The 261,253-nt window shown below is 55.5% G+C and overlaps 2 protein-coding genes across 5 annotated transcripts; both read left to right on the forward strand.

Annotated features, from left to right (window-relative positions):
* Positions 1-54,179: 54,179 nt before the first annotated feature.
* On the forward strand, positions 54,180-197,817 carry NAV1 (neuron navigator 1). Of its 4 annotated transcripts, XM_065896486.1 has the most exons (32): positions 54,180-54,886; positions 59,326-59,429; positions 75,456-76,241; positions 119,215-119,317; positions 123,754-124,119; positions 167,539-167,677; positions 168,124-168,421; positions 169,155-169,848; positions 170,329-170,772; positions 171,405-171,446; positions 172,058-172,206; positions 173,749-173,919; positions 174,912-174,964; positions 175,649-175,672; positions 175,781-175,858; positions 178,439-178,522; positions 178,693-178,804; positions 185,971-186,092; positions 186,784-186,792; positions 189,238-189,434; positions 189,536-189,728; positions 189,882-190,050; positions 190,663-190,760; positions 190,928-191,023; positions 191,232-191,391; positions 191,730-191,965; positions 192,646-192,800; positions 192,957-193,028; positions 193,465-193,661; positions 194,132-194,250; positions 195,659-195,856; positions 197,722-197,817. In XM_065896486.1, exons 1-32 carry the CDS (start codon positions 54,180-54,182, stop codon positions 197,815-197,817), a joined length of 6,471 nt encoding a protein of 2,156 aa, XP_065752558.1. The 4 variants fall into 4 exon arrangements, with proteins under 4 accessions (XP_065752558.1, XP_065752568.1, XP_065752577.1 ...); XM_065896496.1 differs by lacking the exon at positions 173,749-173,919; XM_065896505.1 differs by lacking the exons at positions 173,749-173,919; positions 175,649-175,672; positions 186,784-186,792.
* An 8,038-nt stretch (positions 197,818-205,855) lies between these two features.
* On the forward strand, positions 205,856-251,054 carry IPO9 (importin 9). Its single transcript, XM_065880242.1, has 24 exons — positions 205,856-206,018; positions 222,687-222,748; positions 222,968-223,054; positions 223,786-223,987; positions 226,705-226,793; positions 227,507-227,593; positions 228,101-228,220; positions 228,332-228,432; positions 228,616-228,674; positions 229,277-229,428; positions 230,109-230,207; positions 231,083-231,189; positions 231,556-231,695; positions 233,956-234,115; positions 244,168-244,394; positions 246,304-246,452; positions 246,912-247,040; positions 247,643-247,918; positions 248,028-248,194; positions 248,727-248,860; positions 249,823-249,945; positions 250,284-250,388; positions 250,530-250,606; positions 250,944-251,054. Exons 1-24 carry the CDS (start codon positions 205,856-205,858, stop codon positions 251,052-251,054), a joined length of 3,126 nt encoding a protein of 1,041 aa, XP_065736314.1.
* Positions 251,055-261,253: the final 10,199 nt, after the last annotated feature.

A 261,253-nucleotide genomic window follows, 5' to 3' on the forward strand; every position in this document is an offset into this window, starting at 1 on the left:
TGTCAAATCAGTAGAGAAGGCGAGTGATAGGACAGTGACTGGGTTCTCTGATTGGTAACGTTTTGCTCCGATGCTGTGTCTCTCTCTCTCCATTTATCCACTTTCCCGAGCCATTTGAAAATAACTTGTTGAGATGGCGGTATTTAACCCTTAACTATTGCCCGTGCGTTTCCCGAGACTGAGGACTTATAGCCCCACGATCACACCTAAGGATAGGGAATTTATAGCATTATTATATTTAACAAATGGGCCACATTCAGATTTCCCAGTTGTTCCCCAAATGCCCTCCAGAGAGCTGTGCATTTCCCCTCCGCCTGATGTGCTGGGGCCTGAGCTGCAGTTTTATCTCCCGAAAGAGGGAACTGGTGTCCTGACCCCTTAAATTGGGACAGGTATGCCCTGAGTGCAAAGCCCTTTGACTCTTACGATTTCATTTAGTCTTTACAACCTCTCAGCGAGACGGGCACTAGTCTTCTCCCCATTTCACTGGCGAAGAAACTGAGGTTCAGAGAGTTATCCCAGCAGCCCCACCAACGTGAGCCATCATTACCATTCCAGGCTGCATGTCGTGTGATCTTATTTACAAAAAGCCATCTTGTCTTGTGAGGCCTTAGGACCTGCTATGCTGTCCCCATTTTCCAGACGAGGAAAGTGAGATTGGGAGCCTCCAAGGCTGGTATAAACCACACTCCCGTAGTCCAAACACCATAAGTGACCTGCACTCCTTTTGAAGCAAGTTCAGTGTGACTGCTGGTCGCTGGGCAGAGGGGAATCAAGCGTGTGTGACCGAGGGGAGGGAGAAGGGGAGCGGCCAGGAGGTTCTCCAGTACTCTCGTCTTATCCAGCTGGGGGTTCAAGAGAGTCGTCAAAGTGTCCTAAAACAAGAAAACAAAACTCAAGGTTATAGGTGGGAAATAACCGATAAAAGGAATGAAAATAAAATATTGGGAGGAAGAGAAGGAGAAAGAGAAAGATTCTTATTTCCTACTATTTTGTCGGGTGACGGTAGATGTTGTCTAAAGGTGGCAAAACAGGGAGTCAAGTCATTCGTGTATCATCCCCGGTTGTGTGGGTAACCCCCCCGAGCACCCCGGGTGCCAATTTCATCACTCCTACAAATTGTACCCAGTTAGCCAAAGGAACACTGTCAAAGTGTTATATTTTCAGTTCTGTTTCTCATTTTCTCCTCAGAGTTGAAAATAACCCTTTTGCACGGATTTAGCCTGTGCTCATCTGGCAGTACACTGAGACTCTTTGGCTTGTTAGCTGGTCTGGAGCTGACACACCGGCCCCTCCCGGGGTCCACATCTCCCGTGAATCCAGACCTCTCCGCCGTTACCCATCTCCCTACCAGATGTCATCACAGGGGCACATCTCTTGAGGCCACGCCACCCCTGAGTCATCCCACCGCTTCCTCTTGCTGGCCTTGGCCACTAGGGGAGCCCAGAACGTGGCCGTAGGGTTGGAGTAGTTGTGGGAAGAGGGCGGGAAGGCCCTGCTGAGCTGGCCAGAGGGCCCGGGACACTCTGGCACCACGTCCAGCACAGACAAAGCCCTGTGTCTGGGATCCGGGCGGGGGCTGGCGGGCCGATATGTCTGCGAGAGCCCGCCCAGGGCGGAGGAAAGCCCGCTGGGCCACGCTAGGCTGGCCTTCGAGCTGGAGGTGGCCTGGCTGGGTCCCGGCGGGGAGTCAGGCTCAGGAAATCCTTGCTCACTGATGCCTCGAGGGGAAGGGGTGGGTTGTTCGTAGCTGAGGGCCAGGTGGCTGTGGGTGTCCGTCCCTCTCTCCTGCCAAGGGGAGCCCCGGTCCTGACTCTCCCTGGCGGGTGAGAGGCCACCTCCTGGGTCCTCAGCTGCTCCTGGGGCCTCTGCGGTGGGAGATGGGGGTCCGTCTGAGCCGGGCTCCTGCGACTGTAAGATGGGGACCGTCATTGCTACCGCATGGAATGGCGAGAGTTGTCCTAGGGTTAGTGTGTCAGGAGCTGCCTGGCTGGAGCGGGTGCTGGTCACTATTGTCGGACGCTCCATGCTGCCCCTGTGGCCGCTGCATGTGGGCCTCGGAGGGTAAACGCTGGCTGGGCCAGTGACAGGACAAAGCAAGGAGGCTGCAAGCACTCAGTGCCCCAGTCCCGCAGACCACACTTCTGGGTGGATTGATCCCCAAAGGGGTGTTTGTATGCCGGGCGGGGAGATGCTTCCCTGCCAGGGCCAGATGGGGAGGGGGGAGAGGTGCGGCTCTAAGATGTGTGATCTCTCTGGGCCCTGGTGCGCTCCAGTCTGCAGGCCTCTGGGGGTGGGCAGGGGGTGTGGAGGGACCTGGGGCTCTTTCGGCAGAGCCTGCCCATCCGCTGGCCCAGGCTGTGTTTCCAGGGCATCGCACACAGCCGCGGCTTCGGGAGGAGAGGTCGCAGGTGTGGACGAGGCAGAGTATATGGGAAGGTGGGAGATTTGAAAGGATGAGCTCAAACCCCGGGAGCCCAAATCCAGGCTGGGGCGGTCGCCATGGCAGCAGGACACCAGGGAGGGCTCAGCCTGGATGCCTCAGGCGGAAGGAGGGCCTGATTTATGAGCGGGGGAGAGCCGTGCTCAGTGGACGGGGGGCGGGGGGGGGGGGGCTTCTACTCTGTCCGCGTCCACCCGCCTCTGTGTAGTGAAGGTGGCTGGCGCCTCAGGCTGGCCGCGGGCTGAGCAGAGCCCGAATGAGACTCCAGCCTGGAAAGCAGTCGAAGAAAACTCTTCCCCTCACCGTCCACGGCGCCCCCCATGCTCTGGGCCCTGGGCTGGCCTTTCCCTCCAACCCAGAGGGAAGGGACCCTTTTCTCCTTCTTTTCCCCCTATTCTGTTGTATTTTAATTGGGGTATGATTTACAAACAGTGAAATAACACACACCGTAAGTGTCCCGTCGTCTCATGTGTTTTTAACAAATGAACGTACCTTGGTAACCACACCCCAGTCCAGATATAGAACATTTCCATCAGCCCAGTTTCCTCCTGTCCCTCCTGGTCAGGACACCTCTCCCACCATTGTTTCACTGTTCAGATTTTTATCGCCACAGATTCGTGGTGCCCGTTCTTGAACTTCACGTACGTGGGTCACGTAGTGGCTTCTGTTGTGTGTCTGACTCCCTTCGCCCAACAGACTACGGGGAAGCTTCCACTTTGTTCCTTTGAATTCCTGCCGTGGCGACGAACCGGTTTGTTTCTGGCGGAAGCTTCCAACGCTTTTCCTGTTCCAGGAGCCACATCTTCCCGCATCACCAGGATCTCTGCTGGGCTTTTGAGAGTGAAGATGTGCTGGAGGCCTTTGAGGTTGGCGGTGTCGTCTTCCTTGTGCCGAGACCACATCCCGTTTCGTGGCTCCCTGTACGTGGCCCTGGTGCTGCTTCTTTCCTTCGTGGGCGGGGAGCCACCTTCCCTCCTGGAAGGTTCAGATCATGGGACAGCTGGAACATCCGGCCCTGCTGGTGGCACCAAGCCGGTGGGGAGACACCTGAGGTCCGAGAGGGCGTCTGACCCAGTGTCCGGAGCTCCAGCTCGGCTCTGGTCTCTGGAGGGACCCCAGCACGTGCTCCGAGCCTGGCGCACGGTGGGCTCCCAGGAGAGGTTCTGAGTGGACTGATGGGTAGGGAGGGAGAGCCAGCCGGCAGATCTGCTGTCACAGTCGGCGAGGGCAGCCCTGCAGGAAGGCGGCGAGAGCTGGTGGGATGCAGCTGGCCGCAGTGAGTTGCACACGGGAAGGACCAGGATGGAGAGGCAGCGAGCCTGCTGCCCTGAGCCTGGACCCGGGGGATGCACTTGACTTGCCCCAGCCTCAGAGTCCTCGTCTGCCAAAGAGGACCAGCCCCTTGTGTCAGCTTACTGGACCTGTCATCGCAAAGTGCCACAAACGGGGTGGCCTAAAACTACAGAGATTTATTGTCTCGGTTCCTGGAGCTGCGAGTTTGGACTCCAGGTGTCGGCAGGGCTGTGCTCCCCCGCAGACCTGTGCTGGGGGGTCCTTCCTTGCTTCTCCCGGCCTCCCGAGTCGCCAGCCGTCCTTGGTGTCCCTCAGCTGATAGATGCATCACTTCGGTCTTTGCCTCTGTCACCACGTGGCCACCTCCTCCCTGTGGGGTCTTCATGTGCATCTGTGTCCAGATTTCCCTCTACTTACGAGGGCACCCTGCTTATAAGGGCAACTCTACTTGAGTGTGACCTTATCTTAATTAATTACATCTGCAGAGACCCTATTTCCAAATAACGGCACGTTCTGAGACACTGTGGGTTAGTATTTCAACAATCTTTTCTTTCTTTTTTTGAATTTTATTTAATTTATTTTTTTATACAGCAGGTCCTTATTGGTTATCTGTTTTATACATATTAGTGTGTACATGTCAATCCCAGCCTCCCAGTTCATCCCACCACCACCCCCCTTCAACGATCTTCTCCTGATGACGCATTTCAGCCCCTCACATACCACCTGCCTCCTGACGTGGAATGAGGCGATGTATACCAACGCCTTTGTAGCTGTGTCATGTAAGGCCAGTGCCAGGGGTGATTTTGGCTGGAGGACCTGCTTTAACGTCCTGTGCCCTTGTTCAAATTCCCTCCCCTCTCTGAGTCTCCATTTCCTCATCGAGTTTAGTCTCTAGCTTCTTCTCCAGATCTAAATCCTGTAAGTCTTTGCCTCTGCGGTTCTGAGTTTTCAAGTCTGGGAACCTGGGAGGGCCGTGGGGTCCCTGGCAGATATGGGGAGGTTGGGCAGGGGGCCAGTCTGAACATCAGAGGGTGCTCCCTCTTGGACCTGCCCCTTCCTTCCTATGGTGGTTGGACCCTGGCGAGTCCTGGGCATCTTCTGTGTGTAGCCCTGGGCCATCGACCCTCACCTAGTGAGGCCTGGAAGGAGGGAGGCCTGCTATAAATAACGCTCTCCCATCCAGAGGCCCTCTTCCTGGGCAGGAAACACAGCAGCCTGAGGGCAGGAAAAAGGTGTTTCCGAAAGAGAGGCCAGAAAAGGGAGAGGCTAGAGGGGGTTCAGGGGACAGATGGGTCCCCCGGCCCCGGAGGAAAGGCTCTGCGGAGGCAGCTGGGCGATGGGTCAGTGGGCGGCTTAGGGCTGCTTGGGGGACTGGCTTCAGCCTCTGCCTGGGGTCTGTGTTCATGAGAACAGCCCCTGGAAAAGGCCTAGGAGGGGTTTGGGCTGGGAGACCGGATTTCAGGTGGAGCGAGGATCGAAGGTGCCACGTTCACTGACTCGGCATCGCTCATTCATCCACCGAACACTTGCCGGGACTGTGCTGGGTGCCAGGACGGGTGGTCTAGGCTCAGTTACAAAAGACGTCCAGAAAACAAACCAGCGATACGGCCCGGTTATCACAAGCGCCCCAGAGGCAGCTCAGGGCCGGTGGGGGTGGGGGCGGGGGGGGCGGTGCGAGACAGCGGAAGGAATCATAGGCACTGGCGGGGGTGAGGACCTCCTGGGCAGTGAGTGCTTTTGGCTCCCAGGACCGAGTCAGGCAGAGGGGTTGTGAAGGGGATCGGGGGCGTTCCGGGCAGACTCTTCACCTCTGTTCTTCTGGCCCAGACCTTGTCCAGGAAGGGCCTCCGGGGTGCCGGTGGTCTCAGAGCAGCCCTTGTCGCCTCCACAGAGACTCTGGGCCCTTGCGGAGCATCGCCCCACAGCTGGACGGCCGAGAGCACCGTCTCCCGTGTCCTGTGCTGAAGACATGTGAGGGTCTCCACTGCCGTGTCCTTAAAGAGCCTTAGAAAGTCATCACTCCCCCCGGAAAAACAGAGGCTTGACTCTGCTGGGGTCTCTGCGGTGGCAAACGTCACCAGCCAAAGCGCGGACGCTGGCTCATCCCTGGGGCAGGGGACGATGGCGAGTCAGCCCGAGCCTGGGAGCCCTGACTCCTGGCCCTGCCCGAGCACAGGCCCCCTTAACTGAGGGAGGGGACTGTAGGCTGTCGTTTCTGTTCAGAAGCTCGGGGGGTGTCAGGCTGAGACACCTTTGCGTCCCCAGGCCACCAGCAGTGCTGTTGAAATGCCACGTGCCATCCGTGGTCATTCAGCCAGGGTTGCTGGTGATCCACGCCTTCTGAGGAATCTGGCTGGGCAAAGCTCAGCCTCTGCGCCCCCCCTTCCTGTGAGGCAGCGCTCGGTGGTTTGGGAAGAGACCCAAGGCTGGGCTGCGTGCTTGCCTGAGTCCCTCAGCCCAGTCCGCTACAGCCTCGGGGCCCCGTCAGGCCGCGATCAGGACATTAACTCTCCTTGGGGCAGTCACCTGCCAAGCCGCACCTTCCCCAGGGGTCCCCGGGGTCAGCCGGAGGGAGAACCAGGTCAGGATCTCACCCATAGCCTCCTCTGCTGGGGTCAAATGTTAGAGATACCTCTTGATCTTCCCACTTCTCAGGTGGGTAAAGTGAGGACCACCTGGCCCGTGCCACTTAGACTGGAGAAAATGAGTAAAGCCCAGGAGTAGACGGCAGGACCTTCACTGTAGTCACGCTGAGAACTGTCAGACGTGGTCTGTTCCAGTAGGAGGGATGAAGGGGCACAGGGTGGCTGTGTCTGCCCCAGGAAGAGGATGAAAGGGCTCCTGGGGGGCCGGGGAGGGGGCTGAGGGTAAGAAGGAGGTGGGGCAGCAGAGCTCCTACCCTTCCGCCACGTTCCAGTTGTCTGTGCCGGTGATGCGTCCGCAAAACGCCTTCACCTGCACGGTGGGGACCACCTTTAACCCAGCTCGTTTGACTGGTCGAGGGTGGGATGACATCACCCACATAAGGCACGGCGTCTGGCCTGGGGAAGGGCAGCTCTCCGTCAGGCCTGGCCTGTGGAGGGGAGTTCCCTCCGTAACTGGGTTGCTCTCGGGCCTCCCCGCTCAGGCCCGTGGGAGGCTTCCGTGAGCTGGGAGGATAAGTTGCTGGCGTGAACCGGCTCTGGTCAACATCGCCCTTGACCCACCACCTCCGGTCCAGCTGGAGGGACTGGCCCCGTGCCCTCGGAGGGTCCGACACGGGGGGTGGGGGGGGTACTGCCTGGATCCCTGTGTTGGGTGGGGAGGCCGAGGCTCTGGAGCAGAGCTGGCTTCTCGGTCGAGGAGCTGGGAGCAGGGCTTTGGGGCCAGCGATGGGCAGAGGGGGCAAGTTTGCTGGGGCCGGAGTGTGACGGAGGGGAACCCGATCGCCTGGAGCTGTGGAAGGTCACACCTCCCTCCTGGGGGGTTCCGTTTGGGAGCCCTCGGGAACAGGGTGGTGCCTGCCCACTCTCCTCCGCCCCCCCACCCCCGGGCAGGGCCCGGTGCCACCCTCCAGTAAGTGAGGGCAGTGCAGAGGATTCTGGGAGCTGGAGAAGGGATGGGGTTCGCCCTTTGTCTGCAGGTCCTGCATCTTCCCACCGCTGCCACCAGAGGGCGCAGTTGCCCAGCAGAAGCCCAGTCCCCACGCCCTCTCCTGTGTGGGCAGTGGGCAGCGGGCAGCAGCGGGCAGCTCTGCACCTTGGGGGCTGTCCCTCCCTCATCCCAATGCCGGCCCAGCTCTGGGCCGTCAGCAGGCAGGAGCCCAGTGACCCTGCATTGGTGCTGGTTTGGGGTGCCCAGGGGATGGCACACCCCAGAGTGGGGCAGAGGGGGCTGGATTGGCGCTGGGCCCTGGGTTCCTTGCCCCATGGCAGGCCCTGAGACACCGGGACTCCCTGAAACCCTCCTCCTGGTCCTTTAGGGCCCAAGTCACTGTCCCATGGCGGGAACCAGGGTCTCCACCATCCAGGTCTATTGCATTGCTGCCTCTGCTCCCTGCAGGGCCCCTTTCCCGGGACAGGGGGGCTGTGCAGAGCTCCGGGGTGTGTGTCATGAGCCCTGAGGCCAGCCCTGGAGGCACGCAGCAGACAGTGGGCCTGGGGAGGGGTCAGCATCCTGCTTCCGCCCCCCCACCCCACCCCGCCCCGCCCCGCCCTGCCCCACCCCGAGGGCCCTCCCGTCTGCTCCCTCCAGAGGTCCTGAGTGGAGCATCCGTCCAGGGACTGGCTTGGGGTGGAGCTGGGGCCGGGACTTGGTGATCTGAACCCTCTCTTGCTCAGACCCCAGAGTCCTTGACCCCGGGAGCCTCGGGAGGTCCTGTCCTGCCCCGAGTCCTCCTCTTTGCTTTAAAGGGAGGGTGTCGGCAGTCTCCTTACTGCTGGGACAGTGGGATGCTGACAGTCAGTGGATTGTCCTAAACATCGTGATTTTTTCATCACGTGAGAGCGGTGATCTGTGGATGGGAAAGAGCTCCCAGCCTGAAGGATGGCGTGGGGAATGAGGGGACTCACCCTGCCCTGCGCGCGTGCTTTGTACTAAAGCGGACGTGGGCAGGCACAGGCCTGGGTTTCAATCCTGGTTCTGCTACCTCCTGGCTGGGTAGCTGACTACGGTGCTTCAGTGTCCTAGGCTGTAAATTATGAGGCTTAAAGATTAAACCTGCAGGGTAGCTGGCACATGCAGGCCCTCGAGGGACGTCAGCTTCATTTTCCATCATCTGTGTGTCTAGGTTTTCCTTCTGAGTCTTTTTGCCCCAGACGTTCTGTCCCAGGGACTGAAGCTGTTTCCCCAGACTGCAGGCTCCCTTGGGGCTGGGCTCTTTCTCCGGCATCAGTGTGGGGTTTACTAGAGGCAAGGCCTGTCTCCCCACGCATCCTCGGCCTCTGTAAACGTGGCAGCTAGGCCTTGCGCATCAGACTGGGCGCTGTCTCTGAAGGCAGGGGCTGTGTTTCCTCCTGTGCCATCGGACTGGGAGCGATTTTCAAGGTTGGAGCAAAGGCACCTGAGGATTAAGGGCAGGTCAGTTTGACAGTCGTCGAGGGGCAGGTAGCTAGCACCACGTACTTGGTGGGCTCTGAGGGCATTTTTCTAAGGCCGTGTCCGCCCCTGGACCCCGGTGTCGCGTCCTTGTTGGCAGAAGGTGTTTCGGCAGTGGAGGCATCTGGGGTGCACATGCAGAGTTGGCCGGGCTGGATGGAGGCCTGGGAGGCTTTGGATTCCAGGCTCTGGGACTCACACACCCCCCGCCCCCCATCACAGCAGCCCTTCCGCAGCTGGCCACACAGGGACGGGGTTGGTGGGCCTGGCCTGGGGTGGGGGAGGGCAGTGGTGTCCTCCCCTCGGGTACAGCTGCATCTCAGCAGGAAAAGATGAAGGGATCCTGGCAGGACTGGCTGCTCTATAAAAGCGCCTGTGACTACCAGCCCCAGTCTTCCCGCTGGGTGGGGCTTAAAAGCCTCGTAGGAAGCAGGCCACCCTGGGAGTGTACAGAGCAGGCCCTGGCACCTCTTCTGCTTGAGCTAAGGGGTAGGGGCGGGACTCCAGGCTGGGGGGGCTGGAGGTGAGCTAGCCGTTGGGGGTGCAGGCAGGGCAGGGCAGGCTGGTCCTGTCTCTGGTGTCTTGTCTGTAAGGGAACCAGCGGGTCACCGGGAAGGAAGGTGGGCTCTGAAACCGCACACCTGAGTCCGGATGCCGGGCCCTTTGTGCCTGGACGATCGGGGACACGTCATGGCATCTGTCTGAGCATCAGTGTCCTCCTCCAGAAAGTGGGGGTGAAGGCAGCACAGGTGGTGGGCAGTTGATGAGGTAACGCACGGGCTTCTTGAGCAGTTTTTGCCAGGAGGGATGGCCTGGGCCCTCGACTCGGCTGCCCTGTCCTGTGGTGAAGCCCTGGGGGTGGGGGTGGGGGTATGTGTGAGGAGGTGACAGACCCATTAAGAGGTGACAGGATAGGCAGAGGGTGCAGACGTGCTTAGCAGGCAGTATGGGGGTGCTGCCCTGGGCTCACTCCTCAGCGTCTACAGAAGCAGGAGACATTTGTCCTGGGAGGAGCCTCTCTGGACACAGGGGCCCACACTGGGGGTCACTGCCCCAGGAACTCACTCTGGGGCAGCCCAGGCTGGGAGGAGTGGGCGGGCCTGGGCCAGGGGTGAGCGCACGAGAGCGCTCGCCCCAAGATGCTGCCTGGGGGCGGTGGGACCCAGCTCCCTGCTGCAGGGGCAGGGACATAGCGGGGTGAACCCCAGAGCCCCCCAATCCTGAGGCCAGGCAGAATCGGACGCCTGGAGTGTGTGCTTCGGGCCTGACGGGGCCACTTGACTCTGGACTGACACGCCCTCCCTCCCGCCCACCCGTCCTTTCCACTTCTCTGAGCCTCCGTTTCTCATCTGCAACGTAAGGGCACCGACTCCTGTTTGAACAGGTGTTGTGAGGCTGAAACGAGGAACCGGGGAAGAGTCGTGGAGCTGAAAAGCGGGGCTTTGCAGGCCAACCCGCCTGGCGGGGCCCCAGTTCTCGGCCTCGCACGGGGTCTGGCACGTCAGGGAGGGGGCAGCTCCCCTCGGGGGAAGGACCAGTGGTCGGAGCTAACCCTCCACTGGTGCCAACAGTGCTTTGCCCTCGCGGTCCCTCACCTGCAGGGCGGAGCTGTGTGCTCCCATTGCTGCTGTAACAGATTTGCACCGACTTGGTGACTTTGCCCAGCACACACCTGTGACCCCCGGGCTCTGTAGGTCAGAGGTCCGACAGGGAACCACCAGGCTAAGATCCGGCGTGGCCGGGCTGTGTTCCCTTGGGGGCTCCCGGAGAGCCTGTGGCCTCGCTTAGCGGCTTGTAGAGACTGCTCTCACTCTGGCTGGAGGCCCTGCCTCCATTTCTAAGGAGCGTCAGCAAGGCCCTCCGCATGCCGCCCTCTCTCTGTCTCTGCAGCGGGGCGGGAAAGCAGCTCCACTTTGAAGGGTCCGTGTGATTAGATCAGGTCCACCCGGCTCATCCAGGGTAATCTTCTCATCACTGGCCCTTACCCCTGACCACGTCTGCAAAGACCCTTTTGAACATGTTCACAGGTTCTGAGCATGCGGGCATCTCTGCGGTCCCGGACCGTGGCGGGGAGGGCGTCCCTATCACAGAGAGGGTTGTTGAGAGGAGTTAACACGAGTCAACTGGCCGCCCCGGAGGAGGGCTCAGTGAGTGTCTGGCTGTGGTCTCAGCGTCACCGCTACTTCTCAGCTGCTGTCCTGAGGGAGAAGCTGCAGCTCCAGTGTCACTCTCCCCGTGCCCCCGTGTCCTCACCATCAGAGGGTCTGGGCAGCTCCAGCTCCAGGCCGAGGAGACACACAAAGTGCCCTTGTGCCGCTCGAGGGCGGCTGCCAGCAGCGGGCACGGGGCCCGGCCCAGGCTCTCCTGGGGATGCAGTATCCACCCAGATTGCGGGGGAACAGAAGGGCCCCTTCTTCAGAGGCCAGCAAGGCTCCAGGCGGACCCCCGAGGGAACTGAAGCCCCTCTGTGGGGAAGAAACCTTCCGTTGTGAGCAGCCTTGCTGTTTGCAAAGCGTTTTACAATCATTTTTATTAGCGGAGCCCCAGGGATCCAAGGACAGTGGGGGGCTGTCACCCACCCCCGCCTCTCCGGGGAACACTGAGGCCCCCACGAGCAGAGGCCAGACCCCCGGCCACACGACGGAGAGGCTTTGACCAGCCAGACGTTCCCCCCAACACCCGCCCCCGTTCACTGAACCGAACCCCAAATCAACGCCCACACGCCCCGCGGCCTCTCTCCGGCTTTTCTCTAAAAGACCAACTTGAAATGCCGCCGCCTCCTGTCCGGCCCTTCTCTCAGACGCCCTGTGCCCTCCCATCACATCCGGACCTCTCCCCAGCCCTCGCCCCCCCGAACACCCGGCAGCTCCATCCTCACCCCAGTTCAGTCGGAGGCCCGTGCCTCCAGGAAGCCCACCGTGCTCCCCAGCGCTCCACTCTCGTTCCCCCGGCCCCTCAGGGCCCGGGCACACTGCTCAGGGCTCACTCCCTCCCCCGCCCCGTACTTAAGCTGTGCTACCAGGCAGCCTGCCCCGCTGTCCAGTGGCTGTACTAGCCCTCACGGGGCTTTCTCCCCAACCCACCACGGGCACACACAAGCCCCCTCTTCCCTTGGGAACCAAACAGTGTTGCACCACAGACTCCCTGCCAGGGTTCCTTTCCCCCCTAAGTTGTTTTAACAATTTTTTTTGCTGATTGATGGAGCTCACGATGGGGCAATAGAATAGCCGTCACCCCCTCCACAAGTGACAGGTTAACTCCCTGCTGGTCTCTCTTTTCGGGCAGGCTCCTCTCTCACAGTTAGTGTCACTCCCTGCCTACAGTTTTGTGTTTTTTGCTTAATGTTTTCTCAGGCATTTTCTATATCAAGCAAAGCTCCGTACACATCCTTTGGAACGTTCTTTCCTATGGGTGTTCCATAATTCGCTCGGCGGTCTGTGATCCCAAACCATAGGGTGCTGGCTTCGTTCGTCGGTGTTTTGGAATAGACCACCCCTACTCCCAGTCTCTGGGAGACAAAAGAGATGACCAGCTGCTCTTCACGGGACTCTGATTACGATCGTGAACCAGGTGGAGTTTGGAAATCAGTGTCGCGCCCTCCCCACACCCTGCCCTTCCTGCCGGACACAGGGGAGAGCAGTTGGCTGCAGGGGGCTGACAAACACCCCACCCTGCTCGTGGGGAAACAGCTTCTGTGGGTGCAGGTGGTTGTCTCTGCTGGGTTCTCTGATGAGGCCGTCCCCAGACTCCAGGCGTGTTTGTGGTCAGAGGTGCGCTGATGAAAGGGGGAGAGGGGGGGTAGCCCTCGGGGGAGAGGGGCTACCAGGTGGCGCAGGGCTGGGCAGACGCTGGGCTCTGCCCCCCACCCCGGCTCTGCTGCCACGCGGCTCAGCGAGGTGTCTTGGGCTCCGTCTGGTCTGATTAAAACAGCAATCGGGGTCACTGTGTGTATAGACAGCTGTGTGTATATGTGCCCCGGGCCGTCTGAGGCCCAGGGAGTGGGACCTACAGCTCTCCGGGACCTCCCTTCAAAGCCAGTGCGGCCAGTGCCTCCCGTAAGGGCTGTGGCTCCACACACACCTACTTCCCCAGCCACGTCTGCACCCGGGCGTGCACACGGTCCCCGGCCACACTTCAGGAATGCCCTTCTCTACACGGTGCAGACCCACATGAGGGTCAGACCGGGAGACGGAGCCTCTCCGAACGCTCTCTACTGGCTGTGCGGTCAGCTGTGTCCCACCGTTGTCCTCCATCAAACCCCGACAGGCGCTCTGACCCCCGGAGTCCTGGGCCGGAGGCTGCCCCGGCCATCAGAGGAGGTGTGACGGGCCCCCGGAGAGCAGGGAGACGGTGCGGGCTGGAGTGCAGGAGAGGCGGGGGGCACAGCAGCCACGGGCTCCCCCTGCCCCTCCGGCGTGGGGAGGGGCTGGCCGCAGCCCAGAGTGCACCCCTCGTGCGCTGGCCGTGTTCCGGGGACAGCTCTTCTTGTCCCCAGCTGGCAGGTCCCCTGGGAAGATCTGGGCTGCCCACCCCGGAGTCCTGGAGCCTGAATCTGTACTTCCCGGAACGCTCCAAAGCCTACTTGTTAACACAGCGTCAGCACCCACTCCCACCTCCACCGCCCCGTAAGGCTGCGGCCCTGATCCCCGTCTGATCAATGCTGTATCTGTCCCTTCTGAGTTTTGGGCGGTGGCATGTCCGGCCCCATCTGGGCCCCGTGCAGTTCCTGCGAGGACCTCCGTGCTGCCTGTGCACACGGACCCAGACATGCTGCCTGCGTCATGGGCTGGGCAGACGTGGGTTTGACAATCACTGTGGCCGTTAGGCGTGTGTTTTTGCCTCCTCGGGCCTCAGTTTCCTCACCTGTAAAGTGAGAATGTTAATGACAGTCACTCCATGAAGTTATCTGGATCCAACAAGAGAATGTGAGCGACACCCGTGTGCACGGAGCCTGTCCCAGGGTGTGTGCTCAGAGAGGGGCTCCATTGCAGGGCCTCTGAGCCCCAGGCTGCTCACTGATCCCCCTTCCCCAGCGTCTATCTGGTCTGAAAGTCCAGACGTGCCTTGTGCGCACACAGAATTTTCTGGGGGGCCTTCTAGGCCCTGGGGAGGCAGGGCCCTGGGGCCGGAGGGCTGTGTAGGGTGGGTCCCCCTCCGCTCTCCTCCTCCCAGCCACTTCCTGTTAGCAGGACACCCGGGAGAAGCGTGTTTCCTCCCTGCACTGGGCAAACCCCGGCCATTCCCTCACCCCCAGGACCTCTGAGCTGGCTGGAGGCTTGTCCGAGGTGGACAGCCAGCCCTGGCCAGAGATGCTCAAGTGATCCAGACTTGGGGCTGACGTTGGGTGGGCCACCGTGGGCTTCGTTCCAGGGGGAGTCTGCCTGCCACCTCCTGGTAACCAGGGCAATGGTGCGGGGCATCACAGCCACAGTGAGAACCCCTCTGATGCTGGGGCCGGCCCCAAAGGGGCTTGGATTTGTGAAGGATTTTGATGTCCAGAACTGACATCACCTTCTGTTCTTGAAGCAAATGACTCCAGGGATCTCGAAGCACTTGACTAAGCCCCAGGGACACTCAGAGGGTGTCATGGGCCCCTGACCTTCTCTTCACTTCCAGGGTTGTTGAAGCAACCCTCTGTGATCTGACACCGTGTGAGGCGTTCTAGATTGCCAAGGGTGTGTCTGCGTTTAAACAATTACCTAGGAAGAGGCAGGAGGGCCAAATACAGTCCGTGGGCCTGAACGGGGTCTCTTTACTACAGAGGACCCTGTAGACAGTGGCAGAGCTTGAAAAGAACACAAGGATTCAGCGACAATGCATTAGTGTTAATTTTCTGACCGTGGAGGTTGGGTGGTGGTTACATAGAAGGTACGGACTCTAGGACGTAAACACTACCGTAATCTGGGTGATGACCTGAAGTCAGCCATTTACTCTCCAATGGTTCGGGGAGGGGGGAACGTTCTTTGTACTAAAACTTGGAACGTTTCTCTAATTTTAAGGTGCTTTCCAAAAAAGTTAATCAAAAATAAACAGAAAAGGTAAAGAAACAAAATAAAAACCACAGCTTTCCATGGACCCAACCTGAGCTTTTTTACATGTTGGGACGTCTCTGGTCCTTCAGGTGTATTTTCGTTCTTTTGCTATTTTTGGCCTGGCTTGAATTCACACAATCTAAGTGATTGACACAAGGCATTGTTGAGTATAAACATCACAGATCTGCCACAAACAGAGGTCAGTTGGATTCTTCCCACAGACCCGGAGTTCATACCTAAATTGGGGCAAGTGGGGCAGGGGAGTAGTCGCAGGAAGGGGACTGTGTCCTTAAGCTCGAGAAACGGCTGATGGAATGATTCTGGTGGAAAAAGTCATCTAGGGAAAGCGCAGTGATGCTGGGAGCTTGTGGGGCAGCACAAAGAAAAGGGTGCTGTTCCCAGGGGCGGGGGGGCCCCCCTCCGGGTGCATTAGGAAATTCTTCCAGCCTCCCCGTCAGTGCTCCCTTAGCTCAGCTGGACACCCCCCGAGACCCTGGCGGAGGGCAAAGAACGAGGCCCTGGAGGCTTCCGACCACGGGTGGCCCACAAGTTGGTTTACTTCTCCTCTGCGGTTTACCTGCGAAATAAAGGGAAACCTATCACCTGCCCGTCTGGCCCACGGGATTATTGTGAGAACTCAGTGAGGTAATACATATGAAGATGTTCTAACCCTAAAATACGGTATCTGTTTTATTCATTACGATTTATAATTTACTATTTATATCGTTTACTAGGATGTGTTTCTTATAATAGTGGCACCGCAGCCATCCTGGTGTGGAAGCCCCTGGCCTCTCTTGTGTCCTGATTAAGCTGACCTGGAAAACACCAAACAAAAAATTAGAGCAGGTTCCCTCCCTAGAGCAGGTTAGAGTAGAGCCTGTGGCTCACGTGCAGGCCGTGCCCAGGGCCACCCCTCCCTCCCTTTCAGGGTGGCCAATCCACAGAGCAAGCAGCTGCCAGGGTCAGGAGGGCTTGGCAAGACAGCCCTGAATCCAGTCCCCTCCAGTTCCGGGGGCGTCTGGCCACACACCCCATCCTTATCTGGCCTGCAGTCCCAGGAGGCACAGGTCGGCTGGTGGGAAGGGGCCCCGCAGCCGGGCGCACGCCCTCCGGAGTCTGTCCTTAGAGGACACAGGAGGTGAGTCTTCAGAGCGGCTGTGGGACATTTACCTGGTGCCCAGGGGGTGGGACACAGGGCTTTTCCGCCCTGTTCACCGCCTGGCTTCTGCTGGAGGGTGTCCCCAGGCTGGCTGAGCGCTGAGACCTGGGTGGCGGTAGCCCTTTCCCGCCCCTGAGCGCGGGCCTGCTCCCGGGAGCGCAGGTGTGGGAGCGTGTGGCCTCCGGGAGTTCCGGTCCCTGGAACCCGGGCCGGACAGCGTGGCCTATTTTCTAGCACCAGCCCTGCAGCTGCCTCTGCTCTGCCACTGACCCTGGTTGCCCGTTGCTAAGGCAACCGAGCCTCGAGTTTCCTGAGCTTCACAGCATCTCAGCACCCATTTCCGCTGTGTCTACGTGCACCCCGCCGCCGCCAGGGTGGAGGTGCCTGGGGCTGCTCCATCCCTGCCAGGCCTGGTGACCGTGGCCTGGTGACAGCGTGCGTGCTGTCAGCACACTCCGAGCCACGCGGGCTTGCGGCACTGGGCTCCGGGCTTGGCCAGGCCTGAACCTCCCGTGCCCGCAGTGTGATGGGGGGGCGTCGGGCCACCTCCCGGAGCTTGGTCCTCACCAGTGACGCCACCGAGGCGGTGGTGGGGCTGCTGTGAGAACGACATGCGATGGGGATGAGGTCGTGCAGGCAGGGCTCGGAGCACAGAGCCTGGCACGTTGTAGGTGCCAGCCAGTAAGTGGCAGCTCCCTCCCTTCCCTGCGCCCTCCTGGCTCACCTGCCGGCAGACAGTGTCTGCACCTACTGAGCAACTTCTGGGCTTCTGCGAGGGTGGGGGTGGGGGGCTGACTTGCCCGCCTTTGCAGCACAGCCGAGGGGCCAGGCCCGGGCGAAGGGGGCCCTGGGGTGAGGACCCTGGACCTCTGGCTATGGGAGCCCAACACTGCAACTACAGGGGCCCCTAGATTATCCACAGTCAAGAACAGGGGGCCTGGCCAGCCTTCTGTTTTGCCGAGAGTCGCTTATTATAGTTTTATTTTTCTTCTGCAGTAAGTTTCCCTTCCTAATATGGTTTTGTTTATCCCACTATTAAAGGTGGATTACATAGGAATTTATCCTAAGTAAATGATCATCAATGTGTACAAAGATCTAGCAGCAAGAATGTTCTCTGCAGGGTCGTTGATCACAGTGGAAAGGCTGCAAACAGTCTGAGCGGGCCCAGCACCAGGGGTGCCGACGACATCCCGGTCCAGCCATCGGCAGGAGGGGACCATCTGCTGTGCCGCGTGCGTCCTGGGGAGCGCTCGTTCATTCATCCTGTCATCCTTCCACCTTCCTCTAATTGCCCACGCGGCTCACGTTCACTGAGCACCTTCGGAGCAAAGGCCTTTACGACACAGTGTTTTTATTCACGTGTGTGTGGATGAGAGTGTGATCAGAGATGCAGTAGAAAAGTCGGGGATTCGTGATGGGACGGTGAGGACGCTGGGGGAGCAGGGATGTCGGAACACCTCCAGGCTGAGGCGTGCAAAGTGCCGCGTGGCGGTTCTGTGGTGACGAAACCCTCTCCAGCCTGCAGAACTGCAGGTCCCAAGCTGTATTCTTAGCTCCTGAGAGCATCGTGGGCCGGGACAAGCTCGGGACTGGAGTCCAGAGACCCAGGTGCGAATTCCTCTTCCATCCTGAGGCCTCTGCTACCGTCAGTGAAATGGGGACTTTAATGCCTGTCTGACCTACTTCCACCAAGTCCTCACTGGGTGCAAAGGAGGCCTTGCAGGGCCCTCTCTAACTGTGCAGGAGAACATGCAGGGTTAGTTTTTCCAGGACGAGATGCTCTTTGTCTCAGTAGATGCCCTCAGGCATGGTGTCCCGCTGTGTTCTTCTGGGTGTCCCCTCGCAGCTGTCCAGCTCTTGACACTCCCCATCCCATCCGGGCTTTTCGCATCGGACCCGGGCCAGGCTCTGTGAGCCCAGCATCCAGGCCAGGCCACCTGAAACCGCCGTCATCATGGGAGCCTCCACGGATGGGCCCTCCCCTCAAAAGTAAATAATCAAACTTTGTTTAAAACCCTGATGTAGTGTTTATTTGTGTTGGTCAAGCTCAGATTGAATTACATGTGCGCAGGGCCTGTCCCTGAGGAATTTACCAACTTGGCCAGACACCCTGACTGATTCAGAGGACGTACAGGCAGCGGGACATCCAGCCAAGGCAGGCCGCAGGGAGCTGGCCCAGAATACGGCTGCTGACCCAGAGAACTTTTTGTTTGTTTCCTGATGAGGGTGTGTGTGTGTGTGCGTGTGTGTGCGTGTACACATGTGCCTGCACCCATGCCATATTTAAACTCTCTCAAGGAGAAGGGAGGAAAGAGGGAGGGAGGGAACAAAAGCAAATCTTGGAAGAGGGGCCACGTGACCCCGGGTACAGCCGTGTGCAGCCCCTGCCCTGCCCTCCTCTGGACCGGCTTTTCCTGTCACCGTCCCTCACACAGAGCTTTTGTTACCGCCCCCCCCATCTCACACACACAACCCCCCTTGCTGTGTTGCAGTCAGGACCCTCCATCATGAGAGAGGAATGCCCACACTGTCTTCTGCTCCAGGCCGGCCTGCGGTCGGCCCCAGACGTGGTTGCCCTAGGTGTGGCCACGAGGAAGCCTAGACCAGCTCAGCAGTGGGGCCGCCAGCCGCTGGCCCAGGCCGTTCTGTGGCTTTGCATGGCCTCCACTGACTTCAAAAGCCCACCCTTCCCAGAAGGCAGCTGTGCGTGGTGGGGTCGGCCCTGCCCACTCTGCCCGGTGGGGCGAGGGAAGACCCAGCCATAGCCCCCAAGCCGCCCCGAGCCAGCCCTCGGGGCCACCCGGTCTCTAGATGGCCTGGTCCAGCCCAAGCCACAGCAGCTCTGTCCAGGAAATTCTAAGAGAGGCCCCGACAGCACAGCTGCTCTGAGAGTGGACTCTAGGGCCAGATTTCTGGGTTCAAGTTCTGGTGTCTGCTCTTTCAAGCTGTGTAACCTTGGGCAAGCCGTTTAACCTCTCTGGGACTTTGTTTCTTCATCTGTAAAATGAGGACAATAGTGGCATCTCCCAGGTTCTTGAGGTAGTTAGATGAGCTCATATATGAAAAGTATGTAGAATCGTGCCAGGGACCTGAGGAAAGCTGTGGGGGGTCACATGTTTAGTTCTTTAAGAAAACTGCCCAGCTGTTTTCCAAAATGGCTGCACCATTTTACATTCCCACCAGCAGCATACGAATGATCCCGTTTCTCTGCGTCCCCCTCAGCACTTGGTGTTGTCACGGTTTTTACATTTTAGCCGTCCAATGTCTGTGTGGTGATACCTCACTGTGGCTTTCATTTGCATCTCCCTGATGACTAAGGATACTGAGTTTCTTTTCATGTATTTACTTAACAGTCTGTGTATCTTCCTTGGTGAAATGTCTCTTCACATCTTCTGCCCATTTCCTAATTGAATTGTTTGTTTTTTGACTGTTGAGTTTTGAGAGTTTTTTATGCATTCAACGTACTACTAGCCCTTTGCTGGATGTGTAACTAGAAAGTATTCTGTCCTACTCCAGAGCTTGTCTTTTCATCCTCTTAACAGCGTCTTTTGCCAAGCAAAAGTTTTCAATTTTTGACGAAGTCCATTTTTTCTGCTTTTCCCTTTATGGATTGTGCTTTTGTTATCAAGTCTAAGAACTCTCTGCCTAGACCTAGATCCCAAAGATGTTTCCCTGTTTCCCAGAAGCTTTGTAGTTCTGTGTTAAACATTTAAGCCCATGATCCATTTGAAATTGACTTTTGTGTAAGGTGTGTAAGGTGTAAAACACAGGTTGAGGTTCATTTCTTCTTCTTTTTTTTTGTTTTTTTCTTCTTTTTGAGGTTCATTTCTTTGCCTATGGATGTCCAGTTGCTCCAGCATCATTTGTTGAAAAAGTTATCTTTCTTCCATTGAATTGCTTTGTACCTTCGTCAAAAATCAGCTGGTCAGGGCTTCCCTGGTGGCGCAGTGGTTGAGAGTCCGCCTGCCGATGCAGGGGACACGGGTTCGCGCCCCGGTCCGGGAGGATCCCACGTGCCGCGGAGCGGCTGGGCCCGTGAGCCATGGCTGCTGAGCCTGCGCGTCCGGAGCCTGTGCTCCGCAACGGGAGAGGCCACAACAGTGAGAGGCCCTCGTACCGCAAAAAAAAAAAAAAAAAAAAAATCAGCTGGTCGTATTTGCGCGTGTCTATTTGTGACTTCCTTCTTCGGTTCATCGTTGATCTCTGTGTCTATCCCTCTGCCAATAACACACAGCCTTGATTACTGTTGGTGTAATTATCAAAATTGGGTAGACTTATTCTTCCTACTTTATTCTTCTTTCTCAAAATTGTTTTCGCTATTCTAGTTCTCTTGTGTTTCTGTATAAATTTTATAACATTTATATCTACAAAAATTCCTGCTGGGATTTTGATAGCAATTGTGTCAAACCTGTATATCAGTTTGGGAGTAACTGACGTCTTTCCTGTGTTGAATCCTGAAATTTCTGAACGTGGTATGTCTTCCCATTTATTTAGATCATCTTTGATTTCTTTATCAGCATTGTGTAGTTGTCAGCCTACAAAACCTGTACATGTGTTATCAGATTTGCACCTAAGTATTTCTTTTTTTAAAACTAGTGGTAAAATACACATAACAAAATTGACTGTCTTGACCATTTTTACGTGTACGGTTCAGCTGGGCTGAGTGCAGTTACACTGCTGTGCGGGGAATCTCCAGAGTTCTTTCATCTTATAAAAGTGAAACTCCATTAAGCAACAACTCTCCATTTCCCGCTCCCCCCCAGGCCCTGCCAGCCATCCTTCCTCTTTCTGTCTCTATGAATTTGACTGTAGGGACCTCACAGAAGTGGAATCACACAGTATTTGTCTTTTTGTGACTTGCTTATTTCACTTAGCATCATGTCTTCATGGTTCATCCATGTGGTAGCATGTGTTCGAATTTCCTTCCTTTTTAAGGCCAAATAATATTCCATTATATATCCAGAAGTGGAATTGCTGGATCATATGGTAATTCTATGTTTAGAGGACCTGCTATGCTGTTTTCCATCGTGGCTGCACCATTTTGCATTCCCACCAACAGTGCACAAGGGTTCTGTTCCAATTTCTCCACATCCTCACCAACACTAGTTATTTTCTGTGTTTTCTTTTTTTATTGTAGCTGTCCTAGTGGATGTAAGGTTGTATCTCATTGTGCATTTCCCTAATGATTAGTGATTTTGAATATCTTTTCATATGCTTCTTGGCCATTTTTATATCTTCTTTGGAGAAATGTCTATTCAAGTCCTTTGCCCATTTTTAAACTGTTTTTGTTGTTGTTGAATCTTAGGAGTTCTATATATATTCTAGGTACTCCTTGTCAGATATATAATTTTCAAATATTTTCTCCCATCCCATAGGTTGCCTTTCCACTCTGTTGGTTGTGTCCTTTGATGCACAGAAGTTTTAAACTTTGAAGGAGTCCAGTTTGTCTATTTTTACTTTTGTTGCCTGTGCTTGTGGTGTCATATCTTTTTTTAGCAATGCAAATAGTATTATAAATATTGGTTTCCATGTGTTTATTGTTAGTCTATAAAAATGCAATTGATTTTTCCATGTTTATCTTGTATCTGGTGACCCTGCTGAACTCACTTATTAGTTCTAGGAGTTTTTCATGTAGTTTCCTTGGGATTTTCTTCACAATCATGTCATCTGAGAATTGGAATAATTTTGTTTCTTCCTTTCTAATCTGATGGCTCTTATTACTTTATCTTGCCTTATTGCATTGGCTAGAATTCCCAGCACTGTGTTAAATAAGAGTGTTGGGAGTGGACATCTTTGCCTTATTTCCAGTCTTGGGGTAAAGCATTGAGTGTGTTAGCTGTAGGACTCATGTAGATTATCAAGTTGAGGAAGTTCTCCTCTATTCCTATTTTTCTGAGAGTTTTAAAAAAAATCATAAATGGGCGTTGATTGTTGTCAGATGTTCTTTCTGCATTGATTGATAGGACCACATGATTTTTCTTTGTTATCTTGTTAAAATACTGGATGACATTGATTGATTTTTGAATCCTGAACCAGCCTTGCGTCCCTGCAATGAACCTCATCTGATCACAGTGTATAATTCTTTCTATATATTGCTGAATTCTATTTGCTAATATTTTAGTAAGGATTTTCATGTTTATATTCATGAGGGATATTGGTCCACAATGGGTTTTTTTTGGTACTCTCTTTGGTTTTGGTACTGGAGTAATTCATTTCATAAAAGTTTCAAAAAGAGGGAGGTGTTTCTTCTTCTATTTTCTGGAAGAAATTACGTAAAATTGGTGTTACTTCTTCTTTAAACATTTGCAGAATTCTCCAGTGGAACCATCTGGAGATTTCTTTTGGGGGAGTTTTTAAATTTTGAATTCAGCTTCCTAAATAATTAAATGGTTATTCAAATTATCTATTTCATATTGGAAGAGTATGGTAGTTTGTGTTTTTCGAGTAATTCATCCATTTTGTCTAAGTGGCCAAATTTATTTGTGACTTGAGTTGTCAAATTGTGTAGGCTTGTTCTTATTTATTCCCTTATTATCCTTCTGATGTTTGCAGAGTCTGTAGTGATATCCTCTGTTTCATTACTGATATTCATAACTTATGTAGTCTCTCTATTTTTCTTTGTCAACGTTGTTAGAGGTTTGTCAATTTTATTGATCTTTTCAAAGAATTAGTTCTTTGTTTCATTGATTTTCTTTATTGTTTTTCTGTTTTTAGTTTCATTGATTTCTGTTCTTATCTTCACTATTTCCTCCCTTCTGCTTGCTTTGGGTTCACTTTTCTCTCCTTTTTACAGGATCTTGAGATGAGAACTTAGATGATTGACTTGAGGCCTTTTCTCTTTTCTAATGTACGCATAATGCTATAAATTTTCCTCTCAGCACTGCTTTAGCTGTGTTCCACAATTTTGATATGTTGTATTTTCATTTTTTATTTAGTTCAATTGTTTTTTCATTTTCCTTGAGTTCCTTCTTGACTCTTAGATTATTTAGAAGTGTGTTGTTTTCTCTGGTTTTCGTGGAGTTTTCTGTTATCTTTCTATTACTGATTTCTAGTTTGATTTCACTGTGACCAGAGAACACACCCTACATAGATTCTACTCTTTGAAATTTATTGATGTTTGTTTTATGATTCAGAATATGGTCTACAGTAGGTGTTCCAAAAGCACTTGAAAATAATGTGTATTCTGCTGTTATTAGATGAAGTGTCTATAAATGCTGACAAGATCCTATTAGTTAATGATGTTGTTGAGTTCTCTCCTTGTTGGTTTTCTGTCTAGTTGTTCTACCAGTTGTTGAGAGAGGATTGTTGAAAATCAAGCTGTAATTGTGGATTTGTCTATTTCTTCTTTCAGTTCTATCAGTTTTTGCCCTACATATTTTGCAGTTCTGCTGTTTGGTACATACACAGTTTGGATTGCTGTCTTCTTGGCAGATTGATCCTTTTATCATTATATTATAATATCCCTTTCAGTCTCTAGTAATCTTCTTTGCTTTGAAGTCTACTTTATTTGATATCAATATACTCATTCCTGCTTTTCTTTGATTAATTTCACATAATTCTTTTACTTTCAACCTGCCTATATTGTTATATTTGAAGTAAGTTTCTTATAGACACCGTATTGTTGCATTTTTTAAGCCATTCAACCAATCTGTGTCTTTTAATTAATATATTCAGACTGTTTACAATTATGTAATTATTGATGTGTTAGAGATTAAGTCTGCCATTTTATTTTTTGTTTTTTTGCTTGTTCTCTCTGTTTTTTATGCCTCTATTTTGTTTTTCCTGCCTTCCTGTGGGTTACTTGAACATTTTTTAGAATTCCATTTTAATTTATCTGTAGGGTTTTTTAAAATATAAATTTATTTATTTAATTTTGGCTGTGTTGGGTCTTCTTTTCTGTGCGAGGTCTTTCTCTAGTTGCCTCGAGCGGGGGCCACTCTTCATCGCGGTGCGTGGGTCTCTCACTATCGCGGCCTCTCTTGTTGTGGAGCACAGGCTCCAGACGCGCAGGCTCAGTAGTTGTGGCTCACGGGCCCAGTTGCTCCGTGGCATGTGGGATCTTCCCAGACCAGGGCTCGAACCCGTGTCCCCTGCATTGGCAGGCAGATTCTCAACCACTGTGCCATCAGTGAAGCCCCTGTAGTTTTTTAATTGAGGTATAATTGACATATAATATTAGTTTCAGGTGTACAACATAATGATTCAATATTTGTGTATATTGCAAAATGACCACCACAATGACTTTATTTTTTTTAAACTTTCAGTCTTTCACATTCAGTTTTTTTCTTTCAATATCTATCTATCTATCTATTTATTTATTTATTTGGTTGTGTGGGCTCCTTAGTTGCGGCTCACCAGCTCCTTAGTTGTGGCCCGTGGGCTCCTTGGTTGCAGCACATGGGCTCCTTAGTTGTGGCATGTGAACTCTTAGTTGTGGCGTGCATGTGGGATCTAGTTCCCTGACCAGGGATCAAACCTGGGCCCCCTGCATTGGGAGTGCAGAGTCTTATCCACTGCACCACCAGGGAAGTCCCCACAATAAGTCTTATGCTTATCTTTGCGTAGCTTTTTTAGTGGTTGCTACAGGTGTTAAATTACATATACATACTTTATCACTGCCTCCTGGTGTTTTCTTATTACCAATTTGAGGGAAGTATAGAAACTTTACTTCTTTTTATATCCCTTTACCTTCCCCTGTTTATAACATAATTGTCGTATTTCCTTTATATACATTTAGGACGTCAGACTGTGTTATAATTTTTGCTTCAAACACCAAATGTAATTTAGAAAACTCAAAAGAGAAGGAAGCCTTATTGCATTTACCCATATTTTTGCTTAATGGGCTTTTTCTTCCCTCCTGATATTCCAAGATTTCTTCCCTTTCGTATCCTTTCTGTTTAGAGAACTGCTTCTAGCCATTCTTTCCTTCTGGCAACAAACGCTCCCGGTTTCCCTTCATCTGAGAATGTTCTTGATTCTTCCCTTCATTCCTGAAGGATATTTTTGCTGGGTTCTGGGTTGATAGCTCTTTTCTGTTAGTACTTGAAAAATATTGTGCCACTTCCTTCTGGCCTCCACGGTTTCTGATGAGAAATCCATTGTCATTTCAATTGTTTTTTCCCTGTAGACAAGGTTTCCTGTTTTGTTGGCTGCTTTCAAGATTTTTTTTTTTTTTTCTGTCTTTAGTTTGCAGAAGTGTAATTGTGATGTGTCTTGTGAATTTCTTTAGGTTTTTCCTGTTTGTCTTTTGCTAAGCTTTTTGGATCCAGTAGGTTTATGTCTCTTACCAACTTTGGGACATTTTCGGCCGTTATTTCTTAGAGCAGTGGTCCCCAGCCTTTTTGGCACCAGGGACGGGTTTCGTGGAAGACAATTTTTCTACAGACCAGTGTCGGGGGGATGGTTCAGGTGTTGACGCGAGCGATGGGGGGGCGTCGAATGAAGCTTCGCTCACCTGCTGCTCACCTCCTGCTGTGCGGCCTGGTTCCTAACAGGCGCGGACCGGTACTGGGGGTTGGGGACCCCTGTCTCAGAGTACTTTGTCGGCTCCATTCCCCTTCCCCTCTCTTACTAGGCCCTTGAGGACATGAATTAGGTCTTTCGGTCCCTAAGGATGTGCTTATTGTTTTCATCATACTTGAGCCGTTCTTTCCGCTGTTCATCCTGGGTGGTTTCTGTGGTTCTGTCTTCCAGTTCATGGATCCTTTGTTCTTCCGTTCTGCTGTTGATTCCATCCACTGAGATTTATATTTCAGCTCTTGTATTTTTCAGTTGGAAATTTCCCATTAGGCTCTTCTTTGTATCTTCTGTTCTGTGCTCCTCATTGCCACTGGCTGGGGGTGGGCATCCAAGCTCCACACTGGCTCTCCACTGACAATGAACTGGGGGTCGTGGCCTCACTACCAGCGGGTGGGGGGGTGGGGGTGGTCCTGCTCCAACTTGGCCCATTCTGACACCACCCTGTCAGGGGTCTCATTGCAGCTTCAGCCTGGGGAGGGAGGGTGGCCTCTGCTCCCCACTCAGCATTTGCTGGTGTGGGTGTAGGTGGCTGAACTGTGCTACTGGCTGGAGTGGAGCAGTTATTACCCACAAGTTTTCTATCTTGCTGGGCTCCCTCTTTCCTGGTCCCTTGGCTGGAGAGAGCAGGCTTTTGTTGGGGCTTTGTTTGTTTGTTGGCATCACTGAGTTCCTGGCTTCTTCAACTCCAAGTCTGGGATACATGAGGCAGAAAGAAAACCCAGGGACCTCACCACCATGAGAACCTCGGGGGGTTCCCTTCCAATCTGCCTTCTTCTCTCCACCTTTTAGGGTCCTCTTGTGTTCATTTTATGTATGATGTCCAGGGTTTTTAGCTGTACTTCATTGGTTAACAGGGAGAAGTACTCCACCTCTTCCCAGAATTATTTCTGAACACCTGGCTATGCCAACCTTTGGGGATGCAGAGACAAATGAAATTAATTTTCTGCTTTCAGAGAGCTCAAAGGAGAGGAGACAGATGTGCCAACGAATAGATCAAAGAGTGCAGTCTAAGTATTTTGGTGGGAGACTAGATGCCGTGTGCTGGGGGGCTGGAAGGCGGTGGGGTGGGGGCAGGGCTGGCTTCTTAGGGGTCGTCATACTTGAGCTAAACTGTGAAAGATAAGCAGACTTCTGGCTGGAGACGGTAAGACAGGGCATTCCAGCGGGGAACACAGCAGGTACAAAGACTTAGAGGCATCAGAAAGCACCAGGGTTCAGAGAGCTCGCTGCAGGCTGTTTGAGGAGGCTGGGGCATGGCTGGAAGGGAGGGCTGTGAGGAAACCCAGGAAGCTGGCGGAGGGAGGGAGTGGGGACGGGACCACAGAGCGCACTGTGTGCTTTGCTAACCTGAAGGTTTAAGCATGAAATGATACAGTCGGATTTGTATTCCTGGCCAGTCATCCTGGAAGGGATGACACAGGAAGTGCAGAGGCCCGCAAGCGGGGTCCTGTCAGGGTTCAAGCGAGGGTTGGACGTGGACAGCGGTGGTGGTGGTGGACCGCAGGGGTGACCTCGAGGGATATTTAGGAGACAGGATTTGCAGGGTGGAATGGAGGTGGGAGGAGGGTGCCCCGGCTGTCCGGCTGTGGACGCGCTGGGTTTGGAGAGTCTGAACAGCCCAGTGAGGACAGCAGACATGTCTCAGCAGGACGTTAAAGCCGGAGAGAGGAATGGGCTTGGGAACCTCACGAGGAGGTGGGAGTGGGGCTCATGGAGAGGCTTTGAGACTTGAGATCAGAGCGTTGCCGCCTCGTGGAGAGGAGGGCGGGGAAGGTCAGAGCGGGCCCCTGGCGAGGCTGGATCAGTCTTACCAGGACCACCTTCCACGTTCCCAGGAGGAAAGCGTCACGCGGGGAGCCCACTCCGTGAGGGATACACAGAGGAGGAAGTGGCTTCTGCTGCCTCCTGAGGGAGAGGGGGAGGGCGGGAGGCCCCCGGTGCCGGGCTGTGCTGGCAGGACTCAGCCAGGAGCCAGAGCTTAGGACCCCGGGCCAGGCCCCTGCAGGGCTCGGCTGTCCCCCGCCACGCACGGGGAAGAGCGTGAGAAGGGGCAGAGAGCAGGGCCCGGGCCCAAGGGGCTCAGGAAGGGAGTCCTGCGCGGTGCCTGGGACCCCTGAGGGCCTGAAGACCCGAGGGGAAGTGTGCTGTGGAAGGGGCCAAGCAGAGCATCGGTGACCTCGGGGAAGGAGTCGAGGCCCACGTCCGCCCGGCCTGGTGACCCGGGGCCTAGCCCTCGATACCTTCAACAAGCTGGACCCGACCGCAGACACGGCCGCTCCCCTCGTCAAGTCCGAGCTCACACCCACCCCTGATGTCAAGTTCCAGTGCTGGTTGCTCCCCGTCTCCCCAGCCTTTGGAGCCTGTGTGCCACCTGCTCCAGCATCTCCCCCGCCGAGGCCTGGGCGGGGCCGGCCCGTGTGGGCGTCCCCGGGGCTCCTCGCTGTCTGGCCTGGCCCCCGCTGCACCCGGCTCGCCCGTGTGGGGACAGTGGCCTTGATCCCCGCGCTTGGAGAGGGCCTGGTGGGGCAAGGCCCCCGCCTCCCGGCGCCCAGCCGTGTTAATTGTCCAAGCCACCAACAAGCGCAGCCTGTTCCTCGGCTGCAGTTAAGACAGAAAGCTCGCTGTCTCCTGCTGGATCGTCTGCAGACTGTGCCGAGGGCTTCCTCTCAGGAGCAGCGTCTGCAGAGGCCGGTGGAGGCTGGCGTTAACCCCTTCCCCGCTGTCGTCGGGACCCTCTGGTCCTAGGAGAGCCGGCTCCGCGGGCAGCTGGGGCTGATGGGAAGGGCTCTGTCACAGCCTCGCTGGGTGACCTTGGGCAGACAGGTGACCTTCTCTGAGCCCTGGGAACCCTTTCCTTCCCGCCCTTCTGCCCAGGAAGCTGCTCGAGCTGTCGGCTCCCTTGAGTAACTGAACGTCTCGGGTCTTACCCAGTCGTGTACGAACAGTCCTTCCCGCAGTCGAGACCCTGTTCTTCTATAGATGAAGTGTGTACGTGGCCTGATGACCAGAGGTGCTCGTGCCGGGGAATCTGCTGGCTGGGACCTTGAACTGCCCAAAGTGACTTGAATTTAACAGGATTTGCAGCCCCACGTCGCAGTGTGTCCTTCAGCAAGTCGCTTAATCTCTCTGTGCTCTAGTTTCTTCCTCTGAAAAATGAGGGAATCCAACTGGATAACCTCCGAGATCCTTCCCAACTGAGAAATCCCATTACCCACGATGATTTCTTCTATCCAACACAATTTGAGAAGGGAGGAAATTAGCATTTACTGAACCCCTAGCATGTGCCAGGACTGGCACGTGTATCATTTTTCCCCTTTTAAATGTGAGGAAATAAGGTTCAGAGAGATTGAATAAGTTGTCCAAAGAGACTGAATGAGTTGTCCAAGGCCGAACATCCAATACACAGAGGACTCTGGGTTGAAATCCACGCTGATGAGGCTGCAAAGCCATTGCTCTTTCCATGACCCCGTGTATTAAGAGGGCTGCCCACCTAAATGACACCTTACACGATAAGGCTGAATGCAGAGGGAGAAGTGACCTAACTTAAGACAAAGGGGTCTGATTTATGACCCCTTAACTTCTCTGTCCAGGAAAGAATGAATGACAAAGAACCACACTCCCTCTGGTCTCCAGCGTGACTGAGAGATTGCCTGAGATGTGTGTGCAGACCCTGAAAGAAAAATAAAAGAGTTTATATAATGTTCAGGCATTGGGCTCTTGTTGCCATCTGGGTAAACTGAGCCCAGAGATGGAGCACAGCTGTTAAATCAGCAGCCGCTCCAGGCTGGGATGAGCTTGTACGCAGCAGAGCCCCGTGCCGCCCGCTGAGACCCCTCCTGGGCCCGTTTCTAGAATCTCCTGAGTCCACAGAAGCTGGCCTGGGCTTACCCACCGGTCGGCTGACAGGCTGGGACAGCTCGGGTGCTTCACCAAGGTCCGGATCCTGGGCCTTTTGCACAGATGGCTAGTCTGCTCCTGAGTCATCCGAAGAGAGGGGTCTGGGGAGAGTCTGGAGCAGACAGGGCTGGAGGGGGTCCAGGAAGCTCTTGGCTGGCTGGCAGGGAGCCCAGACCCTGGAGCCCCAGGAGGGAGGGAGTGGGGGGAAGAGCCCCTGCGTCTGCAAACTGAGGAGCTCAGAAGAGTGAGAGGCAGACCTAGAGTCCTCACTCTGGAAGCAGCTGGCTGAGTTCCTCCCACCCGCCTCCCCAGCCCTTCCCCGCCAAGCTCGGCAGATAAGACGATGCTCCCTGACCCGGTTCCCCACTGGGACCTTCGTCGTCGGGGGCCCCGCGCTTACCTCCCACCCCGTCTCTCAAGCTCTGAGCAGCTCCTTGAGGTCGGGCCCTGGGTTGGATGCCCCAGGTTTGAGGATTCTGGATTTGGGTGCCTCATCTCTTGCCGAGGGCCTTTCTGCGGAGCATTGAGAGCCCGGGAGCCGCGCGTCTCAGAGTGTGTCCTGTGGCTTACGTTGCTGCAGGATGTCCTGTGAGCGGGGCACACAGGTGGGTCCCTGTGGTCAGCTACAGTTTGGAAAAGCAGTCCAGTCCACCTGCCTCTCGGAATATCTATCCGCATTAACATAGAAAAGGCTCCACAGAATTCTTTTTTTTTAGAAGATGTTGGGGGTAGGAGTTTATTAATTTATTTATTTTTGCTGTGTTGGGTCTTCGTTGCTGCGTGCGGGCTTTCTCTAGTTGTGGCGAGCGGGGGCCACTCTTCATCGCGGTGCGCGGGCCTCTCACTATCGCGGCCTCTCTTGTTGCGGAGCACAGGCTCCAGACGTGTAGGCTCAGTAGTTGTGGCTCACGGGCCTAGTTGCTCCACAGCATGTGGGATCTTCCCAGACCAGGGCTCGAACCCGTGTCCCCTGCATTGGCAGGCAGATTCTCAACCACTGCGCCATCAGGGAAGCCCACAGAATTCTTTTCTTTTTTTTTTTTGCGGTACGCGGGCCTCTCACTGCTGTGGCCTCTCCCATTGCGGAGCACAGGCTCCGGACGCGCAGGCTCAGCGTCCATGGCTCACGGGCCTAGCCGCTCCGCGGCATGTGGGATCTTCCCGGGCCGGGGCACGAAGCCGTGTGCCCTGCGTCGGCAGGCGGACTCTCAACCACTGCGCCACCAGGGAAGCCCCACAGAATTCTTTATTCACAGGCACCAAAGGAAAAATCCATAAATTGGATTTGGTCAAAATTTAAAACTTTGGGGACTTCCCTGGAGGTCCAGTGGTTAAGGCTTCACCTTCCAATACAGGGGGTGCGGGTTCGATCTCTGGTCAGGGAGCTAAGATCCCACATGCGTCATGGCCAAAAAACCAAAAACATAAAAAAACAGAAGCAATATTGTAACAAATTCAATGAAGAGTTTTAAAAAAAATGTGAAACTTTGGTGTTTCAAAGGACACTATCCAGAAAGTGAAAAGAGAGCCCACAGAGTGGGGAAAAGGTTTGCGAATCATATGTCTGACGTGAGTTCAGTATTCAGAATATATAAAGAACTCTTGCACTCAACAATAAAAAAGACAAATAACAATTTTTAAATGGGCAAAAGACTTAAATAGACACTCCTCCAAAGAAGACATACGGGGCTTCCCTGGTGGCGCAGTGGTTGAGAGTCCGCCTACCGATGCATGAGACGCGGGTTCCTGCCCCGGTCTGGGAAGATCCCACATGCCGCGGAGCGGCTGGGCCCGTGAGCCATGGCCGCTGAGGCTGTGCGTCCGGAGCCTGTGCTCCGCAACGGGAGAGGCCACAGCAGTGAGAGGCCCGCGTACCAAAAAAACAAAAAAAAACCCAAAGAAGACATACAAATGGCCAACAAGCACTTGAAAAGATGCTCAACATCATTAATCATCAGGGAAGTGCGAATCAAAACTGCAGTGAGATGTCACCTCATAGCCACTAGGATGGCTGTTATCAAAAAGACAGAAAATAACGAGGGTTGACAAGAGTGTGGGGAAATGGGCGCCCTCATACATTGCTGGCGGGAACGTAAAATGGTACAGTCGCTCTGGAGAACGGTTTGGCATTTTCTCAAAAAGTTAAACATGGAGAGGCCAGTTGACCCAGCAATTCTACTTGGTGCGTACCCAAGAGAACTGGATGGGGACAGGTTGAGAATTCCCACTTTCCAGAGAAGCAAAGGAGAAATAGACATCTGGAAGATGAGGATATAATAATATTTAGCACCTGGTAGGGTTGCTGTGACGTTAAATGAGTTAATATATGTAAAACAAGGAAGAAAACACTTGTTGTTATTGCCTGAGCGTATACTATGGGATCATCACCAAGTTGTATAGCTTCTTCCTTAAAGCCACCCTATAAGGAGGACATCAGCGTCTCCGCTTCACAGATCAGAAAGTGAGAGTCGAGGCCGGGTTAGTCAGCGCCCAAGGCCGTGTCACCAGTAAAGGACGGGTGGGGAGTGTAACCAGCCCTCCAACTCCAGGCACCTGCTGCCTCTAGTTCCAGCCTAAAATGTCCCCAGGAGTGAGGCCCTGCCTGACGTAGTATGTGTGCAGGTGTATTGAGGTACGGTTTACAGGAAATGAAACCCAACGGGCTTTTACAGACGGATACGGTCCTTTAACTGCCGTCACAAGCATGATTTAGAACGTTTGCAGCTCTTCAGAAAGTTTCTGTTGACCCCTTTCTTCCTGGCCCCGGCAACCCCGGTCTTGCCTTTCTGGACTCAGGTGGTAGGTGCCCGAGACCAGCGGGGAGGGTGTGCAGGGGGGCGGGGACCGCTGCTTGGTTGGGGGGCAGCCGGGGGCCAGGACAGAGCGTCTGGTCAAAGCCGGGGCTGGGCCGGGCCTCAGGCTCATCATCTTTGTCAGCCAGGCCTCCCTCCACCTTTTCAGCCGAGCACATGGCCGGGCACCGGGAAGGAAGGGGTGAGGCTGGACGGCCCTGCGGTGCTGGGCAGAGCTGGGAGTCCGCGGCCTGACTGCGCCTCTGACTCTGTGACCGGCTCACCCACGATACCCCCACCTGGCGCTCCTGGTGCCCTTGTGCCGCTTCCTTTTCCTGCAACCTCAGCCATCCAGCCCGCCACCTTTTTCTTCATCGCCTCTCTTCTTACTAGAATGCACCTTGCTCTGAGGAGGACGGTGGTGCTAAGTTCCCAGCCCTGAGAATGAGGACCCAGCCCGCTCCTTTGCCTCCTTGTAAGCCGGGCTGTTGGATTCCCAGATACCTAAGGCTTCTCTCTGGCTCTACACTCCGGATTTTCTCCTCCACTCAAGGCACCAGGGGGTCGCCTGGGAGCAAAGAGGCTGCGTGGTTGTCACCCCTTAGCAGCAAGTGACAAGGAGAAGTGTGCCCGAGGGCCTCTTTGTCAGGTGGTAGGGAGGGAAAGGGCCGTTTGCATAGCCTCTCAGTGTCAGGGCTCCGTCATAGCTGAGTGGGCCCCCGCTGCTCCCGCCTGGGGAGGGGCTGGGCAGGCCTGGCACCAAGGTGGGGGCGGCGTGGGGAGCGGGCTGGCACTGGGGAAAGAAGCACAAACAGATGTACGCAGATGTGTGCAAATCTCTGCTGCTGCCCTCAGTGCTGGTCTCTGGGTAGGAGACCCACAGCCTCACCCCCGGGCCCACCCCAGGTGCGCCGTTCCCTGTGGCCGAGAATCCCCCACCCCCGTGCGAGGTCCCAGAGAGTGAGAAAGCTGAGTCAGGAGGTGGGGAGACTGGAACGACAGCGCCATCCCCGAGCTCCGGGCTGCAGCCGCTACTCAGGCCCAGAGCCCCAAACGTCCACCTCCCTCATGGACACGCCGCTCACGGTCTGGGGCGAGATGAGGCAGGGCTTGGCGACACCTTAGACGCAGGCTGAGCTCCTTTCCCCCCTCTGCTCCCCCTCCTCTCCCCCTGGGGGAGGGGGAGGGCCCTGACGTGTGGGAAGCCGCCCCACCAGTGGGAAGCCAGCTTTCTAGGTTCGGGCCTTTACTGTTCCAAACGTTGCCTCGCCCCTCCTCTGCATTCAGCCCCCTCTGCTCCGTGTACCCCACCCCCCGACATCTGCCGTCAGCAAATCGTGGTGCAACCAGCAGTGGCGACACAACCCTGGATCAGGGTGTGAGGGAGACACACAGGCCTTGCCCTGAGAAAGCCTACGGTCACTTTGCAAAGGTGGGGACATGGGGAGGGAGGCGCAAACCACCTCCAGGCCTAGAGTGGGGTCTGGAGGGCGCCTGACTCAGCTCCTCCCTTTGCTGCTGAGGAAGCAGAGGGAACAGAGTGGGCGAGGGCTTCCCTAGAGCACGCGGCAGGGTCCCCTGGCCACCGGGCCAGAGCTCTGCAGGCCACGCCATGCTCGTTTGTCTCTTCAGTGGCTCGACAGTGAGTGGGGATCAAGAATTGAAGGATGGGGGCCTTCCTGGAAGAGGCGGTGTTAGGATCGTGCTCTAAAGGCTGAGTCGTGAAGAGTGGCAGGACGAGGCGAATGGTTGTATCCACAGGACGTGAGGTTGGTTTGAGCCAGGTCTTGTGGCCCAGATGGCCAAACGGAGGCTCGCTGTTGGAGGGGCAGGTGGCCCGGGGCCATCATCTCGTATCGGAACAGCACCTGCAGACCAGGCGCGAGCCCAGTGGCGACTGGGTTCCGTGGGTGGCCCCGTCACTCTCAGAGGCTGCAGTTCTCAGCGAGGGGCCATGTCCCCGCACCCTCCTCCCCGTCACCAGGGGTCTCTGTGGACAAACACAACAAAGACGTCTCCAAGCCACAAGCGGTGGGTCCCTCGGAAGGCGGAAATTTGGGTCTCTGGGGCTGAGTAGGGGCTGTGACCCAGCGCTCAGCGGCTCAGCGTGGGCCGGGGAAAGAGGTGGCCAATCACCCGCGCCGCGCCTGGCTCTCGCGGGCCTTCGGTGCCCGACGCCTTTCCCAGACGCGGTCAGTCTCCAGCGCAGGCCTGGCTCATCCATCAGTCCCACCATGCCTGTCAGCAGGTCGGGGCGACGCTGGTTCCCAGGCTTCAATGCGCTCCAGGCCGGAGACAACTTCCCCCACCCGCCTTGGAGGAGGCGGGCGTGGGGCAGCTGCAGGCCCCTAAATTAAGACCTCTGCTCTCTCGCAGCCCGAGGACCCCAGGCTCCACAACCTGGACCACTGTCGTCTTTGGCCCTAGTCAGCTTTCCCCCGGGTCGTCAGGCCCCGGGGCACTGCCTAGATACAGATGAGCCAGAGGTTTGCAGGACCAAATCCGGAACCGAGAGCCTATCCAAGTGCTGGGGACCTGCTGGCCCCGTTCTCTCCTGATTCCTCCTTGTCTCAACAGTTCTTCTGGCTTCTGTGGGCCGGGCGGGCACCGTGCTTGCTGTCTTTAGTGCGTCTCTGTGACGGGGCCTCTGCTGGTACTCCGGCGGGGGTGGGCAAGCAGTGTGGCCTGAGCCTGGGTGCTGTCTCCGCTCACCGTCAGGTTGGGGACCCCAGGGGCCCCGGGGTGGGCTCCTCCCCAGCTCCGAGCTGGCCCCTCCGGCCCTGCCCTTCCCGCCTCTGCTCCAGCCGGGCTGCGGGAGAGGCAGGAGCCTGGGGCCAGCGGAGGGCCCCGGGATGGAGATGAGTTGCAAGAGCCCCGCGGGTCGTTGTAGTGGGAGCGCCCCGAGAGCAGGTGGGAGAAGAGACCAAGTGCACGAGCACCCTGAGAGGCTGGGAGCTGGGAGCCGGGGGGTCTGGTCTGTCTGCGGGGATGGGACCACACACCCTGGCCCCACAGGCGGCTCAACAGGCGGGCGGTCACCCCGGCACTGGGCCGGTGGGGCTCCCCTCTGCCGCACTGTGCGCCCCAAGGCCCCCGAGCTGGGAAGGTTGGGGCTCTTGGGACGACCCAGGAGAAAGGAAGGGAGGAGGCCGCCAGAATGGGAAGACGAGGCCACGCCCAGTCTGCACAGGGTCTGGGGAGGCCGCGGGAAGAAGCCTTCAGAGCCGGTTGCATAGGGGTCTGTGGTCAGACTAACTGAGGACAGCTCGGGACCAGTAGCCCAAGGAGGAACCGGGTCAGACCGGTCTCTAGCAGAGCCCTCCGTGGAGCCCACCTTCACCAGGAGGACGGCTGAGCCGCTGGGTTCCCACAGAGGGAGGGGGGGCAAGGCAGGCGGGAGGTGGGCCTAACTCCTGAGGGTGGCTTGACAGGATTCTCCCTGTGACACGTGGCGGTCGGGAGAGGTGGGGTGAGGGGTGGGCAGCAGGGAGGGAGCTGGTCCTCGCCGTAGCTGGCCTGGCCCAGCAGAGACCGGAGCAGAGACCCAGGCAGAGCAGCAGGCCCGAGGCAGCTCCAGCCTCGCCCGCCCGCCGCCGGGGCCCTGGGAGCTGTCCAGCACGGAGCTTGCTGAAACCAGCAGGGGCCTGGCCCGCAGGAGGCTCTCCCAGGGGCCCTCTGTGGCCCACTGCCCGCTCTCCGCCCCAGGGATTGAGAGGCCAGCGTCGGGGGTCAGACAGAGAAGGGGAACACCCAGCAGAGGATCTCTGCCCCTTCTCCGTGGGGACGGGGACGGGTAGGGGAGAGAGGCAGCATGTGTTCAGTTCTGAACATCAGCAAGGGCGAGGTCTTTGCTCTGCTCTCCACCTCCTGTGGCCCCGAGGGAGGGACACAAACGCTTCGGAGGATCACTCATGCCTCTAGTCTGACTGTATCACCGGGAGGGGAGTGGCCTGCTGCAGTGGCCACTGGACCCGCCACGTAGCTGAGGACCCAGGTTTCCTCCGCTGTAAAATGAGAGGGTGAGGTTATCTGCCTCCTGGGTTTTGTGAAGATGAGCTGGGCTGAGGCAGGTGCCGTGCTGGGAGCAGGTGGGGGGTGGCTGTAAACGTCGGCCTTGTTATTCCTCCTCCGAGTGGTAGGCCTGGTCCAGCTGCAGGCCCACCTCTCCCACCAGGCTGGTTGTGAGGGTCCTTTCCCCAGGCTGGTCCAGGTAGCCATCTACTGGACCTCACTTATTGAGCATCTACTGTGTACATGGGTGCAGGAGGTGCAACGATGCACAGATACTGTCCCACCCAGGAGAGCTCCCAGCCAGGTGGAATGGGATTTAACAAGAGAGAAGCAGTGGGTCTGGGGTGGGATGAAAGGAAATGATCCCTGAAGAGGAGCCTTTGATGAGAGGAAGGATGAGAAGGGGTGGGTGAAGGGGGTAAGTAGAGGGAGGGGTCCAGGCCTCCTGCAGCCCGCCTGCCGCCCATCCCCTACCATCCGGCGTTTCCCAGGCCACACACACGCCAGCCTCGGCCCCGCTGCCCCCCACGCCTTCCGCCACCTCCCGCCCCAGCCTGAAGGCAGCTGCTTACCTGGGGCCTCCTGTGCAGACCACAGCCTCATGTAACCGCCGACACGCCCCGGGGGCCTCTGGTTACAGCCCGAGGGGAGGATTTGAGAAGACCCCTTCCCGCTGTGCCCACCAGGCTGGGGGCCAAGCTGGGGGCACCCAGCAGCCGGCCCAGCAAAGGGGCGAGGCTTCCTCCCCTCCCCCCAGGCCTCAGGAAGCTGTGCACAGCGTCCCACCTGCTTCCTGTTCAGTGGGGACATGTTCCCGGCCTGCTTCCTCCCCAGCTGCCTCTCATTTCCTCCCTCCCTCCCGTGGCCCCCTCAGCATGCAGAGGTGAGGCGTCCCGGCCCCGGCCTGGCTTCCTGGGCCCCGGGAGCCCCCTTGCCCGCCCACGCCTGGATTGGACGAGCAGCGGGGCTCAGGGCACCTGGTGCCGGAGTCTCAGGCTCCTCCATCCCTTGAGCTCTGGAGCTGAGCCCGAGACCCACGGAGACAGAGAACCAGCTGTGCAGACAGTGCCAGGGGGTCCGGGGTCCTCCTGGAGGGGACGATGTCCGAGCTGAGCAGGAAGGGTGAAGAGAACTTAGCTGGAGGAAGACTTGAAGCCACGTGGTAGGAGCAGGCGAGGGGATAAGACTGGAGGGTAAAGTCCGAGAGGGAGAGGCTGGGAGGTGAGGCTGGGAAATGGGAGGAGGCAAGTCGAGGGGGGTCCCGGAGCCCCCAAGAAGCTTGGTTTGATTACACGAGGGAGTCGTGGTCAGCCCCACAGTTTGGCCGGGTCCTGTGGCCGCAGCAAGGAAATGGTGTGAGTGGACCAGCCGCGGGGCAGGAGAACAAGGCGTCTGTCCTGGTGAGAAATAAAGGGACCTGAGTGAGGGCCGAGGCACGAGGGTGCAGGGGTCACGAAAAGCCGGCAGGACCGCAGGTCTGACCAGACATCCTTGGCCTGCAATCGGGAACCTGGCTGTAGCTCTGTGACCTTGGACCATCTCTCACACTCTCCGAACCTCAAGCTCATCATGGGTCGGATGCATCCCCACCTTATGGATGGAGCCAGGGTGATGGAAGCACAGGCGGCAGGTGAGGGCAGGCGTCCTGCTGACTGTTGAGTGCTGGCTGGGAGAGAGAGGCCCTGTTAGGACGCCAGCCCCGCTCTGCTGCTCCAGCTTGGTGATGGGTAGTTGGGAGAGAGGTGTGCTCTCTCTCTGGGGCCGGCAGAGCCCTCCAGGGGGCATCGTACCCCATTGCCTTCCTTGGACAGCTGACCATCGTCAGGTGGGGCTCTGCCCTTCAGGAAGCACTTCTGGACCGTCTCCCAGGGTCGGGGCTTCTGTTAGCCCCACGTGGCCACGAGGAGAGCGAGGCAGACCTCTGCCAGCTGGCCGGCCGCCTCCTGCATGGACTTCACCAGCCCAGGGTGGTCCCCCGGGAAGCAGGATCCCACAGCGGGTCGGGGTGGGGCTTCTGGGACGATAAGGTCGCACTGCTCTTGGATCCCTTGTTGCGGTGTTTCCTGGGTCCTCGCCTTGTCATTGTCTTGTGTCCAACCCAATCTTTCTGGCTGGAAGGGGACTCCTTTTCTTCCAGAGCCCTCTTTTCAGTGGCAATGGGAACAAAGGATTTATTTCTGCGAAGCCCGCTAGCCAGCCTCCCCGTGACCTGCACTCTGGATAAGTACCTGAGTCCATTAGTCCGTCACTGGCTGGCCCTCGCCCTGTACCCCATCATAGGCCACAGGGCACAGAACAAGTTGGTTGGGGGCTTCGAGAGGCCCTGGCCCACGGTTGCCACAGGGGGTTGGACTTCCTGGCAGTTCTGCATCAGGGCACCAGCCCCCCAAATGCAGGACTCAGGGCCTGCTCTGATGCTCCAGTCTTGGGAGCTCCTCTCCACGAATCTGTTTCTCTAGGAAATCAAAGCCCTTCCCGTGAGCCCCTTTTAGGGGCAGGGGACCTTCAGGCAGGCTTCCTAGCACTGGCTCTGCCTCTTAGCACCCCTAGCGTAATTGCTCTGAAAGGGACCGTGCTAAGGTACTGAGGGAGGGAGGGGGTGTCTGTATCATAAACAAGGAGAGAGATTTAGTGGGTTTTAAGCTCCACAGTCATCTCCAGGGAGAGCTCGAGAGGGGAAAAATAACACTTTATTTGGAAACAATTCTGCTGAGATGCAGGCCCCTCTCAGCTTCCCTTTTCCTGCTGTCATTACCAAATCTTCTGTGCTCAGAAACAGGCTGAGTTGTGAAACAGGCCAAATCCTGGGCTCCGAACCAAGGGGGCAGCTCCGGCCAGGCTGTGTGCCCTGGAGGGGAAGGGTCTGGAGCAGAAGTGACTGTGGTCACTTCATTCCTATAGCTCCTGGGGACAGAGACCCCCACAGTCACACTGAAAAGCCTTAGTACCATTGAATGACCTCCATTCGCACAGAGGAAAGCTCCAGGAGAGAGACCCGTCTCTCGTTCTCCTTGCTGCCCGTGACCTGCCCAGAATCACTCCCGAGTGACTGCAGCCCAGATGCCTTCTCCTCGTCCCCTGGAGCACGGTGCAGACAGGCCGGACTTTGCAGAAGGAAATTTAGATTTTAAAATGTAGGGGAAGCTAACTGCAGTGGGGGGTCTCCTGGAACAGAAGACAGACATTGGTGGAAAAACTGCTGATCTCTGAATAGAGTCTGTAGTTTACTCAACAGTAACGAGCTGATGTTAAGTTCTTTGTTTTCACAAATGTACCTGGATATGTGAAGCTTCAGCATGAGGGCAGCTGGATGGGGGGCACACGGGGACTCTGTAGTATCTTTGCAGCTTTTCTGTAAGTCTGAAATTACTTCAAAATATAAACTTTATTTTTTAAAAGGTGGAGGGAGGGACAAAAAAAGAACAAAGATGAGTCAGGAAATTCAAGAATAGTGAGGCTTAGCATGTTTCGGTGTCTGATCCCTCCATACTCGTGGGAAAGCAGAGTGCCGTCGGGGGGCAAAGCTCCTGCATTCGGTTTATCCGGAGATAGCCACCCTCCGGCTCCAGTGGTCCCCTACCTGAAGTCTGAAGGTTGGCCCCCTCCCAGGGCCTCTGCAAAGGTTGAGTCAGTAAACCTGCTTTTCCCCTTTCCTTCTTTCTGAGCTCTCTGACCCCCAGGGGGGTCTCCCCGCCCAGCTTCCGGTCCAAGACAGACTGATTAAAGCTCTACTGGTCACTGATCCCCATCCAGCTCCAGGGAGTGACTCAACTGGAGGAGTCTTCAAACACATCGTCTAAACGGAATCTCACGTGGAGAGCCAAGGTTTAAAACCGATCAACTTGAGGGCTTCCCTGGTGGCGCAGTGGTTGAGAGTCCGCCTGCCGATGCAGGGGACATGGGTTCGTGCCCCGGTCCGGGAAGATCCCACATGCTGCGGAGCGGTTGGGCCCGTGAGCCATGGCCGCTGGGCCTGCACATCCGGAGCCTGTGCTCCACAACGGGAGAGGCCACAACAGTGAGAGGCCCGCATACCAAAAAAAAAAAAAAATTCTTAAAAAAAAACCGATCAACTTGAAGCTAAAGTGGGGGAGGCCCCCCGCACCCCTTTCCACCCACTCATGGGAGCTGCAGCGGGGTCCCCACAAGCCCTTTGGACCACCGAGCCCTGCCCGGCTTGGGCACCCATTGCTCCCCCGCCCCTGCCCCCGGTCTGCGGATCACACCCGCCCCTCCCCTCCCCACCAGAGGGAAGGGTTTTGCAAATGTCCACCCTTCGAGGGTCCAAAAGGATCACGCCCGCCACGAGGGTCAGAGGGCTGCTCCCCTGAATCTCTTTTGTTGCTGTGATCACAGCTTTTTTCTCCGTGTTTCCTCCCAGCGCAGGAGAAAAAGACCTGAACGCTGTCAGACCCAGAGTAACTCTGTATTCTTGAATTAATCCTTTTCTAAATTATCCTTTTCTAAACCGTGAAATCACTTAGAGTCCTTCAGGCTTGGGCCCCAGGGCCAGGCCTTCCGAGGCCTCCCGAGAAAAGGGGTCCACGCGGAGGCTGCTCTAAGCCGGGCTACCCCAGGAGGGCGGGCTGTCCCCAGGCCCCCTCCCGCCCACACTCACGGCCGCCTCAGCCTGGCAAGCCTGCCTCAGGCCCAGCGGAAGTGGTACCAGCATCCCTCTGATGCCTGTGGCATTATTGGAAAAGTCATCTTTGAAACCACGGAGGGATTCAGCGTTGGGGGCTCAGGCTGGGGCGAGCTGTAGACAGCAAGGCAGCTGCGTGACCACCTGTCTGCCTACCTCCCTGGTCCTGGCGTGACCCTTGAAGCTGGTGAGCCGTTTCCCTGCTCAGCCAGTTGCATTGCTCTCTGAGGACAGGGCCAGAAGATTACAGCAGGAGGGCTTCAGGCTAGACATCAGGAATCATTCCAGAACGTTATGGGCCCGAAGCAGTTTGCGGTGTCGCCTTCCTGCGAGGCAGCCAGTAGTTTGCCGAGGCTCCACCTGCCCAGGTAACCCAGGTCAGCCCCGCCCCCTCGAGCTCCTCTTCTTCTGTGACTCGGGGACGCCCGCGTGGCAGTCCTGAGAGAGTCCCAGCCTGGACCCGCCGCCTCGCTGCGATGCGCGCAGGGGTGGCTGTGGTCCGTCCTCGCCTGTGGCGGCTGCCTCTGCGTCTGCCCACAGAAGCCATTGTTCTGTCCACGTTTGTGCGCTCAGCGACTAGCCTGGAGGACGTGCCTTTGCTTCATCTCTGTGCTCCTGCACGCGCTCTCTCTCCTCTCTCTGGGGTCACGTGTCACCTGGGTGCTGGGAAGGGCACCCGGCACTGCTGAGCCATCCCTTCCTTGAAGGAAGACGGAAATTCCGGGGCCACGCTCTACGCCTCGGAGCACAGACCTGGGCGTGGACTCAGGAATGGTGCCTTGGCTTTTAGGGCACCCACTGGGTGCTCAGGACGGGCACAGGCTTGTCACGAGCCCACTTGAATCTGGTCCTCCTGATGGCGTCCCAAGGGACAGACTATTACCCCATTTCACGGATGGACAGCTGGCCCCTAGAGAGACTGGGGGCCTGACTGGGTCTCAGACAGTAGGTGCGTGAGTCTGGGTGGAAGCCAGCTGGGCATTGGGAGCCAGGCTCTCTCCGTTCCACGTAACCTTTCCATTCTGGTCGTGATGATGGTGACTAAGAGAACAAGGAATGGTGGGTCACAAAAGGCCCCCCTAGTGACCCTAGCGACCACTTCCTGAGCTCCCGCTACGTGCTGGTTGGCGCTCATCACACCAGCCCTGGGAGGTGCACGCTGCCGTTCCCATTTGACAGATGAGAAAACCGAAGCCAAGACGCTGTCGTTTGATGGTGTCACACAACGAGGAATGGGTGGGGCTGAGCTTCAAATCCAAATTTTCGACCTCAAGTCCTCTTTCTGCTGTGCCGGAGGGTCTTCCTGTAGCATTTCCCACTCTGATATGTAGGACCTTCTTTTTGTTGAAATCTCCGTCCGTCCTGATGCAGCGTAAACAGAGCTATGAAAATACAGTACGGTGTGTTTACTTTGCCTTGTTTTTACTGAGGGCACCAGAGCAAATACACAGGGTGACCCAGCCCCCGGGGACGTTCCGTATTCCCTTTTTTCTTCTTCACCCGGTCCTCTCGTCTGCTTCCCTCCCCCCGCCCCGAACTTGGTGGTCCCCCAGGGTGTTCCTCCACTCTCCCACCTTCCCTCAGCATCCTTGCTGCTCCCTCAGATCTCAGCAGCCAATCCGGTACCTCCAGCATCTCGTTGCCAAGCAACAGGCTTCCTACCTGCCCCATTGTGTTAGAATCTCCATGACAACAAGTATTGCCAAAAGAGAGAGAAAAAGAAGTTAGGTGGTGGTAGCAGGAGGTGGTGAGACCCTGTGTTCCAGGACATTGGTGCAGTTTTGCCAGTAGTAACTTGCTTGCTCTCAGGGTCCCCAGGGTGGGGTCACAAGCAGCCTGGACCAAAACCTAGGAGATGACAAGTCGCCAGGCTGACCGTCTGCACGTGGGGCTGGAGATTCTCTCAAGGGCCCAGGATGAGAGCCACAGACATTTTTTATGGAGAGAGAGTGGGGCGGGGCCCGTGATCACCTTTCTGTGGGTCAGTACAGGAAGGCAGCGGAAGAGGGAGGAGTTTTCGATCCCTGCTTGACTGAGGGGGTTTCAGGAGCACATGGGGAGGCGTGTGTCTGAACAGGGCCACGCCTGGAGCAAGCAGCACTTAGGGACAGGCTAAGACCCAGGGCAGGAGTGGGAGGCGGGGGTACCATAAACAGGGTTTTGGAAACACAGGCACCCGCCCAGGGGCCGTGGGTAGGTGAACCCTGTGGATTTTCCCGGTAGGCCAATCTCGGCAGCCGCTGCGTCACCTCCACCTGGCCTTCCTGCCCTAAAGGCCTGGAGGAAGCTCGTAGGGAAAGGAGGGATGGAGGAGGCGTGGAGGGAAGTGAGGAAGCCTTAGGTCCCCAGGGGCCCAGGCCCAAGTCACCGCAAGTCGAGGGATGGTCTCAGAAAAGGGAAGCACTGAAAAGAAATGGGAGGGGGCCTGGGTCAGTTAGGGCACAGAGGAACTGCCGACCTGGATGCATGGCGGGGGCCTCCCAGGACCCTCAGGAGGGCAAAGATGTTTGAATACAGAACCTCCCGTCCTGCGGCCACAGCAGGGCCTGCTCGGGCAGTATTTACTGTTAAAGGCGGATGGTGCACGGAAGACCCCTCCAGCCCAGGGCCCGGAGGGCACTTGCAGGGCCTCGGCAAACCCACCAATCTCCCCTCTCCGCTGCCTCCGCCTCAGCTGTACCACCGCGTGCCCCACGGCTGTTCTGAGGCCCGGGTCCTCCGCCGTGCTGCCCGTGGACCTGGCCGTGAGCGTTCTCTGCCTTCCAAACCTCCCAGCGGGACTAGACAGGCCCCAGTCCCAGTACTCGGTGCTCCTCACGGATGGAAAGTTCCTCCCAGCCTCTGACTTGACGCCCCAGAGTCGAGCAGTGTGTTTTCTTCTCTGGGTCCAGAGAGCAGAGGCAGAGCAGCTCTGCTGGCAGGGCACCGGCCCACGTTTTGGCCTCCAGTTCTGCTCCCCTGCCTGGCCTGACTATTCGAGAACGCTGTGAAAGCTCTTGGCATGTGTGGCCGCAAGGAGGGTCAGGCTCCCCACAGAGGCTGCACCCCGCCCCCCCAGCTGCTGTACCAGGCAACTCGGAGAAGGAGTCAGACACTGTTGGGGGAAGACGAGTGGGGCGAATCTTTCTGACCAGTGATCTGCCATTTGTATCTGAGACCTTTTATGAGATTCCCGCCTTGGACCCAATAATCCCCTTTCCAGGAATGTAGCCTGAGGAAGTCATCTGAGGCTCAGGCAGGGCTAGTCCGGTTGTTTATCACAGTGCTACAGGAAATAGTAGAAAACTGGAAACGACCTAAATGGCTAGTGACAGTGCGATAATTAAGCAGCGTTTGGTTAATGCAGTCACAGAAGAGTTTATCAGCAATTAACAAGTATGTTTCTGAAAAAATGTCTGAAGATTTTTAAATGAAAAGTAAAACGGCTTACTACGTAGTAAGCGAAAGGGTGTAAAATGTATGTATATAGTATATAGTATCATGTATGAATATATGTATGAGTGTGAATTGTAAAAAGCCTGGAAGAAATCGAAACACTTAAAAAAGGCTAAGTAGCGGCTAGTAGGGGATAGAATTTTTCTTTATATTTTTGTAGATTTTTCCAAGTTTTTCCTAACGAGCATGTTATTTTTATTATAAGAACTGCCCTTTTTAAGCACTTCCCCTGGGCTACCACACTAAGCATTTTTCACACTGCTTTAGATTGAATTTTTGTGTCCCCTAAAATTCTTATGTTGAAATCCTAACCCTCAAGGTCACGGTATGAGGAGGTGGGGTCTTTGGCATGTGATTAGGTCATGAATGGGATCAGTGCCCCCCATAAGGGGACCCCCCCATAATGAGACCCCCATAAAGAGATCCTCCACGTGAGGACACAGTGAGAAGATGCCATCTGTGCACCAGGAAGGGGGTTCTCACCAGACTCTGAATCTGCCGGCAACTTGACCTTGAACTTCCAGCCTCCAGAACCGTGAGGAATGAAGTTCTGTTGTTTGTAAGCCCCGCGGTCTATGATATTCTGTTAAGCCAGCCCGAACGGACTAAGGCACATTATCTCATTTCATTTTTACATTAACTCCGTGGTGTCACTACCCTTGTTTTACTTTTTTTTCTTTTTCTTTCTTTTTTTTTTTTTTTTTGCGGTACGCGGGCCTCTCACTGTTGTGGCCTCTCCAGTTGCGGAGCACAGGCTCCGGACGCGCAGGCTCAGCGGCCACGGCTCGCGGGCCCAGCCGCTCCGCGGCACGTGGGATCCTCCCGGACCGGGGCACGAACCTGCGTCCCCAGCATCGGCAGGCGGACTCTGAACCACTGCGCCACCAGGGAAGCCCACTACCCTTGTTTTTCAAATGAAGCAACCAAAGTTTGAAGGATTTAAGTAACTTCTGCAGAGCCACACGGTTTATAAATGGCAGAACCAGGCCCTGAGCAACACCCCAGATAAGTTCCCGGAAGTTACGGCTGTCGTTCAGGGTAAGCGGTGGGTCTGTGTAGCTGTGGGCTTCTTCTCTAAGAGTGCAAACGCCTACGCGTCCCCACTCTCCTGGCTAGTGACTGACTGGCCTGCAGGGCGTCACGAGCAAGGGAGGGAGAGAGAGAGAAAGACGGGGTGCGGCAGGACGGTCATGGGGCACCTCCCGGGGTCTGGGCGTTTGCACCCTCGTGATGCAGACCCCGAGCTCTCGTCTGCGTTACAGGGGCCCTGGGAGCCCCCGGAGGGGTTTCGCTCTGGGCTGCATGTGCTCCCCAGGCCAGCTCAGCTCCCTGGAGGCACTTACAGTGGAGACCTCCAGCCCCCTGTGATTTGTGGGGCAGTTTGGTTTTCTTAATTAATTTTTTTGTTGGAGTAGAGTTGATTTACAATGTTGTGTTAGTTTCTGCTGTACGGTAAAGTGATTGGGATATACATACACATGTATCCACTCTTGTTTTAGTGGGGCATTTTTTCTTTAATTAATTAACTTTGGGGGCTGTGTTGGGTCTTCGTTGCTGCGCGGGGTTTTTCTAGTTGCGGCGATCGGGGGCTACTCTCCTTTGCGGTGCGCGGGCTTCTCATTGCGGTGGCTTCTCTTGTTGCAGAGCACGGGGCTCTAGGTGCACGGGCTTCAGTAGTTGTGGCTCGCGGGCTTCAGTAGTTGTGGCTCGCGGGCTCTAGAGCTCAGGCTCAGTAGTTGTGGCTCACGGGCTTAGTTGCCCTGTGGCATCTTCCTGGACTAGGGCTCGAACCCGTGTCCCCTGGATTGGCAGGCGGATTCTTAACCACTGCGCCACCAGGGAAGTCCCTGTGGGGCAGTTTAAAATCATTGATTTTCACTGGCACTAAGTCATTTCTCTTGGCTAATTGAAAAGGAACCAAGGATCCTGACAGTGGAGCCGTTTACATGGATCAGATCAGTAAAAAACGCCACCCAGCTGACACATGTGAGCCTTCAGCTGCAGCTCGGGGCCTCCCCGGAGCTTGGGTGGGCTTCTCTCTCAGAGGCCAGAGAGACAGCCCCCCGAATGGGGACCAGGAAGGCAACTGGACCCTGGGCAGGAAGAGTGGAGGTTAGACCCTGGGAAGGACTTCCAGCCCAGAGAGATTCTGAGGGGGTGGGCGAGCCCCTCTTCTGTCGGGTTTTCTGGGGTCTCCCTTCTTCCCGCCTGTCGGCCTGGACCCAGCCTGGACTCAGCCAGGACCCCAAGGGCTGGAGAACCCTCTCTGGGAAGCAGATCCAGGCAGCTGCTCGGTCCTGGGAAGCTGACCCGGGGACAGGGCTGGGTGGGTCTCCGCACGAGCTTGACCACTCACTGTAAATGCCAGGAAACTGACCTATTTCACGTCGCCCGAGATGATCACAGCCGGTCCCATTTTTTCCTCTGTGAGAACTTGTTGCCATCTGGCCAGAAAGAAGAGCTGTCTGCAGTTTCTAGGCTAAAGGAATCCCCGAGGGTGTGGGCAGAGCCCCAGCTCTGGGGGTGGAGATGGGGAGGGGATTGCTGAGACCCACCGCTCGGGGACAGTCGGGCCCCGACTCTGAGCCAGGAGCCAGCCAGGCGGGCGCTGCTGTACTGAGCCGCCCCCCACCTTCTGCCAAGTCCCAGCCAGCGGACCCTTCTCCTCGCTCCCTGCCAGCGCGGTGCCCAGTCTGCCCATGCCCCCTGGAAGTGACGACACCGCTGGCTGTCCATCCTGTCCTCTCCACGCTGACCGGGGTGATCGCCTTCTCTGCCAAGGGCCAGACTCGGCTGAATGGCACCCCGCCCCAGTTTGCTGGAGTCCAAAGCCGGGTCTAGAGGCCAAGAGGAGGGGCGGGTGGGGGGGGGGCCTGAGATCCTTCTACTGCGGCCCCAGTGCCCACCCACAGCTCAGGTCTTCCGTCATCTCGGGCAGAGGCTAGAGGCTGAACAAGAGAGAATGTTTAGTAAACTGTGTTGCAGGCCTGTCCTCAGCCCTGGGAGCCCCCCATGACGCCTGGTCTTGGGTCCCTTGTGGAGCCAGAGCGTGGGTGTGGGTGGGGGTAGGAGGGCTGGGAGGCGCCCAGGCCCTGCGTTTCCTCCTCTCCGCACAGGGATGCTCCCCTGGCTCCCTCCTCATCCGTAGCCCGCGTGTGAGCTGGACACGGTCTGGGGCCCACACACGTGGGATGAAAGTTGTGTGCACACAGTCGGAGGTCGGGCCCACTTTTCCAGGGAGAGCCTGTGAGCACTGGAGATGGACCAGGACGGGAGGACACGGAGGGTGTCCCCACCTCCCGGCCGGATGGGAAATGGGCCGAAGGGGAGCCATGCAAGGGACACGGAGAGAGGGCAGAAAGCCTGAGGCAGGGCGTGTGTGCATCTAAGCGTGTAGGCGCGTGTGGGGTGTGTGTGTGAGCGAGCATGTGTGCATTCAGCTGCGTGTGTCCCTGCACCGACATGGTGGGTGCGAGTGAGCGGGGTCACTGTACCTGTGGGGTTTGTCCGAGGGCTGTGGCAGCTCAGTTGCCTGTTTGTCCCCTGGGGTGGTTCTGCCTCTGGGGACCAGACTGGGCCTCTGACCGGAAAGTGAGGCCCGAGCTGGGTTTGGCCGTGGGAGGTCAGGGCTCCAGGGTGGAAGAACCGACGTGTCAGTTGGGGTAGGAAACCTGCCCGTGGTCCAGCGCTGCAGCCCAGGGATCTGTCTGTGCTTCCGGCCCCCAACGGTCATTCCGCCCACCTTCCCGCCTTTGGAAATGTCGCCCCTGGGCCGTCCCTCCTCATCCTGCAGGAGGACCTCAGCTTCGAGGGGCCTCGGAGAAAGGACACCTCCCAAGGTTTACTTTGAACGTGTCTGGCTTTGTTAGCCCTCCTACCCCCATCCCGTATAAACTGGCTGTCCCACAGATACTCAATAAGGGTGTAGAAATTTAGTTTAGAGGGAAACGTTTATGTTATTGGGACTGGAATGGGTGACGGAGGTTCCGGTGGGAAATCTGGGTAGAACAGGGATAAACCCTGTGCTGATGACCTGTTTGACTTTAACTAGCATTTCTTCGGTGATTTTTCTGGCCAGGCACTGTCTTAAGTGATTTTCTTGTAATTACTCACTTGATTTGTATAAGATGGGGATGACGATGAAGAACCCAGCTGTACAGATGAGGGAGCACGACAAGTAACTCACTTAGGACCACAAGCCGGACCTGCACGGGGGGTGGGGTGAGGGGGTGGGGACTCTGCCTCCAGGACCTTCCGCGGTGCAGAGCTGGCCTCAGCGAGCCCTTTTCCACACGCCAGTCCGCTGCCTTCCCCCTTCTTCCTGAGAGGCAGCTTTTCCTCCCTCTCCACGCACCGGGGAACAGAAATGATTTGCCCCAATTCACGCAGTCCCGGTGGGACTCATGGGACCAGTACCCGGGAGTCCCACCTCCCAGGCTTTATCTTTTTTAAATATCTTTTTCTGTGTATTTATTTTTGTCTTTTTCTCTGTCTCTCGGCACATCCCACCTCTGAGTGCTGTGGTTAAATGTTCTGACCCTTTTGAAAGGGGCACCCCGGCTGCGTTCACAGCGCGCAGATGCGGCCCCTTCATGCCCCCGCGGGAGGAGCTGTCCGGTCAGCACCAGGGCCTCTAGATGTTGCCCAGCGACCGCAGACCTGGGGGGACCGCCCTCCTCGCCTCCCTCCCGCCCCCGCTTTCACCTCCTTCTGAGCTTGAGCGAAGCATGCATAGGCCAGAGGGGGTCCTGGTTCTGGGGTCTTTGGAGCCTTGAGCCAGTAGCTCTGTTTGTCCCCTTGGGGCGGGGGGCCAGAATGGTTCCAGCTGAAAGATGGGCGGCTGGGGGCGGGAGGGAGTCGGCGGGGAGGCCTGGGGGCGGGCGGGCAGCAGAGCCGGGGCAGGCAGAGCCCTGACCAGAGCTCGATGGTCTCGGCCCGACGTGATGCCGCCATTTACTGGCTGTGTGACTACCAGCGCCTTCTGTACGTCTCTGTGCTTTGGTGTCCCTGCCTGTGGAGTGGGGCAACTGCGAGCTGATACACACGAAGCCCTTGGCGGTGGGGGGAGGGGAACGTGCCTGCTGGGGGTGGGGTGCTGGGACCGGGCCGCCCCACCCACGAAGGCCCCAGCCTCTCAACTCCCCTGGTACCCATGACACTGTCCCGCTCGACACGTGAATTTGTCTCCTTCCCTTCCGGGAGGAGGACAGCTGTTCTTAACACCATTTCTGCCATCTCTTGAGCACCTCCTGGGTCCGTCACCTTTACTCTCTCATTTAATCTTGACAACATTCTAAGACTGCTTCTTGCAGGTGAGGTCTTTGGGCTCAGAAAAATTACGTAACTTCTCTACAACCACATAGCAAGACGAGGCAGAGCTAGGATTGGAACTCAGCTCTTCCTGACTCTAGAGCTGGACTCCCTCCTCGCCCGTGTTCCTGTCCCTTCTGCCGGTGGATGGACACTGGGTGCCGTCCCATCCACGTGGACGGCGTGTTTCCTATTGATGCCGCAGGCTTCTGAGCCGGGCCTGGCAGGGGCTCTGATCCTCCTTTGCTCTGCTGGGGGCTCTGGGAGACCAGGCGGCCCCGTCTCCATCGCTGGGCGCCTGTGATTGTAGCCCTTACTAGTTGTCAGGCACTGTTCTAAGCCCTTTACGCTTATAACTAACTTAGTCTCCAAAGCAACCCTGAGAGGCAGGTCTAGTCTCAGCCTCATGTCACAGATGAGGAAGCAGAGGTTATGGAAGTTGCCTGAGGTGGCACCATCATTAAACAAGCTTTGCACCCAGCACTTTACCTACCACCCACCAGAGTCACTTTGAAGAGCAGGGGCTGCAGGGGCGCCGGCAGCCCGTGGGCTTTGGGACCAGCCATCACACCCTCTGCTCCCCAGACCCGAAACCACTCCCGACCGACCCCAGCCCCGCTGCTGCCTCTTCCCGAAGCCTCCCAGGTCCCGCCTCATCTGCAGACTGTGACATGTGCTCCCCACGGCGCTCGGTTTCGCGTCCGTCCTCACGACGCCCGTGCCGTGATGAGGGTGGCCGTGTTTCCTCCCCAGCAGACTTAACTCCTTGAGAGCAGAACCCGGAGCTCAGCCCTCGGGGGTCCCGGGCACCACGGTCAGCGAAAACAGGGGTCCTGCTGTGGGTCCTTGTGTGGCTGCAATGAGCTTTGTGATGAGGACCCCAGAACGAGAGCGCTAAGGGACCCCCGAGGCTCCAGTCCGCTCACCGAGGTGGCGTGAAACTTCAGATCAGGGCACTTGGAGGGTGGAAGAGCAGAAAGGGCTTGTTTAGGGGCAGGGGACCTGGTAGGAACCCCGACACCACACACACACACGCACACGCGCACGCACACGGCAAGAAGCGGGCTCCTTGCTTCCACGGCCATCCCCACCAGCCTCCTGCCCTTGAGGCTCCCCAGACATGTGGGAGGCATCCCAAGGGATGAGCAGCGGTCACGCCAAGCACCGTGGCTTGAACAGAGCCCTGCCCCAAAGAGGCCGACCGTCCTGCTTCTCCGGGACGTCTCTGTCTGGCGCTGAGAACCTGGACAGGGGCCAGTACAGCGCACCTCTTCGCCCCCGTACCTTATCCAGCCTGCTCTGGACAGGAAGCAGGGCAGCAGGGAGGCAGAGGGGGGGTCCCATCATTTTCCGGAGGAGAGCCTGAGCCCGGGGTGGGCACGGGAGTCCCCCAGATCATTTGGTCCATTTAGAACACAGCTCGGGTGCCATGGAGGCACCTTTGTCCTCGGGGTTCAGGAACCCACCCTCAAGAACATCTCTCCCCTTTCTTCCCCAGCAACCCCCCCGCCCTCTGCTGGAGACCTGTAACCCCGGGGTCTTCCTCCTCGATCCCCGCCCTTGCCCAGCTGTGACCTGCCACTGGACCAGTATGAATCCTCTTCCCGTCTGGCTTTGGAAGAAATGGTGATGGAGTAAAAACAGCAACGGCATCTACTCCTTTAGCAAGTAAGGAAGAGGCAGCCTGCGCGGCCTCAGGGCCCAGAGGCAGGGGCCCCTGGGTGCGGGGAGCGGAGGGTCTGATCGAGGGGAGCTGGGGGTGCGCCGAGGACCGTGCAGGTGAGTGGGGCTCGTGGGCAGCACCACCCGGACGGGACGGGGCTCCCAGGAAAGACGCGGCAGAGTCAGGATGCGGTTCCGGGTCCCCTCGCAGATACAGCTCCCAGAAGGGGTGGTCTGGGGCACCACGTGGCTTCGTGCCCCCACTGGGGCTGAGGGGAGAAGCAGCAGCGGGTCACGTGGCGCTGTGCCCACCTGTGCGGGACTGAACCTGGGGATGCCGAAATGCAGAGCTGTGGTCTGGGGCCCTGCTCATAGGTGGTCAGCTGGTTGGCCCTGCTGGTCAGCGTGTGGCTCAGCCCTGTGTCCGAGGCCAAAGTCAGCAGCTCAGGTCCACGTGAGCCTGTGAGCAGGTCCACACTCGGGCCTCTGGTCCTACGAGGCTTCGCCAGAGATGCGTGGAGCTGATCGCTGGGGCGGTGGCTAGGAGGGGTGACAGAGCAAACCTGCTCTCACCTCCACAGGGGAGGGTCTACTGCAGGTCCTGAGGCCAGGCTGAGGCACGGTGTCCTCTTCCTGACTTAAAGACTCCCTCTTTCCCCACCCGACTGTGGTTTCAGGTTTTATCCCACCCTCATTTTGCAGACTGGGCGTGGAGAGGCTAACACATTGACTGGAATTCTCGCAGCTGCAGGCAGCACCTGCCTGACGTCCTCTGGGTGCCTTTACGAAAGCACTTCCCAGGCCCTCCTGTAGGGCTGTCCTGGGCCTGCTGGGGCTGGGGACACGGCAGGCCCTGCAGGAGAGAGTGTGGGCAGGTGGGGGCCACTCAGAGTGACCTTCCAGGCTGTGGCTGGTGGGTGGTCAGGGGGTACACGAGGCAGAAGTGGGGTCAGGCGAGCCGTGGACATGACGCCCTGTGGGTCCAGGTGATGGGCAGACACTGGGGGTGGGGCAGCCGGCTGTGGCCCCCTGGTCACACCGGGCTTTGCCTTCCTTCTGTGCCAGAGGAGGTGGGGGGGCTTCACCTCATCCAGTACTGGTACCAAGTCATGGACAGGCAAAGTAGAGGAAAGGGGGAGGGGCCACGGCATTTCTGGGTCTCTTGGAAATTACGCCATCTGTCAGCAGAGCAGACAGACTCCCACGGTCATTTCAAGCTCAGTCCTATAAATCCATCAACGCTTGAGGGTCTCCGTTGGCTTCTTACAGTCTAGCTTGTGGTCCGTGCTGTGGCCGGCAGCTCTCTGCACAGCAGGGAAGGGCACATCCCGGTGGCCTCAGGTGGACCTGCCATGCTCTGGTGGCCTTTCCTCTGTGCCAGTCTCCCCTGTCTCCATCTCCACCCAAGTCACCGCGAGCATCCTCCTGGTATAGACATTTGCTCACATCTGTCATCATTCCCCAAGGATAATTTTCTGGATCTAGGGCCGTTCCCATGGCCGAGTGTCAGGGCCCTGTGGTGCTGTACTCGTACCACGACTGGAAATTATAATTTTCTAAGAGACAGGAAATTTGACAGCAACCAACGATAACATTTAATTTTCATCTCTTCAATTTTAATGAAGCCCTTTGTTTTTGTTATGTTCTGGCCAAATGTATTTATTATCTTATGAACTTCTCGTTCAACCCTTTGACCCCTTCCTCTACAGGGTGTTTGCTTTTAATTGATTTGGTAGAGCTCCCTGTATGTAAAGGTATTATTAACTCCTTGTCTCTTATATATGTTGCGAGTATATATTCACGGTATGAACCTTTGGAAAGGGCCTTTCTGTCCATTCAGGGATTTTAATTTTTATGAACTGAAATCTATCAGCGTTTCCCTTTATGATTCCTACCTTTGATGTGATGCTATAAAGACCTTTCCCACAACAAAATTATGAGACCATCCATGCATATGTTCTGCACATTCTTTCATGATTTCATTTTCTACGTGGAGCTCTTTCATCTGGAGTTGATTTTCCGTGTCTTTGTAGCCGGCTTCGGATTCCCTTTGAAATGAAAGCCATTAATAGATCAATTCATTCATTCATTAACGTGGCGGGGAGGGGAAGCTGGTCAAGGATACGTGAGAAAGATGGGGTAATTCGTAGATCGGGGTCCAAAAGAGAAGGGTCAGTTGGCAGGGGGTGCCCAGAGGGATCTGCCTTTATCTCAGGGCGGGACACTCATCTCTGAGACCAGAGGAGGGGGCGGAGGTCAGTTTGCCCAGGTCAGGAGGTGGGTAGGGAAGGGGCTAGGAAGAAAGGCTGTGAGCTGGGTGCCCACATCTCCAGGGACAGAGTGGGTGGGTGGGGACGGTGGGGAGGGACCAGGAGGGGTGGCGTCAGTGACAGAGGCTGGTGTGAGCCAGGTGGCAGGGCCCTGACCAGGGCGGGGGTACAAGTTTAGGATCTGTAACTGTGATGGGCTGCCCCGCCTTTGCGCCCAGTGGGATCTGGGAGATTACAGTCCACTGGAGAGGTGTCCTGGGGGAGAGCCGGGCATCAGGTAAAGGGGCAGGTGGCAGGAGCAGGCTGGGGGCACAGGGAGTCGGTTCACCGTGGGCAGAACATTCTAGACTCAGGTACAATGAGAGATCCAAGAAGGAAGGGGCTGTGGGAGGGGAGTCTGGCCCTGATCGGTGGACAGGAACGGAGTCAAGGTCAGATTACCCCGTTTGTACAGGGCATTACAATCCCTGAGCACTTTCACGTGTGTGTTTGCAAGAGGCAGAGGGGTTCGCCTCGAGCTGGGCCCGAGACCGAGTCAGGATGTGACCTCGGGAGCCCGGTGCCCCTTCCCTAGGGCACCACCTAACTGTCCGCATTCTCTCCACAGCACAGTAGCCCTGCCGCCAGCCTTGCTGACCATGGACGGGACGGCCAGTGTGAACTCTGCCGGCCGCCCTCACTACGCCTCCTCCATCCCTGTGCCTCGAGCTGCTTCCCAGACCAGGATTCATACACCGGCCGCCTCTCCCCGGCTGCGGCCGCACCAGGCCGGCCTGGCCCTGAGCCCGCAGCGGGCAGCCTCGCCAAGACTGGGCAAGCCGGGGGGCCCTTCCAGAGGCTCGTCTCCCAAGGCCTCCCGGGGGAGAGGCTCCCCCAAGGCCTCTGGAGCAGCGAGGGAGTCAGCTGAGGGGGCTGAAGGCCTCGCCTGCTCCCCCTGGAGCAGTCCCAGGGCGACCCCCAAAGCAGCCCTCTCCAGCCGGGCTGGGTGCAGAAGCGCTGGGGAGACGCAGGGCACTCAGGGAAAGAAGAGGGTGGCCCAGGAAGGGATTCTGACCCGCCAGACCCGGGGCAGGAGCCCCTCCCGCACCAGTTCTCATGCAGAAGCTCCCGAAGGTCGAAAGCCATCTAACCACCCAGGAAAAGATCAAAGAGATGTACCCTACAAAAGTTCCGGGGGCCCCAGGTCTTCGGAGCTCGATGCCCGGGAAGCTTCGGGGCCTCGCTCCCCGGTCTGCAGCCCCGTGCGGAGCGCACGCCCGCCGCCCGCCCCGGGGGTCATCAGCTTCTCCTCGGTCCATCAGCAGAGTCAGCCTGTCACCGCTACCGTGGCCCCCTTCCGCTACAGGTGAGCTGCGGAGCCCGCGGAGGGAGGGGGGCTGGTGGAGAGAATAGAAGGTGGACGGGGCCCAGAGAGCTGGGGCGGGGTTAGGACCTTAACAGGGGGACCTGGACCCAACTCTGGGGACGCCGCCACAAAGAGGCTCAGCAGGAGGGCGCCCCCAACACGGCCGTGCGTCAGGGTGCCGTGGGTGCTGAAGAGCCAGTTACCTGGGTAGGCGGGTAGGCAGGTCGGTCTTGCCCAACTCACCAGTGGGACAGCTGCCACCACTGAGTTAGACTGAGAGCGTGTGACGGGCTGTGCCTCCAGCCCGTGGTCACTGAAACCCCCACGGCCCCCCTGGCCGCCCCCACTGATGCCCTGCACCTGCCTGTCTGCTGCCCTCTGTCTCCACTTTCCACGCTGCCTGTGCGTATCTGTCCCCAGGGCGCTCGGACGTGCTTCTTTCTGACGTGGTCACGTTGGGCCACGTCACCACCGTCTGCAGTGGCCAGGCCACCGTTCATACCAGCATGGTTAACAAGCTAGCCTGTCCTGCTTTCTCCAGACACCACAAGTGGAGAGCACAGAAAAATGCTTCCATCAACTGTGGTTCTTTCATAAAAATATAACTCTTTACTGAAATGGCCACTTGAAGTAAGCGAAATTCTAATTCCTAAGTATGACACGGGTCAGAGACGCTCAAATGCAAAGGAAGTGCCTTCCCGGCTAACCGAACGTCCTGGGTTTTCTCTCTGTGCTGATTCGAGGACAAGCTCTCCCACAGTTTGGGTGGAGACGCTCCCCGGACACTGGGTCTCCCGGGCTGGAGTGGCTGGGGTTGGTGAGGGGAGCTGCACGTTTCCCTCGAAGCTAAGAGTGTGACTTGAACCCTGAAAGGTCTTGGGCTCCCTTTCACCATGTAACAGACAGCTGGGCCCCAACACCTCGTCTGCACGTCCCACCTCCTCCAGCGCACTGCATTCATTCAGTTACGAACTCCACAGTTTAAAAGGACACTGGTGCACGAAAATACACGGAGAGGAAGACAGACGGGTCGGTGAGGGATCCAAAAAGGTGTTACAGGAACGATTAACGGAGCCGAAGCAGTTTGCTTTGGAAGGGGAAGGCTGAGAGAGGGTCTGAGAGCTGTTTTGAAAGACGTGAAGGGTTGTCGTGTTGTAAGCTGACTTAGATTCACTTGATGCGGCTCCAATGCCCTGAATCCACGTCGTGGTGCTTAGAAGGTAGAGAGACTCTTGAAGCTCAGGAGGAAGAACTTTCCAGCAACTGGAGAGGCTCACAAATTACCCACCGGCAGTGAGCTTCCAGGCACTGCAGGGATCCCGGCTGCCCCACGACGGGAGCAGGCCTGCCCCGGGGACCCCTGCCCCTCGGAGCATCCCTTCTGCCTGGCACACCTGACACTTCTTCCCCGTGACCTCCTGGACTCCCATTCATAAGCTGATCAGACACCTTCCTGGGGCTGGTCCTCTCCCATCCCTGACCCGCTTCCCTGCGGACTCTGGGACTTGCTTCTCCTCCCTGAGTTTCTTCCTGTTGAATCCATCTTTGGGGGAAAGTGTCCAGGCGTTCAGCTGTTCAAGGTTTTACATCATCTACCCTGCGAAGCCCCCTGGCAGAGGTAGAATCTGACATCCTCCAGTAAGGTCAGGACTTTCTCCTCTGAATGTCTCAATGTGACCTGAACAGACAGGTTTCCTCCGCTCAGCAAACATCTGTTGCCTCTTTGGGTTGTAAACAGAAAAGTGTTGCACCACGTCAGCAGGGGTCTTCACCATCCTGCCTCCTAGACCTGCCCCTTTTAGGCCCCGAGTGAGGGTTGCAGGAGGGTTGTGGTTTGGGCAGGGGAAGATTGGGGCCAGGGACACCCCAGAGGCAACAGGTGAGAGCCGTGGGCACCTCTGCTGAGGGCTGGGCTGGGCCACCCCGGCAAGGACGTGCCATCGGCCCTGTAGGGTCACAGACACCCTGTTTGCATGGAAACTTACCCCTGCGCCCTGCAAAGCTCCAGCCCACTGCAGCAGCTGGGGTTGTCGGGCTCCAATCCCCATCCCCAGGCCCTTCCTGCCTGACCTGCTTCTCCGGGGAACGAATCCAGCAGGTGTGTTCCCTGTCTCCTCAACCAGTGCCTCTCAAGGGTGTGGGTGCGGCCCTTCCGCACGACCAGGCACAGCCTCCCTTTGGGCAGCCCGGCTCCCGGGACAGAGAAGGTGCAAAACGCCCTCCGGTCTGGGTCTGCTCGGGACCGTCTGCTTCCCTCAGATCTCCGTCCTCACTGCCCTCTGCCCTCTGCCCCCCACCGGGAGAAGAGCCCCAGCAGGGGTTTCTTTCCCCAAGGGGTTTCCCCTTCCCTCCCGGGTGGCCTCCACTCAGACCCCAGTTAGGAGGGTGCGGTTAACGGGGTCAGGAGTGTCGGCGTCTGGTTGGTTTTCTCCTGTCTGGTTCAACCTCCAAACAACATCTGGCATAGATGGTGCTGTCCTTTCCGGCTGGGAAGGGAGGGGACACGGGGGCCTGGCCGGGCAGGGGAGATGCAGGAAGAGGAGGTAACAGTGTGCAGCTCCTGAGGTCGGAGCAGCTGAGGCTGCTTCCTCACTGACCCGGGCTGGCGCTCCGGCCCGTGTGCCCCTCACTCACCCTTGCTCACGATGACGGTGCTAGGCAGCACTACAGCAAGGTCTCCCTGTTTGTAGCCGTGCTTCCTGCCGGCAGCACTACAGCAAGGTCTCCCTGTTTGTAGCCGTGCTTCCTGCCGGCAGCACTACAGCAAGGTCTCCCTGTTTGTAGCCGTGCTTCCTGCCGGCAGCACTACAGCAAGGTCTCCCTGTTTGTAGCCGTGCTTCCGGCCTGCAGCACTACAGCAAGGTCTCCCTGTTTGTAGCCGTGCTTCCGGCCTGCCTGCTCGGGGTCAGACGGTACTTAGCTCTTTATGTGTGTAACGTTACTCGGTGAAATGTTTCTGCATGGCCTAGAATCCCCTTTCTCCCCCCATACACTGCGTTATTTATTTATTTAATTTTCGGCTGCGTTGGGTCTTCGTTGCTTCATGCGGGCTACTCTGCTTTGCGGTGCGCGGGCTTCTCATCGTGGTGGCTTCTCTTTGTTGCGGAGCACAGGCTCTAGGCACGCGGGCTTCAGTAGTTGTGGCACGCGGGCTCAGTAGCTGTGGCTCACGGGCTCTAGAGCGCAGGCTCAGTAGTTGTGGCATGCGGGCTCAGTAGTTGTGGCTCACAGGCTTAGTTGCTCTGCGGCATGTGGGATCTTCCCGGACCGGGGCTCCAACCCGCGTCCCCTGCATCGGCAGGCGGACTCTCAACCACTGCGCCACCAGGGAAGCCCCTAGCGTCCCTTATTTTAACAATCCAGGTTTATGCTCATTTCTTTGAAGAAACCTAGCAATTCCAGTTTTTCTTTGGCCCCTCGACATTTAACTGACAGTAGCCCATGGCGAGTGACCCCATCCTTCCCAGGGCAACGAGGGCTCCCGGCTGCCTGCGTGGCTTTGAGAGCGGGCAAACACCTCCCACAGCCCTGAACTCTCAGGCCGATCCGGGCCTCGAGGGCATCTCTTCCACCCCGTGACCCAGTGAGGCCCAGAGTGGAGAGACCTGCTCTGCGTTACACAGCCAGAGTCCCGGCCATCTCGGTGCTGGAAACTGGAGAGAGAGGGAGGCAGGTTCACCCCGCCCCGCCCCGGCCCAGGCCAGGCATCGATTTCTCCTCCTGCGCGCCCCCACCCCCGCACCAAGCTGCCAAAGGGTCCATTTAGCTGTGGACGTGGGCGGGGCAGGCGGCCGGCTTGGAGAGCCTGGGTAATTGCCTATAATAAAAGCTCCTAGAGCCTTTGTTCCTGGGAGCAATTGCACAGTTGGGCTTCTGCTCGGAGGCCTGTGTGCACTTGGGAGATGGGGCCTGGAGACCTCGCTCTTCCTTCCTGCTGCCACAGCAGGCCGGGCGAGGACTCGGCCCCCCGGGCGTCGAGGTGACCCCGGCCTAGCCCGCCCCTCTTCCTCCTCCGACCTCCTTGCTGCCTGGACGCTGGGGTCCGGGCCCCCTGGGCTCTCCCGAGGGGCCAGTGACCTCAGCTGCAGACGGAGCCCCTCGCGTGGGTGCACAGGGCAGCCTGAGGGCAGGACACAGGCCGCACAGGGGTCCCTCCGCCCTGCGGATGCCCTGCGTTCACGGGACTCAGGGACCCTGAAGGGTGACTCCCGGGGGCAACAGGTGGCCCCCTGCCCTCGGGTGCTGCCACCCCTGCCCCTGGCCTAACTTTGCCTAGAAGGCCCGCTGCCTGCCAGGGGAAGGGGCGCACATATGCCCACTGGGGGGGCCGGCCCAGCGTGGGGGGCAGAGCACCACAGGGGAAGAACTGACCTCCAAGGGGAGAGGCTCGAGGCTAGGGCGGCCTCCGCCGTGCATGACCACCGTTCTCTGTCCCGCAGGGCGCAGACCGATCCGGAGCCTGGCCCCCTCCGCCAGGGCACCTGGGCTGCTGATGGCTACTCCGGCCCCCCCAGCAGGACTGAGGAGAGCCTCTCGTGCGTGGGTAAGTGCTCTGGGGGCGTGACCTCCTCCTGGTGTGCCAGCACTCTCCCCACTGCCCACAGGGGAGAAGCGGCCCCGCTTGACAACCAGGCACCGGCATGTCAGTTGCACTCGGAGCCCGTGCTGTGCTTGATTCAACACAGGGCCGCTCCACCAAACCCAGCAGCCCTGCAAGCTCGGGGCAGCACAGGAGCCAGCGGGCTCCCTGCTTACCCGACGCCCAGGGTGGGTGTCGCCGAGGCCCTGACAGAAAGTGACAAGCTGGGAGACTGACAACCGAGAGCCAGGTCCGAGCCCAGCCCAGAACAGAGGCGGTGCTGGGCACCTGGCTGGGCCCAACGGCCTGACACCCGCCCCCTCCCCCAGGACCACTTTTAACCGCCACTCCCTTGCGGGTCACTTCCCTGTGGCCTCCCGTAGTCACACCTGCCCCCAACGTGTGTCATGCCGCTAACGCACCTTGGGAAGCAGAATGTGGGCCTTGCCAAGAGGACCCCAGAACTCGACACGGTGGTCTCCCCCGAGGGCAGGGGCACGGCTGTTCCCAGGGCCCGTCCCGCCTCTGGCCACGGCAGGTGCTCAGTGGGGGGGGTCTCTGGATGGAGGGACGGTGAGGGGTGAGTGAGTGCCTCATGGTCCGGGGGTTGGGTTCTAAAGGGGTCCGAGTCTAAACTCTTAGCGGGGCTTGGGTGTGTGTGTGTTGATTTTCTTGCAACATTAAAAAAAATCCCCGGAGGATGGCTGTGGTCACCCCAGAGGTACGTGAGACTCCGGGAACCAGCTCCATCCTTTCATTCCCAGCAGGGTCGCTTGCCCCAGGACGGGAATGAACTTGCCTTTGGCAGAGCTGAGGTGGTCCACAGGATTTGTCTTACAGCTTCATCTCAGGGCCCTGCTCACAGTGGGCAAAGCTGGGGCTTAGAGCACAGCCTGACCCTGAAGTCGCCAGACGCCGGAGGTGGCCGCTCCTGCCTTCCCTGCACGGCAGGTGGTCGGGGGTCCCTGTTGAGCCCTCTGCCGGCCTGGCCCCCGGCAGTGCTGGGAGCGGCAGCAGCCCCTCTTCCACGGCAAGCCCTGCCGAGGGGCTTCGTGGGGCAGAGACGGGCGTCTAGAAAGCCAGCCATGCGCTTCCACAGCGGCACAGGCACAGGGGAAGCAGGGCACCGCAGGGGCAGAAGGAGACCTCAGTTCGCTGGCACCAAAAGCCCATGAATATCGGGATGCAGTAACCAGGAAACTATGCAAGCTCTATTTTTGCATCTGCAGTGTTGCGAGTGTAATGGCTTCCTTATGTGTGTGCTACATCATTAGGGCCTCACGGCCTCTGGCTACCCAGGCGCCCGCTCACCGTCGCCATGCCACGTGCGCAGAGAGGAATTTCACACTAACATCCATGCACGCTGGCCCCGGGAGCACCGGGTTGCTCGGCTGGCAGGACCCCCCTCGCCAGCTAGATGGGAAGTGTCTGGTGGAAGGCAGGGGGGGTTCTCTGTTGGGGGTGGTGGTGCAGGGCAGCCTTGGGAGGGGGGCTTCACGGCGAGAAGAGAGCCCCCCGCCTCCCCCAAGCCTCCCGGGATGTGGGCAAGGCCCCCGCGCCACCTGTGCTCCGGCTGTAGCTGTGGTCATGGTGTCCGTCTTGGCCAAGGATACCCCCCCGAGCTCTTTGACAGGTGGAACGGGGAGAGATTTGGGGTCTGCCTGTGCTTCGTGGGGGAGGGGCTCTGTTCTCTGAGCCCGAGGAAACAGAGGAGATGAGAGGAAGGGGGTCGGAAAGGAGGGCCTCACTCATTTGTTACTTCTCTCATTCAATCAAGAAACCACCAGGGAGCCAGCTTTGTGTAGCAGGAAGAGAATTTCCCATGATGACTTGCCACCAAGCAGGGTGCTGGGCGTGGCCTTCGTTTGTCCCAGTGTCCGTCCACCATCCACCGGCAGCTGCCCTGTCCTCCTCTGCCCCGGGCAGTGTAGGGGCAACTGTGCTGGTGCCCTGACCCTCCCCGTGCCCACCCAGCTATGCCAGGGAGAGCCTGGCACTGGTCCCCTGATGACGCGCCCCTTGGTTGCCGTCAGCACAAACAGTGCCTGGGCCGCCGTTGGATCTTAATTTGGAGAGTCGGGAAGCCAGGGCCCATGTCGCTGGCGCCCACGTGTGAGGCCGTGTGTGAGGGACCGGAAGGGTCGCCCCAAGGTCGACACAGGCGTCTTAATCGCTTCCACTTCGTGGCGTGTGTGAGCGCTGAGTGGGCAGGGAACGAAGGGGCCTTTTCTCGTCCTCACACCACGTGTCACTGGGGAACGAGCCCCCCTCGCCCGGCCCCCGCCTGGCTTCTCACACGAGGCCAAGGGGCCCGGGAGCTGGCCTCGTGCTGGGCCTGTTCGCATTTCTCCGTATCCCTCTCTGTCATTGAGGTGACTCGATCTTTAAGCCACAAGCAAGTTTTCCACGTCGTGTGGGTCTGGGAGAGAAGACTCCAGATCTGGTGTGTCTTCCCAGGGCGGGAGCGAGGCTGGAACTTCCCTTGGGGAGGGTTTGCTCGGGGCCCCCAGGTGGCCGCATGCCTACCAGGCTCTCCCGGGACTGCAGAGGACTTGGGCTCGAAGGCCCTGGGGGTCAAAGCTGTAACGGACTATAGCTTCACCCAAACCCGGTCTCAGTTTCACTGGGGAGAGAGAGGCCCGGGGAGGGAGGAAGGCCTGCTCAGGGCAGCGTGCGTGGTTCGCGACAGCTGAGCTGAAACTGGGACCACTGCCTCGGACTCCCCAGATGCAGGGAGGACCAAATGCTGATGAGCTATTATTGAGCACTTACTGTGTGCAAGGCCCGGCACCAGGCTCAAAGTCCTCTGTAAGCACGTTACACACGCTCTGAGGCGGAACCATTGCCCTGCTGTAGATGAGTGAGCTCGGCTCAGAGAGGTTACGCAAACAGCTTGTCTGAGGGATGCGCAGCGCTAGGGTCGGAGTCCAGGTCACCCTCTTCCGGGGTCACCCCTGCCTTCCCGTCCGCTGCCGGTTGCATGGTTCAAGCTCAGCTGGGTCTCCCTCACTACTGCCAGGCGGCGGGAAGGGGACGGGCCGGTGAGCCAGTCCCCGCTAGCCAGTCCCCGCCACCCCCTCCCCGGACCTGAGCCAAGCTCGAGATGCCGCTGCCTCCCAAGCCTGTGTCCTTCATGCTGCGTTCACACCACCCCCACCCCCGCCCCCAGACCCCACTTTACGTTTCCACCCTCTGGGGAGTTTTGGGCTGAGCCGGGCCTGTGTCCCAGCCATCCGTGGAGAGAGGATGCACAGACAACTGACTAGAAAACACAGCGCAAGCTCTGGGCAGGCGCTATGAGCTGTGTTGTCAGGGCTCAGGCGGGTCAGGGCCACTGTAGGGCTGGAGGGGCATAGAGCTCAGGGATAAACAGAGTAGGCGTCTGCGATGGAGCAGCCTTCCAGGACCTGGGACAGGAGGTAATCGTAACACTGAATGGCAGTGCCGACTCTACTGGGCTTCCTCTGAGCCAGGCGCTGCCCTACGCGCCTCGAGTCCTCCCAACACCTGGGCGAGGTGGGGACCCACACCTTTGCTGGCATCGCGGCCTTGCTGCTTGCTGGCTGCGCGGGCTTGGCCTCTTCCTAGTCTCTCTGTGCCTGTGTCATGACACCCACACCTTCTTCCAAGGGTTTTGTGGGGATAACACACACCTGTGCGAGCCAAGCACCGAGAAGCTTTGCCCGGCACACGGGAGCCGCTCAGCACATGCTGGGCGTGACCTGCCGCTGCCCTGGGGTGGGGAGAGGGCCATTCCTAATGTGCCCACCTTACAGGTGACGGAAGGGTAGGTGACATCCCAAGGTGGCCCAGCCAGGATTGGAGCCCAGCCTTCCGAGGTCACGCTCTGGGCCATCCCTGCCGTGACCTCCCTGGGGGCAGGGGACACGTCCCAGGTCCTGGGCACCGAGGGAGGCCGGGGAGGCTGTGAGATGACCAGTGAGACGGGCCTGGCTCGGGGAGGGCCGCAGAGGGAGAGGCCAGGTAGTGAGGTCATCCAGGGTGGCCTGCTGAGCGGGGTGTGGTACCTAAAAACTGGAGGCATCTGGATTCTGTTTCTTTGGAGGAGGGGAGGGGGAGCGGGGAGCCTGGGGGACTTCTCACGTCAGCATTTGGCTGGGAATGGGGCTTACCTCCAGGCAGTGGATTCGGCCCATTTTAGTAGAGGGTCAAAATTAGCAGAGGCTGGGCAGCCCAGGCCCCCCGGGACTACCACCCACGAGCGCTCGAAAAGCAATGCACAGGGCTGGCAGGGCCTAGCTTCCCTGCTTCCTGTTCCGCCCAAGAACACAGGGCCCCTGTGTTGCCCAACTCCAGAGCACTATACCCATTCACCAGTTTTTTTATCCAGCACCGACTACATGTCAGGCACTCCTCTAGGCACATGGGTACATCCAGGGACAAAGCAGGCACAGACTTTGCCCAGTAGAACTTCTGTGGCTGTCGAGCTGTGCAGTGTTCGGCCTGTGCAACTGTACATGAGCTGCACAGAGGCCCCGTGGTGGAGAAGCCCCAGCTCTGCAGTGTGCGTGCATCCCAGTGAGCGAGGACAGAGCTCTGGCTTCGGGACGCCCCCTGAGAATGTGAGCAGCGGCCACCTTCAGTGCTGGGAAAGCCGAGGTCTTCGACGCTGGGAAGGATGGTGGGAGGGAAGGTGATAAACATCCCCTGTGGTTTTCCTGGAGCTTCTCCCCTGTGTTCCATGCCTGTCTGTCCTGGACTCAGCTCCTCCCTGCAGGGCTTTGAGATTCAACTCTCCGGCCTCAGATGAACTGCTTGCATTCTTCCTAGGAGATCCTACCCCCGTTCATTCCTCCGTGTGCCTGTGGGCCGTGGGCAGGTCCCGAGGATAAGGACGCTTACTGGGAGGAGGTGGGCCTGGTCACTGGGAATCTCTCCAAATCAGACCACCCCATACAACTTCGGAGCAGTTATCCGGGGAGCCGGGGTCGCGGGTCAGCTAGAAATCTCAGCCGTGGGAGGAGCTGTTTGCTAGGCTCCCACCACTGTCCCTCTGTGACCGGTGGAAAGACCTCACCTCCAGGGTTGCCCTTAAAGACTTGGTTTCACAAGGCTTTGCCCCCTCCCTGCGGGCAAAGGTGGGTTCGTCCTTTCCTAACTTCTGGGGAGGCCCAGGCAGGTGGAGAGCACCCTCCAAGCCAGTGACACGCAAGGCTTCAGTCCCGCCCTGGGTACCACTGAATGGGCAGAAATGGGCGCATAGCATCCCTGCCCACAGCTCCCCCACCTCTGTGATTACAGGATTAGGGTCCCCGCTGAGAGACCCCCCACACACACACACAACAAGATGCCCAGCAGCCCGCCCAGAAGGAGCTCCGGGAGACACAGTGGAGAGTGAGGGGACACGGACGCGGTGACCAGGACGATTAAGCTGAGAATCACCCCTGGTCATAATATTCATCCACACGAGTCCTCTAAGAGGCAGCCCGAATCAAAACCCTGCCTTCCTGTGTATGTCTCCTGGGTTAGGGGTCGGGAGCTTCAGAGGCAGCTGAGGATAATTAAAGGGTCCGGGCAGAGGGAGGGTGGGTGGGCGTGGGGTCGCCCAAGCCCTGGGTGGGGGGGAGGGCAGAGAAGCACCTAGCCGTCCCTTCTCTCAAAGGGCGGGAGGGAAGCCAGCAGGTTCTGGGGGGAGAATGGCTGAGGTCAGAGAGGGAAGGGACTTGCGGCAGGAGGGAGGCTCAGGCCCAGGGGCAGTGGAGCCTGGCAGCCCAGGTTCACAGTCCAGGGCAGGAGCTGGACCCCGTGAGCCCCTGCATCCTTCCCGCCTGGGAGGCTGGGCCTCGGCGGAGCTTGCGGGCGTGTGCAGCGGGGAGCAGAGGAGGGAAGCGTCTGGGGATGAGGTCGGGCTATAGGGAGGTGGAATCCTCTGCCCGCACCAGTGGGTATTCTGGGCATCCGCAGGGCGGTTTGTAAGTGCCAAGTGGTCACCAGTGAATAGTCCATTAACGTTCTTTGAGACAGGAGCCATGGCATTCTTCTGTTACGTTTAATGCCTTGTTTCAAAACCTAACAAAACTCTAATAGAGGTGCCATCTGAGCAGACACCGGATGGGAGTGTATCTCCAGGTAGGAAGAGGCCAGGTTCGTTAACTCAGCCGGCCCAGCCCTCCCTGGCCCAGGTGGGCAGAGCTTTCTCCTTTCTCTTAGAGCTGTCCTTAATTTTTTGGCATCAAGGACCTCTTTCAGAAGCTGGTGGACACTCAATCCGCCTCCCAGACAAATGGACGTATTCACAACACAAAACTTGCATTTGCTGGTTGGTCTTATGGGCCTTCTGTATCTGGGCTGGGAACCCAGACTAAGAAATTCTCTGCAGCAGTGATATCATCACAGCGCTGGCCAGACAACCTGGGTTTGGGCCTTGTGTTTTTCCTCATCTGGCTTTTGGGTTTCTTGGCCCACAGCAAGGTAATAGGATTGATTACAAACGGACCAGTCTGCCCTAAAGCAGAAAACTGAGTAAGATTATCTTTGAGCTTCCTCTGACCTTAGAACAGCCAATCCTGCACGGACGGGTCAAAGTGGACTGTAGGTTCGCCTGCATCAGAGGACACATACCCGTACAGGCAGTTCATGGGTCTCCATCCCACATGACACAGGGCACAGCCAGCACACGCTGCCCTCCCCCTGCCCTGGCTAGAGTTCCTGCCCGCCACCCCCGACCTCTCAGGCCTGCGGTTGCCATGACAACCGATGGCTGATCCTGGACTCAGGATGGTGTACCTGGGCCTTGCAGAGCTCCTCTGAGGCCCAGCAGGTGTGTGGGCACGGTTGCCATGGCGACATAGAAGCCAAGCCCGTGTGGGAAACATCAGACTTCTTACCCTGGTCTCTGCATTAGCCGGGAGCAGGTCTCAGGAGGACTCAGACCGAGTCCTCCGGGTCAGGTGCTTCCTCCTGCCTCTCCCTGCTGGAAGCCCACCTCCACCCCGACCTGACTTCCTGACCAGCTGAAGGGCAGAGAGTGTGGGCATTCTCTTAAGGCCACATAGCGAGTCCTGAAGAGAACCCGAGACCCCCAAGACTCGGGAATAAGGAAGTCCCCAAGGGGTCCTGGATGTGTTGGGGCTGCCAGGTCCCCTGCAAGTGACAAGGGTCTCAGGACAGAGGTCCCGAGGCCGAGCCACGAAGGGCCCATGGTGCTGTGGACAAGGGGCCGTAAGAGGAATCCTCCACCCTGTCCCCCAGCCCCAGTATTCTGCGGGCCAGTCCGAGTGTGACTGCAGTCCTGGACCCAGGCAGACCCCAGGTGCGGTGGGCATCCGGGCTCCTGGCTGGATAGGTCGTCCTTCCCAATCCCCACACCCCCTCCAGGACCCAGGCCCCCTTTTGGGATCACGTGCAATTATTGAGCAAGTCCCGAGAAACAGCAGGAACTTGTGGGAAGTTGTGAGATCCGCAGATGTGTGTTCAAATCCTGATCCCACCAGCAGCCTGCTGGGTGACCTTGGGCAAGCACACTTCTCTGTATAATGAGGATAATGAGAGTCCCCGCTTCAGAGGGTTTGACGGAACAGTGCAAGTGACAGGTCTAAGAGGGTCTGCTAAGTGCTTAGTGGCGGTAAAGACCCCCTTCCCCGCGGCTCCACAAGCATCAGTGAGCCCTTCTTTTTTTTTTTTTTTTTTTGCGGTACGCGGACCTCTCACTGCTGCAGCCTCTCCCGTTGCGGAGCACAGGCTCCGGATGCGCAGGCTCAGCGGCCACGGCTCACGGGCCCAGCCGCTCTGCGGCATGTGGGATCTTCCCGGACCGGGGCACGAACCCGCGTCCCCTGCATCGGCAGGCGGACTCTCAACCACTGCGCCACCAGGGAAGCCCGGTGAGCCCTTCTTAACAGCTCCATGTAGGGAGACGTCGTCGTCAGCCCAGGCTGCTTTAACAAAAGTACCGAAGACCAGGCGGCTTAAACAACAGAAATGTATTCCTCACGGTTCTGGAGGCTGGGAAGTCCAAGGTCAAGGTGTCAGCCATTTCAGTTCCTGGTGAGAGCTCTCTTCTTGTCTTGTAGACAACCGTCTTCTCGCTGTGTCCCCACCTGGCTCAGAGGAAGCAAGCACCCTGGTGACTCTTCTTATAAGGGCACTAATCCCATTGCCAGTTCTCTGCCCTTGTGACCTAATTACCTCCCAAATGCCCTATCTCCAAATACCACCACACTGGGGATTAGAGTTTCAGTTTATGAATTTGGGGGGATACCAACATGCAGTCTATAATGGGGGGCTTACAATTTAGCTAGAGGGGGAGGATCTCTCCCTAGGATACAACTGGGCAGAATTTGACTACGTGGCACCCTGACTATAATCGGTAGAGAGGAAAGTTCAAGGTAAGCGTGGGATGTAGTCAGAGAAGGCTTCCTAGAGAAGGCGGCCCCAAGGCTGGGCCTTGAAGGGTGAACTGGACTTGAATTCATATAAGAGAAGGCATCGGGGAGAAGGGCAGACACAGCCAAGGCGCAGGCGTGGGGTTCGGCCTGGACCGGAGGGTGGGTAGGAGAGCATCAGAGAGCAAGGCTCCCGGGGGCGGGGGATGGAGGCCGAGTGCTGTGTGTGGGTCAGCACTGGCCTCTGTGGCGGCTGATACCAGAAGGTGGGGGGCAGTCCTCCCCTGGGGAGCCACCCAGCTCACCTCCGCCCGCCATCACGGAGTTCTGGCTTGAAATGGAGAAGGAGGGCGTCAGCGCTCAGGGGGCCTGGGCGGGGTGCTTAGAACAGCAGGAACCCAGTGTCTTGCTGTGCACGCCCGGCTCCCCTGCCGAGGAACGGAGGTCCCGTGTTCTAGCCTGGGGGTCAGGGTGCTTGGGGGCTTTAGGGAGCCACAGCCCAGCCCTAAATCGGACCTCACCTCCCGGGTCTGAGGCCCTCTGGCCACATCCCCACTCCCTGTGGGGCTGCACACCCAGAGCACCCAGCCTCTGAGCAGAGGACCTACACCCTCCCGGCCTGGGAGAGCCCTGCCCTCCAGCTGGGGACACTGGGCTTCAGGCTCAGGCCCTGTGTCCTCCCTGGGCTTGTGTCGGCCCCCCTACTTCACAGGATGAGCAGGCTCACCCCCGTCCTGTGGGCATGGAGGCTCAGGGCAGATGCGTCCAGGCTGCTGTGAGCTCCCAGGAACGTGGGCTGGAGTTAGATTTCCGCAGCACCCTCAGCCTCCTGGAAGTGCTCCCTGAGACGCTGGGCCAGAGGCAGACTGGGGCCCACGGGCCCTGGCTCCACTTCCAGCCTTGGGTTGCACAGGCGGACAGCAAATCTCTTCTGGGCCCACACTCCTGACCTTGGAGCCCATGGGAAAACCCCCCAACCCTGAAGCTTAGGGAGCCTCCTGGGACCAGAGAGGCGGAGCCAGGGCCCTGCAGAGTCCACAGAAACGTCTCAGCTACCAAGGCCCTGGAAAGCAAAGGCTGGGAGGAGGCAAGAGGATCAATCTGGGAGGGCTTCCTGGATGAGGTGCGAGCCAGCTGGTACATCCATGCTGGACCACTGTGTCCACCGGCTCTTCTTCTCCTCCAGGTGGCCCGGGAGGGTGGGGGTCACGTTCCTGGTGGGACTGCTAGGTGCGCGAGGGAACGTGAGGACTCCTTGCCCACTCCCGCCCTGTTGCCCAGAGGTGTGCAGGGCAGAGACGGGGGAGGAGAGGGTCTCAGCTGTGCCCCGTCCCAAGGTCACAAGAGCTGGAGCTTCCTCAAAGGGGCAGAGGGAGGGTCTGCCGGCCTCCCCGCAGCCCAGGGCTGTAGGGAAGGGAGGGAAGATGTGGCTGGGACGCTGTCCCCGGGCCTGGCTGCCATTCTGCAGCAGCTGCGCTGTCTCTCACCACGGGTACCGAGAGGTCACTGCTGTTTACAGTCCTCACACATCTGCTCTGAGTCACGCATTCATTCATTCCATCAATTGTCATTCATCAAATATTTCTGAGAGCCCACTGTGTGCAAAGAGCCGTGATGGGTTCTGGGAAAAGTTCATCGTCAGTAAAGCCAACCAAGGGTGGATCCTTGGGAATCACAGATGAGTGGATAAAGGATGTTGGCTGGATGCCAGGAAATTATTGCATTGGCTGCAGTAAGCGTGTGGGTGAGTCTGGAGAGGCATCGCACAGGAGGGCCCTTTGGACTTGAGAAGGGCCAGGAGAAGCAGAGGGTCTAATCCTCTTTCCACGCCAGCTCCTCCTAAAGTCTTTGCGACCTTGACTGACAGCAACCCCAGGCCTAGAACTGTCCAGGCCCCAATCCTTGAGGTGGTCTTGACCCCTCTCTTTCCCAAAGACCCACCTCTGGTCCATCAGCAAACCCTAACGGCTTCAAAAGATGCCCAGCGTTGACCATTCCTCACCACCGCCAAAGTCACCACCAGTTCCAAGCCACCATCATCCCTCCCCTTGATTTTTGCAGTCTGCCCAGGAGACCCGTCCAGTAGCCAAGGGACCCTTCCAAGGGGGAGCCAGGCTGTGCCAGTCCTCTGCTCCAAGCCTGCCGGGGGGCTCCCATCTCACTGAGTGAAAGGCCAAGTGATGACCTCTGAGGCCTCCGCACACTGGCCTCCATCACATCCTGACCTCACTGCCTGCCGCTGGCCCCGTCTTTTCTCTCTAGCAGATGTGCCTCTGATCTTCCGATTCTCCGAACACACCAGGCACACCCTGCCTCAGGGCTTTGCCTGGGCTGTTCCCTCTGCCTGGAAACCTCTTCCCCAGATATCCATAGAGATTGTCCCCTCTCTTCTTCAGATTTTTACTCAAATGAACCTTCTCAGTAAAGACTTCCTTGGTCACTGAATCAGATAGTCACCCCCTGCCCACAGCGGTTTCACATCCCCTTCCTGCTTTGTGCCTTCTCAGCACTTCTCAGCAGCTGACATTTCTGTCTACTGCCTGTCCCTCCCAGTGGAGTGGACGTCCCACGAGGACAAGAGTTTTTGTCTGTCCCGTCCTCTGCCGCACCTGCAGCACCTGTCAGAGCTGGCGTGTGGAGGCGCTGAGCAGATGTAAGCGCTGGGAGGCCGGCCGTCCAGCTGCAGACGAGACGCCACTCGGGCATCAGCCACCTCCGCGGCCTCCAGCCTGGCCTCGTCAAGAAGTCCCTGCTGAGAGGTGGAAGGACATGGGGGGGTCGGTGACATGGAAGAGAAGAGGGCAGAAGGAAGTGGGCATCAGTGGCTGGAGGGCTTTCCACAAAGGTGGAGGTGTCGGGAGGTGATGGAGGACCTCATCGCGGGGGTCAGGTGGGGACACCTTAAAGAAGGTGCTTGTCGCTCAGCCCCTGGCCCAGGGTGGGTGGGCTAGTGCCCAGCCCCTGCTCTCCAGATCCTGACTGTGGGCATAGAAATCAAGAGAACCCTCCCCTCTTCTCTGCTCTGCCCTTAGCCCTTGAGGGAACCAAGTGTGGACTCACCTGCCCACTCCCCCTGCCTCAGATCCCACCTTCTCCCAAGGTCACCTTTCAAGGTCAACCGGGTGGGGGCAGCCTAGCCCTCCTTCCCCACTTCTCCTCTCTCCCTCACTCCCCACCCCCCAGAAATCCTCTCTCAAACCCAGGGGCAGGTCCCAGAACGCCCTCCCACGAGCAGGGCTACATCCGTTTCCAGTCACGGCCGAGGGATGTAACATCACTCTGCATGCCTGTCCTTGGCCGTGTGCCTGTGTCTTCATTCCTCGAGTTGCTTTAAGTTATCGGTCAACAGATGTGGTCAAATCGCTCATGCCACGCCCACTGCAGAGACTGCCAATGCCTTTGGAGAGAGAGGAGTGGGGTGATGAGCGGTTTCGGGGGGCTGGAGATTGGGGGCTTTTATGATTCCAAACCAGCCGCCTTCCCGAGTCCCCTCTGGAGCCCAGGCAGGGTCCAGTCCCCGCCACAGGCCACTGCACCATCAGCACCTACTCCCTGCCCAGCCGGGCCTCTGCCTCAGCACACAGACCCTCGCCTTGTCTCTTCATTGGACCCTCCCGGCCAGGCGGTCCTGCAGAGTGGGGAGAGGGGACGGGGCAGGGTGGGAGGGGCTCCAGTCTGGGATTGGGGGTGCTGTGACAGGGCAGGATCCTCTCTTTTTAGGAATCACTTGAGGAAGCATATATTGGCTTTATCGACTGATGCTGGAATGGCTGTTGCCACGGCAGCTGAGGGCTCCCACTGCAGTAGAGGATGGTGGGAAACTCAGGGGATGTGAAGGGAATAAAGAGAGCCGCCAGACAGAGGGAGAGGCTTCACTGGGGAGCGTCTATAAGTTCCAGGATGCCAAGATGACGATTTAAAGGGACCACCCCGTGATCACGGCAAGACCCTTTAGAGAGGGACAGCGGGAAGGTGAGCATGGAAGGCGTTTTCTGCCTCATAAATCGGCAGGTGGTGTGTTTCATGCAGAGGGAGGATGGAGGGGGTCTGGTGCCTCTCTTCTGGAAAACCCTCTTTTCTAGAAGGAGGCAAAATTTCAGGAGCTGTTTATTGAAGGAAGGGGACGGGCATGGGGTTTGGGGCATGTGATATCCCTCGGGAGGAGACAGGGGAATAAAGAGAGGGGGCAGGGACCAGGCTGAAACACGGGAGCCGAGGAGGAAGGAAGGAGGATCGGGTCCTGGGGCGGTGGGCATCCAGGGACCACGGGGCGCAAGTGGACAGCGCAACAGGTAGAGTAGTGTCAGAGCAACTCTAGGCACTGATGTGGGAGGAGGGAACCTACAGACACGGGTACCAGAGACGAGGGGCCGGAGGAGGCGCCAGACCTTGTGTACAGCAGCGCGCACCGGCTGGACCACAGCGCAAATCATGCTCTTCGGCCAGACGGCAGCCAGTTCATTTCTCCTTGTCTGCTAAGGAGGAGATTGAATTTATGTGCAGGAGGAGAACACACACACAACAAGCAAACTACTGTAACCTGGTACATTAGGGAACAAGTGTCCCCAGACTCTCAAGCTGCTCTTTTTAGGGACGGTGAGATTCCCCCGTGACTGAATTAGCTGTGTCTTGTGCAAACTGGAGGAGATCCCTGAGTAAGGATGAGGACTTCAGAAGCGATTGTGATTTCATGAAAAGCGGCCTGTGTCGGGGGAGGGAGCGCATGATCACCCAGACCTTTGGTACCGACGATGGGACTGGATCCCCTCCTTGAGCTGGGATCTTGTGACTGGTCTTAAGCATGAGTGTCTCGTGTGTGCCCAGAGGGAAGATTTCCTGACTGGCCTCCTCCTTTGGGCACTCTCTGTGCCCGGACCAAGTTCTGGCATGAAACCACTTAAGTCCCTTTACCCATCCATTTGCTTCTCACTCCCTATCTGAAATCGCCATCCCAGTCTACCTGCGTCTCCTAAGTGCTGGACACAGGCCCAGAGGCCAGTCTGCATTGTGCCAGGGGACCTTCTAGTGAACTTGCACTCACTGCCCCTGCCCCTGCACCCGCCCCCCGTTTGAACCCTTCCCTGTTTACACTGCATCCTACTCCAGGAAGCCTCTGAGATTTCCTCCACCTATTCTCCCGCCTGCCAGCACGACCTCTTACTCCTATGCTCATATGCACTGGGAACCTCCTCCGTAAGTGCCAGACCCTGGGGTTACAGCATCAGCGAGACAGCCAGGAGCTCTGTTCTCCGGGGTTGGGAGTCTCCCCCTTGTCATTCCTGTAATCAGTATACACCCACCTCCGTCTGTCTGCCTGCAGCAAATGTGGTGATGTGCTTGACGTTGCTGTTTCCCATGAAAAGGAGTATTATTCTCCCAGGTCTTGTATTGCTATCTTGCATGTCCTCCCAGACACTGAGTTCCCTGAGGGCAGAATCGCCATCTTTCTGTTTCTCCAATGCCCAGCCAAGGGTCCACGTTTCTTACCAAACATCCCTCTGCCTGAGAAGTCAGTGCTCAGTACTGTGGTCAGTGCATCCTCCCTGCCACGACACCTGGACTTGCCGACTTTATAGTGTCTCGGTCCAGGCCCGGGATGATGGAAGACAGGGTCCTGGGGACAGGACCCAGGAGCCATGCAGGGAGCAGGCCCGGAGCACAGCCCTCAGGCCTCCAAATCCACGTTACCAACAGAGCGGCAGCCTCTGCTCCACCAAGGTGCCGAGAGACACGGCTCCGTCCCTGAGCGCATGGGCGCTGGTGGGGGAGACGGACACGTACACAAATGCCTCTCACACCAGGCAGGCTGTGATGAGCGCGAGCAGAGTGCGTGAAGCAGGAGACTCCGATTCTAGGGTGAAGGGGGGCCTAGGGCTAGAGAGATGGAGGTTGGGGATGAAGTGGGCAGGTATCTGATGGCTAGTGCTTTCTGGCAAAGAGTTCTCAGGGCTGTGCCTTCCCCAGTGTGTGGCTCCGCCGGGGCCCACTCCTCCCTTTCTCCTGTCCCTCACTTTCTTGCCGGAGAGCCGTTTGGCTTAGGCAACTTGGCCCTGACCTGGGAGGCCGTGGAGAATGGGCAGTGTCGCCCTCTACTGAGGGACAGCCCCGTGCAAACGGCTGCCTGCTCAGTCAGCCTCTAGCCTCCAGTCCCCCCCTCCACCCCATCTCTCTTCCCAGGGCCCGGGGGAGCAGGGAAGGGAGAAGGGCTATAGGAAAATGTCTTTTTTAAGCGCTCTGCAGGCTCCACTGGAGGTGTGGCAGGCAAAGGGCCAGGGCTCAGCTTCTCCTGATGCCCTGGGTTTGACAAAGCGCTTTGCAGGTCCAAAGTCCCTTTAGCTCTTAAGCTGGTACTGTAACCACCGTGAGAGAAGACGGGGAAGGGGGTGCAGTGACTTTGACAAGGTCGTACAGTCATCGGGAACCCAGTCTCCGGATCCCGAGAGTCAGGCCTTGCCTGCAGCGCCCTGAGGCCCCTGCCCAGTCAACCCTGGGTCTTTCCAAGCCACCCTCGTCCACCCCCTGCCCCCGTCCTCCGGAGGCACCCCGCACTTCAGGAGAGCAGCCTGGAGCCTCAGAGACGGAAGGCAAGTGGGGGGCCGGGAGTTTCCCAGGCGACCTGGATATTTTCTCCACGCTAGCCGCATCTCCCCCCGCCCCCCCAGGCCTCACGAGCCCACTCTCCCTCCGCGTCCCGAGGCGCCCAGTCTCAGCCCCTTTTACCCGCACGCCCACGCCAGCTCAACGGAACCTTTCCACCGCCCCCCCCACCACCTCCGGGCTTGGCAGGGGGCAACCCGTGCCCCGGAACCTGCCCGCCTCGGCGGGGAAAGCGATGAGAAGACCGGGTCGAATCCTTCATCTCCCCCTACCCACTACTCATCCGCCCCTGGCTCTCGGCTGCGGATACCACCCCCTCTCGAGCCAGAAATAGACACTCTCCCCCCCACCTCCCGGCGCTCGCGCACACCCCTCCCCCCCACCTCCCGGCGCTCGCGCACACCCCTTCCCCCCGCCTCCCGGCGCTCGCGCACACCCCTCACCCCCCCACCTCCCGGCGCTCGCGCACACCCCTTCCCCCCGCCTCCCGGCGCTCGCGCACACTCCTCCCTCCTCCCCCCTCCCCCCCACCTCCCGGCGCTCGCGCACACCCCTCCCCTTCTCCGCCGGCTCCTCCGCCTCCCCCCTCCTTCCTGCGCTCCGAGCCGCAGCCCGCAGCCTCCGCTCCCGCTGGCGGGCGGCGCGCGACCCACGGGACCCACCGGCCGGCGGGCGGAGGGGCGGGCGGGGGACCGGGTCCCGGCGCCGGGCAGCTCCGAGCGCCGGCCAGCAGCGGGGCTTGCGTTCTTCTTTGATTGATTTTAAGATTTTGATTTGTATTTTCCCCGCCCCGCCCCTTTTCCTCCGACCCCGCCCCATCGCTCCACGGCTTCCGCGCTCCTTCCCTTTCCCCGGCTTCCTTCTTCGCGTTTCTTTCCCCTGCGCCTCGGCTCGCCTCCTCCCCGCTCCCTCGCTCCCTCCTCTTTCCTCTCCCCTTCCTCCTCGGTTTCTTCCGTCCTTTCTCTCCCCCTCCCTCCCCTCCCCTCCCCCGCCTCCTCCTCCCTGCGCGCTCCCCGCCCCCCCCCCCCCCCGCCCCCGGTGCCTGCAGACGCGCGGATCGTCCATGCGCTCCTCGCGGGCAGAATGCTGGGCGGCAGCGTCAAGAGCGTGCAGCCCGAGGTGGAGCAGAGCGGCGGCGGCGGCGACGAGGGCGCGGACGAGCCTCGGGGCGCGGGCAGGAAGGCGGCGGCGGACGGCAGAGGCATGCTGCCCAAGCGCGCCAAGGCGCCGGGCGGCGGCGGCATGGCCAAGGCCAGCGCGGCGGAGCTCAAGGTCTTCAAGTCCGGCAGCGTGGACGGCCGAGTCCCCGGCGGGCCGCCCGCCTCCAACCTGCGGAAGCAGAAGTCGCTCACCAACCTCTCGTTCCTCACGGACTCTGAGAAGAAGATGCAACTATACGAGCCCGAGTGGAGCGACGACATGGCCAAGGCGCCCAAGGGCTTAGGCAAGGCGGGCCCCAAAGGCCGCGAGGCTCCGCTGATGTCCAAGACGCTGTCCAAGTCCGAGCACTCGCTCTTCCAGGCCAAGGGCGGCCCGGCGGGCGGCGCCAAGACCCCCCTGGCCCCGCTCGCCCCCAGCCTGGGGAAGCCGAGCCGGATCCCGCGCGGCCCCTACGCCGAGGTCAAGCCGCTCAGCAAGGCTCCTGAGGCGGCCGTGAGCGACGACGGCAAGTCGGACGACGAGCTGCTCTCCAGCAAAGCCAAGGCGCAGAAGGGCTCCGGGCCCGTGCCCCCCGCCAAGGGCCAGGAGGAGCGCGCCTTCCTCAAGGTGGACCCCGAGCTCGTGGTGACCGTGCTGGGAGACCTGGAGCAGCTGCTCTTCAGCCAAGTGCTGGGTGAGTCCTGCCTCCCCGCCCCACCCCTGCCTTTCCCCTTGCCCGCTGCCAGGGAAGCTGTGGGGAGAGCGGCTGGGCTCTCTAGGCCCCGGCTCGGGCTATGCGGGGACACTGCGCCCAGATGTACAGGGCTGGCCTATCCCCAGGTGCATATGGCTGAAGTGCGCCTTGGTAGAGATGTCCCCAGGCTGGGGCTCTGCTCTGGCCTGCCGGAGGTGAGGCTGGACAATGGGGTGGGGGGGCTTAGCTTCTCAGAAATAGAGCCCATCAGCTTCCTGGGATCTTAAAGCCTAGAATTTTAATACGGCAAAACCTGGGGGGCTGGTGGTGACCTCTGCCGTGTGTGGTCTGTGCTGGGCAAGATCGCATTCAGCATTGCCGGGGAGCGCCGGTGGGAGCCGATCTAGAGCACAGATGTGGGGAAAGCAGATGTGAGGGCTGTTTGGCCGCGGAGCAGAGCTGAGGCTCCGCTTCCTCTGTGGATCCCCGGTGGGAGCACGAGTCGGATTTCCCGGGTATGGGCTGTGGCAAGGAGGCACGACAGGGGCCTGGGGGCAGGCGGGCAGCCAGCTGCCCGCATCTGGACGCGTGTCCTGTACCTCGGCCCCGGCCCCAGGCCTCGGCCAAACCCCTACTCCTCCCCACTCCGCAGGTTTTTAGGGCGTGTGGAAAGGTCTGGGCTTTCGCGCGGAGACTCCTGGTTGACTGGGAAGCCTTTGCCTTTTGGCTAATGGAAGCCGAGCGGGCGGGAAGGGAGGAACAAAGCTCGCTCGGGCGGAGGAAGCGCAGAGAGCTGCCCCATTGTTCTCCGAGCCTGAAGAGCCTAAGCAAAACACCCGGAGCGGGCCCGGAACTGCGCTTGCTTTCCCCGGGGACCCTGTGCCCTGAGAGGGAGGGACCCGGGATGCGCGGGACGCAAGGCCGCTGCGCCTCGGGAGCCGGCGCGGGCCGTGCCGGGGCCACGAGAGGACAGCGGCGAGGCCCGGAGCCGGGCGGCCGCCGTGGCTCCGCGGACTTGTTGCGGTGGCGGGGATGTGGGTCCTCCGGCGCCGAGGGACCCGAGCTTCCCGGGCTGCCAGCCCAGCTGGGGGCTGGGGAGGGGCGTGTCCGTGCGCGTGTGAGGGGCGGGACCGACGCGGGCTGCGGTCCGAGTGATGGGCTGGACGAGGTGGGGCGCGTGGGAATGGGGGGTGAGGTGCTCGCCTGGCGGCCTGGAGAAGGCAGCGCTGGGAAAGACGGGTTCGACCTACCGCGACCTTCGCGGGACCCCCAGGCCCCGTGTGGGCCAGGACGAGGAACCCCTTAGCAGGGGCAGGGATTTGGAGCTTTGGATTCAGAGGCTCACAGAGGAGGCCGCATATGGGCTCTGCAGGGGCAGTCGGGGGGCTGGACAAGGGCAAAGAGGGGGGCGCAGCGGCCTGAGGACCCGGCCTCCGCAGGCAGGGACCCGTGGGGATGAGGGTGGGGGCCGAAGCCGAGGGGCGGCCTCCCCCCTCCCCCCCTGTGCGGAGTGCTGCCCTCAGGGAGCTTACCGTCTAATGGGGTGAAACAGATAGTAAAGGAGAAAAGAAAGAAAGTAACTGCAGACACAAGGAAGGCCTGCTTAGACGCCTCTAAGGAGGTGGTGCTGAGCTGTGACTGAGACCAGGGGAGGTGCAGGGGCAGGCGGGGAGAATACTCCCTGCAGGACTGAGACGGGGGTGGGGGGTGGGGGTGGGGTGGGGTGGTGGGATGGGGGAGAGGAAGGCGGGGGCTGTCTCTGGGGGGAGCGGAGGGAGTGTCAGCGACACAGAAGAGCAGAGGGCACAGCCCCCTTTCAAGGTCAAGGCTTCCCCAGTCCTGCAGTCCCTACACTGCCCCAGGACCTAGCTGCTTGCGAAGCCCTCTTAGTTGCATCTCAAGAGGCGGTGACCACAGAAACCCCGGCAGATAGTCGTAGAGCTGGTCGGCGAGGGGAGAGGAGGGCCGGGGGAGAGGCTTTGCGGTAACCCCTCAGCCCACTTGGCACTTGTCATGTCTCAAAGCGCCCCTGGGAGTGAGGGGAGAACACACCCCATTTCCCAGGCGGTCCGGAATCGCAGGGTCAGAGCCTCGAGGGGCTTGGAATCTTCCTTGAGCCAGTGACGGGAAGGCAGATTCTGCACGTCTGTCCTGAGTCTGTCCTGATTACTAAGTCGCGGCTCTGTGTAGGGGACCTGATTGAGGGAGGGGAGTCAGCAGGCAAAGAGGGACCCTACCAAGCTGGTGTGTGCTGGGCATGGGCCACCAGACCGGCCCTGATGACCCCACGGCGGGGCTGGTGAGGGGAGAGGAGTGGAAAGTCTGGTGAACGTGCTGGACTGACCCTGGGCGGGGCTGGCCCCGGGAGGGCAGTGCTGTGACCTTGAAGGGTGCAGCAGGGGAGGAGGAGGGAGAAGGTGACGGCCAGGTAGAGCCCCTCTCCTGCGTGGAATGGGGGAACAGGAGAACCCATGAAGGTGTCCGGTTGTCAGGACCCTCCCTGGAGAGCAGGGTGGCCCCTGGGGAGACGAGTGAACGCCTCTGCCTCCGGATGGTGGTGAAGGACGCAGGTTCTACACCCGTGAGGCTCCAAGTCAGGACACGCTTACTCCCTGGGACCATCTCAGACCCCGGAAGCTGCCCAGCCCCGGTTGCTGGAGGGAGAGGGAGTGAGGCAGCCCCGAATAAGAGCCTTTCTGGAATGAAAGGGAATGAAAGCTGATCATGGCTTGCCAGAAATCAGCTGGGGCCCAGATGGTCCAGGAAGGCGCCCTGCCCTTCCCTCGCTTTGGAAGCTGCCAAAGAACTAGGGTCCCACTGGGAAACCCTAGAAACTTGGAAGACTGAGGGGTGAGTGTCCAGGGGAAGGGGGCCTGTCTCAGGGATCATATGCCCTCGGACCCTGGTGGACAGTCCATGTCAGGCAGTTCAGCTCCAGAGGGAAGGTCACCGGCCCCTGGCCTGGGTCTGGGGCAGGCAGGAGGCCGCAGTCCTGAGTTCCCTGTGCGGAAGTCCTAAGCTCTGTGACCTCCTCTGGGACAAACGTTCCCCATTTGTGAATGGCAGAGCTGCTCCACGGCTCTCTCCTACCTGTCGGCATTAGGGAGGGGTGCAGAGAGAGGTGGTCGGACCTTGACAGGGCCCCAGGTGCTTAAGAGAGCCTGTCTTAACTCAGAGCAGTTACGTACACAATCCCATCCCGACCACACTTCTCCATCTCCTCAGCCCTGGGTCCGAGGACCTCCAAGCCGTCTGGTGACCCCACGCACGCTGCACCCCGTTTTCATCCCTCCGGGCAAGGGGACCTGGTCAGGTGCAAAGGAACCCAGGCGGCTGGAGCGCCTGGTCCCAATTCCTCAGAAAGTGTCTGGACCCACGTGAGGGGTTGCCGTGACAACGGTTAGGCCCTCAGAGGCGCAGGCCAAACAGAGCAGGGGAAGGAAGTCCGGAAATTATCCGTTTCTAAGCCAGTGGGTTGTTGTGGGTTTTTTGTGGGGGGTGGGAATTTACTCTAGCGATTGCATTCTGGGATGCTGTGAATAGCGGGAGGGAAGACATGGCTTCTCAGAGGGTTTTCTTCCTTGTTATTCAGTGCACCGGGGGGTCCTCCAGGATCCAGTGCCCGAGCAGACAGGCCGCGTGTGCAAGCTCACCCACACTCGTGCCCAAGGCTCCACACGCAGGGCCGTGCCTGGTGCCTTCCCAGTGGTTCCCCAGAGGCCCGGCAGAGAGTGAGGGCGCTGACTTGCAGCCTTCCCGGGCTTGTAGAGCCACAGGCGAGGGAAGGCAAGGCCTGCAGGTGAGCGCGTGCGGAGCGGAGGGGCAGCTGGCAAAGACCCTTCCCGCTGCGAGGCCTCTGCCTCCTCAAGGATGGCGCTGGGGAGGACGTTTCTTTGCTCCCCGTGTCCAGGGCTAGGCTTCGGGTTCCACCGGGGCCCGTGGGGTGCTGCTTTTACTCTCTACGCCTCCCCCTGCTCAGGCCGCTGCAGCCAAAGCCGTCTTCCTCCCCCTCCCCGGGAAGGCCTTGGGGTAGCTCCTGTGCTCTGGGGACAAGGACACGTGGAGGGGAGGTGCCCAGGGCTTCTCTCAAGGGAGAGGCCCTCGGTGGTCAGCAGCGGCTCCACCCTGGGCCCCAGGCCCTCGTGGATGGGGGTTGAAGGCAGAACAGCACCAAGTCGCCTGGAATCCTGGGCCGCTTGCTGACCGTTAGCTCTCGTCCCACCCGCTAACATCTCCTGCGGGCACAACCGCCCACCCCCGTGGCCCGTCCCCACCCAGCTGCCAACACCAGAGGCTTTGTCTTCTGCAGACCTCCAGCCTCGCCCTGCTCTGGGCCGCCCCTCCACACCCGTGCCCACAGCCCACAGCCTCTGACCTCGAGGGCTGGGGGTACAGGCAGCTCCACGGGGCTCCAGGGAGAGCGGGTCCTGCACTGACCCGGCTGAGCAGAGCCCCCAGGCCCATCCCTGTTGCTCTGCGGAGCCTTCTTGTACAGCCGGAGGGAAGAACCCTCTCGGTGCAGAGCCCCCGCCTCCCCCCCTGGGATTCACAGAACACACACAATGGAAATTGTCTGGTTGAGCCACCCACCTAAAGCAGAAATTACTCCCTCATAGCGTCGTAGGCAAGTGGGTGTTCTGTTTACACACTCCCGGTGACAGAGAGCTCACTACCTCATTTTCCTGGAAAGGCCTTGTTATTAGAAAGCCCGCTGAGCAGAGTTTCTGTCTCCTGAGAGTTTCCACCTGTGGGTGCACACCTGCTCTCCGGATCCTCTCGGGTTAGGCTGGCCTGCCTCTCAGGTGCCCGACTGCGTCCCCTCGCATCTTTCCTCCCTTCGCCCCCCGTTCCTCTTTCTCCCGTCTGTCTTCTCTTCTGCAGTAAGACTTGGTAGGAGGAGGGGCCGAGCTGTTCCCCTGATTCCTGGGCCCCGGAGGGTCCAGCCCCCATCTGGACCCCCCGTCCCCCATAAGGTCTGCCCCCCAGCACCTGGCTGACCTGGGCTCCCTCCCGCAGCGTCTCCCTCCGCCTGTGCCGGCCTGCCAGCCAAGGGGAAGTGGATGCTACATGCTTCTCATTTGCGTTGGCTGACCTCCTCCCACAGCCTGTTTGCATTACCCAGCTGCGTCTGATGTCCCCGGGGCCCGCAGCCTCCCTCTCTTGCCCAGGAAGGCCGGGGGGCCGGGCGCAGCTCACCGGCCCTGTGTGGGCAGGCCGCGCTCCTGCGTGGAAGCCTTGGAAGGCTGCGTCAGCCCTCAGAGCGGGCACCGCCCCCTGCAACTTCCCCTACTGTGGCTCCTGGGGACCCGGCCCCTGCAGGGAGAGAAAACCAGAGGCCCCTGGGTCCAAGGCTTCCTTCTGACCAGCAGGCATCAGGGCTCAGACCAGGAAGATGACCCGGGAGCGGTGTCTGTCTCCTGGAGCTGTGCCCGGGGCGTGTCCGGCGCGGTCGCAGCCGCGTGCCGGGAAGGGCGGATCCCAGCTCTTCGCCTCTGATCGGCACCTGTGCCTCTGGCAGAAGAAGGGGCAGATTGCAGGGGTGCGGCCGGTGTGGGGAGCGAACAGGTGCGGGGTCCCCGCTGGCACTGAGGCGGGAGAGCACGGGCACCACCTTGGGCACGTTACAGGTTCACCCCGAGGGCTCGGGCTCCGGCAGCGTCCAGGCTCTCACCGCCAGCACTGCCTGTTTACCACGCGGCTCTTCTCCAGCTCAGCTCTGGCCAGAGCTTGGCCGGTGGCCAGGGCGGGCTTTGGCCTGAGCCCTCGTCAGGTCTATTTTCGACATCCCGATGATATGTTTCAGGGCCTCTGCAGCGGGCGGTTCCTGCACCGGCTTCTAATTTCCAAGCAGCAGCGCTGGCTCTGGACCGACTTCCCAGGGCACTTGCTCACGTGCGTCGGGCACGCGAAGCCAGGGTGTGGGCCCTTTGTGCCCAGGCTGGTCCCCGGGGAAGCTGGCTCGTCTGCAAGGGTGTCCAGTTGGGGCGCTGCCATTGGGAGTGATCTGGTGAAAAGCGCTGGAGTTTTCTTGGAGAGCCAGGCCGTCAGCCGTGACCTTGGGCAGCGTAGGGAGGTAGTGAAGGTTGAGAGCGCAAGACAGGCAAGTGTGTGGGGAGACCTGCACGTAAACCTTCACGTCCGGACGTGAACCCCCAGGATGTAGATGGGGCTGGGAGTCAGGGTGTGCGCGAGGGTGCACAGGGGCTGGGTGTGTCACGTGGAGCGGTGCACCGAAACACTTGCACCCTCGGCCCCTAGCAGCTACGCACAGACCGAAGGGGTGTGTGTGTGTCCGTGTGTGCGCGTGTGTGCACGTACACAGCTGCCCAGGCGTGAAAGGGTCTGAACCGCGGCCGGGCTGGAACAACTTCCCCCAAAGAGACCCCCAGCCAGAGACCGCAGGGGTTGGGGCTCCCTGCCTGGCTCCTCTGCCAGAAAAGAACCTTGAGGAGGACACAGGCTCCCTCTGCCCTTGGTGACCGCTGAGCAGGCCTTCCCTTTTGGGGGCGCAGGAAGCCACCCGGGAGGCCTGGCTTCTCTGTGCAGAACCTCAACTGCCATAGGCCACGGGCTCCAGCACACCCAGGCTGCGGAGTTGCCTCCCCGGGGCTCTGGGACCCGATGCTCCACGAGAGGAAAACAGGCCCAGAGAACGTGATGACCTGCCCATAACCAGCACCCATACACCACGTGGGGCATGAGATTCTTGTCCCTTAGGTTTAATGAGTCACTTACTGCCCACAGTGACCCTGTGAGCCCGCGCTCACAACTGAGCAAACAGAGACACTGGTCGGTGGGTTGGCCGCTCGAGCCAGAAGAGCAGGTGGGCCACAGGGCCAGGACTTGACCTTGACCCCTGTGATGTCAGCTTCCAGGAGCCTCAAGACCCCTCCCCCCACAGTGTTGAGATCAATTCCATTTAATTCAGGATTGCTGTCAAGCAGTCGCTGTGGACGAAGCATGAGCTCCTGGGGTTGCGGCTTCGGGCCCCGCTCACCAGCTGCTGGCCTGCTGGGTGGGGAGATAAGGGTTCCTGCTCATCCCGTGCGGGGCAGATGCTATGGAAAAGTTGGGAAGGGGTGCGGGGGAGAGCAGGGTGGCCTGGAGCCGGTCGGCGTGTGGGGTGAGTGCGGTGCCGTGGGCAGGAGGGGACGCTGTGGACAAGTGACCTGCGCTTTGAAATGCAGGTTGGGATCCCGGCAGCAGAGATGGGAGGGACCGGAAACGGAAAAAGGAGGTAAACGGAGGGCTTCATCGTGGGTACCATCCAGCTGTGGGAGAGGTGGGGAAGGAGATGGACGAGCAGCTTGGGGGCGGCCCTGACGTGACCATGACCGGCCCCAGGGGTTGCAGTAGGCTCCGGGCAGACCTTTGGTGGGGAGCTGTCAGGGCTTGCCCCCATAGGCCCCCGAGAGAGTCCCGGCTCTGGAATTGGTCCTGGGAGAGGATTTCTGAGTGAGCACACCAGCCGGCCCAGGGCCTCGCGAGTTCCACATCTGTTCGCTGGAGCGAATATGGCCCTTGCTGCCCCTGCAGTGTCCACATGGGAGGGACAAGGGGGAGGACGCCTCTGCGCCCAGAAGCTTGTCTTTGATGAGCAGCGGCTCTGATTAGGCCTGAGGGGTCAGTACTTTCCGGCCCCAGCCCCCGGGAGAGCCTAGACCCATAGCCCACCGCAGAGCTGCATCAGACCGTACGTGGCAGCGGCAGCACGTAAACCAGTGTGAGGGCTGACAGAGTATCCCCATGACGTACGACTTGGTTGGCGTGAAAAGAGAGCCGTGCGTAGGGCGGGCACCGCATTTCGGCTCCAGGGTACTTGCTGCATCCGGGAAGCCTTCCCGAAGGAGTTAGGAGTTGGGAGCTGTTTCAAGGGGTCAGAAACACTTGCATAAGGGGCTGAGGCATTCCAGCCACCTAGTTTTTCCCTTGGAGGGCGTGGGAGGACCGGACTGGAGCTCGCTGGCTGGGAGCCCTGGGAGCAGACGGTGCTCGAGGGCCGTCCCGGGTAGCAGGGCTCGAGGTGGCGAGGGTGCCCCAGGGCAGGATGGGGAGCCTTGTACCCAGTGCAAATCCTCCTCCTGCTTTGTCCTTTGGACCAGTTTCCGTGCCCTGGGCATTGTCATGGGGTCCCACTGTCCCAGGAGCTGGGGTGTTTGGCTTTGTCCTGGAGTCGGGTACCTCCAGGAGTCCAAGAGTTCAGCGTTGCTGGAGGATGCAGGCATGTCACAATGTCTCAGGGTTTCCAGGGACGGTGACAAGGGGTCCAGGGGTGCTGGGGCGTTCACCGCCTGGCCTCCCTTCGTCTGGCCCCGCGGGGAGGGCGTTAACAGCAGCGAAGGCCGCAGGCGGTGCTACTGCTGTCATGTGGACAGCAGGGACCTCGAGGGCCGCTCCCCAGCCCCAGGGTCAGGGCTCAGCCCTGGGCCACCCAATGCCCTGCCCGCCCGGTGGGGTTGGCTTGAGGCTCAGCGGGCAGCCTGGAGAGGCTGCCCCTGCTTCTCCTGGACGCTCAGCAACGCCTCCCTGCTGGGCACCTCCGCCCAGCCCGTGGCTTGGGGGCCACCGGGGGCCTGGCCGCAGGGTTTGAGCTCCCAGGAAGAAGCAGCAGTGCCCAAGACGCCGATCGGCCTTGTACTCTGCAGGTGGGTCAGCAGCCTCCCTCCCGAGGCCCCGTGGTGGTCCCCGGGACACTCAGAGGCAGGAATCACTGGGGATTGACACTAGCACTTAGTGGGCACCCACTGTTTGCCAGCTGTTCTGAGCGCTTCGTGGGAACCCAGGTCAGCCTCACAGTGAGACGCTATTCAAGGGTCACACGCAGACTATTTCACAATCCTCGCGGGCCAGGCTGCAGAACCGGGGGTGCCTGGGGCTCCCTGTTACGCCGGAAGTCAACCCCGTGGGTGCCGAGTAGTGGGGTCCCAGGGGCAGGGCGGGGGTGGAGGAAGAGTGCTGATTTGCCGCAGGTGTGGGAGCTGTTCGTCTTCAGCAGCCAGTGTGACCCTCCTGGTGCGTCGCTGTCGACTGGAAACCCCACACTGACACGGACTTAGACGTGAAGAAGCTTAGAGCAGCCCGGGGTCACCCGGCAGGTTCACGTAGAGCTGAGATTCAGCCGAGGCTTGATTCAGGCTCATGCAGACTCTGTTGCCTCTGGCACAAGTAGGCACACCTGCCCCCCTTGCCCTGTAGACAGTCTTAGAGCCTTCAGGCTGATACGGTCCCGAGAGCCCCAATCTGTAAGAATCAGTTCTCTCCGGCCCTCGGCAAACGTTCCTCGGGTCCCGAGACCCTGCGTCCCAGCGTGTCCAATCTGGGAAGCAGACCACAGACGGACGGTCACGGGGCAGCCGTGGCTGGTGCTGGGGCTGCAGCGCCCAGAGCTGCGGGCAGGGTATGGGGAGAGGGCTTCCCCCGGGGACAGGAAGGTCGTGGCCACAATGAGGATGACTAGACTGGCCGGGAGGAGACGTGGCCGTCTGTGTCCGCCTGGGATAAGCTGTTCCCCTGGACCCGTCCCTCGTAACCGTGGAGCTTGAATAAGCCCCGTGATGCCTCAGCCTCCCTGGTGGCCAAAGAGGGGTCAGACTTGCCAGCTGGCAGCTCGGGGAGGGAAGGGCTGGCCCGAGGCTGAGGCCACAGATTCAGCCATCTTCATCTCAGGGCCTGACTTCTCCTTTCCCCCCCACCTCCTTGCTCCCCCGTGGCCAGTGGCTCCTGATTTCTAGATTAGATTCTGCCGAATGCTGCCTCTGCAGGAAGTGGAGGGCGGGGGCGGCGGTGTTAGCTTCATGGAAGATCCAGGGTCTCATAATAATATCTGTCAGTCATTATGTGACATGTACCAGGCGCTGCGCTGACCACCGTACGTGTATTAATTCATTTAACCGTCAGGAACAGCTTAGTGAGTTAGGTGCTGTTTTCATTCTCATTTTACCGATGAGAAAACTGAGAGGTTAAGTAACTTCCCCAGAGTCACACAGCCAGGAAGTGAGGAGCCTGGAACCGCCCGCAGGCAGGCCGGCTCGAGCGCCAGCCTCCTTAACCACCGTGCTACAGGGCCCCTCGCCGGTGGAGAGCTCTGGCCTTGCAGAGTTCCACAGACACGGCAGATCCTCTGGGCAGCCGCCCTGTCCTTTATTCTCAATAGCGCGGCCCTGTTCTGAGGTCTCCTGCAGGAGTTTGGTGGCACGGGCAGCCGAGCACGTCCCCCGGACCCCCTTGGTCCCCGCTGCCAGGCTGTGGGCAGTGTGTGGGGTCTGTGGTTAGGGCACTTTCAGCACAGCTGTGTTCACGTCGCCCCCCTGCACACTTGTCCTGGCAGGACCGTGGCCGGCCCGAGAGCTGCAGGGGACGGCGTGTCCGCCCCCGGCCGGAACCCGGCGTCTCTGGGGCCCTGGCTGCCTGGCCTCAGAGAAAAGCACCAGCTTTGGGTCGTGCACGTGAGGGTCCACATCAACCCTGATGCTCACCTGCTGGCTGCCCTTCGCCCTCCTTGAACCCGTCCCTCATGTATAGGACGGAGCTTACGCGCCCTGCGCCGGGGGTGGGGGTAATGGTGGGGATTAAATAGAAGAGGGAGTCACGGTGCCTGGCACCGCCTATGACCATACCGTTAGTTCTGTTGCCGCCTTCCCCGCAGGCCCCAGACCCCTGGCTTCTTCACGCTGACCCCGAGGCTCTGCAGACCCGGTGGCCACCAGTGAGCCCGATGGCGTCACTCATGGATTGGCTCCAGTTCAGTCCTGGTAGTTTAGTTCAGTTCAGTCTCTTGGTTGTGTCTGGAGCCAGCTTGGGTGGAGGGGGAGTTTGTTACAGGACAGGGAGAGTCTTGCAGGGCTGTGGGGGAGGCAGGGGCAGCCGGGTTTGCAGGGGGAGGGGGCCGGCCCTACTGAGCATCTCCTGCTCTGCGTTGCTGCCCCGCACGCCTGGTTGCTGCCTTTTGAACCACAGACCCGCACTTCTGCTGCTGGTCCACGAGGCAGAACGTGGTGCCCACGGCTCCGGGCTCCTCTGTGCCGGAGACCTGCCTGTCTCCCCTGGGGGTGGGGGGCCTGAGAGCCATCACAGGAGAGAGGGAAAACACATTCTCCAGGAGCCAGCTGTATCAAAAGTGTTTAAGGTCATTGCTCAGCCGAGTGGCTGTTTAGACTGTGATAAGAAAGAGAATAACAGAAACCGTATGAAAAGAGGGCCTGAAGGTGGGTGTGTGAAGGTGGCAGAAGGAGCACCTTGTGTTCAAGTTCATTACCTGTTCCTGGACTTCAGCTCAGGCCTGGGTTCTGTCCAGATCAGAGACAAGCTGGCAGTGCCCTCATTTCTGGGAGGGATGGGGACTCAGGCCTGACCCAGGGCTTTGCGGTGGCCTTATCTGTCCCCTCCCCGGCCCAGGTCCTCTGGAATCGTCCTGCCCCGTTTCCAGGCCCTCCTCCCGCCAACAGCCCCTCTGGTGGTCCTTGAAACGTCCTCCAGGGCTGAGACATGGAATCCACCCTGCTGGCTTGTTATCACACAGCTGGGAGGACATCTGGGGAGGGATGAGGCCAAGACATCCTGGCTCCTTCCTTATCTCAGGGGAGCACAGGTGATGGGGTGACGCTGACCCGTCCCTTCCCACAGGCGTGAGGCTGGGGCCTGGGTGTTGGGGCCGGGGTTGGGGGCCCACTGGCCCGGCGTTAGGGGTGGGATTCCGGTGGGGGATGGGAAGGGACTTGCCCCAGAGGAGCCCAGCCTGGCCTGGGCCTGGGCAGGGGCTGGATTCCTGCCACTTTCCCACACGGCACAGAGATTGGGTTTCCTGCTGAAATCCTATCTCTGAATCATAATCACAAAGTTCCCAGCTTCTCACTGCAAGCTGTTTGTAGCGGCTCCGTGCATCCTGACGGGGGTCCTGGAAGCAAAGACACAGGGCGCAGTGGTCAGACGCACAGGGGTACAGGGCAGACAGACCTGCGTTCAAATCCTGCCTCTGTGTTGACTGGTCTCGAGGCCCTGGGCCAGGTTTGGTTTCCTCACCTGTTCAACAGGTCAGATTAGCTACCTTGTTGGACGGCCGCCAGGCTTAAGAGAGATATTTCTTAATCTGTGTTGCCTCATCATTACCCGTCCACGCTCACTGCGTGGGTCGTAGGGGGAGGAGGGCCTGTCCTCAGGGAGCGTCAGGCAGATGAGGGAGACGCGGCCCAGCATCCTCTGTCCTCCGATCCCTGTGTTCTGGGCCCTCCCTCCTGAGCCTTCGCGAGCCCTCAGCCCGCACCCCCTGCCGCCAGGCCCCTCCGTCTCCAGAACGCCCCCTCTCTCTTTGGGGTGTCCTTGGGCCGCGCCTCCGTCGCGCTCGTGCTGTCTCATCCCCGGGCGCAGCCCCCAGGTGACTTGTCCCGGGTCCTCTCTGCGAGCAGCGCGGAGCCTGTGCGCAGGAAGCTTCTCCTCGTTCCTCTCCAAGCGCCGCCCAAACTACAGGCCCAGAAATTAGGCAAGTCCGTTTGCGTGGTATCAGCCTTACATTTGCATTTGATTAAAAGACAGCAGCGTCTTCCCACCCACATTTGTTCCTTTCTCTCCCCACCGCCATTCTCCCACCCCTCCTGCCTTGCTGAGCTCAGGGCGTCCTCTGGTCGCCCCCCCCACACACACCCCGCCCCGGGCGCCGGGGCACTGCCCGGGCACAGCCCGTGCCCACTGTGCCCCCAGCATCCTCAGTCCTGGAGCCGCTGGCCGGCCGTCAGAGTCGCAGTGGGCGGGGGTCACCGTGGCTCCCTCCCAGGCCAGGAGGCTTGGGTGAGACCCTCCAGGCTGGCGCTTCTCACTGGTGGAGAAGCGTGATGAAGGGGCCAGAGCTGGCCCTGCCTCCTGCTTCCAGCCTGAGGGCGGAGGCTTGGGGTTGCAGATGCCCTCATCCCTCAGTGACCTGTGCCAGGGTAAACGTTCAGGAAAGCGTTGCCGCGGCCTGGCCCTCTCCCCGGGGTTTGGGGAGAGCCGTGTTACTCGTCTGGCGTCCCGTCACTTCGCAGCTGGTCTACTTTGCTGCCCTGAGCTCACGTGTAAAGCAGTGAATGGGCAGGTGAAGGCCACCTGTCAGAGGTTAAGTTCTGTTTGGATGGGGGTCCGAGGCCGCAGCCGAGGGAAGGGGCTCCAGATCCCACCGTCTTGTCACTCGGACCACCTTTCCGACCCATCCCATCCCAGCCCCCCTCCTCCTTTATCCTGCCCCTCCCCCTTGTTCTTGGCTGTTCAGGGAAGGCAAACTGACACTCGCGTCAGCCTGAACCAGACAGAACTGGAAGGGGATCTGTCCCCACACCCACTCTCATCTTGCTTCCCTCCTTAGCAAAAAAAAAATTCCAGATTATCTGAAGCAGCTCTGAGCGTAGGAAACTGGAGTCTGGAAGGGGAGCAGATGGGCTGGGGGCGGCACAAGCAACTGTCCTCTGTCTCCTGAGGTTAGGCTCGACGGGCCACCCCCAGGATGCAGGAGCCCAGGATGACGGGCCGAAGAAGGGGTGGCGTCCCATCCAGGCCCGTCCCTGGGCCCCCGACAGCTCAGCCCGTAACCTGGAGGAGAACGAGCCTCGTGCTCTTTGGGGTTACGGGGACCCTCACCAGGCCCTGGGTGTCTGCTCCTAACCAGGCGGCGCCGCGGTGAACAAAGCAGACCCGTGCTTTGTCTTCATGGACTTGAGTTTGGGGGGGAGGCGACCTTAAGCACATACATAGCCACAGAAGGGAATCCTTAAGTCGGCCCGGTAAGTGCCCTGTGGGAGAAGCAAAGGGAGCGATGGTTCGATTGGAGGGGGCCAGCCGGTCGGGCAGTGCTTCCCCGGGGCCAGGGGTGCAGCCGGGCAGAGGGCAGCGTGTGCAGCGGGCCTGAAGCAGAGGAGCTTGGGTGTGGAGGAAAGAGGAAGAAGGTCGCGGAGAAGGGAGGGGTCCCGCACGCGTCTGGGAAGCTGGGCTTGGGAGGGGTTTGGGCCAAGCTGGGCGGGAGCGGGGAGGGGCGGGGGCGTGGTTAGGGGCGGGATGCGCAGTTTTATCCCTGTGTCAGCAGGAAGACAGGGAAGGTGTAAGTGGGGAGAGTGACATCAGGTCGTGTCGTTCAAAAGTGACTCCGGATACGGTGGGGGACGAGTCGGAGAAGGCGAGAATGAAGGGGTCCCGACGGGAAGGTCCCAGCTGGCGCTCCCCGGGGGACACGCAGCAGGCGGCAGGAGTTGCTTGGCAGTGAATGGGACCCTGCAAGCCCCAGGGTGGTGGGACACTCTGGGGAAGGGGTGGGGACCTCATTTTGCCTAGATACTAAAGTTTCTTCGGTGCAAAGCACAGACATCCAAGAACAATATCTCGGGGTTTCTTGAACGATAATACCTTTTTTTTTAAAAATGTAAGCTCGTCTCAGCTGAACGAGATTCATACAAACTGAGCTCAGGAAAGGGAGGGGGCAGTCGGTGCCCCGAGCTGGCAGATGTGGTCGTGACCCTGACGGTGGTGGTGATGGGCTTGGTGATGGTGGTAGAGATGACAGGGGTGGTCATCACGCTTTTGGTGATTGTGGTGGTTGGTGGTTTAGGGGATGACGGCGCCCAGGGTGATGGCCATAGCAGTCACTCCGTCTGCAGTAAACCCGGGCACCGGCGATGCTAATTGTTTCTGCCCCATATGTGCCCGGTCACTCGAGCTAAAGGTGACCTCCAGAGAGCCTACTTTCCACTTCCTTCGGCAACAAGTATTACTGAGCCCAGGGCCATGCTGGGTGCTGTGAGGTTACAGCAGGATGTGGAGATGGTCCCTGCCCTCAGGGATTTTGTCATCTTCCCAAGATGTGACCGTCTCCGTGTCCCATCTCACTCTGCCCATCGTTCCCGCTCTCCGCACCCTCTTCTCGCGCACTGAACGGGGTGCATCAGACATGCCAAGCTGCACCCTCTTCAAAGCTGACACCCCCTTGCCTCCTCCCCGACCCCATCCACACCTGTCTCTGTGCAGACCTGGTCTGGCTTAGGCTGGGCTAAAACCGGAGTGTGGACTCTGGGGCCAGTTGTTACTCTGTGACCTTGAGCGAATCATATGCCCTCCTGGGTCCCGAGTTTTCTCATCTCTCGTCAATAGAGCGTAATGTTTTCCCCACTCTTTTTAGCTCAGAGCGCTATTGGGAGAACCGTATGAGACCACATCGTGGGAGGCACGTGCCCTTGGCTCTGTGTGGGCAGCGTGTCTCTGGTCAGGCCTCCCCCCACCTCCACCGCCTGCCGTTGGATCAGCAGACCTGCCCCCAAAGGGGCCTTTGTCTGCCAGTTCCCTGGGAACCAGGCAGCCATCACTGAGTGGACACCCCCCCCCCCCCCCCCCGCCTTTATCTCCAGCAATAACCTCAGGCTATCCTGAGGAAGAAGGTTTTAAAAGGAAGCTTTCCAGTCCTCCAGGAGGGCGGAAAGCGTGAGATGCGGGCTGGCTTGAGCCTGCCTTTCCTGTCCTTCACCCTTCCCCACTCTCAGGATTGAACCAAGGATTCATTCACACGGAGGTGTCGCTAACTGACAACACCCTCAAGCTGTGGATTTTAGAGGGTTTTTTCCTACCTTGACCTCCAATAGGAAATACATCTTCTAGCAAATCTAGCGTGTACGTGTTGAGTCAAAAGAGTTTTGAAACAATACTGACTGTGTCCAGTGTACTTGATGTTCTGTTTGGTTGAATGTGTGTGTCTGTTTTTCTTTAATTGCCGGTTACAACGCACTGAACTGATTTCATGACCCACAGATGAGTTGTAACCTGCCATCTGAAAAGCCCTGCCCTGCAAGGACCATCTTTGCAAGCACAGAAGGGCCTGGGAACGAGGGCGGGGGCGGCTTAACCCTGACTTTGGGGAACAGCATTTCCCTTACGCCCGGGCGGTGCGTCAGGCAGTTCTCCAGGCACTTTATTATAATATAATAGACCAGCTAATCCTCACGCCCACTCACTGAGGCCGGCGTTGTTACGGGCCAGGAAAGTTGTTGAAGGTGACACTGCTAGTAAGCGACACAAGCTCAACAGCTGGGCTGTGCTGGCTGCCAAGGTGCCGCAGAAACAAGGTGGTCCCACCAGGGGACCCCACCGCCCATGGCCGGGCTCGGGTGCTTTTGGAGGGCAGGCCTGGGTGTGGGCTGTAGACAACCTGCAAAGCAGAGACGCCCAGGCTGGACCACCCTGTGGATGCGCGTGGAGCGATGCGGGTGCCTGGGGAGCCGGAAGCCCTTTGGGGTGCTTGTCAGGCCCAACACAGAGCTCTGCCCGTGGCTGATGGGCAAGCAGGACCTTTCTGAGTGGAAAGAAAAGCCTAACTCCAGCCTTTAAAAATAATACTGCTGTTAATTTTAAACATAACACTCTTTGCAGGCTAAAAAAAAAAGAAAGAGTGAGCTTAACCAAACACTTTCACTGTTTTTTTAATGAGTGTATTGTCGTAGGCTCTGTGAGAGTGCAACTAAAGTCTTGAGAATGTGTTTCAGAGTACAGTGAGTGTGTCCCCGCATCTGGTGGGTTGCTTGTAAGATCTGAGCCCGGCGCTGCTGGTGTGTGGGCCAGGGGTCTGCAGGCAGGCCTCGGTGCACAGCCGAGCCCGGCGAGAGGGCGTTGGGAGGGGTGGTCAGGGGAAGCACGGGCTTATCAGATCTGGGTTCTGCTGTGAGGACGGGAGGGAGGCTGAGAAACAGGTTCTCCAGACTGGACCTCAGCCCCCCAGAAGGTGTGAGTGCCCCACGACCCCTCCTCCTGTTTACAGCTGGGAGCATTGAGCCCGCTGCTTCAAAGCCAGGAAACAGGCCTCCACTCTCAGTGGGGAGAAGGTCCCAGAGAAAAGACCCGTTAACAGGGGCGGCTGGGCGTGGACAGTGGGAGTGACACGCCGGGGCTGGCCGGCGCTCAGGGAGGCTCCCTGCGGCTGAGGACCAGCCCTGGCTGGACCGGAACTGCTGCCCAGGAGCTGCCCGGAAGGGCTTAGGGAGGATTCTTAGAAGGGGAGGAGCAGGGCCTGGGGGAAGCGCACCGATGGTCTGAAGGCCCTTCAATGGGAGGACAAGAGTGGGGGGGGGCGGGAACCGCGGCTGCTGCTGCCGCCACCCCGGAGGCCGGCCCGGCCCTCCGCCCTCCAACCTCCCTTCACTTGGTTTCCTGTGAGCCTTGCTTGACAGATAAGCCTAGGGCCCAGGGCCCTTCTCAGCTGTGGACGCAGAGCCAAGTTCAGTCGCCATGGTAACCCTCTGGCTGATAGGGACTTGGGTTGCTATGGAAACTTGTCTAAACCCAAAAAGTATTATGGGGGAGGGGTCTCAGCAGCGAGGAGGGTAGCTGGGCCCCTGGGCTTCAGCCAGGGCTTCTCTCGGGCCCAGACCAGGGCTCTGGGGGTGGTGGAGGGTGGTACCAAGAAGGCACCCAGGGCTCCGCTGGTAGATGTCCCTCCGTCTCTGGGGAAAGTCTCACAGCTGCCTCCAGGGTCAACTCTGCTTCTGGAAGCAGCAAGGTCCGCGTCCCTCTGCAGCCCGTCCGCGGCGCCTCACCTGCAGCCTCCCGGCTGACAGGCCCTTCTGGCCAGTCACAAGGCAGGGTGGCCAGCCGTGGCTTCCTCAGTGCCGAGCGGAGGGACGAGCGTCCTGTGTCTTGGGCAGCTGGGGAACGGCGCGAGGCCTGCTCAGACACCGAGCAGAGCCTGCTGTTCACGGTGACCCAGCACGGAGCCCGGTGCGGCCCTTGGCGGGCGCTTCCAGTTACCCGATGGCCAGCGTGTGCCCTGTCATCTCTTTGCCCTTCATCACAAAGTGGGAAGAGGTTTACAACAAAGCAGGGGAATTTGAGGGGCTTCCAGGCACCCAGCAGATGCCCACATACGTCACATAACTCACCTTCAGCCCCCGCCGGCCTCTGGGGCTCGAGTTCCACTGCGGGTCATGGGGCTTCGCCGCCTGGAACCATTTTCTGAAGCTGGACGGCAGGAGGGGGTCCTCAAGAGGGGAGAAAAAAAAAAGAATGGCTTTCTGGCCCAGCCCATAAGTAGTCCTTCGTGACTGGAAGAATTCATTCCCAAATCACCGACTCAGGCTTCAGGCCCCCTGCACCAAAAGGAGCTGATTGCAGCCCCGCTGTCTGAGCCGGGCTGAGGTCAGAGCAGGGAGGCCGGAGGTCGGAGGCCAGGCGCTGCAGACCGTGGTCTCCCCGTGGCCGCTCCCCCCGGAAGCTGCACCTCCTTGAGTAAGGCTGAGCCCAGCTGCCCACCCTGCAGAGGGGCTCCCTGGGAGCAGCCCCCCCGTGCCTGGTCCTCGCGCTGGGACCTCGAGGGCAGAGAGGGGTCAGGGAGCCCAGGAAGTCAAGCAGACTGGAGGCTGCAGTGAAAGAGGGTCTCACCGTAGTGGTCAAGGCCAGGGTCCAGGCAAGCCCCTGAAAGGGGAGCACAGCCTCGGTGCCTCCGGCCCAAACCCTTCCCGGCCTGTGAACCTTTCCTCTTCCCCTCCCGCCAAGCGTTTTTATACCAGAATCATTAGGTGGTTAATAATCTCGTGGACTGTGTTTCTGGCACGCCACACTTTTTAAACGTTGGAATCTGTGTGTAACGAATGTCAGCCCACAACTCAGGCATCCAGGAAAGGTCCCGTTCTTGCTTGCCTTTAAATCAACTTAATCCTGGTTCTGAGCCCCACCCACTGGAGGGGAGGGGATGTCACATGTCACAATGGCTGGGGTCCTTTGCCCAGCCCCAGGTGTGCACCTGACATGGAGGCTTGGGGTGGGGGGTGGGGGCGGGAAGCCGGCAGGGATGCTCCCCCTGGTCCCGCAGGGTCCTCAACACCCTGTGCTCAGCGGCACCCCGGGCCTCCCTCCGGGGGACGTGGGCCTCTTTGCCAGGCCGGGGGGCGACTGTGCCCGTCCCCCTTCCCCTCTGCACCCCTTCGTCCCTCGTTCTGGAGAGCTCCCCCTCTGCTTCTCAAAGGCGGTCTCTCCCGTTCCTTGAAAATCACCTCCTCTTTAAGGAAGTTTCACCGAGCCCTCGGACTGGCTCTGCTTCCTGCCCCATCCCTTGTGCTTGAAGTTGGGAGCTTTGTAGCCTGGTAGCCCCTCGAGGTGGAGCAGAAACAGAGACACAGCAGATTAGACGTGTCAGGAGTGTGAGGGCCCATGCTTCTCATCCCAGCCTTGGGAGGCGGGTGGGACGAGCATGAGTATCCCTGTGAGACAGACGGGGAGCCACGGCACGAATGGACGTGGCCGTGAGTTTGCGGCAACGCAGGACACGCATCCAGGCCTCCGGGGTCTCCTGCCCAGACCGGCCTCCCCGAGCTCCGTGAAGGCCTCCGTGCCCGGGCCTCCTGTGCTCAGGACCCTGTGCGTGGAAGAGTTCGTTCCACCTTCCCCGTCAGCCTCTGAGGTGCGTTGCCCCCATTTCACAGACGAGGAGCTTGAGGCCCAGAGAGGGTGGGCGCTCAGCTGCAGGTCAGCGGTGCGGCCAGAACTGGAAGCCGAGCTCTCTACTCCTCTCCTGTGGTGGCTTTCCTAGGGACTTCAGCAGCCCTAAAAAGGAAGAAACCAGGGAGACAGGAATGGCTTTATCAGCAGTTTAGTTGAGCTTTCTGACTGCATCCAGCCTCCAACAAAAGAGGCTGCTTTCCAGAGCCCCAGGCTCCATTCATCCTGTGGGTTCACTGCTCTCCCCCCCACTCACCACACGCCTCTCAGACTCAAGGACACACTCCTTCCAACCCAAACCCAGCGGCTTCGCGGACAAAAAAGCTTGGGGGAGGAAGGGCCCTGCCCAGAGCCTCGGGGGAGCTGGGGTGGGAGAGGTTTGGCAGCCCCTCCCCTCCATCTGCTTCCGGCCTTCATGAGATGCTGGAGAGAGGGAGGCTGCTGGGAAGGCAGTGGTCAGTGGGCCCCAGACAGGAGGCGGTGGGCAGATCGGGGGTCTGGGATGCCCCCCCCAGCAGAGCCTGCAGGCGGCCAGCTGGCCTTCTTAGCACCTTCTTCACAAGGCCTGGGGCAGAGATGGGGGGGGCATTCACAGCTCTCCCCCAGGGCCTGGAGGTGCTGGGTGAGTGAGAAACCCAGGCCTCTGATGACTGGTGCCTCCACACCCCACGAAGGGAAAGGAAGACCAGTCCTGACCCTCGGGGCACCCCTCCTCCCCCCCTGCCTGGGAGCAGCTGGCGTGTGCCCTCCTTCCTTCCTTCAGCCCGTCCAATCAGAAGAGCCACTGATGCTAGCCAGGCACAGACCGTGTACCAGATACCCTTCTAAGCACTTTGCATGTGTTAACTCCTCATAATCTGACAGGTTGGCGTTTTGTTCTCCTTCTGCCTATGAGGAAACTGAGACAGAGAGGTTGGGTAACTTGCCTGGAGCCGCCCAGCTGGGAAGTGGTGGAAAAGGGTTTTGAACCGGTGTCTGGAGCCGTGGAGTCGTGCTGTCGTGTGGACTGTAACCTACCTGCATGATCTGGAATTCTTCCCTATGGAGACCTGGCTTTTCTCCCCGATGTATTTGTTTTTCCATCACTGATCTCTATCACACACACTCGTGGTTATCTGTACTCTGACTTGTGATCCAGCGCTACGGTTTTATCCTGTTGCTCAAATTAATTTTGTTGTGTTCTTTGCCCAGTGGGGTTTGGAGGTGGCACCCTGATCTGGGTCTCTGGAGACAGAGAAAGGAGGAGGGTGGGCTGTGCTGCAGATGGCCTGTCCCAGCCGGGGGGTTGGGGGAGCTCCCACGCCTCTTCTCTCTTCCCTCCCTGGCCCTGCCCCTGCCCTTGACTCCATCACTCACCAAGTCTGGCTGCTTCCACCTCTTGAAATACCTCCCCCACCCATTGTCTTAATTCACGCCATCACCCCATCATGGAAGCATCCCAGCTCCCCTCTCTCCCGTTCACCCCCAGATGCCGCTCTGGGGGCGCCTTCCTCAGGTACAGCTGAGACGCCATTGCTCCCCAAACGGGGGTCCTCCAGTGGCTCCCAGAGGAGAGCGTTGTGATTTCTCATTCTAACGTTTGAGGCCTCCACGGTCACACCTTCCTGCCCCCCCTGGTCCCCCCACCCCCCTTCCTCTTCCCTGCCCAAGCCATCTGCCCGCATTTCCCTGAGGAAGTTTGGTGAGACTTGTTAATTGGTCTGCTGAAAGATGCAAGACCCTGGATTGAACGGGGTTAAACAGGTTTCTTTCTTGCGGGACTTCTCAGAGCCTGTACTCACCGGCTTCGTGACTGCCCAGGATCAGTTAGTGGGATGCAGAGTTCCCAGCGTGTGTCCCCGGGATCCTGTTTTCTGTAGGGCGGTGGTCCGTGGACCCCGTGGGGACACTGCCCGTCTTTGGTCACGTTGGGCTCTGCAGTTCCCAGAGCCTGCCGCAATGTTCTGGTCTCTGTATCTTGGATTTAGCCACATCCCCAGCCTGAAGCCCCCCACTGCCTCCACCTTCCCCTACAAAAACCTTACCCGTCCTTTAAAGATATTTTTCTTGACTCCCCCCACCCCAACCGTGAACCTCTCCTGGGGTCTTTAGAGCCCGTGCGGCAGGCAGTCTTCTGGCAGCGCCGCCAGTTGAAACTGTTTTCACTTTTTGTCCTCTTGTCCGGCGGTGCCCCCCATTCTGCCCTTGGTCATACTCTAAGCCCCTCACTGGTAGGGCCGTGTCCTCATTACTTTATTCTCTGCAGTATCTTCACATGATACATCCCCCTGGCTGTCCAACTGTGCCTCAGAATTGTCTGTGTGGCTTTTTTTTTTTTTTTGGCTGCGCCACGCTGCTTACAGCATCTTAGTTCCCTAACCAGGGATCGAACCCGGGGCCCAGGGCAGTGAGAGCACGGAGTCCTAACCACTGGACTGCCAGGGAGGTCCCCATGCAGCTTTTTATCTTTTAATAAACTTTAAAATTTTAGAATAGTTTCAGATTTACCAAAAAGTTGCAAGGATGTCACAGAGAGCTATCCCGTACCCCAGGCCCAGTTTCGCCTGTTGGTAACGTCTTAGTTACTGTGGTTCATTTGTCACAAATTCACGAACCAGTCCTGATACATTGTTGCTAACTAAGGTCCATGCTTTGTATGGATTTCCCTTGTTTTTACCTGATGTCCTTCTGTTCCAGGATCCCATCCAGGGACCACATTCCATTTAATTCCATTCCATTTAGGCTCCTTTGGGCCATGGCAGTTTTAGTTTCTCAGTGTTTCCTTGCTTTTTCTTTTTTTTAATTTTATTTATTTTTGGCTGTGTCGGGTCTTCGTTTCTGTGCGAGGGCTTTCTCTAGTTGCGGCCAGCGGGGGCCACTCTTCATCGCGGTGCGCGGGCCTCTCACTATTGCGGCCTCTCTTGTTGCGGAGCACAGGCTCCAGACGCGCAGGCTCAGTAGTTGTGGCTCACGGGCCCAGTTGCTCCGCAGCATGTGGGATCTTCCCAGACCAGGGCTCGAACCCGTGTCCCCTGCATTGGCAGGCAGATTCTCAACCAGTGCGCCACCAGGGAAGCCCCTTTCCTTGCTTTTTTTTGTTGGTTTTCTTTTTGTTTTTTGGCTGAGAGGTGCGGCTTATGGGGTCTTACTTCCCCGACCAAGGATTGAACCTGGACCCACAGCAGTGAAAGAGCAGAGTCCTAACCACTGGACGGCCAGGGAATTCCCAAGTCTTCCCTTGTGTTGATGACCTTGACAGTTCTGAAGAGGACAGTCAGGTGTCTTGTAGAATGTCCTTCAACATGGGTCTCCTGGTTAGACAGAGGCTTGATGACCACAGAGGTAAAGTGTCATTCTCACGGCATCGGATGAAGGGTATTTCCTCTAACGTGATCTGTCGTGGCTGTTCACCTTGACCGTCCGGCTGATGTAGTACCGTGTGTCCCCGCTGCAGAGTCACCCTTCCCTCTCTTTCCATGGTGCACTCTGTAGAAGGCGGTCACCCGGCGTAGCCACAGTCAGGGAGCGGGGGCAGTTAGGCTCCGCCTCCTGCCATGGAGAGTATCCACGTGAATTCTTCTGTGCAGATTTCTCTGTTCTCCATTTGTTTAGTTAGGTGAGCCTGCACTCCTGGATGTTCATTTCATTCTTTGAGTCAGACTCTGATGCTGCATTGTTTGTTTTGCTCAAACTGTTTCAGCATTGGCTGTTGGGAGGCCGCTTTCAGTTGGTACCTACGTCCCTTTGACGTACCCTGATTTTTTTTTTTTTTTTTTAATTTCCTTGCTTTGGGGCCCTACGAGATGCTCCAGACTCATCTTGTATATTCCCTGCCCCGTTCCAAGAATCAGCCGTTTCTCCAAGGAGCCTTGTTCCTTTCGTTGGAGGATGGTGTTAGAAACCGAGATCTAGGTGCTGGTGATCTCACTGGTCCTAGGGCGTCACTGCTTCTAGACCCTCTCAGTGGACGGAGCTAGGACATATATGTGTGCATGCTAACCTGAGTATAAGTAACACACAAACCTATAGTGGTATTTAATATAATTAAAATAATAGACATTAGTTAATACCAATGTGTCCAACTCCAATCTAGGACCACATGGTTCATCCTAACCTTCTTTCTTTTATGTGGCTTTTTAAAGCCCTGTTTCTTCTCAATCACAGTCTCCAAGGCAAAGACTGCACTTTAAAGGCACTGTAGCAAGCATGCAGATGTGTCTTAAATTTAACTGAGTGTCAAGGGGCTGCACATCTAAGAAGCTACACCTGCCACATCACAGACGTGCGGCATCTCTTACCCCTGGCGCTGTGGGCGCATTAGCTTCCGCCTTCCCCCAGGTGATGCTCTGTGGGAAGCAGCCTGTAATCCTCGCTGATGTGTCCATTACCCCATGTTTGGGTGTTTCTGCACATTTCCTCCTGTATCTGGTTCCCAGCACACCTGATACTTCCTGGTGTGAGGCCAAATTGTCTGGGATCCATTACTGCCTGCAGCAGAATCTCTAACGACAGCCCTGCCTGTCCCCCTTGACTCAGCAACCAGTACTTCCTTCCCCTGCGGTGACAATCAAGGCATGTGTGTCCCTAAACAGAGTCCACAAAGCTTGACGTGACTTCCGGATCATTTTCCAAATGAGAAACAGATCCAGGAAACATAGCTAGTGGCAGAGCAAGAAGTAGAACCCAAGCCGCTTCCCTCTTCAAGTCCACTCTGTCCCGGGCCCATCAGTCTGAATGTCCTACACTGGAACCATGGCGATGCCTGATGGATTCTTAGGGAAGCCGCAGGTCTAACGGCACACCTGAACTAAACACCTCAGCACATCTGTGGCTCCCTTTCTGCAGGATGTCCCCGTGAGGAATGCCTGAGACTTTTCTGCAGGTCAGCAGGACAGGATGTCCTCAGCTCACTGAGTTGGATTTCACGCTCTCCTGAGGCTCCAGAGCCCGGAAAGAGGCTGTGGAAAGGCACAGACCTAAGAAGAATCAGGTGACGGCTGTCCTGTCCTCCTGGAGGGGAGGGAGTCGTGCCGGCCCTAAGCAAGATCAGGGCTGCCTCTGGCACCTGCCCCACCCCTGTCTCTGCCCCTCTTCTCAGCCCCGTCCCCCATACTCACTCCTCCTCTGGGTATGATACTCTCCCCTGGGGGCTGTCTTGTCTGCCCCCCCAGCGTGGCTTGTCCAGATCAGCCCTTCCCCAGAGTCCCCATCAAAACACTTATTTCTTTAGTCAAGGTGTTTGGAAAGCAGTCTGATTAAAGAACGGGACGCGATGCTTTCAAATTTCAGAGATCTGTTAACGCATCTTGACTATTTGGGGTGCAGGCTTTGACTCTAGCATCGGATGCCCCTTTGTTACCTGCACGTGGTCTTGAGTGCGTCTCGGGCATTTCTAACCATGTTTCTTTATGCTGAACTGACAACCTTGTGCTTTTGTTGCAAGGTTGCAGCCATTTGCATTTGCCCACCGCCACCCCACCCCCCAATCCACCTGCTTATTTCAGGAGCTTTTGTAAGTAGACTTTTTTCTGGCTACTCGTCCTGCCATCTTTGCCTCCTAAGGAACTCTGAGATTGCTTCCTGGCCGCAGTCTATCCTTTTCTTTTTGGAGAATGTCTCAACCCCTGCAGCCTGCCTCCCCACCAGCTCATACCTTCCCGCTACCCTCCGCAGGAAAAGCCAGGGCAGGAGGGGGCTTACGTTTGCTGCCCTGCAGAAGGCTCCAACGGTAGCTGATCTGTCACTCAACTGAGAAGCCCCTTCCGGTTTGAAAGGTGTTCTGCGATTATGAATAGTTACCCGTTAACAGAAACCTTTCAGCTCCTTGCGTGGTTCTTCCTAAATGCCCTTCCTTTTCTCCCTTGGGAAGTCTTTATAACCACACAGTATTTTTTTTTTTTAATTTAATTAATTAATTAATTAATGGCTGTGTTGGGTCTTCGTTGCTGCGCGCGGGCTTTCTCTAGTTGCGGCCAGCGGGGGCCACTCTTCATCGAGGTGCGCGGGCCTCTCGCTGTCGCGGCCTCCCTTGTTGCGGAGCACAGGCTCCAGACGCGCAGGCTCAGTAGTTGTGGCTCACGGGCCCAGTTGCTCCGCGGCATGTGGGATCCTCCCAGACCAGGGCTCGAACCCGTGTCCCCTGCACTGGCAGGCAGATTCTCAACCACTGCGCCACCAGGGAAGCCCCACCGCACAGTTTTTAGGAAGGTCTCCTTTGCCAGTATACACAGTATTATATAAATTACTCCACGGATTAACCAACGACCCTCGCTCTAAGAGTTTTAACATCAATATATAACCAGATATATTTCACTGATTGAGTCTAGGCAGCTACTACAGGACAGTTTTATAGACTGCTTTAAAAAAAAGAAGAAGACATATCCTGGGGCAGGATTTGTCTTCCCTGAAATCATATCACCACACAGCCCAGTAGACACATCTGTCCATCTCCAAGCAAAGGGAGTGGAAATGAGTGTTATGTCCTCTGGTACTTTCCTCCATTAAGGTGGAGGGCTGGTAAGAGCTTGAAGCTGAGGACCCTGTGCAGACCCCTAGGTTTATAGCCGAAGATGGATGGCTAGGCTCTCCCACTTCCAGTAACAATAATTAATAGTGATAATAACTGCGACTCTTCGAGCACCTACTCTGTGCTAAGACTTTTAACAGGTGTTATCTGATTTAATCATCCAAGTAACCCTAAAAAGTAGGTCTTTATTTACTTCCATTTTGCAGGTGAAATGAAAAAATGAGACTCCTTACATTCTTGGCTTACTCTTAGTTGAGTCAGGATTCAAACTCAGATCTGTCTGATTCTAAAGCTACCGCCTACCCACCCTGGACATGGCTTCAGAGTAGCCTGGAGCCGTAAAACTAACGTGGTCCCCACCCCTCCTAAAGCCGACTTCATTTGCAGACCAGAGGCTGACAGGGAGAATGAGGGGAAAAGCCGGTTTCTCCAAAGCGCTTCTTCGGATGGGAGGAGGTGGGAACCAGGGGTCGTGTTGTCCCATAGCCGCCTCTGATGGTGCTGCCCTAAGCATCCCTCATTCTGCTACGCGTTTCGGAGAATGACTGCCCCGCCATTGTATATCTAATCGCCCCAGAACAGGAATGTGGCAGTGCGGGTTATTACCTGTGTCACATTAACCTCGTTGTGTTACTTAAACACTAGGTTCTTTTGCTGTGCACTCAGCCTCTGTAGTTATTCACATAACAAGGTTGTCGACTCTTAAAGAGGGAGAGAAGGCAGGAGCGTCGGAGTAGAGCGGGTTGTCCTGACGTGTAGGGGTCTGGGGGCCCTGGGTCGCGGGTGGGCTGAGGGTGGCTGTGGCGGGAGCGGTGCCAGAGAAGGGGCGCTGGCAGGCTTGTGGGGCAAGTGCATGTCCCCCTGGGGAGGCGGCGGGGGGGTCCCACAGCTCATGGGCTCCCTGACCCCATGACATCAAGGAGAACTTCCTGGGAAGAGCAGGGTGTTCTGAGAACATGCTGAGTGAGGGTGGAGGAAGATTATTAGACGTGGTAATACTTCCCTGAAAAAAAGGGCTTCCACGTGAAATACGGGCACCTTCTAACCAGATCAGAGCTGAGACGGAGCCATCCCACCGTTCAGAGCCAGGGATCCCTTTCTGCGGGCCTTTCACTGGGGGAAGAGGCTCCGATATCACACAATTATCACTGACACCGTCCTGTAGAAAATAATTATTCAGGGGATTCTGAAAGGCAACATAATTAGTCCAATTAATCTCTAGCGATGAATTATTCTGTTCGATAATCGTCTTCGGAAGCAAAGGGTTCATTAGGGTCTCAGGCTGACAGCGGAGGGGTCAAATGTCCTTTTCTCTCCCTCTCCTGTTCCTGTCTTGATGGAATGGAATCTTCTTGTTTTGATAAAGTCTGTCGCCATTAACGAGGAAGCTGGTTGGGGAGCAGCAAAGGCTGGGGCCCGGGCCCCTAGATGTGCTGCCTGCTCCCCTGACTTAAGGCCTTGGTTTATCCCATGGGACCGTGAGGGGCACTGGGTGTGAGCTACGTGACCAACCAGCAGGTTAACGGGGTGGGGGGGGGGTCTTCCTGGGCCTCCGAGAAGCAGTTAATCCCAGCACACCCGCTGAACGGGGGATTCTCCAGGAGTTTAAGGCCAAGGCCCTCCTTTTTGTCAGAACTTACTTTGCGTAATTTCATAGTCTTGCGCTCTGAGTGGAGGCAGATGGTGGAACCCAGGGAGGGGAGCTCTGCTGGCTGAGCTGCCCTTTCTGATCAGAATCACAACCCCAGTTCCGGGAGAGGTCTGAGTGGTAATGGAAGCTGTGTCTGGGGCCCCAGAGCACCTGGGGGCGAGGGGAGTCTGCTCCCCCGGGGACTGTCCACCGTCTGCGCAGTGGCCTGTCCGAGCCCCCGGGCGGGGCCCCAGGTCAGCGCCTCTAAACCTTTCTGGTCTCAGATTCCTCTCCCCAGGAAAATGACCATCGCACTTGGGTACAAGAGCTTGCGTATACATCAGGGGGGTTCAGGACCCTCTGTTATCTGGCGTGAGCAACTCCAAATGTTACAGTCCATGGATCGTGCCCCCGAGGGACTTAAAATCTAGGCAGTGGAGATAGGGGGCCTCAATGTCAACAGTGCTGTGACAGGCCTGCCTCAGCACTGCTAACCTTTAGGGCCAGATAGCTCTTGGTTGGAGGTGGGCTGTCCTGTGCGTTGGACGATGTGAGAAGCATCCCTGGCTTCTCCCCACTGGATGCTGGGAGCGTCCCATCCCAGGCCGTAACAATCAAAAACGTCTCCAGACATTTCCACCACCACCCGCAGTTGAGAACCTAGCGATAGAGGTGCAAGTGGTGTGCTCAGCCCCCGTGGCACGTGGGATGACGTCTGGGTGGGGGCGTCATCAGGGAAGGCTCCCTGGAAGAGGAGTTGTGGGGACCAAACCAAGAAAACAGCCTTTTGTTTGTTTGGTTGGTTGGTTGGTTTTTTTCAGCCTTTTATGGCTGGAGTCTAGCCCGGTGTTTGATGCAGAGGTGCTCAGCGTGTGCTCACGGGGTGCAGGTGTCCCGGGTGAGAGACCAGCACCGAGCGAGGGCACAAGGGCTGCAGGGGTGCAGGCCGCCCGCTCCCTGTCCCGGGGGTGAGTAGCAAGACCGCGGCTTTGCAGCTCTGGCTCAGGAAGCTGTAGAAGGAGGCCTTGTTCTGAAGACCCTTAAGAAGAGGGCCAGCTGCCTGTCTCCTAAAGCCTCCACTGACTGACCACAGCACCCCTTCTTGGTAGACTGGAAGGGTGTTTTGGGCCCTGGAGTACGTCTGAACACAGCCCTCCAGAAGTCACTCCCTTGTTTGGAGTTGGAGCCTCAGACGTCACCTGCTTTGCCCTCCCTGGCTACGTTCCGGGCTCTAACTGCGGAATCGGGGAGCAGTGTACCCGCCCGAAGACCCTGGAACGGAGCGCGCCGGCCGTTCTTGGTCCCGGCTCACACGTACGTGTTGCATGTCCCCTGCGCTGCATCTTCCTCTTGGACGTGGAGCCGTGAGGGGCTGGGTCCTCCCCTCTCCTCCCTGCTGGCTCATGGCTTACTCGCTTGTTTGATGAGCCCGTGTTCTGGACCCTTGAGGTGCAGGGGGGACACGGCAACAGCTGAAGGGTGTCCCCAAGCAGCCGGGTGACGGCAAGTTGAGGGCTATGTCAGGGAGACTGCACCCTGGGAGTCCAAGGAGCCTCGCCTAAGAGCCGGCCTTGGGAGGCTGTCGGGACCCTTGCAGGGAAGGGGTCCCTGGAGCCCCAGCTTCACGAGTCTGGGATGGAGAGTTTCATTGGAGCTTTTCTTCAGTGCGTGCTAAAGAGCTGTACGTCCAGTAAAATATATGTCTGCCTTCCCAGGGAGGGTAACGGGAGTTTATAGTGGCCCGGAAAACACAGGACAATCTTTAGAGTGAATTCCTGAGCTCCACGGAAAGCGTGTATGGTGTTAGGGGAGCCGTTTCCCTCTGGTTTGTGTCTGAGCAGGGAGATGGAGACAAGCGCCCCGAGTGTGATGGGACAGTGGGGTGTCCTCGAAGCCCGCCCGTGGCGGGAGCAGGGTAGAGGGGGAGCTGCTGGGGCGGAGGCAGGGATCCAGAAGGTGTGTGGGGAGTGGAGCGGGGCTGGCGTGGAAGCCTCCTGGAGGACCCGAGCCAGGAAGATGGGGCGGCAGTGCGGGAGGGGCCGGCTGTTGGGGGCACCTGGGGACAGGAGGCTGCCTCCCTGCCCCTCTGTGAACCCGAGAGTCCCTTGAGGCAGGGCAGGCATGGCAGAGGACGTATGCGCGGCGGGCTTTATGGAGGACCTGCCACACCTGGCAGGTGTTAGGCGTTTGGGATGGAGAGCTATGGTTTCTGCCCTGGAGGCGGACAGACAGTGAAGAGGTGTGGACAGAAGTGGGGTGCAGAGACCATGGACAAGTCTGCCCGGGCCCCAGCAGGGACCCGAGGGCAGGACGAGTGACTTCTACCCAGGCTAGGAAGTAACGGTGGAAAATCGGGCTACCGCCCCTAGAGGGCCTTGAACGCCAGGCCGAGGACTCGAATGGCATCTGAGGTCTCACGTGGCGTGGATGGCGTGGCCTGTGACTCCTTGGTCTGTGGGGTGACAGCAGGGTCTGTCTGAAGCCACCTGAGTCCCTCCCCAGCCTCCGGCCTGGGCTTGGCACTCCTGTGCTGCATTCTTTCCCCCATGGGGGAGGGGAGACGCACAGACATCAATTCATAGTCAAGTCTGTTCACCCTGGTCCCCAGGAGCCCTGGCCCGCTGTTCCCATGGCAACCACCAGCCGTGGGAGCACGGAGAGCCCCAAGTCTTTACTGGGCTACCCCCGTTGAGAAGTGGGGGCAGAGGGGAGCTGCTTGCTGTAATGGGGAGCGAGGGCACCGGGCAGGAGAGCGGAGGGCCAGGGGCTCCCTTTGTCCTTTGAAGGAGACAGCAGTGAAGTGCTGACTGGTGCTGGACCCGGGCACGGCTGACCCCATCTCTCCTCCCATCCCTCCTTCTGAGCCTGGGGCGAGCCCTCTGCACCCTCGGTCTCATTAATGACGGATGACTCCCGAGAGGGGGCAGGGCTCACCAGCTGCTGGGGCCTCCTGCCCTCGCTGGGCTGGGGGTCATCTACAAGGAGATGGTGGCCTGGCCCGCCGGCAGGCTGAGCCAGGCCATGGACGAGCCCTGGGATGGTGGTCTTTATTGGCCGTCAGAGTCACGTCCCTGAGAACAGGTCCATCCACTGACAGACATTAGAAGCCACCGGGAGGTTCCGTGTTCCCCGGGCCCTGTGTTCTGTTGGGTGCTTTATCACTGAAGATCTGTGATGGGCGGGATGCAGTCCCCAGAGCGGTGCTGGCTCGTCCCGAGCTGCAGAGCCCGCTCTCCTGGCGTCCACCTCACAGGGCCGGCACAGGGCTTAAATGACATCAGAACCGTGCAGGGGCCTGGCGCACAGTAGGCACTTAACACACGTTAAGTGTATTGCTTCCATGCTAGAGGGACAGGCGAGCTCATTTCCGCCAGAGGGCCTGCGTGTTTCCAGGAGGCGAGCCCGGCCAGGCCCTCGGGGCTTACTTTCCTGGTCCCCCCTCCACTCCGGAGACCCTCCCTCCGGGCCCAGCCCTGCCCCAGCCTCTCTGCGCTCAGGCCTCCTGCTCTGGCCTGGTGGGTTCAGGACGGTCCCTTGCACGGGGGGCGGGAGGATGAAAGCAAAGGACACTGGCCCCCCTGAGGGGGCCTCTCTGCACCGCTGCCTGCACCCACCCTCTGCCCAGCCCCGGCCTCCAGCCGCGAGGGCTCCTGCAGACAGGCTGGCCTCCCCCGGCCGCCCTCTGAGCCCTGAGTGTGGTTCCTGGCCCAAGCTGGACCTCACTCAGCTCAGCGCTCGCCCATCTCTGCCCTTCTAGAAGGCTCCAGCGGAAGAGGCCTGCTGGGTTCTTCAGAGAACTCTCACACAGTGGGGACGTGGGGTGTGGGGAAGAGCCGGGGCTCCCCACCGGGAGGGTGTGTCCTCATAGCGCACAGACTTGGGACGCTCTCCAGGGGGATTTTCCCTGGGAATTTGGTTCCATTCAAGTGGTGACCAGCCCTAAGCCGCTCAGCGGGCTGCAGCCCGGCCCCGGGGGGATTGGGTGAAGGCTGAAAGAAGGCCCGGTGTCCCCACTGCCTCTCCCTGTCCCTCCCTGGCCTCACATTGAGTGGGTCCAAGGCTCTCCGGAGTGACCCCTGCCTCGCCCTGGCCCCGCACGGGACCAGGCGGGAGCTGAGGCTGGTCCTCCCGGAGGAGGGGCTGCGGCGCACCGTGCATGAGCCCCTCCCCGCTCATCCCTCGCTTCCCCTCCCCCTGCATCAGGCTGTGGGGACCGGCCGACCTGCTCTCGAAGAAGGAGAAACCAAGGCCCAGAAAGGCCCAGAAGAGGCTGTGCAGGAGCTCTGAAGCCCACCCTTGCAGTGTGTAGGGACTAGCCGGCTCCTCCAGGGACAGGCCGGCTGCTGGGGCGGGGCGGGGGCGGGGGGGCGGGGGGGGGGCTGGTGGGGCGCGGGGGAGGGAGAGGGTGTTGGAGCTGTGCTTTGGCCGCAGCAGGTTCCCAGGCTCCCTGCTGGAGCTCGGAGGGTCTCATGGCCCAGAGCACAGCCGCGGTCTTGGCAAGCGGGCCACACAGCCTGCCTGCCAGACGTTCTAGGAAGGTTCTTCCCAGGCCAGATGACCCGCAGGTTCCAGAACTGGGACAAAGCCCGGCGGGAGAGAGGGGTCCCTCGAGGAAGTGTCGGGCAGGACCGTGCCTGCCAGCAAGGGGACTGGCCGCGGCCCCAAGTCCTGGAGGTAGAGAGACGCTGGCCTGGCCCGAGGCCTACTCCCCCAGCCTCCTGGCAGCCCTGCCCTCGTGCGTTCCCAGAGCATAGCAGGAGGAACCTCTTCCTGTGGCCTGTAAGGCGCCCCATCCCGGGCGTGTCGGTCGGGAAGGGCCTCTGGGCGTATCCTGCTCCGTTGTCCTCATTGTCAGTTATAATTTATTTTGGGAAAAGCATGGACTTTAGAGTCAGACTTGGATTCAGATTCCTTACACCACTTGCACAAGCTGTGTGATCTTAGGAAGTTAAGCGGCCTCTCTGAGCCCGGCATCTGTAAAGTGGGGGTAACTACATTCGGGCTTTGGTGCCGTGCTCAGCGCATGAGGCACTCAGTAGATACCCGTTCCCTTCCCTTCCTGCCTCAGAGGACACTGCCAGCACCTCAGTGGCTCTAGCAGACCTCTTCAGATTTATGCCGATTTCTCTGCACCCCCAATCAGAAGCCTTCTTTAAAATGAGCCTCCCTGCCTCACTGCTCTTGTACCCAACCTCGGGGGCGGGGGGGGGGGGCGCCTTGGCCTTTGTTAAGCCTGGTCCTTTTGGTGGATGGTGGGGCTACCCTGGAGGCGTTGGTGGCAGATGGGCTGAGCCTGAGGGTCCCCCTGGGGGTGGGGGGTGGGCAGCAGAGGGTCGAGGGGATCGGTGACATAGAAGGCTTTTTCAGAAATGGGAAACCTCCAGGGAGGCGGCCGGACCAGGCGGAGCACAGGTCTGATGGGAAGCAGATGTTCTCACCGGGCTGGGGGACGTGGAGAGCCTGCTAGAAGAGGGCCTCCCCCTTCGGGCAGCCCTGCATGGCCATGCCCTGCCCCCAGCTGTCCCCACTGGAATCCTCCCTGAGGCCTGGCCACCTCCCCTGTCCCCTAGCATGGCTCTGACATCCTGACCAGGTCACTGCCGCTCCGTTGGGCCTCAGTTCTTCCTTCTGTCAAATGGCCTCTGAGGCTCCTGCCAGCTCTGATGCGTGATGAGTGTTACCATCCACCCTCCTCCACGCTGGCACACAGGCCGGCAGACCTTGTACCCTCAGCCCAGTCGCCACTGTCCCAGGGCCATCGTCCCATTTTACAGGTGGGCAGAATGAGGCTGGAGGTTAAGTTCCTACTGAAGTTCCCACGGCTGTGCTGGCTGTCGGCCGCAGGCCCCCTGTGTGGGGACGCCAGCAGCTTCTCGGGGAACGATTGGGGCTTCAAAGCCAGTGGTAGCCTGTCCATCTGACTGTCCCCTCGCTGTGGTGTGGCCCCTCCCTGGGAGCCAGGAGGGGCAGAATCTACAGAGGAGACTGGAAGGTCCGGGTTGGAGATCTCCGGGGTGCCTACAGCCAGTAGCACTGACGTGTGAGGCGCCCGCCCCCAACAAGGCTGGCACCTTCAGAGGCAGTGCCTCTTGTCACTTGGCCACTGGTAGGTCCTGGGAAAGGCAGTGATGTTGGGGACTCGGGTGGGAGGGGGAGCGCGAGGGCGCAGTGCAGGGGGAGCCCGCCCTCTCCTCGGCTGCCACTGACTCAGATGCTGTGCTCTGTTAGCTTTCTGTCCGGTTCACTCTGGGCCTTGCAAACCTCAAGGTGGGCCCCACTTGTAAAGTAGATTTGCTGAGCTCGAAGTTCACCGAAGGCAAACACCTTATGGAAAAGCCGTGGTTCCAGTACAGACCAGGCCTGCAGGCTCTGCGGCGCTGCCCGGGAGGACTTCCTGGGTGATGGAGTTGCCCCCTCTCTGCTGTGGTGGTCACCAGCTGGCATGAGGGTGGAGCTCCTGAGCAGTTCAAGTGTGGCTGGTGCAACTGAAGTCTTAATTTGTATTTAATTTTAGTCATTGGGGAAATGCAAATTAAGTCTCCAGTGAGACACCGCTTCACACCCACTAGGATGGCTAGAATAAAAAGACAGACAGTAACCAGTGTTGGAAAGGACGTGGCGAGGTCGGAGGCCTAGCACGCTGCTGGTGGGAACGATGGTGCAGCCACTTCGGAAGACAGCCTGGCGGGTCCTCAGATGTTACAGAGTTACTGTATGACCCCGTGTTGCACTCCTAGGCATTTATCCAAGAGAAATGAAAACCGATGTCCATGTAGAAGTTTGGATATGAGTGGTCATAGCAGTTTTATTCGTAAAACAGGCAAGAATGACCCGAATGCCCATCAAATTATGAAGAGGTAAATAAAATAGGGTGTAGGCATACAATGGAAAATGACTCAGCCACGGAAAGGCATGAAGTACTGACACATGGTACGGGAATGAGCCTTGAAAGTAAAGGAAGCCAATCACAGAAGTCGACGTGTTTACGATTCCATTTCTATGGGGTGCCTAGGATAGGCAAATCCACAGAGATAGGAGGCAGATCAGGGGCTGCCAGGGGCTGGGGCAAGGGGGGAAGATTGCTAATGTGTCTGGGGTTCCTTTTGGGGGTGATACAAATGTTCTGGAATAGTGGCAATGGCTGCACAGCTTTACAGAGGTACTAAAACCCACTGAACGGTGCCCTTTCAAAGGGTGACTTATGCTCTGTGAGTTAGCTCTCTGTAAACACACTGTATACCTGTGTCCGTTTGCGGATCATGGCCGCAGTCACAGCGGGTAATAACAGCTCTAGAATCAGACCGTCTGGTTGGGATCCTGGCTGTACTGCCTGTGGCAGCTTACTTAACCTCTCTGGGCTTCAGTTTTCTCAGCTGTAAAATGGGGGTGATAACTGGACCATCTCAAAGGGCTGTTGTGACAGTTACATGGGCTACAAAGCAGAAGCCCGTAGAAGCGCGCCCGGCGGGTGCCGGAGGACTTAGCCCAGTTAGCCGATACTAATATGACTAGTTTCACAAGCAGACGTCTCCCAGGGCCCCTTCCAATTGTCGCCCACACCTGGGCCCAGCCCTCGCCCTCCCGCAGCCTGCTCCTTCCCCTCCCCCCTTTGCCTGCAGATGGTCTTTGCTAATGTGAGAACTGTTGCCATAACAACCACTCCGCTCCCAGCAGCAGCGACTTCATTGGAGCCGGGTGTCACGTGAAGGTTCTGGGCCGCATCACTGTGAGAACATTGCCAGTAAACCGTGAGGGTTACAGGGCCGGAGAGCCGGGCCTGTCAGGGAAGGGGGCCGCGTCCCCCGGCGAGGCAGGCCAGCAGGCCGTCGTCGGCAGGAGGCTGGCCCTCTGCGCCCAGGCTGGAGTTCAGGTCTTTAAATGAGGGCGGGCTCAGTACGTCAAGAATCCACTCTCTGACCCTGTAACCTCACGATCAGAGGGAAATGAGGCAGAAGAGAAAGGAGCAGGCCGGCACCCCTCCAGACAGAGCTGGAGGCGGGCACCCTCGCTGGGTTCCCTAGCCCTCGGCGCTGGCCGCTCTGGACCAGCAAGTCTTTCTCTGAGGTACACGGTATTGGACGTAAAGAAGCAGCTGTGGCAGGATCGCTGTCCAAGCCCTCTTCCAAGTGCAGGCTGAGCCGGGCTGACCGGCCGGCCGTGGGGGCCGCCCTTCGCCCGCTGCAGAGAGGCGGCCACTCCCCCGAGAAAGGGCGGGGCTGGGCACGATGCGGGGTGGCGGGGATGACTCCTCCCTCATCAGGCCAGCTTTTGCCTGAGAACACTGCCGAGCAGAAGTGAGGCCAGAGCAGGGATGGGAAGCCTGCTCCACTCCCCGGAGGCACTCCGTCTGCAGCGCCTGCAGCAGAAAGGCCAGCCGGGTCTCTCGAAGCTCTAGCCCCACGTCCAGGCTCGCCGAGTGGAGCCGACGGGTGCCCAGAAGCCAGGCCCTGCAGCCCCTATCCCAGCGGGCAGGCTCCCCAGAGTAGGTGCTGCAAAGCCTTGGCCGTTCTCCGAGGAGGATGGGGTCAGGGAGGATGTCAGCCCCGGAGCGCAGAGCCAGGCGAAGGGGGTTGTGCTAAGCAGGACGCAGAGGGAAGGAGAGCGTCTGGGCGCTGCCCGCCCAGATCCTGGAGCCGACGCTGCGTGCCCGGCAGCACTGCGGCAGCGTCCGGCAGCGCCCCCTGGCGGCCCGTCTCCGCAGTGAGGCCGCGGCCGGGTGGCCTGGGGAGGGCATCCCCAGAGGAGCGGGACAGAGGGGGCCCCTCAGGTGAGGCCTGGGGATGCGGGAGTGGACTTCCGCAGGGAAGGGACAGTGCGTTTGTGCCAAGGGAGCAGACGAGCCGGAGGCCCAGGACGCACCGCCCGGCGGCCTGGCATCGGGAAATGGAAGCCCCGGTTTCCATGGGCAGCCTGTTCTGGCGTCTGCAGCGAGGCGTCTGGATCTCCCAGGCGCTGCCTTCCGCACCGCGTCACCCACAGGGCGGGGCTTGGGCGGTGCAGATTCCTGGGCCCCGTCTCCAAGCTGCTGAGTCGTGGCCTCTGTGGGTGATGCCCTGGCACCTGCCTCTTCAGCACACTCCGGGAGGAGGAAGGATGCTTTTACAGGCTTCAGCCAGCAACAGAGCCACACAGGCTGTCAGAGTTGGTTCGGCCTTGGGTATGCCCAGCCCCAACTCCCTTATTTAATCCACAGAGAAACTGAAGCCCAGAAAGGGGAGGTAGCTTACCCGAGGCCCCACAGTCGACTAACGTGTGCCCGGGGGAAACCAAGAGGGAACACTCCACTGGCCCCGAGCCACCGCCCTCATCCTCCACCCCGCCTCACACTTCCTCTTGGCCCAGTGCCCACTGGAGACAAGTCGCTGAGGGTCTCTGAGCCAAGTCTTCTCACTCAAGCAAAATCAGAACTGTCGGGGATCTGCAGAGACCCCTGCCTGGTGATTCTGGGCCAGGGGAGACCCTTCGTGCCCCCTCTCTGGCCCCTCCTCTCTGGCTCCTCCTGGTTTCCTTTCCTCGCCTCACACAAGCACATGACCGGTACCTTGCTTTGTCGTCCTGGCGCTCTCTGGGCGCTCTGGGGGCCACTGACTGCTGGGCTCCGGGCGGGCACTCGTTGGTCGAGAGGGTTCAGGCTTCTCCGGAGCAAGGATGGAGACCCAGGAGCCCTCGGCAGCGGGAAGCACGGGATCGGTCGCGCTGCAGGGCTCTGTGACGCGCGCCTCCCACGGTATTGTGACTTACGTGGGGGGCGAGTGAAACGACGGAATTAGTAAAAGAAACTGTCCCCGCCCACACGGTGGTGAAGGTGGGAGCCTCTTGCATGGAGGGCCACTCCGGGCTCTCTCTGGGGCCCCTGGGCTCAAAAAGGTGGTGAGGAAAGGAGTGGGGGAGTGGCTGCAGGTGAAGGAGGGTTGCTGGGCTCTGCCAGAGGGCAGGGAGGTTTGTGAGCGGAGACCTGGCACATGTGGGGACCGGGGGTGGGCCCACGGCTGGACCTTGAAGGTCACGTCCTTGAGCAGAGGAGAGGGATAGAAATGAGTGACTCCCGGAGACGTGGGGCTGCGTGTCCACACAGAACGATCACGATCATCCAGACGCTGGCTGTCGTGTGGTGACACAGACTCCCGAGGATCTCCTGCTAGATGTTGCTCGGGCAGGGGACCCCTGGCTAGAGCCGGAGATCACTTTGTCAGAGAGAAGTTTGTGTTGTAACTGGCTCTTATTATAATGGTATTTGACCTGCGTGTACTAGGAGCCCAAGCTGTGATGAATTTTAGAATCTAGAGAAGACTTGGACGCCACCCTTGGGATCTAATAGGGTCAGGAGAGATTTTTTTTTTTCGTTTTGGGAGTTGTTGAGAGAGAGGGGGTGTGTGTGTGTGAGAAGCTTCGTCCTGCCTGTCCCAGGTCCTTTAGCCTGCATTTCTAGGTGGGTCTGTTCTGTACCGTCTCAGTTTATGCAGCAGTCACCCCTGCTGGTGACACACCTCTGTGCCGATCGACCCCAGGACAACGCAGAGCGGCCAGTCCAAGGCCTCCGTTGCAGGAGCCCTGGGCCAGGAGTCCACTGGGCCTGCCACGCCCCACCTGGTGACGCTCCCAAGCCTTTCTTCTCTGGGCTGGAGCGATGTGCTCTTTCTCCCGTTCACGAGATGCTTCTTTCAAGCTCTGAAATGCCAGGACTTGAACATCTTCCCCTTGAGCCACTTCCATTCCTGTCGGTTCCCACCTGGTGCAGCTACTCAGAACAGGAGCCAGCCTCGAGGCTGGACGCAGACGCAGTCCTCTGGAGGCCCTGCCCCGGGCTAAACTGAACGTGCGCTCCAAGACGCAGTGCAAGTAAGTAAGGGTTCACCAGGCAGTTCGCGGTTCACCGAACTGTCAGCCAGTAATTAAAGCTGTACAGAACTTGGGGAAATTCGACTGCTGAGTCCCTCCTCCTTCCTGCAGGCCCCTAAATCTCTTGGGGTCCTTATCCCCTAAATCTCTTGGGGTCCTTATCCTCGTGCCCATGATGTCAGGTTTCAGATCACAGGCCGAAGAAGGGCCCCGAGTCCCAGCACTTCCCACGACGGTGAGACGGGCTCGCAGGGACTGGGGATGAAGATGTACCATCGCTGCAGTGCAGGGGGAGGTGGGCCTGGTGACCCCTCCACGTGGGAGCGAACCCCAGCGGAGAAGGTGGGGTCCACCACAGCTGCACCTGCAGGAACGGCACTGCCACCTGCAGGTGTCTGGGTGTGCCCGCTGCCCGCCCCGCCCCCGCTGTACCTTTGGACACATTAGAGCTGCCTCGTGCAGAGAACCTCCTGGGCACCAAGCACCTGGTTCAGCTCTTTAATTCTCCTGACTGTGCCACCGGGCGGGTTCGCTATTCTCTCCCTTTAATCGAGCAGACAACTCAGAGGAGTGGTGAGATGCCTCGCTCCAGGTCAGACATGCTGGGAGGGCATGGCCAGCACCTGCCCTTGGCCTTGCTGCCTCAAGCTCTGTGTTCCCTCTGCCGCACCACCCGACGGCACTCCCCCGCTCCGGGTCTTGGCCGTTCACGGTCTTGCCCTCCAGAAGCCTGTTTCCCTGGTGCTGACTCCAGAGCAGAAGGGACCCCGTTTGCCATCAGCCTCCCAGGGTGCCGCCCCGTCTCCAGCTCCAGTGACCCCTGTGCCCTGGTCTTTTCCTTCCACACCTGCGGCAGGGGACACGGCCACACAGCTGTCTCGGTGCACACGTCTTCGGGACGGCAGAGCGGAGTGTGCGTGATTCTGATGTGAGGGTTTCCACGGACTGCCAGCGGGACCCTGGGGAGGTGTGTGTCTGGAGGCGTGTGTGCGTCTTTAAGGCCCTGTGTTGTCACGGAAAGAACAGAGCTTTGGAGTCACACAGACGTGGGGGGTGCCTAGTCTTGAGCCCACCACGTGGTGCACACTCAGTGAGTGGGTGTTGTGTGCATTTGCACGAGTGTGTGTGTACACACACGCACACCTGATGTCAGGTTTCCTTGGTGGCCGGTCCTTACTCCCAGGACTCCTGATGGAGACAGCAGGCTCTCCGTGGTCTCCTGTAAGAAACACCGCCCCCGCGCGTGCTGGGAGGATGCTGTTTGTGGCGACTGTGCGTTACCGTGGTGACGGCTGGGTAGCTCAGGGAGCACACGCGTCCTCCCGGCCGCTCCATTTGCAGGGTGCGCCTTGGAGCAGCAGTCAGGACAACTCGTGCTCCCCGCCCCACCTCCTTGTCACCCCATGACTGCTGGGATCCCCACCCTGCCTCCCCCCAGCCCCGCTTCTCACACACACGTACATGCACGCGCACACACACAGGCACACATGCACTCAGGCATGCACCACGCCCTCCTCTTGCTGGTGGACCCTGTCCTGCAGGAGCTGAGAAGCCAGGCCTCCAGAGGGAGGCTGTGAGGTGTGTCCTGATCAGGGCCTCCAGCCCAGGGGAGAGGTGTGCTCTGTGGCCACAGCGAGGACCGTGGCGGGAGCTGAGTCACACCGGAGGGGCCCTTTTCCTCATTTGAACGAAGGTACCGCATAGACTGGGAGTGTCCTGACTGCGTCCCTGTCCCACACGGGGGCCGGAGAGGAGCTCCTGGGCTCCCCCCCACCGCCGCTCTATTTCCTCCAGCCTCTCCCCCATACCCAGACCTGACATTTGACAGACGCATGGAAGCATCATGACTCGGCCAACAAAACATTGTCACAAAGTCACGTGTGCCCCAGATTACCTCCGCACCCCATCTCTGATCCCTGCGGAGATGGTGGGAAAGGGGTGAAGCTTGTTATGGGTTGGGGGTCAGAGGTGGGTAGGGTGGGGGGGTGAATGCCTTTGCAAATGCAGCTTATTCATATTTTAAAGCTAAAACTTTAAAGACTTGCTTCTGGGGTCAGGAATGTGAATATCAAATTGCCTTCCTACCCCCTCCTCCCCACGCCCAGCCTAGGCACAGGGTCTGCAGCTCCTTGAGCTACAGAGGCCTTCCCTTACATGCAGCCTCTTGTCCTGGGACTCCCGCTGCACCCCCAGAGATGGGCCTGTCACCTGAGAATGTGGACACAGCCAGACTCTCACCACCCGCTGCACCTGAGCTGAGTCTTTGACGAGCAGGGTGGCATGCCCGAGATGGCCACCAGGGGATGCTGCCGGGGCTCGCAGGGAGCTGTGGGGTGGCACCTTTGCAGACTATCCAGGCCTTGGGGCAGAGAGCAGAGCCAGGCCCCCTAGCTCTGCCCCCAGCTCTGTCCCCAGCTCTGTCCCCGCCTCCCCCCCTGCATGCCCACTCACACCTGGGGCAGCAGCCTGATGCCACATGTTCCTCGTTGATACTTTTCTGCACCTCCAGCCAATCATCCCCCCCGCCCCCCGTCCCTGACCTCAGCCTCCCGTTCCTCCTGTGACCGTGTTGGACTGAATCACTTCCAAGGACTCTTGTGGAAAAAAGACGTTTTCCTAATGGGACACGTATCCATCCCTTCTTTTTTTATGTGTTTTTGTGGTGGTCTCGTCCATCCATTCTAGAGACGGTCACCGAGCACCTATTCTGTGCCACCACTGGCTTGGTGCCGGCGATGCCGAGATGCCCTGTGATCTTCTTCCTGGACTTGACCGTGCCCTGTGCTCCATGTGAAGCGTGGGACCCTGTCTCTGAGGCTCAGTTTCTCCTCCGTGAAATGGGGCAGCAGCACAGAGCTCCCCCAAGTGCCGTGAGGCCCCACCTCGCTGATGCCTGCCTGGGGTTGGCACACATGGTTCTCCGAGTCACCCTTGGTCCCTTCCTCTCGGGGACACTCACCCCTCGGAGTCGTGTGCACCTCTTCCCTCACCGCTGCCAAACCCGTGGAAAGCATCGCCCTGGCCCAGGAGCACCCCCCCCCATCTTGGTCCCCATATAGGCCTTTCAGGAGCAAGCTTTAAAAATATACGTACACAGACAGAGTCCCTGTCTGTTCTCCACACCAAGCCATCATTACAGCCACGGAGCAGCTCCCACGTGACCCTTGCCAGGATAAACAGGCACTGGCACCCCCAGGCGTGCTGCGTGAGGAGACCTGCCCTCCTCCCTGCCGGCTGCCCCCAGGCCCCCAGGGGAGGGAGGTGGCTGGGCTCCGCGTGGAGCCGGTTCTATGGAAAGGTGCCTCCGAGGCTCTAGGAAGGCTTCCTGCAGCCCTCACCTCGCTGACCAGACAGGCAGGGCAGCCGCCTGCCAGCCGGCCGGACCTAGTCTTGGGGCAAAGTGCCTCCCGAAGGGACTCAGAAACGTCCCCTTCGGCAGCTCGCAGAGCTGCACGCACCTGCTGGCTCTGGGTGGGGCGAGGACCCCCGAGGGTCCGGATCGGGGGCCCGGTAGCCTGCGGGGTCAGAGCTCTGGGGTCTTCCCCGTTGCTCTGCTGTCATCTCCGTGGGTCTGTGACTCTCCCACGGGTTGTGCCTTTGAGGGACGCAATGGGGGATCTACCCGCACTCAGTGACTGAGGGTCCCAGGTCCCCGCTAGGCCGTGGAGCAGGGCGGGCTGCGGTGTCTGCTTCATCGAGGCTCCCTGGATGGATCGGCGGAGGGCAGAGCAGAGTCCCTGAGTCTGTCCGTGCTCGGCACCCTCAGACTTTCGGGTGTTTCCACCCTGGGAAGGCGATGGGGCACGTTTCTGGGTGCTGTGCTGGAGTCTCCTCTGTCCAGGCTAAAGTCCTGCCTGGAGACCGAGGCTGGGTTCCATGACCCAGATGGTGCACGGTCTGCGGTGGGGCTGCACCCGCACAGCCTCACCTGGGCTCACACCGCCGGCCTGGGGTCTGGATGCCCTGTGCTCAGCCCGTGCCCCGGAAGGTGGTTGCTCACTGCCCCCTGCCCGCCAGCGTTTCGGGGGCTCTGGGCAAACTCTCCCCTGGACCCCAGCAGCAGACGCTCCCAGCCTGGGGCTGGCTCACACCAGCTCCCAGAGCCAACCCTCAGCCCCTCCCCCTGACTCTGGGGTCGGCGACATCACGGTGGCAGCCTCACAGCGGGGTACTTATACCCCAGAAACTGGCCAGCACTATCCATTTGGGCATCCCCACCTACGAGAGCCGGTTGTTAAACATTTACCAACACACCTCCAGAGACGGGGTTTCGGGCAGACCTTCCGGGGCCTGGGCCGGGGCCTCTGCTGGGAGAAGCGGGGCCCCCCAAAGTGACGCCAGGCTGGGATGGTCTTGCGGGGCTCTGGGAGGACACTGAAGGCCGTTGCCTGCAGCCCCCGTCCAGGGCTGGGACGTCAGGACTCCAGGGCATGTCCAGGGCCCTTAGGAAGGCCTGAGAGGCAGACCCTTGTGCCCCCGGGACCGCTCCCCTGGGGATATGGTCACCTGCCACCTCCCGGCCCAGCAGTGACTCCTCTACACTCATCCAGCTTCTCCTCTCCCCACTCTAGATCCGGAGTCCCAGAGAAAGAGGACGGTGCAGAATGTCCTGGATCTACGACAGAACCTGGAGGAGACCATGTCCAGCCTGCGAGGGTCCCAGGTGACACATAGGTGAGAGCCAGCTGCCCCCTCTTCCTCCCATTGTTGGGGGGCAGGGCCCGCTACCGTGGCCCGAGCGTGCGAGGTCGGTGGGCGTCTGAGCAGTGCGCGCTCAGCCCCCGGGGCCACGTCGTGTGTCCACGGGAGGAGTGTGGCCTTGCTCGGTGTTTGCTGCTGCTGGAGACTTAGGTTTCGTTTCATTAGGCTGGAGCATCACTGGAAGGGGGGTGGGAAGCAGGAGCCACCACAGGGCTCAGGCTCTGGTCTCCCACATCCATGTCCCTGCTGGGTGCCTGTCTCCTCGTGGTCACAGGGGTTATTAACTACCCTCCTGTTCAGTTGTGAAGTTTCCACATGCCCTTTCCGACCCCCAGCATCCTTCTTGCCCCTCAGCCGCTGGCCAGCACGGTGGCCCAGGTTCCATACCACGCAGACCCCCTCCACCTGCCCCCCGAGAGCCTCGCAGCCCCCACCAGGACCCCTCCCACAGCATCTCCCTGCCCGGTGTCCTGGCCTCAGGCTCTGCCGTGACTCAGAATTTCCCGCGCTGTCTCCTTGGGCTGCCTGATGAGCTCATGCCATCAGCTCCAAGGGGGACAGAGGGCCGGGCTACACCCCGGGGGGTAGAGAGCAAACAGCCAGGATTGAGAAATCCTGGGGGCTGTGGAGCAGGAAGGTGGAGAAAGGGCCTGGAAGCCAGTTCCTCCCCATCTCCTGGGGTTGGAAAATGAGAGCAAAGTTGGGATCTAGAGGCAGTGTGAAAAGGGCTTTTCTTAGCCCAAGTGTGTGGCCAAGTTATATGCAGACCAACTTTACTTACCTCCAGTGACAGAGAACTCATTACCTCTCAGCCATCCCTTCCTCGTGGGGTTGCTGTGACTATGAAGTGGAGCTGAAGTCTGGCCTCAGTGGCTCCCACCCATCGGCTCCGGTTCCCCTGCTGAGACTCCCTCCTCCTTCCTTCCCACACTCTTTCCCCGGCCCCATCCCATCTGGACACGCAGCCCTTTGCTCCCGGACATCTAAAATATTTTACATGATGAAGCAAAGCCTCTTCTCTCTGGGGTTACCTCTGCTCAGGCCAGCAGGACCCCAACTAGTGATGAAAGGGATGTGATCAGGGAGGGCTGAGAAAAAAAGTGGATGGTGGGGCTCCGGGAGCCTCTGGGACTCAGGTCCCTTTACGTCTGTGTCCCGCCTCCAGCCCTCCCAGCCCTGAGCAGAACCCAGGTGGGACAGGGGTCTGGCTTGGCTTGGCTCACCATTTTAAGGACCCAGTGGATGAAATTTTGAACGTCCTCCTTCCCCCAGCCAGGGAAGTTGTTGGAACGGTGCTCAGCGCCAAATCACCCGCCAGTCCCATGCTAAAGAAGGCAGCGAGAGATCCGTTCCTGAGAGGGTCACACCCCAGATGACTCAGCCACGGGGAAAGGGCAGCCGCAGCAGCCCCGGCCTCCCGTTCCCCTGCCTCTGAGCCCCCAGCCTCCCGTTCCCCTGCCTCTGAGCCCCCAGCCCCCCAGCCTCCTGGTGCCTCGACCTCTGAGCCCCCAGACCTCCAAGTTAAGGCACCTTGACCCCAGGCAGGCTCTGCTGCTTTCTGCTTGGGGGCAGAGTGGGAAGAGGGAGGCCAGAAGCCTTTTGCATAAAGTTGACTGGTGCGTGGGCAGCGCCTCGGGCCTCTGGCTTCTCTCTCTCTTTATGGGAAAAGAACCAAGAGCCCTGAAGCTGGTTTTTCTGTTTACTGTGGACCCAGAGCCACTTCCTGTCTTAGGCTTTGGTTTATGTTATTCGTGGTTCACACTTTGATAGCCAAAACAATGATTCCCTGAATTTTTAACGGCCCTTTTACTTACTAAAGTGCTTTCCATCAATCAGCCCTTCCCTCGGCCCTGGGAGTGGACAGGATGTGTGCACACGCCCTGAGTTAGAGAAGGTGCAGCGGGGGGGCTCCGGAGAAGGGGTCACAGGCCAGAGTCTCACGAGTGGATCAGGGTGGCTTCTGCGTCCAGCGAGCTGAGAGCCCGGCCGGCTGAGTGCAGGACAAACACGGGCTCTGTCCTGGAGGAGCTTACAGTCCAGTGAGTGTGTCCAGCAAGGTTATTTTCACCCTGGAGCTGACAGGCTGCCTCTAGATTCAGTTCCTTTTCAGAAACCTTTCCTCCTATCCGACTTCCCCTATTTCCCTGGCTTGTTCCCCCGCAAGGAGAGAGTGTGGGTCAGAGGGCTGCAGCCGGAGAGGAAGTGGAACTCCGCCCTCAACCCGCTCCAGGCCCACCATGCCCTCCACCCCATAAAACGTCCTCCCCAGAGAGAAGCAAGACTGAAGGGCGGAATCTAGGACTGGAAATCAAGGACCCAAGTTTGAGCTAGAATTTCCACCACCGACTCAGAGGTGTCTGGAGGTGTGTTTGGGGACAGAGGGGAGCAGTGAGGTCGAGGCCGCGAGCCGGGAACAGGACCGAGGGACCTGGCACTTGGCAAACCCACACGCGACGCTAGTTTTGCTACAAAACGGGCTCCCCTGAAGCTCTCCATCGTCCTGTCACCAGGGCCGTCACTGGCTTCTTCCTTTTGCTCCTCGCCCCCTTGTCACCGTCAGCTTTTTTTTTTTTTTTTTTTTTTTTTTTTTTCTGTGCGGTACGCGGGCCTCTCACTGTCGTGGCCTCTCCCGTTGCGGAGCACGGGCTCCGGACGCGCAGGCTCAGCGGCCATGGCTCACGGGCCCAGCCGCTCCGCGGCATGTGGGATCTTCCCGGACCGGGACACAAACCCGCGTCCCCTGCATCGGCAGGCGGACTCTCAACCACTGCGCCACCAGGGAAGCCCCGGTCAGCTTGTTTTTACTAAGCCCCTACTTGCTGCACAAGGCCCGGTACTGAGTCTCACTTCGAAAACTCGCCTGATCGTCCGTCCTGGGCTCACCCCCGCCCATGCGGTCTTGAGTGCCAAGCACCCGCCAGGGTGTGCAGAGGGCAACCCGCCACGGTGAGCGAGGCAGGCCGCCCCCGCCACCCCCCAGGACCACAAGCACCCAGGGAACTGCCGTTCCCCCTGAGGTCCGAGTCACTAGAAAGGGAAAGTACCCAGGGTACCACACACAGGATAGACAGGAAGTCCCAAGGGGAGAAGCTGGGTGTGGACCAGGCCAGGAAGTCTGCTCACTGATTGCCGTGCCCATCCCGGTCCCCTGCTCACCCACAGGACTTCTGCAGAGACCACCATCACAGTCAAGGCCCATACAGCTCCCTCCAGTTTTTGATCAAAAAATAAAACCCTGTTTTCTCAGGATTGACAGAGACAATTTTGGAGGATTTTGTTATTTTCGAGGAACTTTACAAAAACAAGAATAGAAAAATCAGTGTCTCACTCCATTTGACCCCCTAGAGTGACTAAGAAATGGATGTGTTTGCAGATTAAAGATTCCTGAGCTCTGTAACCCAGCTTTCCTTTGCCGCTCGGCTTTCTTGGCCCACAGATCCCATCTCATTTATTCAACCCTGTCTGGCTCTATTTAGGCCAAGCCACTGAGACCCCACCTGTGGTTGATTTGGGCTGGCACCACTGCTAGGCTGGGGGGTGATTGTGGGTCTCTGCCTGTCCAGGCAGCCACCTTGGCCCCTGAGGGAGAGAGGCCTCTCCTTCCCCAGCTCCAGACCCCCTGGGCTCAGGCCATCTAGCACTGACCTGCTTCCGTGGCCTGGCCAAGCAGGGCCTGAGGCTTCACCCGCTCTGTCCATTTTCCCACGTTCTCCCCTCTGTCCGGCTAAGGCCGCTCTGTCCTCTGCTGAGGTTCCACTGCTTCTCCCGATGCCCATGCCTTGGCCGGGGCTAGTCTTTCGGGGACCTACATGCTCCACACCCCACTCCTGACTTTGCTGTCTCTGGTTTGGGAAGCAACTAGCCCTGAGTTCAGTAACAGAAAAGAGGTGTTAGACTCCCTGAACAAAATGAATGATCGAGGCCTTCCACTCTCAGGTGACTCCCCCAGGTTTCGTGGGGCCCTTCCCGTTCACTGCACACCTTCTGTATACCAGGCACTGTGTCAGGTCTTTACAACTCTATATATGATAAAGTAGCTATTATAGTTTTATCCCCATTTGACAGATGAGGGGATGGAGGCTTGGCAAGGTTGATGGCTTGCCTCGGCCTCCTGACTCATAAATAGTAGAAAAGGATTCAAACCCAGGTCATATTATAAAATCTGTGCCCTTACCGTGTACGGGATTCCTTCCCTAGCGCTCACCGGCCTCTTCCTTTGACAACCTGAGCTGACACACCTCAGGGCAACATACACCCTAAGAGGCCTCCAGGAGGCCCAGGAGCTCGGGCAGGGGGGCAGAGGGGCAGAGGCGGGAGGACGGGAGAGTGGAGGGAGGCATTACAGCCGCCCGAGGACCGGGCTCAGAGCGCTGGACTGGAGAGTAACCAGTGCCCTTCCACCCGCCCAGCTCCCTCGAGATGACCTGCTACGACAGCGACGACGCCAACCCCCGCAGTGTGTCCAGCCTGTCCAACCGCTCGTCGCCCCTCTCCTGGCGCTACGGCCAGTCCAGCCCGCGGCTGCAGGCCGGGGATGCGCCGTCGGTGGGCGGCAGCTGCCGCTCCGAGGGGCCGCCCTCCTGGTACATGCACGGGGAGCGCGCACACTACGCGCACACCATGCCCATGCGCTCCCCCAGCAAGCTTGGCCACATCTCGCGCCTGGAGCTGGTCGAGTCCCTGGACTCGGACGACGTGGACCTCAAGTCCGGCTACATGAGCGACAGCGACCTCATGGGCAAGACGATGACGGAGGACGACGACATCACCACCGGGTAGGAGCGGCCCGTGGGCAGCTGGGGGGAGGACAGTCCAGTGCGCGGACGCCAGAAGGGCGGACGGACCCCAGGGAGGGCGAGGGGACCACGGACAGCGCAGCGCGTGGATCCCATAAGGGTGGATGGACTTCGCTCCGGGGAAGGAAGCTGTTCTGTGACAAGGAGCCGGTGGGGGGCGTCGTGTGGACTGTCGTGCGAGGCTGCTGAGGTTGGGCGGGGTGTGTGTGTTGGGGGGGGCGATGTCTGAGGAGCTGATTGGTCAGCGAAGGTGCCCCCTCATTGGCCCCTGCAGCTGTCATTCTGTGGCAGCCCCGCCCTCCGCCTGGTCTCCGCCCCCGACCCGCTGGTGGTCTGGGCCCTGGAGGATTCTTGTGCTGTAAGCGTGCACGTGGGACAGCCTGACCTCCCTATTTGAGAGTCAGGGTGACAGGGTCCCTTTCCCTCGAGGGACTACAGAGAAGAGAGGCCAAGGGAGTGTGTTGGGAGCGCTGGAGAGCGGAGCGCAGTACTAGCTCTGCTTCCAACGCTGGGCCCCAAGCCCTGTCCCCACCCCACCCTGGCCCCCTTTCTCCTCCTCTGGTCTCTTCCTGTGCAAACCTCTGTCAGCGCTTCAACTTCCGAGTCTGACCCAGACGCGGCACCCTCCGTCAAACCCTTCTTTCCCGTCTTCCTCTTCTCATCTTTTTCTGCCCCACAGACAGGGTTGGGTTTGTGGAGCAGCTTGCGGTGGCGGGGGCGCGCAGTCTGGGACATGAGGGGAGAGGACAGGAAGAAAGAATTGCTAGGGACTTCAGGGTCCAAGAGCTGAGACCAGAGCACTGCACAGCTTCTGGAAGCTCTCAGGCATCTCCGGCTGGCTCTACCTCCACTCGCCCTTCTTGGTTTGCTGGACCCTCCCAGGGACCACACGGGTAGCCGCAGTTTCCCTCCCCACCCCCCTTGGAACTACCTCTCCCCAGTAAACAGCTCGAACTGGAAGGGAGTGGAAGGTCGCTGAGCTCTAGGCTGTCCACTGCTCCCCACCCCAGGGATGTACTGGGAGGACCGGACCTGGCAGGGCCTGTCCCGATGACAGGCTGCTTTGGAGCAAAACAACTGACTCATGAATGGGGTTGTTTACTTCTTGTAAGCCCCAGGGGCCGGCCCACCTCTTGTCAGCTCCGCCAGCGTGGGGCTGGGGCCGCAGACAGTTGTGCAGCTCCTCGTGGGTGCAGAGGCTGTGCTAGGTGGAGGAGAGCCTGGCATCTGATGCTGCTCTGTACAGCCTCTGCCCCAGGAAGCCCTTCTCTGAGGAAGTGTTGGGTCCCTGCCCTCTGACATCGCCCAGCTGGACAGGGCAGAGAGCTCCCACGTCCAGGACTCTGCCTTTGGAGAGACCCCAGTCTGAAGCAGGTGGTGGGACCTCTGGCACCTAACCAGCTGTGAGCTTGGGCAAGTCACTTAAGCTCTCTAGGCTTCGGTTTGTCTGTCGATAATAATAGAACTTATCTCAGGGCGATGATAAGGGTTAAATGCATTAATTACATAAAGTGCTTGGGATAATTCCTGGCTCTCTGTAAATGCTCAATCCATGTTAGTTGATTTTTATTGCTATTATTATTGTTACTATCAAAGTTAAAATCACCCTCTAAAGGAGGGGAGGGACTCCTGCCCCCTGAGGGTCCCAGGCTTGCCCTGAGGGACTGGGCAGTGAAGCACAGCCCCATCAGGATCAGCAGCAGGGACAGATGTAGCAGCAGCTGGCCAATCCTGGGGACATAGATTCAGGGGTGTGCGGGTACGGAGTGCTGGGCGGGGGAGCCAGGAAAGACGCCCTTTACTCGGCCTCTAGCACCTTGTCTTTGTCGTCTTTCCTCTGGACAGTGTGTGTGCTCCTGAATCAGTGCAAAAGCAGAGTTCACTAGACTGGCATGGATGGGACCTTCCCTCCCTGTGCACTCATGCCCGTCAGCCCTGGGGAAGCGTGGGGTTTGCAGGGAACACGGAACAGAGTGGCAATACCCACAAAGTGGTCCTCCCTGCGAACTGCAGTGCTGGCGCCAAGATCATTTCACATGAGTTTTTATGGTCAGTCTGCAATTAGCAGCAACTCTCAACAAGCCAGTTCTAAGGGGGCTGTGGCGTTAACATCCTGCCAGCACTGTCAACACACCCATCCTTCAATGCCCTTAAGCAGTCAGAGTTGAGGGGAATCCGTTTATAACCCCCAGTAATTTGAATATAACCAATCACTCCTCAGTTATGTGTTTTCACAGTTAAGTGCTGTGTTCTTTCACTAGAAGTGGGGCATCCTGGCTTCCAGGGAACCTGAGCCGCACTTGCCCAGCCCCTTTCTCTCCCACTGGTTTCCATCCAGGTTTTGTAACTTAGAAAACGTCCTGCTCCTAAGAAAATTGCTTTTCCTACTCATAAGACAGGCAGGGCTATTCCCTTCTCACCTACCAGTGACACCCCATCCCTTCCCCGTTGGCCACTGCCCATGACCATTCACTTCCTGACTCAGAAGTCTCAGCACTGGGCGAGCAGGACAGGTGAGGCTCGCCGCCGGGCTTTCGCTCCCCCCATCCCCCCCGACCCCAGCTGACACAGTCACAGGCCATCCCGGTGAGACGTGGAGGATGGCAGTAACCCCGAGGCTTTCTCGGTGCCCTCCGTCCATCCCCTGATGGGGGATCGCCCACTTGGGGCTCTTCCCAAGCCCTTGTTCAGTCCGGAATCAGCCCTCCCCGCTCCATCCCAATGCCTAGCCGATTCCGGGTTGCCCATCTGGGTGAGCTCAGGGAAGGCAGATTCTTCAAACTGAAGCTCAACAAACCAGGATGCGGAAGGGAATGCAGCTGCTAAAACCATCATATACTTGAATTTATATATTTAAACAATTATAGTAAAACATGGTTTTATACGTGGCTAATATCTTAAGTGCTTTTTTTTTTTGCGGTACGCGGGCCTCTCTCTGCTGTGGCCTTGCCCGTTGCGGAGCGCAGGCTCAGCGGCTATGGCTCACGGGCCCAGCCGCTCTGTGGCATGTGGGATCCTCCCGGACCAGGGCACGAACCTGCGTCCCCTGCATCGACAGGCGGACTCTCAACCACTGCGCCACCAGGGAAGCCCTTAACTGCTTTTAAGTTTAAGAGTTCAGTGGTGGTAATTACGTTCACATTGCCGTGTCACCATCGCTGACGTCATCTCCAGGACTTTTTCATTTTCCCAAGCTGAAATTCTGCACCCGTTAAACACTGACTCCCCAGCCCCCATCTCCAGCCCCCCACCCCACCCTTCCTCGTTCTGTCTCTATGAGCTTGACGGTTCTAAGGACCTCACAGAACTGGAAATCGCACGGTATTTGTCTTTTTCAGACTGGCTTACTTCACTCTACATCATTACCTCAAGTTTCATCCATGTGATAGCAGTCGGAATTTCCTTCCCCTTTAGGGCCAAATAATATTCCATTGTATATACAGACCACAGTTTGTCTATCCATTTACCCACTGATTTACATTTGGGTTGCTTGCTATGAACATGAGTGTACAAATATTTCCTCAGGAATCTGCTTTCGATTCTTTTGGGTATATTCTCAGCAGTGGAATTGCTGGATCATATGTAGCTCTATTTTTAATTTTTTCGAGGAACCACATACAGTTTTCCAGAGTGGCCGCACCATTTTCCATCGCCACCTGCAGTGCATGAGGGCTGCCTTTTCTCCACATTCTCGCCAACACTTGTTGTTTCCCATGTGCTTGTTTTTTTAATAACAGCCATCATGATGGGTATGAAGTGGTTTTAATCTGCATTTCCCTAATGACTAGAGATGTTGAACATCTTTTCATGTGTTTATTAGCCATTCATATGTCTTCTTTGGAGAGAGATCTATTCAAGTCCTTTGTCCATTTTTTAATTAGGTTGTTTGGTTGTTGTGGTTAAGTTGTAGGAGTTCTTTATATATTCTGGGTATTAATCCCTTATCAGACATACGATTTGCACATATTTTCTCCCATTCTGTTGATGGTGCCCTTTGATGCGCAAAAGTTTTTCATTTCAATCAAGTTTAGTTTATCTCTTGTTTCTTTTGTTGCCTACACTGTAGGTGTCATAGCCAAGAAATGATTGCCAAATCCAATGTCATAAACCTTTTCCCCGATGTCTTTCTCCAAGAGTTTTATAGCTGCTGAGGCTTTTTTTTAGTTTTTAAAAAATTTTTATTTATTTATTTATTTATTTTTGGCTGCATTGGGTCTTTGTTGCTGTGTGCAGGCTTTCTCTAGTTGCGGTGAGCGGGGGCTACTCTTAAGGCAGTGTGTGGGCTTCTCATCGCGGTGGCTTCTCTTATTGCGGAGCACGGGCTCTAGGCGCACCGGCTTCAGTAGTTGTGGCACACGGGCTTCAGTAGCTGTGGCTCACGGGCTCTAGAGCGCAGGCTCAGCAGTTGTGGCACACGGGCTTAGTTGCTCCGCGGCACGTGGGATCTTCCCGGACCAGGGCTCGAACCCGTGTCCCCTGCCTTGGCAGGCGGATTCTTAACCACTGCACCACCAGGGAAGCCCGCTGCTGGGACTTTTTAAAAATACAAATTCCAAGTCTCATGCCCGGCCTACCTCTCCTACCTCAGGAAGCCGTATTTTTCTGACGCTTCTCAGTGATTTGGGGGCTAGTCTGTCTTCCCACAAAGTTAACAAATCTTCTTCATAGTAACCCCGACAGCATCTCTCAGCCTTGATTTGGGTGGGCACGGTGCCGGGGGGGCTTATTCCACTCCAAATCGCATAAGATTACAAGAAAGCATTTAAGTATTCACCTGAAATCTGCTTCACTTCTGCCTGTTGATTCAAATGTTGTCATCTGAGAAAAACAGACTAAGTGGAAGTCTTTATCCAAACATTTCAACATGCTCTTAATGATGGTTCAGATAGTCTCTTCTCTACGAAAGAAAGAGTCCCCAACTCATTTCAGTACTTCCTGAAATGACCCAGTTTTCCAGATCCCACCTGTCCTCATTACCCTCCTCTGGAAGCTCTCAGGTTGTCAATGATCCTCTTAAAGAGTTGGCACCTGGACTGATCTGCCCGGTCCTGGCAGGGTGACATCCAGAGCCTGACGCCGTGGACAGCATCGGCTTGGCTGCCGGCTGCCCTAGGTGGCAGCTCAGGACATTTTTACCTCCTGAAAAGAGAAGAGAGATTTGTTTTTCTAAAAATAGGGAGGTCTGGAATTTAATCTAAATAAGGAGATGAGTTCCACAGCCATCTGCACACGCCTGACCCCCAGTGTTGGGGTGGGAGGTGGGGATGCTGCACCTACAGAGGTGAGTGTGGGCTCCGGCGGGGGGTGGGGGCGTGCGGACGGGGCTGTGTGTGCCCTCCAGCCCCTCCCTCCTTTGACTTGCACGTGCCTCTCACCGTCTCCTCACCGTCTCCACTTCCGTCTGTGTAAATGGTGGTCTGGGTGGGCAGGAACCTCAGCTGCGTCACCAGCAGTGCTGCTGTCACACCCTCCCGGGGGCACCCTTCACCTGGGGTAGGGTAGCCTCTGCAGCCCTGGCAGGACCGCTGTCTGGCGACCTCGACCAAGGACCGCAGAGCTTTAGACAGAGCCCTGCGGGTGTGCCAGGGGGCAGCGGGGCTCCACCGTCGGGTGGTCCCTGCCCCGCGTGGCGGCTGGCTGCTCCTGTCCTGTCCCTATTCGTCCCCTCCTTCCCCAGCCCGTCCTCTTAAACCGTGCTCAGGAGCTCGGGAACAGATGGGATTCGTTTCCTCCTTGGTGCTGAAGTGTCCTGACGTTGAAAAATGTCAAATAAAATAAACTGTAGGCCCCGGTCTCCTCCCAGGCTGGCTTTTTGCTCCCAGAGGCAGGAGCCCAAGCCTTAACGAAAGCCTCCTGCCTTGCTGAGTGGCCTGGGCCTGGGCAGCCCCCTCCTGAGAAGGAACGTCACTCACTGGGCTCCAGATGGCTGATCCCAGGATGCCAAACCCCACCCCCTTTAGGGACAGAATCCTCCTGCAAGGGGCACTGGGTTTGTAGGGTTTGTACAGAGAGAGGAGAACTCTGGAATGTGCGTGGGCAGGGAGGAGAGTCTTCCTCCCCTGCCCCTGTCTCCTCTGTTACGTAGCAGGCATTCCACCCCGTGGGCGGCTGGACCAGGCCGGGCTTCTGCCCGTGGAACACAAGGATTGGGGCAGAGGGGTAGGGGGCCATCCTGGGGAGGACCCGGCGTTCAAGTTCAGGAAGGAATCAGCTCCTGCCCTTGAAGGGCTTCACATCTAAAAGACGCCTGCGGTATCCACGGCAGCAGCAGGAGTGAGGTGTAGTTGATGCAGACAGTGGCCGTTGCCTCTTCGGGGGCGACATCTAACGGTGACCTGCAGCTTCATGCACGTGGCCTCGGCCGACCTTCTCTGGGTGCAGGGGAAGGAGCATCTGAGCATCCGGGGCTCCCTCCTGAGCTCCCCTCTAGCTCGCGGCGTGGCACTAAGCAAGTCCCCGTTTGCTCATTTGTAAAAAGGTCATCATTTGTGCCTTGGGAGGATCAAGTGGAAAAGAGTAAGAGTGCTCTAAAAAGTATGAAGAACTGTCGGTCTGAAATATTTATTCTGGTTTCAACTTACAGTTCTGTTCATTTAACTGGTGGCCTCTGGCTTAATTAGGGGCTGTTAGAGTATCCACATAAGATTTCTTCAACTTGACAGATGAGTTCACAGAGTTTGGGCTTTGACTCTGTTGAGGGGGGTGATCTTGTTTTGCATTTTTACACCGTCCCGATGTACTTTCCGTCCTGTGGTGCAGAGTTAAATGAACCGGCCTTGGAGCACAGGCTTGCCGACATGGCACGCCAGGACCGGCGGGGTTGCAGAGTGGTGTGGAGTACGGCTCACGGCTAGACAGGGCCCTGGCTCTTCTCATGAGCTCTGCGTGTCACTGTGAGTGCCTGCTCTCCGTCTGCCCGAGTTCCCTTGTCTAGAAAAAGCAGAGAGTGGTGGCACCCTAGTCTGTAAGGCTGGTGCGAGCACCGAATTAGTGAACACGTTTACTCTGTATAGAGTAAGTGTTAGATGTTAGCCATTTGGTGCCCGATGGTAGCAAGCTGGTGGCCCTAAGCTGTCACACGCACCTTCTGAAAGACAAGACGGTCTTTGGAAAAGTGTGTGTTAACCTTCGTGCTTGTTCCTGAGCCTCCCTGGGAGGACGACAAACTAAGTGGTTCACCAAGCAGGATGGCGGCGTCCTGACCCACATCTGCCGGCTCATGCAGTGCTGTCGTGTGGCAAAGGGTGCCCTGTGCGGCTTGGAGACCACCGGCCACGGGTCCAGCGTGGGCTGTGCAGTGTAGCAAACCCATTGCACACGGGACCGTGCGAGTGACCGTGGGTCCTCTCCCGTCGTGACCTGGCTAACGGGGCCGTCCGTACCTCACTCAAACACGTGTGCCGTACATGAAGTGTGTCCTGGGATGGAGTCCCCAGAAGCAGACCTCGAGACAAAGATTTGCGTGCAAGTGGTTTATTTGGGAGGTGATCCAGAAAGCACTGATGGGGGTGGGGAAGAGGGTCGGGGAGAGAAGGAAGCCAGTGCAGGATGCGTTCTGTGCGGGTCACTGTTGAGGTCAGCTGGGCTTGGGGGTTCTGGGGGATTACGTGCCCACCCAGAGGGCCAGGAAGCCTGGATATTTATCTTTCGACGCCCAGTCGTTACTGGCTGAGGGCGGCTCCCAGGGGCATTGCATCCTGGTGTTCACGCCGACTGAGAGTCACAGGTGCCTGCAGAGCGGCTGTGTCTGTGTGTTTATGGGAACAGTAACTTCAGAGGGGACATAGGTGGGATACAAGGGACATCAGTTATAAAGAGGGAAGATGGGAAGGGAGGAGCTGTGGAGTCAGATTCCTGGTCTGTTGGGAGCGAGGGGATGGCTTCAGAGAGCCAGTGGCTGTCGAAACACCCTTCGTTCCTAAAACAGAATAGTGAAAGCATTGCTGAGAGTGTGCGGGGTGGAATCACAGGGTCTGTTCAGACCCAACAGGGTCGCTGGAAGGTTGCCGTGAGCCAGGTATTCCAGAGGGGCAGCTGGATGTGTGCTGGTTGCCAAGGCGACGGATGCAGGCAGAGGAGGGGCCCCTGTGGTGTGTCCTAGTAACCTACAGTTGAGCTGCTGGGTTTTCCCTGAGTTTGATGATATACAAGCTGGTTGACAGTCAAGACGGATAAGGGTTGCGGAAGCCGTGGAGACGGGTCTGGCAACTCCCCACCAGTCCTGCCCGCCTGCCTGCCTGTCCACTTGTCTCTTCTCCTTCATCGTCGGCCTCCTCCTTTCCCCACCCACGCACCTTATGTTCTGGGATGAGCCAGCTGGGCTCGTGGAGTGCTGGAAATTCCATGCAATCTGATATTACAGGAAGAGCCCAAGTCTGGAGTGGGCTCAGATCCCAGCTCTGAGGCTTTGGGGAGGCTGTGCGTCCATTCTGGTGGGGCTGGTCCAACGGGAATAGGGTCGTCGTGAGGATGTTATGGAGTACATCGTAATAACGTGCTAGGTATACAGCAGGTGCTCGGCAAATGTTACCTCCCTCCCCTCTCTCGGTTGGAGCCTAGAAAACCAGCGCTCTGAAGGTCTGAACGCTGTCTGCAGAGGGGGACTTGCCCAGCTGGGGGGTTGGGGGGGATACCTAGTCGCTCACTTGTCTGTGCCTGGTTCCTCCCGCCACCCCTGCTGGAAGCCTCCCCAAATTCACCCCATTGCAGTGGGACTGCTACCCGACTCGGGGTCGTCCTGGAACTTGTGTGTATAATTTGTGCTGTAGTAACTCGTGCTTTTATAATTCTCTAACAATTGCACGGCACATGTGGTTTACAAAACACTTCTGTGGCACTGTCTTATTTAATCTTAACAGCTCTGTGAATCAGGTATTCTTTTCCCCAATTTACAAGCGAGGAAAGTGGAACTCGGCTTCACCGGCTGGCCAGGAGCTCATAACTTAAAAGTGGCAGCAGGGGAGCAGAGCCGGGCGCCTCCGACACCTGCCCTCCCCGTCCCGTGCTCTCTCCAGCTCGCCCGCTGCCTCCATTTGTGTGTAGTACGTGTGTCCCTAAGCTTGGGGGCGGGGGTCACAGGCCTTACTGCCACTGCAGAAGGAGCTCCCCTCAACACCCAGCAGGCCGTGCTGTTGGAGGCCCCCTCCCGGAAAGCCCCTAAGTGACTGCTCCGTCTTCAAGGATAGGGTCGTGCTTTGCAAACCACAGAGCAGCCACAGCCGGGAGCTCAGGGCAAGGGCAGAAGGAGCGACACACGCCTTATGAATACAGGCTCTGTTGACCGTGGCTCAAAGGCTGAGCTGTCCCAGGATGCTCGCGAGGGGCCAGCTCTGGCCTCTGGGGTATCAGATGTCTCTGGCCGGGCAGCAAAGGACCATTCACTGCGGCTGAAGAAAGGCCAGCAGGCCAGGCTGGGCACCCACCCACTGGGCTGTGCCCGGGCTGCCCCAGAGAGGCTGCGGGACTGAGTTGCTATTGCCCGTACGTTGGGGCCATGATGGAGCTAGCACAGGCAGGTGCATTAAGGTTTGGATTTGGAAAACAGGCAGAACGAGTCAGGCCTTGAGAGACCGCAGGCAGGCAGCTATGGTAGAGACAGACAAGTGCTCACCAATCCACAGGTCAGGGTCACAGAGAGACGGGTGGACAAGATGATGCTGGGGCTGGCGCAGGCGGTAAACAGAGCCAGCGCGCGGGACATGCAGCCAAGCGGGGGCGAGGGGAGAGCCACCCAGACACACGTGTGAGGGGCTGGATACAAAGAGGCTTCCCTGGCAGAGGGCAGGGCATGCGCCAGCCACACAGGCCGCAGAGCGTCCGAGAGGTGGAGGGACCAGTGTCTCACCAGCCCGCCTGCTCTGCCCGCCTTGGCCGGCTCGTGTTAAGAGGGGTCCAGGGAGTTCCCTGGTGGTCCAGCGGGGAAGATTCTGCGCTCCCAGTGCAGGAGGCATGGGTTCGATCCCTGGTCGGGGAACTAGACGCCCCCACCCCACCCATGCATTCTGCAGCTAAGAGTCAGCATGCCGCAACTAAGACCCGGCGCACGTAGCCAAATAAGTAACTATTAAGAGGGGTCTGCCCTGTGCCCTGTCCCTTCCTTCTTGTGGGCCGTCTCCAGCCAGACCCGGGGACACGTCTCCACCGTCGCGGCTGCCCTCTGCTCCTGACCGCTCCGCCCCATCCAGCCCCTTCCCTGTCTCCTCTCCTCACTGGCCACCCTCTCAATCTCTCAGCCTCCTCTTCCTTGTCTGGCTTCTGTCTCGGCCCCTGTGGGTCTGATGACAAAGGGGCAGTTCAGGAGCAATGCTGTCCCCATGGACAGAGCCCGGCGGTGGCACTTCCGGCAGCAGAGGCTCCCAGGACGCAGCTTTCCGCCGAGTATGATTAGAAGAGGAGGCACAGCTATCACCTGCCTGTCACCGTCCCCTCTGAGCGGCAAGCCCCTGCAGCCGCCCTGTGCCTGTGCTCACCTTTCCTCGATGGTCCCCGTGTGAGGTCCTTTCTTCCCAGCTCCGAGCGGTCGCCCCTGCGGTCTGGGTGGCAGCATCCGTCCCGTCCCTTGTGGCTCCTCCAGTCCCTGTGGTTAGTTTCCTGTTCTTGAGAGATAGGCCGGCGCCATCGGTGGGGCGCTCCAGAGTCCAGTTGCCCCGGATTTATCCTCGGTTTGCCGCTATGGCCTGCATGACCCTGGATAAGTGACTTAGCCTCACCGTCTGAAGGGAAAGGGGATGACAGTGCCCACTTCATGCTGCTTATTCACACGGTCAGTAAGTACTTCTAGAGACCTGCTGTACAGACACTTGGGCGTACAGCAGGAGAAAAAGTCATCATTCTTAAACTCATATACAAAAGAGAGAAGGCAAACTAGCCAGCAGGTAAATACGTGGTAGATCGGGTGGTGCTGTGCGTCATAAAGGAAGATGAAGCAGGGTGAGGGACAGAGTGGTGGGTGGGGGCTGTTGGGGAGCATGGTCAGGGAAAACTCTCCAGTAATTGATGCCCAGAAGAGCATGTGCAAAGGCCCTGGGGCAAGAATGGGCATGTGTTCAGGGAAATGCAGGGAGGTCCGTGTGGCTGAAGCAGAATAAACAAGACAGACGGTGATCAGAAATGAGGTCAGGGTATAGCCAGGGGCCAGGTAGTGCAAGTGAGGGACAGCCACAGGCAGCTTCCAGGCAGAGAAGCAATGAGATCGGACACGTGTTGCAAAGCGTCTGCCTGGCTCCTGTGAGGGGGCAGCGAAAGGAAGCTGCTGGGATCATCTGGGCGGGGCGGGGTGGGGCGGGAGGCAGAGATTGGAGCTCCAGCTCAGGAACGGGGAACCTGGGTCAGCGGGTGCTTCGGCCAGCCTGAAATCACTGCGCTGTCCTGGGGGGTCTCACACTCATACACACACTCGCACACACACTCGCGTCTGCCCGGGGGCAGCTGAGGGTCCGGCAGGCCCTGTGGAGGGCGGGCAGCCTCCTGCTGTCTCCGTTCCCACCGCCCCATCTGTCCTGCGCTCTCAGAACCACACAGAGACGCTGAGGTTTGGGACGATGTGAAACAGTTGCCCACTGTGTGCGATCTGGCGGGACGCCGCCTCTCCCAGCTGCAGGGTGGCAGGGAAGGCAGGCCTCCTCAGAGGTTGTGTAAATATTTGGGAAGCAGGCACACAGCTGGGAGTGGGACCCCCTCCTCCAGCTGGCTCCTTTGGTGCCCCAGGAACACCTCAGCCGGACCTGGGGCTGGGCTTTGGGACACCCCACCACGCATGTATCTGCCCTCCAGGCCCGACCCACGCTCTCCCACCCACTCTCCACCTCTCCCTTGGAGCCCAGGCTGCCCTGGGGAGGGAGTTGGAAAGAAGTGGTAGCACCGCCCCAGAGCCAGGCGGCCTGGGTCTGCAGAAGGGCTGCCCTTCCTCAGCCCACCTTCCCTCCCCGTGAACACCTGGGCGCCGAGCCAGAGGAGCTCTAAGGCTGTTTCAGCTCTGACATTCCAGATCTCCAGCCATGAGAAGTGCGTCTGTGCGGGGCTCAGGCACAGCCCTAATGGGTCCAGAGCCGAGAGAGCTCGCCAGGGTCATGCACAGGGAGCCCTCTAAGGCCCGGGCCTCCCTGAGAGGCCAAGAAGTCCACCGGGGATCCGACAGCCCCTGGCCTGGGACCCACATCATCACGGCTCCCATGCCTGTGGCCAGAATACCTAAGGCCACGCTCTCAACCTTCCTGAGCTTGAATCACCCTAGATCGCTAGGTTGTTTGAGAATGAAATCCTATTTTATGATGTGAATGTGCTACCCAGAGGCCGGGAATGATTTTTATAGATTTCTTCTATCAAGGTCACAACAGATGATCCCCCAGAATTCAGTGGGGTCATCGGGGGACGCGGGGGTAGGTTTGTAAAAGCAGGGATTAGAGATGTAGTGAGGTCATTCCCCACGGACAGCGTGAGGCCCCACCAGTGTGGACACCGGCTAACTCACCGCCCCCCGCCCCCCCGCATTCTGGGCTGACTCTCTCATCACCCCTGTCTGTGTGGTGAAACGCTCTTTGTTCTGTCTGCCCGGATGCTACCAGCTTGGTGCGCGCGGCCAGGACATGCAGGGGTCTCTGGGCCCAGCTTCCCCCGAGGGCCGAGGGGGCTCGTCTGCTGGCAGAGACTTGTGCAGGGGCAGAGACTTTCCTACCTAAAGGAGGGAACAGCCTCGTAACTGAGGGGAAAGAGGGGAGTAGGCATCGGTCCAGAGACAGAGCCTGCCCTGGTACCTAGTCTTCTGAGGGGTCTCACTTCCCTGGCTCACCAGGAATCAGGGGTGCAACCAGGGCCCAGACAGGTGAAACGGGAACTCAGACCACATGGCACTTCCTGGCAAGTCTTTCTCTTCTTTTCTTGCCTCTAATCAGCCCCGTCTGCCTTGAGACTGTTGTTAGGGAGAGGACCAGGGCCTCCCACGGTCTTCTCAGATGTCTCTGTTGGAAACGGAACATTGGTCCAGAGCCCTGGGGACTGAGATCCCAGGTGTGTGTGGCGAGGGGTTGGGGAGGGAATCAGGCTGAAAGATGCGTGCGTGCTGGTCTGGGCGCCGTCCTGTGCTTTGCACATTTCCTGGCCTCCCTGTGCCTCAGTTTCCCCCTTGTAAAGAGCCACTCTGCTGGGCCTGGCACAGGGCACACACGTGATCTGGGCTCCCGAGGGCTGTGAAGAGGAGGCTGTCTGAGATGCAGGCCTTTTTCCTCTCTGGCTGGGTTTTCTTTCTGGAAAAGAGCCTAACTCTCAGCTCCCTCTCAGCAGGTGTCTCCCCCTTCATCCTGCCGCAGGCTACAACTCTGCAGCCTGGGACCCACAAAGAAGAGCTCAGTCACCCCTGTGTGCCCTTCACTGTGGTCAGAGCAGCTGGGCCACGCCCCCATACTTGGCCACACCCCCGTGAGGGGTGAGGTCGGGGCTGCTGACCCAACAGGCCGAGGTTTCCTGTCTTCACAGAAGCCCCCACACAGCACTGCTGTCTAGTTACCCAACGCGCCTTGACCTGGTGGCTGGGAATAGCAGGTGCTAATTTGCATGCTATTTATTTAAGGAGCAGAGTCTCCAGGGACCCTGTCCTTACCCTGTGGAAGCCTCTACCAAGCAGGATGGTGGGTCCCAAGCTGGAGGAAGGTAGGATCTCCGTGCAGCCCACCTTCCTCCTTGAGGAGGAAAGAGGAACTTATGCAGGGAAACCTAAGATCCTTTTGGGTTCTGACAGGAACCAGTTCCAAGGAGGAGGGGGTTTACAGATCCTCCAGCCCAGAATCCTCTTAGCAGGGGACTCAGAAATCTGGGACCCCTTCCCTGGGCTGAGCTGCCGGCTGGCTGGCTTGCTCTCTTTCTGGCCAGTTCCCCCATCGCTGTTGGGGGTGAAATGCAGGGAGGGGAGGGCTGCAGGGAGGGTGGGCGGCGGCTGGGTGTGACGCAGGGGGAGAGGCCCACAGCTCAGCAGGGCTGTGAAGGCCGTCATGGTGTGTGTGTGTGGCGGGCAGCGGGGGAGGGGGGAGCGGATGGCTCAGTTCCCTGCACAAAAATCTAGTCCTCCAAGTAAACCCCTGTGCCTTACCCTCTTCAGGCCTCCCCTCTCTCCCTCCCTCCCTCCCTCCCTCCCTCCAGGCTCTGCCCAGAAAGCCACAAAGGAGGAAACCTGATGGAAAACGCACAGCTAGATCTAGAGGAAAACATCCCCTGCTGGTGACATTCCTCTGGCTGAGACAAAGTCGTTTTACCCGGGATTCCATGCTGGCTGGGGCTAAAGAGAATCCCTCACGGTGCACGTCCCGCGTAAGCTGTTCCCCAGATGACCCAGGCGGGCCCCAGCGCAGAGGATCCATCCCGCTCACCCTCCATGTAGGCTGGTGGTGAGGATGGGGTGCAGGGAAGTTACAGAAGAGCCCGGGTGGGGCCTGGCCCGGGCCACGAGGTGGGAGATGCTGCTGCAGAGCCTGCATTCCTCGGATTCCCCCCCACAGCTGCTCAGCCTGGACCCTGGTGCACCTTTCCTGAATCTCACCACCCAAACCACTCAGAGACAGTAAAGGGAATGGAAATCGATTTCCCCCCATGCTAGGGGGTCGCCTGACAGCTCGGTGCTGGGATCACTGCAGCTCTTTACTCCCCTTTGGGCTCAAAGCATATTTGGAAAACTTGGCCGCAGCACATGCGCCCTCAGAAACAGACCCCTCCGCAACTCAGTCTGTTCAGGGATCCAGGACAGAGCTCCCTCTGAGAGGTTTCCCACCCTCCAGAGCTGCGGGTCACCCCTTAGAGCTGCAGCCCCAGGTCAGTGGCGCTGGGCACGCAGAGGACTGGAGCCAGGCGGGCTTTTAGGGAGGAGGGCCATGCTTGGGTCTCAGAGCACCGTCCACACCTCCCTGAAGGTGGGGAGTGCGGAGGGGCTCTGGAGGAGGGTGACTGCCGTCTGCCTTAACGGCCGGGGCCGCCGAAGTTTGGAGATGAGAGGCCTAGGGGAACACGCCGGCCTGGGTCTCTGCGTGGGGCTGTCACACACGCTACCCAAACCCAGAGATACTGCTGCTCTGTGGCTCAAGCTCCGGCCTTCGGGCCTTTAAAAAAAATTCCATTGCTGGCGTTGTTTCTGTTGCTTTAAGAAATTGCGGATGTAATCTGTCCATATCTAAGATACAGTCTTTCCCCTTTGCCCGGGTCACTTCGGGGTTGGGAGCGACCTTACACACTCAGCCCCTCCCAGGAGCAGGGATGGGCTGGAAGAAGGTGGGCGCAGCAGTGCAGCCCCCGTGCAGCCCCTTCCTCCGCAACGGGGTGGGGGGGGGGGGTTAAGTTACCAGGAATTCCCTGAGGGGAGAGGCGCTCTGTGGGAGAGCCCTCCCACTGATCCCACTTTTTTTCTTACTCTGCTCTAAAATCTTTACATCTTTCTTCCTGGTCAGTCAACTGGAAATGCCTCCTGGATGCAGGCACAGACCCTTGCGTGGTGTGCTTTCTCCCCACAATCAGCCCCAACGTGCACGCTGCCCTGTTCCCCCCCCCCACCCCCCGCGGGAGGGTTAGCCCCGCCCCCCGTCAGTGGTCAGCACTTTTCAGGTCGCCCACCCTGTAAGGAGGACAGCTCCTGAGCAGCCTCTGGCTCTTGCACCCCGTCTGCCCTTCACCCCCTCGGCACCCCCGCCGACCTTGCTGCAGGCGCTGTACTGATCCCGGGCTCTTACTTGGTCTGATTTAAAAGCCTGGAAAGGGGCCAGGAGGGAGCTTGGAGGAAGCCCTCCGGGGAGGGTCCAGCTTCCCCGACCCGTGCCCACCAGCGCACGCGGGCCCCGTGTCCCCAGAGACCTGGGATGCCCACACGCGTCTGCCCGCGTAGCCCGAGGAGGAGCCTGGGTCGACCCGCGGCGGGGGGGTGGTGGTGGCCCGCAGCCGGCGTCGGGGAGGGGGGGAGGAGGGGGATGTGACCCGCAGCCTGCGTCCGGGTCTAGACCCGCAGCCGCCCGGCGGATACCGAGGCCCCAGCCGCCGGCACCTCCCGGCCCCCGAGCCCTGGAACTGCCGCGCCGCGGCTGCTCTTTGTCTACCTGCTCCGGGCGTTAAAGGGCCCGCTCGCAGTCGGGGCTCGGGACCCGAGGCGGCGACGGGAAGTGGGGCTCTGTCGCTTTAAGTGCAGCTGGAGCGGTGAGTCGGGCGGGCGGGCGGGGGGAGGAGGGAGCGAGGGGCGAGAGCTGGTCCTGGGTCTCCGGCCGTCCGCGTGGCCGCGCTCAGACCTCCGCTGGTCGGCCGGGCGGGCGCGGCGTCGGCGCGGGGTTGCCGGTGGCCGAGGGCCGCTGCGTCGGGAGGATGCTGCATCTGCCCCTGCCCAGGGCGGGAAGGACGAATTTCTCCCGCAGGTAAGCGCCCCGCCGCGCGCCGGCCCTTCGCTGCCGCAGCCTTGCGGGGGTGGGGTGGGGCCCGCACGCTGGAGGGTCTTGACCGCCCTAGCGTCGCGGACCTAGGGGACGGCAGCGCCACCTGAGCCTCTGGCTCCCGAGCGTTTGGCCTGTTGGCCTTGGGGTTGGAGGTCGGGGTGCGGAGGGGTCTCGGTAGGGGGAGGGAAACAGGGCGCATGCGACCCCGGGGACCGGGACGGACCTGGGACAATAGCACGACTGGACAGAACTTCCCTGGTTCCCTGCAGTGTGGTGGGGCCGGGGATCTTGGGGACCTGGGGAGTAGAAAGCGAGGGGGCTTCGCCCCTAGCCGGGTTCCCCCGGCCCCAGAAGCTCTGGGGGTCTTCTCGGGTGAAGGGAGGTGGTGGAGGTGTAGGCTGAGACCTGAGTGGGCGCCGGGCTGAATTTATGACGCCACAGCCGACTGGATCCCTCAGGGAGGAGTGAAGCCCGGGACCCTACTCTGGGAGGGGATGAGAGCCGGCTGATTGGGGAACAGACACCGGCCCTGTAAGGTGAGGGTCGAGCACTCAGGCTCCCCACTAAGGGGCAGTGACTGACCGTGGCCAGCCCTGGGACCCCGCCAGCCGACTTAGAAACCGCGCTTCCAGGAGAGGATTAGGGAATTCCAGCCACCAGAGGAAAAGGGCTGCTGCTGTCTGGTGTTCCTGGGAGCTTCCCACCCCGGTGTGCACCCTCCCTCCCCTCAGCCTCTCTTCGGACTTTCGGGGCTGAAGGAAGTTGGGGACTGGGGAGTTGAACGGGAGGCCGATGCCCCTTGCTGTGACCACTCCACATCCCCAGCCCCTAGACCCCTGACTTGCACCCTGTGTGTGCTCCTCCTCCGAGGTTCCTAGGAGGGAACCCAACGCAGTTCTGCCCACGCAGGCTCAGGGTCAGAGCAGAGCGGTGGGTAAGGCCTGGTGAAGGGGGGGCATCCCCAGCACCCGGAGCCCCTCGGAAGCCTGTCCTGCCGCCCTCCAACTTGGGACCCTTGGAGTCACTTTGCTAAGCTGACTGGTGGGCCTGGGGGTGTTGTAAGAGGAACCAATTCATGAACAGAGAATATTCTAGAGAACAGAGGTCATTCAGGGACCTGTGGGAATTCCTGTTTGTGCTGGGATCCTGGGCCGAGTCCTGAGTCCCTGGCCCTGGCGAAGGCAGAGGGGAGGGTGCCTTCCTGACCTCTCCTAACCCCACTGCCACCACTGCCGCCCCAGCTCAGAACCCACTCCGGGTCCACACGGGGTGTGTCTGAGGACCGTTATAGTTGCACTGGTTCTACTATTAAGTTCTCCCTCCAGCGCCCCCCAGCCCCATGGCAGAAGAGGTGAAAATCTCTTAGTTGGTCCCAGCACCCTTACCTGAACGCACCATGCCTTTCTTCTTCCACCAGCCTTTGCTAGGTGACCCCATCATGCCTTGACATGGAATCCTCCCTGCTCCCTTCCTCTGCTCCACCCCATCCCACCCCAGGCTCTGTACAGTGAGCTCAGCATCCGGTCCTGAATCCACAGCTGTTGGGTACTCACTCACCTAGCTTCTTACCAGAATCCGACTTCTGGGCAGGTGTGCCAGGTGTGCCTTAGCCTGAGGACAGAGCAGGTCGAGTTACACCTACTCAGCCTGCCAGCTGCCAGCTGCCGGCTGGGCTGGGCTGGGCTGGGCTGGGCTGGGCTGGGCTGGGCTGGGCCGGGCCTGTGGTTTCCTTTTCACGAGAGCCCAAAACTTTCAGGGAGATTATAGTTAGTAGGCAAGGAGAGAGGGGATGTCATAAACTGGAGGTCAGGCTGAGAATTGACAGAGTTCAAATGTAAACTTTAACTGCCCTGGCTCTCATCCACCAAGGGAGGGCTTAGCCCAAGCCTTCACTCTGGGGACAGCTCAGAACCTAACTTGTAAATGATGTTTGATTGGGGCCAACAGGGATCAAAGAGATGCTTTCCCTGCAGGCTCAGGTCCCCCACCCCCCCATCCCCGCACTCTGCAGGAGACAGATGGGGAGGATGTGAGTGAGGTCTCAGGGTGAATGGCTTAATTGGCCCTCCAGTATCTCCAGGACCAGCTTTTGATGAGCTGAGCTGTGATCAGTCCTGGGCCTTTCCTCCCCAGATGCCTGGGATTATTGCATCTACGGGGGAGGCGGTTTCCATTGGTGCCATTCTCACACATCTCAAGTGTTAGGGTCTCTCCTGGAGACCCCTGTCTTCTCCTGCCCCAGCAAACCCTGTCCTCTCGGTGTCTCCCAAGCAGGAAACCTGGAGTGCAGGCATCTGTCCCATTCAGCCTTCCTGGACTCCCTCCTGGGAAGGGCCCTGAGCTACAGCCTGGGGACCCTTGGGAATGGGACCTGCTCACAGAGACCCTGGGGCAGAGGGTGTGGACCTGGCACAGAACCAGCCCCTGTGAGGGGACAGAAGGCCTCGGGACAGCAGAGCCAGTGGCTGCTTCTGGTTAGAGGGATTTACAGGGCTAGGCTCGCATGCCAAGGGCAGGCTGCACTTGCTGGCTGGACCTCTCCCTGCAGAGCCCTGCCCTCTGATTGGGAGGCAGGAGGAGAGAGGGCAGAGGAAGGCTGGGTGTGGCGGCAGCCTGCGCCCACATCTGAGCCAGTCACTTCTAACCACTGTAACAAGACGCTCCAGACAACGCCTGTGCCGAGGGCTTTGAAAACGCTTGTTTAATCCCACAGCAAGCACAGGAGGTGCATTTTACTGTCATCCCATTTCACAGATGAAGAAACTGAGCCACAGGGCAGTTCAGTGAACCTACCTGAGATCCCAGTGGTGGGATCTGCCTGACTCCATAGTCAACCTTTAAACCCTGCCCCAAGGAACCTGTTCTCACTGACACTAATCTGGGCCCAGGGGATGCTCCACGCTGAAACCGCAGAAGCTGCAGGTAGTAGCAGCCTCACAGAGGTCGAGTGAGAGCTGGCCTGACCGCTGGTGGGTGTCGTGGGAAGAGCCCTGGACTCGGAGTCCACCAACCCGATCCGGACTCTGGCTCCACTGCTGATTCACTTTGTGACCTTAGTTGCTTGGCTTCTTGTCTCAGTTTCCTTCTCGAGCTCCTGACCCGTCCACCTCGTGGGACGTGGGAATGACAGTGAGATGATGTGACAAGCAGAGTGCTTTCAACACCTGAGCCTTCCCGGATGATATCGCACAGCCAAAGTCCCTCCCAGGCAGCAGGGCTCCCTCCTCGATTCCCCAGGCCGCTCTTTTCCTCAGCATCCTTCCCTGCCATCTTGCTGGGACCCTAACGAAGGTGCCCATCAGTGTAATAGACTAACAGGTCTCGGCTTAGAATATATCTTGGATTTTTACGTAAATTCTTAATCTTCAGATTTCTGTTCAGTCCAAGTTCTGTGCTAACTAGGATAGCATATTTATACATCCTATTCTTTTTTTTTTTTTTTTTTTTGCGGTACACGGGCCTCTCACTGCTGTGGCCTCTCCCGCTGCGGAGCACAGGCTCCGGACGCGCAGGCTCAGCGGCCATGGCTCACGGGCCCAGCCGCTCCGCGGCATGTGGGGTCTTCCCGGACCGGGGCACGAACCCGCGTCCCCTGCGTCGGCAGGCGGACTCTCAACCACTGCGCCACCAGGGAAGCCCATATACATCCTATTCTTGATAGCAAACTTGAAAAAAACTTAATCATTAAAAAAAACCAGCCGTTATTTATTCAGCTTTTCACTGTGTGGTAACTTTGGGCCCGCCACCGTGCTGGGTGCTGGAGGAACAGCAGATCCCTGAGGAGCTCACATCTGTTCATTTATTCAACAGAGTGTCGTGAGTGCCCCCCCAGATGCAGGCACAGTGCTGGGAACAGGGGACACAGTGGTGCACAGCCCCTGCCATCAGGGAGCTTGGAGTCTTAGAGTGAAAACAGACTAACAAAAGCAGCAGACACATACATACGGTATTCGGAATCGTGAGACACGTGAGAAGCAATCATGCAGGAGGAAGCAGTCTGGAGGAGCCGGGGAGGCGCATCACTGTGGTACCTGCTCATACGTGCGGTAGCTGGAAGCAGGCAAGGCAGGAGGGCTTCATGGAGAAGGTGGCATTTTCCTTGAGCCTTGAAGGTAAAGTAAGAGTTTTCCGGAGGAACACCCCCGCCGTGCACGTGTGCGCACGCATGGCAGCCCCCGCCGTGCACGTGTGCGCACGCATGGCAGCCCGGCCGCTGGTCCTGTTAGCACAGTCGGGAGATGCTCAGTGCGACCTGTGTGCCGACAGAGGGTGGAGCAGATGTGCGTTGCCTCGTAAGCTGGTTTTCCTCAATGTGTTGCTACCGGGGCCATTTGAGTAGCAGGAAGGTTATTCAAAAGAGGAGATGGGAGGGAAGCCGTGTACCCACCCTCCCTGCTGGGTGTCAAGCTGGGTGTGGCATTTTTACCTTGTTTAGTCCACGCGATGATCTTGAAAGGCTGGTGGTGACATGACCATTTGGGGACTGCGGGTGTGTTTCGGGGAGGGCAGTGCCTGTCCCAGGTCACAGGCGGTAAGTAGTGAAGCAGAAATTCATACACAGCCTGGCTAGCTCCTCTGCCCATCCCACTCTGGGCTGGATGTCGGGCGAAGGGGCTTGGTGCCTTCTGTAAGCTGGAGAACACTGGCGCTCCCTCAGGTACGGTCGCTTTCCAACTTACCTATTTATGCTTTTCCCCCAGAGTCATTCATTACATGATGGTGGTTTTGCCCAATCACAGATTCCCGGGGGCAGGGACTCTTATTCAAGTGATGCATATATGGAAATAATAATGGTCTTTTGGGGCTTCCCTGGTGGCGCAGTGGTTGAGAGTCCGCCTGCCGATGCAGGGGACGCGGGTTCGTGCCCCGGTCCGGGAAGATCCCACATGCCGCGGAGCGGCTGGGCCCGTGAGCCATGGCCGCTGAGCCCGCGCGTCCGGAGCCTGTGCTCCGCAACAGGAGAGGCCACAACAGTGAGAGGCCCGCGTACCGCAAAAAAAAAAAGAAAATAATAATAATAACGATCTTTTGATGATGACAACGAGGAGCCACCAGGGTTCCGTCAAGATGGCTTATATAACAGGCCAGATGTGGATACACCATGTGTTTTAAAATTTTATTTTATTGGAGTATAGTTGATTTACAATGTTAATTTCTGCTGTACAGCAGAGTGATTCAGTTATACATGTATACATTCTTTTTCATATTCTTTTCCATTATGGCTTATCACAGGGTATTGAATATAGTTCCGAAGGGTGGGTAGGGGAGGGATGGATTGGGAGTTGGGGATGAGCGGATATACCATATTTATCCTGTGCCCCGTCACGCTAGCTCTTTAGGGTCAAACGGCTACGTGAAATAAAAGCAAAGCAATTCTCCACCAGCACGTCCTGATTAGTTGCCTACTGTGTGCCAAGAATTGTTGTGATCACTGCAAGGGGAACAGCAGACAACTTATTCCAATCCACGTGGTGGTACGATTAACTTGTAACAGAGGGGGATGTTGGCTTCTGACACTAGAAATAACAGTAGCTGGAAGTAGGAAGCAAGCAGGTCAGAAACAGAAGAGATTTACGCCCAGGTCAGGGAGCGGCAGTTAGGAGGGCAGTGAGTGTGGCGAAGTTACGGAAAGTTCAAATGCAGACCGCAAGGACATTTGGGGGAAGGATTTCAGTTATGCAGGAAGAGGGAGGGGGCCCTGGGCCCAAGAGGCACCTTGGAAAGACTTCACGGGGCAGCGGGATCAGTGGGTGACATGGGAACAGACTGGAACGAGGGCGCATCCCCCGCCATCTCTGATGTCCGGTCAGGCCCGTTCTTGAGGCTGTGTGGGCAGGTGTCCGTGTACTCGTGTGTGTGCGCGCACACACGCACACACACGCGTGCGTGCATGAAAATGTTGTTTTTCGGCTTGGAGCATTCTCCCACGGCTTATTTGAAATTCTTCTATAAGGCTATAGCAGACAACCAGGTTTTGATCCTGGTGACCTGCCAACTGTGAGATTTTAAGACCAGGTTTTTAACAACCTTAAAACAGGAGTAGTATTTCTGCCAGTGGGTAGAATTATGGCTCGGAGGCCCAAAAGGAAAACAAATCCTTGGGATTTATTCTTAGGTGTCCCAGGTTTCTGGAGTTTGAGCCCCTGTACGCGGGGACTGAGGCGTACATCCTGGAACCGGTTCCTTAATTCTCTCTGAAGGGAGGCTGAAAAGCATGGCTGGTTCATCAGATCTGGGAACGGAGGCCTCTGTCTGGGAAGAGCTCCCGACCAAAACCCTTGTTAACGTGGAGGTGTCTTTCCACATTCTGGATATCTGTGCCATTTCTTCCTATTTACTCTGTTAAGTATGTGTTCCATTCCCATAATTTGTACTGGTTCTCCCACTTAAGCTCCTCGCTCATAAATTCTAGGTAAATATCCTTGTAATTTCCGGGCCCTGGGTTCCCAGCCCAGATTTCCATACCTGCTGCTTCGGAGAGCTTCTCTTTGGGGCGTTGCTTTCCCAGAACTCAGCTCCCACAGCAGCCCCTCGGGCGTGGGCCCCTCATACATGGGCTTCGTGCTTAACAACTTTGCCTTTCGGGCTTGTATTGAGCTGCCCTTGGGGAAGACTTCTGAATCACCTTTTCCTGCAAAGGTGGCTCCTCTGGACGAGGCAGACCCATAAAGGCCACTATTCTCAGTGCTATAGTACATTTTAGAATGACCTTCAAAGTACAGTGAGCTGTATGTTAATTGATTCATTTCCTCGGCCCACTGTTAATGGGGCCAGCTCTTGTAAGTGAACTGTGAATGAGCGGATATATCTAATAAGACCCGTCTTCTCCCGTGCGTTCTAGAAATTGCTTTCATCCTCCGTAGATGCACCTTGTATCCGCGTTATCTTTCAAGTGCTTTTGTCCTAGAGGCTGTATGGAAAGCCCAGGCAAAGCTGTGGTCCCAGAGGATGCGGGGTGTATGGAAAGGGAGACGCATCTAGGCCCCTAGACTTCGGTTACCTCAGCAGGGACCCTCAGAGCCTCCGCCGATCTGCCCTCCCAGGCCTCAGAACCAGCGGGCGGAGGACCAGTCCCTCCTCACTCCCAGAAACCCTTGCCGGCGGGGGGAGGAGAGCAGCGCTTGCTCAGGAGTCTTCCTGCTGTCGAGAAACCACGTCTGGGAATTTGCACAGAGCAGTTCATGGTGGGAGCAGCTTTGATCCCCAGAGAGTCCGAAGCCCCTTGGGAGAAGCCTTGCCGCTCCTGCAAAGACCCCCGGGCTCGGTGACGGTCTGCTCTGGCGAGCCCCCGGCCATTCCACATCTCTTACAAAGTCGAAGCAGGACTCTCTAACCCACCACCACAATTCTACCAGTAAAATAATGCTGTCGTGTGCTGTGAGCCCAGAGATGCAGAAATAACCTGAATTTTGATTTCCGTCATCCCCACCTCTGGTCTTCACGTTTAGCAAAGAAATCCAGAGGTGAAACGAGGAGGAATATTTGGGAAGCAGGGAAGGTCAGAACCTTCCCGCAGTGGTTCCGGCACCAGACGTGGCAGGGCCCTGCCCCTGACTCGCTCCTGCGCCCCCGGCCCCGCACCCTCCCACCCTGCCTGGCATGTCCAAGGCCTGCAGAGTTGTTTGTTCCCAAACCTGTTTGTGCCCGTTGAAATCGTGTCATCTAATCATTACATAAATTGTTGAGGTATGAGTGTAAAAAGAAAGTTGTTTCTATAAAAACTACATCACTGGAACTTCCCTGGTGGCCCAGTGGTTAAGAATCCACCTGCCAATGCAGAGGGTGTGGGTTCGATCCTCCGTCCGGGAGCTCGGATCCCACGTGCCGCGACTACTGAGCCTGTGCGCCACAACTAGAAGCCCACATGCCGAAACTAAGACCCGACGCAGCCAAATAAATAAATAAATATTAAAAATTAAAAAAACTACATCACTGAAGACTTTAGGGGGCTTGAAAAGGCAAATTGTTAGGAAAACGGTGGTGGAACTGGGTGTAGGATTTGAAAGGTTATGGGGAGAAGATTGCTCTGTGCCGTGAGAATCTTGCCCCACTTCAAAGACTGATGCGGGACGGCCTCCTGCGTGTGGGTCCGGCCGTGAACAGCGGGGGTGGAAAACACACGTGTGTCGGGAAAGCCCTTCCAGTTCTGGGCCCTTGACCAGCACTGAGCTTCGCTGGCGCCCTTCTGGGGAGTTTTCTGTAACAAGGCTGAGTCTGCGAGGATTTTACCGGAGCGAGCCCTCAGGAAGGTGGGGAGGGGCCTTCCCTGGACGTCCTGCAGTGCGGAAGAACGCCCACCCCGTCAGGGGTGGCTCGGGGCCACGTGAGGCTCGGGGCGCGTATCTTTGGTGCCCAAGTCACCTCGTCTGTCCGTTCATTTTCAGCTCCTTCCGGTGGTGACTGATGCACTTTATACTTACTCGGACCTAACGGTTGTCACCTCCAAGGGGGACCCCATTAGGGCTTTGTTCTTCCAGGTCTCTGAAAGGCAGGCAGGACTTTGGGCACAGCCCCCTCGGGACAGCAGCGGAGTTGCAGTGGCTCTGGATCTGTCCTGCGTCGGATAAGAATGGAAGAAATAACAGGATGTTTTCATTCCCATCTGTTGCCTGAAGGCTCCTTCCCCAGAAGTAAAACCAGTTGGATTTTGATTAACTTTCTCCTCTTTTAATTTCAGTCTTCCTTCTTTGGACTTTTTTAAGGATTATGCCAGAAGCCCTAGACTGATCAGAAAGCCTCAGAACAGAGATTCCAATTTACAGTTGCCCAAGAAAAGCATGTTAATACCCCAAGTAATTTCCCAGCTGGTCATTTCCTGTGTTCTCAAGATTGTTATTTTTTCCTAAGATAGGTATCTGTAGGTAACAAAAACTGTTCTCCCTCTCGACCTTGGGGAGGTGATGTGGCAGGAGACACCATGAGGGAAGCATTAGCGGAAGGGCCGGGGAAAAGGCTAAGTGTGCGATCTGTATGCAGCCAGTCTTGGAGTACGTTTTCAATGCTGAAGTGAAGAGAGGACAGCCTTACTTTCTCCTTCTTTGAAGGAAAACTAGGGCCACCGCAGTGGAGAGGCACACGTGAGATGGTTCGGAGAGAAGGGAATGTCTGGGTGGAGAGTGATGGGTTCAGGATTTGCTACAGAATGATGGCAGTCCACTCTCAAGGGGTGTTGAAAGCAATCACCAGTTCCCAAAGTGGCTGGGTACGGCTGTTTGCAAAGCACTACGGATACTTCAGTACCTGATCTGTAAAAACTGCATAGGACATCTGCCTCTCAAAACTGTTTGCTGTCTCTGGCATTTGCAGGTGAGGGTTTGAGAAGTTTAAATCTTTTCCGTTCCTTGTTATTTTTTTCCTCCATTCATCCTTCATCCTTAAGCGGGCAGAATGTCATGCCTGGGGCAGGGAATGAGTGTCTCTTTGCCGTGCCTGAACACCTGTGTGTAGTTTGTTTGTCTGGTCTAAGATCTTTACTTCATCTCCTTATCGGTTGAGAATTAAGATTCCTTTTCTTTTCATTCTTTTTGTTCAAGGCTTTGTAGTAGGTGAGAGATGGGCTTACTTTCACATGCACAGAAAACTCACCCATAAAAACGCGGGTCTTTTACATGCACCAGCTGGGTTTTCCTCGGATGCTGACCTTTGACCCCCACGCACAATGTGGTATTCAGCCGTCCGGCTCTCTGAAGTGAAAATCTTCAGAGCCCTCAACAAAGATATTTCACCGAGAGTAAGCAGTCCGTGAGCTAAATGGCCCCCATAAGAAGGCGGTTAATTTGGCGATAAAGATGAAAGCAAGAGGTCTATAACAATTACAGGGCCCACGGAGGCCAGATCACTGAGCCCCGCCCCCATGGTGGGAGTGACAGCTCAGCCTTCCTTAAGACCTAGATTAAAGAGGCAAGTAAAGTTTTTAGTCAATGGGGTTTCTTAGTGCTGAGATTCCTTTGGACAAACCTGCCCATTGTCCCTTGGTAGAATTGATAAGAGTGGAGCATCTTAGTGGGGGGAGCTATTCAGAACGCACGAATCCAGAGGGCCTCTCGGGAGCACTTCTTCTGAAATCCTGAAAAACTGTTCCTATTCTCTGGTTTTCAAGGACGTCAGCGTTGATAGGCGGGTTGGCAAGAAAGAAGACTTCGTGAACAGCACGGGGTCCCAGGCACCACCTTAGACAGAGCGCAGAGAAGGTGACAGATGATAGCATTGCCTTTTTTTTTTCCCCCCGTCTTGCTCTCTGGAAATGTAAGGAAAGACTGAGGAACGGGCCTTGGGTGTTTAATTGTAAGGTTGGTTGAGGAGAGGGAGACAGAACGGCGAGGTAGGGAAAAGTCAGGGTTCGGTTTACACCAAAAGTCATTTCCCAGGGCTGTGTTCAGAACCCGTGTCTGCCAGTTGTGTGCGGACATCCAGATTTCCGTGGTGTGAGGAAACTCTTTTGCTGCATCTACCTCACAGCAGTAGCTTGCAGATTTTTCCTCCACGAAGCTTTATTTTTGGAAACCGCTGTAATTCACATGTTGGGACCTATTATTAACTGCTCATTTTATGCTGTTATTGGAAATCTTTATATCAGGAAAGAATGCACGGGTTGTTTTGAGGGGAAGGGAGGCTCGAATGAAAAGTCACCTGACCTAGCATCTCAGGTCTGGGGTCTGAGAACAGATTGGAAACCCATATCCCCCCAAGCAAAGAAAGCTGTCTTTGGTTGTCTGCCCGTGACTGTCTTCCCAAATGAAGGGCCCTCACGGATCTAAGAGGTGGCTGTTTCGAGGCAGAAGATGATCATGTAAACACTTGTAAAACTGTCTCTTTGGGAGCCACCGCGGTGTTAAGTACCGCAGTCCACCCTCCAGGACAGCGTTGATGAGGAACTACACGGCGTGTTTCATAAATGGAGAAAGAAGCAATCGCGCCATGTTACATTTCAGCCCATAACTGGGTGGTTGGAGAAGGCCCCTGTTTAATTAAATTCCAGCACGTGGTGTCTGACAGGACGACTTGGCCTTACACTTGACCACCGGCTGGGTTTGGAGAGAAGCCTCCTCCACGAGCCCCTGCACACCGTGGCGTCAGTTCAAATGCTGTGTGTTCTTGGCAGGAAAGGGTCTCCCGCAGCCACGGCGGGGCTCCCACCTCAGGAGCTCTCAGGAGACCTCAGAGAGCTCGGCACTCAACGTCCCTGCAAATTCTGACCCTGGCTTTCGTTTTTAAGCTGTTCTGGGCAGGCTCCACCTAGGACGGCTTTTCGGAAACATGAGGGGCTACGTAAGTGTTGGCCTCTGGTGGGGTTAATGTAGGGGATTGTTGTTGTGAAACCAACAACCCTCCCAGCTGCAGGAACCCAAGTAAGTGAGCACCCAAGGGACACAGCCGGAGGGACACGGCCGGAAGAGAGCAGGAAAGAAGACAGACAGGAGCGAGGCAGCCGGAAGGAAGAGTGCAGGAAGGGCGGGCACAGACCTTCCGTGAGTGGACCAATTGGCAGCCCCCCCGCTGCTGACTGGACAGGGCAGGACGGGGTGGGTGGGGCATCCGTGGTGGGCGGGGCGCTAGTGGACCCTCAGGCCGGTCTAGTCGTGTCCCGGGACGTGTGGCCATGGGAAAGCCTTGCTGACTCTCGGTTAGGGGCCCGTCACCCCTGCCCCAGGGCCATGAAGGCCCCGGCGGAGGCAGGTGTCGCCGCAGTGTCCACCGGGCCTCGCCCAGCGTCCTGGCTCTCGCTGTCAGGGGCGTTTGAGTTTTACCCATCGTCCCGAAGAGCCCTTTGCAAAGCGCCGTCCAGGAGGTTGGACTTCACAGTCGAGCCGCGTGGGTCCCGATGAATCCCCACGAGGGGAAGGTGGTGGACAGGGGTCCACAGAGCCCCCCCACCCACCCAGGCCAAGGCACCTGAGTCGTCTCCAGCTGCCCGGCACCCTCCCACCCCTCTGCGGCGGGCCCGTAGGGGCACATTGTCTGCTGGCCTTTGCAAAGGGCGGGAGCCGGGCACCTGAGTCGTCTCCAGCTGCCCGGCACCCTCCCACCCCTCTGCGGCGGGCCCGTAGGGGCACATTGTCCGCTGGCCTTTGCAAAGGGCGGGAGCCGGTGTAAGCACGTGGGAGGGCCTGTCGGGTTGGCCGCCCTGCCTCTTGCGCTCAAGCCCCCATCCAGTTACCGAGAAGCAGACCCCTCTCAGGAACGCCGTGTTTGGGTTTTCAGGCCTTTTGAGGTCTAGGACTAACCCCATTTCTTCTTAACGATGCTGGATCCCAAACCTCAGTAACTTGAGGTGCGGTGTAAAAGCGGTGGAGCAGACACAGATTATGACTGACCCAGAGACCAGCTCTTTGTGCAAAGGGCCCCTGGAGGCGTGTAAGTGATCTCGCCCTCCAGTGGAGCACCATTTGGAATGCTGCCAAATAACACTGCAGAGTGACGCCAGGCGGTTCCCTGGAGATCCGAGCAGATGCCCGATTTAGTTCTGCTAGTCTGTGACCACCCCCAACTAGAGTTGTCTCTCATGATGGGAGTATTTATAGTCTATACGGTGGTTAAAGGCAGGTCTTAACAGTTGGACAGATCTTGACATTAAACGGAAGCTGTGGGACCATCCATGGGCAGGCATGCAACTCTACTTGTCTTAAGTTTCTCTTACGCGTGAAGTGCGAGTAATATCTAACTCCAGGCTGACATGAAGGTTAAATGAGGTTGTACCTCTACGTAAGTGCCCAGCGCAGTGCTTAGACACATATTTAAATACTGGACACATGGTAACTATTGTTTTTGTAATCTGGTGACGTTCACAAAGAAAAATAATATATGCTTGGATGAGCACCCATCTGGCATCTCCACTAGAAGATAATGTGAAAGGCGTGCCCTTCTGACAAAAGCAGGTGCCATGGGTCAGTTTAAAAGGCAGCAAAGATGCCTTTTAGTAGTGAGCATTTCAGAATCGCTGTTTGGATTTCCACACTGCGTTAGGCAGTAGAAGAGTGGAGAAACTGCTGTGATTTGAGCAAGCTTACAGACACACAACCAAATGAGTGAGCTTGCTAATTCCTCTGACTCCACGGACTGAAGGGGACCATCACCTCGGCTCCAGCGTTTCTGACGTTGGCGGTGGTATGGCTTGCATTAGCATCATTTAAGGATGTTTTCCGCAAAGCCTTGAGTCTTCAGTAGAGCTGCAGACCTTGTTTTCGTCAAGTGCAGGATGTTGCCGCCTGTGTGTCCAGCAGTGTAGAGTCCTGTTGGTCATGTCTGACCAGGTGGGTGCAAATCATGGCTCCTGTTGGGTCAGACCCCAGCTGCCCGCTGGTTAGGTGGACAGCAACTTTGCACAGAGCAGCCTCAGCCGTCTTACACTCGGATTGCTTTGCTACAACAGAAATCTTTACTCTTAGAACCACACAGCTTAACGAATGTTCAGTTACGAAGTGTACCCTTAAATCCTCCTACCTTCTCACGACCATCTCTTTTGAAAGAATGATATCAGGGTGCCAACGGCGGCATCAGATAAGCTTCCCCAGTAAGAAATTGAGAAGCTTCCCTGGCAATACACTGACGCTCCTTTGAGGCCTCAGCTTCTGATTCTTTGCGGAGAGAAAACTGTTATCACCCTGGACTCCTACACCTATGGCCACTGCCATTCTATATGATCGACATTTTTAGATTGGAATTTAAATGAGGATACGACATAAAGAGGAATTGCAGCTGTTATGGGAATGAAAAACTCCAGCCGAATCACTAAAGTCAAAACTGCAAAGGGACCTACGTAGGCCGTATCAAAATTTTCTGGAACCTGGAAACCAGCTTCATCTTGTATCTTATTTATGACTCTCCGCCCAGCCCGGGATGTTTCTCTTTCTTTATGTTCAGTGAAGGTACGATGGTTTTTGGGCGACCCTGCATCTGACTCGCATTAAGAGTAACCGTCCTCGTCCAAGGTTGTTGGCTGAACTTCTCCCCAGGGACCTCAAGAGGGTGTGAGCTCCTGCAAGAGGTGCTTGCAGTCTGCTATGGATTGCTTTCTCAGTGTTATTCGCGGAAAGGAAAACAAATGAAGGATTCGGATGACATTCCCTGTGTGTGCACTACAGGTGTCGTGCTGTCACGAACTTTGCGTTTATCCTGAGCTGATCCTCTTGGTGGACGGAAAGGGCACTTGGGTCTCTGACCGCGTGTTGCCGGGATGGGGGTGGGGTGAGGGGGCCGGCGTGCCGGCAGGCAGGCTGACGCGGGGACGTTTCTCTTTAGGTCTTAGGATTTGGAATGTGTGTTTGTCTCTGTTTTGCTGGCTTTCCCTTTGAACGGTCCTCGTTTTGTTTTTCTTTGGTAGATTACACGTGGACAGCATTAGGATAATTTCAGACAGGAAACTTGGGTGACGCGTTGCCCTCTGTTCTGAGTCAGGAGTTTTGACTGGACGAGGAGTCTCAGCGAATAGAAAAAAGACGATTGCCTCGGTTTCGTAGAAACACTAGGAAGAAGCTGGAAAGTGGACTTTTAGTTTTAACAGAGTAAAAGAGAAAAAGGGTGATAATGGAATGCCAGGGACTCTTGGGGTGAGAAGATTGAATGTGATACAAAGAATTCAGCAGAGGGGAGTGGTGTGTTCAAAGGGAAGGCCTGGCAGCGGTGGGGTTTGTGGCGGAAGCCTCGTCCCGCCAAGAGAGTAGCTTACAGGCTGGGGGTGTTTACTGCCAGCTCAGCATCTCACACCAGCAGTCTGGCCCAGACCCTCCAGAGCTGCCAGAAACTGTTGAGAGTGCGCGGATCCTCAGCCCGGAGTGTGGACTGGGGCCTGCCTCCCAGCCCTTTTCACCTCTTCGGATGCCCGCTGCGCGCTCCCAGGGTGGTTTGCGATCTGAAGATGGACATCAGGACCTCTTTGTTGCCATGACCGTGACAGAAACGCCAGGGCGTGTGCACTCTGCCTGACTCCTTCCATCCTGTCCCTGGGGCAGGCTCTGTGCTTCTCACTGAAAAAGGCTTTCGCTTCTGTCAACTGCGCATAAATCATTCTGAAAGCCTCTAATAACGTTTGATTCCCATCCTACTTTAAGGCATTGCCCGAGTCCAGTGGGGGATTGGCAGTGAGGGGCACGCAATCCCAGCGCTTCCTTTTTTCCTTCTCTTTTCCCCTCCCTCCCGAGCCCCCAGCCTTTTATTTTCCTGAGTCAAGAGGAACCAGTAATATTGCTGGAAGAGAAATCGTGTTTTGACTTGTAAACAGAGCAGCTTAGATCAGAAAGGCACGAAAAGGGAATAAAAGCAGAGGTCTCTCTCAGTCCAGAGTTGCTTTCTGGTCCGAGACTTGTCAGTTGAGGAACAATTGTTTTCCTTTTCGCTTTAGTTTGGTCTAGCCCAGCGGTCAGCAAACTTTGGCCTTGTGGGCCGTACCTGGTCCACCGCCTGTTTTCGTCTGGCCCACAAAGCAAAGAATGGTTTTCACATTTTTTAGTGAATGGGGGAAGAATTAAAAGAAGAAGAATATTTTGTGACACATGAAAATTATATGAAACTCAGATTTCATCGTCCATTTAAATAAAGCCACATCCATTCATTTACGTGTTGTCTGTGGCTGCCTTCCTGCTACAAGGGCAGAGGGAGTGGCTGCAACAGAACGTGTGGCCATCAAAGGCTAACATAGTAACAACTGTCTGGTTCTTTACAGGGAAAATTTGCCAAGCTCTGCTCTAGGCACTTAACCTGAACCTGTCCTACTTTTCAGAGTATCGTCAGTCGTCTTTTAATTCCTGATTGGTTTAGAGAAAATGCAAAGGTGCAAACACTGCTGTGTCGTGTCCTTTCCATCAGCCGGGGATTTGGGAACTGGGGACTCTTCCCTGAGGAAGAGTAGGTGGGAAGTGGGGAGGAAGGAGGAAGTATCTTCCGAAATGTTAAACCAAACAGCATTTTCGCCCCTTTCCAGAGATCTACGGGAATGGGACGTCTGTGTTGGTTTAGGAAGAGAAGGGAATGTTGGTTCCAAACAGCACCCTATTGACTGTTCTTAGAGCCTCTTTCTGAAGGAAACTCAAATCAGGATGACTTTTCACCAGTTGACGCCTTAATTTTGTGACTTTCTAGTTCTTGTCAGGATTTGCTTTGCCCAAGTTAAGAAAATTATCTTCCCAGATGTTCGACTTCCCGAACATTTCACTTCGTAGGTGTGGAATGACTTACCTACACCTGGGGAAATTGAGGCCAGGAAAAGTAAGGGAATTCAACTCTGGGAGTTAAGCGCAGGGGAGAGCAGTGCATGGTTAGCGTTCCAGAGTCTGCCCCCAAGGGCTGCCCCTCATCCTTCCGGGGTGAATTGAATGGCATCCCGGTAGGATTTTCCCTTTTCTTCAGATTCCCAGTTATTTTTGACTCTGTGAAGGATTTACATTTCCTCACTTGGAAACGTCTGAAAAAGAGAAAGGTGCCTTTTTTTTTTTCATTCCTGCCCCTGTGAAAGTAGGAGAGGAGGGGGAAGGCTTGGGGCAGGCGCAAAGGGAGATCTCTGAAACAGGAGAGAACTCAAACAAGCCTCGGCCAGCCGAGTCAGCATTCTCACCCACCCGCAGTTGGTCCTCATTAGGGAGACTCCCGTTAAACAGCTCGACTTTCTGCTCTGCTTTCCTGTGCTGAGCCCTGCCAGCTGACACGGCAAAGCTTAAACCCACACCTCGGAAACGGTCTCTCATTACTCCCCGTCTTCTCACTTCTCTGTCTCGCCCACCACCCTGCAATTACCCTTTCCCACATTAAGATCCCAATAAAATATATTGATTCCTCTAATCCAGTTGCATCCATTTTGTCCCACAAAGTGCTAGCCAAGCTGTTGGCAGGACTGAATAGTTGCGTAGCGTGTCATTAGGGGAGCACATGTAGAGCCTGGTTTCATCGTAAAAAGATGACATTTCTCCAGGATCGTACCCCTGCCAAGTCAAAGCAGCAATGATCATTCCTTCCACTCTGCTCGCCTCCTTGCTTTTCTCAATCCATAGCTTCTACTGAGCCCGGCTGATGGATTTGGGTATTTTATTTCAGCTGTAATGACCTACGGTATCACGACCAAAAACCTCGTGTTAGTAAATCCCTGAATGGAAAACTGCCTGAATCATGGAGGTGGTCAGGGTCCAGTGTTTTAACGTATAAATAAAAAATAAGCTAATATATACCCAAATACCGAAGGCTGGGTGGCTTAAACAATAGAAAGTAATTCTCTCACAGTCCTGGAGGCTAAAATTCCAAGATCCAGGGGCCCTCAGAGTTGGTTCCTGGTGAGACCCGTCTTCTGGCTTCTCTCCGTGTCCTTCCGTGGAGAGAAAGAGCTCGGGTGTCTCCTCCTCTTCTCAGGACACCAGTCCTATTGGATTAGGGCCCCACCCCTATGACCTCATTTAACCTTACCTCCCGAAAGGTCCTATCTCCAAATATAATCACGGGGGGTTATGGCTTCAACATAAGGATTTGGGGGGACACGTTTCAGTCTGTAACGGTGGTCTAAGTGTGAGAAACTGTCTTAACCTTAGGGCAGAGATTAAATTCCAGAACCGAGAAGGCGATGTTTGAAGCAGGGTGTTAGAAGCCAAGGTGATAATTTTTTAAATTTTTTTCCGGGTCATAGACATTTGAGAATCCAGAGGTGTGAGCAGACAACAGAACATTGCACGTACGCCTGGAATTTTGTAGCTCACCTACAGAAGCACCCAGTTCTCCGGAACAATTAAGTACTCCAAGCTAGCAGGCTGATTCTAAGTCATTCTCTTGCCGCTGCTGAGATGGCATCTCTTCAGATTCAGACACAGGCTTCAGCTCGACTGAACGGGGTTCTGCTGAGGACGGGCCCGTGATCCCACTGCCCCCACCGAAAACACGTCGACCTTCCAGGAGAGGAGAGTGCGCTACACTGTCCGTGTTGACGGTACAAAGTTAGCCTCCACATTCGAGAGTTGAACAGAATTCCTCAGATCTGTGATTCAAAGTGGAGTTCAGGAAGTGTCACTAACAGGTTGCTGAAACCGTCAGTGTTCACAGGGACTGGGGTAGAGGAATGAGCTGAACTGTCAGAATATCAAGGGGGCCAAATAAGTGTCCCTGATCGTGCACGTCCTCCAGTTTCCTATCAGACCCTGGTTACCTGGTGCCGAGAGTTCCTTGTGCTTGGTGATCGTTACCCTTAACACTCGGCAGGCCGTTAGCTCAAGGCGTTTACGTTGGCTTCTTCTCTGCCCCACCCCCTCTTCTTCTAAATCTCTCTGTGCGCAGTTCATCCTTGTTGGCCAGACCAGGCTGGCTTGCCGTGGCCTCGGCCAAACCACAGACATGTAATGAAGCAGGCGCTGTGTTGCGCTCGCCCCGGAGAGCTGAGGCCACGTGGGCGGGTGAGAGCTTTGCCGGTGTCTGAGCAGAACATCGGTCTCCCTACGTGGCCTCGATTCGTTTTCAAAACTGAACGTCGCACAGTCGCTCCGTTTCACCCTGGCTCCTCCACGATCTTCTCTTCTTTTTCTTCCGTTTTAAATCACTTATATCCTCTTTAACCTTCTGAACGCTCAGGACTGTGGCCAATAATTCAGTCTATGTGCCCAGCGATTCTGCCACATCTGGTGCCATCGAGAGAAGCACCGTTGACGTTTACCTGCAAACCACAGCCTTTTCGGGTCACGCACCACCTGTAACCACTGTAGCAGCTAATGAACCCCAGCTCTTCGAGGCTGACTTTCCATTGACCAAAAGTTTCCTCCAGGACAGCGCTTTCCAGTAGAAACATGGTGCAAGTCACATCTATGATTTTAAATTTCCTAGTAGACACGTTTAAAAAAAGTGAAACAGGTGGAATTAATTACAGTAACATGATTTATTTAAGTATGTAATATAAAGTTATTAGTACGATATAGCGCATTCTTTTGTCACACTGAGTCTTTGGAATCTGGTACGAAGTCTCTGAAATTGTACCGCACGTCTCACGTCGTCGGACCGGCTACATTTCAGGAGCTCCGTGTGTATCTGCGCGCGGCCAGTGGCTGCCGTATTGCACAGACCTGGGAGGTGACCACCTGGTAACCAAAGGGGCAGGAGGGTCACTTGCTCAAGGGGCCAGAGAGGGAGCATATCACCAACCAGATGCCTTGTTAGGAGCCATCGCCATGGCTGTGAGTGAGCTCTGGGGGGGGGGGCCCTGGGCTGGCTGCCACCCGAGTGGCTCGCCTCCAGGAAAATGCCTGGAGGAGAAAGGATCAAAGACAGTGAAGAGTGGGATCTCTTTGGAACTTTGGATTGAGGGGAGTCCAAGATGTGTTCCCTTGTTTTCAGAGGCACCGAACTAGGCCTCAGCCAGGACAGGTCGTCACCTCTGTCGTTTGATCCCAGAACTCTGCATCTTGCTGTCGTTAAGAGCTCGGAACCCACGACCGCACTTCTGTAGCAAACAAGTGCTGAAGCCCAGGCCAGACTCAAAAGGAAACACATGCGATGTTGAACCAGATGGCAGTGGCCCCGGCCAACCATCTTTCTACCTACAAACTTGGCAGTGTCATGTGGTCTAGCCCGTTACCGTCCATCCTAGATGGTGAGCAGGGAAAGCTGTATCCTAACTGTAAGTGCTGTCCTCTCAGGGAAGCTGTGCATGTTTTCAAAACTAGAGCAAGGATCAGGATATCCACTCCCAGCCCTCCGGGCAGCCTCCCCAAGAGGACAGAGTAACTTGGAGTCTCTTTACGTATTTAGTTCCGCCGGGCTGGTCCTGGACCAAACTCCGTGTCCTCCTTTCCGGTCCCCTGAAGTAGAGCAGTTTGAGCTGTGGGGCTGCAGAGCCGTCCAGGGGGCATCACCTAAGGCACTTGCGTTAGTAAGATGTGCCTTTTGTCTTAAGCCGCAGCCACGCCGGCCCCCCCGGGGCCCTGGAGCCAGCGCGTCGCGCTCGCACGCCCTGGCTGTCTGTCGTGCCGCCTCCACCCTGGGCCTGATTTCTGCTGACGCACCGCCACTCACTGCTGCTTTCCGACTACCAGCCCCAGCCAGGGGGACGTGTCAAGGGTCGTGTGCTGGTGACTCTTGGCCCACCGGATGTTTGTAGGTTTCATGGGATAGAGTCGCCCTCGTTGGTTCAGCGATGCGCACCGAAAGCCTCCCAGGTCTGACTCCGGCTTCTTTTTACGAGCAGCTGGGAATTCAGTTTCTGGAAATCGGGTCCACCGTGTGGTCAGAGAGCCTCCCGCTGTCCTGGGGCGTGTTTCCGTTCGGACGGCAGTGATACCAAGATGGAGAGCAGGAAGGCCTCGGCGTCTGCTGGCGCTGTACCATCTGGCTCCCAATTCCGTAAACTTTACCTGGGAGTAAAAAATGATTCCAAAAGAAAAAAAAAAAAAAAACAGCCCGACTCTTATAACCAGCCTGTTGTATGGCAGACATTTCTCAGAGGAGAAAATAAGGTTTCAGAGCTCTGAAACCTTAAAGCATTTAAGAAGCCATAAAGCGGTAAATAACCAGAGAGATGTGTTTGCTGCTTCTCCAGGCACGTATGTCCTGGACCAGAGGAATGCCGGTTCAGCGTTCCGGTCTGCCTTCCTAGGACCGTGCTGGGCTGGGGAGAACTAAGGAATTTTCCTGCGCACCACGAGCCGGCCCGCCCTTGCCATCCGCTAGCCCACACCCTTGGCCCTCTGAGTTCTGCGGGGAGACGTTTGGGAGGGGCGGCCAAGAGCTACACGACTGCTGGCGCTGCTCCCAGGGGGAGAGTGCGCCCCACCCTGTGCACTGCCCTGGGCCTGCACACACACACAGGGAGCGTCCAGTTGAGCTGCCTACCCTCCCCCGCCACGGTCCTTCTTCTCGTCCCCCAGAGGAGATGGGTGCACCCCTGTAGCCCGGTGCTAGGAAGTGGGCAAGGGAACAGCAGAGGGGTCAGCTGGCTCGCTTACGGCCCTAGACGGAGGGCTCAGAAATTTATTGAAGGAATGGTACAAGGTCTCCACACACTGCCACTCCCACCCAGCAAGAAGGAGCTGGAGAAGTGACAAACATAACTTAGGAAAGAAAAATGTAAGTATCTAAAGATGCAGAGTATTCTAACTGAACTCAATTCCAGAGAGGATGAACCCTTCCTGGGAGAGAAAGAATGCTCAGCTGCTTTCATCTGAGGGGCCCGGCGGGAGGCAGAGGGTTAACCCGCCAGACATGAGGATAAGGAGAAAACAGCTGGACTTTGTACAAACTTTCAACGGCTACATGCTCACTGGCTACAAGGAGACTTAGTCACAGAGCAAGTACGTCCCCACCCACCCTTAATTCTTTCCCCCAGGGCCTTCCCTGAGAGCACACAGTGGACGTGAGCCAATGACCGAGGGCGGGGCAGAAAGATGGGACAGACGCCCCTTCCCCATCTGGGGTGCACGGGGCATTCACGGACTGGCCGGAAGCAGCACAGCACAGAGGAAGCCAAGAGCGGGGCAGGAGCATGGAGGAGACCCCCTGCAAGGCACAGGGCCCTTCTCTGAGTGCACGGAGGTGGCCACCACCAGCTAGGAGAACTCAGTGGCCCTGCAAGCTGGCAGCTGGGCTGTAGAGCGTGGAGAGATCTCGGGGTCTTACCGTGGCCACGTCCCAAGCCCCATAGGAAGGACAGCCTTGATCCCGCCCCCAAGACGTTTGGAACCAACTTTAACCAACGTGACAACAAAACCCAGACCTAGCTGTACCGCAGATGAGACCGACTCATCCCTCAGGCCTAGCAGCCTGACAGAGGAAGGGGCACGTCGTTTTCTAGGTGTGCATGTTGCCGTCCACTTCACGCGTGGCATATAATAAGCAGTTGTGAGACCTGTGAAGAAATGGGAAAATATCACTGGCAGAAAAATAGTCAATAGAAGCAGACCCACAGATGACTCTGTTGTTGGCATTAGCAGACAGGGATTGTCAAATGTATTTTTTTTTAAGATTTATTTATTTATTTTTGGCTGCATCGGGTCTTGGTTGCGGGCTTCTCTCTAGTTGTGGCATGCAGGGTTTTTTTTTTTTTTTCTCTCCCCAAGTTGTGGTGCACAGGCTCCAGGGTGCATGGGCTCTGTAGTTTGCAGCACGTGGGCTCTAGTTGTGGGGCACGAGCTCAGTGGCAGTGGCGCACGGGCTTAGTTGCCCGCGGCACGTGGGATCTTAGTTCCCTGACCAGGGATCGAACCTGCGTCCCCTGCATTGTAAGGCGGACTCTTTACCACTGGACCACTAGGGAAGTCCCTGTCAAATATTTCTAATAGGTATTTTTAAGGATCTGGTAGAAAAGGTGGATTACATTCTTGAATAGACGGAGAATTTAAGCAGAGATCTGCTTAAAGAAAGTTTATCAATTCCCACTGAAGTGAGGATTCTTTGGAAATAAACTACCAGTCATTCTTAGAGAACAGCCATGTAGCATTTCCAGATCGTAACCCCTTCTCTGAGTTTGCGCATCCCTGCTTTCACAAGCCAGGAACTCAAGTCTGCCCGTCGTGTACAGACACTGTATGAGGGGCACAGTCCCTGGCTACGACATTTATCCGTGCTGTCATACGCTATACGCTCACGATGGCTCACGGACGGTCTGCAACAGCGGGATGTAGAGTTTTGATTCGATTGTCTCAGCAGCGAGGAGCTAATGAAGGTTTGGGGACGTGCTGGGTCGGGCTTCTGATGATACTCAGTGTGTACTGGAAGGAGGGGAAACTCTGTTGACAGTGGGGGGGATGGAAGCCTTTCACAGGGCTTCAGCCGAGAGAGAGGTCGTTAGGCTCTGAACCGGAGCAAAAGCAGGAGAAACGTAAAGGAAGAAAAGATGGACAGGCCGGTAGTGTGAGGCTGTCCAAGAAGTTCATTCAGGTTTTTCCATAAGATGCTACGGAAAATCCTGAACGATCTTTTGTTTTGTTTTGTTTGTTTTGTTTTTTGTGGGGGGTTTTTTGCGGTACGCGGGCCTCTCACTGCTGTGGCCCCTCCCGTTGCGGCGCAGAGGCTCCGGACGCGCAGGCTCAGCGGCCATGGCTCACGGGCCCAGCCGCTCCGCGGCATGTGGGATCTTCCCGGACCGGGGCACGAACCCGTGTCCCCTGCATCGGCAGGCGGCCTCTCAACCACTGCGCCACCAGAGAAGCCCTGGGATTTTGTTTTAATCATAAAGCCACAAGGACAAAGACTAGAGGGAGAGACAGGAGCTGCATCCGGGGAAGCTGGAATCAGAATGGCAGGTGTGAACTGCTTTATCAGCTCGAAGGCGAGTCCTAAGCCCACAGTGGGGACAACTGTGCAGCACCTCTGTTTGTATCCCAGGACCCTTAAAAAGCTTGCTGACTTGGTGACATCAGGTACCTTTAGAGGGGGAAGAGGTGAAACTAAAAACAGGAGGACTGGTTGGAAATTTATGTAAGAAACCCTCAGACTCTCAGATCCCCTCCTCCTAGGAAGGCTACGGCCGTTCCCCTAGTCGACAGAAGGCTGGAAACTCTGGAGAGAATAGAACAGGGGTCTCTGCACTCGTGGGCTCCTGGCACAGTGAAGGCTTAGATTTTGAGCCAGTATTGAGTGAAACTTCGCATATTGAATGTTGAGACCCCCCAGGACCTTCCCCAGCTCAGCTCTCAGCACACAGGTCTCATTCCCTCCAGGCAGGAGGGTGGGAGATTCATCTCTAGGAAATCTGAGCAGCCCCAGAGAAGAAACTTACATGAATCAGTCCCGTTGCATCTCCCTATACTGACGCCATCGCTGACAAGTCCTACCTGTGTACACAGAGCTTCCAAAGAACTTATGATGAGGATCCCAGTCTTACAGATGAGCAAACAGCCAAGGGTCGTCAGAGATGCGAGAAGGTGTGTAACATAGAAGTCTCCCAGTACAAACAGAAAAAAGCAACTTGGAGCTAGAAACTAGGCAAAGAGATTGTAAACCTGCCTCTCCGAATGAATGAGTGAATGAATGTCTCTGAGAGTTAAAAGAAGAGGTTGTGTCCTTGAGAGAAAGATCGATGTGGTGTTTTCAAAGGTACCCTTGGAAATGAAAAATGGTAGCAGAAATGGAGGCAATGGAAGATAAAATTGAGGCCACTGCCCCCAAAATAGAGTCATTAATGATACGTTATAACACCCGGGAAGATGCTAAACGTTTCCAGAAAGGAAACAAAGAAACAGGTCACATTCTAGGGACAAGGAATCAGAATGGCAACAGTAGAGACTAGGCAATGGAGCAATGCTTTTGCATTCTGAAAGGATTCAATGCCTGGCCAAAATCTCCCACGTAAAATAGCATAATGACATTTTATAAGGTGTCAGATCTTATAAAGTTTGCTTCCCAAGCACCCTTCTCCAGGAGCCTACTGGAAGAGGTAGTTCACTAAAACAAGAATAAACCAACACAGAGGAGGCCTGAGTTTCCAACTTAAGAGCCTCCAGAGGGTGGGGTGTGGTCCCCGATGCAGAGGGCAGACAGCTGCGGACAGGGGGCCGCGTGGGGGTGCTCTGAAGGAAGCACAAAAACCATTACCCGTGGTCACCCTAGAAGTCAAAGTGGGAGGGCAGAAAAGGGGCGTTTTTCCTTTTTCCCTTTATATTTTTACATAATGTTTGAGTCTCGACCAGAGCCTATATTACTTGTGTAATTTTTCTTTTAAGAAAGAAAATATGCTCCCTCCAATGGACATGCTTAACCCTTCAGTCATGACGACAGAGTTTTCCTTCTGTTCAGGACGTGCAAAGGAATTTCTCTAGGTCAGGGGTCCCCAACCCCTGGGGCCAAGGACCGGTATTGTTAGGAAGCGGGCCGCACAGCAGGAGGTGAGGGAGCAAAGCTTCACCTGGTGCTCCCCATGACTCCCCGTGGCTCGCATTATTTCCTGAGCCATGCCCCCGCCCTGCCCCCAGTCCGTGGAAAAATTGAAGGAAACCTTCAGATCCTGTAGTCAACCTTGCCCAGTAATTAGGCTGGAACTCTCTTACTACAGGAGAAAGTCTGTGATTTGGGAGGGGAGGTCTTTGGGGCCAGGAGGAACTGAGTCTCTGAGAAGATAAACACCCCTCTCTCCGTCAATGCAGAGCAAAGGAAGGGTTTCTTCGGGGTCGGTGGACTGCAAAGTCCTCTTGTCCATAGGCGTTTTCTCTGCCCCAAGGCCTCGATTACCTGTAATTAATCTCTGCGCAAGGGCAGGCTTCTTGTGTATTTGACCCGCTGGAAGTTGTTTGTCAGAGATCTTGTCTTGACCCAGGAGAGCTGATAGGATGATAGGATCGTAAAACCAGAATTGATCTTTCCTGCTCAGTATGTGTTCTCTACAATATGGGGTTGGGGGGAGGTGTTATTTTAGCCCAGGACAAATGTGAGATTTAATATGTGTCACAAGTTGGGGGAGAAGAGGTGGATTGTCGTTTAATAATGGCCGTATTTCACAGTAATAACGTCTAGCTCAGTCTGTAGTCTAATCCCCATGCTTTCTTTGCCCTTTCTCAATGTATTTGGATAAATCCCTGCAGAGCAACAGCCAAACGTCCAAACCACCCACTTTCCTATTCCCAGCAAATAAATCAGACGGAGGCCAGCTGAAATCTGGGCCAAGCACTTAGATGACTTGTGTGTCTGATTTTTGTTCCATGATACGAAACTCAAAATAAATCTAAAGGGAGACGTTTCCCAGATACCAGCTAATTCACGGAAAACATCTTAAGCCACTTCAGCACACACGTGAAGCTGACGAGCAAACTCACTGTGGACGCGGATGGGAGGGTTTAGAGATAATTCCCACGGAATTACTAACGTCTTCCTAAAGTCCCGTGTTCGGTTTGAGGCTCTAAAACTGAACACGGAATTTCTGAAGAACTTTTTAGTGTCCAGAAGGAAGAGATAGAAACGGGGAAAGGCTTGGGCAATGGGACCTTTGAAAAACAGTTGTAGGGGATGGAAGTTGGGCTTTGAAAATAACGTGTGAACAAAAAGAAACTTGCGATAGCAAAAGCACGGGTGGTCCAAGAGGAGATGAACGGTGGAGGAGAAGGCATTTCGTTCAGATGTAAAGAATAAACGTTCTGACTGAGAAACTTGTCAAACAGAAAAATCAATAGCCAAGCGACCGTGGGAGAGTGACCGAGGCTGTGTCAGGCTCTCTGAATATACGGACCAGGGTTCTCGATATAAAGACGTACAGACAGATGTTTAAACGACAGTCTCTCCCAGGCACCACAAGTCTGATATTCCGAGCAATTGGCAGAGAAATGAAACCATTCAGCACACGTTTGGCCCCTCTGCTTGGCCACGGCACCTAAAGTGGGTTCACTCACCAGAAGAGTGGTACACGCTCTTAAGCAGCGGGACCCGGTCCCAGGATGGGGTGAACCCGATAAAGAGGGGGGCAGTGAGGAGTGACAGGTCTAAGCGGCTCTAGAAAAGATCAGTCTTTTTCCGGCCCTGGTTATCAGGTGTGGAAAAATTCAGAAAAGGGAGGGGAAATACCTAGAGAACACATCTAGAGATAAAGATACAGTAATTCTAAGAATGGAGGCTATTTATAGGGACGGGAAATGGGTTTGTGTGATGAGGTCCATCCAAGAATTACCTTGTCTCTATAATACACCTTTCTGTTAAGGAGATATAACGTCTTCCTTGACCAGATAAAGCTAGTCCCTTCTTTTTCTTTTAATTTAAATTTAATGTTTATTATATGTTGGAGTATAGTGGATTTACAACGTTGTTTCTTGTTTTAGCTGTAAGGCAACTTGATTCAGTGTATGTCTAACACGTATATCTTTTCTTTTTCCTATTCTTTTCCCACATAGGTTATTACGGAGCGTTGAGTAGAGCTCCCTGTGTAGTCCCTTCCTTTTATGAAAGGGCATCACCAAATTACAAGGAAGTTTAAATCACTCTTTGCGTTGCTGGCAAACCCAGGACTAACCCCCACGCTTTTCCCCTTCTGGCCGGTCTGTATGCTGGAGTACAGCCATCCTGCTCTCATCATGGGAACTTTATTTCTCGCCGTGGCTTCTGTCTTGACTGCTAACCTTTCTCTCCTGTCCCGCAGCTGGGATGAGAGCAGCTCCATCAGCAGCGGGCTCAGTGATGCCTCTGACAACCTCAGCTCGGAAGAGTTCAACGCCAGCTCCTCACTCAACTCCCTGCCCACCACGCCGACGGCATCTCGCAGGAACTCGACTATAGTGGTACGTGCGAGTACGGATGCCTAGGCCGCCTTCTGCAAGAGAACCACGGGGCAGACCGGGCCGTGCCTGCGCGCAGGGTGGCACGTCCGTTCACCTGCTCCGTGGGATTGGTTCCCACGTGCCCTTGGCCAAGTCCTTCTTGAGCTGGTGGAAAGAAATCCCTAGCTGCCGGGCAGTCACCTAAGGCGTGAGCTGCCGTCCTGGCGGGCGGGCCTCTATCGAGCGCCCACGCCAGTTCGGAGGGATGCCCGTAAGTGCTGTCCCACCTGGAGAGGAAGAGAAGCCCGGGATCTGTGTGCTGTCCTCTGACAGCCTGGAGGTGCGGGCGGAAGGCTGGTTCACTGTCTGCTCTGGAAGAGTCGGGCCACCCGGCAGCCAAAGTCCCTCTCTCCACCCAGTCCCCCCTTCCCCACCTGAGCGTCCACTCTGCCTTCTCTCGTCTCCAGCTGCGCACGGACTCCGAGAAGCGCTCGCTGGCAGAGAGCGCGCTGAACTGGTTCAGTGAGTCGGAGGAAAAGGCCCCCAGAAAACTGGAGTACGACAGCGGCAGCCTGAAGATGGAGCCCGGGGCGGCCAAGTGGCGGCGGGAGCGGCCCGAGAGCTGCGACGACCCATCCAAGGTTGGGGAACTGAAGAAGCCCGTCACCCTGGGGCACCCCGGGTCCCTGAAGAAGGGCAAGACCCCGCCGGTGGCCGTCACCTCCCCCATCACTCACACGGCCCAGAGCGCCCTCAAGGTCGCAGGTGAGCCGAGTGACGAGGGACCGGGGGGCCCAGGGCCAAGTCCTGCTTCCCTGGCTTCCTCACAGCCGTTAACCCTTGGGAGACGGCCAGCCCGCACGCCGCTTCCACGCGCTGCCCACCCTAGCCTCCAGGCCATCCCGAGTCAGGGAAGACGGGCAGTACGATGTCCGTCGTGCAGATGTGGGCATACAAATGCCACGTGCTTAAAGCCTAGGCCCAGCTGTAGAGGAGGGGGGAGCCTGGCCTGACCTGCCTCACACCGTCCAGTGGTTCCGTCTCCTCTCCTGGGACACGCGGGTGATGCCCTTGTCTTCCTGAGGGCTTGGTTGCCAACCCGGGGAGGTCCTGGCACACTGTCAGAATCACGCCGCTCCCAGAGTGGCTCCGTGGTGACCCGCGGCCTCCGTCAGGCCCCCTCTAGTCCCTAACCACCGGCAGACACAGCTGAGTCCCGTCCCTTTGCTTCCCCCACCTTCCCTCCCTGGACCAGCGTTAGACGTCATTCCTTCTTGATCATCTTTGTGATCGCCTCTGCCGTTGCAACCAAAATGGGACACCCTACCCTGGGGGCGGAAAACAACAATCAATCTGAGGCCAGTCCCGCCCGGAGTCCCCTCCCCTCTGGCGAGAAGGGTCCTCAGCCTGCCGGGCTCCCGCTCGCCCGCCCACGGCGCCCCTCCTCCTGCGGCCAGAGACGGTGGTCTCAGCGCTCACTCCTGCCCGCCCTCCGCAGGCAAACCCGAGGGCAAGGCCACCGACAAGGGCAAGCTGGCGGTGAAGAGCGCCGGCCTGCAGCGCTCCTCCTCGGACGCCGGCCGCGACCGCCTGGGTGACGCCAAGAAGCCTCCCTCGGGCATCGCGCGCCCATCCACGTCGGGGTCCTTCGGCTACAAGAAGCCCCCTCCCGCCACAGGCACGGCCACCGTCGTGCAGGCCGGGGGCTCGGCCACGCTCGGCAAGGCCCAGAAGACCTCGGGCATCCCCGTCAAGCCGGCGAACGGACGCAAGACCAGCCTGGACGTGCCCAACGGCGCGGAGCCCGGCTTCCTGGCTCCGGGCGCCCGTTCCAACATCCAGTACCGCAGCCTGCCCCGACCGGCCAAGTCCAGCTCCATGAGTGTGACCGGCGGGCGGGCCGGCCCCCGGCCCGTGAGCAGCAGCATCGACCCCAGCCTCCTCAGCACCAGGCAGGGCAGCCTGACGCCCTCCAGGCTGAAGGAGCCCTCCAAGGGGGCCGGCGGGCGGGCCACCCCAGCCCCCGTCAACCAGACGGACCGGGAGAAGGAGAAGGCCAAGGCCAAGGCCGTGGCCCTGGACCCAGACAGCGTGTCCCTGAAGAGCATGGGCTCCCCGGAGAGCACGCCCAAGGGCCAAGCGAGCCACCCCCCGGCCCCCAAGTTGGCAGAGCTGCCGCCAACCCCCCTCAGGTACCCAGGCTGGGCGCTTCCTCCTGTCTGCCCTCCCAGCATCCTCCCAGGGTCCCGGCGCTCCTTAGACGGGGTGGACTGTTCCCTGCTGCCCCTGGGCCTCCCCCCTGTTCCCCGGGTGCCGGGTGCCTCTTCCGTCTTTCGGAGCTGTTCTCGGTGCCCCCCGATGTGCTCTGAGCCTCTCCGAGCTCTTGCCTGGGTGGTTTTGCTGTTTTATTTTCTCACACACACACGTCCATTTGTGCGTAAACCCACCCTTGTCTCCCTTGTGCGTGTGCTGTCCCCTCGTTAAGACTGGATGGTGCCCAGGTCAGATTTCCTCCCCCCGTATTTTCCAATGGCGTTGAGAGAAGCCCCCTGTGCTTTACAAAGAGCCCAAAAGTGAGGAAACAGGACCAGGATTCGGCTGAGATCCCACCTGCCTGTTGTTTCTCTAACTGCGTGATCCTGAATGTCCTGTTTTATCGTCACTTCTCTCAGGGCCACGGCTAAGAGCTTTGTCAAGCCACCCTCCCTAGCCAATCTGGACAAGGTCAACTCCAACAGCCTGGATCTCCCTGCGTCCGCTGACGCCCATGCGCCGAAGGTCCCAGATCTGCACACTCCGGGCCCAGCCGCCGGGGGTCCCCTCCCTTCTTGCTTCAGCCCCAGCCCAGCCCCCATCCTCAACATCAACTCCGCCAGCTTCTCCCAGGGCCTGGAGCTCATGAGCAGTTTCGGCGTCCCCAAAGAGACCCGCATGTACCCCAAGCTCTCGGGCCTGCACAGGAGCATGGAGTCCCTCCAGATGCCCATGAGCCTGCCTGGCACCTTCCCCAGCAGCGCCCCTGTCCCCGTGGCCCCCGCGCCCCCCGCCGCCCCCGCAGAGGAGGACGCTGAAGAGCTGACCTGGAGTGGAAGCCCCAGGACTGGGCAGCTGGACAGGTGGGTGGGCGGGGCCGAGCCCGCTGAGCCCGCCCCTGCCTCCGGGCCTGCTTGACCGCTGCTCTGTCGACATTTGTGTGTACATTACGTAACCTCCTCTGCTTCTCAGCAACTCTTAGGGAACAGTCTGTGTTTAAATTCTGATTCTCGCCTGCTACATGAGGAACCAGTACACAGACGTTCAGTGACTTCCCCGAGCCCTCGTGCCTGGTTTAACCTGCCATCCGAAGCTTCTGCTTCCTAATCATTGGCCCCAGATCACCCCTATTATGTCACATCCTGGTTTTCATCTACCACAGTATGATGTTTAAAAAGCGAATCAGAGGGAATTCCCTGGCGGTCCAGTGGTTAGGACTCCACGCTTTCACTGCCCAGGGCTCGGGTTCAATCCCTGGTTGCCGGGGAGGGGGCGGGGGGAGTGGGAAGCTAATCAGAGAAAAACATCAAACATCTCACATAAATTTCTCAAATTGTGAGCCCAGAGGCGGCTGTGGCTGACCTCCCCTTTGTTTATGGAGATGGGGGACTCACAGCCGGATGCCCTGGGTCCCGGTGTTCCATCCGTCAAACCTCTGGTCCCAAACTCTAGTTCCTAAGATGGACCCACATGCTTCTCTTTTTTTCCTCCACAGTAATCAGCGGGATCGGAATACTCTTCCCAAGAAGGGGCTCAGGTAATAACCCTTACGTGTATTTTTCTTTCCTATACCTGGGGCTCCTGGTCTGTATGAAAAAACGTAACTCGCCCCGTCCCAGGCTCCAGTCACGCATGCGGTGCCCCTTTCGGCCGGTCACGTGTACCTGGTTCCCATACGTCCTCCCAGGCGCCCACCCAGGCACACTGTTGTGTGTGCGTCACCTTGTAGCCGGGGCTCTGGTGACAGAGGAGAGACAGGCTTGCACATGGGACTCATGCACTTCCCTGCTCCAGCCTGTGCTGTCTGCCCCAGTCCCGCCAGAACACCCCCCCGCAAACCTGAGGGAGAGCGGGCCACCTCTGGCCACTCAGGTGGGCAGTAGGTCCTGCAGTCCGGTGATTCCTGCTGCTGGGAGGTTCGAACGCCGAGCTCTGTCCCGGGCCTCCGTCATCTCGGCCTAGCTCTGGCAGGCCCGCAGGGGCGTCCCCAGCCCTTCCGCCCCTCCTGAGGTCCGGGAGGATGCTGCTTCCCTCCGCACCCCCCGTAGTCAGCCCCGACGGCTCCCACCTCCTCGTCCTGCTTTTGGAGCTCACCTCTGAGCTCAGGTGGAGCTGTCGGCTGACCGAGCTGTCGGCTGCCGCCCGCAGGTACCAGCTGCAGCCCCAGGAGGAGGCCAAGGAGTGGCGACACTCCCACAGCATCGGGGGGCCACCCGAGTCCGACGACCAGCCAGAGCTGCCGTCGCCCCCTGCGCTGTCCATGTCCCTGAGCGCCAAGGGCCAGCTCACCACCATAGGTCAGTGTCCGCAGTCACCGCCGTGCCGGGGGGCAGGCAGGGCAGCGGGGCCTTGGGTTTCACCCCATACTTGGTTCGTGCCGTGGCGGCCGGCTCACGGGTCTCAGTTCACGCATCCATCGTGAGACGCACGGCCGAGTGCGCCAGACCCTGACCTGAGACGTGGCCCCTGGGCCCAGGCTGTGGGGTCCTTGCAGCATCAGAGTCTGCCTGTTGGCGTGGAGGAGCCGTAAGGGAGGCCCAGAGCAAAACCCGGTGCAGCCAGAAGGGGGCCGCCGCACCCAGCGCCCGATACAGCTTTGGGCAGCTGGGGAGGCAGGGGGTGAGCGGTCGAGTGCAGCGGTGGGTCTGCCCCAGAGCCGGGACCGTCCGATCCTAGAGGCAGGGCTGAGGGAGACGCGTGCTGGCCTCTCCTTTCCTGGTGTCTGAGGAGAAGGGGAAGCTTGTCGGGAGGAGGCGACTCTGCTTCAGAGACGGGAGGGGCGAAGGCCGGGGCTCACGGCCCTGCTTCCTGGGGCGCCGAGTGCCGGGGGCCCTTGAGGACAGTGCCCGGGCTGGCCTGTTGCTTCCTTCCTGCGTCTCCAAATCCACTGCCTCTTTCAGCGGAGCGAAGGAAGGCAGTAAGCAAAACCTGCAGACCTGTGACACGCCTGTGGGACGACTGGGGAATCTGGGGAAACTAGGAGTCGGGGTCATCTTGCTAGAGAAGGGCGCGATGCTAAAGGGAAGGTCATCTGGTCCCTGAGAGCCATTAAAACGAGGGCGGGGCCAGCTTGCTGTCCGTCTCCACGGAGACCACGCAGGGGGATGAGGGGCCGGGCCAAGCCACGATCGTCACCTCACACACGCCGAAGGGCCCCGGGAGAGGTGGGGTTGTCTTCTTCTCGGGTCTTCCCGGAGACTGGACGTCCACGGAGTGTCCAAGGAGCACCCCCCCCCCCAAGCATGCACGCCGAGAGGCAGGGGCCGAGGGGGCGGGGCTGCGGGCCAGCAGGGCTGCACAGCCTCCGGGACACGCTCACCGGCTCTGGCCTTCCAGCCAGGGTCATGCTGGGCACCGGCCGTGTTTCTGGGGAGTGCCGCTCCCCTCCGTGGTGCCCGGCCGTGCGCCCCACAGCCTGAGCCCTGCCTCTCGCTGGTTCTCTTCGTCACTCGGATCTGAGCCTTGCTCTGAACTCTCAGGCCTCCCCGGCAGCCAGTTGTGTGTTAGAGAAACACGACACCCCGTTTTCATCGGCACATCCAAGTGATGCGAAGGTTTCAGAAAAGCTGCCAGGCCCCCAGCCTGACCCTCGGAAGCAACCTCTCCGGGCAGACAGGCCCGAGGGAAGGGCGTTCAAACAGGCCTCGCTCTTCGCCCCTGGCTCAGACGCAGGGTCCTCCTCGTAGGGCTTTGCTCTCCCAGGCACGGCCCACCGGCCTCCTCTCTGCCCCTCCATCCACCTCTGCTCCTGGCGCCCCGCCCCCGGGGCCCAAAGCTGATGCCCCTGCCTCTTCTCCCGCCCTCCCCTCCCTCTCCTGTCCCCCCCTCTGTCCTTCCAGTGAGTCCCACTGCGGCCACCACGCCAAGAATCACCCGCTCCAACAGCATCCCCACCCACGAGGCGGCCTTCGCGCTGTACAGCGGCTCCCAAATGGGGAGCACCCTGTCCCTGGCCGAGAGACCCAAGGGGATGATCCGGTCAGGATCCTTCCGAGACCCCACGGACGACGGTGAGACTTCATGCCAGCGCGGTTCACGCTCATCCCAGCTCTGCTGGGGCCCCTCGCGCACCGCTGCCGCCACCGCGCACGTGTCTGCCTCACGGAACAGCCAGCTGGGCCATTTCAGCTCTCTCTTCCCATCCCTTTGAAGGGTCTGGGGGCCCAGAAACCTTGGGTGGCACCGTCTAGCCCTGGGGCTTTGGGATGGAGCCTCTCCTGGGGGCGGGGGAGGGGAGGCAGCGTGGAAGGCTTATTTGGACGACGCCCTCGGAGCACGCCGCCACCGTCCTCCCATCCCCCCAGTCATCAGAGGACAGGACCGCTTACGGGGACGCAGGGGTAGCTCTTAAAGCCTTACGAGAATTAGGCATCTCATTCCTCTTTCGAGAACGTTCCGAAGACCGGCTTCAAGGGCCGCCCTCAGGGCGTGGTGGTCAGAGCTGGAGCCCGGCTTTCTGGGGGTGAGACTTGGTGACGTCAGGACGCTCATCCCGGGGGCTTTCCTTGCCGACCTGCTCCAGTTCTCTCAGTAGGGCTGTCGTTCATGAAGAATCAGAACGAGTGTCTTGCACTTGGAGACCTCTTGCACCTGAACGGTCCCCGCTGCGGTGAGGGGGCACAGGCAGAATCGCGATTCGTTCTGAGCAGCTCTGATGAGAACCGCCTCCTCCTCAGCAGCGACAGTGCTTTCCTGATGGGGGAGGCGGTGACCCGTGCCCGGGAGCATCTTCTCTCCCGGACCCCTGCGCCCTCGGAGGGGCAGGCCAAGCACAGGGCCCTCGGCCCGGCTGTCCGAGAGCACGGGCCGGAGGGGGCAGGCCAGCTCTGCCCGGAACTCGAGTCCTCGGAGGGGCAGACAGCCGCGTCCTCTGTTCTGTTCTCCCTCTCTGCGCCAGGATCAGAACCCGAACCCCTGCCTTAGCACTCCTCCCGGGAACCCCCCCCCCCGGGTTCCCCGGCCGAGCGCTCTGCTAACCCTTTGCGTTCTGCTTCTCTTGCAGTTCACGGCTCAGTGCTGTCCTTGGCCTCCAGTGCCTCTTCCACCTACTCCTCAGTAAGAGCCTCGCTTCTCCACCCCCCCCCCGCACCAAATTGCGCCCTGGACCCTCCTGGGGGCGGGGCGGGGCGAGGTGGGGGCCCCTGGAGCTTAGGGCACGAAGTGGGCGCTTCTAGACTTCGGTGGTCCTTCCGGCCTCACCGCCAATCCCTGAGCGACCCTGGCGCCTTTTGTGCCTCCTTTGAAAAACGGAGAATCCCCTGGTCATGGAGGCGTTCTGTGCCCGGGAGGGTGGGCCGCGCTCAGGGACCCCAGAACCCTCTCTGTGTGCAGAATCTGCCGCGTGTTCCTCGTGGGCCCTGGGCCCGCGTCTGCCCGTGAGGCGTAAGCTGGTCCTCAGGTTCGTTCTGCCCCTAATGCTTTACTCCTTCAAGTTGGTGGCGACAGGGTTAGTCCTCAGACCAGCAGTTTCATTTCCTAGCCTTCTTGGCAATGGCAGAGGTGGCTGTGACCTCTGCTTCAGAGGTGTGCCTTATTGAACCGTGGTCTGGGGTCTGAGCCCACCCCGTGAAGAGCCAGGCCCGGCCACAGGGCTTCAGCCTCTTGGCGCTTCTGCATCTCGCTTCCTTGAGTTCTGCGCGCTGCCTTTGCCTCCGTAGTAATGGCCTTCTCTCTCTCTTTCTCTCTCTCTCTTTCTCTCTCTCTCTCTCTCCCCACCCCACTTCTGTGCTCCTTCACCAGGCTGAGGAGAGGATGCAGTCTGAGGTAGGGTCCCCAGCCTTCGCCCCGGCCTCCTAACACCCCTGCACCCCACTTCCTTGCGAGCCTTACACCTCTTCTGCCACCGTAAGTGCATCTCCGTCTCCTTCACAGCAAATCCGGAAGCTTCGCAGGGCACTGGAGTCATCCCAGGAGAAAGTAGCCACCTTGACGTCACAGCTCTCCGCCAACGTGAGTGCCGGGGAGCGGACAGCCGGGCAGCTGTCTGGGCCCAAACTAGATGAGTTCATGAGGTGTCCCGTGGGCTTTGATTCCAGGCAGCGGGGGACCTGGGGACCAGCCTCCTCCGAGTCGGGATCTCTCTAAGGAGCCATTTGCACCCCCACCCCAATTCATGGGTACGGACGAGCGCCCGTCCGACGGCCTGTGAAGCCCCTAGAGAAAGAGAAAAGGGTTTCTATCAGTGGTTCTGCGTGGAGGTGGGAACAGCCTTGCCCCTGGCCATGGACAGGAATAGTCACGGATCAGAATTATAGATCCCTGGGAACCCTCTGCCGCTGCCCGTGACTTTGTTCACCCCGTCGCTGGGCAGGTGCACAGCTGGGTAGTGGGACCCCACCTGGGAACAGCAATGCTCTTAGGAGGCCAGCCCGGGCTCTGGCTCCTCGGCCACAGCTGCCTTGTCTTCTGGGGCCCCTGAGCTTAGCTGGGGAGCCCGCATTCTTGTCGCCACCCTCAGCCTGCCCAGAGTACATCCGCTTAGAATGCGTTTCTTGTGGCCTCGGTTTTTCCACCCTGTGAGATGGGGAGAAACGAAGCTGCCCCCCAAACTAGGCTGCAGAAGCCTCTCCCCAGCGACCGAGCTGCAAACAGAGAACATAAGAGCCATTTTCCCCCAAAGCTGTAAACAACAGCTGAGCCGGATCTGCGGAGCTTTCCAAGTGTTTGCACAAAGTAACCATGTCTGCAATTTCCGCAGTCCTTGCTGGTTTTTTTCTCTTCCCTTCCTCTCTGGGGAGCCCAGCTGTCAGGCCTGGATCTCACTGGAATCAGGTAGAAGACCCGGCACCGCGGTTTTGCGTGTTTCCAGTACATTTGGGCAGCGGTGTCCTCACCACACTGGTTGTTCTCTTTGTTCTTTTTATTCTCTTTTCCAAACTCTCAGTCGGTCCGTTGTATTCTTACTGGCTTGCACGCAGCTCGTATCAAGCCTTTTCCCCACAACTGGGGACCCATAAGAATCGTAATAGAAACAAGACCCATCTCTTCTGTCCCTGGCGCCTCACCCAAGGCCATCCCGTCCGGCAGAGCCCTGGAAATTCATGTCTGGGAGACGGCAGCGGGGGAGGGGTGTCAGAGAGCAGGAGATCGTCTGACTCATTTACACCCTGTCAGTGTCGTGCTGTCCATTCTGGACCAGAGCCAAGAGAATGAATTGAGAAGGTGACTCTCTCAGAACAGGAAGTTCCCTTTGGCTGAGAGAGGAGAACTGAACGCTTAGACACGACAGTCCTGAATTTTGGAGACAGGCTTTCGCGGAGGGTCAGAGTCCTGGATTCTGGAAGGCTCTCTGCTGTTCTCAGGGTCCCCCGATTCCAGACCTTGTGTCCTGTTCACCGGGACTCGCCAGCTGCCCACGCTGGGCACAGCCTGGATGCCTTCCCCCTGCCACATGCTAGCCTTTCTCCAGACCCCCGCTTGAGCCCCGAGGGCATACAGGCTCCCTCGTGGGGCTGGGGGTGAGGGAGGCTCAGAGGAGGGACAGGATGCGGGGCGGCAGCCCCCCCAGAGGAGAGGGAGCCCCGGACGGGAAGAGGCCGGCATGGAAAAGCCCCGAGGAGCCGGGGTCTCGGGGCCCCTCACGAGGAGGCATAGACGGGCAGGGATGTAGGGACCAAATAAGAGGTGACCCAAGGCCAGGAAGGCAGGAGCTCCCAGTCCAGCAGGTGGAGGTAACCCCATCGTGGCACAGACCTGCCAAGGAGCCCGGCCTGGACCAGAGAGGCCTCCAGCCTGTGTCAGGGACAGGGGGCGAACACTAGGGTCGACCCCCAGGGAGGCAGAACCACTGGCCGACAGGAAGCGGGGGTTACCGGCCCCCAGAGCTGTGTGTGGAGTGCGCCCCTCCCTCGAAGGACCACAGTTTACTCCCCACGAACCGCGGCTGTTAACTGTCCCAGGGCGAGCGTCCCCCTCTCTGGTCCCAGCCTCAGCACGCCCCCCTTCCCTGCAGGCCTTCCTGCTGGCAGAGCTGGAGTTCCTGCCCCTCCTCCTGCTGCCCCCCCACCAGGTCCTTGGGTGCCCCTCGCGGAGCCGGCCCGACACCTAGTGGCCAAACTGTGGAATTGCCGCGAGGTGGCCCAAGCTACCGCTCCAGCCCCAGGATCAGGGAAAGGGCGGCCAGAACCGAAGAATGGAGGCCGCCTGGGCGCGGGGCTGGGAAGCTGTCCCAAACCCGTTCTCTGGGAGTGATGGGGCCCTGGGGGAGGAGTTCCACCAGGATAAAGCGACGGCCCCGAGGGGACGCCCCCTGGAAGCAGGGGACAGTCCCACCTCGGCAAACAGTAGGTGTCGCATCTCTAGACGTCTCCAAAGACCTGTCCCACCCTGATGCTGTCTGTGCCGCTTTATCAGTCAAAGCGCTGGGCCCCCCAGGAATGTTCTTGGGGCCAGAAAGGGAAGCAAGGTGTAAGAGCCCCTACGCAGTTGGCCCGCTGTGAGACCCGCAGTTAGCTCAGCCACCTCCCACAGACGTCCCCTCCCTTCCCCAAACCCAGGCACCTGGGGAACCCCCGTACGTGTTTGTTTCAGGCCAACCTGGTGGCGGCCTTTGAGCAGAGCCTGGTGAGCATGACGTGCCGTCTGCGGCACCTGGCGGAGACAGCCGAGGAGAAGGTGAGAGCGCGGGTCGGGGGGCGGACAGGCCAGGCTGGCGCCCCCCCTCCTGCCGCCCTGGCTCCTCCACCTGCCCCAACTCCCTGCCCTCCGCAGCCGGTCTGGAGAGGCCGGGCACAGAGCAGGTGTCCCCCAGCCACACCCGTGACACCACTTCGTTTCTCTCTCAGGACACTGAGCTGCTGGACTTACGGGAAACCATAGACTTTCTGAAGAAGAAGAACTCTGAGGCCCAGGCCGTCATTCAGGGCGCCCTCAATGCCTCAGAAGCCACACCCAAAGGTAGGCCTTCCGGCCACGGGGCTGGGCTGGAAAGAGGCTTACTGCAGGATTTCTCTCCACGTCAGGTTTCTAGAAGGTGGGGGCCCTCGGACGGTCAGCGAGGAGCAGCGGGGCATGACCCCACCACCCCAGAGGGTGAGGGAGAGGAGAGGGTCCTCACCTCCGACCTAAATGACTGTCGAAGACAGTCGCTAACATAGCACTTTCCTCTTACAAACGCGAGGTACTCCTGCTGTATAGCCCAGCGGTCACGCTCCTTGGTATCTGCCCAAAGGAGCTGAAATGTTATGTCCCCACCGACACCTAAACACGGATGTTTACAGCAGCTTTATTCACGGTCAGCAAAACTTGGAAGCAACCCCGATGTCCCGCGGTAGGCGTAAGGATGAATAAACTGCCATAGCCAGACCACGAAATGTCACTCAGCATTATAAAGAAATGAGTTAATCAAACCACGGGAAGATGCTGACCGTGTTAAGGGTGCACTGCTGAGTGAAAGAGCCAGTCGGGAAAGGCTGCGTGTTGTGTGATTCCGACTGTATGACATTCCGGGAGAGGCGAGACCCTGGGGACAGTGACAGGGTCGTGGCTTTCGGGGCTGGGGGCGGGGAACGGCGGTGGGCAGGCAGAGGATTTGCAGGGCGGTGACAGCACTCTGTAGCATACGGTGATGGGGGATACGTGTCCTTCTCCATTTGTCCAGACCCACAGTATGTACCACCAAGAGCGAAGCCCAGTGTAAACTCTGGGCTCCGGGGGACGGTGACGTGTCAGTGCAGGTCCATCGATTGTAGCAAACGTAGCTTCTGGTGGGGATGGTTGATAGTGGGGGGGCCGTGCACGTAGAGGTGCAGGGGGTAGTGGGGCATCTCTGTACCTTCCGCTCAAATTTGCCATGAACCTAAAAGTGCCCTAGAAAGTAGTCTAAAACACTAGCACTTTCCACTTTGACATAAACGTGTGCGTGCGCACACGTGTGTATAACCCCATTTGATCCTCACTTCGGTTCTCCGAGGGGAATGAACCGACTCTTCAAATGAGACCGAGATCACATGGGTTCCGTGGGGCTCAAGTGACAGGTTAGCCTGGGATTTAACAGCGAGTCAAGCTTTGCTAGAGAAAGTCAGGATGAGGGGTGATCTGGGCGGGGGGCTGGGGGTGGATGAAGGCGGTCACGAGGTGCAGCCTTCCGGAAGGAGATAAATAAGTACTAAGAATGCCAGGTGCCACGTGATAATACAGTTAACACAGACAGCTGCACGAAAGCGGTTGAGAGTAAATCCTGAGTTTTCTCATCACAAGGAAAACACCTTGTCCAGGGCTCCAGCCTCAGCTTTTTCTTCTGACCGTGCACACTCTCCCTAGTGTTCACTTCTATCTGGTAGCTTCTGTAATCTCTTTTTCTTTTAAATTGAGATATAATTCACACCTTTTTCACACATGCAATTCAGTGGGTTTTAGCGTATTCATAAGGTTGTATTTACAACCATCACCACTATCTAAATCCAGAACATTTCGATCGCCCCACAAAGAAACCCTGAACCCTTAGCCGTCACTCCCTCTTCCTCCCTCCTCTCAGCCGCCGCATCCACTAATCCGTTTTCTGTCTCCGTGCGTTTGCCTGTTCTGGACATTTCACGTAAATAGAATCACGCAGTATGTGGTGTTTTGGGGCTGGCTTCTTTGATTTAGTTTAATGTTTTCAAGCTCCATCCATGTTGTACCATGTGTCAGGACTTCCTTTTTATGGCTGAATGATACTCCATTGTGTGGGTGGACCACACGTTGTTTATCTGTCATCGGTTGGTGGACACTGGGTTGTTTTCACTTTTTGCCTGTTACGAATAACACGACTATGAACATTCACGCACAAGTTTTTGTGTGAACGTATGTTTTCAGTTCTCTTAGTGTATAACCAGCAGTGGAGCTGCTGGGTCATGTGGTAGCTCTGTCGACTTTTTGAGTAGCTGCCATACTTTGTCAAAACAGCTGCACCCTTGTCCTTCTTCCCAGCAACTTGAGGGTTTCAGTTTCTCCACATCCTTGCCGACATCTGCTGTTGTCTTTTTTTGTTATAGCCATCCTAGTGGAGGTGAAGTGGTATCTCGTTATGATTGGGTTATGATTTCCTCAGCGGCTAAGGACATAATGGGCATTCTTTTCACGTGCTTATTGGCCATTTGTATCCCTTTATGGAGAAATGTCTGTTTAAATCCCTGGCCTATTCAATCAGGGTTTTCTTTTTACTGTCGAGTTTTAAGAGTTTTTAATATATTCTGAATGCTAGCCCCTTATCAGATATACGATTTGCAAATGTTTTCTCCAATTCTGTGAGTTGTCTTTACTTTCTGACACTGTCCCTTTGTAACCGAGAGTGGGGTCCGGCTACTCGCCGCTCAAAAGCCAATAAAGTGGCCAGGTTGGTGGAAAGGAAAGTTTACTTTACTTTGGATGCCGGCAGTCCGGTGGGGAGGACGGACACCTGTCCAAAGGCCGACTCCCCCCACTGACAATCAGTGGGCGAGAGCTTTTGTAGACAGAGGGAGGGGGCAACACGTAGAAACAGCACAGTCAGCTCTGACGGTCGTCTTAAAATTGGTCATCGGTGGTCTGACCAGCGTCATCTTGATTCTTTTAGGTACAGTTAGGGTCTGTTTGTTCCCATTTCCTTGATGCCAGTTCTCGGAATTGTGGCAGCTTAGGTCATGGCTACAGCCTGGTCATCATGTAGTTAACTTGTTCCACCTGGTCGGGGTTTCAGTGTCTATAAGCCAGCTCACAGGGTACGGTTCCGAATATTATCTGTAGCCCTTAAGGAGGAACTAAAGGTCCTTGACCATGCTTAATGACTAACCTATTATTATTATTTGGTCTCCTTTGACTGTTTTCCTTTGTCTCTGCATTTTCTCACTTCTCTGATTAAACTTATTCTTTGGCTAAAGTTTTTCCACAGACAAAAGGCAGGCTGAGGACATGGGGGTGGCAAGGACCACAGGGTCCTGCTCCGTTTCACCTTGAAGAACCAAAGCTTTCCATTTTGATGAAGTGTAATTGATCTGTTTTTTGTTTGGTTGGTTTTGGTTTTGGGTTTTTTTTGCGGTACGCGGGCCTCTCACTGTTGTGTCCTCTCCCATTGCGGAGCTCAGGCTCCGGACGCGCGGGCTCAGCGACCATGGCTCACGGGCCCAGCCGCTCTGCGGCATGCGGGATCCTCCCGGACCGGGCCACGAACCCGCGTCCCCTGCATCGGCAGGCGGGCTCCCAACGACTGCGCCACCAGGGAAGCCCTGATCTGTTTTTTTCTTCGATTTGTGTGTGTGTTTGTGTGCTTTAGGTGCTGTATCTAAAAAACTGTTGCCTGATCCAAGGTCATGAAGATTTATTCCCACGTTAACTTCTAAAAGTTTTATGTGGTTTTAGCTGTTTCATTTAGATCTTTGGTCCATTTCGAGTTACTTTTCCTATATGGTGTGAGGTAGGGGTCCGACTTCGTTCTTTTATAAGTGGCTGTCCTGTTGTCCCAGCACCATTTGTTGAGACTATGTCCCCATTCGCTTATCTTGGCAGTCTTGCAGGAAATCAGTCAACCAGAAATACATGGGTTTATTTCTGGATTCTCAGTTTTATGCCATTAATTCATTCATGTGTCTATCCTCAGCAGGTACCACCCTGCCTTGATTACTATAGCTTCGTAGTAGGTTTTGGAATCAGAAGTGTGGGTCCTCCAAATCTGATCTTGTTCAAGATGGTTCTGGCTACTCTGTGCCCTTCGTCTCCCCATGTGAATCTTAGGGTCACTTTGTCAGTCTCTGCGAATTATCCGGCTGGGATTTTGGTGTAGAGATTGTATAGGCTCGGCACGTGAATTTGGAAAGTATTGTCGTCTTCCCAGTGCTGTCTTCCATGACCATGGTATGCCTTTCCAGTTACTTAGAGATACTTTAATTGCTTTCAGTAGTGTCCTGCAGCCTTCAGTATACGCCTTGCATTTCTTTTGCTGAATTTAATGATCGATCCTATGGTAAATAGAATTGTTTTCTTAATTTCGTTTTCAGATTCGTCATCACTAGTATAGAGAAGTACAGTTGATTTTCTCGTATGTTCATCTTGAATCCTGCAAACTTGCTGAGTTCATTTATTAACTCAGTGGGTCTTACAACTTCTTCGTCCGTACGTCCCTTTCCTTAATCCGTGTCACGCTCCTGTATCCCATACCTCTATTTCCAACTGCTTAATGCTCTCCCTTCTGCGCTTTTGCCCACTTCAGGTGTAAACACCTGCCTGGTCACTGAACCCACCCATAGGAGCGTCATCCTTTACGTCTCCCTGTTCACCCCGTGTGGTCAGCTAGCTTCTACACATAACTTACACATAGATCTGTATGTCCGTCCTCCGCTGCCTTGTCCCTCCCCTGGCTTAGGCTGTCACTCTTCTTCTGGGTTAGCACAGTAATTTCCTAACTAGTCTTGTGTTGCTACAGTCCTCCTGTCACTCTACCCCCAGAGTGATCCAGCCACGTCAGTTAACGTCAGAAATCATTGAAATTTGAATTTGCTTAGGTGTAATACCGACGCTGTGAGGTAATGCCCTTATTCTTAGAAGTGGTCAGTGGTACAGTGTCACGTCTGCAACTTGCTTTCCAATTGTTCAGGAAAATGGGCGTGTGGGGGTGTGTATGTGTGTGTACGTGTCTGTACGCAGACAGAGTGTGCACTGGCGCACATATAACAAAATATCACAGTTGTCATATGGTGGGGAGGGCCCGTGGGTGTCCTCCCTCGTGCTGTGCTTTCAGCGTTTCTGGTCTAGGATGCGCTTTCTCTCTGGCCGCATCCACATCTGCCGTCACTTCTCCTGCGGGCTCTGCCCCAGCTTCCACCACAGGAACAGCGAGCCTTGGTTGAGCACCTCCAGCACGCCAGGCACTGTTCCGAGCATTGTCCTTACGTCAACTCGTTTATTGCAGGTAACGACCCTATCAAATATATTTTACAGTTGAGAATAAGATCAGAGAAGACAAGTAGCTGGCTCAAACACAGCTCCTAAGCGATGGGTCTGGGACATTGAGCTATTTCTGGTTTCCCGAGTACACCTGATTCTTCAGCTATATTTGTGTTGAATGGATAAGTGAATCCCGTCCTTTGCTTTCATGTTTCCCTCATTCTTCTCGACCCAGGGTCAGCTTGGCCGTCAAAGAACTAATGCTTAAAGCAATGATGCCTACTTTACTTTGCTTGTAAATAGGTAATGAACATGGCACAAAAATGTCAACGCACAAAAGATTTCTTAACTTTTTGAAGATTGTTTGGGTTAAAGCACGTCCTTTGCTCTTAAAAGTACCATATAGCATATTTGAAAAATCTAATTGACAGGCTCACAGCTCATTGGACCCCCAAGTAACTGATGATAGATACTTGTTTTGCTGCCTTTCATTTTGTTGTTAAGTAACTAATTGTGAATTAAATTAATCACAAAAGCAATACACGTTCTGGAGGAAAATGTGAACTAGGGGTTGGCAAACCCTGGCCCACTGGCCAAATCTGGCTCACCACCTGTTTTTAAATAAAGTTTTACTGGCACACAGCCATGCTCTTTAATGTACATACTGTCTGCGGCTGCTTTAATGCCACCCAGCCTTGCCGAGTAGTTGTAAGAGAGATCAAATGGCCACAAAGCCTAAGATGTTTACTGTCTGGCCTTTACAGTAAAAGCTCGCCGGCCCCTGATGTAAAGTATACAAAAGGGTGTGTGGTAAAAGATAAAATCCCTCTCCCCGAACCCCCCTCCAAATCCCACTCCCCAGGGGTAATTACTGCTAATAGTTTCTTGTAAACCTTCCAGAAAGAATTTTCTATGCAGATATAAACAAATATGTACGGATCCATAGCTCCATTCTTATACAAACGAGAAATTCTTTACTTCGGTTAAGCATATTCCCTTGAGAAGTTTGCATACCTTTTAAAATAACTGGAGGCACGCTGGGTTACGGCAAAACTTGGTTTGATAGTCATGGAGCGAAGGGTTTTCCACGTGCTTTGGGAGCGTGGTGATTCCTTCATCGGATCCTAGGATCTTGTTTTCCCTGTGGTATGAAGGGAAAACTAGAGTTGGAAGATCCATTGCTGGTCAAGGAGAGGCGAGAAAAGAACCAGCCACGTCTCCTGCACTGAACAGGGGAACGGCTGCACACAGGCCCCTCTAGCCCCCTCCTTCTGGGCTAGTTCCCGCCACTTTGCCTTTCTCCTTGTTTTTGTGAGACGTTGCACATAGCCACCCAAGATGCTAACCCTGGAGGAGGCTGGGTCAGAGGTGCACGCGGGGGACCTCCCCGCCCATTTCTCTCCAATTTCCTGTGAACCTCTAATGATTTCATAATAAGGTTTTTGAAAAAATCCAGTCCTCTCGGCACAAGGCAGACTTCCTTCGAGGGGCCCCCAGGGCTCGCCCCGCCGGGCTTGTCCTCCAGCGTCCCCCTCGCTGTTCCCCCCGTCCCCGGCCCTGCTACCCAGCCTGAGGAGGCCCGACGCGCAACCAGCTCCCTGCACAGCCTTTGCAGGGACTGTTTTTCAGCCCTAAAATCATTTTCCGATGTTCCCACCTGAAGAGCTTTGGTTCTTTCAACACTCAAAGGCCTTCTCCTTTATCAACCTTTTCCTTCTCCGTAGTAGAAAAGAGCGTCATTTCGGTGCCATTGCAGACCGTCTCAGAGAGCTGAAAAGATTTTCTGCCCATCAGATGAGGAAACTAAAGCTTTTTGGGGTTAAATGTGGGGCACTCGGCCTTGGACCCCCCAGCCAGTATTCCTGGAGAAAGTCCTGAGGGCGTCAGGTCACTGTCTCCATAGGACTGTGGACGCCTGGCCCGGGCTGCCCCTTGTCACACCTGCTCAAGCCGAGGGCACTGGATTCTGTGCTGCTTTTTCTCCTACCAGACTGGGAGCCTCTTGAGGATGGGGATCATTTCCTACCTGTTTTTTTTAATCCCTTAACCTTTGCTGATGTTGAAACGTGATTGGCACTCAGTAAAGGCTTGTTGAGAGGATGATCCCAAAAACTGAAGAATGTGGACGAGGAGGTGGTGTTCCCTCCTCTCTCTCCTGCGGCGAGACTTGCCCTAAGCCTCACGCCGTCTCCTTTAAACCCACCGTGTCTGTGTTCGCCCCCTAGAACTCCGGATCAAGAGGCAGAACTCCTCGGACAGCATCTCAAGCCTCAACAGCATCACCAGTCACTCCAGTATCGGCAGCAGCAAGGAGGCCGATGCCAAAAAGAAGAAGAAGAAGAGCTGGGTAGGTGAAGGTTTGGGGGAGCCGCGTGGGACGCTGGGGGACCACACCACCTCAGCACGGGAGCCAGCCTTCCAGAACTCACCACGATGAGCCCCATCTGATAGGAGACCCCGGTGGCGTCTGCCCAGAGCGAGGTCTGCCGCAGCTACCTGCCCCCTCCCCCCGCCAGCCATCCCCTCCAGCCCTGCACACATCTGATGGGCAACAGGAGACATGCAGAAGGGAACGCCCCATCTGTCTCCACCCACTCCCATACTGTGGACAGAAGATTTTATGAACAAAGCCACTCATTCTAGATGCTCCTGGAGGTCACTTCTTCAGCTTTTTGGAGAGGCATTTGTGGAACTTTCCAGATTACCTCAAAAGGAACCTTTGTATCACCTGACCGGTCCAGAGAGTGTTGTTTCGGTTGTTTGTTTGTTTCCCAGATAACCCTAAACCGACTTGGGATGCCCTTTCTGACACTATCGAGGCAGATGGAAAACACCTCCAGCCCCTCTGCTGCCCATGTGGAGGAGGGGGGCCCCCACGAGGGCATGTGCCACCCGCTGTCCCCGTGCGATGAGCCCCCCACAGACCTTTGTGTAGTCCAGACAGGGGCCGCCGTGTGAAATGAGTGATTAAGTGTTGCTTCTTTTTTTTTTTTTTTTTCCCTTCAAAATGCTGACTTCAAATCCCTATTTTTTTCCAGGTCTACGAGGTAAGACACTCACTCCTCTCCGTTTTCTCTTTGCCTTTGCCGTACCCTCCCCATCTCCAGAGCAAGCCCCTCCCCCTAAACAGAGACGGCCACTCACGAGACTAACTGTGACCACCTCCGCCAAGCCCGTAACGCCCCTCCCCCCCTGCATGTCCATCCACGGCCGCCCCACGAGGACAGAGGAGAGGTCTGGTCGGGTGCCAAGCGGGAGGGCTGTGCCTCCTGCCGCGCCCCGACCCCGTTCCAAAGTCCACCTGTTATAAAAGCAGTCAGACCGCGCTCCCCCTGTCCGGAGAGCTAGCGCCCTGATCTTTTGATCCGTCAAACCCTAGAAGCCCCTACTGGAAGACATTGCCAGAGGCCAGTTCAGTTTGGGGGTAGCCTCAAGATTTAGCTCTGGAGTGAGATGAACCAGAGAGAGGTGAGCGCTGGACCTCAGGTTACTCTAGAGCCTGAAGCCCTCTGAGCAGCCATGGGGTTTCCAAAGACCTTTCGGGCATTAGGGTATACAAGTCTAAGACAAACAGAAAGTGAACCCAGAATTTCCATGACAAACCAGACACGTTAAGGTCCACTCAGACCCTGTCCCAACATTGCGCTGGGTGTTGTGAGGACAGGAAACACGGAGTCTGGAGAATTGCCAGGGAGACAAAAATACTGCCCATATAAAACTGATAACAAGCCAGCAGTGTCAAAGGCTTAATTCAGTGAGTGAGGCTCAGGGAGCTCACAGACGAGAGACCCGTTCCTGGAAGGCAGGCCCCAGGGGACTGAAGCTACGGTGGTGGGATCGTGATGGGCAGAGAGGGGTACGCAGAGCTTCCTGCAGACCCTGGTCAGAAGAGGCGGCAGGCAGGGAGCAGTTCCCTCCCCCAGAGCCTGACCGGGGGGCACAGGGAGGAAGGACCTGAGTGCAGGGGTTACTGAGCCTTGAGTCTTAGTGTAGCATCGCCCCAGGTGAGTTCCACAGCAGCCCTTCCAGGTGCTCGGATCTGAGGAACGCTGCCTTCTACACACACGTATCTCAGGACAGAGTCCCGGTTCATGTTGCTGGGTCCACTGTTTCTGGAACTCATCTGACCACGGAATCCCTCGCCACATCACACCACGCAATGCACTGCCCAGCAGTTCTGCTTTGGGGACACGGAACCACACAGAGCACTGTTCCCACTTAGGATCTCGGTGATCTTAGAGGGTGGGTGCTCCCGGCAGACGGGTGTCACAGGACCTGTTCCTGCATGTGCACACACACGTGCACGCACACACGTACAACTCACACACACACTAACGCATTCATACACAAACACATTCGTACACACTGGTACACACATATACACTCATACACACACACGGCTTCCCGGGAGGCAGGGGCTAGCGAAGTCTTCATCGGGTAGAAAATCAGGAAGCCCGAGTCCTAGTCCCAGGTCTCCACCTCTGCAGAGGACGGTGCTTCCTGACGCTCTGAGCCACGTGGTGGCATGTCCCCCGCACACACACTCCCTCCCTCACATCCCCATCACCAGATGGGTCTTCCTATGTCCCGCCTGGTAGAGACCCTGGCACGCCCCGCCCGCAGTGCCAGCCACCACCTGCAGCTTTCCCAGGCTCCAGGAGACACATGGAAAGAGTGCCCTGAGATTTGCACTCTCTTCTCTTGCTGTCCCAGCCACCTGGTTTGCTTTGAGCCCTCCTTTACTCTCGGTGTCCGGCTGCCGCTGTCTCCCTGTGTGTGCATGCATGCTAAGTGGATGCATGTGACGGGTGTGGGACAGAACCCTGGTTTCCCTCCCTCATCCCTGACACCAGCTCATCAACACCCCAGACCAAGCCGGTTACGGTCAGATTATAATCCCCTGCGTACTTGGAGGAAATGCTGGGAGGTGGCCCTTATTCTGGGACATTTGAGTGGAAATGGTTCGAAAGCACTTGTATCTGGTTGTTTTCACCATCCCGTAACGTGCGGAGCACAGGAGGCGCTAAAAGAAGCTTGGTTCCACTCCCTTCTGTTGATTGGACAGAATCGTAGTGCAAGTTTCTGGGGGGGAGATTCTGATCCGATGAGCCCCGCTGAGAGGTGGGTCCTGAGGCCCAGGTGAGCCAGGCTGCAGACCGAGCAGTTGCTGGTCTGAGGGAGGTGGGATGGGGTCGCCGAGAGACACGCCTTGTGTCCCGGGGCCTCCCCTCCGTTCCTTCATGGGTGCGGCTCCCCCACGGGGGCAGGGAAGGCCCAGAAAGTTCCCATAGCACAGCAGCAAGTCCCACTCTCTCTCAGCCCGAATTCCTAGGCGAGTCTCCCGTCTGTATTCCATGAAGCCAGTGAAGCCTTTGGGAGAGGCCTGCTTACCGACACATCCCTGCCTCTGGCCTGTCTCAGAAGCCCCTCTGCCCTCACCGTCTCCAGCGCGGAGACCTGACTGCTCTCTCCCCGGATCTGCTTTGTTCCAGCTCCGAAGTTCCTTCAACAAAGCCTTCAGCATAAAGAAGGGGCCCAAGTCCGCTTCCTCCTACTCTGACATCGAGGAGATCGCCACGCCCGACTCCTCGGCCCCCTCGTCCCCCAAACTGCAGCACCAGACTACGGAGACTGCTTCGCCCTCCATCAAGTCCTCCGCCTCGTCCTCCGCGGGCACCGACGCCCCCGAGTGAGTGCCCCCCACTGCAGCCCCCTCCCCGGGCAGTGGGGCCGGTTACCGTCACCCGCGGGCTCAGCGGCTAACGACCGCCGCTCCCTGCCTCCTTCCAGGGGCCCCGCTCCCCCGGCCCCCCACGCCCGGCTGTTCCAGGGCAGCGAGGAGGAGGAGCCGGAGAAGAAGGAGGTGTCCGAGCTGCGCTCCGAGCTGTGGGAGAAGGAGATGAAGCTCACGGACATCCGCTTGGAAGCCCTCAACTCGGCCCACCAGCTGGACCAGCTGCGGGAGACCATGCACAACATGCAGGTCAGTCCCGGGGCGGGGCCGGGGGGCCGCGGGGCGGGGGCAGGGAGGGGCTCCTGGACGGGGAGGGGCTCCTGGGCGGGGCGGGGCCGCGGGACCCGGCGGGGCGGCCGAGGCTCCAGACGCCCCACACACACACCCCCGTTCTTGCCGCAGTTGGAGGTGGACCTGCTGAAAGCGGAGAATGACCGGCTGAAGGTGGCCCCGGGGCCCTCGGCGAGCTCCGCTGCAGGGCAGGCCCCGGGATCTTCGGCTCTGCCATCCCCTCGCCGCTCCCTGGGCCTGGCGCTCAGCCATCCCTTCAGCCCGAGCCTCGCAGATACAGGTACCTGTTGGGGAGAAGGACAGGGTTCGCCCCCCGATCGACGTGGTGCGGCTTCCTTGGGTCAGGGACGTAGCAGTGCTGCCGCCAAGTCGCTGCTGGTGTCCTGAGACACCGAGGGTTGTTGTGGTCCTAAGACCTTAATCACTGTTCAGGTTTGGTCTCCAGTTTCAATTTTGGGTTAGATAAAAACTTATCTGGAGAGACTTCCCTGGTGGTGCAGTGGTTGGGAGTCCGCCTGCCAATGCAGGGGACACGGGTTCGAGCCCTGGTCCGGGAAGATCCCACATGCCACGGAGCAACTAAGCCCGTGGGCCACAACTACTGAGCCTGCGTTCTAGAGCCCACGAGCCACAGCTACTGAGCCCACGCCCGTAGAACCTGTGCTCCGCAACAAGAGAAGCCACCGCAATGAGAAGCCCGCGCACCACCATGAAGAGTAGCCCTGGCTCGCAGCAACTGGAGAAAGCCCGCATGCAGCAATGAAGACCCAACGCAGCCAAAATTAAAAAAAAAAAAAAAAAAAAAAAAAAACTTATCTGGAAAGGCTAGTGGCAGGAAGATGTAGGAAAGCCTGTGGATACCCCCAAACCAACAGTCTTTTCTCACTTCCAGACCTGTCTCCCATGGATGGTATCAGCACCTCTGGTCCAAAGGAGGAAGTGACTCTTCGGGTGGTGGTGAGGATGCCCCCACAGCACATCATCAAAGGGGTAAGGAACTTCGTGGGGGCAGGGGGTGACACTGTCATTTCTACCCAAGGACATCTGGGCTCTAAGGACCCCCGAACCCACAGCACTCAGCTCCCAAGGCCTTTTACGTTCTCTCCTTCTTGGAGCCGTCTGCCCTGGGCTCACATGCATCTACCCTGGCCTCACAGGACTTGAAGCAGCAGGAGTTCTTCCTGGGGTGCAGCAAGGTCAGCGGGAAAGTTGACTGGAAGCTGCTGGACGACGCTGTTTTCCAAGTGTTCAAGGTAAGGGACGCAAGAACTCTGAGGGTCTGCTGGTCCTCTGATGACACTGGAGTCTGGGGGCCTCTGAGGTTTGTGCAGGAGTGCTCAAACAGACATCGCACCTCCTCTTCCCCATCGACTTCTGTGCCTGTAGCACTACCTTCCTCGTAGCCTTCGTGTCTGTGTGTGTGTCCTGCGCATCTCCTTTCTCTCCCTTCTGTCCCGTCAGGACTACATTTCTAAGATGGACCCAGCCTCGACGCTGGGACTAAGCACCGAGTCCATCCACGGCTACAGCGTCAGCCACGTGAAACGGCTCCTGGATGCGGAGCCCCCGGAGCTGCCCCCCTGCCGCCGAGGGGTCAACAACATAGCGGTCTCCCTCAAAGGTCAGTCCCTGCTTCTGGGTGTGGGGCTGAGGAATGCGGGGTGGAGACCGTCGGGTGGTCCGTCACGTGTTCCTTGAGCAAGAACTGGTTGCGGGGCTACAGGGTGAAGGTCACCGTGAGGTGCAAGATGAACGAGCCCGGGCCCGACCTGTCCCAGGGAGGTTGTCGTTTGCAGGACATTTCTGCCCGGCCTGGGCTTCCTCTCCGCCCACCCCCACAGTGCACGGCCTGCCCCACGTGTCCAGAGCCAGGCCTGGGGGTTCCCGCGGGGTCCCCGGGTGAGGAAGGAGAGCCTCAGGGCGCCGCCCAGGCTCACGCCGTCGGGGGCTGGGGTGCAGGTCTCAAGGAGAAGTGTGTGGACAGCCTGGTGTTTGAGACGCTCATCCCCAAGCCCATGCTGCAGCACTACATCGGCCTTCTGCTCAAGCACCGGCGCCTTGTGCTCTCTGGCCCCAGTGGCACCGGCAAGACCTACCTGACCAACCGCCTGGCCGAGTACCTGGTAGAGCGCTCCGGCCGCGAGGTCACCGAGGGCATCGTCAGCACCTTCAACATGCACCAGCAGTCCTGCAAGGTGGCCGCCACCCCGCCTGCCCCGTCCTCCCTCCCCTTCCTCGCCGCTGCCTCGACCTCCCTGCCCCTCGGTGACCCCCTTTCCCATCTCAGCCCTGCTCCAGTCTCCTCCCTCCCCGGGCCTCCGGGAGCTCCCACCCCAGCAGGGACCGCGGTCCACACTCTGTCCCCTCGTGTCCCAGTGGCCCTCTGCCCGCCTCGTCAGTGCCCCCCCCTTCTCTTTCATTTCCTTTCTTTCCAGGATTTGTCCCTGACTGTGGGCTTCCGTCAGGGAAGCACTCAGAACTGTCACTACTGTGCTGTCCCCTGCCAGGTCCCGCTGCCTCCCCAGTTCCCCCCGATGCTGTGCCGTGGCTTCAAACCTTGGCCCCCGCCTCCGCCCCACGGGGAGGCGCGTCCATTAGGAGTGGTTCCTGGTGTAAATCCATTGAAGAAAAGCGTGTGTTCCCCAGCCCCGTGGGCTCTAGGGGCCACTGCTTCAGAAGGTTGCTTTGGGCCTCCGGGCCACTGCTCATCAGCCTGGGGTGGTGTCTTCCGTAGCTCCAGGTCCAAGCGCGTCAAACAGGAACCGAGGCCCCAGGGCATCCGGAGCCAGCTCAGCTTCTCTGAAACCCTCCTCTTCAAGGCTCATCCAGGGGCTCACCGCTCCTGATGTTGACCCACTGCCTTTTCTCATTTCAGGATCTGCAGCTGTATCTCTCCAACCTGGCTAACCAGATAGACCGGGAAACGGGAATCGGGGATGTCCCCCTGGTGATCCTGCTGGATGACCTGAGTGAGGCAGGCTCCATCAGCGAGCTGGTCAACGGGGCCCTGACCTGCAAGTATCACAAATGGTAAGCTGGAGTCGGGACCAGCTTCATCACGGTGGGCAGCAGGGGAGCCCGGTCCAGCCCAAGCTGTGAGCTTTCTACGGGCGTCGGGGGAGGGTACGCGGCAGAAAGCAAGCGTTCAGACGAGTCTACGCAAACCTTTTCTCTCTCTTCCCACAGTCCCTATATTATTGGCACCACTAATCAGCCGGTGAAAATGACCCCCAATCACGGCTTGCATCTGAGCTTCAGGTAAGGACTGGGGCCCTGGATGAGCCTTCCAACCCTACCCGAGTCTGTAAACCAGTTCAATCCAGGATGCGGCCAGAGGAGCAGCAGAAGGAAAGGGAAGTAGCGCAGCCCTGTGGGCTGGGGAGAGAGCAGGCGTGTGTGTGCTGTGGCAGTGCAGGGGGAGACGGAGCCACTGAGACAGGAAAGGACTGTAAAGCTGAGAGGTGCGGCTTCGTGGCTGAGGTTCGGGTTCTGTGCCCGCACGCCCCCTGTCCAGGCCAGTGAGGTCAGATGGTTACCTGCGGGGGGTCACCGATCCGAGAGTCAGCTCTGCTGCGGCCCTGAGTTCAGCGGGCCCCACGGGCATTGGTGGGAGGAGGGGGGGGACGGGCCCGCGGGGGATGAGCCGGACACGCCCCCGCGCACTCCGCCCCACCCTTCGCGTCCCTGGCCGCAGGATGCTGACCTTCTCCAACAACGTGGAGCCCGCCAACGGCTTCCTGGTTCGCTACCTGAGGAGGAAGCTGGTGGAGTCGGACTGCGACGTCAACGCCAACAGGGAGGAGCTGCTGCGGGTGCTGGACTGGGTGCCCAAGCTGTGGTACCACCTGCACACCTTCCTGGAGAAGCACAGCACCTCGGACTTCCTCATCGGTATGGCCCGCCCTGCCACGGCCTCCTGCGCCACACCTGGGGGCCGGGGGCGGGGACACTCCCTTTCCTTCTCACGTCTTCAGCGCAGAGAGTCACCGACCCTGTGCCCGAGTCACTGCGCAAGCGCCCCCAGCGCAGTCCGCACCCTGAGTCAGCCGTCAGAGAGCTGACCCCTCGCCCTCATTTCCCCACGATTACTGGGAAGAAGGGGGGAAGGGATTTCGGGGGAGTTTAAAGCTTCCCCTCGCTCCCCCACCTCCCGTCCACCCACGGAGGCATCGTTCACGGGGCTACAGCCAGGCTCTCAGCTCCCGCCCGTCCTGACCTCAGTCTCAGTTTAGCCCAGCCCAGCGCTTCTTTCAACCCTGTGGTTATGAGACCCTCTGCCCGGTGTAAAGGAGTCAAGGGGGCAGATGACCAGGGAGAGAGCAAGGTTCTCGGCCGTCTTCACGGCCCCATCCTCTTCCCAGGCCCCTGCTTCTTTCTGTCCTGCCCCATCGGCATTGAGGACTTCCGGACCTGGTTCATTGACCTATGGAACAACTCCATCATTCCCTACCTGCAGGAAGGGGCCAAGGACGGCATCAAGGTGAGCCCGCCCTCGACTCCGCTCAGCCCAGACACCAGGCTGGCCCACCTCACAGAGCGGAAACAGGGTTAGACACGGGGCCACGGAGATCTTTAGGGTCTCCTCCTGACAGGTCGGGTGAGGCACTGGACAGACCACGCTGCTTTCCTGCCTTCGGCCAGCGTTCAGCGAATCGCTCAATGACCGCTGACCCTGGGGCCGTGTGTCCAGCCCTAGGCCTTCTGGCTCTGCTCTAGGGATCAGGGCAGTTAGAGAAATAATTGAGCAAAGAATTAAGTAAAACCCTGTTACAGCCTTAGCTCATTACTAACTGCTAACAAATATGTTACTCTGGCCAAGTTACTTAAACTGTTTAATATCGTCATGTGTAAAAAAGGAGGCGGTATAAATTCTGTTCTGCCTAAATCACTGGCAGTGTTGCGGAGGCAAAGGAAATAAGTGAAAACACGTGTAAAAGTAAAAGTTAGAATGAGAACTTGGTGTGAAAGGAAAATGTCATTTTTTTAAAAAAACCTCCTTAGTTTTCTCACGTGTTAATTGGGGCATGATCCAATGACCTGCGATGTGGTGACTAGACCCTACTGGTCACGTATTATCCATAGAAGTAATGTGTCACTGTGATAGACACTGCCTGATGATATGGTAGATTTCTAGAGATGCAGTGTATCATTATTTCATTTAATTTGCATTATTATTAATAGTTTTCCAACTTACATCATTTTTTTAAAGCTCTTTTGTGTTTTTTTAAATTAATTTATTTATTTTTGGCTGAGTTGGGTCTTTGTTGCTGCGTGCGGGCTTTCTCTAGTTGCGGCGAGCGGGGGCTACTCTTCGTTGTGGTGCGCGGGCTTCTCATCGCGGTGGCTTCCCTTGTTGAGGAGCACAGGCTCTAGGCGCACGGGCTTCAGTAGTTGTGGCTCACGGGCTTCAGTAGTTGTGGCTCGCGGGCTTAGTTGCTCCGCAGCACGTGGGATCTTCCCGGAACAGGGCCTGAACCCACGTCCCCTGCCTTGGCAGGCGGATTCTTAACCACTGCGCCACCAGGGAAGTCCCCTGACTTACATCATTTTTACACAGATAATATCTCATTTCAACAAAGGTGAAATTTCTTTCAAAAGGTATTACTAAACTGAAAGAATTTCTTACTTGGAAAATAAAATCGTGGGGTCGTAAGATTTGTCCATGTTAAGTCTTAATGCAGTCTGCCAAATTATCCTCCAAAATGGTTTCTACCAATTTATGCCAACTTATTTTACTTCCCTTGTTGGGAAACTCAAAGGAAACCCCACAGGTATCAGAGCCTCAAGCTTTACATTTCAGGAAGTACACACGCCATCAGGAGACTCCACGAACAAGCCTCTCATCTGCGGGTTCCTCGCCCAGTGATCACATTTCTCCTTCTCTCCAGGTTCACGGGCAGAAAGCTGCCTGGGAGGACCCCGTCGAGTGGGTCCGGGACACTCTTCCCTGGCCGTCAGCCCAACAAGACCAGTCAAAGCTGTACCACCTGCCCCCACCCACCGTGGGCCCTCACAGCATTGCTTCGCCCCCTGAGGACAGGACGGTCAAGGACAGCACCCCCAGCTCCCTGGACTCCGACCCGCTGGTGAGTAGAGGCCGCTCTGAGGCAAAAGTCAGAGTGTCACAGAACTGAACCCTCGTCCACAGCCCGCTGGGGCCCAGAGGCCGGGACAAGCAAGCATGAGGCCAGGGGGTGGGAAACTCTGGCCGTCAGAACCCTGGGCTAAGCTACACAGTGTCACCCGCCAGCAAGGTGTGTGTCCTCTAGCAAAGACCCGGGTCCGGGCGGAGCCCAGGTGGGAACGGCGGCCAGAGCAGGAGAGCAGTGGGACCCACGGGTGCTTGCCCTAGTGCCATCCTGCAGGCTGCCGCGGTCCAGTGGCTTCAGGAGCCCTTGGAAAGTAAGCTGAGACAAGTGACAGACTAGGGGACATGTCTGCAGTGCTTGTAGCCGAGAGAGGATTGACACCCAGAACATGTGACCCTTCCCCCCAAAACTGCCACGCAGAACAACAATGGGCAAAGGAGGCAAGGGGCAGGCGTTGACTAAAGGAAATGCAAAGGGCAAATAAAGGGACTTCCCTGGTGGCGCAGTGGTTAAGAATCTGCCTGCCAATGCAGGGCACACGGGTTCGAGCTCTGGTCCGGGAAGATCCCACGTGCCGCGGAGCAACTAAGCCCGTGCGCCACAATTGCTGAGCCTGTGCTCTAGAGCCTGCGAGCCACAACTACTGAGCCTGTGTGCCACAACTCCTGAAGCCCACGTGCCTAGAGCCCGTGCTCCGCAACAAGAGAAGCCACCGCAATGAGAAGCCCGCGCACCGCAACGAAGAGTAGCCCCCGCTCTCCGCAACTAGAGAAAGCCCACGCGCAGCAACGAAGACCCAACACAGCCAAAAATAAATAAATAGATTAATTAATTTAAAAAATACTATTTATAAAAAGGGCCAATAAAAACAGAAAAAGACCCTTCCCCTCTCTAATCACTGAGGAGACGTGTATTACAACAAGGAGATAACTGTTTCACATTTGCAGAATCGTGTGTGTGTGTGTGTGTGTGTGTGTGTGTGTGTGTGTGTGTGTGTGTGTGTGTGGAGGCTCGGACCTTTGTTCTGCTGGTGGGGGCATTTGTCAGTCACTGTCTTAGAGGATGATTTGGCAGGTGGTCTGAAAAACTTAACATGCACAAACTCCAGGACCTAATTTTACCTTTTCGAGTAGGAAGGAGATTCCTCTACTTTAGTCCTAAGACATTTTATTTAAACTTTGACCTTGTAGAAAACAGATGTCCTCTGTGTCAAAAGGCTTTTAAATCGGGAGGGTGCTAATGTCATGGAAACGGAGGCTGGAAGGCAGAGCCATGGAGAGGCAATGAGGCTTCCTTAGCTGAATGGAGAGTCAGAGTCGTGAAGTGTTGAGGGAAACTGAGGGAAGAAGGGTGGGAGGTGGGACTTCCCCGGCGGTCCAGTGGTTAAGACTCCGCACTTCCAACGCAAGGGGTGCGGGTTCGATCCCTGGTCGGGGAACTAAGATCCCATGTGCCGCGCGGCACAGCTCAGGCCCCGCTGAAGCGATGAGGTGGGAACTAGGTAGAAGCAGGTCCTAAGGGCACTGGGTGCAGCCGCTGGGCCGTGGTCTGTTACAAGGAGGGCTGTTAGACGGTCTTTGGACCCTTCCCACCTCCTCCTGGGGCTGGCCGGGGAGCGCTGGCACCTTGCAGGGAGGAGGTGGCTCTGCCCTCTGGCCTTCCCTGCACGTCACTCCCGAGGGCTGGTTCCCGCATCCGAGCTTACCCACAGGGTGGAAGCAGTCATCTTGGCCTCTTCCTGAACTAGCCGCCAACTCTCTGGGCTCTCAGCCCCTTGCAGACGCAGGACCAGACCCACGGTCCGGTTTTCTGTGTTTCCCAAAGTCCCAACTCTCCGTAACTGTCTCTCCGCCCCTCTCTAGATGGCCATGCTGCTGAAACTTCAGGAGGCTGCCAATTACATCGAGTCTCCAGACCGAGAAAGCATCCTGGACCCCAACCTCCAGGCCACGCTCTGAGGGCCCGGCATCCAGTCACAGGACAGCAGGACGCGGCCACTGCTGCGTGCAGCCTCCTCTTCCCCGCTTCCTCCTGGGCGCCGGCTCTCTGGCCACGAGGACAGGAGGGGGGAGGTGGAAGGACGGGGCGGCTTCCTGGTGCTGCACCTTCAAGAACGCCCGGTGGGACTGGTGGGTGGACCTGTGTCCCCAGGTACATTTCCTGGCCTCCTCTTGTGACTTTGGGGAAAAGATGATCCTGGGTCTTTTTCCTTGATTTCTTGTCTCAATTACAAACTCCTGAGCTTTCTGGGGAGGGGTTCAGAAGACATCAAACAAGCCTGCAGTAGTTCCTAACTGATGCTCACAGACAACTCAGAGACACGGCCCCGTGGGGGAATCTGCTGGGGGAGGCGGCGGCTCCCCAGACCTTCCCACGGACCCTGCCCAGTTCCATCGCCACTGCCAACAGCTCTCCCCGCACCCCAAGATTTGGCTGCAGCCCAGAAAAAGCAGCATGTGATTTAAAAACGTTTAAATCAATCTGTAAAGGGTTTAAAAAAAAAAAAAAGAAAAGCTGAAGCTGGAGGGAGGAAATCAATTCGCCTGGGCAGAGAGCGTGCCGCCCGCCCTGCCGTCTGGACCACATGGGGGCACCGACGAGACGGCTGTGATCTGAGAAGGTGCCAGACCCCAGAGGTGCCACCACAGCCTTCAGAGAAGCACCGCCGGCTCCATCTCAGCCTCTAATTTAACACGCATGAGTCAATAAACCCTACTTTTTTTACTTTTTATTTTTGTTTTATTTCCATTTTCCCCTCCCATTTGCCTATTTATTCTCCTCCTCTTTTTTCATTTTGTTTTTTTTCCCATTTCCTCCCACGTCCACGAGATGCTCACGTTGCTTTTCCAAGCCGCTCTTTGGAGAGCCCGATGCCACCTGATTGGTACCAGCTAGACACCTGCCATGCCACTGTGTCTGCCACCCTTGGGGCTCGCATGGGACATGTAGCGTTGGCTCAGCAGCGGGACACGAGGGACCTCGAGGTCCCTTTTGAGAAAACACACGCTCTGCCTGGAGCCCGGCGGCCAGCCTCTGGAAGAGAGCGCATCGCCTCACCCTGATACAAGGTCTAATCTGAGCTACCCCGTGGACTGGAGGAAAACCGCAAACTGGAAGTCTGTCTGTCCTGGGGCCTGCGGAGCCCCTCGCTGTGCTATTCTGATGGCGACCGCTTTGCCCAACTGAATCCACAATCCCCAGCCGGCCTTTACTGTTGGTTTCAAACAAGTGACTAGTCCCTTAGGAGTGGACATCCATGTGAGATGCTCCCAATCAGAATATAAGGAGTTTGATTTGGTGGCAGAGATCTGCCTTCCAAAGGGATCCACTTTTTGCAGAAGTTGCCCTGAAGTTTCGGCAGTCCTAATTCCTTCATCGGACAAGCACTTACAGGGCGCTTACTGTGTACAAGTCATTAGGTTAAAAAAAAAAAAAAAGACGTGGGCCCTTACGTTCACAGTCTAGCGGGAAATGTTAACTTCCATTAAATGCACACATCTCCTTGTTTTCTGGACCTTCAGGATCACCTGAGAAACGGAGCCAAAACCCCAGGAGCCAGCCAGCGAGAAGCCCGTGATTAGCTGTCCAGCGCACTGGGTTGCCTGGTGAGGCTGCGGTTTGGGGCTCTGCAGACCAGGGATGTGTGATGAGCCTGGGCCCAAGTGTTTGCTCTTCAGATCCCCAAGTAGCACAAGAACTTATCAGAACCTACAGGCACAGTAACCAGGATCGCTCTGTCCCGCCAAACCAAGGAGTAGCTGCCTCTGAATCTTCGTATCAGAAGACTTTCATTTAGGTCCAAAAGGTGGTCCAGATTGCTCCCTCCAAAAGCTTCTGCATTCACCTGGTGGCCGCCATGGGTGACGGGCTCGTCTCCGCTCGAGGCGATGTCTGCTGATGCTGCTAGAGCCGTGGAGACCCCCAGCTCAGCCGGAAAATATGCAATTCTGAGCGGGAAGAGGCTGCTTGTCCAAGGATGGTGCTGACATCACTGCCTTAAGGTCTCTGCCGTGCAGGAGGAGGAAAGCCCCGCAGCTGGGCGTTCTAGCTTGGAAGGACCGGGAGACACCCGAGCGGGCCTTCTCTGGGCTCTGGCCTCTCGTGGCCCCTCCCCGGCTGCAGTCCCGTGGCCGGGCTCAGGCTCCCAGTGCCGTCTCCACCGGGGGCTGAGCCTTTCTCTCTGTTCTCGGTGCTGCCCAGCCAGTGCCTTCGGTCATGGGCGTTAACTGGCTACTTGAGAAAAAGGAAAGGGGTGACCCTCTTCCTCCATTCCAACTGCCTCAGACCCCCCAAAGCGATTCCCGCTTCCCTGGTCACCGTGGATACCACCGCGAAGTTTCCGTGGATCCTCAGCAGGCTGGCTCTGGAGGCCTCAGGTTCCGGCGTTTCATCTCCGTTCCCGTAGGATCCACCGCCCTGCTCTCGGCTGACTGCCGCGTTTAGCCCGGGTCTCCAGCCGCCTGCCTCCAGAAAGCGGGATCCCATCTGGCGAAGTGGCACTGCCCCTCCGCCTTCCCTCTGGAGCCTGGGCCCCTGGCTGTGGGCATGCATCATCCCCCAAGAATCACGGTGACATGGCGACCGGGGCAGGCCGAAACTCCTCACGGTGCTAGGACCCTCGGGGCGCTCATCCCGAGTCCTCTGGAGCTGAAGCCCGAGCCCCCACTGCCTCCACCCTGGAATGAGTGGCGAGTGCAGATCCACGGCAGTCTTTCCCACCTACACCCTTGCTTCTTGGTCGAGACCACTGGGATCCCTCAAAAAAGAAAAGCTGGGTCCCAGGGCTAAACTCTCAACGCCCAGCACCTTGAGAAGATTCCGGCCTCTCCAGGACTGGAGTGTGTGCCCTCCCCCCACTCCAGCCCCCAACTCCTTTCCTCACCAAAGCCGGCGAGCAGACCACGTGGCTCAACGCCCAGCCCCGCTTCAGGGCAGAGGTGCGGCCGCGGCCCCTCGTTCCTGGATGAAGGAGACCAACGCGTTTCGTCCAGTGTATTTGTCCTCAGCCCCTGCCTAGGCACGAAAAATAAAGTACTAGGTGATGGCGGCCAGCAGAGGACCCGATGTCTGTGTGTGTCTCTCTCACAAGAGCAGCTGACTGCTGCCACTCCCTGTTTTCTGAGCTTCATCGAGTATTTTTTAAAACCTCTGCTTTGAGGCAGCTCTGCGGTGCTTACCTCTGTGTGTGCGTGAGTGTCAGCCCGGCATCTTTGTCACGTGGTTGAGGCCTCGGGAAGCTGCAGGGAAGTTGGGTTTCCTGAGGCCCTGGGGAGCCCCTACTGCAGAGTCCTTAGTGATTGACATGCTAAGCTTTGGTTCTGAATTACCAACCTTCTCACTCATCTATCCATACTCCTTAAGGACCCAAGACAAAATAGTGATTTTTAAAAATTTTTTTTATTTCTTGCTTTCTGGTTTTCCTGGTTTGGGCCTAATCTCACCACTTCTTCGCTCCTAGCTCCCTGAGACAAGAGGGGCACTCTTCAGTCTCTGAGGTCACTTTATTTCCCGTACTTTTCCAAGAGGAGGAAGAAATCAGCGGCGACCTGCGCCTTCCCACCAGTACCTCACACACACCAACCCTGCCCAGGGGTGAAAGTTGCCTGCATGAGTGGGGCTTGGCCCTGTAAGCTGGGATCAGGGCGAGCCTCCACGCTACGTTAGGGACCCTTTATTGCAAGGCGTTTGGGAGAGGAAGTTGCGCCTGTCCTAATCACACATTTAACGAGGCATTCTTTCTAGGGCTAAAGTCATCTGGGTCACCAAATGTAACTTCTCATCATACTTTTTTCCCTTACCTAAGGGAAGCCTTACCTAAGCTGAAGCTAGTAAGTAGACTCTAGTCTACTAGTAAGCAACCCCCCTCAACTGATGGGATGAAATGTGCTCTTCCAGAGGGTTCACTAGTGGAACCCCAGTACTCTCTTATGATGACTGATAACTACTAGTGAGTTCTGTCCGTGGCCCCCACCAAAGAGGCCGTAAGAAAATGGTCTTAGGGACACTGTGTTCCCAGAAGGCCAGAGCCTGAGGATAACGCCCTTTATAACTGAATCCATTTTATACATTCATGAGCCCTCGGTCAACCTGATCAGGGATACGGGGGGCCGCCACCTTGGCTTGCCCACTGCTGAGGGTCCACGTGTGCGTGTCAGCTCCAGCCACAGACCCTGCGAGAGACGGCATCGTCTGAACGTGAGGGCACCAAGAGAAATTTGGAAGCTGCAGAAATAGCAACACAGTGGAAAATTAGCCTGTGTGTACTAGATCCTCCCGGTTTGGTGTTTTGGTTCTTTCTTAGTGGTCATGCCACGGAGAGTTTTGTGTGATAGGCATGGTCATGGAAGTAAGTGAACACTTGGTCCCTTGAGTCATCTCTTAGTTCCCTGACCAGGGATTGAACCCAGGCCACAGCAGTGAAAGCGCTGAGTCCTAACCACTGGACCGCCAGGGAATTCTCACCTCTTTGATTTCTTTTTTTGCCTCCTCTCAACTATTTATTCTGATTTCTAGACAAGTGAGTTAATCGGATAGGCCCCCGTGACAGACATTCCCTACTCAAATTCACAGCCTTCTGTCAAAACAACATATCGGGCGCTGCTATATTTTCCGCGTCGGAACTGGGAGCTGACGCCCACCTCTTTCATTTCTTACTATGTTCTCACATATGTTTCCAGACCAGCAGTGTTGGCAGCATCTGAGGACTTGTTAGAAATGAAGTTCTCAGAACCCATCCCAGACCTGTTGAATCAGAAACTGGGGAGAAGGCCCAGCGATTCGTGTTTTAACGAACCTCTCGGTAATTCTGCTGTGCGCTACAGTTTGCAGCTCACTGTGTTAGGGAAAGCCGAGGGTCAGAGTCCCCACGCTGGGGCTTTAGGACCAAAAATAAGGTCCTCGGTTATAATTCAGACTTTAACATTAGTTTCAGTTCTCGTGCTTCCTCAGGATCCTGTTCTTCCTTTCATTTAACAGAAAGGACGAGTATGTGTGCCTTTGGGCAGAAGTGAGGGGGGAATGCTTGCATCTCCTAGTCAAACACAACCTTCAGAGGAAAATGTCATGGCTCTGAGATTCCTAGGGGCTTCCCAGGGGGACGCAGTGGGAGAGCTCTTCCAGGTAGCTCTTCGGCTGGGTGACGTGTCTACTCAGCCTTTTTCTGGTGATACAATAGGATGAGAATGGCTTAAAAATGTGACTTGCATTTCCATGAAAACTTGTTCTCTTGGCAGCATCCCTCGCCCTTGCCCCAGTTCTAAAGGGCACTGCCAGGTCTGAGAACCTGCGAGAACCTCCTGCCCCCACCCCCAAACACACACACCCCGGCCCTGCTCAGTCCGCAGGAGAGAGGTTGAGGCAGCGGAGTACCAAGTCGTCGGGGTCATCCATCCTTTCCCCGCACCGGGACACACAACTACTCGTGGCGACAGAATAAAAAAAAATGTTTTTTTAATCTGAAAGGAGCTTCATATCTTTCCAAACTCACAGACCCCCACTGGTGGGGCCTTGTGGGAGATGAGGTGCGTACAACTGGTTTTGTTTCAAGTTTGTCCGTTTTCCTCATGAGAGCACTTGTGGGTGGAGGATGAAGAACCATCTGGCATTGGGCCTCCTGGGCTCGGGGACCAAGCAGCTGGAAGAGGACGAGAAGGCGAGTGAAGCGCTGCACTAAAGTCACCCCGGGCCCTTCGTCCAGCTCCTGCGGGCTCTCCCCGCATCCAGGCCATGTCTTGTGTCTCCAGACAGAAGATGTGGATGGGAAGGCAGGGGTTCCCATCCCAGCCCCATCCCAGCCCGTCTCTGGGCCACTGATGTGCGAGGGCCTCCCACTTGCTGTTTTCTGGGTTGTGGTGGTGTTTTTTTTTTAACAGAACAATCTTCTTCTCAAATGAATTCCAGCCCCTGCTGGGTTCCTTTCCTTGTCCCTAACGCACCCGTCCCCGTTTTAGGCAGCGCTGTTTGTGTGATGGAATCTTGTTTCTCAAACGCATGGCGATCCTCAGGTGGAAGGTGGGCAGGAATCTTTGCAACATTTTTTTTTTTAATTTATTGTACACAAACCCCCACACCTGGATATGTGTGTGTGTCTGTGTGTTTATGGTTTTTATCACTGGCCCTCCCTCTTTCAACCTACCCCCCTTTATATCTGATGTAGAGAAAGTGAGCCGTTGTACATAGTTGCGGTAACAATCATAAAGAGAGCTGGGCCGTGCCCTCGGTGATTCATCTTAAATAACAAAGTGGTTGAAAGTTAAGTTCATGCCGGGCCACAGAAGAGGCCTTCCTCCATCACTGCCGGAGGCTCCTCACCTCGGCCCTCTGTCCATCAGGCATGTCTCTTCCCACCAAGAGTCACCTGTTTGACGCCATTTGCATTTCAATAAAGCTATCTTCTGTGTTGCCCTATTGCTCTCTCCAGCTCCCTCTGTCTGGTTTCTGTTTCCATTTATCTTCTGGCCTGTGCCTTTGATCGGGAAGGTCATTTGCCAAACCCAGAGGTAAGAGCCAGCTGCCTGGATATCTGATCCTCAGCCCTAAGCAGGACCCTCTCGGCCCCTTTGGTTGAGGGTGGGGTGGGGTCCTGCTTGCAGACTGGACGCAGCCTCCTTCACCAGAACTCGAAACGTCCAGCCCAGACCTCGGGGCTCTCTGAATCCTCCCTCCACTGCCTCGATGTTTGAAAACATACCACCCTCTGGACTTGCCTAAGTTTTCTTCTTGGGGTAAAAGTGACTAAACCTCTGAGAAAAGAAGCTGTTCTAATAGAGTTCTGCTTCTGGCCACTGAAAGAAGGAAAATAGGAAGTCCTACTCTGCCCTACTGTGGAACTGTGGTGTCCAAAAGGGCATCTTTCCCCCACGAAATTGTGGTGACACAAGCCACCTCTGCCCTCTAGTAGGAGGTGGCAAGTGGGTTTAGAGCTCTCCTCAAAATAAATAATCGAGGACTCATTCTTTCAGAAGAATACTCAGGCGAGGTGACTTAATTCCTGTGATCAGCTTAGCCTCTGAAGTCTTAGAACTGGGCTAGGAATTGCTAACTGGTTTCCTTTGCCACTTGGGAAGGAGTCGTGGTTCCTAGAGACGTTTTCAAGGCACTTAACCTGAACAGCTTACTAAGAAATGCCTGTTCCCATTTGCTCTGACCCTGGCACTCCAACAACAGCCCCATCCCTGTGCCACCGCGTGCTTGCCCCTGCCCTGCCTGCACTGCTAACCCCTCTCAACAATCCTCTCCGCTTGTTCCAGGCTTTAGGAGTGTCTCTGCACCTTGAGCCATGTCCCCGAGCAGCCCGGGATGGCCATATTAACTACTTATCCCTCCACCCTGTAAGGTCCAGCCATAATTTCCCTGGAAAAAAACTTTAGACTTTCTCAGCTAGTAGGACTTATTCTCAATAGGACTTGTAAGAACTTACCCTGGACGGAATTCCCTTTCCCACGCTGCTCTCTCCTGGCCAGCCACGGTCCAACCTTGAGGTTGGGTTCATCCACCTGAAAAACCAATGGACTCCCCACTGCCCAGTCGACGCAGATTCCTTCCCCCGACCTTTGGATTCCTGAGGCTAAGAGATGAAGACTCTCACTTGTTTCGGGGCAAAAGCGGTTGGTTTGAAAGAGGAGCTAATTCCGACCCTCTCCTTAAATCCCCGTCCACCCATCCCCATCCCACCGTCTCTTGACTTAGTATCTTACGGGTGAAGAACCGGTGCATGTGGAGTCACAGGTCACGAGCTGCGCTCCCGGCAAGGCTGCTCAGCCGCCGTTAAGCCGCGGGAGAAACCCACCTCCTGGCCCCTCGGCCAGGTTCCTGCGGAGACGGTGCAGTTCTCGTTCCCGCGGCAGGTGGAGCTGTCTCCGGAGGCTCGGGCCTCGGCCCCGCCCCCGCGCGCTTGCCCGGCCAGTGCGCAGGCGCGGCGTCGCGGATTGGCCGCGCGCGGGAGCCGTCCGGCGGCGGCGGGTTGGGCCGCGGGGCTGGCGCGCGGCGCGGAGCAAGATGGCGGCGGCGGCGGCAGCTGGTGCGGCCTCCGGGCTGCCGGGGCCGGTGGCCCAGGGGCTGAAGGAGGCGTTGGTGGACACGCTCACCGGGATCCTGTCCCCGGTGCAGGAGGTGCGGGCGGCCGCCGAGGAGCAGATTAAGGTGCTGGAGGTGACGGAGGGTGAGTGAGGCGGGCCGTTGCGAGGGCGGCGGGTCTGGGCCGCGCTGACCACTGGCCGCGCTTCGGCCGGAGGCTGGGCCCGGGGGGGCCGGGGAGGCCTGGGACCGCTGGGTCCCGGCCGGGCGGAGCGCGGGGCCGGGGGCACCGGGCCGGAGCGCGAGGCCGGAGTTGGGGCGGGGGCTGGGGCGGGGGCGCGTTCTCCGCCGGACGGTGGGCCTGGGCGCGGCTGTCAGCTGGGGGCCTGGCGGGGCCTCCACATGTTTCCCCGGGAATCAGTCATGCCTGTGCGGCCGCCTCCCCTCCCCGCCGCGTCCCCGCCGGTTTTAGGAGCGGCCGGCACTGTTCGGAGGAGCCGATCGTCCTTTGTCTTTGTGTCTTTGTCCCCCTCCTCCTATTGGAAGCTTGAAAGTGATGGAGGAGAAAACAAGCCGTTGGCTTGAGGTTGTCCTTCAGTTCCTGCCGAGCGGGCCTTTCTCCAGGCCCGGGGCAGCCACGCTCCGAAGAGCATTAGATCCTGAAACAGGAGGAGGGAAATCCGCTCGGGGGTTATGTCAGGAATACGTCTGGCCTGTCGGGGCTTCGCTGGCAGAACTCCAAACCTGCGGACTCCTCCAGCTCAGCAGGACGGCCCCACCACCTCTCAGAGTGTCCGTAGGAGTTGGCCCGCCTCTGGACTGAGGGTTTTTACTGAAAAGAACTTAAGGACGAAGCTCACTTAAATTTAATTTTATATTCTCCCGCAGCATGAGAGAGCTCTTGAAGAACTAAATTATCCCTATTGGAAATACGTTGAGATTTGGGATCTAGCAGGTTAAGGACCATTTTGAAGGCCCAGTTTTAATTGTCATTGTCTTGTGAAATGTCAGATCCTATAAGAGGAGCTGTGCACAGATTGACCTGTAGGAGTTATTAACAGCCTTACTAGGTGAAATTCCTTTATTCACGCTAACGTGTCTGCCTCCCTTGCGTGTGAAGGAGAAAGGGTGACAGAGCAAAGGAACCTCATCACGTTCAAGTTGCTGCTTGAATAAAGTTGACGGTCCGGTACCTTCCCTGAGTGACACCCAGGGTTCCCGGTGCCCCAGGCATAGGTCTGGTGCTTTCCTACAAAAGGTGAACCTTCCCTCGTGTTTGAACTGTCCAGCAGCAGCTCCGATTGGGCTCTGATCCCTTCGACTCTAGCCAACACCATGGTCTCATCTAGGCAAAGTCAGTTATCATCTTCTTGAGATCTTCTTGAAGTTCTGCTCTCCTACTTCGTCTTTTTGGGTCTCAAAATAAGAAATTAAACAGAAGTGCAGAATTTTGCGTTTGATCTAGGCCACTGATGGGAATAGATTCTCTCTCTCCCTCTCACACACAGACACACACACCCCCACACACGCCCCATAAGTTACCGGGAACCTGTTACCAGTGTGCTGCGAGCCGTGGAGAGGCTTTGACACAGCAGCCTGCTGTTGGTGACCCAGTAGGAGGGCATGTGACTCAGGTGTGGGATGTGATGTGCAAGGTTGGATCGAGTCTGTGGAGTTGAATGTGGTACTTTGGACCCTTTGGGGGTGGTTTGTGTTTTTAAATAGTCTAACTTCTTTTGTTTATTGAAAAACTATAGAAATCCACCCCTTTCAGTAGCCTCTTTTTGAGATGGCGGATGGTGATCCGTTTCTCAGATACAGTACCTTGCTTCTCTCCTTCCCTCTTCTTGTGGCCTTTCACAAGCTGTTTTTAGCTGTGGGGTTCAGAGTACCTCCTGTCTTCTCTTCAGTCTGGATGTCACACACTTCCTTTGCGCGACCAGCTTCTTTTCCTTTAATGAAAGCAGAGTACATGCCTTCCCAGCCCGGCTTTAGCCAGCAGTCTGTCCTGAGGACGCGCGCAGGGCATTGCTCCCACTGTTAGAACACCCTGCAGGCCTGGGCGAGCAGCCGTTCCTGCGAGTGAATGAATCTTTTCCACGCCTTTGGAGCTGCTTCATGTTTTAGTTTTATCCTAGTAGAAGAAACCTTGCTTTCTGGTCCTAGGAAGCACATTTCCTTAAAACTTGGAGTTGATGGGGGATCTGGGAGTTGGTGTCTATTATTATGTGTGTTCTTTCAATCCGTTTTTGGTTCCAAGAGGCCCAAGATTGGACGACAACCAGATCTGGTTGTGTCTAGTCTCTCTGTCCCCTCAAATAGCCACACTGTCTTTAGGAGCCTTATTACTGCCTCACGTGGGAGGCTGGTCCCAACTCATCCTGAAGATTAACCCATCTATTCCCTTTGACAAAGGGAACAATTTCTAATTTAATTTGGGGGGAAAGACACAGGTCAGCTGTCAACTCTCTGTTAAGTGGACAGATAAGAGAGGTGGCCATGCTCTGACCTGATTGTGGAGTAGAGGAGATTTTAAGAAGCAGTTATCTTAGCAAATTGAGGTGCTGGAGCCCAAAGTACATCCAGGTCATTCAGTCTGCCAGCTGGTATTTTCCGGGAAATAACTTGCCTATTATCAGTTACCATGTTTCCCAGAATGGGAACCTGTCCTCTTAAGCCAAGAAACGGTATGTATGTCAGAGACCCACCTGACTGGTATAGTGGGCTCATTTTGAAAGGATGAAGATAGGCTGCGCCCACCAGCCTGCTCTCCTGGGATGGTCTTCGTAAGTCCCTGTGCTTGCTGTTCTCCCTAGTCACTTGCAATCTGAGGGAAACCCAGCAAACCTTTCTGACTAGTGAAAGCCTATTTCCCAGGGCTCAGTGGCAGAGGAGATGGTGCCACTAGCCACCTTCTTCAGACAGCACCCACATCCCGAACTGAGAAGCTTCTTACTTGAAAGCTGGAGGTTGCTCTGCTATACAGTATTCCAGCAGATCGTCGGTACCCTTCTGTTTCCTTAGGAAGACTGAGAGTTTGAGTTTTATCAACAGGGCTTGTAGGAATTTAGCTCTACCTCAGGACAGTAAGATGTGTTAGAGCGTTCTTCTAATTCCATTTTGTTCACTAGGTGGGACCATATCAAGCATCTTATGAACACAGTAATTAAAGAGAAGGAAAGTTGGTGAACTGCCACAGGTCTCTTACGTCAGAGTCTAAAGTTCTCTCCTCAGCTTTATGAGCTCTTTTTCGTGTGGCTTATTACGAGATCGTGACTTTTGACAACGTCAGCTCTCTTTTTTTGGTGTATTTATGCTTGACTTTTTTTACATCTTAGAGCGAAGTTATTTGCTTTTCTTTCCTCTCTGTTTACTGTCCTCTAAGAGCAGCCTCACCTGAGCGGTGGAAGGTGTTGCTTTCATTCTGAAGCTTTAATTCTCCAGGCCAGCCAGTGTAGCAGAGCCGTTCTTATATGACTAGATTTAGGCCCCAGGTCACTTTCTTCTTTTAGTTACTTCTTGTGTCCGTTAGAAATGAAGACATTTGGCCTTCACTTAGTCTCTTCTGCCTTGCTCCCAGCAGATGTGTCACAGAAGATACATTTTTTCTTTCCTCCCACCACCGTTATATTGAGCTGGGGAGGGGGCATTATCTCTCCCTCGCTTTTCCTGACATCCAACGCTGCCGAGATATCTGTGCTGATTCCCCATCTTAGGTGCCTAGAGAGATGATCCTGCTGGTGGAAGTTTGCTTTCTGGTTCTCATGGGCGCTTTTCTGGCTCTCTTCCAGTGTAGCGTAAGCACTGTCACCTGCGAAGGGAGCCCTCCAGGATCCAGACGCACTCCTGGGCGTGTGGCGGGCACTGAGCCGAGCGGAAGGCGGCCACGCTCGGAAAAAGGCCAGTGGTGCAGTTTTCTTTTTCCTTTCAGCTGTGGTTTTGTGAAAAACCCTGTGAGAAAGGGGGACTTCTCCAGAGCTCTCCTCAGAACTCCCTCCTTCCCAGACAGTCCCTGTCCCCAGTTCTTCCTAGTAGGAGCCTTCCTGACTGTCCAAGCCTCATGTCTCCAGTCGACCCTTAAGACCAGGAGCATGTGTTTCTCAGCTTATCCTTTCTCCTCCATGCTCTCCTTTGGATCTTCCCTTCTCAGCCAAGTTATAGAAGGATCGTGTTTTTGCCAAGTGGGGTGAAATGAGAGAAAGAGGAGCGAGGAAAACCAGAGAGGGCGGCAGAGACTAAAAGGCTAGAGAATGATTAAGGAGAGAGAGCAAAAGATTCCTTAGGAAGTCAGAGGCTACCATTTTGGGTTGGATTAAAGGTTAATCCAGAGCCACTTAGAGTCAGGGTACAAACCCAGGTTAACCCAACAGGTCTGTCCTTATTCACCTTGGGAAAGGGAACTAGAGAAATTAAATTTCTTAATGAAAATGGCTTTAGAAAGCTAACTTCATACAGCCCACTTGAGAATGCCCCCCTTTGGCCTAGCTTCATAGATTGACTCTTAGTTTAATCTGTAATTGGTCCTTTTCAAGCAAGACAGAATAAAACAGCTCTGTCTGTCTGTGTCTCTTGTATTTTCCCTGCCTTAATCATCCCAAAGTAAGTTATTCAGCTGTTCTTTCTCATGCTTTCTAAAGAAATTATGTTAATTTCAGAAAAACTGGGAATCCCCCAACACACACTAAAATATAAGGACTTTTTTCTTTATGGATATACTTAGTTATACTTCATCAAAGAATACGGTATGATCTCTGTTAAGTGAATATCTGTAAATAGGATTTTTCCTACTTCACAGAAGTCGGCAGTGGTGTTGATCAGAGTTAAAGTAAGTCAGAGAAATTGAGGCTTTTTTCTGGCTTTTCATCCTGTCAGTTTTAGAGAGCACAGAGTTCATCACCTGCACACCACCACTGTCACGTCCTGTCAGTGGTGCTTCATATAGCTTTTAAGTAAATTAAACTAACTAAAAATAAAATTAGATTTTATGATATGAAACTCTTTTATGGCGACTGATATCCTGTATTTCTAATGGGTATATGGTCTAGACAGACTAAATTAGGTTAAATAAAATAATAATTGATATTTTCCCTCCTATCTCCCAGTAACCTAATGCACATGAGCTCTTTGTCTTTGAATTTGGGGGGTTTCCAAACCAGAGTTGATCGTGTCACTGTTTTTGAAACTCTGGGAGCCTGTAGGGAAGAAAATCCATTCTGTTTGAAAAATTTGTCTTTAGATGACACTCTTTGAAGATTTTCTTTCCCATTAAAGCTTTTGAACAGAGAATCGTGTTTCTCGAACTTTCGAGCTTCTACTTTCGTACGTGGAGGAAATAAGCTTTCAGAGCAAATCCGTTCTGTAATGCTTGTTGTGGGTGTGAGTCCCCTGGCTGACTTAGGTTCCTGGGCTCCCACGTGGATCTCAATCTTCTGATGATCCCTCACTCTCACCACCTTTTACAGTCTCAGTGATGGGTGACGCACGGTGCTTGGTGGAAATTGGGGTGTGATCTCTGATAGGTCCCTGGACAAGAGGAATTTAAAGATTATGTTACAGAATGAAGGGCTCCCGGTTGTCGCGACCCTCAGCAGAGTGCGAGCAGCAGAGTGCGAGCACCCCCGGCGCTCGGACAGAAAGCGTGTATTCACACTAAGCTTTTCTTCAAAAAGAGTGAACTTGGGGTTCTCAGGTGGATGAGAAAGGACCCCTGTGTAGAGTTTGCCTGCTCTTCCTGCTGTAATGGCTCTTCTGGTCGGTGGGAGTGTGGACTGACGGAGAAGGCCTGCTTCCTTCTCCCTTCCCCTTCTGTGAGCCTCGGCGCGAACCCGACGGCAGCCATCTGTGCTTACTGGGAGGAAATTATCCAGATTAGTTTAAGCTTTATAGTCTCCACTCGTGTTTCAAGCCCTCCCCAAAAAAAGTCCTCTTTTACACCTCAGTGTCTTTTTCACACCTTATGATTAAAGATTTTGTTTATCTTGATCTCATTACTTTGTCCCTGTAGCGATGATCCAGAAATTGTACTCTTGGCAGGAACATTAAAAATGCATATCAGAGTGGTCCATGCAAAAATTATTGAAACAGTGCTGTAAAAGAAAATACTGCGTGGCCTGGATAATTTGTGAATATGTGTATAGTCATTCTGAAGGACCTCATACAGGCTCGCCAGAATTGGTTGACAGTATCCAGGGAGCTAAACCTGGGTAGACAGTGACGTTCTTAGCAGACTTAGGGCCATAAAGTTAGCATCCGTTGTCCCACCAAGTATCTGAAGTCAGAGGAAGTCTGGGAGCCTTACAGAGCGCTACAAGTGCTCTTTCTCTCTCCCTTTTTTCTTTTTTTTTTGGCCACGACATGCTGAGATCTTAGTTCCCTGACCAGGGATCGAACCCATGCCCCCTGCAGTGGAAGCTCGGAGTCTTAACCACTGGACCTCCAGGGAAGACCCCACACGTGCATTTTAGAGTGCTTTTTTCCATTAAACTTGAACATTGGTTGGTATCCAAGAGATCTTCCTAAGTTATGTCTGACTCATCTGTGTTTTAGTCCGTTTGGAAAGTTGATTCCCATATCTTTGGGTTGTAGGCACCTACTGTTTATTCTGTTAAAAATGGGTTTTTTAGACTTACCAGAGGCTGAAGTCGCCAGATTAACCCTAAGAATTAGAATGGATTTCAGCATCTTTAGAGGTAATTCTGCAGGTGTGAAGTGTTTGCTTGTGATCTGATCACCCAATAAATGCTTTAGAAAGAATGTGGCGGCTTTTTCGGTGGTCTTGCGAAAATCCTCGTTTCCTGAGTGAAATGATAGGTGCCGTAAGGTTGTATCAGTAACTGAAGCTTAAAATAAGGGTGTAATAAGAAAGAGTTAAGAATCTAAGAACTCAGTAAGGTAGCGTAAATTAAAAATACAAAAAATTAAAATATAAAAACCAATAGCCTTCATATACACAAACACTAAAAGGTTAGAGAATATAATGGTGTTTTTTTAAAAACCCTTTACAATAGCAACAAAAAGATTAAATACTTAGGAATAAAATTAACAGGAAACGTGCAAAAACCTATTAGGGGAAACTTTTTAAACATTCCTGAAAGCCTTAAAAGCAGGCATGAAATGGAAAGGTGTGCGCTGTCCTTGGAGAGCGTAGCTCAGCATTCTAGATGAGTGAGAAGGGTTGATTCTGAAGTTCGTAGAAACATAAGCTTGGAAGAAATAGCTCCAAAAACACCAAAAAAGGAAAACCGTGAGGAGGGACTAGTTCTACCAGACATTAAAACATTATGTAAAGCCTCTATAATTAAAATAAGCAGTGTGGCACTGGCACGCAAAAAGGCAAATAGAACTGTGGAATAAAAAAGAAAGTCCAGAAGTAGACACAAGTAACTCTGGAAATGTAGTATTGATAAAGGTGGCATCTCAGATCATTGGGGTAAAGATGGACCTTTTAATAAAGGTGCTAGGACAGTTGGGCGGCCATTTGGAATTAGATCAGTATCTCGCACCAGACAAAAAATTAGCTTCACATGATGAGGAATCTAAATATTTAAAACATGAAACCATATAAGTTTTAGAAGAAAGTATGGGTGAATTTTTCTTTATCCTTGGCATAAAGAAAGGCTTTCTAACTATGACTCAAAATCCGGAGGCAGTAAAAGATTGATAAATTTGACTACATTAAAATTTTAATTTTCATGACAAAAAACACCATTTAAAAAGTCAGTACCAACAAAACAAAATTATACCTAGGCCTATCATATTCATACTGCAGAAGACCAAAGACAAAGAGAATATCTTAAAAGGAGTCAGAGGAAAATAGTGCCTTACCCATAGAGGAACAAGAATTAACAATTGGGCTTCCCTGGTGGCGCAGTGGTTGAGAGTCCGCCTGCCGATGCAGGGGACGCGGGTTCGTGACTCGGTCCGGGAAGGTCCCACATGCCGCAGAGCGGCTGGGCCCGTGAGCCATGGCCGCTGAGCCTGCGCGTCCGGAGCCTGTGCTCCGCAACGGGAGAGGCCACAACAGTGAGAGGCCCGCCTACTGCAAAATAAAGAAAGAAAGAAAGAAAGAATTAACAATTACATTGGACCGCTCTTCAGAAGCCATATAAGCGAGAGAAGAGTGGAGTGAGATATCTCAAGTGAGGATAGAAAAATATTACCACCTAGAATTCTGTATCCACTGAAATCAGCCTTCAAAACTGAAGCATTAAGACTTTCTCAGACAAACAAAAATTGAGGGACTTCATTACTAGCAGACCTGCCCTGCAAGAGATGTGAACAGGAGTTCCTGAGGGAGAAGGGAAATTATACAGTAGAAACTTGGATCTCAAAACAAGCTCAGAAGAAATAAATAGAGATGAAATTTTTTTAAGTCAGAAGACAGCTGACAAAGTGAGAGAAAATTTCACAGCATATACCACAGACAAAAGGATAATATCCTTAATATATAAAGAACTCTTAAAAATTGAGAAACAAAGGACCAAAACCTCAATAGAAAAATGAGGGGGTGGGGCATAGACAGAGAACTCACCCCTCCTCCTAAGTGTCATTAAAAAGGCACTCAAACACACACAAAGAGTTTAAAGTCCCTCATGATTTAGAGAAATACGAATTAAACAACATTAAGATATGATTTCTCCTCTATCAGACTAGCAAAAATTTTAAAGCGCGTTCTGTTGGTGAGGTTGTAGAGAAACACTTTTTTTTTTTTTTTTTAACTTATTTATTTATTTATTTTGGGCTGCGTTGGGTCTTCGTTGCTGCGCGCGGGCTTTCTTTAGTTGCAGTGAGCCAGGGCTACTCTTCATTGCGGTACGCGGGCTTCTCATTGTGGTGGCTTCTCTTTGTCGCAGAGTATCGGCTCTAGGCGTGCAGGCTTCAGTAGTTGTGGCATGTGGGCTCAGTAGCTGTGGCTTGCAGGCTCTAGAGCGCAGGCTCAGTAGTTGTGGCGCACAGGCTTAGTTGCTCCGCGGCATGTGGGATCTTCCCGGACCAGGACTCGAACCCCTGTCCCCTGCATTGGCAGGCAGGTTCTTAACCACTGTGCCACCAGGGAAGTCCTGGAGAAACACTCCTTAACAGTGCTAGTGGGAATGCACATTGGTGCAGTCCTTCTGGAGGGAAATTTGGCCACACCTGACAACACTACAAATGCACTTTCTTTTGACCCAGCAGTCCCCGTTCTGGGAATCTACCCTGAAGATACACATTTGACAATATAAAAATACATGCTGCACACTATTAATTTACTGCAACATTGTTTATAAAAGCAAAATAATTGGAAGCAGTCTACCTGCCCATAGTAGGCAAACGGCTGAGAAAAGTATGTGTATCCATACAGTGGTATATCATGCAGCCGTAAAAAGAGAATAAGGAATCTTGAGGAACTGTTTCGGAATGGTTTCCAGGTTATAATGTTAACTGAAAAAAAGCAAAGTGCGAAAGAGTATAATATACTACTTTTCATGTAAACAAGAGGATACAAGAAAATACACATGTATCTGCTTGTTTGTGCAAAAGAAATACCGAAAAGATAAACCAGAAACAGATTGGTTATCTATGTGGAGCGGCTGGGGAGAGGATGGAAGGAAGTTGTTAGGGATGAGGAGGGAGCATATGCCTTCTTGTGTAGCTTGAACTCTGAGAATCATAATAAAGTTTTACATACCCCCCCAAATAAGTAAATAATTAAAATCAAACAGCGGAAGGGTACAATTAGTAACACATGAACCTAACTGTATTACAGATGAACAGTGTAACTACTACTAGGTGTTGTGGGAGGAAAGAACTAACCTAAGTAACTTTGGAAAACAGTATTTTGGTTTTTTGTTTTTTAAATTTTATTTATCCTTGGCTGCGTTGGGTCTTCGTTACTGCTCACGGGCTTTCTCTCGTTGTGAACAGGGGCTACTCTTCATTGCGGTGCCTGGGCTTCTCATTGCGGTGGCTTCTCTTGTTGCAGAGCACGGGCTCTAGGTGCGCGGGCTTCAGTAGTTGCGACGTGCAGGCTCAGTAGTTATGATGCATGGGCTTAGTTGCTCCGCGGCATGTGGGATCTTCCTGGACCAGGGCTCGAACCTGTGTACCCTGCATCGGCAGGCGGATCCTTAACCACTGCACCACCAGGGAAGTCCCTGGAAAATAGTATTTTGACTGTGTATTGTAAGACTCAAGTCAAAAAGGACTGTACACAAAAATTATACTCCAGTTAATATATCTGTTTTCCACAAGTGTTAATAGTTCTGTAAATAGTTTCTCTGTAGACTAAGATTGAACAAATAAGTAATTTTATTGTAGATAATGAGAGCCAGATTTACCACTATCAGAGAAAGCATTACAAATAAGGAGGACAAGCAGAGTGAACCTTGAGATATTGGATTGGCATTTGAGTTATCAGTAGATAGATGGATCGATTGGCAGGCGGATGGACGGACAGATGTATGTGTAAGCATGCGTTAGTATGCATACATGTGTGCCGTAGTGCTGTTCTCTGAGAGGGCCTAGGAGCAGTGACATCCCAGAAGCAGTGAGCACACGTAGCGCCCAGATCTTGATCTCTAAATAGCATTCTCCACGAAAAAGCACCAGGGCTCCTTGGAGGAAAAGTTGATTCCAGGGTTTAGGCAGAGAAAACACAAGGTGAGCCTAGAATATCCTGCGATAACAGAATGTAAGGAAGGGCTTGAAAAACGATGGGAGCATGTGGAAAGGCCTGCAAGAAGGTGTGCTGGTGGCCACAGTGGAACAGCTGAGCAACAGAACAAATAATGAGAATGTCGGGTTAAAACTCATGGAGTGAAATGAATAAGCATGAGTCCACACGGGTCGAAATAAATAAAGGAGACAGGACAGTGCTTCCTTACAAAAGAATTGCAAGTAATTAGTAAGTGTAAAGAGAATAAGAAATACAAAAGCACCACAGGACAAACAACACAGTAATAATTGTTGCAGGCAGGATCCACAGATGGGTGCTAAAATCAGTCAGTGAGTGTTTGAAGAGAAACAGGATATGAACATGATCTCAAAGTATCTCTCTGAAGATTTTTGTCATTTGTAAAGGGAAAGACAGTACCTTTACAGTGGAAAATCCAGCAGACCACACATTACCAAGTGGTCATGGTTAACATTACCAATAAGAAAATTTATCAACATTATGATACGCTAAGGACACAGCATCACTTCCCTGATATTCTTGCCAAAAACGAATAACCTCAATCTGATCATGAGGAGACGTCAGTCGAATGAACATCAAGATGTGTTCTACGGAATACTGACCGTTACTTATCAAAAGTGGTCGGGTCATAAAAGACAAGGAAAGAATAGGACTGTCACGCGTTGGAGGAAACTACTTTAAGTCTAAAAATTATTTCAAAGTTAAACATTAGACAAAATAGGCATAGGGATTTCCCTGGTGGCGCAGTGGTTAAGAATCTGCCTGCCCATGCAGGGTACACGGGTTTGAGCCCTGTTCCGGGAAGATCCCACATGCCACGGAGCAACTAAGCCCGTGCACCACAACTACTGAGCCTGCGCTCTAGAGCCCATGAGCCATAACTGCTGAGCCCACGTGCCACAACTACTGAAGCCCGCCTGCTTAGAGCCCGTGCTCCACGACAAGAGAAGCCACCACAATGAGAAGCCTCAGCACTGCAGTGAAGAGTAGCCCCCTCGCCGCAACTAGAGAAAGCCCGCGTGCAGCAATGAAGACCCAACGCAGCCAAAAATTAATTAATTAATTAATTAATTTTAAAAAATAGGCATAGGGGCTTCCCTGGTGGCGCGGTGGTTAAGAATCTGCCTGCCAATGCAGGGGACACGGGTTCGAGCCCTGATCCAGGAAGATCCCACATGCCGCGGAGCTCCTAAGCCTGTGTGCCACAACTACTGAGCCTGCACTCTGGAACCCGTGAGCCACAACTACTGAGCCCACACGCCACAACTACTGAAGCCTGCGCGCCTAGAGCCCACGCTCCGCAACAAGAGAAGCCACTGCAATGAGAAGCCCTCGCACCACAACAAAGAGTAGCCCCCGCTCGCCGCAACTAGAGAAAGCCCACGCGCAGCAACAAGGACCCAACACAGCCAAAAATAAATAATAAATAAATAAATAACATTAAAAAAAATAGAACAACCCAAATACAAAAGAGAACAATATGAAGGAAAACATTTAAAAAGAAATAGGCATAGATTATTTTCAGTAGTTTTTCACCTGCTTACCTGGATAAGCCTTGAACATGGAACATTGCCTGGAACAACTTTTTCCTGATATTAAGCTTTTGTATTGCATAAATACCCTTTGGATGGCTATTTCAGTGGAATCTAGTTATGACAGTTAGCACTTACCATGGAAAGTAACTTTAGTTACATCGATAAGAAAGCCAAACAGTGTACTCATGATGGGCAATAGAAATAATAGGACAACAACTGATTTTTTTTTTTTCTTGTGATGAAAACTTTTAAGATCTAGTCTTAACAACTTTTCAGATATGCAACACGGTATTATTAACTGTAGTTGACATGCTGCACGTTACTTCCCCATGACTTATTTATTTTATAACTGGAAATTTATACCTTTTGACTCTCTTCACCCATTTTGCCCACCCCCCATCTCCAGCTTCTGGCAACCACCAGTGTGTTCTCTGCGTCTGTGAGCTTGTTTGTTTTGTTTTGTTTTGTTTGTTTGTTTTAAATTCCACATATAGGTAAGATCATATGGTATTTGTCTTTCTCTGACTGACTTACTTTACTTAGCATAATGCCCTCAAGGTCCATCCATAGTGTTGTAAGTGGCAAGACTTCATTCTTCTTTATGGTTGACTGATATCCTATTTTGTGTGTGTGTGTGTGTGTGTATCTGTACTCACATACATACATACCACGTACATATTCTTTATCCATTCACCTATCTGTGGACACTTGGGTTGTTTCCACATCTTGGCTATTGTAAATAGTACTGCGATGAACATGGGGTGCATGTATCTTTTTGAGTTAGTGTTTTCATTTTCTTTGGATAAACACCCAGAAGTGGAATTGCTGCCTTAAATGGTAGCTCTATTTTTAATCTTTAGGGGAACCTCCATACTGTTTTCCATAGTGGCTGCACCATTTTGCATTTCCACCAACAATGCACAAAGGTTCCCTTTTCTCCACATTCTTGTCAACACTTGTTATCGCTTATCCTTTTTTTAAAAAAAAATATTTATTTACTTATTTGGTTGTGCTGGGTGTTAGTTGTGGCAGGCAGGCTCCTTAGTTGTGGCTCCAGGGCTACTTAGTTGTGGCATGCGAACTCTTAGTTATGGCATGCATGTGGGATCTAGTTCCCTGACCAGGGATCGAACCTGCACCCCCTGTCTTATCCCCTGCAGGGAAGTCCCTGTCATTGCTTATCTTTTTGATAATAGCCATTGTGACAGGTGTGAGTTTATCTCATTGTGATTTTGATTTGCATTTCCCTGATAGTGTTGTTCAGCATCTTTTTCATGTGTCTGTTGGCCATCTCTAGGTCTTTAGAACAGTGTATATTCAGGTCCTCTGCCCATTTTAAAATCCAGTTGTTTTACTTGCTATTGAATTGTATGAGTTCTTCATATATTTTGTATATTAAACCCTTAACAGATACATGATTTGCAAATATGTTCTCCCATTCGGTAGGTTGCTTTTTTGTATTTGGTTGATGGTTTCCTTTGTTGTGCAGAGCTTTTTAGTTTGATGTAGCCCCACTTGTTTTTGTTTTTGTTGCCTTTAATCTTGGTGTCAAATGAAAAAACAATCACCAAAACCAATGTCAAGGAACTTACTGCCTATGGTTCCTTCAAGCAGTTTTATGATTTCAGGTCTTTTACATTCAAATCTTTAATCCATTTTGAATTGATTTTTGTGTATGGTGTGAGATAGTGGTCCGGTTTCATTCTTTTGCATGTGGCTGTTCAGTTTTCCCAGCACCATTTGTTGAAGGGTCTCTCCTTTCCCCATTGTATATTTTTGGCTCCTTTGTCATAAATTAATTGACCATGTATGTGTGGGTTTATTTTTATGCTCTCTGTTCTCTTCCATTGATCTGTATGTCTGTTTCTATGCCACTACCACACTGTTTTGATTACTACAGTTTTGTAATACAGTTTAAAATCGGGGAGCGTGATGCCTCTAACTTTCTTTCTCAGGATTGCTTTGGCTATTTGGGTCATTTGTGGTTCCATGCTGATTTTAGAATTGTTTGTTCTGTTTCTGTGGAAAGCGCCATTGGAATTTGGATAGGGATTGCCACGGCAGCTCAGGGCCCAGGCTTTAACCCCACTGATCATGGCTCTCAAGTCGGATGGTGAGCCTGTTGTAACCTGTGCACCTGCCACGACCAAGCAGTTCTGAAAGCTGCTGTCCATTCTCAAAAAAGTGCTGTCCGGTAGGAAGAATGTGAGTCACGTGAACGTTTTAATCATCTAGTAGCTAAAGGGTAAAAAAGAAACAGGTAAAATTCATTTTTAATACTGTAATCATTTAACCAAATGTATGCAGTGTATTATTTCAATATGTAATCGATATAAACTTTACTAAAATATTCCACAGTATTTTGTCTCATACTGCGTTTGCAGTCTGGTGCATGTCTTACATTTCCAGCACGTGTCAGTTCTCGGAGGCCGCATTTCAGGTCCTCAGTAGCCACTTGTAGCTGATGGCTGCCATATTGGATCACGCAGCCCTGGAAGGCAAGATGCGAAAGTTAGGGTGCGCTCTTGGCCTTACATTCTGCTTCCTCTTTTCACAAATATATATTTGGTAATTTACTCCTTTGCAAGTATAAATTAGATCTAAATTCAAACTTTTTTTCTTGTGGTAAAATACACTTAATATAAAATTTATCATCTTAACCTTCTTGAAGTGCACAGTTCAGTGGTATTAAATACATTCACATTGTTGTACAGCCCTCACTGCCAACTATCCCCATTTCTTCCTGTAAAACGGAAACTCTATACTCGTTAAACAGTAACTTTCCAATTCCCCGTCCCCCAGCCTCTGGCAGTCACCATTCTACTCTCTGCCTTTATGATTTTCACTACTGTAAGTACCTCACGTAAGTGGGTACGTACGTACTTGTCTTTTTGTGACTGGCTTGTTCCCCTTCGTGTACTGTCCTCAGGGTTCATCCATTATAGCAGTTGTTTTAGCCTATTGCAGAATTTCCTTCCTTTTAAAGGCTGAGTAATATTCCATTGTACATCTAGACCACATTTTGCTTATCCATTCATCTGTTGATGGTCGCTTGGGTTGCTTCCACATTTTAGCTATTATGAACTATGCTGCTGTGAACATGGCATACAAATAAGTATCTCTTCAAGACAGTGCTTGCATTTCTTTCGGGTATATACCCATACGTGGAATTTGCTGGATCATATGGTAATTCTATTTAAAAATTTTTAAGGAGCCACCACTGTACTGTTCTCCACAGCGGCTGTACCCTTTTGTGTTCTCACTAACAGGGCACAAGGGTTCCAGTTTCTCCACATCCTCTCCAATGGCAGTTTTCTGTTTTTTTGATGGTAGCCATCCTAATGTATGTAAGGTGGTACCTCAGTTTTGCTTTTCTTTTCCCTAATGATTAGTGATGTTGAGCATCTTTTCATGTGCTTATTGGCCTTCATAAATCTTTGGAGAAATGTCTGTTCAAGTCTTATGCTCATCATTTAATTGGGTCATTTTGTTGTTGAGTGGTAGAATTTCTTTATATAACTGGATGTTAGTGGCTTATTACATATCTATTTGCAAGTTTTCCCGTTCTGTGGGTAGCTGCTTTTATGCTGTTATAGTGTCCTATGATGCATAACATTTTTTAATTTTCATGAAGCCTAGTTTTTCTTTTGTTACCCATGCCTTTGGCGTCACATCCAAGAAATGATCGCCAGATCTAATGTCATGATGTCACGAAGCTTTTGTCCTATGTGTTCTTCTAAGAGTTTCGTTGTTTTAGGCCTTATTAGGTCCTTGACCCATTTTGAGTTAATTTTTGTTATGGTGTGAGGTAAGGGTCCAGCTTACTCCTTTCGCACATGGATATCCAGTTGTCCCAGCACCATTTGTTGAAAAGACCATTCTTTCCACATTGAGTGATCTGTTCCATTGATCTGTGTGACCGTCTTTATGTCAGTACCGCTCTGTATTGATTGCTGTAGATTTGTGTGAGTCCTCCAGTTCTGGGCTTTTTCAAGATTATTTTGGCTATTTGGGGTCCCTTGAGATTCCATATGAATTTCAGCATGGGTTTTTCTATTTCTGCAAAAATCCAATCATTGGGATTTTGATAGGGATTACATTGAAGGATCTAAATTTTAATTTGGGAGTCAGAGTTGTTTGTAGCCTCCCAATATGCATTTCGAGATTACTACTTACGTTGCTTGTTAGAAACTGCTCACTTATAACAGTTGTATTTTTAGGACTAAGCCTGTGAAGGCCAGATTTTCTTAGACCTAATCATCTCTTCTTTGGTGGTGTACATCTGGACAACTCCTGAAGTCTCACCTTTTAATTTTCCTTTGGGGTTAGATAGCAGCGGTTTTTGGTTAGATACTACGTGCATCGCTACCTTGGAAGGCAAGACGGCTGTGCAGCGATTGGAGGAAGTGAGAGGTGCTGGACTGTTCATCGCGAGCAGCCCTGCCCTGCTTCTCTTGCTTAGAGGAGCCAATCTGAGCAGTCATCAGCACTCTTGGAGCCACTGAATCCTCTGAAATCTTTCCTGTTGGCATCAGGGTTAGAGCTCAGTAAACCGCTGTGGCGTTCCTGGGCGCTCTTGGACTCACAATGGACTTTTCCCTTCCAGAATTTGGTGTTCACCTGGCAGAGCTGACCGTAGATCCTCAGGGGGCATTGGCGATCCGTCAGGTAAGTCGAGGCTGATTGGCCCAGTTTATAAGTAATTTCCCTTTACTTGGTGGAACTTTCTTATGGGAAAGTGAAAGAATAAGGCCACTTTATAAATAACTTAGAATTTTATACCAGATTTAGATAGACTTCAGATGAATATATCGGACCGTGTGTATGGTTTGTATGTGTGAAGAGAGTCTTTTTCTTGCTGTGCTACTTGGCTTACTCTTTTCACAGCTGGCATCAGTCATCTTGAAGCAGTACGTGGAGACTCACTGGTGTGCCCAGTCGGAGAGGTTCAGGCCTCCTGAGACCACAGAAAGGGTGAGGAGAGGTACTCGACTTGTCTGCCTGTGGAGATGGTGAGGGCCGTTCTCTGACCACAAGGAGCTATCAGAAGGCCGTGGAGTGACTGGTAGTTGGCATTGCGGGAGCCATGCTACAGATGAGAGAGCTCGAGTGCCAGGCGGACCTGGGCGCAGATGCCAGTTTGCCTTTTACTAGCTATGAAATACTCAAAAAGTATTTTAACTTCTAAGCTTCAATTTCCTAAATATCTAAAATTCCAACTTTAAAGAGTTGTTTGAGGGTTACATGAAATAATGTTTCTAGTTAGTCCAGTGCTGTGCAACCATGCTGGGCCCCCAAGAAATTCTGAGGTAGAAGGTCTAGAGCAGCGCTGTCCATTGGAGCTTCCTGCGTCATGGAAACATTCTGTGTCTGTGCTGTCCAGTACAGCTGCTAGTCACCTATGGGTGCTGAGCTCCTAAAATGTGGCTAGGGCAACTGATGTGCTGAATTTTTAACTTCATTTAATTTTAATTAATTTACATTGAAATGGCCGCATGTAGCTGGTGGCTACCATAATGGACAGCATAAGTTTAGAGACCATAGTTAGACTCTCTGGATGAATTACTTGTCCAGTTGGCGTACTGGAGTGTTCCATAGATATGCAGTGTCTTGTACACATTACTTTTCCAGCACATGAACTGGATAGGACTCTGCCACTCACTTATAACCTGGTCTAATGGCAGGTGGGCTTTTCTCCTCTCCAGGCAAAAATTGTCATCCGGGAGCTATTGCCCAATGGCTTAAGAGAGTCGATAAGCAAGGTGCGCTCCAGCGTGGCCTACGCGGTGTCAGCCATCGCGCACTGGGACTGGCCCGAAGCCTGGCCCCAGCTCTTCAACCTGCTCATGGGGATGCTGGTGAGCGGAGACTTAAACGCAGTCCACGGCGCCATGCGAGTGCTTACAGGTATTGGAGACCATCCCCTGGTTTTGCCCCCTGGATCCCACGCGTCGCCCTCCCTGCTGCTCCTCCAGCTGTCACCTCCATGGCTGTCCTCCCGAACCGGTGACACTTCCCAGGGGACAAAGTCGGTGTTGTGCGTCTGGCTTAACCTTGACCCAACCTACTTCGTCTCTTGAGCTTGAGTTTCCTTGTGTGTAAAATTCAGGTAATGATGGTGTGCGCCTCAAAGGAGCATTAGGTGGTATCAGTGAGCTAAGCTGTGTAGCGTGACCTGTGGTAGCACACAGTGGATTTTAGCCATCATGATTAGCGCCATTGTTATATGTTATTTTTCTACTTGGTTCAACCAAAGCAAAGTTAAGAATAGTCAAGTTGAATTTTTATGGAGATAGAAGAAAGAAGATAAAAACAGTCCCACTCTGCAATCCTGATCTTCGTTTGGCCAGCTTAGAAAAATATGTAGTCTTTGGTGTATTTTCTTTCTTTCTGTTCTGAGAAGTTGAGAGAAATACTTGAACTTGGAGGCCAAGGAGACTTAGTGAACAGCTCTTCTAAGCTTAGCTAACCTATCAGTCCCTCATAGGACCGATCCTGAAATACCCCCAGGTATGGCCTGAGTCTCCCAGTCTCTTGCAAATTCTGCCCTGCTCCCTGTCCCCCATGTGGGGTCGCTGCTCTCCTTTGCTCTCAGGGATCCTTATGTGGACCTTAGCCACTGGGCACTGATCTGTTAGAGACCACATTGCTTTCTGTTTATATACGTTTGCGAAAGTCTCGCCCCTGTCTTACCACCTCCTCCGTGATCTGCTAGCTTACCTGAAAGGTATTCTTACCTAGTTAGGAACGCTGTTACAACCTTTTCTGAGTGTCAGTCAGTTTACTAAACTTGGCATTTGGGCCCAATTTTACTAGTCCATCTAATATTGATAGTAGATAATACCAGTTCTATGTCCAGAAGCAAATCGCCCCTCTCCTTTTGTTTCAAACCCCCTCTTCCCATGCCCCAGCTGCCTTTTTGCACCACCCAGTGTATTTTTATTGATTACATGTGACGGGTGCTCAGGGCATAGAGCTGACCTTATTGAAAAGGTCAAATGCTCCTTGCTCAGATGTTCCCTGCCCCGCTTATTGCCCATGTTTCTCTTGTATGGCGTATTATTCAGTTGATTTCTCCTACCCCTCTCCGTGGAATGAGCTTTCTAGGATTCTTTTTTTTGCGGTACGCGGGCCTCTCACTGTTGTGGCCTCTCCCGTTGCGGAGCACAGGCTCCGGACGTGCAGGCCCAGCAGCCATGGCTCACGGGCCCAGCCGCTCCGCGGCATGTGGGATCCTCCTGGGGCACGAACCCGCGTCCCCTGCATCTGCAGGCGGATTCTCAACCGCTGCGCCACCAGGGAAGCCCTAGGATTCTTTACTTACAAGCTCATGATGCCAAAATATCAATGAACAGACCTGTTTTCTACTAAGGAAAGGAAGCCCATTCCCTTCCAGTCTTGCAACACAAAGTTCAGCTTCTTTTTTAAAAACCTGGAGAAAAGAATAGTTGTACGTTTGTATATACAGTTGGCGTGCTCAAGAGCCCTTGTTGCGCTTGACTAAGGAAATCACCGTTCAGTGAGATGACCTTTGTCAGCCACGCACCTTCACGTGAGGCTGGCCCGCACTCCGGCAGCTGCAGCTCAGGTGTGCGCGCGGGGAGCAGGGCACTGGTGTGGGGGCAGGAGCCCGGCAGGAGAGCGGGTCTGACTCTCGTCAGGGCTGTTGAAGGTGCTGTCCCAGTCTCTCGAATGTAATAAGGCTTATTCCCATTACACTTAGCTGTTGCTGTCAACGACAGCTAAGGCTGATGGTGTGAAGGAAATGCAGACACGGCCGCCAGGGCTTGAAATGAGTGATCCATGGGCCTCAGCTTTCTCTTCGCTCTCAAAGAGCTTTGGAGACTGATGTCGCTGGCATCCCATGCTTCTTCTGACCTGATGAGTGACTTCAGAAAACTTACTTCGGACTTCAGCTCGTAAAGTGTTGATAAATCGAGGCTGTCGAGGGTGATCATGAGAGTAATGCGTGTGGTTGCTTAAGCAGCAGAGGCCTCTGGGACTCGAGCGCTTGTATTCCACGCTCCGCGACACAGTCCAGAGCCCTGCTCGCCGTCTCGGTGCCTTGTGAGGTTTTGGACGTGAAGGGAAGGCTGGGACCCACATTTGCCTCGCCTTCCTCAAGTCTCATTCCGCGGCCGGGGTGCTCTTCGCCGCCGTCACGGGGTGTAAACCCCCTTCTCTTCCTCTGAGCAGTGGCCTGACCTCTAGGTCAGTAGACATCGTCCCCGTCTGCAGGGTGGAGCTCAAGCCAGGTAAGTCTGCACAGACTTGACTGTGTGCGTCAGAACAGCTTCTTGGGCAGGGTATTGAAAGTGGAACAAAGGTGAGACGCCTCCAAGTGCACCTGGATGGTGACAGTGGGCACAAACTAGATTAATTCCGAATTTTCCTAAGGCAACCTCACGAGGATTCTTACACGGTTCCGTTACAGGTTTTCTTTCTTAATCTCATGTATTCTCCTTTATCTCTGCGTTCTCTTTCCCTTCTAACCAATAATTGGCACTACTTCCGTACGCCAGGGTAAGTCTCCCAACCAGCGTCTTTCCCTGTGTGCCGCCTAGAAGCAGTTCAACAGTTTTCATGCGGAATGTCTTTGTAAAGCGGGGCTTTCTTCTCTGTAGAATTCACTCGAGAAGTCACAGACACCCAGATGCCGCTGGTTGCTCCTGTCATTCTCCCAGAGATGTACAAGATCTTCACCATGGCCGAGGTACGAGTCTCAGCTGCGTCATCCAGCAGGCAGAGCTGCTCGGGCTCTGGCCAGCCACCCCCGCTCAGGGGGCGCCCGCTGTGTTGGCTGCTGGTCCCCAGACCTGAAGACAAGAACTGACAAAGACTGAGCTGGGATGGTACTTAGGCCTTTGCTTGTAACTGCGAGGACAAGCCTGTGATGAGAGCGTGCAGTAGCCGCAGTCTCCCCTCACATCTCACCCCTGCTGCCTTGGCGCTGCCTTGGCCTCTCACGGGGCAGCCCACCCAAGCTCGCTCGCCTCAGCCGAGTACTTGGAAACGATTCTATCCCTGCACTGCGCCCTATAAGCCCTTACTTTACTCTGTATGCGTTTGGTTAACCTCCCTCCTCCTCTCCGGCCCCAGCCAAGGGCTGTGTTTTGACAGAAATACGCTGACCGTGTTGGGATTTCAGGCCGTATCCAGCTTCATATTTTTGTCGAATTAACCCACCGAGGCCTATATGTAAGGCTGATTCTATAAGTTCTAACATCGTGCTGCCTTCCATTCTCTGGATTACAGAAGAAGTCTGTCTCCTGGACATGAGTGATTGACATTTCCTGTCTCTGTACCCCCAGTCCCACGTCAGGATTTAGTAGTCACAGTTCAGTCACACACACACACACACAGGCACGCACGCACGCGCGCATGCACACCCACCGGTCTCATGGCTACACTGTAACTTGTTTCCAGGTGTATGGTATTCGAACCCGTTCCCGAGCCGTGGAGATTTTTACCACTTGTGCCCATATGATCTGTAACATGGAGGAGCTGGAGAAGGTGAGTGAGCCTTTAGGTTGGTAACAGACGGCCTGCCTAGAGGTCTTCAGCACAGCAGTGCCAGGATGGACACTCGCCGTGTTGTGGGTGCAGTGAATGTTCTGGTTAAGTTCCTCATCTGCGTGTAGCTTAGTTTCCTTTCGTCTGAGCCTTATTTTTTCGAACACCTCCTCCTGCATCTTTTTCACGCTAGTCATCACCCAGAACTTCACTGCTCTTTTATCTCTCTCCCGTGTGGAACCAGCCTAGCTGAAAAATACCAGTCCCTGGGATTGAGAAGCTGGCCTTATGTAATAGCTTTGAAGAAGCTCCTGGTGAGGAGCTGCCAGTGTTGGATAAGGACACAGCAGACCTTGGGGACACCTCCAGTGACCTTGTGGCCACGCCCTTCTGATTGAGGCCCGAGCCTGAAGGGGTCTGGAGACAGCGCGGGTCTCGGTGTTTGGTGCGTGCACTGAGCCACTGACTCGGGCTGCGTGCAGTACTGACTTTGGTTTCCGCCGCCAGGGCGCGGCCAAAGTCCTGATCTTCCCTGTGGTGCAGCAGTTCACAGAGGCCTTCGTCCAGGCCCTCCAGATACCAGACGGCCCCACGTCTGACAGTGGGTTTAAGATGGAAGTCCTGAAGGTAAACATTTACTGCGACGGAGGTGCTGGGGGTTTGAAGGGTGCTCTGAAAGCAGTGATTTTTCCCCCATAGCACTTGTAACTCTTGGGGTTTTTCTCTTTAACTTCCCAGGCAGTGACAGCCCTGGTGAAAAACTTCCCAAAGCACATGGTGTCCTCCATGCAGCAGATTCTGCCTATTGTTTGGAACACCCTAACTGAGAGCGCAGCTTTATATCCTTTCCAGAAGGCTGACGGGCCTGCCAGCCCATGGTTGGGAATCTAGCCTCGGGTCCTAACGTCCATGTGGTTCCACTCGCTTAAAGAGTCTGCTCCTAGTGCTGGCGTGCACAGCACTCCCTTGTAGAGTGTGTCCAAAGCAGACTGCAGATTCTGTTTCTTTACTCTTCATTGTACTTATGTGAGGACAGAAGTAAACTACACAGAGGAAGTGGAAGATCCTGTGGATTCTGATGGTACGTGGCGTGTCTCATCTCAACAGGTGCACCACTTAGTGGGAAAGGGAGCCAGGAAAAGACAGAACAGAGGCCGGAACTTAGAGGCTTCATGCTCTTAAGAGTGTTCTCACCGAGTTTCCTCTAAGTGTATTAGATGTGGGGAAATGAGAAGTTGAAAATCATTGATCTGTTCCTCATAGGCATTTGCGTAAGTCTCGTGAAATTGTAGAATTTCTGAGTGGAAGATATGTTCAGTGTTTCTGATTCTTTTTTTTTTTGGTTGGGGGGGAGGTGCGTGGTGCCTCGCTGCACGGCTTTTGGGATCTTAGTTCCCCGACCAGGTATTGAACCCACACCCTCAGCAGTGAAAGCGCTGAGTCCTAACCACTGGACCACCAGGGAATTCCCTGATTCTTTTACTTGAAAAGCCAAAGAGTACTTAACAGCCTCAAGTTCCTTTCTTTGACTCCTCAGCCCCTTCTTCCATTCCCTGGAGAATAATAATTAGCAAGTGCTTTAACTATTCATTAACTTACAGAGATGATGTAGTTCCTTTCCAGCGTCTGTGCTTTCCTTTTGCTTTCTTGTCATTAAAATCTTTTCTCGTGTGTTTCCTGTAGGTGAAGTCCTGGGCTTTGAAAATCTCGTCTTTAGCATTTTTGAATTTGTCCATGCTCTCCTAGAAAATAGCAAATTCAAAAGCACCGTCAAGAAGGCCTTGCCTGAGTTGATTTACTATCTCATCTTATACATGCAGATCACCGAGGAGCAGGTAACCACGTATGGGAGACAGTGACCGGCTTGCATTCAGAGAGTGCAGGCTGCATGTGGGGTCTAAGTCAGGCGACCAAGTGATTTTGAAGAATAGACACCTGAAGAGTAACTTCACGGGAGGGTCTAGAAAGCTCTGATGTCATTATGTTGCCGAATCCCTGGGTGTTGGGGTTTTATCAACTCCTGTACTAGGTAATTGGGCTTTCAGAGCACTAATACTTTTACATCTATAGGACTGCCAACCAAAGGCCCAGATAGCCAGAAAAGCCTACCTTTCTCTATAAATAGTGAGATATAATAGAGTTCAGATCATCAGCCTGGTTGGTGAACCATTAGACCAGAAAAGAGCATTAAAAAATACGATAATGCCTGTCTCGTGTGAACAGCACGAGGGTGGACACGAGTTTCCATTAAATGCCCATCAGACCTACTAGACTCAGCAAATTGACGTATCTGGGGGTAACAGCCACCTACAGCAGGAGGGGCCAGCAGTCAGCCACCTTCTGCAGCGGCCTTTGCTGCTCAGCTTCTTAAAGGGCTCGCTTCTCTGCATCAAAGAGAATAGCGTTCTGTTCAAGCTGAGAACAAGAGGCAGAGCCATTCCAGGGTGTGGATGGAAAGAGGAGCACACGGAGCAGACGGGAGCCTCGGGGAGGCCTGACGTCCTCGTCCTTTCAGATCAAAGTGTGGACAGCCAACCCCCAGCAGTTTGTGGAAGATGAAGATGATGACACCTTCTCCTACACTGTCAGGATCGCGGCCCAGGACTTGTTGCTGGTAAGAGGGCCACCTTGACGCTTGAGCCGGATGGTCCTGAGCCGTTCCTCTTCTTTCCAGGTCCCTAACCCAAGCTGAGCAGTGTTGTTGGGTGACTTTGTCGTAGACTTCTGGGGGATAAGAAGAGCATCTCGAGTGACGTCGGAGAGTCCGGAGTTCCAGAGTCACTGCTCTCGGTTCTGATTTATGTATAGATGTTAGGTGTAAGAATTGTGCAGAGGGTAGGGTTCTAATGAGCAAGGAGGCTTGAGTCGGGAACTGCTCAGTTTCATTCACTCTTCAGCAAGAAGCGGTAGCACAGACTAGAGGTTGGCAAATTAAAAACACTTGCCGAGAGGCTGGACACCCGGGTGGCTGCTCATGTTTCTTTGGCTCTGACTGGAGCCCAGGACTGTCTCTAGGCTGAGGGTCTATGAAGAAGCTGCCACCTGCCGCCTGTCAGGCGCGAGGCCCGTTCTCGTTGTTTCATTGTTGGTGAGCACTCCTTGTTATCCCGCGGTGTTTCTAAGGCACCTAGGAAAGACCACACCGAGTTTCAGCTAGTAGATTAGCCTTGTATTTCCACAGTCAGGCTCCCAGAGAATAAATATCTGGTCCCCTGCCGTCCAAAGCTGAATCTCTCATTGACCACGTAGGCTCTGCCGAATGTAGCCAGAGGGAGCTGTCCGTTTTGTGAGCTTCACAGTGCTTGGGCACTGCGGAAATACGGGTACTGCTTTAACGTAGAGACCTTAACACAATTAGGGGCTGTATTTTGAGTGTACCTAATTGGGCTCAGCCGTGTGTATGGAAAGGAGTTGGAACCATTCAGTGTGCAGTGAAGCTTGCAGTTTAATTTGCACAGAAACATCTGTTAGCGCCTCTCCTCCCACCAGGCTGTGGCCACTGATTTCCAGAATGAGAGCGCAGCAGCCCTGGCCGCCGCAGCAACTCGGCATTTACAGGAAGCTGAGCACACCAAGAATGGCGGCACCGGACATTGGTGAGAGTGGGCGGCGGGTGTCCCACTGAGGGACGTGCTCTGGGCATCAGGTCGGAGGCAGGCGCGTCCTTGCTTTGCGTTATCTGTTTTAAAGCAGTTCTTCCCATCCTTAAAACAGTTGGCTAAGATGCTTTTACCCCATTTCAAAAAGGTTTGAAAAGAAGGACTTTTGCTTTGTTTTTAATTAGAAAAACCTGTTATTATTAAATTACACCGTTTTCAGTTATAGGTTTAGATCGGAAGAGCAGCTCAATGCACTTTGGGGTCAGGCTGTGCTGAAACGCCCTTTCCTGAATTGGCTTCCCTCAAGCGTCTGTCGCTTTGACCGTGGGTGTGTGTGACCAGGCTGTGGTGTCCCTTTGGCAGGTGGAAGATCCATGAGGCGTGCATGTTGGCCCTCGGCTCGGTGAAGTCCATCGTCACCGACAGCGTGAAGAGTGGCAGGATCCCCTTCGACATGCATGGCTTCCTGACCAACGTCGTCCTCGCGGACCTCAACCTCTCAGGTAGGTTTCAGCACCGTGCTAAGGCCCACCATCAGCTCAGTTCTGTCGTTCACTTGGGCAGGTAAACCTCGGGGTGACCATTCTTCTTCCACCCTAAAGCTTGAGCTCGTCTGAACCTCCGAACTGCCCAGAGACCTTGACTCAAGCTTCACCCACTGAGAGACTAGGATTGCCTCGTTCGTAGCTCTTCATGCTGTTCTCCCACACTGTTCTCCCAGCCAGCGCTCAAGTCCTGGGGGTTTTCTGGCGTCTGAATAGGGTGCAGATTTGGCTGCTCTGCCTTGAGAACTCTGCTGCAAGCTCTGTCATTGCAAAGTCCCCACGCCCTCAGGCGGCCTGTGTGTGGTTCATCCTTTCTGTGTGCTTCTTGTCACTTTTCTCAAGCTCTTCTGTCTACATGATTAAAGTGTCCGTTCCCGTGTCCACGTTCGCTACTAGCCTTAAAAAGTAGCCTCGACTGCGTGAGCCCGACTTCTCAGCAGCGCAGGGCAGCGGCTGAGAGGCGGCGTTGTCTCTGTGTGACGATCTCCGTGCCTTGTTCTCACCCTCAGAGCCCCCAGTGCTGTCTCTGCTTCCTCCTTGAGTACTTAAGTCGTGGGACCCCTGCGTCGTCGAGGCCGTGTCAGTCCACTCACTGCTTCCTCTCCGTAGGATGCCCTCTGGGTAGCTTAAGCCATTGGAAAATGTTCTCCACGTCTCCTTAGGCCAGCTGTTACGGGGCATCTCAGGCCTGAGTCACAGAATTAAGATGGTTGAGGATCCAGAGCTCCGGACCCACTGAGCACGTTCCTATTGATTCTGCATTGACCACGTGCTGCGTTATGTTGTGGTTGACAAATACGTTTTCTTTCTCCTACTAGAATGTAAGATATTTGAGTACAAGCCATGTCTAATATATCCTTTTGCCCCACAGTGCCTGGCATCTAATGGACATAGTGTAATCGCGTGTTGAATGACAGTGTTGGAATTTCTCAAACTCACCAGCATATTTTTTGTAGAACTTGCCCTAGCAAAGCTTTTCTGTACAAGCCATTCTCAAACTTTTTGGTCTCAGGACCCCTTTACACTTTAAAAAATTATCAGTGATCCCAAGGAGATTTTTTTGTGAAGTCACATGTAGCAGTATTTAACATATTAGAAATGAAAACTGAGAAGCTTTCAAAATATAAGAAATGCAAGCATACGTTCCATTAGCTGTCAGAGCCATGGTGTCACACATCAGTAACCTCTGGAAAATTCCACCGTATACTCGAGAAGGAATGAGAATGAAAAAAGACAAATAATGTCTTGGTATTGCTATGAAAACAGTTTTAACTCTTGGAACTTCCAGGTGTTCTTGGATGGTACTATCCATTATATGAATTAGTATGTAATTATTTGGCACCGTTTGCTGGTGCAAACTGCTGGTTCTGTTGAATAGGTCCCATCAACTAAATGTTTATTGTACAGGTAACTAAGTTAAGCCCTGTGACAGCTGAATAAGTATAGTCTCTGTCCTCAAGCATCTTATAATAGGCAAGGGGTAGTAATCCTTACACCAGTGCCTAGAATATCAAAACATATATTTGTATCATGTTAGAAAGCTAAAGACATGGGCTTAAAGCGGCAGAGATAGTTAGGATTAGTTCAGCCCAAGAGATCGGTTAGATAATGCAAGGAGAGGTGAGTGTGTTGGCTTACAAACAAAGCGCAGAAATGGCAAAGTAAGATGCTGACTTCCTAGGGAGGGGTGTGTGCCTGAGTTTGGAAGGCACAAAGGGAAACGAGAGGTAATGCTAGAGTCACTGGTCTGAGGGGACCTTGAATGCCGTGCGAATTTAGATGGGCTTTATTTGGTAGACTGTGGGATTTGCTGACATTTTAAATGAAAGCATGACAGAGCTATAATTTACAGTATTCCAATAGTGGTCCAAGAGTAGGAAAAAACTGGCAGTGGAGAAGACATCTAGAGGACTGACTAGCAGTGCGGTAAGGGGTGGTGAGAGCTGTGGTGGGAACAAGGGTGGGGGGGCTTTCTAGTCTAGGAATATTCAAGATGTACTTCGCAAATAGTGAAAAGTGAAACTAGGGAAATGATTCTGTGCCATAGGTCATACATTTGCTTTTATCTTTCAAGATCGTGCTTTTTCTCTCCATTACGTTACGTATGTTAGGTGGTATCCAGTTACTGCAACGAACTGAGGAATAGTGGTGGGGAGGAGGGTTGGCGGTAGCAGAAACGTGCATTGTCCAGCCTCTAACTGCTCTCTCTTCCTCCCAGTGTCTCCTTTCCTCTTGGGCCGGGCCCTTTGGGCTGCCAGTCGGTTCACTGTCGCTATGTCCCCTGAATTGATCCAGCAGTTTCTTCAGGCAACAGTTAGTGGTCTTCACGAGACACAACCCCCATCAGTTCGAATTTCTGCAGTGAGAGCCATCTGGGGGTGAGTACGCCACCTTAGGACAACGGAAACTGTTGTAAGAGAAAGTTGCTCAGGGTAGAAGTCCCAAACAGCAGTTGTCCAGTGGATTATGTTGCTTGGAAATTTCTGAAGGTCTCCTGCAGAATGGATGTTGGAAGGACAGGGAAAGAAACCATACCAGAAACATGGCTTCTGTGAGTCCCGGATACATCCTGTTCCCTTTTACTCCTCGTTCCTTTTCAGTTCACTCCAGCTCTGGAATCATCTAGACCAACTCCCTGTCTTACAGAGAAGCAGAACCTGAGGCTCCGAGAGATAACTAACTTGCCTGGAGTCGCACAGCAGCGGGCCATAGAAGCAGGCTTAGCGTCATTTGGTTGATTGATTGCCTCTGTATTGGAACCCAAATTTGGGATCATGTAGCCTGGAAACACTGCTTATCTTTTCCCAATTTTACCTCTCTTTCTCACAGCTAGTGTACTAGTGGCTCTATTAGTCCTTTATATTCCTTCTCAGACCACAGGGAGTATTGATGTTTTCAGGAGTATTTTCAAGTCCAAACTTACAGAGTCTCGGTTGAATCCTAAGAATTGCTTGAAACCCTAAAAACGCAGAGTTCACCTTCCACCTGCCTGCGCTACCTCCTTACCTTTTGAAGCAGAGATGGAGGTGCTGGCATTACTATATGTCTTTAGAAAGCATTGCTGGGGGAGGGGGGAGCGGGGGGGCGTGTCGGCAAGACGTGTGAATAAGATGTCCCTCGCTCTTATCCCTCCCACAACAACAATTTGGCATCTGTCCAAGCGAGGAGATTGTCAAACGCAGTGCCATCTAAGGACAAGGAGAGCTGTTTTGAGAAGACAAGCCCACATCCCAGCCACTGACTTGCCGACCATAGTCCCATTTGGCTTTGGTTCTGTCTTCGGCACTGTACACCAAGGGACCCAGGGGGATCTCACCCACCTGTATGTCAGATAATAGAAACACAGACCTCGGTCCCAGCTGTGGATCTTGACGTGGTCCAGGACCTCCTGGAGAACACTGACTGAGACAGTTACCCACAGACCAGAGAGCCTTTGTCGAAGTCCAAAGCCCAGTGGAGAAGTTCTAGCACACCACTGGAGCAAAAAAAAAATCCAAGATTGGACACCTGGAAGAGGTCAGTCAGTAAAGCCTGGAGGAGGTGACTGCTACTTCAGATGTGCAGACAGCAGTGCAAGACATAAGGGAACATGAAAAACCAAGGAAGCATGATATCACAAAAGAAGCACAATAATGTTCCAGTTAACCAACCCCAAAGGCGTGGAGATCTGTGATTTATCTGATAAAGGATTTCAAAGCAGCCATTTTAAGGAGCTCAGTGAGCTACAAGAAAACACAGAAAGACAATTCCATGAAATCAGAAAAACAACTCACAGAGAAAACGAGAAGTTCAACAAAGAGAGAAATCATAAAAAAGAACCAAACAAATTCTGGAGCTGAAGGATACAGAGAATGAAATGGAAAATGCAGTAGAGAGCATCAGTAGCAGAATGGATCAGGCAGAAGAAAAAGCCTGTGAAATAGAAGGCAGAACCTTCAAAATTATCCAATCAGAGGAGGATAGAGAATAAAGAATGAAAAAGAAGGAAGAAAATGTGAACTATGGGATATCTTTAGGAGAAGCAGTCTACAAATTATTAGAGTCCCAGGAGAAGAGAGGGAGAAGGGGCAAAAAGCTTTTTAAAGAAATAATGTCTGAAAACTTTCCAAATCTGAGGAGAGATTTGTACCTCCTACTTATAAAGCTAATATATCACCCCAAAATTTCAATCCAGGGTGATCTTCTCCAAGACAAAATGTAGTAAAAACTATCTAAAATCAAAAAGACAGAGGGAATTTTTCAAAGCAAGAGGAAAAAACTCTTCTCTCATACAAGGGAACTCCCATAAGGCTAGCAACAGATTTCTCAGCAGAAACTTTGCAGGCCAGGAGACAGTGGGATGATATATTCTAGGTGCTGAAAGAAAAAACTGCCAACCAAGAGTGCTTTAGCTAGGAAAGACAACCTTCAGAACTGGAGACAAGATGAAGACTTTCCCAGACAACAAAACCGAAGGGGTTCTGCACCACTAGACCTGCCTTACAAGAAATGCCAAGAGGAGTTCTTCAAGCTGAAATGAAAGGATGCTAATTAATAATGTGAAAATATATAACACACTGGTACAGGTAAGTATATAATCAATTCGGAATACTCTGATACTGTAATATGGTGGTGTGTTAACCACCTAACTCTAGTATAAAGGTTAAAGGATGAAAGTGTTAAAAATAACTAGCTAAATACTTTATGATTATCATTACGAATACACAGTATAAAAGGAGTTAAATCGTGACATCAGAAACATTAAAGGAAGGGAATGAAGGGGTAGAATTTTTGTATGCAGTCAAAGTTAAGTTGTCAGTGTGAAATAGACTATCATATCTATAAAATGTCTTATGGTAGCCACAAAGCAAAAATCTATGATAGACGCACAAAAGAGAAAGAGAAAGGAGTCAAAGCATTCCACCACGGAAGATCACCATTCACGAAGGAAGACATCCAGAGAGAAAGGTCGGGGGAACAGGGAACTACAGAAGAGCCAGAAAACAGTTAATAAAATGGGCTTACTTATCAAAACTTATTTAAATGGATTGAATTCTCCATTAATATGGTGGTGTGTTAACCACCTAACTCTAGTATAAAGGTTAAAGGATGAAAGTGTTAAAAATTTTGAATTAAAAGTCAAAGTAGCTGAGTGGATTGAAAAAGAAGACCCAACTATATGCTGCCCAAAAGAGACTATAGGTTTTAGTACACACATAGGCTCAAAGTAAAGGGATGGGAAAAGATATTCCGTGTAAGTAGAGACCAAAAGAGAGGGAGGGTATCCATACTTTGATCAAAGTAGACTTTAATTCAAAAGCTGTAACAAGAAACAAAGGTCATTATATGATAAGGGGGTTAATTCATCAGGAAGATAACAACAATTATAAATATATGTGCACCTGCCATCAGAGCACGTAAATATATTAAGCAAATATCAATATCTGAGAGGAGAAATAGAGGAGAAATAGACAACAGTACAATAATAGCAGGAGATTTATACCCCACCCTCAACAATGAATTATGCTCATCCAAACAGAAAATCAATAGGGAAACGTTGGACTTAAACTATACTTTCAACCAAATGGACCCAACAGCATACAGAACATTCCATCCAACAGCAGCAGAACATACATCCTTCCCAAGCATGCATGGAGCATTCTCCAGGATAAGTCATGAAGCAGGTTTTAATGCATTTAAGATTAAAATAATACCAAGTATCTTTTCTGATCACATTGAGATGAAACTGGAAGTCAATTACAGTAGGAAAACTGGAAAAATCACAAATATATGGAAATTAAACAACACACTTCTAAACAACCCGTGGATCAAAGAACTCAAAAGAGAGATCTAAGAATATTCTGAGGGACTTCCCTGGGGGCGCAGCGGTTAAGAATCTGCCTGCCAATGCAGGGGACACGGGTTCGAGCCCTGGTCTGGGAAGATCCCACAAGCTGCAGAGCACCTAAGCCTGTGAGCCACAACTGCTGAAACTGTGCTCTAGAGCCCGCGTGCCACAACTACTGAAGCCTGTGCGCCTAGAGCCCGTGCTCCACAACAAGAGAAGCCACCGCAATGAGAAGCCCACACACTGCAATGAAGAGTAGCCCCCACTCACTGCAACTAGAGAAAGGCCATGCACAGCAATGAAGACCCAACACAGCCCAAAATAAATAAATAAATAATAAATTAATTTTAAAAAATAATAAAGCTATTCTAAAACACACGAAAATGGAAAATACAAATACCAAAAGTTATGGGATGCAGCAAAAGGAGTTTTAAGAAGGAAGTTTATAGATAAAAACGCCTACATTAAGAAAAAAGAAAGATCTCAAACAACCTAACTTTATACCTCAGGAATTAGAGAACAAACTAAGCCCAAAGGTAGCAGTAGGAAGATGAGAGCAGCAATAAATAAAATAAAGAGCAGAAAAATATTAGAAAAACTTAGTGAGACTAAGAGCTGGTTTTTTGAAAAGATAAACAAAATTGACAGACTTTAGCTAGACTAAAAAGAAGAGAGAGAAGACTCAACTACAGAATCAGAAATGAAAGGGGAAACTTTACAACTGATAACACAGAAAGACAAAGGCTCATAAGAGATGACTGTGAACAGGTGTATGCCAACAAATTGGATAACCTAAAAGAAATGCGTAAATTCCTAGAAACATACAGCCTAACAAAACTGAATCATAAAGAAATTGAAAATCTGAACAGACCAATAACTAACAAGAAGAGTGAGTCAGTAATCAAAAACCTCCCATAAGACAAAAGCCCAGGACCAGATGGTTTCACTGGTAAGTTCTACAGACATTTAAAGAAGAATTAATACCATTCCTTCTCAAACTCTTTCCAAAAAATTGAAGAGGAGGGAACATTTCCAAACTCATTTTACTAGGCCAGCATTTCCTGATAACAAAGCCATACAAGGACGCTACAGGAAAAGGAAACTCCAGGCCAGTGTACCTGATGAATATAGACGCAGAGATTCTCAACACAGTACTAGCAAACTGAAGTCAGCACCGCAGCAAAAGGATCCCAGACCACGACCAAGTGGGCTCTGTCCCTGGGGTGCAAGGACGGTTCAACATACCAGAAATCGACCAATTAATAGAATGAAAAATTAAAAATCACATGAATATCTTAATAGATGCAGGAAAAGCATTTGACAAAATTCAGTACTCATTCGTGACAAAAACTTTCCAAAAAGTGTATAGAAGGAGCACATCCCAACACAATAAAGGCCGTATATGACAAACCCCCCCCCCAGCTGACATCATATTCAACAGTGAAAGGCTGAAAGCTTTTTCTCTAAGATGAAGAACAAGGTAAGGGTACCCACTCTCACCACTCCTCTTCAACACAGTACGGGAAGTCCCAGCCAGAGCAATTAGAAAAGAAAAGAAGAAATAATGAACTATCACAAAGAGAAATTTAAAAAACAATCTCCTGTACAATTGCATCAAAAACAATAAAATGCCTAAGCGTAAGTTTAACCAAGATGGTGAAAGATCTATACACAGAAAACTGTAAGACATTGATGAAAGATTGAAGAAGACACAAATAGAAAGATGTTTCATACTCATGGATTGGAATAATGAATATTTTTCAAACGTCCAAACTACCCAAAGCAATGTACAGATTCAGTGCAACCCCATCAAAATTCCAGTGGCATTTTTCATAGAAGAACAAACAATTCTAACATCTGTGTGGAATCCCAAGAGACCCTGAATAGCCAAAACAATCTTGAGAAAGAAAAACAAAGCTGGAGGCATCACACTTCCTGATTTTAAACTGTATTACAAAGCTACAGTAATCAAAAAACAGTGCGGTATTGGCATAAAAACAGACACAGAGATCAGTGGAGCAGAACAGAGAGCCCAGCTATAAACCCACACTTACATGGTCAATTATTTTATGACAGAGGAGCCAAGAATATACAGCGGGGGAAGGACAGTCGCTTCAGTAAATGATGTTCGGAAAACTGGACCCTTATCTTACACCATGTACTTAGGTCACCTCAAAATCAGTTAAAGACTTGAACCTAAGACCTGAAACCGTAAGACTCCTGGAGGAAAACATAAAAGTTAAACTCCTTGACATTTGTCTTGGCAATGATTTTTTGTGTTTGGCAACAAAAGCAAAAGTAAACAAGTGGGACTACGTCAAACTAAAAAAGCACAGCAAAGGAAACCATCAGCCAAATGAAAAGGCAACCTACTGAATGGGGGAAGATATTTGCAAACCATTTATCTGATAAGCAGTTGATACGCAAAATATATGAAAAACTCATACAACTCAATAGCAGATAATCTGATTTTTAAAAACGGCAGAGGACTTGAATAGACACTTTTTCTAAAGAAGACATACAGATAGCCAACAGGTAAATGAAAGAGCGCTCAACATCACTAGTTATCAGGAAAATGCGCATCAAAACCACAATGAGGGCTTCCCTGGTGGCGCGGTGGTTGAGAGTCCGCCTGCCGGTGCAGGGGACACAGGTTCGTGCCCCGGTCCGGGAGGATCCCACACACCGTGGAGCGGCTGGGCCCATGAGCCATGGCCGCTGAGCCTGCGCGTCCAGAGCCTGTGCTCCGCAACGGGAGAGGCCACAACAGTGAGAGGCCCGCGTACCGCAAAACAAAAAAAAAACACAATGAGCCACCACCGCAAACTTGTTAGAATGGCTATCATCAAAAAGACAAGAAATAAAAAGGTTGGTGAGGGTGTGGAGAAAAGGGAGCCCTTGTGCACTGCTGGTGGGAATGTAAATTGGTGCAGCCACTGTGGAAAACAGTATGGAGGGTCCTAAAAAATTTTTTAAATAGAACTACCATTTGATCCAGCAGTCCCATTTCTGTGTATATATCCAAAGGAAATGGAAACAGGATCTCGAAGAGGTGTCTGCACTCCTGTGTTTATTGTAATATTATTCACAGTGGCTGAGACATGGAAACAACCTGAGTGTGCATCGGTGGTTGAGTGGATGGAGATGTGTGAGTATTCGGTGGACCATAATATAACTCAGCTGCGAGAAGGAGGGAACGCCTGCCGTTTGCAGCAGCGTGGATGGACCTTGAGGGCACGGTGCTGAGTGAAATAAGCCTCACAGAGGAAGACAGATACTGCATGGTATCACTTATATGTGGAATCTTTTAAAAAGCCCAACTCATTGTAAAGGAGAGCAGGAAGGTGGTTGCTGAGGGTGGGGAGCATGGAGAGATTGATGAAAGGGTACATGCTCTCGTCGGTCCGATGACCAAGGGCTGAGGATCTAACGTGACACATGGTGACTGCATCGGGTAACGGGACGTAGAAATTAGTGTTCTCACCCAGAAGAAGGTAAATCCGAGATGATGGACCATGTCAATGACCTGGACGTGGGAAATCTTCAACGCTGTGCATGTACGTCCAGTCACCACGGTGGACATAGCTAACCATTTTATAGGTCGGTCACGCCACAGTAAAGCCGAGAAGAATTGAAATTTCAAGCTTGTTTAAATTTTATATTACTCTTATAATCAGAAAAAGTATGTGAAGAGAACTCTCTTTTTTTTAGTAGTTTTCAGTTCTCTGACTACATGGGCATTGGTTTTCTGGAAAGGTGTAGCAGCTGTCTCTGGAAAAGTGACAAAAGCCATGAACGTGCACGGCAAAGAAACGGACACTCATACCTGTTTATAAAATTTTACGTCATGTGTGGAAGCGTGGACCCCAGGTTAAGAGCTTCCTGTGAAGGGCTGCTAGCTGTGCTTTCTTTCACAGCCAGGATTCTCCGTTTGGCCCTTTCCCTCTTGTTTTCCAGCCAGTTTCAGTCTGGCTTATATTCTCATCACGTCATTGAAGCGCTCATTCTCATGTCACCAGCAGCCCTTTCCTGGTCATCGCACCACCTTGGCTTTTCTTTCTGTTACCCCAGCTTTAACATATTCATTCGTATCGGAGTGTATGTATTATTGCAAACCGCCTTAAACCATTTCTGAAACAAGATATTGATTGACAGATACTTCCACTTGTGTCTCATTTCTCTAGTCATGTTTATGCCAGCCTTTCTCCAGAGCTCCAAATTAATGTATGTGCTTACTGGCTGTGCCAGGATGGGTATCTTACAAGCACCTGAAAACTAACACATCCACTACTGAGCTTACTGTTTACCACCTCCAGGCCTACCCTACCTGTAGTCCCTGTTATAGTAAAAGTACAGATCTTGTACCTTTAGATCTTATACCTAAAGATAGAGGTCTGTACTCCCAGAGATGCCAGCTCTCTACCAGGGTTGGTGCCTTCGCCTCTCCTCCCTTCCTCCCTCTCCACTGTGGCTGCCCTGGCTCATGTGCTCAGCTTCTTTTGCCTGAAAATTAAAACTCATGGCTCTGGTTGTGCTCTTCGAACTCTGGGATACAGGTACCCAGAAGAAAGTCAGAGTATACCGGACGGTCCGTGAGGCCACAGGATAAATATAGAGCATTTTCCTGGGATGTCGGTTTTCCCTGAAGACTGTGGGGTAGGGCAAGGAAGAGATTAGGTGTTAGGAGTAATTTGTAAAAAAAAAACTTTGATATACTCTGGCTTCCAAGATAAAGTCTAACCTCCTTAGCATGGCATAGAAGATCCCATATGATCTGGCCAGATGATGCACTCTGTGGTCTCCCAGACTCTGTAAACCCTTAGAATGAGAAGCAGCGGGAAGAGGTAGGGCACAACTCAGTCCCAGTGGAGATGGATGCAGAATCTAGTCTGACGAGCCAAGAGCTGCCCACGGCCAGATGCTGAGCCTCCTCCTTAAGGAGGAGTTAGATTAGAGCACGGTGGCATTGAACATAGAGATCTTATAGATGAGGAGCTCCCTGACAATCCAGCGGTTAGGACTTGGCGCTTTCACTGCCAAGGGCCTGGGTTCGATCCCTGGTTGGGGAGCTAAGATCCTGCAAGCCGCGAGGTGTGGCTTAAAAAAAAGGATGTTATGGACCAAAAAAACAAAGAATCTGAACAAATGTGAGATCTAAGCCCACAGGTTTACTAGTCACTGTGGACCTTTGAACCCAGCAGCTGATACAAATAATATGGTTGTAAGACACTTAAAAATTAAGTTAAGAAAAACCATTTATTGAGAACCTGGGGTCTGGGGGCCTTGTTTCTGCAGTAGGTTCTTTTAACATAGAGAAACAATGTTTTTGTTGACTTTTTTTTTTTTTTTTTTTGCGGTACGCGGGCCTCACTGCTGGGGCCCCTCCCGTTGCGGAGCACAGGCTCCGGACGTGCAGGCCCAGTGGCCATGGCCCACGGACCCAGCCGCTCTGCGGCATGTGGGATCTTCCCGGACCGGGGCACAAACCCGTGTCCCCTGCATCGGCAGGCGGACTCCCAACCACTGTGCCACCAGGGAAGCCCTTTATTGACTTTTATTACCGTTCTGAAAATAACAAAAGTAAAGACTTAGATGATATATTTTTAATAATTGTATCCCATTGGACATGGTAAGCAGCACCCAGTAAATATTTATTGATTGAATAAGAGGCGAATAATGTAGAACTATGTATAGAAAACAAACTTTTTTAAGAAATAAAACTTCTTTTTTTTAAATCTTTAAATTTTTATTTTATATAGGAGTTTAGTTGATTAACAGTGTTCTGTTGGTTTCAGGTGTACAGCAAAGGGATTCAGTTATACATATACATGTATCCTTTTTCAAATTCTTTTCCCATCTTGGTTATTAAAAGAGTATTGAGCAGAGTTCCCTGTGCTATACAGTAGGTTGTTGTTGTTGTTTATCTATTTTAAATATAGCCACGTGTACATGTCAATCCCAAACTCCCAGTCTATCCCTCCCACCCACCCCCGTAACCATAAGTTCGTACTCTTAAGTCAGTGAGTCTGTTTCTGTTTTGAAAACAAACTTTTAAACCCTGCAAATAGTACACCAGTTTTTTGAGTATGTGTAAAATGTTTATATACATTGATCTCATCTTAGGATGCAAAAAAAACCTCCAAAAAGTATAAAATCTTTGTAACATGGAAGTTAAAAAATAGTCTCCTACTAAATAACAGTTGTATTGGAAAAGATTTAAAAGCACTGTTTGGAAAATTATATCTATATCTTAGGAATGTGACTAAAACAATGGTCTGAGGAATCATAAGTCATTTGACTTAATATCTTAATAATTTGGACGTAACCATGACTGGGATTCGCTTCAAAACAAAATAGAGGGATGAAAGAAATTTTAAAGGAAATAACAAAGACCAAAGCAGAAATAAATTAGAAAACATAGAAATGATGGTGGTGATAGTTCTAAAAAAAAAAAGCCACAGAAAGATATAAAAACTTAATGAGCTCTAGAAGTAGCTTCATAAAGCTTCACATGAAAATGCTGTAACACATAATGCTGATTGGAAAAACCAGGAATTGAGGGACCTGCTGGTGAGTAGTTCTTGCTTATTTCTTGCTCTCCAGTTATTGTGACCAGCTGAAAGTCTCAGAGAGCACCCACGTGCTTCAGCCCTTCCTCCCCAGCATCCTGGATGGCTTAATTCACCTGGCGGCTCAGTTCAGCTCAGAGGTCCTCAACCTGGTGATGGAGACCCTGTGCATCGTTTGTACGGTAGACCCAGAGTTCACAGCGAGCATGGAGAGCAAAATCTGCCCCTTCACCATCGCCATCTTCCTAAAGTACAGTAACGGTATGCACGAGGCGGGTGGGGGGTGAGTGGGCGGGGATCGGTGAGCACTTCCCTGGGTCTAATGGTCTTAGCATTAGAAGCAAAGAAAGTGACTTTGAATTAGCGAGAGTAGGGTCGTGCTATAGATCAAGCAGCACTAAACAGCAGAGAACGTATGCCTGTAACTCTTGCTGTCTGGTAAGAACTGGGAAGAAAGATAACGAAGAAAGCTAACCGGCAAGACGTATAATCTGGGACTTTGACAGTAAAGTAAGGGAACTGAGCAACTAAATCAAAAGCTTCCTAAAAGAGGCCTAGAACTATAAGTAGAAAAGGAAAAGTGAAGAAGGAGATACATGGAAAGGTTTATGAATAAGATGTTCATTGCGTGTTTTTTATAGTAGCAAAAATTTGGAAACAGTAAGAGGTTAATTAATTATATCTCTAAAGTGGAATGCTGTGCAGCCGTTAATAATCAACCCTCAGAGGAATTGTTAAAGCCATGAGGAAGCGCTCACCTTGTAGGAAGTGAATAGACTGTTTTCCAAAATACGTAGAATATAACTACAAGCTTTGGTTTTGCTTTAGAAAAGGATGTATGTGTGGATATGTATATAGAAAAATTACCAGAAGAAAATGCATCAAAATGTTAAGGGTAGTTATCTCTAGGTGGTGGAATTACAGGTGTATTTTTTCCTTTAATACTTTCCTGCATTTTAAGTTTTTCTGCAGTCAGTGTGTATTAGAAACATTGAGGACATTTGTATCTGAAGAGCGAGTATTGAAGCTTGGAAGGGGGTTGGTTATGTAACGTGATGTCATACTAAACATTTTATTCAATTCGTTCCTTCACTTAAAAATGTGTCCTAAGGAGGGTTCCACACTGCACTCTTAGATAGTCCTTGTTCTCTCCGCCCGTCACATAGTATTTATTCCATAAATACCATAAATACCATCATCTATTTACCCATTCTGTTCATGGACCTCTGGGTTGTTTACAGTTTTTGTCTGTTACGGACAACACTGCGGTGAACTTCTAACGTGTGTCTTAGTGCCCTGCACACTGCATACGTTGTCTCATGCTAGGTAGGGGAGGGCTTTATATTTTTCTTACACAAAGCAGGTCGAGCTGAAGTTGCATTTCTTCACGAGCCTCTGCTTTTGGAAGGCTTTACCTTTTGCCCTCCGATGGCTTTGGGAGTTCTTGTGCGCGGTGACCACCCCCAGGAGATGTGCGTGGTCCTCGTCGACACGTGGGAACCTGGGAAGAGTCAGTGCTTGGGCAGTTTCTGAGACTGATGTCTTCTTAACAAAGTATCAGTGGGGGCGTTTTTTTCCCCTTAAGCATTTGTTTTCATAATCAGTCCAAGTTTCACAAGAATACAGACATTAAAGATTTGTCCCAGAAAAAGAGGCAGGTTTTGTTTTAGGAATAGCTGTTGCTGACTCGTCCCTGACTTCGTGAGATCACACACATGCTGTCTCCCAGACAGCTAGCAGCTCTCCCTGCTTTTCAGGTTACTCCGGTGGCCCCAGCAGGTCCCGGGTCAGTGATGTGTAATCAAAGCAGAAGTTGTAAACATAAGGACACCAAGCAGGGAAAACCGCGGTGGGGTGGGGATGGCGGTGTGCTGAATTGGGCGATTGGGATTGACATGTATACACTGATGTGTATAAAATTGATGACTAATAAGAACCTGCTGTATAAAAAAACAAACAGACAAAAAACAACTAATACTAAACTTTCTTTGGGTTATTTGTATGGAAATATGTTAATATAAATGTTTCAGACATTACATGAAATTTCTAAAAAAAAAAACAACAAAGCAGAAGTTGTTCACTTCAGTTAGGGCCAACAACAGGCAGCATTAAGGCAGAAGCACACACAGACCACCAGGCGGGGGGACTCACGTTGCCTTCTCCACTCCAGATCCTGTGGTCGCCTCGCTGGCTCAGGACATCTTCAAGGAGCTGTCCCAGATTGAAGCCTGCCAGGGCCCCATGCAGATGAGGCTGATTCCCACCCTGGTCAGCATCATGCAGGCACCAGCAGACAAGATCCCTGCGGGGCTCTGCGCGGTACGGCAGTCGTCACGGGGCCGGGGTGGGGACGAGAGAGCGCGCGCGCGAGCCCTGCACGAGCCCCCCGAGATCCCACCCCCTGACGCCGACCACCAGCAGCGTGATATGTTCATGGGGTGATGTTCCTGGGCTGCTTCACCCACGAGGACAGTGGGTGGTTCTCGAGGCTTTCAGAAGGGAGCTCTCGTTGCCAAGGTGCCCTCGGTGATTGGACAGTCCCGTGATGACACTGTCCCTGGCTGTCCAGTCAACCTCCGCCCCCACCCACCCCCATGGCTTCTCCCGTGATGAGCTGCCGCCAGGAGACTGAGAGTACCCTCTGCTGTCTTCCTCTTCCAGAAGCGCGCCTTTCATTATGAGTGTCTCTGGGTTGGTGGGTGGGCTCCGCACAGCGAGGATCTTGTTGTTGGGCCCCCTCCGCCCACCCCAGAGGCAAGCCTGACTTCTCTCCTGCAGACGGCCATTGACATCCTGACCACGGTCGTACGGAACACGAAGCCCCCCCTCTCCCAGCTGCTTATCTGCCAGGCTTTCCCTGCTGTGGCCCAGTGCACCCTCCACACGGATGACAACGCCACCATGCAGGTATCTCCGTGCAGGTATCACCACGCAGGTGTCTGAGCCGCGGTGCGCGTGCAGCAGGCTGAGAAGCTGGACACCATTTCCTGCCTTTGAGATAGAAACCCCTCAAATCCGTATTTACCCAGAGGACCCAGGAAGGGTTCCGACTGCTAAAACCAAGACGTTGTGTGCGTCTCAGAGGTGTGAGTGCCAGCCATCCTACTATCTGTGTCTGGGTGTTGCTGCGGCGGAAGAGATGGTAGACGTACAGACTAATGAAGCCAGCAAAGGGACCGGCCTTTGGAGATCTGTAGGCAGCGTGGTTGCTGTGAGTCTGCCTTATTCTCACAGAGACCTGCAGTCCAGCCAGTTACTGCTGTCTTAGCTCTGTTTTCTCAGTACCAGAGGTAGAGCTTTGCGGTTTAAACTCCGTTTGCGTGTCCATTCTCCCTTTGATGAGAAGCACGCGTTTCTGAGCTAACCGATGCGGCACAGCAGAGACAGGGTGGTGCGCGCCTGTGTCTGCAACGGCGCGGCCCCAACTCCGGCGGGATGAGCCCCCCAGACCCTGCAGACGGAGGGCTTGTGTGCCCGCGGCTGACCTAGTCCCCTCCCTTGTCTCCCAGAATGGTGGTGAGTGCCTGCGGGCCTACGTGTCGGTGACGCTGGAGCAGGTGGCCCAGTGGCATGACGAGCAGGGCCACAATGGGCTGTGGTACGTGATGCAGGTGGTGAGCCAGCTCCTGGACCCCCGCACCTCTGAGTTCACTGCCGCCTTCGTGGGCCGCCTTGTGTCCACCCTCATCTCCAAGGCGGGGCGGGAGCTGGGGGAGAACCTGGACCAGATTCTCCGTGCCATTCTCAGCAAGATGCAGCAGGCGGAGACGCTCAGCGTCATGCAGGTAGGACGGCCCCAGCCCCAGAGACGCTGGTGAGGGAACGGCCGCGCTGCCCTCTGTTTCCTGCCTGGCTGCCTGAGTCCCTGAAGCAGGTGTCCTCCTGTCCCACCAGTCCCTGATCATGGTGTTCGCCCACCTGGTGCACACCCAGCTGGAGCCCCTCCTGGAGTTCCTGTGCAGCCTCCCGGGGCCCACCGGCAAGCCTGCCCTGGAGTTCGTGATGGCCGAGTGGACCAGCCGCCAGCACCTCTTCTACGGGCAGTACGAGGGCAAAGTCAGGTGGGGCCGCGTCCTCCTCCTCTGGGCCGTCCGCCTCCTCCCCTGACTTGAGCACCCAGCTGCCCGTTGCGTTCCTTTTCCCTCTGTTTCTTTCTGGCTAAACTGTATATTCAAGTAGCTGCCCTCTTGAAATTCCCAGAAGATAGTCGTCGCAGGTAGAGCGTGTGTTTTTGATCTCTGCTGGCTAGAGACCCTCCCCTGCCCGCACCGTCACCCAGCCAAGTGCTGCTGGCGGCTTCCTCTTCTTCACAAACCCAGCTTTCTGACTTCCTGTCCACGCGTCTCGTCACCCCACACTCCCTCTGGTGCGGGCGTCGTCCTGCCGCTCGCCCGCTCCGGCTTTGTTCAAGGACAGCTCTCATCCGACCGTCCGTGGGAACACGAGATCCCCTTTTCAGCCAGGCTCTCTTCTGTGCCCTAGTTAGTCGTGAAAGCACTTGCACGCTCCACGTGTCGGGACGTCACTGCCCGTCTCCCTGGGGTGCGCTCCGAGGGGGCAGCTGATCGGCCCTCTCTGGCTCTTCCTCGCCAGCTCTGTGGCGCTGTGTAAGCTGCTCCAGCATGGCATCAACGCGGATGACAAGCGGCTGCAGGACATCCGCGTGAAGGGGGAGGAGATCCACAGCCTGGACGAGGGCACCCGCACCCGCTCCAAGTCGGCCAAGAGTGGGTGACGCTGCTCCCCTCACACACACACACTGCCATCCCCACCCCACCCCAGCCCCGGGGCTCAGGACACCTGGGCTGGGAGGCAGTTAAGACATGGTTGTTAGCAATGGGTTTGATAAGAAGCAGCAGAAAACCCCAGGTGAACAGTGGAGCAGAGTTTGGGTCCTGCTGCTGCTGCAAGTGGACAAGAGTCCCAGGTACAGGGACCCCCAGCATCCAGCTTCATTCTGGGCCTTGGATACCCACTTCTAGTGTCTTTGTGTCTGATTGCCTTTGGCCCACGACTCTGGTGATGTGTGGGCAGAGCGCAGAGCTGCCTTCTTTTTTTTTTTTTTTTAATTTACCATCTTAACCCTTTTTTTTAAAATTTATTTTTTCTGCATTGGGTCTTCGTTGCTGCACGCAGGCTTTCTCTGGTTGCGGGGTGCACGGGCTTCTCGCTGCAGTGGCTTCTCTTGTTGCGGAGCGCAGGCTCCGTAGTTGTGGCTCGCGGGCTCTAGAGTGCAGGCTCAGTAGTCGTGCCTCACAGGCTTAGTCGCTCCGTGGCATGCGGGATCCTCCCGGACCGGGGCTCGCACCCGTGTCCCCTGCATCGGCAGGCAGACTCTCAACCACTGCGCCACCAGGGAAGCCCTGGAGCTGCCTTCTTTAACTGCAGGTTTGCGCTCACCTGTGCTGTTTCTCAAACTGCAAGTCCCAGGGCCCGGAGTGCTCCACCCTGTGCAGGTCGCTGGTTTGCAGGCTTTTTTACTGGCAAAGCCTGTCTCCTTTGGTCCCTGAGATCTCTCATCTCTCCTGACTTCTAAACTCCTGTAGCGTGGCGCAGAACGAAGCTATTTAATTTTCCGTTGTGCCTCAGGGCTGGGTGCGGGCTGGGCAGTGGAGGGGGTGGGTGGCGCACTGCCTCGCGGGGCAGCGGCCCAGGGACCGTGGGACGTGGAGCCTCCTCCTCCTTCCAGACCCTGAGCGCTGGACCAGCGTCCCCCTGCTGGTCAAGATCCTGAAGCTGATCATCAGCGAGCTGTCCAGCGTCACGGAGGCCAACGCCGCGCGCCAGGCCGCCCCCGCAGAGTGGAGCCAAGGTGCCCGCCCTCCCTGGAGGCTGGGTTGGCAGCCAGGCCCCGGGCTCGCAGATCGCCGGCTGGCTGTCAGAGTCCCCGACGGCCCAGGCTGATCTCCAGGGTCTGCCTGCAGCACCTCGGGGGTGGCCAGGAGGCCAGCGCTTCCGGCTCCGGTGGTTCCAAAGAGCCTCTCGGCCCGCTCTCTCCCCACCAGCACACTTAGTTTTCCCAGTCGGACTCGGTGGGGGGATCTGGCCTGGTCCTCGGCCACGGGCCCGCGGGGCTTCTGGGTCCCGGCCGGTCTGGGTGTGGGAGGGGGACGCGTGCGCGTGCTGCAGCTGCTTCTCGGCCCCGTGCAGATGACTCCAGCGACATGTGGGACGACCAGGAGGAGGACGACGACGACGAGGAGGACGGCCTGGCGGGCCAGCTCTTGTCCGATATTCTTGCCACGAGTAAATACGGTGAGCATCGAGGCCGGCACCAAGAGCGGGGCGCCCCGGGAATGTCCCGTGGGCTTGTGTACCCCTGCCCTCAGCTGTGTGGGCGCTGCCTGCCCCCAGGGCCTGTGCGCCCTGACCCTCCCTGGCTTGGTGTCTCTCCAGAGGAGGAGTACTACGAGGACGATGAGGAAGACGACCCTGATGCCCTGAAGGACCCTCTCTATCAGGTCGATCTGCAGGTGAGGGTGTCCAGAGACGCTGTCTCGCCAGCAGCCGCGGCTCAGCACCATTGCGGCTAGGCCTCGGCCTCGTCTCGCCCAGTGGGCAGGGCTGGGGGAGGGCGGGGACTCTGCACCCAGGGGCTTCCTGCCCTGCCCCGTGCTGGAATCCAGCTTCCTGGGGCTGTGTCCTAGGGGTGGATTGCAAGGTGTGGTCTTGGGAAATCCCTGTGGAATTCAGTCTCTGGGTTGAACCTTCCCTAGAGCCAAGAGTGGGCAAGCGTCCCTGGGGCACTGGCACTAGTGTGAAGGCCAGTGGTTCCCGCCCTCAGGGACGCCTCCCTCCTCGTTCCTCCAGGCGTACCTCACGGACTTCCTCTGCCAGTTTGCTCAGCAACCCTGCTACGTGGTGTTCTCAGGCCACCTCAACGACCACGAGAGGCGGGTTCTGCAGACCATTGGCATCTGAAAGGGTCCTCCTCCCGCCCCGACGCACACCGTTTTGCGGCCCTCGCTGGCCTTGAGATGCACTTTCTTCTCGGCCGGGAGCGGCCTCTGCAGAGTGACACTGACAGTACAAACCAGGCTCACCAGTGCCATCACCTAGGAATGCTGGAACAAAGGACATTTCCCGAAGTACCCTGAAGAAGCCCGTCTCTGGAACCTTTTTGTCCCCAGCTGTGCCCACCTCTGCTCCTAGAGTCCTCTGCTGGCCGGGCCAGAAGCATAGCGCCCAGAAGGGTTTTACGTGTTCATGGATTATTTGGCCTCGCCTGAGGAGCACCGCAAGTCGCGCCCGTTCATACTCTAAAGTGGACCTGTTTCCTTTCGCAGGACATCTGACGTGTTCAGATAGGAATACCCTCGGGAGACAGTGGTGTTTTCTGCCCCCTACCGCAGACGTGCTGGATCTCGTAGGAGCGAGGGGAAGCAGCGCCAGGGACCCCTGTTCCTCCTGCAACACTGAGACTCCCCGTCGAAGGAGGTCATGTTGGTTTTGCCTCGTTGCATGACAGCCCCTCCCCGACGCTGTTCCTCTGTATACGTGCGCGCACGGGATAAGCCAGACACGTGGCAATTTGTTTTTCCTTTTTTAGAAAAAAAAAAAAAAAAAATGGGGGAAAAACAGATTTTTTTAAAAGGTCCACCTGACCCAACCATATTTAACATGCCTCTCACACACATCCCCACACAGTCTGATATTCAGAGGTTCCCCCTCTCCCTCAGGAATTCTCTAAGATGGGTAAGTTGTAGCCCTCAAATTTGCAATGTGTATTTTTCTAGGAGAGTAAAGTAATCTTTACAAATGAATTTAGTCTGCATGGTATAAGGTGTCTCAGCACCTCTGCCTTCTGTTCCTTTTAGAAGGAAAATTAAAACGAGGGGAGAGGCTTAGGTAGAGCCATGTAGTAGACACCCTTGTGTGTTTTAGCTGACCTAGAGGAAATGATTGATTCTCCTAGTTGGGAATTGTCTGTGGTGGGCTCAAAAGTGAATGAGGATAAGAAATCAGGAGGAGGAAGGTGAATTAGCCCGGCGGCCCCTTTTTTGGTGCTGCCCACACCCAGCGCCCCATTTTTTAATAGCTGCAGAGTATTCCTTTAGGGTGGTGGTCTCGGCGGGAAAATAGAATATAAACTGAATTTAACTCTCTCAAGGAAAGACCACCCCCCACCATGGGCATTGATTCTGCGGGGCTGCCTTGGGAGCCTCGGGACTTGTTGCCGCTAGGTGTCCCTGCTGGTCACTGCCCCCCACCTGCAGTGGAAAGCCTGGGAGGGGGGTGGTGTGTGTGTGTTCCCGGGGCTGCCAGCCAGGCCCTGGGCTCATGCCGCCTCTGACCACTGCTCCTCCCCCCATGATTCTGGGGAGATGACGGCACGTCTGGCCACTGATGCTCAGAGACTCGCCCCACGGTTGTAGGTCTGAAGACAGGGCTCGGTGCTGAAGGTCCACCAGGCCAGGATGTCCCGGATAGGCACAAAGGAGTGGTCTCGTGCCAGCAGCACAAAGGAGTGGTCTCGTGCCAGCAGCATGGGAGGTGCGGGGCTCCCACACAGTGGCCGGGCCTGCTCCCTAGGAAGCCCGTCTGCATCCAGTGCCGGAGTGATCCTCCAGCAAGGTCCTTTCCTCCTGCTTTCCTCTCGCTGGTTTTGGGGAGGTCCGGGCCCCCTGCCTCAGAACTTCAGTCCTGAAGGAAAGGGTCGCGGCAGCATGTGGGGGGGCTACCCCCGCCCCACAGACTTAGCGCTGTGGGCGAGAGCAGAGGCAGCCCTCGGCCTGCAGGCACTTCTCGTGCTTCCAGAGCGTTTTCACACACGTATCCCGTTTACCTCGACAGCTGGTTCCCGCTAGGCGTTTCCATTCTATCCCTGAGGAAGAGAGTTCAGAGACTACATATGTTGTCAGGGCAGGAGGTGAAAAAGACCTGCTGGAGGCCCGGGGAACTGACAAAAAGTTACTTGCTAGCTCCTCCTTTGTGTCTGTCTTTTTGGCCAGAGAGCTAGCTCCAGTATGGAAAGGGTGGCAACCTGTTTGCAAGGAGTTGGAGTTCAAGGTCAGACCGTTGGAGAATAAGAGCCCTTGGCTGTTCTGAGATCCTTCAGGTCCCCTGACCCTGAAGAACAGCGGCTAGGACACCAGGGCCTCGCCCAGGGCTTCACAGAGCTCTCAGTGGAGAGAAGCGCACGGGTACGAAAGCGCACAGGCGGGAAAGGAAGCCGAGGAGCACACGCCCCTGACCTTCGAGCCGCTGCTTGGGGAGCACGGGCCAGCCAGTGACTCAGGCAAGCACGATAAAGTGTAAAGGCGAGTGATGTCAAACTGGCCTCAGTGTCTGGTCTTAATAACATACCAGGTGAAATCTGGACACGGTGAAAGCAAAAGCATTGGGAAAGCAAAAGTGGGTAACTGTCCACCAGCTCTCTGCAGATTGAGCCACCGGGTGGTTTATGGTGTGCCCCAGGGCACTCTGTCCTCAGCCCTCCTTTGATGTAAGTGGCTGATGAGGGTTTTTTTATGCCTTACCTTCCAGAAGAGGGTTTGAGGCCATTTACAGAAGAAATAGGTCCTAGACAAGGGCGGAGGGGGAGGCACTGATCCTATCCTCAGATACGGTCCAAACATCTCTACAAGCTGCAAAAAGTGGGCAGAATCTCTGTGTAAGGTTTTCAAAGATGAGGACTGACAAGAGCATCCATGAAAAAAGCCAAGGATTCCAAAGCACCGTGCCAGTACTGAGTGTCTGTGATGCCAGGAGCTACTCAACGCGTCTCTGCAAAACCCCCGTACAGACGAAGGCTGGGGTCGCAGCACAGCATCCAGAGCGTCCTGTGCCTGGCAGCGGGCCTGGAGTGCTCTGTCCCGTCTGGTGCCCAACGAGGACTCTGTGACAGAGGAGGCCCATCTACAAGGGGAAGGCCAGGTGGACGGCCTGGATCGTGTCGAGGAAAGAAGCTGGAAGGGCTGGGGGACTTGGGCAGACAGGACATCGCTCTGGAAGGTTAAAGGCCTGTCCCGTGGAAGACACTAACCCGGCGGACCCGTGGCCACTAAGGAGATGATAACACAGCCGATTTCCTGGCTCCTCTGTTTCCATTGCGTTTCAGCAAACATCAAGCCTCTCTCACACGCAAGGCCATTGCCGGGTGCAAGGGGCTTGGCCCCTTCCCCAAGGAGCCAGTCTAGTAGGGGATGAGAAACAGTGCGGTGGCTCTGGGGATGTTACGAGAGAAATTGGTTCTGGGTTGAGTGCCCACTGCCCGAAGGGAATGGCTAATGGCGATGGGGTAGGCTGCCCTTGCAGGGCGGCTGACAGCTGCCGATGTACAGAAGCACAGAATGCAGGGCTGCTCTACGTGTCACCTGTTGATCTCGTTTAGACCCTCTGCCGTGGATCCTTGACCGTGGCTTGGGGAGGAGGGTGTTAGGGGCAGTCAGTCGGAAGCCCACTTAGGACTTACAGGAGGCCCTCGGTTCTCCGTATTTGCGATTCAACCAACCAGGGACAGGGTGATCCTGTAGTAGTTACTGTTGGAAAAACCCACGTCTTAGCGGACCCGCATGATTCAGACCCATGTTCAAGGGTCAGCTCTAACCTTACAGAGTAGGTGCTGTGTCCACCCCGTTTACAGGTGGATGAAACAGGCCCAGAGATGCACGATTACGAGGCTGAGACAAGCGACAACCTCCGGTCCCCGGTTTCCTTCTCTGTGAAACGGGGAACTGACACCTGCCTCGGGGCTGTGGTTACACATCAAGAGGACCGGCTTGAAGACCCTCAGGCTTGGGCGGGGGCGTCTGCCCCTTGCCTCCCCACCCTGCAGTCGCAGGGAGCTGTGTGTGGCGGTCTCCCTGACTCACTGGGTTAGAGTGACTCAGTTTCACAGATGCTGCTCCTAAATTAGGGCCTTGGTGAGCCTTTGGGAAGACAGCTCTGTGAGGGTCCTGCTGTGGGTGCGGGGGACAGAAACGGAGGCGGCGGCGGCGGCGGCTCCTGCCTACCACCTGCTAAGCAGAGCTTTTCCATGTTGGTCTGCGTGACATTATAAAATATCGATGTGTTAATCTACTTTCACTAGGTTTTTTTCTCTCCACTTATTCCAGGAACATAGCCGAGTTTTTGCACTTCCTTGCCTTAGCTGCTTTTGCACGGGGAAGGCAGAACTGTTTGAGGATAAGCTGCTTCTGGATCCTTGACTGAAAGGTTGCATCAACTGAGATTAGGCCCAGGGTCTTGGAGGAAGAGAGGGGGAAGGGTCCCAGAAGACAGGAAGGGAGCTTCTAGAAGTCCGCGGGCCCGTGAGTCGTGAGGACCCTGCCCTGATCCTGGCAGAGCACCCGGAGATGTGAGGGCTGGACTCGGGGCACCGGGGCTCCCCGGAAGGTCCCTGTGCCTGGGCCGCGTTAAGTCGAGGCCGCTGGACTCGCAGGCCCCCCAGACTCACATCTGCAGAGCCCGCCCCCGTGTTTGCACTGTGTGAGGTCCCGGGACCTTTTTGGGATCCTGGCAGGGGGGGCAAACCATAGGGACAACAGACTGAACTCCCCACCAGCTGGCAGGATAGAGACTCGGTCTGATGTCATTCGACTGAAAGAAAGAAGCGTGGCCTTCTTGCACCCCTGGTTCCCAGCCCGGCTCCCCTGCCGGGCCGCGTGCTCACCGGCTGCGGTAAGGAGGGCCAGTTCCGCCCAGGCCCCGCCTGTGACCTGCCAGTGACCTCCAGCAAATCCTTTTTCCGCTGAATAGAGAGAAGGACCAGAGTGCCTCTGCCGGCTGACCTGCGGTTCTGGTGGGTCTGACTGAACCCTAGTCCGTTTACAGCGCGGAAGCCGAGGCCAGAGGGGCTGGGCAGTTTCTCCAGTTCGCAGAGCCAGGAAGTGGCAGAGCAGGGCCCCTGCCCTGGCCGGTGGTTCGGAGCGGGGACTCTGCATCCTGCATCCCAGCTCGGCTGTTCATCCCCTGGGGCCGCTTTGGACGAGCTGCTGAATCCCCAGCCGCCACCTCCCGGTCTGAGGAACGCCTCACCGCCGGTACCGCGGGGGCCATGATTAGGCTAATACCGAGCCCAGTGCGTTCTCAGCACCTGGAGCTGCCCTCGCACAGCCGGTCTTGCCGAGGAAGACCGGCCGTTCGCATCTGCGCAGATAGTCCACGCGGGGTCAGGCTGAAAACAGACCCCAGGTCAGTGAGCCCTTCCCCGGAGAGGGAGTGGGGACAGAGGAGAGCTGTCAGCGGAGCCTTCTTCCTCTCTTACCCTCAGTCCCAAAATAGCACTTGTCTGCCCCACCCTGCCCAGCTGGCAGGGCTGCAGGCTGAGTAAGGTGCCATTTAAAGACAACCTGGCTCTCCCCGTCTGCCCCGCTGGCCGGACCTGGACCTCTGCTGCTCCTACAGCCACCCAGGGCAGGCTGGCTACCTCTGCCTGCTTTCCTGAGACCCTGGCTGCCCAAGTTCTGCCTAGACTGTCCTGGGACTCTGCAAAGAAGCAGAAGCCCGGCATTCTGGGAGCGGTAACCCTCCAAAGGCAGTGACAAAAATCCCTCTAGAGAAGAGCGCTCCTTCCTACCTGGAGCTGGAGCAGCGGTGAGGCCCGTCCCCATTACCTCCCCCCCCCCCCCCGCCCCCTGCACACACACACACACACACATCCCTCCCCCACCAAGAGGACAAATACAGGAGGCAGCGTTCCGTTTACAGCAAGAGTCAAGCTTGGGGCTTCCCTGGTGGCGCAGTGGTTAAGAATCCGCCTGCCAATGCAGGGGACACGGGTTCGAGCCCTGGTCCCGGAAGATCCCACATGCCGCGGAGCAACTAAGCCAGTGAGCCGCAACTACTGAGCCTGCGCTCTAGAGCCCGCGAGCCACAACTACTGAAGCCCGCTCACCTAGAGCCTGTGCTCCGCAACAAGAGAAGCCACCGCAATGAAAAGCCCGCGCACTGCAACGAAGACCCAGCGCACCCAAAAATAAATTAATTAAAAAAATTAAAAGCTAGACACCAGGGAAAACCTGATGAAGGAGAAATGTGTGTTAATCCTGGGGCAGAGGAGCCAGGAGACTCTTCCTTCAGTGCAATGAGATTACATCAGGCAGACAAAACGGTGTAATGACCTCTCTGGAGGAGCTGGGTGGACAGAGGCCCGCGGGGTGGAGGAGGCCAGCGTGCCCGCAGGGCTCTCCTGAAGAAGAGCCTGACTGCCCAGAGGCGAGGGAAGGAGGGAAGGGAGTCACTCTGGTCTCAAGATGGCTCAGCTTGGACCATGGGCTAGGCGGTCGGGAGGGGCAGGAACCTCTGGAGTGGAGGCCCCAGGGCCCCGGGCCTGGGGAGGTAAGGGGGGCCTCGGGGATGCCCAGGTCAGTCTGCTCTGATTTGAAGAGGAGCCTCAAGCAGCGGGGAGGAGGCCCTGGTCATTGCCCCACGGTGGGATGAGTCAGCAGAGTACTGCCACAGCCCCGGGCCAAGCCCAAACTGGGTCACGGGCTTGCCCTGCCCTCCCCCCGCCCCCGCTGCCCCTGCTTCCCACACAGAGTGCTGGGGATGAGAGCTGCGCACCGCACCAAGGTCTCCCCAAATACTGCTCTGGCCCGGCACGGAGCATTTTACACACGTTCAAGGAGAGGCAGGAGGTGAAGTGGAAAGGCCTGGGCTTTGAAGTCACAAAAGTCAATTCTAAATCCCAGCCCCACCGCGAGCTGGGAAAATTAACTTCCAACCCCAGTTTCCTCATCTGTACAATGGGACAAACTTGAAACAGGAGGGAAGGGGGCAGGACACAACCTTTGAAAGAATGACGTAGCCCGAGGACACGACATAAACTGATTAGAGCCGAGTGGGTCCCAGATGGCGGACGAGTGGACTTCCACTAGACCGTGAGCCCCAGGATACGCTCACTGTAACACATCAGCTGGCTGAACGACACGCCCACAGGTGCCATGACAGTTCCAAGGCCGACCGGAAGGATCAAAAAGTGGGCGGTGGCCCCATTCCTGGAAATCCCCGCCCCTTCCTGAAATAGCTGGAATACCCCTCCCACTCATTAGCCTATGAAATTACCCACCCCTATAAAAGCTGACAGCCCCAGCCCCTGCTGCCTTTCTCGCCTTCTGAGATGGCCCGCTCTTTCTGTGGAGTGCGCTTCTCTCTAAATAAATCCACTTCTTACCTATCACTTTCTCTCTCACTGAATTCTTTCTGCAACGAGACATCAAGAACCTGAGCTTCATGAAGTTCTAAAACCAGGTGTGTGATCTCAGTTGGAAGACTGGGTTTTGGCCGGGTCTGAGTCCCAGCATGTGGGTTCTAGTCCCAGTCTGAGGTGCACGGTTTCTAACTCACTTGCAGAGTTAGCTGTTAGTATTGCCATTATCATCACACTCAACGCACTCTGCCTCCTCAGGTCCAGGAAAGTGTCTGTCCCGCTCACTGGGGGCCGGGAGGCCAGCTTGTTGAGGGGACCATGCTCCCACGTGCTCTTGCCTGCAGAAGGTCTGGGGAAGCCCCTCCAGGCCTAAATATCTGTCTGCACAACCACCTTCCAGGGCCCCCAGCTTTCCCACCCAAGCCTCTTCCTCACTCCCTCCCAGCCCGGAGACCTGGCTCAACACGTAGGTCCAGGTCGGTCACGGCCACAGGGCTGGCCTTAGCTCTCGGGCCTTAGCTCCCCGCCTTCAGGCTCCAGCACCCCCTGCTGAGAAGCGCCAGCCCTCCCATGGCTAGCTGTTCTCGCCTCTGGCCTGCCCGCGGCCCCTTCCTCACCCTCTGCCCTTGTCCAGTCACCTCTCATCCCCTGCACTGAAAAGTTTTCCTAGAATTTTGCAATTAGAAAATCACTGATGTCGGACTTCCCTGGTGGCACAGTGGTTAAGAATCCGCCTGCCAATGCAGGGGACACGGGTTCGAGCCCTGGTCCGGGAAGATCCTGTGTGTCGCGGAGCAACTAAATCCGTGCGCCACAGTTACTGAGCCTGCGCTCTAGAGCCCGTGCTCCACAACAAGAGAAGCCACCGCAGTGAGAAGCCCGCGCGCAGCAACGAACACCCGACGCAGCCAAAAAGTAAAAATTGAAAAAAAAACAAAAATCACTGATGTAGCTGAGAGCTGGGTGTCCTGATGAGCAGGAACCAGGGGTGTAAACTTTTTTTTTTTTTTTTTTTTTGCGGTACGCGGGCCTCTCACTGTTGTGGCCTCTCCCGTTGCAGAGCACAGGCTCCGGATGCGCAGGCTCAGCGGCCACGGCTCACAGGCGCAGCCGCTCCGCGGCATGTGGGATCCTCCCGGACCGGGGCACGAACCCGTGTCCCCTGCATCGTCAGGCGGACTCTCAACCACTGCGCCACCAGGGAAGCCCCAGGGGTGTAAACTTTGAGGAGAACTACTTGGAGAAAAGCAGGGAAATAGCTAGAAAGGGATGAGTTTGGGGAAACATGAGGTTTTGTTTTGCTTTGCTTTATTTCGTTTTAATAGGAGAGATTTAAGATCTTGCTTCCTAAGGAAGGAAGAAATAAAGACACGGAAAGAAGGGATGCTGAAGAGGAGCTCCAACAAATGGGCTCTGAGAGCACGTCGGCGCGCAGCTGGGGCAGGAAAGAGACAGCCCTTCATCTGAGAGTCACTCAGCAACCACGGGGCAGCCCCCGCAGTGAGGGCTGGGGCGGGGGGGGGTCACAGGGAGCACAGGGCCCTATGGTCCCCACACTCACAGAGCCTGTGGTCTGGGAATGGACACACCGTCAGGCGTGAGGACCTGGGAACTCTCTCCATACATCCATCTCTGTGGCATTTTTCACGGCTTCTGCGTCAGGACAGATGTACGCTGCCCCCCGCCCCGCCCCCATCAGACTACCAGCCGCTTCCTGGGGCAGGAGCCGACCCTCTCCTCACTTCCACTCTCCTGGTGGGGTGCCAGCGCCCACAGGGGCCCAGGACAGGGCAGCGCCTTCTTTGGCTGCCCTTCCCTAACCTGTTTAGATTCTGTTGGGTCTTCCACGCCCAGGGCACTGGAGAGACTGGCTGTCTGCTGTTGGGCATGGGAGCCACCTGGATTGCTGGACCCTTGTGATGAGAACTCAGACTTTAGCCCCTCGACGGCTTTCTCGTATAACCTACAGCCGTATTCGTTATGTTGATCCTGCTATACATTACAGCCCGAGGGCTTAGTATCTTACAACTGGGAGTCTGTACCCTTTGACTCTTCATCCAACTCCCCCCTCCTCTGGTGACCACAAATCTGATCTCTTTCTATGAGTTTGTTTGGTTGTCCATAATTGACCTACAACACTGTTAGTTCCTGTTCACAACATAGTGATTGAATATTTCTTTTTTTTTAAAGCATTATTTTATTACTTTTCTTTAAGTTAATTTATTTTTGGCTGCGTTGGGTCTTCGTTGCTGGGCACGGGCTTTCTCTAGTTGTGGCGAGCGGGGGCTACTCTTCGTTGCCGTGTGCGGACTTCTCATTGAGGTGGCCTCTCGTTGCAGAGCACGGGCTCTAGGCGCGTGGGCTTCAGTAGTTGCAGCACGCAGGCTTCAGTAGTTGTGGCTCATGGGCTTAGTTGCTCCACGGCATGTGGGATCTTCCCAGACCAGGGCTCAAACCCGTGTCCCCTACATTGGCAGGTGGATTCTTAACCACTGCGCCACCAGGGAAGTCCTGATTCAATATCTCTATACGTTCCAAGATGATCACCATGATAAGTCTAGTTACATCTGCTACCATACAAAGATATTACAGAGCTGTTGACTATAGTTCTCACACCATATTCCTCATCCCTGTGACTCTACTTTGTAACTTGAAGTCTGTGCCTCCTAATCTCCCTCACCTCTTTCTTTCCTCTCCCCAAGCCCCCTCCCCTCTGGCAACCACTGTTTGTCCTCTGCATCTATAACTCTGTTTTTGTTTTATGTTTGTTCATTTGTTTTGTTTTTTTAGATTCCACATATGGGACATCATACAGTATTTGTCTTTCTCTGACTTATTTAACTTAGGATAATACCCTCCAGGTCCAGCCATGTTGTTGTAAATGGCAAAATTCCATTCTTTTTTATGGCTGAGTAGTAGTCATTTGTAGGAATACACCACATCTTGTATATCCATTCATCTGTCGATGGACACTTAGGTTGCTTCCATATCTTGGCTGTTGTGAATAATGCTGCAATGAACACAAGGA

This window comes from Phocoena phocoena, chromosome 1 (assembly GCF_963924675.1).
Source record: "Phocoena phocoena chromosome 1, mPhoPho1.1, whole genome shotgun sequence".
Classification (NCBI taxonomy): domain Eukaryota; kingdom Metazoa; phylum Chordata; class Mammalia; order Artiodactyla; family Phocoenidae; genus Phocoena; species Phocoena phocoena.

Excerpts from the sequence above, each read along its gene's own strand:
- NAV1 (XM_065896486.1), top strand. The coding sequence starts at position 54,180 with ATGGACGGGACGGCCAGTGTGAACTCTGCCGGCCGCCCTCACTACGCC. Across the intron at positions 173,920-174,911 it reads CCGAGACCCCACGGACGACG|TTCACGGCTCAGTGCTGTCC; the intron begins GTGAGACTTCAT and ends CTTCTCTTGCAG. Across the intron at positions 191,966-192,645 it reads TGCACCAGCAGTCCTGCAAG|GATCTGCAGCTGTATCTCTC; the intron begins GTGGCCGCCACC and ends TTCTCATTTCAG.
- IPO9 (XM_065880242.1), top strand. The coding sequence starts at position 205,856 with ATGGCGGCGGCGGCGGCAGCTGGTGCGGCCTCCGGGCTGCCGGGGCCG. Across the intron at positions 246,453-246,911 it reads TCCCTGCGGGGCTCTGCGCG|ACGGCCATTGACATCCTGAC; the intron begins GTACGGCAGTCG and ends TCTCTCCTGCAG. Across the intron at positions 249,946-250,283 it reads CCCCGCAGAGTGGAGCCAAG|ATGACTCCAGCGACATGTGG; the intron begins GTGCCCGCCCTC and ends GGCCCCGTGCAG.